Source organism: Podarcis bocagei, assembly GCF_964188305.1.
Source record: "Podarcis bocagei genome assembly, chromosome: 1".
In the NCBI taxonomy this organism is placed as follows: Eukaryota; Metazoa; Chordata; class Lepidosauria; order Squamata; family Lacertidae; genus Podarcis; species Podarcis bocagei.
In genome coordinates, this window is record NC_138125.1 from 47,449,470 (window position 1) to 47,688,877 (window position 239,408).

At 44.3% G+C, this 239,408-nt stretch overlaps 1 protein-coding gene and 1 pseudogene across 5 annotated transcripts; both read left to right on the plus strand.

Moving 5' to 3' along the window:
• Nucleotides 1-24,062: 24,062 nt before the first annotated feature.
• On the plus strand, nt 24,063-219,220 carry DPF3 (double PHD fingers 3). 4 transcript variants are annotated; one of them, XM_081186344.1, is made up of 11 exons: nt 24,063-24,148; nt 116,017-116,177; nt 126,689-126,796; nt 155,373-155,500; nt 156,800-156,895; nt 163,410-163,488; nt 170,833-170,970; nt 181,190-181,318; nt 211,004-211,116; nt 214,725-214,806; nt 218,577-219,220. In XM_081186344.1, the coding sequence occupies exons 1-11, from the start codon at nt 24,117-24,119 to the stop codon at nt 218,645-218,647; spliced, it is 1,137 nt and encodes a 378-aa protein (XP_081042470.1). In that variant the 5' UTR covers nt 24,063-24,116; the 3' UTR covers nt 218,648-219,220. The 4 variants fall into 4 exon arrangements, 2 of the variants coding, with proteins under 2 accessions (XP_081042470.1, XP_081042469.1); XM_081186343.1 differs by lacking the exon at nt 24,063-24,148 and adding an exon at nt 92,669-92,739; XR_014005920.1 differs by lacking the exons at nt 211,004-211,116; nt 214,725-214,806; nt 218,577-219,220 and adding exons at nt 184,866-186,168; nt 190,226-192,464.
• Nucleotides 36,325-36,722, plus strand: LOC308584704 (small nuclear ribonucleoprotein F pseudogene; annotated as a pseudogene). Its single transcript has one exon. The product of its transcript is annotated as a small nuclear ribonucleoprotein F pseudogene (transcript).
• Nucleotides 219,221-239,408: the final 20,188 nt, after the last annotated feature.

Below are 239,408 nucleotides of genomic sequence, written 5' to 3' on the forward strand. Positions count from 1 at the left end.
CCAAATTGGTGGCCATCACTGCCTGCTGTGAGTGCACATTCTATAATCTCACCATTCATTGCGTGAAGAAGTACTTTCTTTTATCGGCCCTGAATCTTTCAACATAGGATTGGAACCTTTAGTGCCTGAACGGGGCAAGGGTTAAGTTCTCACAGTAAGGCAGAAGGGATCTGTCCCTTATTGCACCAATGTTGTCATGCCGCTCAGGAATCTGAATCGGGTTGTTGTTAGTGCTGCAAGCTGGACTGCTTCCAGAGTTCTTCTGAATATAATATGCTTACGTTGGGATTTGGACTACAAGCGGAATTCCCATGTTCTGTAAGTGCAGACAGTGACTGAAGGGAACAGCTGCATATCTTTGGCACTCCGCTTCGCATGCTGACCCTTGGTGTGCAACCTCCATACTCTGGAAATGTGGGCTCTATTCCACGCTGTGGGTGTTTATTTACCCAGGGAAAGCCTTAGGTGGTGGTGGGGAATTGTTCCAAACGTATAAATAGAATACGGAATCTGCAGCATGCCTGGTGCTAGTGCGTACTGTTACCAACTAATTCACCTGTAGAAAATGCAGGAGGATGCATGTGTCTTGTAGATTAAAACTGGTGGGTCAGTCTATAGAGATGCTGAGATTTTAACTTAGAGTGCTAGAGATTCTGGGTTCAGGACCTGGCCCTGAGGAGGGCAAATAAGGCAATTGAAGGTCCCTGTACAAAAGAGATCCCAGAGAGTGGGTCTGGGAAATAAACCTGCATTCATTCATTCATTCATTCACTTTTGGAGATTTCTAGGTCACCTTTTAGGGCCATGGTGTCCCAAGGCAGCTTCCAATATCTAAAACACAATATTCTCTTAAAGTCAGTACATTCAAGGAACGAAAAAGCTTAGTGTTTAGGATATTGTGTGAAGGTTTTTTGATGTTCACACAAGCTGCTTCAATATCAATACTTGGGATATTTATTATTTTCTGTTTATGGCAACCTGATCCTCCAATGCATGATGGCTCTTTCTTTCTTTCTTTCTTTCTTTCTTTCTTTCTTTCTTTCTTTCTTTCTTTCTTTCTTTCTTTTCTTTTCTTTTCTTTTCTTTTCCTTTCTTTATATACCACTTTTCAGGTGAACCTCTCCAAGAGGTGTACATAGAAACATTAAAAGAATGGACATCCGTTAATACTATGTAACAGGGAAGAAATAGACAAATGACAAGGAGGGATTTTTTTTATTGAGAACTAGAGTTCCTCTTACCTTGATGCAACAAGATGGTTCTTGAGTAGCCTTGTGCTGCTCACTGGCAGAAGCAGAGACCATCTCAGCTGAAACACAGAGATGTAGAAGGTGGGTAGCTCTCGAGTCTCACCTTTCCATTTGTAGGCTGGGCATAGGATTTCAGTCTGGTTCTGAAATCTTGTGCATGTGAAATAAGAGTTTTCTTAGAGCAAACATGCATAGGAACGGGCTGCTGCTATTATTTCTTGGAATCCACACACGCACCAGAATGATTTATAGTGCACTTGTTCAGACGTAACTAAGTTGCCATAGCGTCCTTTATAGCTGGATTTAAGAACTTCAGAAGCCTGGCTTTCTGGTACCTGCAAAATATTAATGTGCTTTTATTTAGACTGATTCTAGAGTTTTATACAACTTGAGGTCCAATTAGTATTTGCTTTGCTTTTCATTCACTTGGTGAAAATGTTAACTTCCCTGTTATCTGGGTTTTTCTCTGTTTTTTATGACAACAGGACTATGTAGCTGTTTAAACTTTTATTGAGTAGCAAGTCGTTTTAATGATGGTTCTGTATTGCTTTTGAAACTTTATTATGTTGCTGTGCATCCCCCTGATCTTTTGTGTGAGGACAGCATATAAATACTTTGATAAATAAATATTGGGCTTGTTTGAATTAAAGTGATGTACCTCAGCCCATCGTGAAGTTAGAAACAGGCTCATTGCCTTAATCTGTCTTTCCTGGGCCATGACAAACCACCTTGAGTCTGATAAGCATTCTGCTGAGGATCCTTACGAACCGTGTGCCAGTGTTGCGACATGGTCAGCAGCAAAAATAGTACTGAGCCCTGCAGCATATGTCTGATCCGACTGATCCATCACTGAGAATTTCACAATAAGTCTTGACAAGTCCTCCACAGCACTTTCCTGCTAAGGCAGAGTGGTCTAATGGGGCAAAGCAGCCACTAACCAGGAACCTGGCTCTCCCATCCCATGACTTTCTCAATCACAGCACAGCCACTGCAGAAGTGGTTAAATGTTAAGAGAATGAGAAGTGTGTATCTCGCTTTTAACCTGTAATATATGAGGCAGTATTTCAGGACAGACGAAAGACAGTGCTTCTTCACACAGAGCCTAGTTAAACTCTGGAATCCACTCCCATAACATGTAGTGATGGCAACCAACATGGAATACTCATGATGACTATGTTCTGTCTCCACTCTTACAGCTCATGCACACATGTTTGCCCCATGCCTAGAAAGTACAGATCCGAGAGGTTTCTCGTTTGCCTCCCAGCTTTCCCTGGGAAAACCCGCTTTTTACTGCTGAATCGCAACAAACATCAGTCTATGGAAAACCCAAATGTAGTTTGTTCTGATTCAGTGGTAAAGAATGGATAGTCTCTCTGCTGCTCAGGGGAAAGTGGCAGGGCTAATGGAAGTGTGGAGGAGCCCTTAGAGACAGCTTGCCTTCGAGTACCAGTTTGGCAAATCCTCACTGTGATCAATCAACTCCTACCTGGAAACCTATGTCCAGGACATGTGGGTCCAGAACTGGCCTCCATAGTCACCTACAGACACACTGTTAAGGCCATATTCATGAAAGACAACCTTACTTAGCTACGAGTGATAGAAGAAGAAGAAGAAGAAGAAGAAGAAGAAGAAGAAGAAGAAGAAGAAGAAGAGGAGGAGTAGGGATCAAAGGAATGAAAGGGAGAGTATTATTGGGTTTCCCATGGGCATCTTAAGTATATCTGAAGGAACGTCTCCACCTCCATCGTTCTGCCCGGACACTGAGGTCCAGCTCCGAGGGCCTTCTGGCGGTTCCCTCACTGCGAGAGGCCAAGTTACAGGGAACCAGGCAGAGGGCCTTCTCGGTAGTGGCGCCCGCCCTGTGGGACGCCCTCCCATCAGATGTCAAAGCGATAAACAACTACCTGACATTCAGAAGACATCTGAAGGCAGCCCTGTTCAGAGAAGTTTTTAATATGTGACATTTTAGTGTATTTTTCATCTTTGTTGGAAGCCGCCCAGAGTGGCTGGGGAAACCCAGCCAGATGGGCGGGGTACAAATAAAAAATTATTATTATTATTATTATTATTATTATTATTATTATTATTATTATCTGGTTGGCCACTGCTTTACCACGTGGGCCTTTGGACTGATACAGCAGGGCTCTTCTGTTCTTCTTAAAGCATGCCATTCCAACCACCACCATTATTTCTAGAAAGTTAGAACAAGTGATGGAAATCTCAGGAAATGGTGAGAAAAAGCATGGTGGGAAAACTGTCGATTTAAAATGTTGGGGCAGGAGACAGAGGAAATACACAGCAGATTTTGCCATACATGCCAATAAGGCTTCTTTCTAGACTGGCACAATCCAAAAGTGGTGCGTTGATCTGGGTTCACTAGCTAGCACAACATTTTATTTGACTAGCATGGCCAACCTTCCTCCTCCCAAGAAATAGCAACTTAAACCATCACTTAGGAGAGAAGCAGTGCAATTTCAGAAACAAGGCTCAGATTGCCTTCCAAGTCTTCTTTTTTTGTTTTATGTCTGGTTGCTGTTGTAAATGCAGAAGAGACCCTAGAAGAGGGGCATTGTAATGTGAATGAGAATTATGGCCAATACACTTATAATTTGCATTACAAAGTGAAGGAAAAAGGCATTTTAAACCTTAGGTGTGAAAATGCCAGCAGTCTTTTAGGTCTGAGGAGCCTAAAGTGATCAGAGCTTTAGAGGTCAAAACAAGTAGCCTTTTTGTTATGTCTTTGGAGGTCTACCATGAATCCTACTTATTTTATTTGCTTGGTTCTTTTAAAAAACAGAACTCCACTGATTCCATCTCCATTTATCCTGGAAAATAGGACCCATAGTACCAGAATTCAATGGATTTGTGTAAACTCTGAGATTGCCATCAGTTTCAGAAGATGCTGAGTAGATCTTGATAGCCTTGAGGCATTCCACGTTTATGGTGGTACTGGAAGGAATTGTCTTTAAAAACAAAGCTATGGTTTGAATAATGTGGCTCCTGCTGTTGTATGGGGTTAGCAAAAGGTGTCTGCTTCTGTTGCAGATCTTCATTGTTGCCTCTTCAGAAAGATGACTTGTATTTGCAAGGAGGATCTGCTTTCGAGGCTGAAGGATTTGACAATGATATTTACTGTCTCTTCTCCAAGAGCCAACAAGCTACAGCACATGTGAGTTGTCTGTGGTGTCAGATAAATAAAAGGGGTCATTTATTCCTAAAAATATTTATATACCACTAGTCATAAAAATTATCAGAATGGTTTGCAACAATGCCTTGTCATGGCAAAGGGGCTTGAATAACTTGGAGAAGCTATGAGCTATGCAGTGCAGGGTCACCCAAGATGGACAGGTCATAGTGGAGAGTTTTGACCAAACGTGATCCACCTGGAGCAGGAACTGGCAAGCCACCCCAGTATCCCTGCCAAGAACCATGGACAAAGACAACAGGCATATAAAACCATGCAATAGAAACCATATAAAAATATTAAAAATAGAAATCAGCTATTATGGAAAGATGCATTATTACGATGTATTATTAATTGCCTGCATAAGCCTGATGCAATAGTAAAGTTTTCAGCACATACAGTCGTACCTTGGATCCCAAATGTCTTGCAAGTCGAACGTTTTGGCTCCTGAACACCGCAAACCCGGAAGTGAGTGTTCTGGTTTGCGAACATTCTTTGGAACCCGAACGTCAGACGCAGCTTCTGTGGCTTCCGATTGGTTGCAGGAGCTTCCTGCAGCCAATCAGAAGCCGTGCTTTGGTTTCCAAACATTTTGGAAGTCAAACAGACTTCCGGAACAGATTCCGTTCGGCTTCTGGGGTACCACTGTATTTTAAAGTTGAAACAGAAGGTGCCTGCTGAATCTCTGTTAGCAGGGTATTCCACAATACTGGGCGGATGACACTAAAGACTCAGTTTTTTGCCGTTATCAAAACCTTACCAACTTGGGAAACAACCTGTGACACTCCTGCAGATGATCTCAGTGATCAAGCAAAGGTATAAGGGTTCAGGGTGTCCCCCAGGTCTCCTGGAAGCAAGTTTTTTGTAAATTAATACAAGGACCTTGAAGCTGTAACAACAATTTTGTAAGGTTGAGGATCTTTTCTTTTGCAGGCCCTTTTAGGTAAGCAACACTTGCTGGTAAAAAAATATTCTTAAAGCCTCAGACACAAACAATGCTTTATATGAAATTAAATAATATCTGTCTTATAAAATAAATGCTATGGTGCTTTGAAATGACCGAAACCTTTCTCCATGTAGGTCACTATCTAGTTCTCTGCGGAAAATTTGTTCTTTTTCCCTTTTCCCCTATTCAAGGGGGAAAGGCAGCAATTTATCTACTGTAGTTCTTCCCTGAGTTATGCACAGGCCTGCAATAATGGGTGAGTTTGCTCCCTTAGATTTGTGGCTGGAACTGCATGTGTTTAACTGTGGCTCTAGGCATGGATTCTCCCTAGAGCTTTTGGCCTGATGAGTCTTTGGAGCTTATGCAGTCTGTATAATGCAGACAATTGCTTTTCTGAGCAATGAATGCACAGCAGTTCCTTCGTGGGCGCCAAGGATCCAATTGGCCTCCCTCAAGCAAATGCTGCTGTAGCAGGAAAATCACATTTTCCTAATGCTCAAAATACCATATACTGTTACTAGGAAAATGTGATCCTGTAGCCCCCAGCTAGTACTTTGACTGCAGCACTATTCCGTGAAACATGACTGTGTGGGTGTTAGCAGGCCCATGACATTACTGGTAATGTGCAATACAAGCTGCTGCCTCCCTCGCAGCAGTGCCTGCACCACTTTGTGCGCTCCAGGTTATATTTAATATTTTATTTTTTAAAAGAAAAAAATTACTTGCAAGGTCAAGTGCTGCCTCAGTGTCACACTAAGAAGCTGGTGTGTGATTGCTGGCTCACAGGAGTGCCATATTTCAGAAGTCTCTTCCCTCCCTCTTGTTCTTCATAGGCTGTGCAACCCACTCACAAGTGCACAGCCAGCAGTTGTTAAAAAATGCAAAAGCCACATCCTCCCTGGCCAGCCTTATCCATTGCGCGCACACACATATACACACGGTGCTATCACTATATCAGGCTCAAATGCAGAAGATTTCAACTCATTGCTTAAGATCCTCTCTAGTCCATTTCACCATCCCATTGAATTGTATGAGATTAGCCAAAGTGGCTGCAATAAGTGTTGGGAAAATGAAATAAACAGCTCCTCTCCTTCTCCAAGCCTCTTTAGGTTCTATGTTACAGTTGTACATTTTTCAGGGTACCAGGGCTGTAGTAATGAAGTTGCTTCATAGCAGTAATTTATATACCTGAAAGGAAGCTGTTTTCATAGCTGAGAAAAAAGGTAAAGATACGCCTGACCATTAGGTTCAGTTGCTGACGACTCTAGAGTTGCGGCGCTCATCTCGCTCTATAGGCTGAGGGAGCCGGCGTTTGTCCGCAGACAACTTCTGGGTCATGTGGCCAGCATGACTATGCCGCTTCTGGTGAACCAGAGCAGCACACGGAAACGCCGTTTACACAGTCTTAAAAGATTTTTTTGGAAGGGAGGATATAGGATTCTTAGCTGATGCCTTTTAACAATTCAACGTGTTGTTGTTACTGCTATCCATCTGTCATGAGAGACAATGGAGTGCGCCTCCAAAGGCAAAGGAAGATCTAGGCGAGTGCTACTGGTGCTGTTGCACTTGGTGCAGAGCTTCTGGGACTCTGCAACTATGACATCCAACAAAAAGCAAGAGGCAAGGGGTGCTGGATTTTGGCGTTGCACATGGCACAACTGAAATTTGATACTCTAATGTCCACCACTGCTAAGGGTGAGCAGGGTATATACGGCGCCGTGGTGCAAAGCTCCCTCCGGCGCTCCCCCCCCCCATTTCCCAGAGTTTTTTTTAAGGAGGATGGCACTGCCAGCGGGGCTGGAGGAGGCAAGCAGCGGCTGGAGGGCAGCTTCTCTGGCGGGGAAGAGGCGGAGGCTGGACGCAGCGCCTCCCAGCTCAGCTGGCTGCTTCATGCTGCAGTTGCCATGGCAGACGGAGTCTCCGGGCACAGCGCTGCTTCGGCACAGCATGGCGGGTGAGGGTGAGAGCAGTGAGCTGATGCCAGGAGGCGCAACATCCAGCATCCGCCTCTTTCCTGGTGCCCTCCAGAACTTGGTGCCCTGGCACCCTGCGCCACTAGCCTCTATGCGTAAGACGCCCCTGAGGTTGAGTCAAACGGCTGCGTTAGCAGTACTGAAGAGACCCTCTTGGAGTACAAGCCTGGGCAGTGTGGATGGAGGTCCTGGTTTGCCCAGACAAGCCCCCCCCCCCCGGTCATGCTGTTGTGGTCCAAAGGAAAGCAATATATTTGGCACCAGTTTGGCTGCAAGAGTTGCATACAAGGCACCATCCAGTCATCTTAGGGACTCCCCACTCTGGATTAGCATAGGGTACCCTCCTTAGCCTTTTCTTCTCCTGAAGCTATCCCACAAGGCAGTAGAAGTTCAGGATCAGATTTTCCTTCTCCTAGATGGGCTACCTTACCAGGTTGATCAGTCCCATTGGCCCCTCACTCCCCTCTACAGCAACTGCCTTCTTGACTGTTGGACCCACAGATGGTCTTCTCTGTTCAATCTGCTGGAACCTGTCTTTGCTTGCAGGGGGAAGTTCCCAACTCACTGAGGGTTTGAGACCCATTGGCTGCCCTCACCTGATTTAGCCAGTGAGTCAAAACCATTCCCAGGATGTAGCTGCTGTTGCATGCTGACAGCTTCTAGGAGCCACAGGTGAGAGTGGAGTGCAGGGTGGGGATTAAAGATACATACACAGCAACATGAGGAATGTAATAGATTTACTAGAATACCTAGAAGATCAGACAAAAAGGCTGCTTTGATATCAATAGATGCAGAAAAGGCATTCGACCAGGTGTCTTGGGACTTCATGAAAAGGGTCATAAGGGAAATGAAACTGGGAGAAGATTATATTAAAGCTATAGAGGCAATATATAGGAAACAAAAAGCCAAACTTATTCTTAATAATGAAATAACAGAAGAATTTTGTATAGAGAGGGGGACAAGACAAGGTTACCCCTTGTCACCACTATTATTTATTATGGTATTGGGATTATTGATGAATGCCATAAGAAATGATATTAAAATAAAAGGTATCTCATTAGGGAAAGAGGAATATAAGATCAAAGCATTTGCAGATGACCTGATTCTGACTATTGAAAACCCCAAAGAAAGCATACTACAGATAATTCAAAGAATATTAGAATTTGGGAAAGTAGCCGGCTTCAAGTTAAACAATAATAAAACAACATGATAGTCAAAAATATGACCAAGCAAGAAAAGGAAGAACTACAGGAGATATCAGGATTAATAATAGTAAATAGGACCAAGTATTTAGGAATTTGGCTGACCAATAATAATAGTAATCTATTCAAAGATAATTCCATAAAAACCTGGAAAGGAATAAAAAGAGATTTAGAAATCTGGAATAAGTTAAGATTATCACTTGTTAGCAGAATATCGGTGGTTAAAATGAACCTGTTGCCAAAAATTATGTATCTTTCCAAATGATACTGATACTTGGAGGAATGGGAAGTCTTAGATTATGGCAAAAAGAGATATCCAAATTCATATGGCAGTACAAAAAACCAAGAATTAAACACAAACTTCTAATAGATAAAAAACATAGAGGTGGACTGGTGCTACCTGACCTAAATTTATATTACGATGCTGTCTGTCTAAATTGGCTAAAAGAGTGGATTGTATTAAAATATGGTGATTTGTTAGATCTAGAAGGATGTAATAATTGTTATGGTTGGCATGCATACTTAGCTTATGAAAAAGGGAAAGTACACAGGGGATTTATGAATCATGTCATACGGAAATCATTATATAAAACATAGACAAAATATAAGGATCTCCTAGAACTGAAAACACCATGATGGGCATCACCTCCAGAAGCAATTACAATAAAAAAATTAAAATATGGAATTAGAATGGGCCGCATATAAAGATCTGATTAAGGAAAAAGACAATAAATTGGTAATTAAAGATTATGAGGAAATTAAACAACACCTTATGGGTTGGATCCAATACCATCAATTGCATGAAGTGTTCAGGACAGATAAGAAAAATGGTTTCTCAAACAAACCTGCATTATTAGAAAAAGTGTTATTACAAAACCAAACCAAGGTAATATCGAAAATGTATGATACATTATTGGAGTGGGAGGCGAAAGACGAACAGGTCAAGGAGGTAATGATCAAGTGGGCTTTAGATATTGGGAAAACCATTAACTTAACAGCATGGGAAAAACTATGGAGAAAGAACTGGAAATTTACAGCCTGTGAAGTATTGAGGGAAAACCTAATCAAGATGTTTTATAGATGGTACTTAACACCTCCAAAAATAGCTAAAATGTATAAGACAAAAACAAATCTGTGCTGGAGGTGTGGTAAAACAGAGGGGACACTTATACATGTTTGGTGGACCTGTGAAAAAATCAAAAGCTTCTGGAACACAGTATATGATGAGCTTAAAAAAATGTTTAAGTATAACTTTATGAAAAATACGGAAGCTTTTCTACTAGGGATAACGGACACAGGTATAGCAAGAAAAGATCAGAAAATATTCCTCTATGCCACAGGAGCGGCAAGGATCCTAATTGCTAAAAACTGGGAAAAAGAAACTTTGCCAACAAAAAAAGGAATGGCAAGATAAACTGTTAGAGTATATTGAACTAGCTAGATTAACTAGACAAGTTTCAAAAAGCATGGGGAAAATGCAGAGAATACTTAACAAAACAGTGCCCTAAAATACATACCTGGACTTGTTTCGATTAATGTCTGCAGGAGACTTTGTGGATATTTAAGTTATAATTAGAAAAATCTTAATAATTATTCATAAAGGAAACAGTTTATAAGAAGTAAATAAGGAGGCCAGATACAGGATAAAGGAAGTCTTTTATTTGGTTGTTTGTATTGTATGTTTTGCTTACTGTATGTTATGTTCACGTTTAATGAGGGTGGATTTGTGTATTGGGGGATGGGGGGTTTGTGTTATGTTGTAAATAAAATTCGAATAAAATTAAAATTTAAAAAAATAAATAAAGATGAACAAACTACTCCAGAAGGAGCATGTCATGTCCCCCACCAGAGGTACTACCCTGCCCCCCAGTTCCCACATGTTTTTCACAACAGTTAGAACATTAATTATAGGCTCCATTATTATCAAATGATGGAGGTTTACAAACAGGACAGGAAAATTGGCTTCCAGGTGGAGAAATCAAAACTAGAAACAGAACTGTTAGAACCCAATACTAAGAATTTGTCAAGAATGTATAACTTGTTGCTGAAATGGAATACACAAGATAAGTCCCACGATTGGAATGTAATAATGGAGGGATACAATCTATTTCGGAGAAACAGACCAGACAAGAAAGGAGGAGGAGTGGCGTTATATGTCAGGGATGTGTATACCTGTGAAGAGATCCAAGATTTAGAACCTCAAAGCCAAATTGAGAGCATTTGGGTCAAAATTAAGGAAGAGAAGAATAACAGAGACCTCATTGTGGGAGTTTACTATAGATCCCCAAGCCAAACGGAGGACATAGATGATGCCTTCCTGGAACAGATGGCCAAGCATGCAAAAGGAAGGGAGATAGTAGTAATGGGGGACTTCAATTACCCAGATATTTGTTGGATGTCAAACTCAGCCAAGAGCATAAGGTCAAACAGATTCCTCACTGGCCTTGCAGACAACTTCATTGTCCAGAAAGTGGGAGAAGCAACAAGAGGAACAGCCATTTTAGATCTGGTCCTAACCAATGTTGATGACCTGGTTAGTGGGGTAGAAGTGGAAGGATCATTAGGTGCGAGTGATCATGCTCTTCTGAAGTTTACTATACAGCGGAAAGGAGCAGCCAAGCATACTAGGACTCAATTTCTTGACTTTAAGAAAGCCGACTTCATAAAACTTAGGGAAGTGCTGGGTGAGATCCCATGGACAGTAATACTAAAAGGAAAGGGAGTTCATGATGGCTGGGAGTTTGTTAAGAGGGAGATAGTAAAAGCACAACGTCAGGCAATACCAATGAGACGGAAACATGGAAGGTGCCTAAAGAAGCCAGGGTGGCTATCTAAAGAACTTTTAACTGAGTTAAGATTAAAAAAGGATGTGTACAAAAAATGGAAAAGGGGGGAAACCACCAAAGAGGAATTCAAACAAATAGCCAGCACGTGTAGACACAAAGTCAGAAAAGCTAAAGCACAGAATGAACTCAGGCTTGCTAGAGAGGTTAAAAGCAACAAAAAAGGCTTTTATGGGTATGTTCGTAGCAAAAGGAAGAACAAAGAAACAGTGGGGTAACTCAGAGGAGAAGATGGTGAAATGCAAACAGGGGACACAGAAAGGGCTGAACTCCTCAATGCCTTCTTTGCCTCAGTCTTCTCCGATAAAGAAAACAATGCCCGACCTGAAGAATTTGGAGCAAATGATTCAGCAAAGGAAACACAGCCCAGAATAACTAAGGAGATAGTACAAGAATACTTGGCTAGTTTAGATGTGTTCAAGTCTCCAGGGCCAGATGAACTGCATCCAAGAGTATTAAAAGAACTGGCAGATGTGATCTCAGAACCACTGGCAGTCATCTTTGAGAATTCCTGGAGAACAGGCGAAGTCCCGGCAGACTGGAGGAGGGCAAATGTTGTCCCTATTTTCAAAAAGGGGAAAAGAGAGGACCCAAATAATTACCGCCCAGTCAGTCTGACATCAATACCAGGGAAGATTCTGGAGCAGATCATTAAGAAAACAGTCTGTGAGCACCTAGAAAGGAATGCTGTGATCACCAATAGTCAGCATGGATTTCTGAGAAATAAGTCATGTCAGACTAACCTGATCTCGCTTTTTGACAGAATTACAAGCCTGGTAGATGAAGGGAACTCAGTGGATATAGCCTACCTTGATTTCAGTAAGGCATTTGACAAGGTGCCCCATGATATTCTTGTAAAGAAGCTGGTAAAATGCGGTCTTGACTATGCTACCACTCAGTGGATTTGTAACTGGCTGACTGACCGAACCCAAAGGGTGCTCATCAATGGTTCCTCTTCATCCTGGAGAAGAGTGACTAGTGGGGTGCCACAGGGTTCTGTCTTGGGCCCGGTCTTATTCAACATCTTTATCAACGACTTGGATGATGGACTCAAGGGCATCCTGATCAAATTTGCAGATGACACTAAACTGGGAGGGGTGGCTAACACCCCAGAGGACAGGAACACACTTCAAAACGACCTTGACAGATTAGAAAACTGGGCCAAAACAAACAAGATGAATTTTAACAGGGAGAAATGTAAAGTATTGCACTTGGGCAAAAAAAATGAGAGGCACAAATACAAGATGGGTGACACCTGGCTTGAGAGCAGTACATGTGAAAAGGATCTAGGAGTCTTGGTTGACCACAAACTTGACATGAGCCAACAGTGTGACGCGGCAGCTAAAAAAGCCAATGCAATTCTGGGCCTCATCAATAGGAGTATAGCATCTAGATCAAGGGAAGTAATAGTGCCACTGTATTCTGCTCTGGTCAGACCTCACCTGGAGTACTGTGTCCAGTTCTGGGCACCACAATTCAAGAAGGACACTGACAAACTGGAACGTGTCCAGAAGAGGGCAACCAAAATGGTCAAAGGCCTGGAAACGATGCCTTATGAGGAACGGCTAAGGGAGCTGGGCATGTTTAGCCTGGAGAAGAGGAGGTTAAGGGGTGATATGATAGCCATGTTCAAATATATAAAAGGATGTCACATAGAGGAGGGAGAAAGGTTGTTTTCTGCTGCTCCAGAGAAGCGGACACGGAGCAATGGATCCAAACTACAAGAAAGAAGATTCCACCTAAACATTAGGAAGAACTTCCTGACAGTAAGAGCTGTTCGACAGTGGAATTTGCTGCCAAGGAGTGTGGTGGAGTCTCCTACTTTGGAGGTCTTTAAGCAGAGGCTTGACAACCATATGTCAGGAGTGCTCTGATGGTGTTTCCTGCTTGGCAGGGGGTTGGACTCGATGGCCCTTGTGGTCTCTTCCAACTCTATGATTCTATGATTCTATGATTCTAAGATGAAACTGTTAAATCAGCTATGATTAAGTGGGCACAAGACATTGGTCATAATATTATGTTTGCTGACTGGGAACAGTTGTGGACCACCGGTATAAAATTCACGGCATGTAATGCCTTAAGAGAGAATATTATGAAAATGATTTACAGGTGGTACATGACCCCAGTCAAGCTCGCAAAGATCTACCATTTGCCCGATAATAAATGTTGGAAATGTAAAGAAACTGAAGGTACTTTTTATCACCTTTGGTGGACGTGCCCAAAGATTAAGGCTTTCTGGGAAATGATATATAATGAAATGAATAAGGTACTTAACTGTACTTTTCCCAAGAAACCAGAAGCCTTTCTCCTGGGCATTGTCGGCCAATTGGTGTTAAAGAAAGATAGGACTTTTTTAATGTATGCTACTACAGCAGCAAGAATTCTCATCGCAAAGTATTGGAAGACACAGGATCTACCCACTCTGGAAGAATGGCAGACGAAGGTGATAGACTATATGGGACTGGCTGAAATGACTGGCAGAATCCGAGACCAAGGGAGAGAGACGGTGGAAGAAGATTGGAAGAAATTCAAAATTTATCTTAAGAAATATTGCAAAGTCAATGAGTGCTAAAATGTTGAGGGTATAGAAAAAAGGGGATTACAGCTGTAAAAGGTTAAGTAAAAGAAAAAGAACAAGGGAAAATTAGATAAACTTAAGGAGGAGGATTTGCTGAAACTAATTTGGAAATCGGGATGCAGAAAGGGGAGGTATGGGGAAGTCGGTGAAGTAAGGTTTAAGAAAAAAGGATTCGAAATTATACATGTTTGTTTATGTGTTTGTATGTTTGTATGGTGTATTGTGTATTGTTTGTGTTTACATAAATTGTGAAAAACCAATAAAAAATTAAAAAAATAGAACATTAATTATATTTATCAAAACAGTTAACATTAAGTCCTTAAAACATGATAACTTTAACATCAATTACAGATAGGTAGCCGTGTTGAATTAATATGAGGCTGTAGGTGTGCAGACAGACCAACATATAGGAAAGAATTTGCAGGGAAATGTACATACTGCATTCAGACATTTATGAATCGTTTTGCATGTGCCCATTGACTTGCATGTAGAAGGGTTTGGCTTGTGGTTGAATACTGGAGTGGCAATCTTGAGGGTACATACGGTTGGTTGGTAGGGCCCAAGTGAGGCCATGCCTGCTAATCAGCATGCTACTTTTTCAGGGTACAGGGAGGTTTCTGCTGCTAGATAGATTTCTTCATGCAGTGAAGTTTCCTGCTTCTTGCAAGAGTAATGTAATATGAACTGAAGTGTCCCAGTTTTCAGCCAGAACTTAGCTTCAGTCAGGACTCAACAATGCTAAAAAATTAAACCTGTTTTCAGTGGGGGGTCAACCCTAGAACAAGATAATGGGGGCCCCTTTGGAGAGATCTGAGGAGAGCATGTTGTATGCAAATAGGCGGAAAGGGAAGAAGAAGAAGAAGAAGAAGAGGAGGAGGAGGAGGAGGAGGAGGAGGAGTAGTTTGGATTTGATATCCCACTCTATCACTACCCTAAGGAGTCTCAAAGCGGCTAACATTCTCCTTTCCCTTCCTCCCCCACAACAAACACTCTGTGAGGTGAGCGGGGCTGAGAGACTTCAGAGAAGTGTGACTAGCCCAAGGTCACCCAGCAGCTGCATGTGGAGGAGTGGGGAAGCGAACCCGGTTCACCAGATTATGAGTCCACCGCTCTTAACCACTACACCACACTGGCTCTCCACATTTGGGAAGGCCCCAAATGCTGGCTGCAGCCAGGCGGTGTGTCATCCGGCTGCACTATGAGGGGAGAGGGAGGCGGTGCGTTTCCAAAGATTCCTCGTGCTGCTCTAGGCAAGTGTGTCCTATTTTTTGCTTTTCAAAATTTGGCAACCCTTGTGGAGACCTCAGAGAAAACATCTATGGTACTTGGTGAGCAGTAACGGTGGAAAAAGTCAAACAAATCTGCACCAAAAGTTGACTGATTTGCTAACAGCAACCAAAGAGAACATGGGACACTAGTTGTGAAGCAACTCCATTGGCTTCCAGTTGGTTTCTGAGCCCAATTCAAAGTGCCCCATAAGGCCTTACATGGCCTGTGCCTAGGGTACCTAAATAACTACAGTGGTACCTCGGGTTAAGAACTTAATTCGTTCCGGAGGTCCGTTCTTAACCTGAAACTGTTCTTAACCTGAGGTACCACTTTAGCTAATGGGGCCTCCCGCTGTCACTGCGCCGCTAGCACACGTTTTCTGTTCTTATCCTGAAGTAAAGTTCTTAACCTGAGGTACTATTTCTGGGTTAGTGGAGTCTGTAACCTGAAGTGTCTGTAACCCGAGGTACCACTGTACTAAGTTTGGCCTTAGAGGCTCTGCTCCATCTTCCCCCACTGTCTGAAGTATGGCATGGCCTTTTCTATAATGGTGCCAAAACTCTTGAACTCCTTTCCTAGGAAATTTATCCTGCTCTTTCATTGCTGGCCTTCTAGGTGTTGTTTCAAAGGGCATTTTGAAGTCCCGGATCATGGAAGTGATTTCCCTCCATTAGCTGCTGATTTTTGTAGTGCTTTGCTGCTTGTGTTAGTTCAATGTTCTTAATTGTTTTAATTGCTGTATCTTAGCTAAGGATGGTTAGCTGCCTTGAAGGGTTTTTGGCACTATAGGTGGGCTAAATATATTTGGATAAGTCAATGCTTGTTGTAACCAAGACCTGGAAAAATTAAAGAGCGCCTGCCATTTTGCTAATGTGTTACTTAAGGGTAAGACAACTAGCACATTGGGACCAACTGAGTGAAATGGTCACGCTGAGAGAGGCTGAAGCCAAAGTACAGAACAATTTGTTAACAACTAACTTCTTGTTCCATCCTCCCCATGGCAGTCCTTTAGGTATTTGAAGATGGCTATCATGTCTCCTCTCAGCCTTCTCTTTTCCAGGCTAAATATACCCACTTCCCTCAACCATTCCTAATAAAGCTTGGTTTCTAGACCCTTGAGCATCTTGGTCACTCTCTTCTGTACACATTCCAGCTTGTCAGCATCCTTCTTAAACTGTGGTGCCTAGAAATGAACACATACTCCAGGTGTGATTTGACTGAGGTAGAATTAAGCGGTACTACTACTTCCCTTGATCTGGACACTATACTTCTGTTGATACAGGCTAGAATAACATTAGCATCTTTTGCTGCTGCATCACACTTTTGACATGTTAAGACCCTTATATCCTTTCCACATGTACTACTGGCAAGCCAGGTGTCCTCCATGTTATATTTGTGCAGCTGGTTCTTCCTATCTAAGTGTACAGTGGTACCTCAGGTTAAGTATTTAATTTGTTCCGGAGGTCCGTTCTTAACCTGAAACTGTTCTTAACCTGAAGCACCACTTTAGCTAATGGGGCCTCCTGCTGCCGCTCTGCCGCCGGAGCACGATTTCTGTTCTCATCCTGAAGCAAAGTTCTTAACCCGAGGTACTATTTCTGGGTTAGCGGAGTCTGTAACCGGAAGCGTATGTAACCTGAAGCATATGTATACAGGTACCACTGTATAAACTTGCATTTGTCCCTATTGAAATTCATTTTTTTTTGTTTGGGCACAGTTCTCTGTTAAAGGTCATCTTGAATCCCAGTTCTGTATTCAACAGCACTGGCCACCCCTCCCAGTTGGGTGTCATGTACAAATATGATGATCATCCCCTCCATATCTTCATCCAAGTCATTTGAACAACAACAAGCCCAGGACAGAACCCTGCAGCAACTCACTTGTCACTTTTTTCCAGCATGATGAGGAACCATTAGTGAGCACTGTTTGCGTTTGATCAGTCAAGCAGCTACAAAACCACCTGGTAGTTACCTCATCCAGTCCACATTTTACCAGTTTCTCCACAATAATATAATGGGGGACTTTTTCAAAAAGACTTACTGAAATCAAGATATACTATGTCCACAGCATTTCCCTGATCCACCAAGCTTGTAACTCAATCAAAAAGAGAGAGAGAAAGAAATGAGATTCATCTGGCACGACTTATTTTTGAGATGCCCATGCTAGGTCTTAGTAATCACAGCATCCTTTTCTAAGTGCTCACAGACTGACTGTTTTATTATCTGTGCTTGATCTTCTCCCCACCCCCCATCCCTTTTGAAGATGGGAAAAACATTTGCCTGACTCCAGTATGCAGGGACCTGGCCTGTTCTCCAAGAATTCTCAATGGTTATAGACAGAGGCTCTGAAATTACACCCACAAGCTGCTTTAGTACCCTTGGGTGCAACTCATCAGGTCCTGGAGATTTGATGTCATTTAAGGTAGTTAGGTGTTCCCTTAACACCTCTTTTCCTATCTTGGGCTGCAGCTCCCTCCTTGCATTATTTATTCTGTTATCACCAGGTTGGGCACTGCTTTCTTTTTTTGTGAACATAGAGGCAAAGTAGCAGTTCCACCTTCTCTCTGTCACCCAGTAGCATTTCTCCATCATCTCCACACAAGGGACATACTACTTGCTTGTTCCTTTTGCTTCAAACATAGCTGAATAAACCTTTTATTATTATTTTTAACCTCTCTTGCAAGCCTGATTTCATTCTGAGCTTTGGCTTACCTGACCTACTCCCTGCAACTGTTGGTGTATACTCTTCCTTTGTGATTTCTCCTTTCTTCCATTTCTTATACATTCCCTTCTTACATTTCAGCTCATCTGTAAGCGCCTTATGCAGTCACATTGGTTTCCTTGGGTGCCTCCCACTTTTCTTTCATGTTGGAATTGTCTGCCTTTGTGCCTTCAGTAGTTCACCTTTAAGAAACTCCCATTCATCTTGGACTCCCTTCTCCATGAGTATTTCTGACCATGGGACTTCACCTGCTATTTCCTTAAGCTTTTTGAAATCAGCCTTCTTAAGTCCCAGAATACATGTCCAACTGCACTCAGGCTTTCCCTTGCCTGTGTATAATGAAACCCAAGAGGACAAATTAGTTTAAATTTCCTGTTATGTGAATTATGAGCCAAATTCATCCCAAGTATATAACTTAAAGAGAGACTTTAGAGGCTAAATATGTTCTTTGTGGCCACCCAGAGATACCAGACCTTAAAACAATGGCATGTACTTTTTAAAAATCACTGAGCTTGGTACACTTGCAGTTGCAGCTTCTTTCTGATGCTGCAGTCAAAGAGTTGTTTATGTATCTCATGAGAGGATGTGAGTTACAAACAACTTTGACAGGTGTCAGTTATTTTAAGGAAAGATTCCCACACTCCTGAATGCCAGAGCTCTGCAGAAGATAAGTGAGAGTTGCTTATCTTGGAAGAAGCATTCCTGGACTTTGCAGCATATCTTCTTTATGAAATTCTTATCTGGTTCCCCTTTGATTTTTAGGTTGCTCAAAGGGCTGGACCAGTTCCAACCTCTCCTTTGTATTAGCTGATAAACAGCTTCCCCCAAGAACTGTTACAGCAGCCAGAAATACATCCTTTAATTACAAGGTGCACCAATAGGGTATGCACTCTTATTGTGTAGTTTCATAGAACTTTATATTTGGTACCTAACCTAAGGTATCTTTGAACTAGTCTATGCACATATTACTTTATTCATGCAGCAAACAGCCCTGCTTATAACATCTCACAACATAAACTTTCTATGTTGATCCTTTGGATCATTTGAATATCTAGGCCACTTCTAAACCAACAACAACAACAACAACAACAACAACAACACACACACACACTCTCAATTCCTCTCTCCCCCAAACCCACTTTGCTTTCAGGATAGTAGTGGGATGAAGACAAAATCTACTGATATCATATATCAGTCTGGAACAACTGGAGAGTTACCAGGCTGAACAGCCCGCTAGGTGTGTGCTGTGGCCTGTCAGGGACTTGATAAGGCCCCTGTTTTCTTCTCTGCCTCACACTGCAAAAAAGAGTTGTTGTTGTCATGTCAGACACCTTGAAGGGCATGATCCATGGCTGATGGGCTGCATTTGGCTTAGTTTGTACCATGGCCTCTTATACGTCCCCCGCCCCCACAAAGACTTGTACCCATTGTGAACTTTGCCCAATTCCTTGATTCAATAATCACATGTGTACAGAGATATTTTGGGGCCTGATAAGCCCCAAATGCCCTCTGCTTATGATGCTATAACGATGTAAGTATGTAGCCAGCAGACTGCTTTAGAAAAGCTTTGCTGGATCAGGCCAAAAGGCCTATCTAATCCAATGCCTTCTTTCACATGTTGGACAACCAGCTGCCCACGGGAAGCCCCCAAACAGGTAGCATCTTATGCTTCCTAATGGTAGGACTGGAGAACATGAACATAATACTGAACTATGGCCCCTTCTCTCTTTTGTTTAAGACTACTGTGGCTGCAGTCTTAAGCACACACTCCTGGGCAAGCATATATAGGACTGCATGGCATGAGACCAGATTTAGTTGAAACACAAGTCAGATCTGCACTACAAGCTAATAAGCAACTGTTTAGTGCTGCTGGACAAAGATGATGATCTGGGATTTTTGCTCTTTCTGTTGCCTCCTTTATTACAATATCGTTCCACACGCAGTCGCAATGACTGTCTCTAGGAAGGTGCAAGTGCGGTTTGGTTCCCTTAAATCCATGACTGCCACCCTTCGGTTTAATCTCGGATGCAAACTGTGCAGTGATACATTTCCAGGTAGCACTCCTACTGACATTCTTGTCCTCTTTCCAGTTATTTCTCATCAAGATACTATCGTGGGTTTATTTGTACAACGACGCAAAGTTCAACAAAAACAAATGTGCCCAGTTTGCCTTTTGATAAAGATGTAAATTGGGAGGTCTGATTTCTGTGGTTTCTGTCTATGCGCATGTTTGTAGAGCAGTATTTCGAAGCGGGGAAAGTTGCCCTTCAGACTAATAAAATGTTCGATGCAGTAACAGCATGCCACACCACACCCACACTAGCTTCCATATGGTGTCAAAGCAGGCCAGATGTGCACTGCACTGCATATGGGGTAGGTTAGGTATGCCTTGCAGATGCCTTGTATCAGCATTAACTTGCATTTAACTGTAAAGGCATGTCCAGGGTTGATGTCTCCTATCACACTGCATGCCTTTGATTTCTGCATGAAATAAAAAACACCGTTCTGGTCCCGTCCCTCCAATATTTGATCTAGCAACAATTTCATTGACTGGAGTGTCCTTTGTGGAAGCTGAGCCTGGGTAATAGTCATACCCTCCACTATTTTAGAGGATGCCATCATTCCCACAGTAGTAGGGTACAAACTCCATTCATAGGGGGCGTTGTTCAAAACTGTTGGGAATCTGTTCCCAACAGATCATCCCTCTTGAGTTAAGAGCATGTGCAGAACTACAGCCAGCCAGACGTACGGCTTACAGGACCACAGATGGAGCATTGTGTTGGAACAAGTTCCTTGCTCACAATCAAAGCTCAGGACTCCACTTCATAGGAGGGCCTCCAAATGTCCCAGGGCTGATTTGCCACATTTTGAAGTAAGATGAATAATATACTCTGCCATCTAAAGCAGGGACAGGAAACCTCTAGCCCAGGCATAGGCAAACTCGGCCCTCCTGATGTTTTTGGCCTACAACTCCCATGATTCCTAGCTAACAGGACCAGTGGTCAGGCTTGATGGGAGTTGTAGGCCAAAAACATCTGGAGGGCTGAGGGCTGAGTTTGCCTATGACTGCTGTAGCCCCTGTACTAGATTCAGCCCTCAGGGACTCCCCACACAACTCACCCAAGCTTCTCTCCACCGCTCCTCTGTTAATTTTTAAGTTTGCAGGCAGAAGACCCAAGGTTCAATCCCCAGTATTTCCAAACACAGCAGAGAGAGTCTCTCTGTATGAAGCCCTGGGGCACAGCTGCCTAGTCAGTGCAGGCTGAGCCAGAGAGGCCAATAGTCAGTCTTGGTATAGAGCAGTTCCCTATGTTTCTGTGATGCATATTTATTCTGAAATGAGTCTCTCTGAGTCTAGTGGGGCGTTTATCTTAACCAGGCTTCCTCCACCTCGGCCCTCCAGATGTTTTGAGACTACAGTTCCCATAATCCCTGACCTCTGGTCCTGCTAGCTAGGGATCATGGGAGTTGTAGGCCAAAAACATCTGGAGGGCTGAGGTTGAGGAAGCCTGACTTAACCAAGGGTACTTCCAGATGGGAGTTTATTGTGAAATTGTTGCTGCTATGCTCACAATTTCACACCCACCCACCCTGCATCCACATGACATTGTAATGTAAACAAACAAACAAACAAACAAACATAAGGTCAAGTATTTTTGTTTGTTTGTTTGTTTACATTTAGTCTGGATTTCCCCTTAATGTGGAAAATCAGATATGTAAAACTAGCCCAGTGTACACCTGCAACTGCTCCCAGCTTGTTAGTGCAATTTTTAGGGTGAGTGTTTTGTCATGTGTTTCAGTAAAGGTAAAGGGACCCCTGACCATTAGGTCCAGTCGCAGACGACTCTGGGGTTGCGGCGCTCATCTTGCTTTATTGGCCGAGGGAGCCAGCGTACAGCTTCCGGGTCATGTGGCCAGCATGACTAAGCCGCTTCTGGCGAACCAGAGCAGTGCACGGAAACGCCGTGTACCTTCCTGCCAGAGCAGTACCTATTTATGTACTTGCACTTTGACGTGCTTTCAAACTGCTAGGTTGGCAGGAGCAGGGACTGAGCAACGGGAGCTCACCCCATTGCGGGGATTCGAACTGCTGACCTTCTGATCGGCAAGCCCTAGGCTCTGTGGTTTAGACCAGTGTTCCCCAACCTTGGGCCTCCAGCTGTTTTGGACTACAATTCCCATCATCCTTGACCACTGGTCTTGCTAGTGAGGGATGATGGGAGTTGTAGTCCAAAAACAGTGGCACTCGTGTTGTCCCTATTGTTTCAGTAGGTTGTCCCGTTTTGTTTCCAGTTGCCCCAGATAACAATACAAGACTCCTATTTCTACTGATTGCCTCACATCTGGTTTGGAGGAGAGACTCTCTCAATATCTCCTGAGAGGTTGTAATCACTGTATGAACCCCTGACCCCCCTTTAATTAAAAAACAAACAAACAAACAAACACAGAGGTATTTGACAAGACCCACAGTATTTTAAAAATTATCCCCTGTCCAAAGCCCCACCCTTCATTTTGCCCCCAATAAAACATGGTAGCTAGCTGAACAAGGCTGGCTATGCTGGCTCATGTACAATTCTTAGGATGCAATTTCTTCAGGTATGCAGAGGTATAGAAATACCTGTGTTCATGCCTGTAATTTAAAAAGGTAGTGGATGCCAGGGGAAAAGTAACTGAGGGGAGAGACCAAAAAGCAACAACCCTGGTGTGGATGACAAGTAGTAGAACACCCGTGAATATCCATTACAGGGGTGGGGAGAGGAATGTGTGGAAGCTAGCTAGCATGTCTAACACACACACACACACACACAAGAGAGAGAGAGAGAGAGAGAGAGAGAGAGAGAGAGAGAGAGAGAGAGAAAGTAGATCCCGACGACTCATTTATGATACCAGGTCCCTATCTGGAAGTACCCAAAGTGTCCTTAACAGTTCAGTCCTCAAACGTCCAGTGATTAGGTTTCACATACATGCCTGCTGAGTGTGTTCACTCAAAAGTTAGTCTCATTGAGTTCCATAGGCTTCACTGCCAAGTAAGCATGCATGGGATTTCAGCTTACTCTCAAGTGGGTATGATTTCAGCCTTTAGACACATCAAAAATCTTTCAGCTCCTCTTCTGGGTAATTCATTTGCAGACTCATGTAATTAGCCACAGGTAAACTCAGACGTCTTGGTGTCTTACCCAGAAATAGGGCTCTGTCTCCACTCCTTTCCCTTGCAGTCAGAAGATCTGCTGCCTCCGAGAAGTTCCTTCGCTGCTTCGGAGCACTTATATGTATGTGCTTTAATGAAATGTAGGCGAAGCTCCCTCCCTCCCGCTCCCTTTTCTCATGTCAAAAGATCAGACAGGTCAGGTCTCAACACGCTACACCCAGACGATCACGCTTCCAAAAAGTTGCTTTGAGTGAAACAAACAGGCGGTCGGTTTGGCCACTGTGCATTATGTAACTAGTGCACTGGCTGCAGAAGTTGGATGACTGACACAGAGAAATTCCTGGCGGAGGGGGAAGGGTGCTGCCCTGAAGTCACTGTAATTACCGAGCGGCGTTCCAAGAAACCTAAAGGGGAAAGTGGCTGGAGATCAAGGCAAACAAAATGGAGACCACCATGTTTTGTTTTGGGGTTTTTTAATACCCCGAACAACTAGAACGTGCAACTGAAGAAGTGGGTGTCAGCACACATGTAACCCCCCCCCCCCGATTAAATGGCACGAACCCAATCCTTGCATATGAATAGTTGGAGGAGATGCTCTTCGGGAAACGAGAAGCTATGGAAACAATGAACGAACTATGTTTCACCCCCGCGCGCGCACACCCACCCCACGCTCGCCTCTGTGCGTGTGCGGTTTTGTTTGGTTTTTTTAAAGACCCAAACTATTATTAAAAACTCTTGAAACTCCCCGCTATCTAAGTTCGAGCGCCGATTGCCCCTCTGCCGCGTCGCTGCCCCTTTAAGACCTGCTCTCTTAACAGTTGCACAGAAAGGGAGTGACCTCTGGGCTTTGACAGCTCCCCTAATAACTAGCAGAGCCCTGGCTCCGCCCTCGGAGTTTGATTGGGCGGCGGGCCGGTATCCACTTTCTCGATTGGCCGAGCGCTTCCCCTGAGCGAACCTTTAGAACTCCGAGACACAATATTCTGTTACATTGTAGCAAAATGGCGACTGTCATTCACAACCCCCTGAAAGCGTAAGTAGGAATCAAAAATGTACATATTCCGCGTGGTTTAAATATGAAAAAGGGCGCCTTTCCGATGCATGCTGCCAGACTGAACCGGGCGTCTCCAGACTCCCAGCTGCTCTATCCTTCCTCGCTCTTTTCTTTCCTATCTCCTCCTCCTCTCTCTCTTTCTCTCTCTTTTTTGTGCAACACACACGAAGTCTCTCGCTCGGTAATTAATAAGAAATTGTTACGTCCGCGTCCTGCTTAATTGATTGGCGGTGATGAAAAGAAAGCGGAGTTTCTGGGCGCTGAGGCACCGGCGCCGCTCGCAGCTCTCGGGGCTTTTTCGGCTCTCGGGGACGGCAAGGTTTTGACGGATCCCCGAGGGGGTGCGTTGCACTTGACAGAGTCCTGCGCGCGGCGTCCGGGCTGCCTTTGCAGCGCTGTCAGCGTCCAGCACAGAAAGATCGATTGGTGGGAACCGGGCAAACAAGGACTGGCTTGGAAAACGCTCGGGTTGCAGTTTCGGGAGTTGTTTTCCCCCCTGTTTGCAGTTCGGGGATGGCTTGAAAGCTGCGGGAGGGAAGGAGTTTGAGTCGCCAGCGTTTGGCTGGCTCGTTGTTGGCAAAAGGGCAGCACGGATCTTTTCATGGCAGGACAGTAGGGACATATTAGCCATTACACTTGCATGTGTGTGTGTATGGGGAGAGAGAGACCGACTTGTTCTAGATGAATGACTCGGGTTGGTGGCTGGTTGCTTTTGATAAAGCGCAGGAAGTCCGGCGATCTGCTTTGCATACCGTTCGATATATATATATATTCGCTTTTAAAAGTAGAGGATGCCGGAGCTCGATTCTGGAATGCATCCACTCGGTGGACGCCGCCAGGGTGCAATTGGGGGTGAAATCTGGCTGCTCTCCAGATCATCCAGAAAGCCCCGGTGTGCAGGTTCTGGGGGCAGCCCTACTACGTCGGGGGCGGGGTGCGTGTGCGTCTTCCTAACCCTGGTGGTTAAAGGCGGGTAGTTTTCTTCGGAACCTCCCCGGTTTTTCCTTCTGGTCTGCAGCACACACAGCCAGCTTAATCCCTCCAGGCATTAAAGGGAGAGCGGGATTTGGCAGCGCGACTGGGGATGGCGGGGTTTTTCCTTAACCTTTTCAGGGTTACTTCTGCGCTCGAAGGAACCGGCGCTCAGCTGCAACGGGGACTGGATCGGATCAGGGATCCTGGCGTGGTAGTGGCGAAGGGGAGGGAAGCCCCTTTGGGGCTGCTTCGCTACCACTCGCTGAAGTTATCCGGCACGGGGTCCTGCCACCTTTCAGCCTTCCTTCCTCCGATCGGGGAAAAACACACACACTTCGGAGGGGTGTTCCGGGGATACTCGCTGATGTGAATGGATGGGAGGAGGGGAGAGTAAACCCGAGGAAGATGCAGCCTTAATTTGGGACGGCGGTGGGGGTTGGGGAGAGAGGATGCACGGCGAGCTGTCATATTTAAATAACAGACATCTCCCCTCCCCCCCTTTCCCTTTCTGGAATGAAATATTTGCATAATGAGACCCTTTCCTTTAGTGAATTCTAAGCAGGACCGTCAGGGAAGCGGCAGCTGCGATTTTCAGATCATTAGCGAGCGATCCCCTTCCTGCGATGGTGAGGGAGGAGAGTGCGGGGCCACACAAAAGTCGGTGGCCAAAAGCGGGTGGACGATGCAGCTTCCCAGCAAAGTTTAAAAACACCGTATTTGTCACATCCGTATCTCGCCCTTCCTAAGAGTGGCTCGGGGCGGCGCACGTGGTTTTTATGAAAATAGATTGCTAAAAAAAATCCTCATAGCAAACCTGAGAGCTAGGTAAGATTAGAGCAGACGGTGAGCTTCGTGACCGTAGGAGCCAACTCCTCAGAGGCCGAGGTCTCTTCGCCCCCCCCTCCATTTGAGGGGGCCGCCCCCCCAAGTTGATGGGCATTGCCATGCAAATGGTGTGCGTGAGCTGCATCTTGTGATCGATTATGCGGGGTGGGGGTTACCCCCCGCAATATTTTATTCAAGTTGGCACCCCTGTTCGTGACTATTGAGGGCTGGGCGAGGGTGAACCCAAACCAGTATGCGCTTACAACTTGTGGAAGGGAGCTGGAGTTATGCTCGCTTGGAGTCGCACGTGTTACGTCGGTTTCAGGGGGGCGAGGTCGCTCAGTCCTCCTTGCTGAAACCCCCAAGTGCAGCAGTTAGTGGCCGCCTTGACAGCTCAGCCAGCCCTGCCCCCTATTGCCTGCGCGGTCCCGATGCAACCCTTGCACCTGAGTCAGCCCAGTATTTGACTCCTGCTTGCAGAGATCCGCTGGGAGAGCAGCACCACTCGCGGGCATGTTTACTCGGAAGTAAGCCCCGATGGCCATAGGCTTGGCGAAGCCCACAGCCGCCAGCACGAAGCCATAAAGGCTGAGTGGAAGTTTCTTTTCGAGGAGCCACTTCCGGAGGGGCTCCCTCGAAGGAAGGGCAATATTTTCATCGCGAGCCTGGAAGGGGGCGGGAGGCGCGTGGGGGGTGGATCCGGAGTCGGGCCTCGCTGACATCATTGGTGCAAACGAAGCGTGTGCGCCCGGCGAAGTAGCAGAAGTGGGAAGCCGCTCCTAGCGCGGCGCTATTAAATTTCTTCGCGCCCAGCAACCTTGTGCATCAATCATTTCCTGCCCCTCCACGTGACCCGTTGGGAGCCCTTTGCTGCCCGCCGATGAATTCATCTTGCGGCCCCGAGTTCGCCCCCCGCCGACTCTCTCCCGCTCTTTTAAAGGGGCAGAACCAGGCTTTTAATATAATTAGCCCTCTCCTCTCCTTTCAACACCGCCCCCCGCGCGGGGGTGATCGGAAAGGAAACAATAGGCAGCGCGCGGACCAAAGATGCTTTCCTAGGAATGGGTGTACAGTACGTGTGTGTGTGTGGCGTTACTGTCCATTTTCCAGATTCACAACTTGCGCCGTTTTTAGTGCGCGTTAGTTAAACGCAGTTAAATACTATAGAACGTTTCTTTCTTCTGGAAAAGTTGCTCATCAGGATAAACCGTATAAATATATATCGGCCATATAAATATACATCGCGCCAGCTTATGAGGGCAAAGGCAGTCAAGACACATAAGGGGGGCAGGGGGGGGGGTCGCATCGCGCTGCGTCTCAGCCCCGGTGTGTCCTTCCTTCCTGACAATGAAAGGGAGCCGAGCATCCTCTGCATTTTGATTGTGATGTCTCAAAACAACTGGCGTCCCCGTCTCCCCTAGCAAAGAAACTGGCCTCGAAAAGGTTTTCCTGGTCACCATCGTTATCGCTCGACCTCCCAAATCAACGGCCCCTTAAACTCTTTGTATCCTTGGTGTATAACAATCCCTTCGTTTTCAGTCTAACACCGAACTAGGCAGCGCTATTAATTCCACGTGGGGAATATAAAGTACTGCATTTCCAGTCCCGCCGGATACTCGGAAGAAATACTTTGAAGTTCCCAACTGGAGGCACTGGGGGCCCTTTTCTGTTTGTTTTCAATTTCACAGTGCTCTCCTCCTCCTCCTCCTCCTCCTTTCCTACAATAGCTATGCCTCGGCAGATCCTTTTGGGTGGCTCCGGCGCTTCTCCGCTTTCCCTCCCTCTCTTCTGGGATTCAGCCAATGGTGTGACTGCCCATTGTGTTGTTTCTCCCGCTGAACACCTTGTTTGCCCACACGGTGCGAAGAGGCAGGGAGCATCTAGAGGGCTGGAAGGCTGGGATTCCTGAACCTGGGCTGTAGGGGGGTGGGGAGGCTAAGAATGGGCAAATGCCTACCTTGGATAAAGATGGACTACCTACCTGTTCTTGTCTGAATTGGAAAAAATAGACTCCTCAAGGGAGGCTTATTTCTGGTGGTGAAGGCAGTAATATGTGAGACAGTTTGTGCAACCCTCTCCTCCCTCCCTTTTGACCCCAAATCTCTGTTGACCCTCCTTTATTCACCTTCTATTTTTCCCTTTTCCTTTCTGGGCCTGCCTTTGATCAAGAAAGGGAAGCTGGCGCTATCTGGACAAAACTTGCAGGATCAAGCAGCCATAAACAACTGAAACTTTTTACATTTGCTTGTTTTGGAAACTTATTGTCTGTCTGTCTGTCTGTCTGTCTCCAGTAGGGTGTCTCTCTCCACCCTGTATTTGCCTGCCATTGCCTTATTTTAACACCCTGGAGGGCGGGGATTAAATGATGTTCTTATCACTGCCTGTATTTGGATTCTGCAGTGTCTTCTGTTGGTTGTCTGTTGATGGTTGTTGATATTGACCTCATAGTGGACAGTTGGGACAGTTGGCATCCACCTGCCTCAGGAGACAATGGAGGAGTGTGCCTTTGGGAGTAAAGTCAAACTGTTGAAAGGCTGCAGGCGCCTGCTGTGGAGACCAATATGGGAGAGACATGCATTGTTGCAGCTGCTGCAGCTGCATCATGGTATTTTTTCTCTCTGCGCTCCTCCCAGCAGTCATTCCTCCTCTGGTCACTACTATACATACACAACCTGTTTGTCTCCAGGCCCTGTGGCCACCTGAAGTCTGAAGAGATGTCCTTGCTCACGCAAGACATAATTTGTCCCCCAGCTCATCTTCATCCCTGGATAACTCACCTTCTTTCTTCCTCCCAGCAATCTCCTGCGGTTCCTGCTCATGAGAAGTGCTAAGAAAGTTTTATAGAATTCCCCTCTGTTCCTGCTATACTACCAGGGGTCGGTGCCCAAGGCTACGTACATGCCATACATTTAAAGCACATGACTCTTCTCAAAGAATCCTGGGGATTGTAGCTTTTTGAGGGGTAAACTACACTTCCCAGGATTCTTTGGGGGAAGACATGTGCTTTAAATGTATGGTCCGTAGGCAGCCTCACCAATGCAATCTTCCTCCTGGTTGGTGATCTCCATTCTGATCTCATTGGGAGAGAGAATCAGCCTCCAATGTAAACAAACAACCACAAAATGAATGACTGTTCACTTTCACAGGCTCCACTCTTTACAATTTCCTCAGTATTTCCTTGGGAATGCCAGCGTAAATGTTGCTTGCACTAGGGAATTCCCACCCTTTTCCTCCCCTACAGGCCTATGCTACCTTCCAAAAACCTCTCCTCAGTTAAGTCAGGGGTCCTTAGTAAAGGGCTGGGATGTGGAGCAGGGTATTGCTCTTCTCTGCTGACCAAAGATGCTTTTGCCTGATTGCAGACTATTACACACCCCATCTCCTGTAGTGCTCTGCATCCCGTGAACACTGGAAGTGGCCTTTTGAGGGTAGCAGGAGCCGAGAGTGGGGAGACAGGTCGAGAGTTCATTGGGGCAAGTGTCCCTTCTGGTCATACTAGCAGAATTGGGTACAACTCAGTGTTTATGTGGAATACATACATATGTGTACCAACACACACACACAAAATTTGGGATAACATGTCATGCACCTGACAAAATGGAGCATAGCACATGAAAGCTTAAGCCACAATATATCTGCTAGTCCTTACGGTGCCCTGAGAGTCCTCTTGTGTGTGTGCTGATGAAATCAGCAGCCATCATGTGCTTAGTAACTAACATGCCTCAAACTATTGCCAGGCTTAACAGGCCTGAAAACAAAGAATAAAAAAGAAGAATGTAGTCACACAGAAGTGTCCAAGCCAGCCTGGACTAGTTCATTTGCATGGAGGTGGTTGCTGTGTGTCTGAACCAAGCCTGAGGAGTCTCATTGGTGAAGGAAACAAAAAGACCCCCTAAATATGATCATGCCTTGATCTAAACCTGCACTGTGATGAAGTACAGATGAAGATAATTGTACTTTTAAAAAAACAAACAAACAAAAAACCACTGGAGTTTAATAGCTACCTGCTTGCTGGTTCAAAAACACAAGTCTGGCATTGAGTAGTCCTTTCAGCAGATGTTAATCATTAAAAAAAAAAAGAGTCTTGAGGCTTAAATCTATGGAGCAATGTGCCAGCAGAGATGCAGCTGGGATGGAGAATAACAGCACATTGTCACAATCTGATGGTGGTCATGAGCCAATCCAAAATATTATGCTAAAGCAACAGCTCTGCTGTGTTAGCAATTATGCAAGTGACAATTGCCACTGTTTAATGTAAGCAGATGGGGCTCATGGGGCTTGCCAACCTGGGAGGGTAGCCCATCTAGGAGAAGGAAAACTCTGATCCCAAACCTCTGCTGCCCTGCACGCTATCTGCAGGAGAAGAAAAGATTAAGGAGTAAACCCTTCACAAATCTGGTCCCCAAGACGCTTGGTTGGATGGCGTATTGTATGCTTCCTTCTGACAACAACTGCAACCAAGCTGGTGCCAAACATATTGCTCTGCTTTCTTTGGACCACTTGAAGAAGGCTGAGAGGGGGGTCCTATTGTCTGGGCAGCCCAGGACTTCCATCCACACTGCCCAGGCTTGTACATTGGGGATGTCAATTCAGTGATGCTACCCAATGGTTTGACTTCACTCCCGTGCTGCCCCATTCCAGCCCTTTCTGTGACATTTTTATGACATTTTGGGACTACTTCCAGGTTCAGTGCTATGCATGTGTGATTGCGCGTCATTTGGATGTGCCTAAATTGGTCATTGCCTGTATTAAATTTCTATACCGCCCTTCATCCAAGGATCACATGGCAGTTCATGATATAAAAACACAAAATACATAACATAGTAACAAACAAAAACAATATCCCCACCCCACATTGATGATTAAATTAGTCAATGGCCTGGGAGAAGAGAAATGTTTCCCCCCACTGCTTAAATATATGTAACAAAGGCTCCAGGCAGCCCTCACTGGTCCAACAAGGCTCTTCTTACATTCTTAACTTCTGTGGCTCTCGACATTTAGAAATGCTTTTTGAAATGCATCCCACTTATAATTTGTTTCAGAAGCAAAACCATCCTAATCAGTAAAGCTCTGTCATCCTTGTATCTTTGACCTCTTGGAAAAGTGTTGGATAAATATAGCCACAAGATATGTGAGTGGATGTGGATGCTGAACGAAATGGACTAGAGATAGGAAATGAGAACTGCTATGAGCTGGGGGAAGGGTGTACTATTGGGGAATCTGGAAAATGACAGGTTCCCCTTTTATTTAGTTGCATGAATGACTTGATTAGTTGCTTAAAGGTAAAGGTAAAGGGACCCCGACCATTAGGTCCAGTCGTGACCGAATCTGGGGTTGCGGCGCTCATCTCACTTTATTGGCTGAGGGAGCCGGCGTACAGCTTCCGGGTCATGTGGCCAGCATGACTAAGCTGCTTCTGGCGAACCAGAGCAGCGCACAGAAATGCCGTTTACCTTCTCGCTAGAGCGGTACCTATTTATCTACTTGCACTTTGACGTGCTTTCAAACTGCTAGGTTGGCAGGAGCAGGGACTGAGCAACGGGAGATCACCCCGTCGCGGGGATTCAAACCACTGACCTTCTGATCGGCAAGTCTTAGGCTCTGTGGTTTAACCCACAGTGCCACCTGCGTCCCTGATTAGTTGCTTAGTGCTTTTGTAATTTGTTTCCTCAAAATTCAAGTCTTGCACAGCCCATCGATGGAGTTGGCGTCATAAATTTGTCATGGGGTGGGAAAGGAATTTCTCAAAGCCTCTACATTTGTTTATACATACTGTATTCTCCTCCCCCCCCCCCGCCCCAAAGCCCCAATAATAGCCTTGGATGGGAATAACATTCAAGGGACATGGAAATCAAAATTGTTGCAAGAATTCTAAGCTACAAATCCTCCCTATTTGTGGGGGTGTTAGAGGAAAGGATTTTCATAGTAATGGGGAACATATTTGGGGAAAGTTTTCGAATTGTGTTAAATGGGTTCCACATTCAATCTTTTTCAAAGAAAGTCTGCAGAAATAATGGGTTCTTGCACTTAAGTATGACTAAAATCAATGGGACAAGGTAACTTCTGGTGAGACTGTCTCAACAATTTCAATGAGATTTAAGTACAATGTAACTTCTGAGGGTGTTATGAGATGAAGTGGGCTTTCCACATTGCACACTTATCCTGGGAGATGAATCACAATGGATTATTAAGCAATGGACTCTAGATTTTATCAGTCTGTGTTCTGATCACATGTTTGCAATCTAGGCATGTGGTTTTGTGAGTGTTTTGATGTATGTTGTCAGTTACCCTACACTTTCTAATTCAGTTTCTGGTCATTCGACTGCTGCTTCAGTGAGGTCTGGAGACAACATCCGGGCAGTATAACCAGCTTCAGCAATTTGCTTTCTTTATCAATCCTTTAATAGTGCAGCGAGCAAGTTATGAAATAGGACTGCCTAATAACAATTCACACGTCACATTGTACACTCCTTTGTGATAATCACAGGGTGTTCTATTCGGAACAGAAACATGTGAACAACTCATAGGCTAAACTAGTAGAAACAACACCAAACCAATATTAATCAGAAACAAGCAAGTATTGTGGGGTTGCATAGGGCAGGTATCTTCAACTTTTCCAGGGCCCAAACATGCATTTGGGGATCCATTTCTTCATCTTTTACCATATATTTGCATGGTGGTAGTGCTTCTACAGTGACCCGCTTTGAATCAGGTCAAGCCATGACCCACCAGTTGAAGACCAGTGGCAGAGGTTTTCAACCTTTCTGAGTCCACGGCTCCCTTGACCAACTCCTTTGGTGCCCCTGTGGGGTTAAGGAGCCCAGTTATGTCACCCCTTGCCTACAGAGCTGGCAGCGTCTCACCCTTTTCCTAACACCCTCCCTCGTGGAGTGTTCACTCAGCCTCCTCTCCACTCCCCTCTCTTTGGGAGACTTCCGGGCAGCTGCTGCTGCCACCCCTGGTCTCTGAGCTGCCACCCCATCCCTTCCAGAGGCACCAGATGTGAAAGGGCATCAGAGGAGGGGGAGGGAAGGAAAGAGGGACAGAGGCCAGTGCTGCCTGCGGCACCCCTTGACCATCATTCAAGGCACCCCAGGGTGCCACAGGACACTGGTTGAAAACCGCTTGCATAGTGTATGCTATCAGAGGAAGAGAGTGAGAGTTTGTGGGAGAGGTTAGAGGACTACTTATTGAAATCCAAACTGATTTGTGCTTGTAGTGTTATATGGGCAGTTATAAATAAAGAAGAGTTTGGATTTGATGTCCTGCTTTATCACTACCTGAAGGAGTCTCAAAGCGGCTAACAATCTCCTTTTCCTTCCTCCCCCACAACAAAAACTCTGTGGGGTGAGTGGGTCTGAGAGACTGGGTGACTAGCCCAAGGTCACCCAGCAGCTACATGTGGAGGAGCAGAGACGCGAACCCAGTTCACCAGATTACGAGTCTACCGCTCTTAACCACTACACCACACTGGCTCTCATACTTTCAATAGCATTGGCTCTTGGGTGGGGGGCATACTGCTTTGTTTGCAATAGGTGTATGTCCCGTAGTTTCCTGCTAACATCCTGTAACTTTTAATATCACAAATGTTCCGAGGTTATGGTTTCTTTTTGTCCCTCCAGACTGCAATAATGCTGTGACATTAGGGAAGCATCCAAAGCCACAACTCTGTCCAGGAGGCCACAGTGCGCTCGCTACCTGTGTGATGAATAACTAACCAATTCCATTAGTTTTCTCTGCTGGAACTGTTTGAGGAGCACAAGTTGTAACACGGTAGTAGCCTTCTGATCCCAGAACAAGAGAAGTGGGATGGCGTAGAAAAGCAATAGTTTATTTTCCTTTTGAATGAGAACATAACAAAGGAGAAGCATGTTGTAATCAAATTTTAAATAGTTCTCTCTTAAACCACTGCAAGAAGCCCTGGTCAGGAATTTTTCATGACATGGTTTATAGCCTAAAAGAGCCCGTTCGAGCCACAGATTCCAAGCCAATGGCCTCAAGGAAGGATTTAATTTAGTGTCTCTGAAGTTTTTGGCATGGCCTCCAATACACCAATTCTCCCCTCATATGGGAATAGCTGATGAAGTTCAGCAAAATGCATCTTAGGTCACACTTTCCCTGGCTGGGTGTTGTAATGTAAGCAAAATACAACTTCAGCCGCTGTGAATCATTTGATGGCATGTTCAGCAGTGCCCAGAACTGTTGCATCTTGGCAGAGAATGAGATGACAAATTCCACAGCCGTATGGTGTGAATGTAATCACAACAGGGTGTTTCCACTGAATCTTGACTGGTTTCTTATGGCACTTGCTCCTCAGGCAACTCTTTTGGGGTGTTACTGATGTGGGCTGCTTCACCCAATTATTTATATTTCATCAAAAGCTGGTGTTCAATGTTATATTTTTTAATTCTGCAGAGTCTAGTTACAGGGCGTGCCAATTCTTCACTGAATGGAGGTACTAAAACAAAATGGTTTTATCTTTATTCAGTTTATGGGATCAATGTTGCGAAAGATCCCAGTTTGCTAAGAACTGCTTAGCCTTACTTCTTATAAGTAACCCAACTGAAATAAATGGGAATTATAGCCAACATTTTGCAGGATGAAGGGCAAATAATAATTCGCTTCTAGCAATGGAAGTAATACAGCTCACCTTGCTGCTCTTACATAGATCTGTTGGTCTCACCTGCACTAAATATTGAAATATTATGCTAAAAGCTTAATTGCCTAATATTGATTATAACTTGCATTACACTTCCCCCCCCTTGTTGTCTCAATTCCAGATTTATGGGTTTGGTCATGGTTTCTTAGTGCTGAGGAAAATGCATTCTGCACATGCTCAGTGTCCCCGTCTTACTGCACATCTTCCAGGACTGAGTCTTGCCATGACAGTGGTGTGTTGGGGTTCAGAAGTTCTGAGATTGGTCAACCCGGATTTAAATAATACCTTAATCCTCTCCTTTTCCCTCCCAATGCCTTTTACAGTGCTACCTCAGGTTAAGAACTTAATTTGTTCTGAAGGTCTGTTCTTAACCTGAAACTGTTCTTAACCTGAAGCACCACTTTAGCTAATGGGGCTTCCTGCTGCTGCCACACCGCCGGAGCACTATTTCTGTTCTCATCCTGAAGCAAAGTTCTTAACCCGAGGTACTATTTCTGGGTTGGCAGAGCCTGTAACCTGAAGCGTCTGTAACCTGAGGTACCACTCTATTCTATTCCTGGGTCAGTTTTATCTGAGAGATTGACAATGGGCTGCTTAACAACCAGAGAGTTTCTTTTTCCTGGTCACCTTCACATGGGATGATGGTTATAACCCAGCATGCCATTTTGCAAATCAGGGGGCTTCCCTTAAGGCATTACCTAGTTCCAGAAATAGCTATTGGGTGGCTGCTTGTGACTGGGGCCTTATGCATTTGGCATTGTACCCCACTTTACAGAGACTGAGAGTGATTCTTGTGGTGGTTGAAAGAGGCGCAGCCCCATCGGCTGATGTTTCAGCTCATTACCACCTGAAGAACGGAAATCTTCTACAAGCATTTAGTCTTGGGGAATATTTCTAGCCAGACAGAGGTTAGTAACTAATCATGAAAAATATCTATTGTTATCGTGATGACAGACTTCTTCCTCCTGCCCTCCAATGTATATTCCAAAACACTATGTTCCAAAGGCTAACTAACAGCACAATCCTAACCATGTCTACTTAGAATTAGGCCCTATTGAATTCCTGGGCTTACTCACAGGAAAGTGTGGTTTGGACTGCCGCTTAAGAGGAGCTTCGCTTGATGTTACTGTCATTGGCTTAGCTGCTTGGACACCGAGTGGCAGGCCCAGGGAAGGAGAAGACTGCAAAAAGAAAAGAAGCAAGAAGTTGCCTGGAAAAGGCAGGAGGGGAGTGGTTCATCCACAGGCCTGAGGGAAAGCCAGTGAGAGGAGACAGAGGCAAACTACACACAAATGTGAGGAAGCCCTGGTAGCAGGTGCTAGAAGAAGAAGAAGAAGAAGAAGAAGAAGAAGAAGAAGAAGAAGAAGAAGAAGAAGAAGAAGAAGAGGCGGCGGCGGCGGCAGCAGCCTTTGGAGGTTCTGGTTTTCAGCCAGAAAATGGGAAGGGGATGGTACAAAGATGTACTTAACCCTTTCCCTAAATAACCCCCCCTGCCAACTACCTATTTCTACAGGGTCGCTGTTAGGTTTACAAAACACTAACAGCGTGTGCTTCCGGCAGCCAGTGTAGGGGCATAGCTGTCAACGTTTCCCTTTTTTAAAGGGAAATTCCCTTATTCCAAATAGGATTCCTCGCAAGAAAAGGGAAAAGGTGACAGCTTTCTCACATTGGTACCTGTGAGACCAGCATTCAAATCCTCATAAAGCTCACATGGTGGCCTGCGAGTAATTTTTTTGTTGCCGCAGCCGCCCTTAGGTTGGTCTGGTTGCTATGAGTCTGCCTCTCAATCCAAAGCCCTTCCTAAACGGGCTGACTGGGAAGCCAGTGATGGTGAAGCTGAAGTGGGGGATGAAATACAAAGGCTACCTCGTCTACATCAATTGCTACATGAACATGCAGCTTGCCAATACAGAAGAATATATTGATGGTGCATTATCTGGACACCTTGGTGAAGTTCTGATAAGGTGCAATAATGTCCTTTATATAAGGGGTGTGGAAGAAGAAGAAGAAGAAGATGGAGAAATGAGAGAATAACTATTTTGGGGGGAAAGTTGTTGTTTTTTAACGGTGCTAAGAAATTTAGTTGTCCGGTTTTGTTTGTTTGCTTTTTGAAGGTTTCGTCAAGTAACATTTTTTATGGCCAAAAAATAAACATTGTTATGGAAGAAAAAATAAAAAATAAAGCTCATGTGGTGATCTTTAGCTAGTCAATGTCTTGAAGCCAAACCTACTACCTTGTTGTGAGGATAAAATGAAGAGGGTAGAATGATGCATGGCACCCTGGGCACCTTGGAAGAAAGGTGGGAATGTAAAGAACAAATAAAACAAATGAATAAGCACACAGGACTCCATGGGCAAGGGAATTCTGAACAGAAAAAGAGTCACCAGGGAAAGGGATAAGCACATGTGTGTGTGTGTGTTTGTGTGTGCGCGCGCACCCACCCACTACACCTCCACTCAGAAATTGCACCCTCCTGAGAGGGGAAGGAAATTGCACAGAGAAGCTGGGCACCTGTTCAGAAGCTGCAGATGTGAGAGAAGCCCACTGAATTTAAATAACCATCCACATTTTTGGCTCTTGGCCTCTATCCAGCTTGCATTTGCATAGATCGAGTTGCTGTTAGTGGCACAGGAGCCAGGGCCAGTGAATAAGCTGGCAACCCTGTCAGCCCTCCACATTTTATGCTTTGAAGAACTAATTGGTTTGGTCAGCTGAGAGCAAATTCTGTGTCTAGTGCTATCCGTCAGCTTCATGTGAATGAACTAGTGAATAGCATGTAATTTAATAGTCACAGATGATGGAAACTTGGACTACAAGATCTGTTTCCTGATTAGTCACTGCCAGTTCATATCCCATCAGTGCGTATGTGAAGTTTGATTGTTTTGTCCTAATGTGCATAACATTATGCTGACATGTTTGTCATTTTGTTGCCCGTTCACCCACTTTTGGAAATTATTTTGGAGGCCTTTGAGGTCTGTTTGGGTTTTCACAATCCTGAATAATGCAGCAGCATCTGCATAACTGGCTACCTTACAGCTCACCCCTGACTGCCGCTTTTTTTGTGAATAAAGAAAACAGCACCAAGCTCTCCTCTGTTTTCGTTTTATTCATTTGTAGTAAATGACTTCCATTCATTTGCTATGTTAAATTTGAAATTCTGTCTCTCATCTCTTAACAATTTCCCTGTAATTGGCCCTAATATTTGGATTTTTTATTCCTTCTGGTATCCATGCCACTTCTTCGCTTGTATTACAACAGCTTATCAAAACCTTGCTTTCTTTGTCCAAGACTGATTTCCTTTTACTTCACTGATATCTTGTAACTCCCCATTCCCCGGATTATAACCCATTGGGCAGGACTCATTGGGTTTTTCCTTTGGAAAGCATCTAGTTGTAGGCATCATTTAAATCATGAGTGGGAACATTTTCCAGCCCTAAGGCCACATATTTACCTTCTGGGAAACTTATTGAGGATCATATATGAGTGGTGGGTGGGGTCAGAGCAGTGCCAGATTTACATATAAGCTAAACAAGCTATAGCTTAGGGCCCTACTCTCTTGGGGCCCCCAAAAAAATTTAAAGGAAAAAAACCTGGATACACATTTCCGAAATATAAGATAAAAAACAAATAAATAAAACCTACATACAGCAGCAGTGTTTTGTGCTGTGTAGGCTCCTATGATGTAAGTAATGGGCCCCGCCTGCTAGCCTGCTCCCTAAAATATCACATATTTTGTTATGTGCAAATGGCTTTAGATACCTATTCGGTCCATAAATTACCATATAGCATATATTCAACAAAAAAAAAAACAAAAAAAAAAACAGCGACAATTTGTTGTTGACAAAGGGCAGCTGGACATATGAAGGGCCCCTTTACCTTCAGTAGCTTAGGGCCTCATCAAACCTAAATCCGGCCCTAGGTCAGAGGCAAAAATAGATGGATCAACATTATTTTTTTTTAAAGCATGTTCAGTAGGGTAGTTTTACTCACCCCCTCTCCTCGGTCCAGATAAGCAAGAGGCAATATCAGAGTTCAAGGATACATTCCAGCTACACAAAAATGCTTGATGGTTGCAGCAGGACCAACGAGGAATGAGGCCTAGGGAGAGCTCACAGGAGAAGCCTGAGAGGATGCATGAACCTCCGTGGCCTCAGGTTCCCCACCTCTGATTTAAACATTGCCACAGAGATTTCTGTGATCTCATGGCAGGACTTTTGGAAACTCCTTCCATTGCAGAAATTGCTTGCAAACTGCGGCTGTCTGGCATTTCTGTATATGCTTTATATGCATGGCAGCATTTTTCCATGTGACATCTTCTCCATGAAATGGTATGCAGGACCATATGTGTAAAAGCTGCCTTATTCTGAGTTAAGATTATTGCTCCATCTAGTTCAGTATTGTCTACACTGACTGGCAGCAGCTCTCCAGGGTTTCAGACAAGGAGTCTTCCCAGCACCCTCCGGATATGCCAGGGATTTAACCCGGGACCTTTTGCATGCAAAGCAGATGAGCTAAGCAGCCTTAACCCCCAGAAGGTTCCAAATGTTCCTTTCGAATGCTGCAGTGGGGCCTTGTGTGAGAGAGAGACCCAGAGGGAAGAAATGTTGGGCAGAGAGAGCGTACACTCCTGCCCCACTGCTTATCAGCTATAAATTCCCCTCTCCCCAAACTGCTTTCCACAAGTTGCATGGAACCTATATTTAGCCCCAGAGCTTTTATTCTTTCCCTGTGCCCGCAGAGCCCTCTGTGTGGCACCATTTTGGGTAGCATATACTTGCAAGAGCATGCTCAAGGGTGCATGGTGTGAATAACAAGCTGCTATGGCTGTGGAAGAGAGAGATTAATCAGATTCAGTGAGGGCTACTTCTACTTCCTGTATGTTAGCACTGTGGGAAATTGGTAGATTTGGCAACTGTCTCTTCTGACTTTGAATCAGCAGGTGTCAACAACTTAGATATACTTAAAACTATAAGATGATTGTTTTTAGACTCTGGACTGAATGATCTTATGCGCCTATTCCCACCAGTCTTTAGATGGTAATGTGCACTGTTCTACTTACTTCAAAACTGGTAAGTCAGCCCTGCTGCTCATTCTACCGACTGGGGCCCTGAACCGTGCCTGAAAGTCCTGCCCTGATGGCACCCGCTGTATTTGCATGGAGTCAGGGTGGTGAGCAGAGCTAAGAGTTTGAATCAGGAGTCAAGCAAGGGTGCTGTGAAGTTTGTGTGTGCCTCAGATTCCTGCTAAAATAAGAAAGCTTTAAAAGAGGGGAGCAAACTCTGTCTGGTGTTGACACGGACTAAGTCAGGATTGGTCAACCTTGTGTGCCAGGGGGTGTGATGTGCATCCCAGAGGCGTGGCCCACACTGCCACCAGTGGGGGCGTGGCGCCCAGCACCAGGGGGGCCCAGCCTCAATGGCACCCCACCCATCCCTGTTCCTCTGCCAGTGTATAGTGCATGTGTGCAGACGTTGGGTATTGCACCCCTTTTATGCTGTTTTCTCACACCCACCTAGTTTTGAAAATATATTTGTGGTCCTTTCTGCATGCTGGCTCTATAGTAACAGCCAGCCAGGCTGCCTTCACCTTAATGTAGTGTCACCATTCACTCAGTGAGCAGCAACTAGTCTGCATCTGGCTGCACCAGTCCCTGATGGGGACCCTCCAACTCCAGCCAAGGTAAAAAGTAAAGGACCCCAGGGCAGTTAAGTCCAGTCAAAGGTGACTATGGGGTTGTGGTGCTCATATCGCATAAAATGAGGGAGCTGGGGTTTGTCCACAGACAGTTTTCCGGGTCATGTGACCAGCATGACTAAACCACATCTGGCACAATGGAACACCATGACAGAAGCCACATGATGCTCACCTCCTTTTCTGTTGATGTCACTACTTCTGACCCCTCAGATACCTATTTATCTACTTGCACTGGCGTGCTTTCAAACTGCTAGGTTGGCGGGAGCTAGGACAGAGCAACAGGAGCTCACCCCATCAAAGGGATTCGAACCGGCGACCTTCTGATGGGCAAGCTCAAGAGGCTCAGTGGTTTAGACCACAGCGCCATCCGCTCCAGCCAAGGTACACAATGTGAGCTCCTCATAAAATGCAGTTCCCATCAGGGGACTGGAATAACCACAAGAGTTAGAGGCATGGTGTGTGTGTGTGTGTGTGTGTGTATGACAATAGTAAAGACTGCCAGTTACCGAGGCTTTTGGCGCCTTCTTCACAAGCCCTGTTCTCCATGTCCTCTGCCAGAGCCCCCCCCCCCCTCCTTGCTGCTTCTCTCCCTCCATGTTTATGCCTGATCCCTCCACCCTTTCCCTGTGCCATCCCCTGCAGGGCCAGCAGTTCAGCCTTCGTCCTGCATCAGTTCACGGAAGCAGCACAGATAGCAGCATTATTTATTGAAAACTTGATGTGCAGGTGTGCAGTGAGAAGGAGCATCCATAATTTTTTTTAAAAATGGGACTGTCATTTCCATGACCATTAGCCCAAGGAGAACAAAATGGAAGGGAAAGCATCCTTCCCACAATTCCACTGTAAAGCCAAAGATGGAATGGGGGAAGGGAGGGGAGGGAAAAGGTGCCAAACTGGTTCTGCAGGACGGAAGCCACTCCTCTCAAAATAGTAATAATACCACACTGCTGATTCACAGGACACAGAAGGCAGTGGCAAAATGCAGTAACTCAAAGTTGGCGTAGAACTAGTCTGAGAAATCTCAGAATGAAGAATCAGAAGTACAGTAGTGACATAAGTACTTCCCCTCTTTCTTTTTCCTTTCTCCTCCTGTGATGAGGCTGCATTTTAATATTTTAATGTTTCAATATTTTAATGTTGTATTTTAATCTTGTTTTTAAATTGTATTCATTCAACTTGTTTTTATTATTGCTTGTTAGCCGCCCTGAGCCCGACCCTGACATATGGTTGTCAAGCCTCTGCTTAAAGACCTCCAAAGTGGAGTCTCCTACTTTGGAGGTCTTTAAGCAGAGGCTTGACAACCATATGTCAGGAGTGCTCTGATGGTGTTTCCTGCTTGGCAGGGGGTTGGACTCGATGGCCCTTGTGGTCTCTTCCAACTCTATGATTCTATGATTCTATGATTCTAGAGAGGACGGGGTATAAATAAAAAATTATTATTATTATTATTATTATTATTATTATTATTATTATTATTATTAGTAGTAACCCCACCCTGGAAAAAACACACACACACATGGATGGGCTCCTGGCTTAATTTGGGGGGGGGCAGTGAACTTTTAACAGGATCCATGGTTCTTCAGTGGTGGAAATTGGGAGGACCTTTGGTAGAGAACAACCCTTTTGAGCTGCCCTTTTTCCCCCTAAGGAGGAAATAGCAGCTGTTAGACTTCTTACAGGAGTGACCTGCTCTTTGCATATCCTATGCTGAACCTTTGCATAAAGAATTTGATGCTTCTAAAGCATTTCACTTCTTCCTGCCTCAGGCCAAGGATTGGACCTTACAGACTGTGTGTGTGTGTGTGTGTGTGTGTGTGTGTGTGTCTTCATTTTGTGAGGTTTTCTCCGTTCTTGCAAGTAGCACCATGGTGTCATCAACCATGAAAAACCAGCCAAAGATTGCGGCCAGCTTTTTCATCGGACAGCTACAGCTCAGCAGCTGGATGTGCAAACATTAATAGGTAATAATGTTTCTTTTCTGTTGGTGAAAAGTTTCACCTCCCTGATTCCTGCACATCAAACATAAAAGCAAAAGAGCAGGTCAGCACAGGTTTTTTTTGCCTGGTTAGTTGGCAATGTTTTGTTGCTCCCAAGTAAAAAAAACCAACAGGAGCTATATATCTTCACACTCTTGAGAACACTTAGCCCATTTTCACAAGACAATGAAAACCCATTTTGCATTTCCTGCGTCTGTAATTCAAATGCAAAAGTTCCATTGCTTATTAAGTAGATTCCATTAAATAAATGGTTCTCTTCTCTTTCTCCCATTTCAGCAAAGTTTGCATATGCAAATAAATGGCGCAAGAGCACTTTTAGAGCTTTTCCAAGTGGCCAGAGGGCCAAACTGGATGTTACACAGGCAAAATGAGCAGTCTTCCTTCATTCCCTCCTTTTTAACTGAAAAGCACCCCCTGACTGCTACCAATTTGACAGGAGGAAAGGAGAAATGAGAGACAGAGATGCTTGTTCCTTTCCCCCTTCTGCTGTTTCTCAGCTCAGAATTGCAATTTCCAAGCTTATTTTTTTCCTGTATGGTGAGAAAAGATAACAGGAATCCTGTATCTTTCCTCACAAAGAGGGTAGTACTTTTGAGCTGAAAAATGGTAGGAAGGGAAAGGGTTAAGCAATGCCTCCTGCCCCACTCCTCTTCTGTTCCTTGACGGCAGCCTCCAAGGCTGTTTTTCAGCTAAAAAACAAAAACAAAACAAAATACAGGACTTGGAAGATTCATACACTTCTTGGAAACATCTGAACTTAAGATGAGTCTTCTGGGTCAGGCCAAGGGCCCATCTAGTCCAGAATCCTGTTCTCACATTGGCCAGCCAGATGCCTGTGGGAATCCTGCAAGCAGCACATGAGTACAACAGCACTCTGTTGTTGTTGTTGTTGTTTAGTCGTTTAGTCGTGTCCGACTCTTCGTGACCCCATGGACCAGAGCACACCAGGCACTCCTGTCTTCCACTGCCTCCCACAGTTTGGTCAAACTCATGTTGGTAGCTTCGAGAACACTATCCAACCATCTCACCCTCTGTCGTCCCCTTCTCCTTGTGCTCTCCATCTTTCCCAACATCAGGGTCTTTTCTAGGGAGTCTTCTCTTCTCATGAGGTAGCCAAAGTATTGGAGCCTCAGCTTCACGATCTGTCCTTCCAGTGAGCACTCAGGGCTGATTTCCTTCAGAATGGATAGGTTTGATCTTCTTGCAGTCCATGGGACTCTCAAGAGTCTCCTCCAGCAGCATAATGCAAAAGCATCAATTCTTCGGCAATCAGCCTTCTTTATGGTCCAGCTCTCACTTCCATACATCACTACTGGGAAAACCATAGCTTTAACTATATGGACCTTTGTTGGCAAGGTGATGTCTCTGCTTTTTAAGATGCTGTCTAGGTTTGACAACAGCACTCTGCCCACCTCTTATTCCCAGCAGCTGGTATTCAGAGTCATCATGTCTGTGACACTGGGAGACAGGGGTGTAGAACGCAGCCATGGCAGCTAGTAGCTGTTGATCATATGCTTTCACCCTGGTCATCCTTCACACAGAAGAGAAAGCAAGACGAGAAACACCTTTGGTGGAAATGGGTATTTTGGGCCTGTGTAGGTTTACATTCTGCCTGGGTCCAGGGAGTGATGCAGCCATCCCTACCCCCAAACCCCAAGGACTGAAGAAATCTCTGGTTTCTTCTGATGGTTGTTGGAGGAGAGGGTGTTGGGAGGTGCATTAGTGGCCACTGTGTGACCAGTGCATCAAGTCAACAGGCTGTGGCCTCGTCCTGGTATGTGATGGGGACCAATATGTCTTTGCCCTTAAAAATGGGTGGGAGATGGCTAGTGTTGATGATGTGCATCTCCTTTGCTCCAGAAGAGGGGTTGAGCAAAATCACATTCAACTCTTCCCCTCAAACTCTTCTGCTCTGGTCAGACCTCACCTGGAGTACTGTGTCCAGTTCTGGGCACCACAATTCAAGAAGGACACTGACAAACTGGAACGTGTCCAGAGGAGGGCAACCAAAATGGTCAAAGGCCTGGAAACGATGCCTTATGAGGAACGGTTAAGGGAGCTGGGCATGTTTAGCCTGGAGAAGAGGAGGTTAAGGGGTGATATGATAGCCATGTTCAAATATATAAAAGGATGTCACATAGAGGAGGGAGAAAGGTTGTTTTCTGCTGCTCCAGAGAAGCGGACACGGAGCAATGGATCCAAACTACAAGAAAGAAGATTCCACCTAAACATTAGGAAGAACTTCCTGACAGTAAGAGCTGTTCGACAGTGGAATTTGCTGCCAAGGAGTGTGGTGGAGTCTCCTTCTTTGGAGGTCTTTAAGCAGAGGCTTGACAACCATATGTCAGGAGTGCTCTGATGGTGTTTCCTGCTTGGCAGGGGGTTGGACTCGATGGCCCTTGTGGTCTCTTCCAACTCTATGATTCTATGATTCTATGATTCAATTTCTGAGACACCAAAGAGGGGCAAGAAGCAAATATTTCCCTTCTTCCGAGCACTCCTGTTCCTGGGCAGATAGTGTCTCATAGCAGCCATGCCAGTGGGAAAGGCTCACACATTTGCATGACTCAGGGGTCAGCAAACTTTTTCAGCAGGGGGCCGGTCCACTGTCCCTCAGACCTTGTGGGGGCCGGACTATATTTTGAAAAAATAAATAAATGAACAAATTCCCATGCCCCACAAATAACCCAGAGATGCATTTTAAATAAAAGCACACATTCTACTCATGTAAAAGCACGCTGATTGGGCCGGATTTAGAAGGCGATTGGGCCAGATCCGGCCCCCGGGCCTTAGTTTGCCTACCCATGGCATAACTCATCTGATGGAAGAAAGGGGGAAAGAGTTGTAGCTCAGTGATGCTGCATCTGTTCTGCATTCAAAATCCCAGGTGCAATCTCTGCCCTCATCTCCAGGTAGCCCTGGGAAAGACTCCCTGCCAGAAACCCTGGAGAACTGCTGCTATACAGTGTAGTCTCTGAGCTGGATGGACCAGTGGTCTGCCTTAGTGGGGGGTGGGGGTGGGAGAAGGCAGCTTCTTTTGTTCCCTGTTTCATGGCAGCGGCAAGGACCTTTAGTACATGGAGTACACCTTGCTGAACCCAGCCGGACTGGTTGTTTATGTCATGTTTAAAAATACAATTTCTTCTTACGTGGGAACTTGTGCTTCCTTTCCTTAAAACACTGTCAGCGCAAGACTCATGAAAAGCACCACCCGCATGATGCTGCCAGATGTAAGCACCTGCTTTTCATAGTCCAGTCCTGTTAAATGTGCCAAAGCCCATTCATTTCAGTTTGCTAAGCCTAGGTGCCTTTAACTCTGCATAGAATGGCTTGCAGTCTAGGCACATCTCTGAGTATGCTGGGGCTGCATTCCCTATTGCTTTTATAGGAAGAGAGCTAAGAACATGCTTAAGCCATACACTTAAACCAAAGGACCTTAAAAATGCTTTAACTTTGGGTGGACTTATACCCAGTGCCCCCCCCCAAAAAAAAACATTTAGGAGTGCTCTCCTTTTCCTACTCATATTGAAATACTGCCTCTCAATGAGGCCAAACTTAGATTCACAAAATGTTTAGGGATATGCGTACCTCCAGAAAAAAACACTGCTTATACCCTAAGCCATATTACCCCAAGTATATTTCCTGACTGAATCATTTGTATACACCTTGCTAACACGGTGTGTGTTTTAAAGAAAAATGAAGGCTAGATGGAAAATTATTATTTTTCTCAAAAAAGAGAGAGGGGAAAAAAAGATTAGCATCAACCAGTGGGCTTCGGAGGGGATGCCTAGAATTGCGAGTCTCCTAATAACATTGCAAGAGTTGGCAGCTCTGTGGTTGTGCATCTGAAGAGAGGATTAGGTAGCTTTCTTATCTCTGGAGTCCACCACCTGTGCAGATCTTGCTAAACCATCTCTGCTGGAGATGACCTATCTCTGGCATTCCCTTCCTGACAAGCAGCATTTTGCCTCTCTGAGGAAGCGCATTGCACCAAATTCCAGGTGCTTTAAAAAAAATGAAAATCCCAGGGATGTTACCAAGGCTCTTTAAAATCTTCCATTTATTATTTCAATCTGGAAACAAACATTGTTTATAAGAATTCTGCTTCAGTGGAAGCGTGAAGTACCTTTCCTTCATGGACCAGCATAACAAGATAAATTCCCCAGACATATTAAAAATAAACTTCTTCATATCTATTAATGATCAACCTGATGATGTCTTATGCCTTGTTGTGATTTTTAAAAATAAAAACAAATTGCATTGCCCAGCATCTGTTCCTTATGAGCATGCCCAAGCCAAAAGGAATGTGACACAATTGCAATATTGGGTCACTTATTATCATAGCACTGGCAGTACATTACTGCCTAAGATCACTTTTCTCCTATTAAGCGCTCTGTTTAGCCTTATCTCAGTCCTCTTTATAGCTTGGCGTATTTCTTAATGAAAAGTCTGCTCCTAATTCAACCCCACACATAGACTAATCCAAGAGGCACATTGCACTGATACACACACATCATGTGCTAGGAGCCTTCCTCCTCCTCCTCCTCCTCCTGCTTCCTCCAGCCGTGCATTTAATTGCTTTTCTATCCCTTACAGGCCAGGCATTTTCTTTTTCCGAAGGTTGAGTTTCTCTTCCCTCCCCGTTATTTACTTTCTGGTTTTGTTTTCCTTGCAAGCTTACCCACCAAATGCACTTTTGGGCTCTTCTGTCTCACGGTATGTCTCCAAGGTTAGCCATTGCTAAGCAACCGCCACACAAAGTTCAAGGCTGGTCAGCCTACCGCAATGCATTTCCCAGGTTATCTCTGATACGAAGTTAAGGGCGGCTGGAGTTGGGAGGAGGGGAGGCACTCCTTGGGAGAAGGGGGGGAAACGTTCGCCGCTGAGCTGCCACTGTGACTTTGAGCAAGGCTCCGGCCAGAAAAATGGATTTCAGATTCCATCTGAATGCTTCTCTTCCTTGGTAATGGAACGGCCCACCTGAGCTTATGTCCCCCATCGTATTAATTCCACCTCTGCTCAACTTTCCCAGTCAATTAGCCGTGTCTATCCACCTCTGTAAGCAACCACATGTGACTCTTTGGGGAAGAGAAGCAGCTGCTGCAGGGATCTGGGGCTGCAGTTCCTTTGGCAAGCTCTCGCAACAGCAACCCCTCCCCCCCCCCTTCCGACACACTTGGAGCATGGTTATCAATCAAGGCATGTCAGGTTTCTCTTTCAGACCCATCTATCTTTGGGGTTTGGCCTCTTTCTTTTGTTCCATTTTATACCATTTTATGTATGGTGCTGAATTCTTAGCTGTTGATTCAAATGGTTTTCTTTAGGCTGAGTGTGTTGCTTTTTAGCAAACCTCCAAGTCAGTCGGTACCTCTTGCACTTAAGGTCTGAGTGTGCCATATAAATGAGGTCACTCGCAGAAGTCCTACTTGGGTGGCATATAGAATCCTAGACTTGGAAGGGACCCCGAGGGTCGTCTATGATCCAACCCAGCCTCCTGCAATGCAGGAATCTCAGCTAAATCATCCATGGCAGATGGCCATCCAACCTCTGCTTAAAAACCTCCAGTGAACGAGAGTCCGCAACCTCCCGAGGGAGACTGTTCTACTGTCAAACAGCTTTTGCTGTCATATGTGGATCTGGAAGGGGCGAGCTGGATTCTCTATGCATTGCACGCAACTCTTTGAACAGAACGGTGGCTGTAATGTTCTGTATGCAGAACTGGGGAGAAGGCAGGATTCCTGATTGTGTGGAAAGAGCCTGTGCATGTAAGTCTCTCTTCATGTACAGTGGTACCTCGGGTTAAGAACTTAATTCGTTCCGGAGGTCCGTTCTTAACCTTAAACTGTTCTTAACCTGAAGCACCACTTTAGCTAATGGGGCCTCCTGCTGCTGCCGCGCCGCCGGAGCACGATTTCTGTTCTCATCCTGAAGCAAAGTTCTTAACCTGAGGTACTATTTCTGGGTTAGTGGAGTCTGTAACCTAAAGCGTATGTAACCTGAAGTGTATTTAACCCGAGGTACCACTGTACTGCTCTTGCCTCAGACCTTGGTATGATTATGTGAAAGGTGGTGGAGGAACATGATCTGTCTGGCTTCTGCCTCCCTGTTTTCATATTCAGGCGCATGTTGCACGGGAAAGTGAGCTTTACGAAGTTGGCCAGTCTGGTTTGCAGGCCATAGTCTGATATAGCTCTAGCAAGGAAGGCAGCCAGATCAAACTTTGAAAAGCAAATAGCATAGGATGATTAAATGCAATAGAGGCTAGAGCTTGAGTTCCTTTTAATAATAGCTGTGTGGAAGAGCAAATTTTGTCAGGAGCAGATTGTCAGGCCACAGCGGCTGAGTGCAAAGCGGCAGCTGCCGAAATTCCCTCTTTTCTACACCTGCAGCTCTTCTAAGCCCACAGAGTGAATGCAGAGGTGGCAGGAAGCTGAACGCTGCAAGATTTGGGGCCGATAAAAGAAAGCGCTTCTTCAAGTAGTGCGTAGTCAAATTATGGAACACTCTCGCCCAGGAGGCAGTGCTGGTTACCAACTTGGATGGCTTTGAAAGAGGATTTTATATGCAATATGGGCTTGTGCACACAATCTACTGGTAAATGAAGGCAGGTGAAGGGTGAGGCTTGCAGCCAAGTCTCTCTCCCCCCCCCCCCAATTCCCACATACACTCTACATGCTTAGAATGCCTGCATAGGTCTGTTGCACCTGGTCTCACCGCAGCCATAATTCTTCGAACACTAGAGTCTGAAAATAAGAGATATCTGTGATGTCGCATAGAACCATGATGTTACACAGAATTTGGGAATTTGCATGATAATTGGGGCTGTAGATATGGAGTTGTGGGTAAGGTGAGAAGCCCCAGCCCTAATGGCCTTTTTCTTTATCCGCTTCCCTCCCTTGTCAACTTTCTTCCTATGGGGTTCACACCTTTTGTGTGGTCTGGCTCCTCTGTCCTCAAAATCTGCCTGTCAGTCATTAAATGATTGCTTCTCTCCCCCCCCCCCTATATTTTTTCTTTATTCTTTTAAAAGCTTCAGCAATTTCATTTGAGCATATAAAATCTTGGGTTTTTCATAGTACAAAGAGAGAGAATAGTGGGAACCGGCAATTATATTTTAGGCTGGCGAAGTGCCCATCATTATGACTGGGGAGGTGTATATGCGCAGGAGATGAGGTTTTGTATTGTACTGTGTGAAAGGTTAAGAATATTGACGATAGGGTGGCCAATTATGCATCACCCAAAAGAGAGGACAAAGGAGACACAAGTTTGCATAGCATTTTGCATATGCTTTTATTGGTATAGATGCCAATTTAGAAATAATTGCTATAATTTAAACAGGAATACAATACAACTCACTGTAGTGAGGAAATCACAGTTCTACCTCTGACCTACAATACTAATCAAACTTTCAGGGCTATCATAAGTTACTCTCTCTCAGTCCAGCCCCACAATCTGTAATTGTTGGTGTTGTTGTTTAGTCGTTTAGTCGTGTCCGACTCTTCGTGACCCCATGGACTAGAGCCCGCCAGGCAATCCTGTCTTCCACTGCCTCCTGCAGTTTGGTCAAACTCATGCTGGTAGCTTCGAGAACACTATCCAACCATCTCATCCTCTGTCGTCCCCTTCTCCTTGTGCCCTCCATCTTTCCCAACATCAGGGTCTTTTCCAGGGAGTCTTCTCTTCTCATGAGGTGGCCAAAGTATTGGAGTCTCAGCTTCACGATCTGTCCTTCCAGTGAGCACTCAGGGCTGATCTCCTTAAGAATTGATGAGTTTGATCTTCTTGCAGTCCATGGGACTCTCAAGAGTCTCCTACAACACCATAATTCAAAAGCATCCATTCTTCGGCGATCAGCCTTCTTTATGGTCCAGCTCTCACTTCCATACATCACAACTGGGAAAACCATAGCTTTAACTATACGGACCTTTGTTGGCAAGGTGATGTCTCTGCTTTTTAAGATGCTGTCTAGGTTTGTCACTGCTTTTCTCCCAAGAAGCAGGCGTCTTTTAATTTCATGGCTGCTGTCACCATCTGCAGTGATCATGGAGCCCAAGAAAGTAAAATCTCTCACTGCCTCCATTTCTTCCCCTTCTATTTGCCAGGAGGTGATGGGCCCAGTGGCCATGATCTTTGTTTTTTTGATGTTGAGCTTCAAACCATATTTTGTGGACTTCCTTGCAGGGTTGTCACAAACTCTTTGTCCAACCTCCAACACTCTGTTGTACTACGCAGCTGTTGTAAGTCGTGAACTCCCAGCCACAGCCCTCTCTAACCCGCAGCTTGGGAATAATAGGATGCAGCATGTGTACTGGAATTTGTATTGGCAAAACTATTATTTTAAAATATTTCAACAAAACTGAGGCAGTTCACACAAAGTAAGATCTGGGTTAAAAAGAGCAAGGATTTCCTGGTTCCTTTTTTGGAGGAGGCAGACTGTGGATACACAGCCCAGACTTCTCCCCCATGCATCTCTCGCAGAAAGCTGAAGTCGTGAGAATACAGTGGTACCTCGGGTTAAGAACTTAATTTGTTCTGGAGGTCTGTTCTTAACCTGAAACTGTTCTTAACCTGAGGTACCACTTTAGCCAATGGGGCCTCCCGCTGTCGCCTGTTCTCATCCTGAAGCAAAGTTCTTAACCTGAGGTACTATTTCTGGGTTAGCGGAGTCTGTAACCTGAAGCATACGTAACCTGAGGTACCACTGTACACACTCTATTGACAGAAGGAGTGAAGTACAGTAAGTGTTACTGAGACATACAGACAGAGAAAGGAAAGAAGCAGCTATACACCTGAACTCTTTTGCCTTCCTTAACCACATGGGGAACTGGCAAAAACATGGGCCACACATTTCAAAGGCTGTCTCCTGACAGTGGCTATTTTGTGGGTCGGATTCAAGTGCGTACCGGAACTTTAGACTGTCGCAATGAAAGTGGATTAAAGTGCCCGGTTGTTGCCTTAGCACAACAAATCCACATTCTTCTTAGTGTTTTGAAAGGGGATGTTTTTTGTTATTAGGAAAGCGGGGGGGGGGGGGGGAGGAGAGAATTCATTGAAAAGCAAATGATTAATGGGAAGACATGTAAACACCCTGCAATCAAATCAGGATGAATACTCATCGGCATATAACTGTCCCATAAACAAATCAAAATGAATGCTCAATAAAGACCAGACATTGTCTAACTACTATGTAAGGTTTGTGCAAGCAAATCAAGGTGAATGCTGAACAAAGAGTCATCTGAAGGAGACCAAAGAATGCCTTTTTATACTGTCACTCATGTCAGCTTCGATTCTTTTCTCAGGCCCTGCTCCAGGAAGTGAGAATTTACTGCTCTTTGTTGGCCTTCTGGAGGGGTGCAAAAGCATATTTACTGTTTGGCCTCTGGTTCAGCTGGGTAGTTTTGTGTGGTTTCATTGGTGCCTTTCTATTTTTCTTAGCTGTTGTGTTTGTCCTGTTTTCATTTACTTCTTATGGTGTGCTGCCTTGAACGCTGGGAAGGTGGCTAATAAATGTTTAATTCATAATGATAAGGATAATCTCCCAGATTTTTAAGTGGGTAGAGAGGGATAGCAACAGTTGCCTTACCACAAACTTGGAGGCTACAAATGATTGATGCGTCATGAAAGTCATAGTTTGAGTCTTCTGCTATACCTCGGGTACAAATGCTTTGGGTTACAAACTCTGCTAACCCAGAAGTAGTACCTTGGGTTGAGAACTTTGCCCCAGGGTTAGAACGGAAATCATTCACTGGCGGTGCAGCTGCAGCGGGAGGCCCCGTTAGCGAAAGCATGCCTCAAGTTAAGAAGAAGAAGAAGAAGAGTTTGGATTTGATATCCCGCCTTTCACTCCCCTTCAGGAGTCTCAAAGCGGCTAACAATCTCCTTTCCCTTCCTCCCCCACAACAAACACTCTGTGAGGTGAGTGGGGCTGAGAGACTTCAGAGAAGTGTGACTGGCCCAAGGTCACCCAGCAGCTGCATGTGGAGGAGCGGAGACGCGAACCCGGTTACCCAGATTACGTGACTACCGCTCTTAACCACTACACCACACACGGTTTCAGGTTAAGAACGGACGTCTGGAACGAATTAAGTTCGTAACCTGAGGTACCACTGTACATGGTATGTTGTGAAGTGCTTTACAGGGCTGGTGTGATTTATTCTGAACATTTACTTCATTTGGGGCAGATGCATGATGCACACTCTGTTTAAATGGCCTCGATTATGCTCCATGATTGGTATTGTCTTTCTGCTGAATAGTTTGCACCAGGAGAAAATTACACATGCACTACAGAGGAGGTCCCCAGCCATTAACTAACAGTGCAGTGGAAGGACATGGGTGGCACTGTGGTCTAAACCACTGAGCCTCTTGGGCTTGCTGATCAGAAGGTTGGCAGTTCAAATCCCTGTGAAGGGATGAGCTCCCATTGCTCTGACCCAGCTCCTGCCAACCTAGCAGTTCGAAAGCACACCAGTGCATGTAGATAAATAGGTACTGCTGTGGCGGGAAGGTAAACGGCATTTCTGCGCGCTCTGGTTTCTGTCACAGTGTTCTGTTGCACCAGAAATGGTTTAGTCATGCTGGCCACATGACCCTGAAAGCTGTCTGCAGACAAACGCCGGCTCTCTTGGTCTGAAAGCGAGATGAGCGCCTCAACCCCATAGTCACCTTTGACTGGAATTAACCATCCAGAGATCCTTTACCTTTACCTAACAGTGCAATCCTATGCATGCTAACTCAGAAGAGTAGAGGATGTGGTAATGGACAGCAATACCTCACCACACAATGTGCTTCAGTGCGCCTGCAGTTGGGTAACATGTGATTTCCTTCCCTTATTAAATTATCTGTGTATTGGGAAAATCTGAATTTAGCAGGGGCGTAGTGTGGGCTGCCACTTCTAGGAAGAAAATGTTGTGTGGATACAGGAAAAAGAACCATACACCTCGTGACACAAACTGCTTCAAATCCACATTAAACTACAGTGTGGATTTTCTCTTTCCCCTCTGAGAATATATACTAGACCCAGACCTTGAAAGGGGGAGAGGAAAAAGTTCTGTAGTGCTGGCTAATGTATTAGTTCTTCAAACATTCTTATACACCATGTGCTGATTTATTGCACTGCATGTTCTAACTCTAATGTTCTAACTGTTTTCCATTGGCTGACTCCAACAACTTGTGTAATGGAAAAGACTTCTTTTTTTTTTTTAGTAGAGAACTCTGGGAACTTTGGCTGTTTTAGCACTCAGTGGATCAATGCATATTCCAGAAACTCCTTGCCTAAGTGACCTACAATTGGGCGATCAAACCTCCCCCCCCCCACTGCCTTCCTCTAGCCTCTCCCCTAGAGAGAAGCTTGTAATTAGATGAAATGAGGACAGGCTATGCATAAGTATCTGCTTTGCTGGGATTCTTGCCCAGAAAGGAAACGAATGAACACACTGAACTGGTCAGAATCTTTTGCATCCTTTACATTATTGACAGGTTTATAGTTTGGCTGTGGAAGCACAGAGGATTATGTTAAAACACAGAGCTGCTGACTCATTGTGATATTTCCAGGCTGACTGGCTTTAATAATAATAATAACAACAACAACAATAATAATACAACAACAACTATACATCCTATATTGTCAGTTAATATTTTCTCATATCCTGTATTGCTGAGGAAGTTTTGGCTCAGAGCAAAGAAGCTGATTCTTTTCTTGGCCTCTGTGTAGTCATTTATTTGCTTGCAAACTGACCATGAATTCTGGCCGTGCAAATATTTTATAGAGTTACTAATTATCACATAAGCTGCATATGATGCTGAATCAGGATTCCAGTTAGTTTCCCCTCCACTCCTGTTTATTTGGTAACTGTTGTCGGCACACACTTCTTTACCTCTTGATTGCTACACTGACAACTAGAAAGATTTTCTTAAATTTTGAGTGTGTGAAGTACAGGAAACATTAGTCAGTTTAGAACAAGTGGGTTGGATCCAGGCTAACTGCATGTCTGCTCAGAAGTATTGGATCCAATGGGATTTACAGCACTTTGAATTGGGCTTTTAAAAAGCCCTTTTCCAGGTGATGCAAACGTTGTGTTATGATTGTTTAATTTAATTCATACATTCAGTGTTTCTTTTTTTAATTTGGCAATTCCAAGACTACCAGCTCCTGTTAGGATTGTATTGGGATTAAAGAGCTCTAACCTGAATGAGATTTAAACAATTAAAGGTTTAATCCACTGGTGGGGAACTTTTGGCCCTTGGGCTTAATTAGGCCCGCCAGGCCTCAGAGGTTCGCCTGTCAGGCTGTTTGGGGCAAACCTGGTTCTGTGTTCATATATGATGTCAGAGGCAAGCTGTGGTTGAAAGGAAGAAGAAGTGGGAGAGGATGTTTGAGAACCCCATGCAAAGCAGCAGAAATAGGTTCCAGCTCTCCTGTCAGTTGATGCACAGCAGACAGCCAAAGCCTGTGAGACAAAGGCTACTTATTGCCGGTTTGCCAGCCTTACACTTGGTGCACTGGAGTGCCCAAGCCTACTAACCTATGTGGGTGGTGTGGTGGGAAGATCAGGCCACATATTTGCACCTGTTGGAAGTGGCAACAGTGGCCCACCTGCGTGTCCCTCAGCCTCGCTGTCACTCTGCCTTATCCCCATCTAGGTAAGCAGCAGTAACACCAACGGCAAGAGTATGGCTGTGCACGCCTCCATCCCACCACACATTCGGTAGCTGTGCTTAGTCTTGGAATGCATTGACAGCCAAAATCTGCCCTCCCCCACAGGTTTGCGGCACCAAGCGGGGCTCACCTGGGCGGGTGCCACCCACCTGCTTGGGCTGGCCTTTGACCCGCCCTCAGCCAGGGAGGATAATGGGTGGGCCTAAGGCCAAAAGAAAAGAGGCTGACCCCGAGGCTTAGGGCCTCTAGTGGTGGTTTTTAGGCCTTGGCAAGGTAGCCTTTAATCTAACATCAAGTTGGGGGGGGGATGCATTCATGCTCCCTCCCCATGTGGCGGCACTTGCAGGGCCCGTTAAAGGGCAAAAACTGGGAGTCCCTGGCCTTAGAGCAGCGGCATGTAGGTCAAACCCCCGGGACGAGGTCGGTGGAAGGGCATGCTGTGTAAGTTTGCGCTTTGCAGTCCCCTCTCACTGGGCCTCAACTGCCTGCATATCCTCAGCCAGGCAGGCTGAGAGGGTTACATGCCAAGGCCTGTGCCAAGTTTCCCACTTCTGAAGTTCAATAAAGTTGTGGCCAATTTGAACCCATACTCTGGTCTCTTGTCTCATCATTTGGGATAATGGGGTAGGCACCACAGACAGGGTTTAGCGCGTGTGCCCACAAACATTATCACTCTTCCCCCATCCCTCACTTGTAATGCAGCCATCAGTAGGACCTTTGTGAATGCACAGTCCTATTCATGGATGCCCTAAACCAGTGCTCTTTTTTAAAAGAAAAAATGGAACTGGAACTCGCCACGAAGTTGTTACAGCAAGGATCACACATTTAAGACTTGTGGGAAAAGGTGTACCCTTGACTGCCCCCAGAAAAAAAAACCCTGCCCGTAACGTTCCCTGTGGAAAGGGTTAAAAAAAGGGAGTGGAGATAGCTTACAAGGAATGGGCAAGAGCATGCAGTAATTCTCACAGGTGAATTCTAGGGTTATTGCAAGGTTGCATGCATTTTATTGTGCTGTAAACTGAAGCAGTATAATTTAACCCTTCTGCAGACTGGGAAAGCTTTTAGTACAGTGGCTCAGAGGATATACTGATTGCCTGCTATGTGTTGTACAAATGTCACCAGAGGAAGCATGCTAGATCCACATTGCACTAAGAGTAATACACACACACACAGGAATGCCATGAGTGGGCAAACATTCAGAATATCTTTGAACTCCTATAGAAATTGCAGGGGAGGAAACATAGCAGGAGCAGCTACTCCCCCACCACAACTTTCTTTTTGAATGCTATGCCAGAAGCATGAAGTATAATGAAGTATAACTCCCCTGCTGCATTCTTAAAAAGTCTGACTCTTAAGCCAGTATTGTTATTTCTATTTTAAATAATAATAATTTTTTTTACTTTGCATTTTAAAAGTGGCTTACAAATTTTCTCAAGGCAGCCTTTTCTTTTTTTTAAAGAACCCAGTAAAATAGATAAAAACCTTGGCTAACTAAAACGGCAGCATTAAATAGCATTCCAAATAAAACTATCGCTATCATTTAAAACCCTAACTAAAATATAGAATTAGCATCAATATTATTTATTTAACTTATGCTAGGTTTACTATTCTGTACTTCTTTTTTTTTAAAAAAAAAATTTATTAGTTTTTCAACTTTTATAAAGACAAAACACACACAAAAAATAACAGAAGACAAAAACATGTATAAATTCAGAAAATCTTAATTTCCTAACCCTGTTCCCTGACTTCCCCCACCCCCCCTCGTGCATCCCAATTCCCAAAATTGTGTCAGCAAATTGGTATTTCTCCTCTTAACCATCTTATTCATCTTATTACCTCTTTTATAAACAATATAGATTTTCCTAAGTTGGACTCAAGTTCTCTTCCATCGATTTCTCATTTTGTCTTAGTTAAAAGTCATATTAACCAAACCTAAAGGTCTTGAGTGTTTTTAAGATTCTCTTCTTCCCTCCCTCCCATCCCCGGTTTTTGTCCCTTCCCAATACAAATCCAAAATAACAGATCTTAGCCTGGGTTCCTCACGTCCGAGGCTTTCAAGTCTCTTTCAGTCCCTCTCCGCCGGTCTTGTTGGTAATCCTTTATGTCAGTCATCAAGTCTGGAAAAAGTTCTTTCACCATCAATTCTCTTCCCACAAGGAGATTTGAAAATAACTGCTGGAAAATTTCCACAAATCCTGCATCTTCAGAGTCAAAGTCAGAATGGAGGCCCCAATCATATTTCTTTGTTTTAAATTCCTGTATTCCATAAACTCCCGGGACCTCCTCCTTCATCTTCTGCATCTTTCGCAGACTTGTGGTGAATGTGTTCCAATAATCTCCTTGTCCGTATTCCACAGATGTCGGCTTTTGGTTATTACTTCCCAGCTTTACTTTCTCTTTTTCTTGTTTAGTCTCTTGGGCCTCTTTAGATATCATTTCCCATTCAGCTGTGGATTCTTTCTCATTCAAGTCCTCAATACAAACAGCAGAGTTGCCTGTTCCAGAAGTCAAGGTCAAAAGTTGTTTATTCATTGCCAAACTCTGCTCTTGTAGGATTCCCACCAGTTGAAACATCCTTTCGATTTCCGCTAGTAACTTTCCATCCACAGCCATTGTAGCCATTGTAGTTTCACAGAGTTCCCCCTAGGGGGAATCTGGTTACTTATTAGTCTTTTCTCCAACAATCCTTTAACTTATTATTGTTACTTTGTTTCCAACAATTTTAGTTCAATTGTAGCTCATCATAGTCAGAGGGATCTTAAATAGCAACTTTTCCACTCTAAACTGCCCGTTTGACAGCTTTGACAGCTGTCAAACTCCGCAGCTCTTACACAGGCACAGAAACAGGACACTCCCGGGCCCGGGAGGAGGGTTGTTTAAAACAAAAAGAAGGCTTCCAAAGCTCCACTCTCCAGCTCAAAATTCGCTTTAGCTAAATCTTGGAAGTTAGTGTCCTTTTTAACTCACCCCTCCAAGGGTAGGCTCTCCAGCTTAGCTCTTATGTCGTTGCTTAGATGGTCTGCAGGGAGGGGGGGTTGCGGACTTCCTTTTAGCACACACCCCGGTCGTCTCCAATTCAGGATAGTATTTTTAGAATCCAATTCCGTCTCACTCACGGGTTTTTCTTTCAGTCCAAATTTCAAGGAAGAAAGTCAGCGCTCTCCGGTCATGGCTCGCGGCTTCGCTCCACCGAGGTAGCGATCGACTCTCAGTGCCACGCCACCCTCTGTATCCTCTCCGCAGCCTTTAAAAAGGCTCTTCGTGGATCGGGGGGCGCTTAAGGCACCCGCCGAGTCTTCAGTCCGCAGGCTTCCGCGCCTGCGGTTTTTAACGGTCCCCGCGTCGCCGGCGCGGCAAAGACCCGTCCTCGGTTGAGCCGATTCTACTATTCTGTACTTCTTTTGTCAAACTGTGACACACACTCCTCTCACCTGCTAGTCTTTAGTATGGCAAAACTTTGCTGGTTTTGCTGCAGCAAGCGACCGGTAATCTTTTTACTGGAACACACCAGTGAAGAGGATTAATCTGCCGGAGGTTGCTTGAGACCACCTCCCACTCAATGCTGAAAGATACAGTTCCAAAGGTCAGCCACCCAGGACACCCCTTTCACCATTTGTTTGGAGAAGGAGATGAGCAGAGATGTTTTTAGTAACTATTCTATAGTTACGGAACTCCTTTTTTTGTTACTGAAAACTCCCCAAATATCCAACATTTATTTAGATTTCTACCCCCTTCCCGTGAGATGATTCCTGTAAAATAAATAAATTTCATTAAAACTCACAAAATATTTATACCCGAGATAAAAACAGCAGAATTAAAACGACTGTATCATCTCTGTTCTTGGAGGATTTATCTTCAAGATAGAGAGAAGAAATGAGGGAACAGGAAGGGACATACTGAAAAATTTCTCGGTTTCATTTTCCTCAGACATTTTTCATTTGGCGGTGTGGCTTTTTAAAGGCACAGGAAACACCTGGAATCTATAAGCCAAGATAGTTAAAGATTTTCTGTTATGGAGCTTTCCTGTACAGTTCACCTTTTGCTCAGCACAGTTGTGCCTGGTAGTAGTTTTATGACTTCAATTTGCTGTGATCAACTGGGTATATATCAGGGGTGAGATTACCTTTCTGGAATCCTGGTCCCGAGTTGCAGAGGGATTTATATGCCAAAATGAGCACGGGTCCATCGTTCTGTTCGCACAATAGCCAACTAGATGATAATAGAAAGCCCACAACCAGAACCAAAGTGCAACAGAGAGAGTGGCAGTGTGAGATGACCAGTGAAGATGCCCAGAAGGCTCTAGAGTAGCCTTTCTCAACCTGTGGGTCCCCAGATGTTGTTGAACTACAACTCCCAACACCCCTAGCTAGCAAGGCCAGAGCTCAGGGATGGTGGGAGTTGTAGAACTGCTAGCTCTAGAGGCTTCTGGGCTGAAAGCTTTGGGTGCTGATCATGTGCCAGTTCACCAGGTGAGTCTCATAAAGCACAGCCCCTGGAATGGAAAAAATGTAACACCATGAATGCTGCAGGTTAATCAGTTTTTCAAAATAATCACATGCATCTATAACCCCAACCTTCTTCAGCCTTATTTTATTTCTAAATTAAGGGGAGGATAAATTCTAAAACAGTTTCAGACACAACGGCCAACTGTCATTCTCATGACAACTTTTCTTCTGCCGCTTCTTTTGAAGTTTTAAAAGGCCTTATCCAACAGATGTGAAGAGTAATGGCGCACATTGTTTCCACTCTCTCTTTCCGAATGCCGCCACCCCACCCCCCACCCCGTCAACCGAAAGCCAGGTACAGTAATTATCTCCAGGCTTGGTGACATCTGCAGAAATATTCCTGTAACAAATAAAACTAGGCTTGTGCCAGATGTTTCCGCACTTGAAGCCCAAAGGGAACAATATAGATCACTGGAGACCTCAGAATGCTATTGGAGGAGAGAGGTTGTAATCCTATCGTATCCAAAGACAGGAACAGAAGAAGGGGTTGCTACCTGTCTCAGCTGAAGGAAGGAAATAAGTGCAGCTTAGAAAGCAGTTTTCTATTTTTGTGGACACCTCTTCTTCCAGGCCTACTTTAAATTTCAATCATAGCATGCTTTAGTACAGCAGTAGCCAATGTGATGGGACGCAGGTGGCGCTGTGGGTTAAACCACAGAGCCTAGGACTTGCCGATCAGAAGGTTGGCGGTTCGAATCCCTGCGACGGGGTGAGCTCCCGTTGCTCGGTCCCTGCTCCTGCCAACCCAGCAGTTTGAAAGCATGTTAAAGTGCAAGTAGATAAATAGGTACCGCTCTGGCGAGAAGGTAAACGGTGTTTCCGTGCACTGCTCTGGTTCGCCAGAAGTGGGTTAGTCATGCTGGCCACATGACCCGGAAGCTGTATGCCGGCTCCCTCTGCGAATAAAGCGAGATGAGCGCCACAACCCCAGAGTCGGCCACGACTGGACCTAATGGTCAGGGGTCCCTTTACCTTTACCTTTAGCCAATGTGATGCCATGCAATGTTTTGGACTATCACTCCTATCATCCCTGGGCATTGGCCATGCTACTGGGACTGATCCCGAAAATTGTAGTTAACATCATCTAGCGGGTGCCACCATTGGCTATTTCTGTTTTAGCACATAAACCTTGCAGAGCCTAAAAGAAGTGTGGAATAGGCATTCCTTCCTATGGAACTTTGTTCACTTGCTGACCATAATGCTGATTCCTGGTGCTTCTACATGGATGCATAACTCTCTCTTCTCTTGCCCCCCAGAAATCCCCTGCCCTTTCTGCCTGTGCTACTTCTCCCTCGGCCACCCTTGACAAATGTACCAGATGGAGGGGACTGTGAATCTTGCATGAACCTGCATTTTATAATCCTACCAAGGTTGCTCCTCCGAGCTCTGCCCACTGTGAAGCATAACAGATCATAAGGCTCAGAAATACAGACCAGGACAAACATGGGTTTGGTGACTAAGGGCATTCTTTGTACAGTTCATTCTGGAATCAAAACAGAAGCTGTGCGGCCTTCTGCTTATTTCATGCAGATCACTTCCTAGAACTTTGTAGCACATCACCAAGAATAAAACCCAAATACGGGGCAACTGAGCAAGGCAAGATACAGAGCCCCTCCCTCAGTTATTATATATTGCATATATTGCATCACAATTCCTACTTGTTTAATGGAGCTAACAGCAAAAGGAAAAGAAAGCAGGAACTTGTGGCATGAATAATGATGATGATAATGATTGCGTCAATGTGCATAATATTGAGAAGATGAGCAGCATGAGCTGTGAGCTCTTGACAAGAAATGGACCTGCGCGGGAACTTTCAGTAGTGTAGAACTTTGTACCAGGAAGCCAAAGGGCTCAAGGAAGGATTCCTGAGAGGGCTTTTGTATCTCTTTCTAGATGTTATTTCTCCCATCATCAGATATGGTGGTGGAAACCACGCCTGGAAAAATGTATTGTACAGGGGTCTTCCCAAGGTCTGGACCTGGAAACCGTAAGCGGAGAGCAAGGTCCAATAAATAATGTGTGCCAAACTGCACAGTTCATCTTTTGTGTATTCACTCGCATGATTTCACTAGCTCTGCCTTTTGAGATGTGTATTCCTCCTGCAGATCCCATTCTCACTAGGAAGTCTGTTCTCTAAGATACAGGACTCAGGTCTTTATTGTTGTGGTATCTACCATTTGCAACTTTCCCCCAGACAGGTACTGTTGTATCTATTGAAAACCCCACTTTTTCAAGAAGCATCTGTACAGTATTGGGTTTGAAATTGCATTTACATATGGGAGGGGGGAGAGTCCTGTTGTGCAGGTGGAAAATTTTGTGCTGACAGAACATGCTACTCAGAGCTACTTTGAATCCAACCCTAATATAGAAAGCTACAGAAGGCTGCACTTAATATGTAGCTCTGATTTTGCAATATGCACAACTACTGTAATATAACCGGTAGGTCTAACTTTTGCCAGGATAAACGAAAGCACTAAACCTTTGTCCTAGATCTTGCAGGGAGCTGAGTATCTATAATTCTCCCAGTGAATGAAGGTGGACCAGATGCCAAGGTCTTATTCTGGGAAGCGTCTGGATAAGAACTAAGCAAAGGTTTGCTTTCACATATGACAAAATGAGGTTCAAATAGTACATGGACCACAGAACACAGGCATACTTTAGCCCCCACCCCCGATTTTCATGGCCCTAAGTGTACCTCATTTTGACCTGAGATAAAAAAGTCAAATGGTAGGAAACTGGTTAGGATTGCAACTGCATGGTGGTTGTCAGGATTAAGCAAATACTGAAGATACCATCGAGAGGGAGATCCCATGACCTAACATGCAAGTTTCTCTTTCTTTCGGTGGTCTTTTAATCACGCTTCTGATCTCAGTTATCTGTGTTACGGCAGGCAGCAAAACCACTGCAGCACAGGGAAATAACTATAGTGCAATAAAAGTGCACCTGCCTTGTCAGGGGAGAGAAGACTAGTAATTCTTCACTTGGTGGGGTGTAGGAGGGAGGGAGAGAGAAGGGGGAGGGACTGCTCACGAGGCTGGCATGGGGTGCTGCACATTGTAGGAATCCATAGTGCCATTTGCAAAACTCAGATCACTTTGCAAAAATCTTTTATTGCCAAGCAATACACAGTGACAACAACTTCACCTAGTCATGGCCCATTACATCTCTGAGTGTCACACTCCGTTCAGTTTCTAGGCAATGTGAGTCTGGATAGATCAGGGGATTGCTTTGTCTTGGGCCTCCATGTCTATCCACTGATGGATAACAATGTATAGCTCCTTCACCTTTGACTGTAGGCCCTCACCAGGCTACTCTCGACCTAGTTGCGCCTTGTGCACTGGTACAACTCATTTCCACATGAACCACTTTTTCTTCCTCCTGTCCAGGGGGTGGGGAAACGTCTGGTTCTCTAGATATTGTTGGAATCTGGTTCCCTCGGCACCAGCCAGCATAGCCAATGGTCAGAGATGATGGAAGTTGGAGTCCCATAACGTCTGGAGCATGGGTAGGCAAACTAAGGCCCGTGGGCTGAATCCGGCCCAATCGCCTTCTAAATCCGGCCCACAGACAGTCTGGGAATCAGTGTGTTTTCACATGAGTAGAATGTGTGCTTTTATTTAAAATGCATCTCTGGTTATTTGTGGGGCATAGGAATTTGTTCATTCCCTTCCCCAATATAGTCCGGCCCCCCCACAAGGTCTGAGGAACAGTGGACTGGCCCCCTGCTGAAAAAGACTGATGACCCCTGACCAGTGGCGTAGCGTGGGGGGTGCAGGGGGGCCCGGCCGCACCGGGTGCAACATCTGGGGGTTAGGGTTAGGGGGTGCAAATCCATGGGTTAGGGGGTCAAATCCATGGGTTAGGGGGCGCAAATTACTTGCCTTGCCCCGGGTGCTGACAACCCACGCTACGCCACTGCCCCTGACCTACAGTATACCTTCTCATTCTGCCTTATCCTCCTGCTTTTTTGTCCTTGGTCTCTGTGGTCTTGGCTCCCCATCCTGAATGACTCTTCCTTCAGCTGAACACAGACCTCTCTAACCAAGCTGAGAGGGGGAAGTGGGCATGTTGATGTTGAGGCTCCACATCCCAATCGGCTCAGCTAGGGAAGGTCCAAGCATGCAGTTTGGACAGAAATGATGACCAGGATACAGCCTAAGTGAATTCAGGCTTGGAACCGTACAACCCTTCCTCAAGCTCTTGCCTTGCATAACAAAAATGTGCTTGCTCTACGATGATAGGGGAGATATGGATTTTAGCCGATCCCCAAGCAACCAAGATTCTTACAGTAAGCAAATGCACTTGATCCTATATGGCATAGTAATTCTATGCCTTTACCAATTACCCTCTGAGATGTCGTGTGTCCCATTACAAATGACATGTAATAGGGTACATATAAAGTGACTCAGTGGCTGAAGCGGTGGAGCACTGGAAAGGTGAGAATGAAGATTTTCTATTATATGGCCATTTGTGGCTGTGCTGCATGGCTGTACATTCTTGCCGTTCCAAGCAGGTTTCATGTTGCATTAAGTATAAGTGACAATTCTTAATGGCAATCTGGCCATGACTGAACAGGCACTCTGACCTCCCTGGAGTTTAAGAACCAGTATTTTCATGTTGCATTTGAATTTGTTTTATTTACTGAGGCATGGGAGGAGCAAATTACAAAGCATACTCAGTGTTAAAACTTTAATACAGAGTTGTACAAAGCCACAGAAATTGGACCCAAGAGTGAAGCAGTGAGAGCAGCGCCCAGCTCAGCTTAAGGGATGCTGAGACTTAACACTTGACCCTAATATAGAAGGCTTCACAGAAGATCAATGTTACCAGGAATTGCAACAGCATCTTCACATACATCACCTTCCAGCTACGGCTGACCATACCTCTCAAACATGTCACAATGCTGGAGGTGGCAGCAGTCTGAAAGTTACTTTTCAAACCTTTTTGAAATCGGTTCAAGAGCATTTTTAGTAAATAACATACCCTCCAACTAGTGGCATGGGAGCATACTGTTATTTAGCTTTCATGTGCAAAGCGCTTATGAATACCTGCTATCCATCCTGACAGCAAAACCTGCCATGTGAACTGTTAGAAGCCTCATTTAGAGGTTGGGGAATGGAGGAAAATGACTGTGTGGTATTTGACATCAGGTCAAATTAATTATACTATCAGAAAGTATTAACAGAATGCATTCCCTAAGTGCTCCTGTCCACTTTTCTCAATAATCCTTTCCATAACTCTGTAATGGCAGGAGGTTTTATGACAAAAAATGAGATTTGAACCAGGGATTTCGGCTCATTGCTGACACTTTTCAGTACACCACCTCCATCACTCTGATTTTCCTGCTGTTGTCCATTTCAGGCACTAAAGTACAGGAAGACTATGGCAACTGTGCTGAATGTCAAAACTCCCAAAACTGCCTCTGGCTGCCTTTCTGCTACTATACCCTTACACACACACACACACAGAGAGAGAGAGAGAGAGAGAGAGAGAGAGAGAGAGAGAGAGCGAGAACACACTGCTGGATCAAGCCCTGTGGCCCATTTAATCCAGGCTGCGAAAATGGCTCTTTGGTCGTCTTTGGCTTCCTAGGAAAACCTAAATGCTGACATTCCCTCTGTCACAATATTTCTCAGACTGGTACAACTGGGCACACCCCAGTCCACTTCCTTTTTTCAAGAGAAACCTTTGGTTCTGATTTGCGCTTCTTCTGACTTTCCATTCCCAGCGAATCCCAAACTTGACTGAATCATGTTCTTGCAATCTTGACCGAATTGCGATATTTCTGCTGACCAGATCCTTTTTTTAAGACCTTGGGAGGGAAAGGAAGGGGGTAAATGATAGTGCCATTTCTTGGTTAGGGAGATCCACTACAAGCCCAGGTTGCCATATTGCATGGTCACAGATTGCAGAAAGCCATGGTATAAGTGGCTTTGGCTGCCATACTGTTTCAACAAAGCACAATGGGGGCAATTTATTTTCCCACTGCAGAACTATACTGTTCTCCTCCCCATCCCAGGCTTGTAAGCAGCAACTTGGGTGTGCTACTGTTGCAGCCAGGCACGCCCTGGCTCCTTTTCATGTTTCATTGTTTGGAGGCAAGATTATTCTTTTAGAGACATCATAGCTACCAGGTTTTGATCTTGCAATACACAAGGCAGCCAGGTCTCAAGCCAGAGGCTCTGTCAGCCTGTCTCTTTTAAGGATTCAGAGGCCTGCCTTTGTACCTTGCCTGCTTCAGTAAAGAGGGTGTCCCACATCCTACAGCAGAGAAGGCTGGGGCTAGTGACCATTGGTGCAGTGACACCAAAGACATAATTTCCACTGCCTTTCTGGTTCTGAGTGCTATTTCACCCTATCCTGAAGACTCATGGTGTAAGCATAAAACCACCCCCAGCAAAACAGAATATATACTATTTCATTAAATCACCAGGGACGGATGATGACTTTTATTTATTTATTCACTTATTTTAGCCATGTGTATAAATGGGAACTGAGGAATGTTGCGGCTCCCCACAGTATATCCACATGGTTAAAAATATATATATGAGGTTGCCTCTCACAAGTAATGGGGTACATATTGCATCCGGATTCCACAACACTAGGCATCCCTGTGCGCTTAAAGGTATAGACAGGGAGATGCATCCTGTGTGATTCATATTCAGAGTAACCTTAAGTCCATTAAGTTCATTGGGACTGCCCTCGGTGTAACTTAGTTGGCTATCACTCAGATTCTTCAAATTAGTACCTTATAACTCAGGGGCGCCAACTATAGAGGGTGGAAGGGGCTTCACCCCCTCAATAATTCTGGGCAGTGAGCCAAGCCCCCACCTCAATATTGAGGGGGCCACCATCTCTCCGCCATATCATTTTTTAGAGGGGGCGCAACCAGGAGCCCACACAGAGGCTCCCCGATTTAGGTATTTCCCGGGGGTAGAAAGAAGGAGAGTCATGGCAGCAGTATTGCTGCCCCTCTCCTTCACTGCGCTGTGTCCGTGAGGGAGCAGCCAGTTCCCTTGCGCCCAGCCGCAGCTCTGCTCCTGGGTCAGGTCTGACCAAGGAGGCAGAGAGAAGGAGGAGAGCTGCGGCAGTGTTGCTGCCCCTCTCTTCAGCTGGGCAGCGCCGCATGAGAATGCTGTCAAGGCAACATTTTTGCGTCCAGTTGAGCTGGGCGTGTTGGGATGCGTCTGGGGAGACGGGGGCAATTGGCAGGCCCCCAGCTGGCTCCAGCCCACCGGCCGGCAGCTGGGCGAACTCCAGTTCTCGGAACAGCATCAGAACTGTGACTCAAGCCTCAGAGACCTTTAGAGACTGAGCACGCAAGCTAGCAGAGATAAGAACTCATTGCAACAGAAGTAGCAGACAGAGGCATATGTAAGCATATTTACAAGCATTTATTCAGCATCAGGACAAAAGGAAAAAAAATGTCTGCTTCCCTTCGTGTCCAAGCAAACAGCATAGGCAAAAGCTATATACAACGGAAGTTCCCAGCAGACTGTGCTGGAAGTAAACAGGCATGTGACATACAACTCCACATGTCTATTCTAAAGGTGGAACGGAACTATATCCTAACAGGGTGCAACAGACTCGTTCTGTGCCCTGCCTCCCTTGGGGGCACACCCTGCGTGCCCAACACGGATGGCAGGAGCATATGCTCTGTCACTGCACCAGGTGGGGGTGGGAGGAGTGGAGGGTGATTTTCACCCCCTGTGCTCTCCGCCACTGATGGGTCAGTGCTGGCACTCTGGGAGGTGCAGAGGGTGAAGATACCTCCATGCTCCCCAGCCCCTGCTGCCGGTGGGCAAGCACTGGAGTGAGGATGGGACAGGTCACGTGACACTGGGTCCCTCAATGTGGGTGTCAGGGAACTGCCATCAGAGCATCAGGTGGTGGAGGGACTCAGGCAGGATGAAAGAGACTCAACTGCTGAAGCAGGGACCAGCAGGGGGAGGAGTGGGTCTCTGAGGGAATGCGAGCAGGAGGGAGGGCTCAGGGAGGCTTCCAGCGAGAACAGTGGGGAGGTATCGGAGTCTCCCATAGGGAGACCCATACCTCGCAGGAAACTGTCACGCCGTGAGTCCAGGAGACGCGTTTCCGTTAAGGAACTTCTTTGCTGGAAACGCTTCCGCAGGCAGCCACTGTCGGACTCTACTAGTGACTAGAGCAGACATGTCTGAGGAGCTCCGTCACACACGGAGGTTTGTGGGGGCGCACAAACTCTGAGGGAGCACGTTTTCACGCACAAGCAGCTAATCAAACCCTCACAGCAGTCCGACAGTCTTTGTACGCTGCCTGTGCAAGAGAAGGCATCATGAGCGAACCAACCGGAACCGGAGGAGCAGGGGCTGGAGCTGGTCCAAGCTTGGAAGATAGATACCGAGCGTTGGAGGTTCAACTGGCCCTGCAGACGGCGAGGCTGGAGGAGAGAAGGGCTCAGGATGCAGACAAGAAGGGGAGAGCCACTCAATTCCCCAGAAAGGTACCAGGATTGGTGCAGAAATTTGGGGGGGACCCCAAGGACTACCATGCTTTTAGGACAGAGATGCAATATGCCCTTAATGTGCAGTTCGATGAGTTCCCTGATGAGGAATCGCGAGTTGCTTTTGTAATTGGGCATCTTGAGAAAGGGGCTAGAGACTGGGTTCGACCCCTAATGGCAACGCACAATGACATACTAAAGGACACAATGAAGTTCTTTCGTGCAATGGATATCATGTTTTCCAGCGATATTGAGGAAGGGGTGGTGCGCAGACAGCTAATGGCTTGTAAGCAGGGGAGTCGATCTGTCCGTGAATATTGGACTGAGTTTACCATGCTGATTCACAGACTGAGTTGGGATTTATCGGCGGCACCCGTTCAAATGCTATTTGAAGAAGGTCTTTCTTCGGGGGTGAAAGACGAGCTGGCACGGAGCCCCAGGGCGGAGTCTATGGATCAGCTGACCAAATCTGCGCTGACCATAGGAGCGCGGCAGGAGGCAAGAGCCTTGGAGAGGCGGGAAGGGAGAGGGGAACGTTGGAAGGAGTTCCGCATTCCAGACATTCCTGAGCCAGCTTTCCCGCCGGCAGAGCCGATGGAAATCGGAACAGCGCGCGCGCGCGCATTTTCAAAAACCAGCGAGGGAGCTAAGAAGGAGGGAAAGGGCCCCCGGAAATGCTATCTCTGCCAACAGCCAGGCCACTTTGCCCGAGTCTGCCCCCAGAGGAAGGAATGGCAAGGGATGGTGGGAGCTGTTGAGGGGGGAGAAGAAGGGGGAGCGGAGCAGGTAAAAGCCAACGCCTGGTTGCCACAATTGGGGCACTGCAGCCAGGCCAAAGAGCAGTGAAAGTGCCCGTGCCAGAAGCTCCTCGACCTGCTCTAGTGATTGAAGTGTCGCTAGAGCTGCAGAATGGGCACCCCCTAAAAATAAAGGCGCTATTGGACTCAGGCAGCTCCTGCAATTTTATGAGCAAGGAGTTTGCTGCTGAACACCAGATACAGACCATCCCTTTAAGCAACCCCCTGCAGGTGACCACGATTGATGGCAGGGAGTTGTTGGGAGGAGGAGTCCGCTTGCAGACTGTCCCAATGATAATGAGGGTGGCAAGGCACACAGAACTGATAGCGTTTAATGTGGCCACCCTGGGAGGCGCTCCCATTATTTTGGGAATGAGCTGGCTAGCTCTACATGATCCGCTGGTTGGCTGGCATCAAAGAGTGGTGTCCTTTGGTTCAGCACATTGCCTAGAACACTGCAAAGGGGAGAAGGGTTCAGTAGGGGCCCAAGCCACCCTAGCAGGGACTGAAGTAATGGGGAAGGTGAAGGTACCACCACAGTATGCAGATCTCAGCGACGTGTTCAGTGAGAAGGAAGCTGACCAACTACCACCTCATAGACCCTTTGATTGTCAGATCAATTTACTCCCTGGAGCACAGCTTCCCGTGGGCAAGTTGTATGCCATGTCAGACAGGGAAATGCAGGAGTTGCGAGGGTTCATTGACAAGAACCTGAAGAGAGGCTTCATCAGAGAGTCCAAAGCAGCAGGGGGGAGCCCAGTGTTCTTTGTGGACAAAAAAAATGCGGACAAGCCGAGACTTGTATGTGATTTTAGGCGGCTGAATGCAGTGACTGAACCGGTGGCGTTCCCTATGCCCAGAATTGATGATATTTTGACCATGGTGAGGAAGGGAAAGATTTTCACAAAGCTGGATCTAAGGGGGGCGTACAACCTGATACGCATAAGGAAAGGGGATGAATGGAAAACCACCATGTTTACCCCTTTGGGGGCGTTTGAATACCTCGTTATGCCATTTGGATTACAAGCAGGCTCCGCGTGTTTTCAATCTTTTATGAACCACGTGCTGGGCCCTTTGCTCTACAAGAATTGCGTTGCCTTTCTAGATGATGTGTTGGTGTATTCTGAGAATGAGGAGCAACATGTGAGAGACGTCAGAGAAGTGTTGAGCAGACTGCAAGCCAACAGGCTGTGGGTCAAACTGGAGAAGTGTCGGTTCCATACCAAGGAGGTGGAATTCCTGGGGTACCGCCTGTCAGACAAGGGATTGGCCATGGATCCCGGCAAGGTACAGGCAGTGCTGGAATGGAAAACACCCAAAACCAAGAAGGATGTGCAGAGGTTCCTAGGGTTTGGAAACTTTTATCGTAAGTTCATCCGCAACTTCGCCCATCTGACGGCGCCCATCACTGACTGTCTCAGCAGTAAGAAGAAGTTTGTATGGACGGCGGAGGCGGAGCGAGCGTTTGAGGAACTGAAAAGGGCCTTCGCCTCTGAAGAACAACTTCTGCATGTGGATTTACGAAAGAAGCTAAGGGTTGAAACAGACGCATCTGACAGAGCCATAGGGGCGGTGCTTCTTCTGCAGCCGGGGAAGGAGGAGTCGGAGTGGCGTCCGTGTGCCTTCTTCTCGCGGAAGCTGAACAAATCCGAGAGGAACTACACGGTGTACGACCGAGAACTGCTTGCTATTCATGAGGCGTTCCGGAGATGGAGGCATCTGCTAGTTGGTGCACAACATAAAGTGCAAGTGTGCACGGACCATAAAAATCTAGAGTACTGGAGAACGGCGCGAGTGCTCAACCAAAGGCAGTTGAGATGGGCCCAAGAGTTCTCCAAATTTAACTTTGAGATTTGTTATGTGCCAGGCCCAGAGAATGTTAGGGCGGACGCTCTCTCACGCAAACCTGAATATTTGGAGGGGGAGGGAGCACCCGAAGAAACCCATATCATTCCAGAGGACCGCTGGGTGTGTGGGGCGACTTTGGTGGGGCAAAGGGAATTGGTAGAGGGTACGGTGCAGGATGCATACGCCCAGGGGAAACTCAGGGATCTCAGAGGGGAGGAAGACAAACCCGGTGGTTTTGAGGAGAGAAATGGGGCATTGTATTATAAGGGAGCGTTATATATACCTGAAGGGGAATTGAGGGAGAAAGTACTCAAGCAGCTGCACGATAGCCCCACAGCAGGGCACTTTGGGCAACACAAAACCATGTGGCTGGTTACCAGGGAATTTTGGTGGCCCAAGGTCAGGGAAGATGTGCGGGAGTATGTGAGAGGGTGTGAACAATGCCAAAGAGCCAAGGGGGAGAGGCAGGCGCCGGCTGGTTTATTAGAACCACTGCCCACACCTGAGAGACCGTGGGAAGCAGTGGCAATAGATTTCATGACTGATCTGCCAAGGTCTAGAGGGAAAACAGCCATCATGGTTGTAGTAGACCTGTTAACTAAAATGGCCCACTTCATAGCCTGCTCACATGCGGTTACAGCAGAAGAAACCGCCAAATTGTTTGTAGAGAATGTGTTTAGGTTGCATGGCGCCCCCTTGAGGGTGGTTTCAGACCGAGGGAAACAATTTACTTCCAGGTTCTGGAGGAAGCTCATGAGCTTACTGCATGTAGAGGTTAATTTCTCGACGGCCCGTCATCCTGAAACCAACGGGCAGGCGGAAAGAGCAAATGGGGTTCTCCAACAATATTTGAGGTGTTATGTTAATGACAGAGAGAATGATTGGGTGGAGAAGCTGGCGTTGGCAGAATTTGCCTACAACAATGCAGAGAACGTGTCCACGGGGATGAGCCCCTTTTTGGCTAATCACGGGTGCCATCCCAGAGCCTTCCCAGGGGGGGAGGGGGAGAACTGGAGCGTTCCAGCTGCAGAACAGTTCGTGGAAGAAATGGAAGCGATCCATCGCCAGCTCCAACTCAACTTAAACAGGGCTAAGGAGGAATATAAGAGGCAAGCAGACAAAAACAGAAGGGAAGGTGAAAGCATCAGGGTGGGGGACCAGGTGTGGCTGTCAACCCAAGGGTTGCCATTCAAAGGAGGTTGTAAGAAATTAAGACCCAAAAGGCTGGGTCCGTTTGAAGTCATACAGCAGGTCAATCCAGTGGCTTTCAGGCTCCGGTTACCGAACCACATGAAGCTGCACCCAGTTTTTCACAGGTCGTTGCTGTCACCGTATAGAGGAGACAGTGAGGGGAGGGTCACTAGGGGACCAGCAATGGAGGAGAAGGAACACAGCTACCATGTAGCGGAGATCCTCGATTCCAGGTGGAAGGGAGATCAAGTAGAGTATTTGGTAATGTGGGAAGGGGAACCGGAGTCGGAAAACACCTGGGTTAGGGCAGAGGATGTCAATGACGAGGTTTTAATAGAGACTTTTCATCAGAGGTTCCCACGTAAACCTCAGCCTGTAGCGAGGTTCCGAAGGGAATACTTTGCCACCACCGACGAGGAAGAGGAGTTGGAGGGGTTCCCAGATTCTGAAGAGGAGGAGGATTCAGCTGGCCAGGACGACGATCGATGGAGAGAATTGTTCGAGACGTCAGAAGATGAGGAAGATTCGTTTCGGGGTTTTAGCCCTTCACCTCCCAGGGGGGAGGAATTGGGAGGGGGTGAGGGGGGCCCTGGAGGGGAAGTGGATGTCAGGGAACTGCCATCAGAGCATCAGGTGGTGGAGGGACTCAGGCAGGATGAAAGAGACTCAACTGCTGAAGCAGGGACCAGCAGGGGGAGGAGTGGGTCTCTGAGGGAATGCGAGCAGGAGGGAGGGCTCAGGGAGGCTTCCAGCGAGAACAGTGGGGAGGTATCGGAGTCTCCCATAGGGAGACCCATACCTCGCAGGAAACTGTCACGCCGTGAGTCCAGGAGACGCGTTTCCGTTAAGGAACTTCTTTGCTGGAAACGCTTCCGCAGGCAGCCACTGTCGGACTCTACTAGTGACTAGAGCAGACATGTCTGAGGAGCTCCGTCACACACGGAGGTTTGTGGGGGCGCACAAACTCTGAGGGAGCACGTTTTCACGCACAAGCAGCTAATCAAACCCTCACAGTGGGGGACAAGTCAGCGCCGCTGTTGTAAGTCAACTCATAAGAGCATAGAAGACTTTAGGAATTTTTGCTAGAATGACATAATAATGAGGAATGAACAGTCTCCATGTCTGAGAAATGTAATACAATCTTAAGGTGTGTTCAAATGGAAGAGCTAACCTCTTAATTTGTGTGCTAATTCAGAATTTCAGAACATCTGGAAACTGGAACTCTTTTTTGCACTATTTGTTATTATTAGATTAGTAGATTACCCCGCGCTGAAATCTCATGGTGTAAGACTAACAGTGTGACATCATCTCTGGGGTAAGCGAAAAACAACAACCATAAATCCCCAATAAAATTTCATATACAGTGGTACCTCGGGTTACAGACGCTTCAGGTTACAGACTCCGCTAACCCAGAAACAATACCTCGGGTTAAGAACTTTGCTTCAGGATGAGAACAGAAATTGTGCTCTGGCAGCGCAACAGCAGCAGGAGGCCCCATTAGCTAAAGTGGTGCTTCAGGTTAAGAACAGTTTCAGGTTAAGAACGGACCTCTGGAATGAATTAAGTTCTTAACCATAGGTACCACTGTATTTTATTCAATTTAAACAGAATTAAGACACTTTCCACTGCAATTTTCAGTTCATCCCTGAGCCCCTAAAAGCCTGCCCACATAAAAGATCTTGCAAGATTCCCAAGAATTGCTCAGACTGAGGGAAGGGGGGCGGCAGCAGGAATGGTACAGTACAGTATTACAATGTTACGCTAGCACCTTCTGCGCTGTGAATGGCAGACACACAGGTCTAGGATGAAGGTAGGATTGGGGCTTTTGAGAAATACGCGATGCAAGATGAGAAGCACTGGAGGAACCCTTGTTCCCCTTAAAAACCAGAGTGTTTGCACGTCCTTAGAAATGGTATGCGCAGCTCTTTAAGTCAAACCTGAAATGTTAAAATGTTGGCCTCTAGGATAGTAAACCTTGACAACCAGCCTGTATCAGGTTTGGTTCCTCAATTGAATACATTGTAATTCCACTGATTCCTGTCAGAACCTTCTATTTTGAATGGGATAAGATGACATCCTTGCCGTGCCCCACCCACCTAGTCTCTTACTCCAATTGCATTCTTGAGTGCCCTGGTGCTATTGCATTACTTACTGCATTCACTTCTCATGAAGGCAGGACTTTTAAACTGAAATAAGGCTCTGACCCTTTGACATGACACCTAAGAGAAGGTAGATAACATGATCCTGTCTGCTTATCAGAGGACACTTTGAAACTCTGTAAGAAGATACCTTTCTCAATATAGCCTCCTATGAAGAGAGGAAAAAGGGGGGGGGGGAGCTTAACCACTACTAGAATGCTGCAGTTTCCAATTTTGGTACGCTTCAGTCAGTGGGCTGGGGGAACCAGAATATTCAGCAAAAATATACCCTCTGTACAGCACTCTGGAAATTAAGGATACATATGGATGTTGAAAATTTGTTGGATAGTTTCCCCATGAGTTAGACTGGTCTTACCTGGGTGTTTTGTTCTTTAATGGTCAGATTCAACAGTAAATAGTAGCGAATTTTCAACACAGGTACATTTGCATTAATATGTACAAATTAGCAATGCATTGTATGTCTGTGGAAGACTGGGCGACTGTACCCGACACTGTCTAGAAACGTGTGTGTGTGTGTGTGTGTGTGTGTGTGTGTGTAGTTAGTTCTGGGGAATCATCAAGGGACTGAAAGTAGGTGACTGGTGGGGAATCAGATTTCCAATCTGTAGCCAGTCATTTAACTATTTGCTGGCCTAGTAACATGTTCCTCTGTATGCTTATTCAGAGGTATGTCTCACTGAGTTCAGTATGATTTACTGCTAAGTGAATGAGGATATAAATGTGACATTCCTGATTCCCTGCAGTGTTAGTGCACATAGGTAAAAGGTAAAGGAAAAGGACCCTTGGGCAGAAGCCCAGTCAAAGGCGACTATGGGGTGCGGTGCTCATCTTGCTTTCAGGCCAAGGGAGCCGGTGTTTGTCAGCAGACAGCTTTCCAGGTCATGTGGCCAGCATGACTAAACTGCTTATGGCACAACGGGACACTGTGACGAGTGCCAGAGCACACAGAAATGCCGTTTACCTTCCCACTGCAGTGGTACCTGTTTATCTATTTGCACTGGCATGCTTTCGAACTGCTAGGTTAGCAGAAGCTGCGACAGAGCAACGGGAGCTCACCCAATCGCACGGATTCGAACAACAAACCTTCTGATCAGCCAGCCCAAGAGTCTCAGTGGTTTAGACCACAGCGCCACCCACGTCCCTGCAATTAAACACTAGTGTGGAGCAGTGGCGTAGCGTGGGTTGTCAGCACCCGGGGCAAGGCAAGTAATTTGCGCCCCCTAACCCGTTGATTTGCGCCCCCTAACCCGTGGATTTGCGCCCCCTAACCCTAACCCCCAGATGTTGCGCCCGGTGCGGCCGGACCCCCCTGCACCCCCCACGCTACGCCACTGCTGTGGAGGGGAGCTTAGTCTAGAACCTGGGTGACCAGGGTTCAGATCCCCATAGCCATGGAGATCACTGCATAGCCATGGGCCAATCAGTGCCTCTCACCCTAAAGTATATCAGAGTGTAGTTAGGATAAAACTGAAAGGAGCTGAACGATTTATGCTATTTTGAGTATTTGGAAGAAAGATAAGAAAGAAGATTTTTACTACTACTACTACTACTACTACTACTACTACTACTACTACTTTGCATATGATTGCAGCCTTAAATCCTATGTACATTTACCTAAGAACTAGTCCCACTGAACATAATGGGGCATTCCTGTGCATGAATATGATTGCATATGGAAATGCATATGTTTGGTTTAATATATTTAAACACATGTGAAATAAAAACAAGGTAATGCTAATACTGCTCCTGGTGGTAAAAAGCAAATGCAACCACACTGTCTGATGTCTTTTTAATATTATCGATTCGATTTGCTAGTCACTTGACACATAAGGAGCCCACAAGTGATGTACAAAATTTTCAAAGTGCAAGGCATGACATAAAATCTGAAAAAGAACAATATGTACATTATAATAAAAGCCATAGAGTAAGCTATAAAAGAGCAGAAAAGGAAGAAAGTGCATTTTATTCATATTCACGATCACTGCTGACTCAATGGTTTTTTTGGGGGGTGGGGTGGGTGGGTAAGACATTCTCATTTGTCCCCCCACATGGGCTCTTTTTCTAATTCCCTTTGCCTGTTTCCTTGCCTCTTCCTCTGTGTCCAAGTTGCTTCATTTCCAGAGAAAGGGCAAGGGCTCTCGGGGTGTGATCAGCACCTAACAATGCCAATCCTTGATGCAAGCCCTGCGCATGGTGAAATGTGAAATTGTCCCAGCGAAGGTGGACTGCTGATGAGACACTGAATACAGTGGTACCTCAGGTTAAGAATTTAATTCGCTCTGGAGGTCCGTTCTTAACCTGAAACTGTTCTTAACCTGAAGCACCACTTTACCTAATGGGGCCTCCCACTGCTGCCGTGCTGCTGCCGCACAATTTCTGTTCTCATCCTGAAGCAAACTTCTTAACCCGAGGTACTATTTCTGGGTTAGTGGAGTCTGTAACCTGAAGCGTCTGTAACCCGAGGTACCACTGTATAGGAAATCCCTGCAGTAACCATTACAGTAATCTAGCCTGGCCTCCTACATTGTAACACCTACAGACATTTGCTTAATTATTTCCATGTTGTGTCCTGTCCATAGCTGTCAACCTTTCCTTTTTTTGCGGGAAATTCCCTTATTCCAGTGCCGTTTCCCACTGCTTCCCACTGCTATCCTGGATTGTTAGATATCCCGTAGACTGTCCCCAGGACAGGTGAGGCTGTTGATCCCTTATTTTCAAGGCTGCTGATCCCTTATTTTCAAATCTGAAAGTTGACAGCTTATGGTCCTGTCTGCTTTAGAGTTGTTTTTTCCTTTGTACCATAGGGATGGTCCATGTTGATTCAAAAATTTTCTGTCCACTCATGTTACCAAGTCACACTCTGGAAACCATGCACAAACCTTTAAATTTCCCCAGGGGGGAGATGAAGTAGTGACAGCCTCTTCTACCTTTCATCACCTGGTCCTGCTTTTAACCCTTCTCCCACATCCCGTGTCCTCTATGTAGGCACACGTTCTCTTTGGGTAAACCCCAGTTGGCAATATCACTGCATACGGCTACGTTTTATATTGCACTGCTTCTTCTGCACAAATTGAATTCCAAGCATTTTTTTTGTCTGAACAGAACAATGGATTTTCTTGTGTTTTCCTAACTTCCTCACACAGTGTTGAAAACTTGCTTTCTTGTCATGCAGACCGGTTCGTCGCTGTTATTCAATTTTATGGTTGAGTAGCCAAGGGCAGGGTCACAAAGTATTGTGAAGTGCGTTGCTTAGGCCTACAATCCCAAATCTGCTTGTTCAAGGAAAAGACCAATGAAATCAATAGAAGTTGGTAGGTAAGAGGAAATTAACCAAAGATTGTGTAAGTTTCCACTCTTTTATCAGCCTATTGTGCCCACATAGGAATTTGTGTGAATGCTGGTAAATGGTAACAGTTATTAAAGTTTGGATTCCATACTCTGTTAGAGGTACCAGTTGAAACATCACCTTGTTGTTTCTTTATTCTTTACTTCTCTTTGAAATATATATGAGAAGATTATTTTATTCAAGGTCATGAGCACAGTGATGGGAACTAGAAACCTCACAAGCCGTAATCCTGAACCCGCTTACTAGGAAGCAAGTTTATTTATTCTTTATTTATTAAATTTGTATACCGTTCTATACCTGCAGGTCTCAGGGCGGTTCACAGGATAAAATCATAATATAAAAACACTGAATACATAATCAAAATAAAACCAAGAACAGTCCAATAACGCTACCAAAACTTTTAAAAAAGGCATTGAGTGTCTGTCAGCCAAAGGCCTGCTTAAAGAGAGACATTTTTGCTTGGTACCTAAAGGTGTATAATGAAGGTCCCAGGTGAACCTCCCTGGGGAGAACATTCCATAGAGGGGGAGCCACTGCAGAAAAGGCCCCTTCTCGTGTTGCCATCCTCTGGACCCCTTGTGGAGGAGGCACATGAAGAAGGGCCTCAGAAGATGATCTCAGGGTCCGGGAAGGTTCATAAGGGAAGAGGCGGTCCTTGAGGTATTGTGGTCCTGAGCCGTTTGAACTGAAATCAGGAGAGCCAGTGTGGTGTAGTGGTTAAGAGCAGTAGTCACGTAATCTGGGAAACCGGGTTCGCTTCCCTGCTCCTCCACGTGCAGCTGCTGGGTGACCTTGGGCCAGTCACGCTTCTCTGAAGTCTCTCAGCCCCACTCACCTCACAGAGCGTTTGATGTGGGGGAGGAAGGGAAAGGTGAATGTTAGCCGCTTTGAGACTCCTTAAAGGGAGTGAAAGGCAGGATATCAAATCCAAACTCTTCTTCTTCTTCTTCTTCTTCTACTTCTTAGTAAACATGCTTAAGATTGAGTTACCAGTATTTAAGGTGGCAATTCTATGCCTGCTTACCTGGGAGTAGCACAATGGAATTTGCTTTTGAATAAATATGCATATGAATAGGCTGTAAGTTCAGGTGGTTTTTGTACCTTCTCTTGAGGGGCCTTCTCTGTGGTAACACCTTGCTTATGGTATGGTTACCAGATTTTTTTTCAATGAATCCGGGGACACTTTTCAACTTCCTACTAAATAGATGGATTTTGTCAGGGGACTGATTTGTAAATCCAGGGACTGTCCCGGGAAACGGGGACATCTGGTAACTTTAGCTTATGGAAGGCCCTGTTCAGTGTGGCTCATTTGGTGCCTATGACCTCATTTTGTTTCCAAGTGAAGACTTTTAATCCCCCCCCCCCCCATTTCTTTTAAAAGGATTCTTGGAGGTTTTAAAAGGCTTTTGGGGGGAATATTTAAAGAAAAACTTGCAAAGGGTTTTAAATTTTGGAGGTTTTAAAAATCTGTCTATACTATGAGTCTGATAGATTGATATTATTGATTTTTCTGCCATTTGCTTTTGTTTTATTGATTGCATTTTAGCTGATTGCATTTTAATTGCTATAAGCCACTCAGACAATTCTGAGGCATAGAAATACCCAGTGCTTTTTTTCTGGCCTCATTGAAGGGCAGTATTTCAATATGAGTAGGAAAACGAGAGTACCCCTAAACATTTTTTTAAAGAAAAAAGTACTGGAAATACCACAAAAAACAAGTTACACATATTGGTGTTTTTGCCCATGTCATCTAGCCTGGCAATTCCCTTCCATCCAAATGCATCAGGAATTGGTGAGACAGTCTGGAAACATAAGCAAGTGCCTGATCCCTATTTCTCCTCCCCCGCAGAACTATAGTTCTCAGTGCTCCCCGGGGAGATAGAATGGCTGCTAAATCAGTATATTATCTGCAGGGCAGAAACACCCTGAAGAAAGCAAAGACCAGAGGCACCTGTGAATTGAGATGAGTTGTTACAGGTGAATGCCTTTAAAGGTCAAAGAAACAAATCCAGTGGTCACTTTTCATTTTTTTAATAAAAATTTTTATTGGTTTTACAAGAATTTTTTAAACACATACAAACAGATAAAGAAACAAACAAACATGTATAATTTCATAACCTTTCTTTCATAAACCTTACTTCATCGACTTCCCCGAACCTCCCCTTTCTGCATTCCAATTCCAAAATTTTTCCCAGCAAATCCTAACACTTAATTACACCAAATTTATCCCTTATTCTTTTCTTTTACTTAATCTTTTTTCAGCTATACCCCTCTTTTTTTCCTTCAGATCTAGACATTTTAACACTCATTAATTTTGCAATATTTCTTAAGATAGACTTTAAATTTTTTCCAGTCTTCTTCCGCCGTCTCTTTCCCCTGATCACGGATTCTGCAAGTCATTTCAGCCAGTCCCATATAGTCTATCACCTTCGTCTGCCATTCTTCCAGGGTGGGTAGATCCTGGGTCTTCCAATGCTTTGCGATGAGTATTCTTGCTGCTGTAGTAGCATACATAAAGAAAATTCTATCTTTCTTTGGCACCAACTGCCCGACAATACCCAAGAGAAAGGCCTCTGGTTTCTTAGGGAAGGTACATTTAAGTACCTTTTTCATTTCATTATATATCATTTCCCAGAAAGCCTTAATCTTCGGGCACGTCCACCAAAGGTGGTAAAAAGTACCTTCAGTTTCTTTACATTTCCAACATTTATGGCCATTTATGGCCACTTTTCAGAAACTGTTCTTTGGAATGGATACTCAGCTGGGCTTAAAGTAAAGGTAAAGGGACCCCTGACCATTAGCTCCAGTCGTGGCCTACTCTGGGGTTGCGGCGCTCATCTCACTTTATTGGCCGAGGGAGCCGGCGTACAGCTTCCGGGTCATGTGGCCAGCATGACTAAGCCGCTTCTGGCAAACCAGAGCAGCACACGGAAACACCATTTACCTTCCTGCCAGAGCAGTACCTATCTATCTACTTGCATTTTGACGTGCTTTCGAACTGCTAGGTGGGCAGGAGCTGGGACCGAGCAACGGGAGCTCTCCCCGTCGCGGGGATTTGAACCGCTGACCTTCTGATATTCTCCAGTAAAACAAGGCCTTCAAGAATCAATTCTATTTGCCACCTTGTCTGGGTTTGTTTTTTTTAATCGTCATGGCTTAAGTAGCACAAGTGCTTGGCTACTTTATAACAATCAGCTTCAACAGCACCAAATTTGAATTCGAGTATTCACAAGGTGTTCCTGGAAAAAAAACCACATTTTCCCTATTACACAGTATATTCAGGAGGTGGGTATGGAGGGGAATGAAAGGCAAACTTCAGTATTGTCCTCTCCTCCTCCTCTAATGGCAGCCTGGGAGTAGAGAGCAGCAATGCCACAAGGTTGCCTTCCAGAAGTTGGTCACATGGTTCCCCTGCAGGCCCATATAGATGTTTTATCTGTACAGTGGATGAGTGGCACTGTCCTGATTACTCCTTTCTAAAAATAGACTTTATTCCTAAATGAATTATGCCAAGCAAGCATCAAGGATAGTTTCAGTTGAATACTGTATACTAATAGAAGCATTGCTGCTCTTTCAAATCATGCTTTAAACTAATTGCACACTTTAATTATATTGTTTGTTAAGCTGCTGCTACTTATTATCTATGCTGTTGCAGCTTCTGCCTAGATGTCAGGAGTCCAGGTTCCCAGCTTGATAACGCAGTAAGCGTAGGTAATTAAAAAGGAGGATTTATTGCAAAAACAAACAGATAGCTCCGGACGGCTCTTAACAAAGCCTCCGACACCATTATTCAAGATGACCCTTCTGAAGACTCCTTCCGGCGACAGAAGATATTGAACTGATGAACCTTACGTCTCTTCCTATCTAGCAGCCTTCCCATTTGCCAACTTTTCAGACTGAGTGGATCAGCTCCAACCTCTTCCTTTTCTGGCAGGCTGTCTCTGAGTTCTTTTGTGCCTGCTTGTACTTCCGGAGAGCTTTGACTGTGTTCTAGCCTGCTCTCAGCAGGCTAGAACACCCTACCTGTTAAGGTCAGGAAGAGCTGAAGTCTGCAGCTTCCCGCTCTCCCATGCCTAACATCAAAGCCTCTCTGTTCCTGGCTGCTTTCTGCAGTTGGCTGCAAACCTTCGCTTGGAGCTAGCTCATTCCTGACACTAGAACTGTTCTTATTTTTATCTGTAACCCGCCTTGATTCCCTGCCAGGGGAAAAGGCAGGGTATAAATAAATATATAACGACAACAACAGAACGGCCTTCTCCTTTCTGCTAAGCAAGTTGCTTCCCTCTCCACCATAAAATCCCTTTTTGATAGCCTCTTTAGGAAAACTATTGTTAAACTACTGTAAACTTCACTTCCCCTAATTCTCCACTGCCATCTGATTGTCCCCCTACCTAATCTTTGTCATCAATCATGTGCCAGACTGTTACTGATGTCTTCATGGTCCTTGGGTTGCTTCCTCTTATGTTGCTTGGTTCACATCAAAAGCCATGGGCCACATGAGAGGTCCTTGACCATGTGGCTCCCTCCAGTGCCAGCACTGCTCCAGTTAGGATTTTTCTGCTGATTCAAAACATATTCACACTCCAAAGGCCTACTTATTTTAAACCAGCTTATCTTCAATGGCTTCTTTCAAATAATATTGGGAAGTGTAGCCTGGAGAGGCGGATGAGCTTTTCATGTCAAACATCTCTGGCCTCTCTTGCAAAACTACATTTCCCAGTATTCTTTATAGGAATAAAACTCCCGCAGTTTGGTCAAACTCATGCTGGTAGCTTTGAGAACACTGTCCAACCATCTCATCCTCTGTCGTCTCCTTCTCCTTGTGCCCTCCATCTTTCCCAACATCAGGGTCTTTCCAGGGGGTGTTCTCTTCTCATGAGGTGGCCAAAGTATTGGAGCCTCAGCTTCACGATCTGTCCTTCCAGTGAGCACTCAGGGCTGATTTCCTTCAGAATGGAGAGGTTTGATCTTCTTGCAGTCCATGGGACTCTCAAGAGTCTCCTCCAGCACCATAATTCAAAACCATCAATTCTTCGGTGATCAGCCTTCTTTATGGTCCAGCTCTCACTTCCATAAATTACTACTGGGAAAACCATGGCTTTAACTATACAAACCTTTGGCGGCAAGGTGATGTCTCTGCTTTTTAAGATGCTGTCTAGGTTTGTCATTGCTTTCCTCCCAAGAAGCAGGCGTCTTTTAATTTTGTGACTGCTGTCACCATCTGCAGTGATCATGGAGCCCAAGAAAGTAAAATCTCTCACTGCCTCCATTTCCTCCCCTTCTATTTGCCAGGAGGTGATGGGCCTAGTGGCCATGATCTTATATCCATTGCCATCATGGATTCTTCGCTAGAATGTGGCTGTGCTCATTTAATAGGCACCACCTGGGCATTCTTTGTGATGCAATTTGTAAACAGTGTTACAATTAATGTTTGCATCGTTTTGTGAAAATGTCTCTCTGGTAAACTGCCACTGCCTTTCTCGAAATCTGCTCCCAATATGTGAGATGCTGAAGGCAGATCCTGTGAAGTCCTCTTGCCACCTGCATAGGAAACGCTCCATGCAGAGTGTGAGTGTGGGCAGAGCTGAGATTCAGAATAAAATTGATTCTGTTCGTTTGGCCACATCCTGTTTCCCTTGTTTATGTACCTGCTGCATTGAAATCTGGCGACTAATTTTCAGTTTGATGGAGGCCAAGATAGGGTTGAGCAGCTAAGTAGGGCTGCCACATTTTTTTTAATCAGGCAGAAAACCTGCCTAGCTGCTGCATGAAAGACAAAACACACACACACAAACAAAACTCCCCCCCCCCCATGCCAGGAAAAGCTATAGCTTTCAAAAGTACAGAAGCTCTTACAGAAAAAAGGCTGTAATCCTACTGCCAAATTGGGTTGGATTTTTTGTTTTTACTTCAAAGTCTCTTCATCAGCTTGATACTTGGCTAAGGAATCATTCAGTCAATTGTCATCTGTCAACTTGGAGATCATGCCTGTCCTCTCCAAAGCTCTGTAGCAGTAAGAAAACAAGCAGCTGCTGTGTTCCTGCTCCATTCCTTGACCGTCACTTATTGCATATAATCACGCCCAAAGCTTTTTGGCTCCCTTTTGCCCAGTCGCTATTGAGAAGAAGAGATGCAAGAACTTTTCTCATCCTGTTTTTAAATTTTCTAGAGGCAGATGATAGGGATTTCAATGTGTTGATTGTAGTATGAAAGAGATCTCCCTTGGCATTGTATAGACTGAGCTGGTAATCAGGTTTGCTTGGTGCTTTCAAAGTCAGCAAAACTTGCTTGACCAGGGACCAGAGGAACCGTAATTGTAATAATAAGAATAATAATCAGAATTCATTGTAATGGTAAGGAGATTGTTCTGTCAGTACAAGCATTTCTCTTTGCTTGATGGAACAATCTCTCTCCTTTACTCATGTAGTCATACCTCATGTTATGTTTGCTTCATGTTACTTTTTTCAGGTTGCGTCCCGCGGTGATCCTGAAGTACCGGAAAGGGTTACTTCCGGGTTTTGCCGCTCACGCATGCACAGACACGCAAAATGACATCACGCACATGCACAGAAGTGACGAGTTGCATCCCGCGCGTGCTCAGACGCGCCGATGTGGGTTGCATTCTTTTCATGTTGTGAACAGGTCTCCGGAACGGATCCCGTTCCCAACCAGAGGTACCACTGTACTTTTCTGAGGAATCTCTTGACCATCCCCAAGCCAGTTTGTGGGTGTGGGGAGAAAGCCCCATTGAGTTAGAGGACATCCTTGCACAGGCTTCTGCTACTGGGACTGGTTGGCTGAATCTGGCCCAATAATAATAAATACTTCAGCCATAACACTTTCAGTTCTGTTAAAAGTAAGTGACTGCCTTTAACCCCAGCCAGGCAGTTCACATAAGGCAGTTCCATTCTCCTTCCTCCTCAAGTATGTGAAGTATTATGTCTTATTTCTCTCCCACAAATAGTTCATTCTCTGGTTTAGCTCTCTGTCAGTCCATTGATATTCTCCCACCTACAATCCTCAGGACGTAAGAAGGAACAACCCAAGAGATCCACAATTAAAATACTGAAAAGAATGTAGTAGCAGCAAGTAGGTGCTGGGGGTGAGACAGAAATGCACTGGGAGAAGCAAGTTTCTTTTCCCTGTGCTGTTCACACAGTGCCAATGGTTTCTTCTTCCCTGAGCTGCTATTTTCTCCCATGGGGAACAGCACACCTTTCCCCAAACGGGACAAATAGTACTTGATGGGGAGGAAGATGGTAGTGTAGAGAGGGGGTGGAAGAGTTAAACCAGGAACAGGGAACTTGGGGTTCACAGATGTTGTTCAACTCAATCTCCCATCAGCCCTAGACAGCATGGCTAATGGTTAGGGTGATATAGTCCATCCACATCTGGATGACCACAGGTTCTCCACCTCTGCTGCACAAGAATCTGTGTAGGCACATTCCATCTATGTGTGGAGCCAATAGGGTCTTAATGCCCCAATGCATCATGAACTATGCCCTACCTTTCTAATATACATGCATTATACAAGGCGGACTACATCTATTACGCTACCCACTTAAAAATGTAAGAACAATACTGGCAGTATAAAAACCACAACATAACAATTGCAAATTGAAAACACAGCAACAATTTCAGCAAACGAACTGGGTTGCCAATGAGCCAGAAGAAAACTGCCTTGGCTTGATCTTGTGTCTTCAAAAGAGATTTGATGTGAAAAATCATGTACCTTGGGATACAAACACTTCGGGTTACAGACTCCGCTAACCCAGAAGTAGTACCTCGGGTTAAGAACTTCACCTCAGGATGAGAATGAAAATCGTGCGGCAGCAGCAGAAGGCCCCATTAGCTAAAGTGGTGCCTCAGGTTAAGAATGGTTTCAGGTTAAGAATGGACCTCCGGAACAAATTAAGTTCGTAACCAGAGGTACCACTGTATATCAACTGCTAATTGCTGCAGATCAAACCACTCTTAGAGGACTGCTACAGAGACCAGCCCTGCTGTTAGGCTGACACAGTTCTGCAAAAGCTCAAAGAGATCTTGGTGTAAAAATGATTTCTTAAAATGAAAATACCCTTGAACTCCTCTTTCACAATGGAGTGGTTCGGTGTCAGAGAACTTTTGAGCTCTGCTCTGTAATGTTTGTTGACCATCTCCCCCAAGCAGTTCCCTGTTGGAATCCTGGTTTTTGTTACTCAAGCTTCAGATATGCACCCCCTTTTCTCTTCTTGCCTTTCTCATTTTTTTTCTGTAGCAGATGGTGATAATTCCCATGGCTGGATCAGGCTGCAGCTGAGACGGCTTCCCTGATGCCTTGACTGTACCATGGAAACTCCCTCTGGCCTCTCTGAGAGGGGAATACGCAGCTTATTATCATCTTCTGTTTATGAATTTAAAGGTCCTATTAGGATTATATTTCTTACTCTTGTGTGCTTTCCCTCTGCCTCTTTCAGGATAGTTTTTGTACCTTTGTGTGAATGCTCTATTTTGACTTCTTATGTGCAAACACAATTGCAATGGCCTTATAACAGAACCTTTGTTTATTCCATTAAAAAAAAAGTAATAGCATCCAGGAGATGAGATTAATTTAGTAATTGAAAATTCCTGTTTTGAGATTTAAAACAACATTACTTTTGTCATTCGCATAGTGATTCATTCTGATTGAGGGTCACTTCTTGCGTTTCATCACTGTCGGCCTAACCTGGAGGTTTTCCCCCTTTGGGGTGTATGTGTGTATTTTCATATATATATATATATATATATATATATATATATATATATATATACACACACACACACACACACACACACACACACACACACAACAATTTATATTTTTCTTTATATTGTAATTTCTAATCAGTTTACAATGAGGTTACAAAAGAGATACAAAAGATAAAATCAGAAAAGCTTCCTTAAAATGTCTACTGAAATAAAAAGCAACTGAGGTTCAACATGGAGGGATGCCTTTCTGATCTCAGCCAGGAAGGTGTTCACAGAATTGGGTCCACATACCTCCTGGAGGTGGGGATGCCAGGCACGCAGCTTAAACACAGTCTGGCCCATATTTTATCACTTCATCAACATGTTTTGCCTGGCATGGACATATACTGATAAGAAAAGCTTAACTTAATTTCTGGGTCTTAGGCCACTGTTGAGGGAAAGAACAAGGCCTCTAAAAATGTAAACCTATCGTCAGGGCAGGAGTGTGGAATATTTTCCTGAACATAAGAAAAGGCTGCTGGACCAGGCCAGTGTCCAACACTCATTCCCTGTCACCAGTCTAGCTGTCGCATTCTGGATTACTTGTAGTTTCTGGGTCACCTTCAAAGGTAGACCCACATAGAGCGCATTGCAGTAGTCCAAGCAAGAGATAACCAGAGCCTGCACCACTCTGGCGAGGCAGTCCATGAGCAGATAGGGTCTCAGCCTGTGTACCAGATAGAGCTGGTAGACAGCCGCCCTGAACACAGAACTGACCTGCGCCTCCATGAACAGCTGTTACTTTTAGACACTTTTAGACAATGAAAGAGTTGCTAATCTGGAATGTGTTAAACAGAGATGTGAGGGGAAAGTTTGGCTGAATTTATCTTCTCTGCTCAAGGCATCTGTTAATGGTGCCGGAGCAGAGCTACTAAAAAGGTATTCAACTAAGTTTCACTCAGATCAGACCCATTGAAAAGAATTGGCCTGACTTAGCCATGTTCATACAAGACAGGAGTGCCTGGCGTGCTCTGATCCATGGGGTCATGAAGAGTCGGACACGACTAAACGACTAAACAACTAAACATTACTCTGTGTAAAAGGTAGTTAAATACCACTCAGTAACATGAGATGTCCTTGTTCTATGAGGTATATTAAACTGGGATCCTTAAACTTGAAGTCCAATCACAATAGAAACGTTGGACTACAGTTGCAAACAAAACTTTTAAAGTGTGTTTTAAGTGCAATATACAACGTGACATTAGATGGCGATGGTGAGCCATATGGAAAATTCACTGTATTTTAAAAAATGCTTTTTAAAAAAAGCATTTTCAGAATGGCTTTTATATGTGTGTACATTCCACCCTAAGCACATGGATGGGGAACCTTTGGCCTTCCATCTCATGCTGGCTACAAGTCCCAACATCCCTGACCATTGGCCATGCTGACTGGGGCTGATGGGAACTGGAGTCCAAATGCATCTGGAGAGCCACAGATTCCCCCTCCATTTGGAGAGCCTTATATCCCCCTTCATATAGAATGTCACTGATTTTATTATGTCTTTCGAACTCTCCCAAATAATGCAGAAGAAAAGTAGAAAACAGTTTCTGTATCCAAGGGCTTCTCTAATCAGCAAGGATACATACGCCAAATAACACAGATGGATGCCACTGGAACAAAGGGCTATTCATTTCCATTTATAGGCTTCCTTCAAAGGACTTAAATCACAAGGTATGGAAAGACTGAATAACTTTGAGCCACGAGTTCTCAGAAAAATTAAAGGTGGAATGGCCTATAATGCACAAAGCCCTATAATATCATAATGACACGTGTTGCATCTTTAAGGTTCCTCAAGGCTTCTTGCTTTTTTGGTAAATAAACAGTTTGCACCTACTGTACCTATCTTTGGTGGTGGTAGTTTTATTTACTGTGGCATGGCTTTATTCATTCCTAACTCTTAAGAATATGAAAAGAGTCCTGTGGATCAGACCAAAGGCCTATCTAGTCTAGCCCTCTGTTTTCATAGTGGCCAATCAGATTCCCACAACCAGGACATGAAAACAATGTACTTGATTACTCATGATCCCTATGATTTACTGGTGGAAACAGAATATAGCTATGATGACTCTAGTTTTCCATCAATCTATAACTGCCTGAGAATAAATGAAGAGTTCTTTAGAAAATCAAGTTATGCTGGAGTTGCAGCTGAACGGTTGCCGCTAGGAACAGTCTTCCTACTTCTCTTCCCTTGAAGTGTGTTTAGCCAAGGAGGTGTCTTCAAAGGCAGCCTCTGTTGTTCCTTAATTAGCCGGCCACTCCAGGGAACAAAAAAGTGGGACAGGAATCTAATCTGGCTTTCTTGGATGGCAGAGCACAACTCAAGAGTTCTAGCAGTTGAGCAGGCGCATGCAAGTTATATATGTTAACCCTTAGGAAATGTATCAGAGTTCTCAGGGGTGGTAGTGTCATTTTGAAATGAAGAGTTGGATCATTTCCGCATTTAAATCAATGCATATATTTCCTAAAGCTTTGCTAGTTTGCCGGTATGGGTAAATGATTTCTCTTTGATCTTTCTTTTGAGTAAAAATGTCATGAATCCAGTTTTTGCTGAAATCACTGGTACTGGGGAAATTGCCCAGGGAATTAGGCCCTTGGCCTGTATTTTTCCTAGAGCATTGCTATGTTTATGTCATCTGGAAATTTGGGGCTGCTGGTTATTTTATTTTATTTATAATATGATTTTTATTCGTGAATATGTTTGCCAGCTCTCCCCCACTCCTGATACTGTTTCCAGTCTCCCATGATGAGTTGACCTGGCCTGGTTAGATTTTATTTTCCTTTCTCTATCCCTTTTAAGCATTCCTTAGAGTTGATGCTCTCTTACTGTTCTATATGTGGGGGGAATAGTCTCTACTATGGTGACAAATGTAAAGATGATTTGTTGTTAGTCACATACAGTATTAGGGACACGTCCTTCTCACCCGCTTTACTTTTTGTTGCGGTTACCAGTTTATGTTTGGAATACAGTAATATGGGGAAGATACAATTGTAGGGGCTTTCAATTAACTAAAAATGTGTAAAAACCCAAAACCATAAACTTGGGGAAATAATTTTTAGAGTCCTCTTACAATAATTACTGATGTGACACCTGTAGGATGGAAACTGAACAAGCTGACAGGGAATAAAATGTTTTGCATTGGTGTCTGCGACCATGAGTCTGCATTTAAATTACTCTGCATTTCTTAGGATTTAAGATTTGACTATAATGATTTGCAAAACCTGGAGAGATCTAGCAGTCCTTTGGATTGTCCCTATCAGGGTATACCATGGAGAACAGCTGCAAGGGAATGTTCCAGCCATAAAGGAACAGCAGCTATGATAGGAACATAAGAAGATGCCCTACACCAGCACAGATTATTTATTTATTTATTTATTTATCTATCACTTTATCTTAAAAAAAAAAATTCAAAGCAATTTACAATGATACCTGTATACAATGAAAACACTTTACAAAAAAATCTCATCAATTGACTCTTACGGAAAGATGTATTATTAATTGCACACATAAGCCTGGCAGCAGAGCATTCCGCTGGACTGGGCTGATGACACTAGAAGCGCCATTTTATGTTGATGTCAAACGTAGGAGCCAACTCCTAGGGGCTGAGGGGTCTTTGACCCCCCCATAAAATATTTGTGGGGACCACCTCCCCAGTTGATGAGCATTGTCATTCAAATAGTGTGCATGCACTGCATCATGTGATTGATTCTGTGGGATGGGGGTTACCTGACCCCCCATATTTTATTCAAGTTGGCACCCCTGATGTCATATGAGCCTTGGCAACCTGGGGCACAACCAATGACCCTCCTACAAATGAACTCAGTGATCATGGGAGATAAGGCTCCATAGGTATTACTCTTTTTTTTTTAAAATAAAATATTTATTGAAGTTTCCAAAACTCAAAAAACAAAAAACAAAAGAAAAAGAAAAAATAAACCTTTAAAATTGAAGCCTTACTTTCATTAACATCTTTCCAGGACTCCCCCCTCCCCCTCCCTATTGTATTCCCCTTTCATTAATTTGGTTCCACAAGTTCTTACTCCCAATTTAAAACTTATTTTGTTTAACCCACTATTCAATTTAATAATATAACCACTTTCCCTTTACATTCCACCATCCCTCATCATTAAAAGAAAGTTTTTTCCCCCAAGGTCCACCCCAATTTCCTTCCACGAATTCCCTTTTTTTGATAAACACGTCCAAACAAGGTAAAAAATATAAAAAGATTCAGAAGATAGTTGTACACCCTTTGGATTCCAGATCTCCCCCCACCCTTCCCCGGTTTCGATTCCCCATGTCCATCAATCTATCTACTGTCAGCCTGGAGATCTCACGTCCATAGCCGGTTTTTTTTTCCAGTTCCACCTTGCCGGGGTTTTTTTGTTTTTTTTAAAATAATGTTTAACTTCAGACGCCCAGTCTTAAAGAGGCCCCTGACAGGCCTTTAGTTTTCCTTGGTCTTTCACAATAATATGGCTCCTCCCTTGTTCTTTCCAAGTCGTCATCAGTCCTTTGTTCTTTTTTCTCACTTTCTCAGGTTTCTTTTCCTGTTCCACTGCAAAAACATTCTAATTCAAAAATTTGATACCTCTACAGGGGTTGTTGTTAGTTCAGGAACAAAAACTTGCGTCCAGTCCCTTCCATTCTTCAATAGATGATTCTATTGTCTCCTTTAATATAAACACCTCTGTAGACAAAATACTGTTTCGTTTTTGCAGCTTTCCCAGAAGATAACAAGTCCTGTGCGATTCCAAGAGTATTTTTCCACTTACGACCGTTCTTGTAATGTCCCAAAACCCCTCTAGGGGGATTATAGTAACTTTGTTTCCTCAAATCCAAAAGTCAAATTGTTATTCCTTATTTTCGACAATTTATATCCAAATTGTAACAAAACTAACCAGCAAAGTCCTCATAGCAAAGTCCTCTTTATATTCTCCAACTTTGACAGCTGCTTTGACAGCTGTCAAAGTCTCTGTCTCTCTTCGCCAGGCTCTCTCGCGGATCGCCCCGGTTCCTGGGGGGGTTGCACTTTCACTCTCACCATCCACTCTTCTCCTCCAGCACAGTTCTTATAATTTCCCATCGTGGAATTAATAATTTTTATCAATAAACAGAAGCAAGCTCCTTTCTTGACCTTAGTTGCCAAATCCTTGTTTTAAAATGTCTACAATAGGGGGGAGACTGACTTCCTTTTTGGATCTCCCCCGCTCGTGCCGAATCCGAGAAAAAATTTTTTCCCTCCTTTTAAGTCCGATTTCCAAATTACTCACGGGTTGTTGTTTATAGTCCAAATTTTCAATAGAAGAAGTCAGCGCTCTCCGTCGAATGGCATGCGGCTTCGCTCGGCAGGGAAAGCAGAGGACTCATAGCACCACGCCACCCCCATCCCCCGCTCTGTAGCCTTTAAAAAGGCTCCTTCGCGGGTTGGGGGGCGCTAATGGTGCCCGCCGAGTCAGCCATGTCCACGGGCTCCGTGCCCGTGGTTTTTGAGGGTCCCCGCGTCGCCGGCGCGGTAGGACCCAACCCCTGCCGAGCAGGCTCCCTCCGGAGCTCGGAGGGAGTCCGCCATTCGGCGATGGCGCCAACCTGGAAGTCCTCCATAGGTATTACTCTTGAAGAGCCAATGCCCTGGCCTGCAAAGGAGCCCTTCTTTACCTTTTTGTGGGGCACAACCCCACTGGTGTGTGGTAGCATGGGAAGCCCTCGATTCCTGTGTCAAGTCTGGTTCAGGGCATGGCACCTGTGAGCGTCCTGTCTTCGGCTCTGGAGCAGGACTCTCAGGTTTTGTGGGATACAAACCATCAGCCTTGAGCACTTTTGGCTCCAAAATGCCAGCACGAGGAGCTGGTTATTTCCCAGTTGGTGGTATAGCAGCCACGGACTCCTCTGAGCTTGTGGCATGGGAATGTGTCATACTTTACAGCTTTCTGTTAGAAGGGTCATTCTGTAAAGATACAGAGCCATAAGTAGAGAGAGCAGGAAGGGTCATCAACAGTTAGCCTTGAGACATCAGCTTCAGCAGGACAGAGATCACCTGGCCACACTTTCCCTCACTATGGTGAAATGAACTTAATGAATTCGTGCCCACTATTACCATCTTTATTGGTGACATCTTTTCCTCTCTTTTTGACCATGCATAAGTGGCCACCCTAAGTGGAAATTAAACTTCATGAGACAGAGGGTGTTTTTGTGTGTGTGTAAACAATGGCCTGCTGTGGGTGGCAAGCCTGTGCAACTTCAGAGAGGAAGATTTCTTTCACTTGTGCTGTCTCTGGAATGACTCTCACTGAGCTATGCTTTTGTTTGAGAATAAAAATGCACAACCTAAAAACATTAACTTTACAATGTGCAAGAAAGGCTGAAGGCATAATAACATTGTTATCTTAGCCTGGGATAGAATTAAAAGACTTCTGCTGTCTAAAGGAACACCTTATAAGTAAGATTTGTCTAATGAAAAATAAAAATTATTTCAAGTCCTGCCCCCTCCTAAAATATAAAAAAATGTTCCAGCTTTGCCAGAAACACTAAGCGCATTAGCAGGTTTAATTGCCCCAGTTGCAGAGGCTCAGGAGGCCACCACACTGCATAGATTCCATTCCAGGATCCTTTCCAGATGGTGGCTCTTTTGACAGAATTCGGTGGCAGAGTTACAAGTGCAAGAAGTCTGCAGTTCAGGTGAAATATGAGTTAACGCTGCTGCTATGTGGGTTGGACGGGTGTTGTGTGGGAAGGAACAGGGAGACGGTTACAAGATCAGTTTGACTATGTCTGCGGCGAGAGAAATGTGAACTGGCTGGCTAAGGTTCCCACTGTTTTCCGCCCACTGGAGGAGGGAAAAAGGTTACTATTGATGCTTCGTTGTACTTGATGAAGAGGGTATTTGCTGAACTACCCTCTCACGTTTCAAGGTGAAATATTTATGCTTTTTCATCTTGGATGCCTTGGGTAATGTCACCAAGAACTCGTTATGCATGTGTAATTGCCTCTTGGTCCAATTCCGCTATCTTGTGACCAGTGTAAATGCTGATCATTGTGGGGTCCTCTCTGTCCAATGAAATGGTGCAGCTCAGCCTAGGAGTGGGCTAGCTGCCTAGCTCTAAACACTAGCGCTCAGTGAAGGCAGAGAAGCTCCCATACAGCTGAGCCGAGCCCGGCAGCCTCTTATCTCCCCTGCAGATGTTTGTGCTTTTGTCTTGCTTGTGCATGGAGGCAGGAGAGAATACGGGAATGTGCCAGCCCATTCCCTCTTTGCTTCCTCTTCCAAAACTGCCAAAGACTGGCAAACCTCAGACACTATATTTGGCAGGCAACACAAAGAGCAAAAGTGTGATAGCTACGTCAAATAAAGCATCTGACCGCATTTGGTCTTCTCTGTTGGTTTGGGGCCCAATTTACACTTAAGGAACCATGGTTTAACTCCGACTTTGACTTGAGGTTGTAGCCTAGCATTCTTGGTCCATTAGCAAGGCTGACTTCTGACCTCCCATTATGCGGCAGGGATGCTGCTGTCAAGAAGGTAGTGTGGCGGCTTCACCTCACTGGGCAAGCTGCTACCTCCAATGTGACACGGCCAGGGCTGATGGAGACATAATGTTAACTGGCCATAAACTGGGGTTAAGCAATGAGGCCAAAGGATTGAACACTCTTTCAAGCCTTTTCCCTTACCTGAACTCACCGCTTCTCTTTCACTTTGGTCTCAGGTATATCTGACTGCCATTGACCCCAGTTAGTAGAAAGGGGAAGGGGGCGGCTTCTGGAACTTAACCTTGCACTCTATAATTAGTTGCATAGTGCCACTGAGTTTGGCCTAACTAGGGCTAACATTGGTTAAACTTAACACTGAGTTGTGGATACGGAGCTTGGGTGCAAAAGAGGACGGGCTCCTTCTCTTTTAATTATTGTGTAGAAGCTTAAGCTGGCATCCTTCTTTCTCGGGAGACAATGGAGGAGAGCGCCTTTGGGGGTGAGGTCAAGCTCACAGCGCCTGCTGTGGCTGTAGAGACCAATGCGGTAGAGACGTGTTTTGTTGCAGCTAAGGCAGATGAAGGCATCCAGATGTGCTGCTGCAGATGCACCACGGCGTTTCTTCTCTCTGCACTCCTCCCAGCGGTCATTTATCCTCTGGTCACTGCTATGAATGCACAACTTGGCTGCCTGTGACCGCCTGTCTTCAGGCCCTGGGTCGTCTGCAAGGGATTTCCACATGGCAAAGCATGGCAGATCCTTATCTGAGAGATGCTATTTGCAGATGACACAGCTTTGACAGCACACTCCAAGGAATCTCTGGAGAGACTTATCAACTGTTTTGTGTAGAAGCTACCCTTGCTGAAATTCCCTCAACTATTAGCAGTTCAGGAGCCTTGCTTTCTTTTGCATCTGGTCATCCTAATGGGGCAGTGAGGGGGGCAAGGAGAGGCTCTCTTTCTTATCCTTTAACCCTGAGTTATCAGATTGCTGGCCTAAAATATTTTTATAATACCTACTATGCCCCTTCTCAAGGGTGGTGTACAACAGTGTAAACAATGACATCTGAATCTTCCTTTGCACTGGCTCTTATAACGGAGTTGTGCTGTTAAGCAAACATACATACAGGCAGCCCTGCATTGGGCAGCTAACCTTTGTTTTCTCTCCGAAAGTTAGAGGTTGCATTTTTATCTCTGAACTATATATTGATGCCTAGGGCAAGAGGAGGGGGAACCTTCCAGCATGATACTTAGCCAGAAGCACATTAACATAGCAGGGGTGGTTTATTTTGTATACTTGCTAGGTTTCTAGCCTAACCATATCAAAGCCTCAAGGTAGATCACAACCCTTTAATAACAAAGCACCATATCACATGAAACAGTTAACAGGGGCCATCTGAAGCCACCCCTTCCTCAAAAGTCTTGTAGCACTTTTAAAAGTAACATGGGACTGGGAATTTCATAACCATGGCTGGCAGGGGCAGCCTATCCTATTTTGCTGCCTGAGGCAAAACAGGAAGGTGCCTCCTGCCTGCTGCTGCCTGCCCCCACAAAAGCTGTGGGGGAACTGCCACAGGACTCTGCCACTCTGTGGCAGCCCTGTCCTGATGGCTAGTTACAATTGCTCTTATGTCAGCCTCTTCCTGGTTGCCGCTTTATTGCTTTAGTACTGCACTTTATCTGGTGATGCAAAATATTGGGGTAGAGCCCTTATTTTCTATAGCTTTCAATCATGCTGCTAACTCTTAAGAATACAATGCAGAAGTGGCAGGGAACCCGTAGTGCTCCCAATGTTGTTGGACTGCAACTCCCATCATCCCTGGCAAATGGCATTTGAATGAATGGAAATGCTCTAAATTCTGCAATTACACCATTATGGCAAAGCTTACAAGTTATTTGAGAGTGAAAGAAGAAAGGTCGAAACTTTTACAATGTTTAGACAGAACAGGGGAATATTTCTTGAATACTGGCATAACAAAGCAAATGCTTCACATGATTTAAATTAATACTTTCCATTTTTTTCATTAACCTTCTTTGTAAATGTGAGGTTTTATGAAACTGAATAAAATGGTAAGTTTTTTTTTAAAAAAAGGAAATGCTGTTTGGATAGAATTACTTAATGTGCTACGCATCATGTGAGCAAGACAGAATGAATTCAGGAGGTTTGGATGATGGAAAATAGAGTTTAGTCTGCCGAAAAGCAACAAATGCATGGTCAAGCCCCATTCATTTCAATGGAATTTATGTATGCTTACCCATAGAGGGACACGGGTGGCGCTGTGGGTTAAACCACAGAGCCTAGGACTTGCAGATCAGAAGGTCGGCGGTTCGAATCCCCGCGACGGGGTGAGCTCCCGTTGCTCGGTCCCTGCTCCTGCCAAGCTAGCAATTCGAAAGCACGTCAAAGTGCAAGTAGATAAATAGGTACCACTCCAGTGGGAAGGTAAATGGCGTTTCCGTGTGCTGCTCTGGTTCGCCAGAAGCGGCTTAGTCATGCTGGCTACATGACCCGGAAGCTGTACGCCGGCTCCCTTGGCCAGTAAAGCGAGATGAGCGCTGCAACCCCAAAGTCGGCCACGACTGGACCTAATGGTCAGGGGTCCCTTTACCTTTTTAACTTACCCATAAGGCTTTTGCCCCGGACATGTATCTTTTCTACATACATACCATACATAGAGTCTGAAGTCCTGCTGCCACAGTCAGAATACTGAGCAAGATCAACCAATGACTTGGGATAAGGCAGCTTCCTATGTTCCTAATTAGAATGTCACTGAGAATGAGACGGGTTCTTGTGGTAAATTATAATGAGGCAATAAGCATTTGCTACTAAGAGAATAAGCCATCTGTCCAGCTCTGTGTTAGAGAACCTTCTTAATCTCTTTATAAACTGTTGTGCACAGTTGCTTAATATGTTAAGTAGCAAACTCTTTTTTGTTTCTTTTGGATAGGTCTCAACGTTCTGCCCTTCTTCTCCGTCACCAATCTCATCCTCAATTTTTGGGTGTTACCATCTGATGGGGATGAGGCTGGAGGTGCAGAAATAGTTGCTAACTCTAGCTTGACAATTCCTGTGTACATCATGTAATCCTCTAAATCTCTGGCATTTTGATTCTTTCGACCGTCCCCTCTGCCTTCTGTTGCCTGCAAGTTTCTCAGGCTGTTTAACAAATTACAGTGCATTACCTTGACATTTCCACCCTACATGGGCATGGCAAGGGGAGCTGAGATATGTTATCCCCGCAATCCATGCTGTTACCCGGAAAAAAGAGAGAGGATGTTCTTTAACTGGAACTGATTAGGGCCTGATGTGGCCAAGAAACACATGAATGAAGGAACTGTGTTTTAAATCATTAAGTGAAGGCAGAGAGTGGGGTTGAGGGGAGCATCCAAACAAACAGGAAGAGACCATGAAATATCCCCTTTGATGTTTTGCGCTAGGCAGTTTTCAGTCTTTGCTTAAAGACTCTCTCTCTTCTCCCCCTCCCCCTTTCCCTGTTTGCCTCTTGTGGGACTGTATCCAATATTATAGCGTTCATGTAATGCCTTGAATTAGCTATCACTCTTCTTGAGATAATTATAGGTTTGTATAATGTACCTATTGTTCTGTTCCACAAAGCAGCACTGTCATATGGATGGCTGGGGTGGGGATACGAGAGAATCTCAGTTTGCCTCCTGCATCCACCCTGTGCTGTTAATTAGTATTCTGGTTTGCATTTCCTTCTTTAGGGGTTTCCTCCTCTGAAGGCTGCACTCCCTTGGACCGTCCCTTGCTCTTGGTCATCAGCCATCGCACACTGGTGCCAACGCCATTCCAGCCTTTATCACTACTCATCCTAATATAAAAGAATCCACTCGCCAGCACATTGGAAAGTAAATGAACCTTTCCACTGTGTTCTCTGAACAGACTGCCAAATTTTGGACAATATGGGTTACTCACAGTGAAGCAGCGTATTTCCCCAAATATCATAAGTTTTCTTGGGTATCTGTCAATATCCTTTCAGATTCTCTAGAATCTGCACTTTGCATGTGGGAAATATATTTATCTGTTTAGTGTATTTCCACTACCGTGGTACCTCGGGTTACACACGCTTCAGGTTACAGACTCCGCTAATCCAGAAATAGTACCTCGGGTTAAGAACTTTGCTTCAGGATGAGAACAGAAATCGTGTGGTGGCGCGGCGGCAGCAGGAAGCCCCATTAGCTAAAGTGGTGCTTCAGGTTAAGAACAGTTTCAGGTTAAGAACGGACCTCCAGAACAAATTAAGTTCTTAAACCGAGGTACCACTGTATAAGTTTCCAGGGTGGCTCGCGATATTTAAAATAACAGCATAAAACAAAATCAGTTCAACAACAATTATCACAACTAAAGCAGAAATAGCAATCAAAGCAACAAAAACCTTTTAGCTCTGTACAGCGTGGTAGCTAAGCCAGCAGATCTTGTCTGCACCTCGTGGTTAAGGAGGAGAGAGCTAAACCATGAGCTCAGATTCGGAAAATGCACTGACTAAGCCAAACCTTGGCTTAGCTGCTGTGCTGCACTAAAAGGACTAAAAGGAGGAGCAAAGCAGCTGTAATCTCCGCCTCTGGAGCCCACATGCCTGCATATTCAATGTCAGCACCAGGCAGACATTTAACAAATTAAGCAGCTTTTAATCAACGAAAAGGGATTGGCACTGTGGGTTAAACCACAGAGCCTAGGACTTGCCAATCAGAAGGTCGGCGGTTCGAATCCCCGTGATGGGGTGAGCTCCAGTTGCTCGGTCCCTGCTCCTGCCAACCTAGCAGTTTGAAAGCAGGTCAAAGTGCAAGTAGATAAATAGGTACCACTCTGGTGGGAAGGTAAACGGCATTTCTGTGCGCTGCTCTGGTTGCCAGAAGCGGCTGTACGCCGGCTCCCTCGGCCAATAAAGCGAGATGAGGGCCGCAACCCCAGAGGTGTCCGCGACTAGACCTAATGGTCAGGGGTCCTTTTACCTTTTAATCAACGAAAAAATATCCTGATAATCTGGCAGAATGTTTTAAACGTATTATTTTTAAATGTAAGTTCTGGTAGAAACTGCTGATGGCAAACATCACCTTAACAGGAATCTCCCCACTCCTTCTCCCACATACAGGATGAAATACTCTCTTCTTCTGCTTCTCCTGCTGTAACAGAGCATACCTCAGGCTTCAGAACTACTACTTTTAACTCCTATGCAGATTTAAGCAAACTCAGCTAATGGATTAATTGACTACAATTCATATGCTGAAATCAACTAAGATTTATTTGAATGACAATCCTAATAAAAAAATTACTGGGATGAAAGCTACAGAAATGCTTCTTATTTATAGTGTAATATAATTCAGCCATTAGAAGCTAATTGTTAGAAGTTATCTATCAAGCATCCGGTCATCCCCATTAATGCTAATTTTTTGCTCAATTACACCAGCTGTGATTTCTGTGATCGGGCTAAATTTTTTTACTTGTATAGTATTATTTGTATATGTAAGGAAGATACCCTCCATGAACAACAGCTTGATGGAGATGACTCTTACTGGTACCTTCTGCAGCCAGACGTACCTGAACTGTTTGAGGCTCATTGGAGACTTGGTGGAGTGCTGGGTCAGGCTTAAAGTTATCTCCATGGAGGGCTATTGCCTGTTGGAAGAGGCAGGGGAATCAAACAAAGGGAGCAGAGGAATATATACCTCCACTCCCTGCCATCATGGTTCCCACAGTACATCATGTCATGTGTCCCCAGCTGTATACATCTGAAAAGCCCTTTAGCTGTTGCCCAAAGAATTCTCATGCTCACGTTCCAGAATCCTCCTCAAATCCACTGAACTGGGCTGGAGTTTCTGTCCTAGAGATAACTTTATAAGAGTTTGTTTCCTGCCATCATAATAGGCCTGGGCTGCACACATTGCAGAATGTGGTAGAATCCCAAAGTGGTGGACTGTAACTTGATTGCAGGTGAGGATGCCATTTTTGAATGCAACCCAGATTTGAAAATATAACTCTCTGTAAGTGTAAGCAAAACAAAAATCCTGTTATTTCAGGAATAAAGGGTAAGCCTGTTATACTGGCTTTCTATTTGCAGGGGATTTTTCTTATTGCAGAAAAGAATTCAACATGTGATGCTTCTTGCGCATCCCAAAATTGTTCTCTCACCTCTGGACATCTCATTCCCATCTCATGTTTGCTGCATATGTAGAGCAGGCCAAAGTTACCAATTGTATTACTGATGGGATTCAGCAAAAACAGTTGCAGCTTTGGAAATGAGTGTAAAAGTAGCTGGTAATAATGATGACACAAGCCTTTGTACTTGAAAAACCCCTTCCTATACCTGATATGAAAGCCAATTCTGTCTGTCTGTGGTGATAGCTGATGAATGCGATGTGGCTGTTGATTGATGCTGGTGTTGAGTGATTTGTAATGTGAGATGGAGGGACAGGGCTGCACAGCCAGTTCCTCAGCATGTCCAGAAGATCTACATCTTGGCAATGGGGAGCTTTCAAAATCCATTTTCCTTCCTCAATCATTTGTGGAACTGTGTCATGGAAATAAATAGAAGCAGCTGATAAAGAAGCACAAGCTGGCAAGCTGCAAATATCACAGGTCCAAACTTATTTTGCTTGATGTAAACTTTTCAGGAGACTCATCACTATCGATGATCACCCTTTGCCACCATTATATTTCAATATATTTAAAATATTGTAGGTGGTGATGCTGGGTACCTTCAAGGAATTCTGAACCAGATATGCTCTTTGGAGAGGAAGGCACACAGGTATACTGTAGCCATCATGTCCTCGGTAGTCTTCTCCATGAACTTGTCTAATCCTTTTTTAAAGCCACCCAACTTGGCCATCATTACATCACGTGTGTGAGCAAATCCCACAGTATGTGCTGGATAAATAAGCACTTTCTTTGGTCTGTCGGTGTTATGTACTGAGTTGAATAGGATCCAAAATGCAGCAGTCTGGTCCTAAAATAATAGGATTCAGAATGCAGCAGTCTGATCGGTCCTAGAACAATGCAGCAGTATGATTGGTCCACAGGAGCCACCCAATCCAGCTCCAGGTGGAAGTGAATCCGCAACCTGACTGGCCTACAGGAGAATCCCAGAATTAGCCAATCATGTGCGGCCCATTGTGTAAATAGTTTATATAAAGCAGATATTGTGGGGGAACTTTCATTCCTCGCTACTATGAGCTGAATAAAGAGCATGAAATCCACACTCGACTCCGAGTATATTTCAGTCCCGAATATTCCAACATTCATGGCCCTGTGTTCTAGTATTACGATTGCTTTATGGTGCCCTTCCTTCGAACAATTGCAGCCTGCCTTATGCCATTGCAGCTATTTCCCCCCCTGTGCCCTGAAGTAGCAACCCCAAGATTAATCTTGGCAAACTGTGCAAGTGGTTGGCACCACTGGAGCAGCTCCAGAACATTTCCTCCCCTTGCCTTAAGTGTATTTACATACCACAGCTCATTGCTGTCCTGACACACTCCTTTCTGTATTCATTCCCAAGTCTTGGGTTTTTCGCTTAGTTCTTTCTCGACTATTTTCTGTTCCCTCTTGCATTCTTTTTTTTTTAAAAAAATGCGACAGTCACTGAAATGCTACTAAAGAGTAAGGATCCAACAAACTGGCTACAGCCTCTCATCTCTTAGTCATCACCTCATATTGTTCTTACCCTAATTAATGTTTGGCAGTAGCTATTCTGTTGAAGTTAGGCTGGAATCTGTTATGAGCCAGCCCCAACTTGACAGCACACGATCCCTGATTTGGAGGATGAGAATCACAAGCATGCCCTAGTAGCTGAGGTAGCTTATGAACTGCAGGAGTATTATTATTATTATTATTATTATTATTTATTTATTTATTATTTATATATATATATTTAAATTTATATACCACCCTTCATCAAGATATCCCAGGCAGTTCACAGAATAAAATACAAGATAAGACACAAGTAAATAATTAAACCAAAACAACAAAACAGTAACCACCCCCTTCCCACAGATATATTTAAAAGCTGATAGGCGTGTTAATTTGACTAAACCAAATGCTCCAAGGAACCCCGTGGAACTCGAAAGCTGTAAGAACTTTATCATGCCCCCCTGGAAAATTATGATAACCTGGGCACAGTAGAAATAAGTATTTATTTTACTTACATTTTACTTACATTTGATAATAGTCTTTGAATTTACTCTACCAAGCCCACAACGCTCAGACCAAAGTGGAAAAGAACACCGGCTAATACAGTTTCCAACATCAGACATATCAATTGTATAGTTTAATCAAAAACAAACAATTCCAATTTCTAACAACTGTCAAAAGCATAATTATTCTTAAGGCCCCGTCATTCTAATAACCCATTACGGTTTTATCTGAATTACCAGACAAATTAAAAACTTAAGAACCATCTCGCTTATCTATTGTTCCAGCTTCTTTTAACTGTTCCCAAAGCAATTGTCCTCTTCAGGAATCTGCATGAAGCCGTAGTACCTTTTTTAAAAAGTCCACCAACTTAATTGGAAATCTCCATCTATAATTAATATGTAAATGCTGTAACTCACTTGTAAGCCATTTCCAAAGCCTATGCTTTTCTAAGTGTCTTGCAAGATAAATCAGATAAAATCTGTATTGGAGAGTTACTCATTAATAAATTTTGTGTCTGCCAAGCAGACCTCCTTATTAGATTTTTCAGATGCTTCAGTCCTGTAAGTGTACACCTGGAAGTAAGCCCTGCTGAACACAGCAAGACTTTCTTCTGAGTAAACATGCATAGGATTGTTGTGCTGCAAGTCTATTAGCATATAACGTGAGCCACAGGGATGCTTATTTCCTTGCTGGTAGCAAGACTAAAGTGCAAAGGCAGATCTGAGAGTGCTGCCTGCTTGTAGAATTGCTTCTGACCTTTTCAGGTCTTAAGATCTGCAGAGGGGAACCAGGAGAGGGTGGTGTTTTTTGTGTGCCAGCCTCTCAATCTTTGATAATCAAGGTGCTTTGTGGGACCCACCTCTTTTGCTGAATTTATCCAGTTCTTGTCTGTTTGGAATTGTTTTAAAGTCAGGTAAAGGGACCCCTGACCATTAGGTCTAGTCGTGACTGACTCTGGGGTTGCGGCGCTCATCTCGCTTTATTAGCCAAGGGAGCCGGCATACAACTTCCGGGTCATGTGGCCAGCATGACCAAGCTGCTTCTGGCAAACCAGAACAGTGCACGGAAATGCCGTTTATCTTCCCGCCGGTGTATACCTATTTATCTACTTGCACTTTGTCGTGCTTTTGAACTGCTAGGTTGGCAGGAGAAGGGACTGAGCAATGGGAGCTCACCCCGTTGCGGGGATTCGAACCGCTGACCTTTTGATCGTCATGTTCTATAATTGTAATGGTTTTATCTGTTATTGTAAGTTGCATATTCTGTTGTTGTAAAGTGCCCTGAGACTTTATGGTGAAAGGCAGATAAGGACAGTGGACGCTCGGGTTGCGAACATGATTCATGCGGGAGGCATGTTCGCAACCTGCAGCGTCCACAACCCACAGCGCTGCGTCTGTGCATGTGCAGGTCGTGATTTGGCACTTCTGTGCATGCGCAATGCGTGATTTAGCGCTTCTGCACATGTTCAAGCACCGAAACCTGGAAGTAACCCGTTCCAGTACTTCCGGGTTTCGGCGCGTCCGTAACCCGAAAACGCGCAACCTGAAGCGTCTGTAACCCGAGGTATGACTGTAAATAATTTAATAAAGAATTTAAAACCATATTTCCCTTCTCTTCAAAGTAGCAGAGAATCACAGTTTTTACCAGCGGTGCTGTATTATTTTGGCTTCTGGACATGTGGTTGTGCCCTGAGAAGAAATGCAATGAAAAACACTAGCAACTAGTCAATGGCGATTAATCTTACATAAACAGTGCAGTTATCTACACAGCTACTCAAAAGTAAGTCTCTTTAATTTCCTAAATGAGGCTTCCTCCCAGGTAAATGAGTAAGCAGCCAAACTTTCCTGAACTCAATAGGATTTACTTCTGCATAGTCACATGCATAGGGTCATGCTGTATAGTATACATATGCACCACAATGACTCCTATTACAAAGAATTGTAATATGAAGGCCACAATTACTTCAGAATAAGTTTAACTAAACTCAGTGGGTCTCATCTGTAACTAAACATGTAAAGGACTGTATTGTAAATGACTTACTCAGGGATGGATAAATATTATCAAACCTTTATTGCATTAGCATACAGCCATAGCAAAATAAGACATAAATACTAGAGACAAGCAACCAAACAAAATTCAAAGCAATATTACTGGCGTAATGACATTTAAATTACCCTAAGACAATAATGTAAAGATTTAGTTGCCAGCGCCAAGAATCTAAAATGCGGATGTATATAAAGCATAAAATGGCCCCAAAATAGGCTCGGCACATTGGGTTAAAAAGTAATAAAAAGAATTAAAACAGGTCCAGGTCTAGGACACACTACCCAGTCAGAGTAGCCCTGAGTTTCAGAGCCTGCACTATAAAGATTGCCACCCCACGTGAAATTTGGGGATTTGCGTCCACAAGAAGCGATTTCAAACAGTCTTCCTTAGATGTAATGGTGGACGGGATCAAGAGGAGGAGCTTAGGTCTTATTGGCTCATAAATACGGCAGTAGAAAAAGAAATGTATGAAGTCCTCTACTTCATTCATTGTGCATGGACATAAACGCTGAGTAATAGGGGTCTTAGAGTAAATCCCCTGCAGGAAGGCCGTGGGTATAGAATGGAAACGGGCCATAGTGAACGCTCTTCTCAAATTGGGCTCCGTCAGTTCTATCAAGTAGTTAGCAAGTGATCTTACCACTTTCACTTTAGGGAGCCACATGGAGAGGCGGGCTGTGGTGGACTGTGCCCGGTCCATGGCCTCGTCTCTTGTAAGAATCCAGGCCCGGATTTTATGTTGGTCCCAAGATGACAGTGTGTCGAGATCTGGGAGGGAGTAGCGTGCAGTAATAGTCTCCATGGCCTTGGACCATTTGTTGGTATGAGAAAAAGTTTAAAAGGCTTGCCTAGCTAGTAGGGAACCTGGGGCATTGATTAATTTACAGTAAAAACTAATGATTCTAATGTGGGCTCTCGCAACAATGGAGGGGAGGCCCAGTTCTGTTCTTAACTGTGCAGCAACTGAGCCCTTGGGGAGACCCAGTAACTTTCGTGCAAAAGTGTTTTGTAGAATCTCGAGCCGTTGTAGTGTTTTTAAATTCCACCCCCAGATTTCAACCCCATACAGTAACATCGGGAGGACTTTGCTGATAAATGCTTTTCTGCTTGGTGGAACCAACTGGCCGCCTTTTGCATAGAAGAATTTCTCCAAGGCTTTGATGGTTCTACAGGCAGCCAGGATGGTCATATTTAGGTGAGCTGACCAGCTAAGCCCATGCTGAAAAGTGATACCCAAATACTTGAATGCTGAACAATATTCAATAGAGTGGCCCTCAAAATTCCAGAAAGGCTTCCGAGTTTTCGTGCCAAAAGTAAGAATTTTGGTTTTGGCGAAATTGATTTTGAGGGAGTTGGTATGAGCCCTCTGAGCATGTTGTTTAGGCCCTGCTTGGTTAAAGACAGTATCACCATGTCGTCCGCATAGAGTAATATGGGGATCTTGAGCTGTTGTAAAGAGGGGGCAGATTGATTTAGGGCCTTCAGGATGGATAAATATTTTCAAATCTTTACACACACCGTGCCCCCAACCTCAGCATCCATTCTTCGGCGATCAGCCTTCTTTATGGTCCAGCTCTCACTTCCATACATCACTACTGGGAAAACCATGGCTTTAACTATACAGACCTTTGTCGGCAAGGTGATGTCTCTGCTTTTTAAGATGCTGTCTAGGTTTGTCATTGCTTTTCTCCCAATAAGCAGGCGTCTTTTAATTTCGTGGCTGCTGTCACCATCTGCAGTGATCATGGAGCCCAAGAAAGTAAAATCTCTCACTGCCTCCATTTCTTCCCCTTCTATCAACACAAATAGTCCCCCTTTCTCTCCCATCAAAAACCCTTCTGTGTGCAAAGGAATCAATTGGATTCCATCTATATGTATTTTTGTGTGTGTGAAGAAACTCAAGTTTAGACAGGAGAGGTCCAGTGGTTAGCATACCACACTCCTTGCAAATGGAATTGAGACTGATGAGGAATAGAAACCACCTCCCATGATAGTCCTTTATCATATCTGAATGCCTTTCTTCATTATGTGGCCATAGACTATAAGGCAGCTTCATTTCTGATGGATTTCATTGGAATTCCATCAGAAAGAATGTTAGGTTGATATGCTAGAAAGATAAAGAGATTGATTTTTTAAAAAAACTTTAATTACTAAAGTTAAGGAGGATCTTTAGGGGAAAGTAGACATTTTCTGTCAAATGTGTCTCTTGTTGGCACTAATAACTTATTGGATGAGATAGATTTTAGTGCTTTGTTATGTATGTTGATTATGTTTCTTATGCATTATCCCATCTTTATTACTGCAAATGATATCTATTCAGGGCAGGCAGATGTTTAAATAAATGGATCTTTCTATTTGTGTATTTCAAGGCCAGGCTCGGGAGCAAAATAAAATCTAATTATTACGCTAATGTAAATTTATTATAGAGCTGTTAAATGTAATTGTGGTTTACAAGACTCATATTGTGAATCCAGAATTATTTCACTGCATGGAGCTAGTTGCTTGGGGACAGAATTACATAGTTTAAACAGCTCACTTCCCTCCTTTCCTTTGAGTTTCATAAACTTGTAGCACGACAGATCAATTAAGCATGCAATTGTAAGGTTAGAGTCTACCTTAAGACCATCTAGCCAAACCTCCGGCACTGAGACGGCATCTTTGAACACCCTGAACAGATTAGATTACTCAGAATGCTATAAACAGAGAGGAGTGAAGAAAGTGTGCCATAGGAACCTGCAAGGCAATCAAGTGAAACAAGGGTTTTTTTTGCTGCAACTTCTGTTGTTACACTATTGGTGCATCAGGAAGTGTGAACCATGACAGCAATACAGCTTGAGACTCTCAAATGAAGAATGGTGTGGTTCAAGGCCACCTGGCAATATAGGAGCCAACTCCTAGGGACCAAAGGGGCTTCGGCTGTCCCAATAAAATATTTGAGAGGGGCCCTCAAAGTTGATGGGCATTGCCATTCAAATGGTGTGCACGCACCATGTCATGTGATCAATTATGCAGGGCGGGGCTTACCCCCCCCCCCCAAATATCTTATTCGAGTTGGCACCCCAGCCTGGCACTGAGAGTGATCTGGACCACATGGGCACAATGTGCCGCAGTTTTGATCTTCTGACCCCATTGTGAAGTGACTCAACTGTGAACTGACCTGTGGCACAATGCAGTTCACCAAGGTGATTTGTATATTTAAATGCAGCCAGTGAAATTCTCACTGGACAGTTTGCACCTCTCTACGTATGCTACTAGGTGAGTCAAGTGAACTAACTACAAGAGAAGAAAAAATCTGCTTCATTATGACTTCATTTGATATCTATGATTTATCTTCTTTCGATGCAAAAACTGCATATGTTGCAGAGAAGAGTCCCCAAACACCCAGGAAGTTTGACAATGGTATTATTAAGTCTGACGGGAATGGGTGGGTGGGAGGCAGTGATTGGATTTGCAAGTTGCTACACTGTTAAGTCAGTTTTAGATAAAAATGCACCTGGGATGCACAGCACTTATTTGGATCTGTGTTGTGAATGCTCCAAATATGCGATGCCAGCATGTTAGAAGGTGGAAGAACAGTGGCTGGTGCTGTTAGAAATGGAAGCCCACCATTGAAATCCTACCTCAACCACAGTGGGTGCGACCACTGTTGTTGTTTTTTTAGCAGCATGCTAGTTCCTCATCTCTATAATGGAAAGAACTCCATGGAAACAAAATAATTAAAATGTGATTTTCTCCCCTTGCTGTTTGAAGACAGAAGGTGGTGTTTTAATGCATGACATCTATGGGGCTGTGTTGTCATTGGGTGATGTGTCATAGTTTCACTTCCAATGACATGGGATCTTTAACAGTCACTACCAAAAGGATTTAATTCTTTTTTTGAGGGGAGGGTTGCGTGTAGGAACAAGGTGGGTTTTTAACATGCAATATGAAACTTTTGAGCACTGGTCTCCATTGACTGGCTGAACATCCCCAACATATTGTTGGCCAAAGCCAAAATCACCTTACAAGATACTGGGCAGGTTTTGCTCGGATGTTAAAGACAAGTGGTGACAGGACTGAGCCATGTGGCTCTCAGGCATATATGAGAGCTGCCTAGGGAGGAAAAGCAGCTGCCCATTATGCATCTCTTGGGACCTGTTAGAAAGGAATTAGTGTAGTCAGCTTAGCACCATTCTCTTGGTACTGACCGTGCTGGCAGAACTTCACAGTCGGCCATGCCTCGCTGCTGATAGATCAAGAGATAGTAGCGGCATGGCTGATTTTCTTTTTGTCATTTCTCATGAATGCCCAGTGCATTTTTGCTGCTTTGGTTTTTCATATACGACTCAGCTGGGAGAAACATCATTGCTGCTTTGCTTCTTGATTCACCTGGAAAATCTACAGCAGGGATGGGGAGCCCAAAGCCTGGATCCATGGGCAACCTTCTGGGGAGCCACAGGCCAGTAGTAGGGGAAGCCAGAAGCAAAAGTGGACAGAGCAATAGATGTGACTCCTATCTTTGTGCCATAGGCTACATTATAGCTGTGTAGAGCCATGTAGAGGGTTCCGCATCTCCCTCACCGATCCATCCTCCATCCAGGCAAACAAGAGGCATTATCACAGTTCAAGGACACATGCCAGCCAGGCAAAAGTATTTGAGGGAAAGAGTAAGCAAGGTCAGTGAGAGATGGGGCATTGGGAGAGGGGTGTGCCTGAGAAGGATATGAAGCCTGAGATACGTCCAGAGAGCCAGACCGAGAGACTTGGAGGGCTGCATTTGGTTCCCATATCTGATGTTCCCTATGCCTGATCTCCACTATGGGTGCTTCAGATAGTTTGTCACCACTTTCTCAATTGCTTCCTAAGGTTGGAAGACTATTAGCAAGGCCATGGTAATTGGGTTTGGATGTATTTTGATTGCACAGTTATTTATTTATCTTTCATTTTATTGAAATACATATATAAGCTGCTTAAATGTTTTAAGAATCTATGTAAAAAATAGTAGTCATACCTCATGTTACGTTTGCTTCATGTTACATTTTTTCAGGTTGCGTCCTGCGGTGACCCGGAAGTACCGGAAAGGGTTACTTCCAGGTTTTGCCGCTTGCACAGACGCACAAAATGATGTCACACGCAGAAGCGGTGAATCGCAACCCGCACATGCGCAGACGCGCCACTGCGGGTTGCTTTCCTTTCATGTTGCGAACGGGCCTCCGGAACGGATCCCGTTCACAACCAGAGGTACCACTGTATTTCTCTTGCTTGCCTTGAGCCTTCTCACAATTACCTCCACTAACTTGCAATACTCTAAAAGAGGATTCATCAAATTAATGGAGACTATGGCTTTGAGTGAATACAGTGGTACCTCGGGTTACAGACGCTTCAGGTTACAGACTCCACTAACCCAGAAATAGTACCTCGGGTTAAGAACTTTACCTCAGGATGAGAACAGAAATCGTGCTCTGGCGGCGCAGCGGGAGGCCCCATTAGCTAAAGTGGTGCTTCAGGTTAAGAACAGTTTCAGGTTAAGAACGGACCTCCAGAACTAATTAAGTTCTTACCAGAGGGACCACTGTACTTACTACTGTGGCTATGCTCTGTGTCTGCGGTTAGAGGCAGAAATGCTTCTGCACACCAGTTTCTGGAAACCACAGGACGGGGCCTGCTCTTGGGCTCGGTTCCTGCTTCATGGTTTCTCACAGGCATCTGGTTGGCCACTGTTCGCTACTAAGCCTGTTGTTCGTACTGAAGTTGAAAGATTTTGATTTGGTTAAGGTCACTTGTTAAGGTCGTGACAAAGAGTTCTGCTTATGTCTTTGGTGGTTTCACACCAAAATACTAACATCGTTGTGTAGCCCATTTGGAAACGTCAGGTGTCAGAACTAGAGGAATTTGAGGGGAACATTAAAAGAAAAACAAAACCAACTCACAGAGAGTTTTCTAGAGTTATGGCAGGAAGACTCTAGCAGGCTATTCCTATGCATTTAGCAAGCTCTCAATTTCATTTTAACATCTGCAGTTTTGTGTAACTGGTGTTATTAGAGGCTTGTGTTAGCAGCATCACCAAAACTCTCTTCAGGCATTAACATTAACATTAATTAAACAGGTGAAGGGGTGCAGGGAGCATGAGTATGTTAGTTCTCCTTCCATAACCATTTCCATTGCCCTCCAACTTGTGGAGGGCGACTATCTGCAGCAGGGAATCTTCTATCCTTGTAGGGCTCCTTGTGTAGCCACGCAACGGGGTGAGCTCCCATTGCTCTGTCCCAGCTTCTGCCAACCTAGCAGTTCGAAAGCATGCCAATGCAAGTAGATAAATAGGTACCGCTTTGGCAGGAAGGTAAACAGTGTTTCTGTGTTCTCTGGCTACCGTCATGGTGTCCTGTTGCGCCAGAAGCGGTTTAGTCATGCTGGCCACATGACCCGGAAAAGCTGTCTATGGACAAACGTTGGCTCCCTCGGCCTGAAGCAAGTTGAGCGCCACAACCCCATAGTAGCCTTTGACTGGACAACTGTCCAGGGGTCCTTTACCTTTGTGTATTTTAGATCCCTGGAAAATTAGGGTTCTAACTTACACGGGGAGTCTGTGACTGGAGAAGGCTGCTCATATAACTGCCTTCCACAATGACAGGAGATGGAGCTAGCACAGTCATGGATGTATATTCAGGTTTTATTTATTTATTTATTTATTTATTTATTTATTTATTTATTTATTTATTTATTTGGTACTGCAAATCTTGTAAATTGGAAGAAATCTTTTAGTGTGGCAGCAACCACACTTTGGAACACCCTCCCTGTTGACGTCAAGCGGGGTCTTTTACTCTTTGCTGTGTCTGCTTAAAACATTTTTTGTATAGGCAAACTTGTCGACATGTAGATGTTGATGTGTTTTGATCTTTCTTAAATTTTAATTATTTAACATGTTTTTAATTGTTTTGATCAGCTTTTATAGATAATTTTAATATTTCCTGTAAACTGTTTAGAGATTTTACCACACTCAAGCAGCATATAAATGTTGTTAAATAAATAAATAAAAATTCATGCTACCTCCCTCTTGTTTTTCTGTCACCCCGTTTTGCTTATATTATCCTGCCAGCATTCACAAGCTGAGTATGCTGGAGTAATGATACTGATAATTGCAGCGTCTCTTTTCATTTAAGACAAAATGAAGCAGGTGGTATAGTCCTCAATAGCGTCTCACTGATATATGAAATTTCCAAGTTTCTTAAAAAAAATTCAAAGTCAAGGGGTTACTCTGGATATTCCAAAGTTGGCAAAATGTGAGCAGATGCTTTTTATTTATTTATTTAAAATATTTATGAATCACCCTCCCTCCAAAGAAGCTCAGGGCGATATACAATAACACAAAAATTATGCTCTCTCCCTCTTTCTGCATCCACTCACACCCCAAAATCAATTTAAAACACAGAAAGAGATGATAAGAACAAGAGATGAATGATGAAAACAAAGCTAAATGTGGTAAAGTAGAGCCTATATTCTATGAAAATATTTATTTTCTGGTTAAAGCTATAGTAACATTTTTGATAACATCAAATAATTGACACATCATTTTTAAAAAACATCTTTTTAAAAAATTCTTTAAAATCAAAATTTCTTATTTTCAGACCTCTATCGGCTTTTCAACTGCTGGCAATAACTGAACCCTTTGATTTTCATATAACTTCCCCCCACCATAGCAAAACTGGCATTTTCAGATTTTAAACAATCCTTGATGCCATCAATTTAACAAAAACATTTGAAGTTTGAAGTTCTACTTTTATTTTTAGCCTTGCAACTAAAGTGGTGAGCAGCAGGGATTCTTAAATGGATAGCAATAGTTCAACTTTTGCCAGCCTGGTGCCCTGCAGATGTTTAAGCCTAAAACTTCTATCAACCCCAGCAAGCATGTCTTTTTTTTTAGTCCCAAAACATCTGGAGGGCACCAGTTTGGCAAAGGCTACTGTCGTTTATTGTTCCCTAGTTTCTGTTAATACAAAGTGATGGGCACTGCTCATATTTCATTCTTGGGAGGAATTTTTGGTACACACAGAACTTGAGCAACGATAGTTTGTTTTCATTCAGCATGCTCTCTTTTCTCTTAAATTCTCCTCTCTCTCTCTCTTTCTCTCTCTCTCTTACTGTGCATCCCAATTTTCACAGTCACAGAAATTTGACGCTGTGCTGTTAAATTGCTGATTAGTTCCTTTGTTAGTGTGTCTGATAAAACAAATGTGCGTGTCACCCAGTTTTAATCAGCTTCATTTCTTTCTAGTGAGACTTCAGGTTGGGTTTGTGTGTTGTTGTCTCTCCGCCTCCCCCCCCCCCGCCCCGCCCCGGCCTGCACTTTCTAATTGAAAACGGGGGTCTAGACAGTCGCCCTGGGACTTCTGTGCAAAGAGCTTTCTCAGTAGGATGGCATCTCCCTGCAGATTGCATATCCACAGCCACAACCCCTCCTTTCCTGGTGCCATACAGGCCTCCACCCCCTGCAGTCCCTCAGGGGAATGTCTCCTCCGGTACTGGTTCCACCCCCCCTCATCCCACATTCCCATATCCTTCAGGCTACTGGAGACTCCTAATAAATATCTGCTACCTTTTTCTTTCTGCCCTGGCGAGACTCTTGCGCCTTTTTATGCTTGCACGGCGGGCAAATTCAGCCGTAAATATAAACTCTCGCCTGAGTCTTTCCCGCTGCTTTGCTCCGGTGCCAGGAAAAGCCGCAGCGGTTAAACTTCTTATCTGCCGTGCAGCTGCTGAAGGAACCAGGCCACAAGAAAAGCGGTGGGTTTAATTTAGTCTAGAGTGAGGGAAGAAATAAGAGAGAACAAGGTTCTCTCTCTGTGGGTGCACCTTTTAACAGCTACTGTGGCCTATTTATGCCCTTCTCCTGTTATTAAGCAGATTAGGGTTGTTTTTGCACCACCCCACATATAAGCTTTCTGATAAAATGCCATATGTTGCTATGCGGCTGACAACTGGAGGAGGAGGCCCACACAGTTCAGCATGGGAACATGGACTTACCCAGACATGGCTATATATGTAATTGCCAAATTTTCCCCAAGCCTCACACTCCAAACTCTTTATCTTGGACCAAACTTCCTCATACTATCACAGACCCTCCAAGTGTCCCTATTTTCCAGGGACAGTCCCAGATTTACGGCAGCTGTCCTGGTTTTTGATTGGATCCCAGAATGTCCCTCTTTTCTTTGGGACATCCTTATTTTCACTGGAGAAATGTTGTAGTAGGGTGTCCTCTAGGACAGTGTTTTTCAACCTTTTTGGGGCAAAGGCACACTTGTTTCATGAAAAAAATCACGAGACACACCACCATTAGAAAATGTTAAAAAATTTAACTCTGTGCCTATATTGACTATATATAAACTTACCGGGCTGCTGCTGCTGCACAGGGCTGGACTCACTCGTCTCTCTTCCGAGACCCAACTGTGACCGACTGGTTCCAGATGACCTCCTCACCTAACGCTGCACCTGCGGCCTGGTCTGGATCCAGATGCGGTCTCTCTGCAGTGCCGACTCCCGCCGAGTCCTGGTCTCCGTCCGTCTCCTCCTGCTCCGGTCCTCCTGGTGACTCGAGTTGCGACGTCTTCTCTCCGCTGCTGCGCACACTGTGCTTGGGCGGGAAGGAAGTCGGAAGATGATGTCCTACTGTGATAGGTCCAGGCTGGAGTCTGGACCAATCACAGCCCGGACATCAGAAAAGTGGAGGGTGTCCCCCTGAGGAGCGCCAATCGGCGCCCCTGCTGGCCGAGGGTGGGGTCAAAAACCCCACCCCACCCATACCCAGGACACAGTCCGGCGCCCACCTAGTGGGCGAAAATTCGACATTTTTTTTAAAAAAAATCTTTCGAATTTTTCAATTTTTCCCACAGCACACCACACAACATCTCGCGGCACACTAGTGTGCCGCGGAACAGTGGTTGAAAAACACTGCTCTAGGAGACTCTGTGAATAGAAGTAATGTTTTATTATGTTTTAATATACAGTGGTACCTCGGGTTAAGTACTTAATTTGTTCCGGAGGTCCGTTCTTAACCTGAAACTGTTCTTAACCTGAAGCACCACTTTAGCTAATGGGGCCTCCTGCTGCCGCTGCACTGCCAGAGCACAATTTCCCTTCTCATTCCGAAGCAAAGTTCTTAACCTGAGGTAATATTTCTGGGTTAGCGGAGTCTGTAACCTGAAGCGTATGTAACCTGAAGCGTATGTAACCCGAGGTACCACTGTATGTTGGAAGTCACCCAGAGTGGCTGGGGCAACCCAGTCAGATAGTTGGGGTATAAATAATAAAATTGTTGTTGTTGTTATGGAATAGGACATCACTGTTTTCATCGGAGACATGTTGGAGGGCATGCTATCACCTCCACCTCTCTCTCTCTCTCTCTCTCTCTCTCTCTCTCTCTCTCTCTCTCTCTCTCTCTCTCTCGTTCTACCTCTCAACCTTCCTGCTATCTAGTTGCTCAGTCTGTCAGTTTTCTTGGCAGTGGGAAGCGTGGTGTGTGTGGGGGGGGGTGCAGAGGGAGGTACGTACGGTATGTCCAGTCCAGTGGTTGCTTAGCAACCAGGATATGCCCCCACACCCTGTCCCATTCTCTTAAGCTTCATTGGTGAGGAAGGCAAAGGGAGGGTGAGGCAGTCAAGTAGATGAGAAGTGCTAAGCAGTGGTGGAGATGCCTGCTGGCTAGGATCTTTATAGCCTCCCAAGGGGCTTGTAACCGCAGGATCTTGTGTCCCTTTTGGGCAGTGAATCAGAGCAGCTCAGCCCTCCTCAAAGCTGCATTCTGTCGTTCTTTTATTCCCTTTCTGTGCAGCTATTTTCCTCTCTCCCATGTAGTGCTTTATTTACTTTTTAATTATCATAATGCTGTACAATTCATTTTTGGAGGGTGGGAGAAGAATGCTGTACAGTACAGCCCCTCTCCATATCTAGTCCTTTAACAATTAGGCCAAAACCTCACCACAGCGCTTAACAAGGATACTAGTTCCGGTTTGAAACTGGCAAGAATGGTAAACATCCTGACTGTAACTAATAAATTGTACAAATCATCTTGTTCTCACCACATATCAATCAAAACACAACTGCCCTAAGCAGGGATGGGTTTTCCGTAGTCTCAGAAAAACAGACTTTGATGTGGAGATACACCCAGACCAATGCTAACTCTGTTCATTCAGAGGGAATTCCCATTGCATTCACAATCCATGGATCAATCCATGTTTAGGATCTCAGCTAATAACTCTAGGAGAATAACTCTCTGAGACAGCCATTAGTGCAAATTACATGCTGTTTTGCTTGCCGTTTGATGCCCATTTCAGTGCGCATGAGAGCGCATTAGCAAGTATACTTGCTTCCTGTTAAACTACATAATTGCCTGTCAGGTGAAAGTTGTTACAAGAATAAGGCATAATAGTGAATCAGACATGCTGCTTTAAACTCAATTATTTTTTCATTTTAAAATTAGGACAACCTTCCTACCTCCAACTTGCATGCTTTTGAAAAACATGTGTGTTTCTCATTCTGGCTCTTGTCATAGCACGGCCTACTGTTTCTGCAACTGCAGTGTCGAACCCCAGAGTTTCTGTTAACATTGCAGAGGTTTTTAGGTGCATTCTCAGTTCATGTTGGAACTGAAAATCCAGTCATGTTTGAAACTGTGGGCCTCTCCAGATGTTCTTTTTTCTTGTGCATTCATGGTTATTTGTGCTCATGATGGTATTGGGGCTTTTGTACATGATCTTGCTTTGGTTCCCGCTCCCACCTGCAAAAAGTTTGGGGCAGACATACTGCTTTATCAGTCCAATCAGTGCATGTGGCTTAGTTGCCTGCTGAAATCCAGTAATTGTTTATACCACAAATATTGCTGGCGTTTGTTTGGTCCTGCTTCTGTTGCCCTATAGCACAAGAGTCCCTGTCCAGATGGCAGTAATGTGGTAATATTGGAGACACACCACCAAACAACTAACAGAACAGAATGATGTGTGGACAGCCCAGTGTAAATCCACAACTAACGCACTATTATTGTGTCAATGTCATGTTGCAAAGTGTACCCACAAAAGCCACCAATCCGCTCCCTTCTTAAAAGTAAGGGCCTCATTAGCTTCCTTCCTTTGTGAATAATAGGCCTGTGAGGGGTGGGAAGGTGTGGAGAACTTCAATTAATTGTGTGCTTTCAATGCTTTTCAATAATTTCATTATTGTCTAACATGTTTATATGCCCTTTCCCCTCTTTGCTTTGTTTTTTTTCCTGGGGAAGGTGGATGTCCACTGCTTCACCCTCTGCTGCTTCTTCTTCCTTCTCTGCAGACTTGGGGACCAGTTCTACAAAGAAGCCATTGAACACTGTCGCAGCTACAATTCCCGGCTATGTGCTGAACGCAGCGTCCGTCTTCCTTTCCTGGACTCGCAGACAGGTGTAGCTCAGAATAACTGTTACATCTGGATGGAAAAGAGGCACCGGGGACCAGGTACACATTGTTTATCAGTGGCATGGAGGACGCACAGAGTTCTGCTACCAGGAACTTTGAGAAGCCACACGCAGGAGGGCCTGCCGGAAAGGATATGCTTGGAAGGGATTCCTTTTGTTAACCGCAGAAGATGAGTAAACCCACTGGAGACTGGTGCTTATTGGGACTGGTAGGGCGGAAGGCAGGGAGCCCAACAGCTGGTGAAGCCACAGCCAATGACAGGCAGAGCCAGCTAATGCCAATTTGGTCTCCATTCTCCTCCCTGTTGGGTTCTACAAATGCAAAGTTGAGACTAAGGAGGAGGAGGATGACAGGCAGGTCTACCTCCTGGACTATCTGTAACTAAGAAGGCTGGGAGGCAGGAGGGGGCTGGCTGAGGTTGGTGGAGCACTGTCCCATTTCCGTTACTAGACCAGCCTCCACTGAGGAAGCCCTAATTATTCCTTCGCCCCCAATTCACTGTCACTAGAGAGGATTGCTTGACATGTTGTTTCCTTCGGATGCAGCATCATCTCAGCCCCTTTATTTCTATTGATCTTCATTGCATAAGTGCAATGGAAAGTGAATGGGAAATGGTTTTAAGTAAGAGTTGCGAGGGAAAGGCATCCGTACGTTGTTACTGATACACTTGAGAATAATGAACCTTATTTCTCAGAAGGTAAAATGCATTAGTGGCGTGCTTGCAATTTTAAAGTGACTTTACCATTGCCCGTTTCAGAAAGCGATAGGGAGTGCCTTGTTCCCTCCTTGCACATACCATAAAAGTTTAACACGTTAATAGTAATGCAAGGAGCAAACTAGACCTTACATACAATTCTAGATACACCCCGCCATTTTAAAAATCGAAGCCAGCTGTTTCGGAGTGGGAGGAAGTTGCATGCTGCACTTGCGCAGCCTTGCAGAAGTCAGCCTGCGATTGGCTCTGGTGCCACTTACTGCTGACTGCCCAGTCCTCAACCAGTAGTTCCAGTGGGCACAAGCCACTGCTGCAGGTTCAGAAAAAGTATGGGATAGAGTCCTGGGGGACCACACTCCATATCAAAGAAAGCTAAGGTGCCAAAGAGTAGGGCTGCAACCCAGCTTTCTTTCTACTATACAAATTTTACTAAATAAAATTTACTACTATCATAATTTTACTAAACAGCCTCTGGCTACTTGCACTCTGAAGTGGCCCAGGGACCTGAATGCACAGATTGGCTCTGGGTATTGTTTTCTTCAAGTGTTACGCACTGTACTTCTGAATAGCACTGTGTCCAGTGAACAATTCTCTCCCATTCATTCTCCTCTTTAGCATATGCACTTGAAATATATTCATTATACGACGGTGGGGGGGAACCATTCCTTTGTTGCATCACCTTACTTTCGTACAGTTCTCTTAATAAATGCTGTATCTCATGGCAAACAGTTGAGGGTTAATTTCACACAGTACTGCACATAACTCCTTTCCTCTCTTCCCCGCTCCCCCCCCCCCGGCAACCTTTCACTTTAGCTCTGAGTTATGACTCTTCTACACTAATGAGATAAACAACATAACTCATTGCGGGTCCCGCTATTTCCTTTATAATCAAATGGTTAGAACCTTCTGTGGTTGCCCTATAAGGCACTGAATTGTGAGACAACTCTGGAGAACAAAGAAGATAAAAAACAACAACCATGCATGTATTCTCACGTATGTGGTGCCCATGTCAAAACTGGGGAGATCCTTGCAACAGTAAGAAATGACTGTCTTCCTGGACTTGCCTTCTAAACTTCTGTTTGCAGAAGAATTTAAAAAAGAACACCATACTTCTTTTGGGAAATTATATTGCAGTGGCTAGGCTCAACACATCCCTTTCCTGTTCCAAATTCAGTAGACTCTGCTTTTGAAGATAACACGAGGTTACTTCAGATTAGCAAGATTGTGTAGTAGGACTGCTTGTTACCATACAGTCTCGTCAATTAGGAAAGGAAAAGCAGATTTTTATGTAGGGCATTTCCCATCCCTGTTGTGCCTCTTTCTACTGTAGCTGCTAGGGGTTATCTGCCCAATCAGCTTTTTGAGTTTGAAAGCTTTATGCCCGGTATGAAACAGGGACAGGCGATTGAGGGGTTGTTTCTCTCCCCCCTCCCCCCCTTCCATTTTTTTTCTCAGGATGTTAAGTATAAGGTGTTCAGATACAGAAACAAAACAAAAAAGCCCACCCCACAATGCTTCATTGCAGCCATGTCTATTTACATTAACTGGAACAATTGCTGCTTGCCCCAAGTGGGCTGGTAAGTATCCTGGCACCCTACTTTAACATGTGCTGCATCTGCGTTCCCCGCCCCCCCCCAATTGCCATTATTATTCTCCTCTAGATCAATGCTTTTAAGCTGCCAGTTGCTGCTGCTGCTATTCTGACCAGGGAACTTTTGCCTCCCCAACCTTAAAAAGACAGCCACTCTCAGTTTGAGTGACCTAATTCTTCGTTGATGGATAATGTTGTAGAAGAATGTAACTCTCCGTGGTGCAAAGCTATATAAATGGCACTTTCAAAGTGAGAAGGAGATTGCCAAATGCCCCTTATTTTAAAGACAGGCAGTCTTTTCACAAGGGATGTTGTCTTTGTTCCAGAGTGATATCCTTACAGCACTTAATATGGGCCCCTTATTTCGGGTTTTAGATGCAATACAACACTGAAGTGAACTGAAACTGCGTCTCTGCAGTGGCAGGTATTTCTGAACTTTTGATCTCACAACCCTGTAGAAGAGAGAAGAGGTGGAGGGAGAAACTTTGCAATACCTTTTTGCCCATTTCATTCCACTTCATGTGTCACTTTGAGCTAATCAAGTGGGAAAGCTCATAGTGAATGAATCAGCTGTTGGTTTCCACATCGCCTGAAACGTATAAGCTTCCTCTAAAGAGTGCCTGGTGTTCCTTCAGTCACAGGTGGCACTCAGAGGCCAGTCCTAAACAAATGTTTTCCCTAGAGCTGACTTCTCCAGCCAAGTGCCCTATGGGTGTTTTGTTCTGGCAAATGGGGTAGGACAGAGCAGTGGCAGCGCCCCACCAGATATAACCAGCATGCTAGCTGGGACTCATGGGAGTTGTAGTCCAAAACCTCTGGAGGGTACCAGCCTGGGGAAGGCTGCTCTCAAGCAAGTGGTGGCTATGAGTACGAGCTTCCTTTCATCTCTGGAATTAGCCGCTGTTGCCTCTATCAACATTTTCTTAGTATTTAATAAAACAAGTAGGTCATATGGAACAAAAGCAGGGTAAATTAACTTATATTTTAAAAGTAGCTGCCTTGACATTACTTGTGACTCTGTAGTTGTCAGATTGAATAAAGGACTGCATTCCTCTGTCTTAATTATTCTGCAGGAGGAAGGTATGTAGGGAATGTCATTTCCCCATATCTATCACAGTAGTGTGAAGAGTTCCACTCTCTGAAGATGCCATTAAGGGTAACAGTGGTGCCTTGGTTCCCGAACGGCTTGGCTCCCGAACAAATCGGCTCCTGAACGTTGCAAACCGGTTTGCAAACTTTTTTTGGAAGACGAACGTCCAACGTGGCTTCCGTTGGAAGCTCCTGCAGCCAATCGGCAGCCGCGGCTTGGTTTTTGAATGGTTTCAGGAGTCGAACGGACTCTGGGAATGAATTAAGTTCGAGAACCAAGGTACCACTGTATACCTACACAAAAATATTTTTGCAGAATCTATCTATACAGTGTTACTTCGGTTTAAGAACAGTCCTGTTTAAGAAGGATTCAGTTTGCAAACTCTGCAAAACCGGAAATAGTGTCTCAGTTTGAGAACTTGACCTCGGTCTAAGAACGGAATCCGAACGGTGGAAGGGCACCAGCGGTGGGAGGCCTCATTAGGGAAAGTGCGCCTCGGTTTAAGAACGGTTTCGGTTTAAGAAGGGACTTCCAGAACGGATTAAGTTTGTAAACCGAGGCACCACTGTACTGTGAAAAGTTGGTGGATCTGACTTGGTGCCGTGTTCCTCTTTGTTAACATCTCACCTTTTCTATATATTCAGAGGTACTGCGACCGTGTTTTCAATGAGATGGTAAGCATGTTTTTGGCCTGTACCACTTCAGGCTGCAAGTGCTGGCTTACATCACTGAATACTCTTCCAAACACACAAATAAAAACCACTGCCCATCGAAAACTAGATGTCAAAGATGAGCCTTGGCTACATGCTAGTTTTCTAAGTTATATATAAATATATATATATATTAAAATTGTCTGGGGAGCTCTTAGTAATGTGGTCCCCTAGTTGCAGTGTAAAGTGGTGCAGGTCTTAATTTATCAGCCCAGTGGTAAAACTTGGTGTGACATTGCATTGTAGCTGCTATTTGCCCCACTGGGTAAATGCATAGATATCACATGGATTCTGGTAAGTGTCTACCCCCACTCTACAAATACCCAGAGAGGGAGGGTGAATTTACTTGGAAGGAAGCACAGTGGGGAAGTTTTTCTGCTATTGTTAAGAACTTCTGGATCACTTTTGGTTGGTTCCTGAAAAAAGGCTTGAGTTTCCTCCAAAATCTCACATGCAAGTCTGTACACTACTGCTTTCCCAGTCAAGCACAGCATCATCTAATGGTGCATCTAGGTGGCAAGTGCATTCTTCCCTTGCTCCTTCTTTGCCACAGCGGGTTGTTGAGTCATTCAGCTATGAATTCATAGAAACTCCCCAGGGGAATGGTAGGGATTTCTCTCTCGCCCGCAAACACTTCTGAACTCAATTTAGGAATATAGTTGTGATGAAGAAACAACATTTGTAATCCCTGCAATTAAAGTAGTCTGGAAGGGCCCTAGGACTTAATGCAGTTTAAAATAGCATAGCATTCTTGAGCTCTCTTTTCATACAATTTTTAGATGATATAAAGTGGGATTCCCGCCTCCCCCCTCAACAGACTTTCTGTTCATGCTTATGGGCTTAAGTGAATATTCTCAAAGCTGTGATAGGGCCCTTCAGAAGTCATAGCAAAAAGGCGAGTCCTTGCATTTCCTCTGTGGGTTGACCACATATTTTCTGTAGAGTCTGAATGTCTTCTGTAACTATGTGGTAAACATACCAAGGGAACATAGTCAACTGTGGTTCTCCAGTTTTTTGTTTTTAAACCATGTCCACAAAACATTATAGAAAGGGCCCATGGTTGAATAATTATAATGTGTTGTGTTGCTGGCAAGGAGCATATGAACTGGGTCAGTTACTGACTATTGTCCCAATAATACAATTTGTGACAAAGCACAGGTTGATAAATATGGGGCAGAACTCCTAGCAGCTAGTTCCCACCCACCAGATGGGAGCACAAGATGCCTCTGACTGTGGACCTGAAGACCATGTTCCGCAAACACTTCTCTTCCTAGTATTCCTAGTATTCAAGGGAAACCAGTGTAGTTCAGTTCACCGCAGCCCATTTCCTTTCTTATAGAAATGTTCTTAGATTTTTTTTTAAGCCTGTGCAGACCAGAGAGGACATACAGTTGGTGGAGTTCCTCACCTTTGAAGAATCCCCAGATGGAGAACAAAATATTTTTTTTTTTATTCTTATGATTTATTAAATAGCCTCCTTACCCTAGGGTAGAAGTTTAAAGCTCACTTGCAGTAGCTTGATACAGTTGATTCCAGAGAGGCTGCGATTTCTAACCTGTTTGTGAATCACTCCAGAGTTTGTCAGCCTTGAGAGGAGGAAGGGTGGGCCAGCCTAATTGCATGCAAACCTCTCTTGTCAGGAAGTGTAAATGCTTCAGAATGAAAGCTACAGTTAGATTTGCAAAATTTGACACCCCTGTCTCCATTTGCTTATGGTGAACTTTTGAGAGAAAGAGAGAGAGAGTGAGTGAGTGAGAGAGAGAGAGATTTATTAAGGGATAAAAAATCATTATGCTCGTTATCATTGTCCATATTGGAAAATACATATTTCTTTAGAAACTTGCCAATAGTTCCGTTTGTTTTACTTGGTTCCCATATCTGGGTCATTCTTTCACATTGCAGCTATTTAGCATGGTCACATTAATTGTGAATCACCACCGGCAGCATCCAACATGCTGAAATAATCTCCACAATATTTTATGTGTGTTTTTGCAACTATTTCACATATAGCAATCTTGACAGCCATGCTATCTAATATTCACAGTCTGCTTCAGCCTGATGATGGTGGGGAGATCACCACAGGGTTGTGTGCAGGTGTGTGTGGTGAACCTCTCTCAATAAATTTGATTCTTCATGGTGGCATCGTTTAGCACTAACTTCTCCTCAGGGAATGGAAAGGGATTTTTTTTAAAGCAAAGTTGGCCGGTACAGTCAAATCTTATTCAGTGGTGGGCTGTATATGCATGTGTGGTGGCTATGCCCAGTTTGGAAATCGTTCTGAGATAATAGAATCTAATATTCCCACAGAAACTCTTGTTTGAGTTTCTGTTATATAGCCTAATGTTCTAGGAAAGTACCAGGATCTTAAATGCCATGAAAAAACCAATTTCTTTCTCACTAATGGCAGCAAAACTAAGAGCCTAGTCCTATGCTTTACTGAGCAGCTGTGATCATCCCCCCAGTGATTTCAGAGCCCAGGAAGGTTCATATGGGACAATACGGTTCTTCAGATTACCTGGACCTAAGCCATATAGGGCTTTATAGGTGATATTTATTTTATTTATTTATTTATTTATTTATTTATATACCACCCTTCGTGGGATGTGGGTGGCCTTGTGGGCCTAGGACTTGCCAATCAGAAGGTCGGCGGTTCGAATCCCCGCGACGGGATGAGCTCCCGTTACTCGGTCCCTGCTCCTGCCAACCTAGCAGTTTGAAAGCACGTCAAAGTGCAAGTAGATCAATAGGTACCGCTCCGGTGGGAAGGTAAACAGCATTTCCATGTGCTGCTCTGGTTTTCCAGAAGCGGCTTAGTCATGCTGGCCACATGACCCAGAAGCTGTACACCGGCTCCCTCTGTGAATAAAGTGAGATGAGCGCCGCAATCCCAGAGTCTGTCACGACTGGACCTAATGGTCAGGGGTCCCTTCACCTTTACCTTTATACCACCTTTCATCTGAGGATCACAGGGTGATTTACACAGGGTGATTTTCAGAATAAAAAACAAAAAAGTAACACAACGACAAACAAAACAGCAACCCCTCTCCTAGTTTAAAAAGCCATAGGGCTGAGAGAAGAGGAATGCTTTTGCCTGGTGCCTAAATATGTTCAATGAAGGTGCCGGGTGAGCATCCCTGGGGAGAGCTTTCCACAAATGGGAAATGAGCATTTCACTGCAGAAAAAAAGGCCCTTTCTTGTGTTGCCACCTTCTGGACCTCTCATGAAGAAGAGCCTCAGATGGTGATCACAAGGTCTGGGTTGGTTCATATGGGGAGAGGCGGTCCTTGAGGTATTGTGGTCCTGAGTCATTTACAGCTTTATGGGTCAAAAACTAGCACTTTGAATTGGGCCCGGAAAGTAATTGGCAGCCAGTGCAGTCAGGTCAGGATCGGTGTTGTATGCTCAAACCATCTTTCCAAATTCTGCACCCGCTGAAGTTTCTGATCCATCTTCAGAGGCAGCCCTATGTATAACACATTGCAGTAATCTCACCTAGAGGTTACCAGAGCATAGGCAACAGAAGTTAGGCTATCCTTGTCCAGATATTGGTGCAGCTGGGCCACCAGCCAAAGCTGATGGAAGGCAACTGCACACTACAGAGGACACCTGAGCCTCAAGTGACAGCAAAGGATCCTGATGTACCCCAAGCTGCGTTCCCGCTCCTTCAGAGGGAGCATAACCCCATCAACAGCAGGCAATCTCCCATCCATCCTGTTTAGGGAATCACCCACTAACAGTGCTTCAGTCTTATCTGGATCGAGCGCTTTGAATTGTACTCGGAAACAGCCAACGTTGTAGCAAGATTTATTATACAGGTTATTTCCAAGCTAAATTCAACATTCTGCTGCTGAAATATAAATTCCTATGTGGTTTTGACCTGAGATGCCATGTAGGAATGGAGGAGAAATTTATGTGGTCTGCATTTTAAAGCAAATCAACCTGAGCCCCCTCCTCACAGTCGGAGCTGAGTTGAGTAAAGACTCCAGAGACAACATTTTTAGAACCAGGAAAATTTGCTTGATACTACAGCATTACTATTTGCATGCCAGGAAAATAGCTTTCCAACCCCCTGCCCCCAGCCTCTTAAATATTTTAAGTTGGAAATATTTTAATGTGTTGATCTGGTAAAGTCTGCCCTGAAATCTTTATTGTGAAAGGTACTATCAAAACCCATCGTGGTTGGTTCCACTCCTCCTTTCTGAAATGATACCCAGAGGTAGGATGCAAGCAAAGGTTGCCTTCAGGCCAAAAGAGCTGCTTCCTCTTGCTTAATTATAAATTTTGCCCTGTGTGGGTCACCCGACAGAGACAGATCTAAGAACTAACTCCTGCAAAAAGAAAGAAAGGAAAACCACAAAATCCCGCCAGTACCAGCTCTGTCCTTTCATCTACTGCTGGGACTATGACCCCCAAGAGCATCAACCATATTATCAAAGCCACATTCACTAGAGCATTCTTCAGTGCCTGTCAGCGATGCTCCTGTGGCACGCCCACGAGCCAAGCAGTTCACCCTCTAAGTGAGAAAATGAATGGACATGAATAATAGGGTATTAGAAATGGAAATGTCCAAGTGGAGCACTTTTCAGGCTCCCCGGGGGGTTCTGTCTCTGACCTTAAGATTGCCATGCTTAAACAGAAAGGCTTAGAAGAGAATTAGACTGAGAAGGTGCCCAATTAGAGTTGGCTTACAATTTTGCTACTGTATCTCTTGGTCTAAATAAGGGCTATAAAAAGTAATTGTCCCCCACGTGATAGCTGCTTTTGTGCTTTGATGTTTCAGCAAACGCAGAACCCTGCTAGGTTCCATGCTTTTTGGGGGAAATCGTTAAATCTTACCTTGTTAACCTAGTTTTTGCTCCCGTGCACCTCCACCCATGTGTACTTATCGGCTCTTGCAGTCTTTTACCTATTGCAGATCATGCTACAATTAACAGGTAGCCCTGCAGGACTCATTGTCTTTTGTACTGGCCAAAAGCAGAAGAACATAAAGTCTAGACTATATTATGTCTCTTCGTTGATTTATTTTAAATGTCATTTTTTTTCTTGCCACCCCAATTTTGTGAACTGTTTGTCACACTGTTGCTACTATTGTTAGTATACAGTGTTCCAGATCAGTACACAAGGTTAGTTTGCTAAAAGGCTACCTTTTTACATATTACCATTTTCTCTTGGTTTTCTAATACCTATTGGGCATACTTGCAGCAAACTAACTGATTTTCAATGCACAGTCTACAAACTTGTCGGGATTCTTTTTTTGAGTTGTCATGCTGTAACTCTGGATTCTGCAAAATGCAGCAACAAACTCGTTTCTCCTGAAGAGGAAAACAAAACCTAAGCCGTGTCTGCATTAAACTTCAGAAATTCACATCCGTGAGCCCATCTTGACATCATGCGCCCCAGGCAAGCCTCCACTTACCATGTCGCAACTGCTGCTTGCCAATGTTCTCCCAAGTAAATCTTACAGTAAGAAGACTGTCTTCTCATGCCTACTCAGAAATAAACTCTACTAGCTTTCTTTAGCAAGCTTAGACTTTGTTCACACTCCCATTGGCTGTACACTCACTGCGTTTCCAGTGCTGGGTTTTTAATCAGTGTTCACAAGGCGTTATCCAAAATGCATATGTATGCTGTACATTGTTATAAAATACTACTGTTTGATGCATTGTTTATCAAACCAACTTCACATCAGTTGCAGTCCTTAAGCTGTCCGTAATTCATCTCTAGCCAAGGTGTGAGCATACCCTTTGCATAGGGTAAAGACATCTCTGCCTATCAATGTTCCCTGGTGTGTACACACACACAAAAACAAATCAAACACTAAGGAAGGTATGTTGATGTGAACAGGTGGCGGGGCCGGGGGAGCTGTGAAACACACCATCACTACACTCCAAGGCAGTAATGTGAACACACCCTGTGTCTACATGAGATTTGCATTCAAATGTGCATGCTGTAAATCAACCTGCTATGAGCTGCTCTGGATTCATACCATTGTGCAGCTGAGTGGTGCTAGGGATGCTGTGGACCCATTGCTAGCATGATTAATATGCCGCATGATTATGGGACCACTCCTGGTGCTGGGGCATCTAGCATCGCACTTGCTACATCCAGTGACATCCAGCTATGGAAAGATGCTAAGGAGTTTTGCAAGGCTCTAGTTGGCTATAATTTTGAAGAGGTGCTAAAAACCTTTCAAAGACAAGATGTAATGAAGTATAATTCCAGAGGTGAAAATAAAAAAAAATTCCTTCCTGTAGCACCTTAAAGACACCTTAAAGACAGGAAGGAATTTTTTTTTTATTTTGACTATGGCAGACCAACACGGCTACCTATCTGTATCCAGAGGTGAAGAAAGAGTGAGATTCTAGCAAGGCTAATGATGATTTGACAGTGAAACAAAATTGTGTGTGTTTTAATTGTTGTTTTCGTTTCCTTCTAACCCTCAGGATTAGCACCAGGTCAGCTCTACACGTATCCTGCTCGTTGTTGGCGCAAAAAGAGACGTTTGCATCCTCCTGAAGACTCCAGGCTGAAGTTACTGGAGATTAAACCTGGTAGGTACTCCTCTCGATGTAACTTCATGACTCTGGCAGGCTCAGCCTCAGGGCTTTTGAACTTGCCTTTCTGTCTTTGCCTCTCTCCTGTTTGCAAGCAGATAATTTTGCTTAAATCCATTGTGTTTTTTAAAAGGAAAAACCCATTCATTCTTAATTTAAGTGCGGCTGTAATTTATACCGGTCTTGAAAGACCAACATTGGCTCCCATTTCCGAGCACAATCCAAAGTGTTGGTGTTGACCTTTAAAGCCCTAAACGGCCTCGGCCTAGTATACCTGAAGGAGCGTCTCCACCCACATCGTTCTGCCCGGACGCTGAGGTCCAGCACCGAGGGCCTTCTGGTGGTTCCCTCACTGCGAGAAGTGAGGTTACAGGGAACCAGGCAGAGGGCCTGCTTGGTGGTGGCACCCGCCTTGTGGAATGCCCTCCCACCAGATGTGAAGGAAATAAACAACTATCTGGCTTTTAGAAGACATCTGAAGGCCGCCCTGTTTAGGGATGTTTTTAATGACTGATGTTTTAATGTATTTTTAATATTTTGTTGGAAGCCACCCAGAGTGGCTGGGGAAACCCAGCCAAATGGGTGGAGTAGAAATATCATCATCATCATCATCTTTATTATTATTATACTGTGAGGAACTGCAGTATTTATGTTGGGGCCAAGTGTTTTTCTCAATTTTAACAATTGACGTTTGGGTGGGAGGGCAATGTATCTCCTGAGTGTTATGCCTCATGATGGCATATCCTAATAAATATTTGCTAAGGCTCCATTCATCCATTACAGCCATAGCATGGTTGTCTGTGAAACAACTGTGGGTGCAATTCCATATGGGAAAATATTTTTGTGTGTTGTAGTTTCCTACATAGTTCAACAGATAATCACAACCACCTGAAAAAAGTAGTCATGCAGCTCTTGCAATGCAATGTGTAGGAAATCCTTCAGTAATGTGTGTGTGTGCTTATATGTATGGTGTCTCACAAGGAATCATGGGACCTGTAGTTTTCACTGAACTGAAGGCATTCCATGACAGTGACACACCTTGAATGTAGATTGTAAACCGGAGAACAAGTATCATCCTAGTGTTGACATTTGTAAATGACATAAAAATGCTCAAACAAATACTTAAGTAAATAAAACAATATAAATGTGTATGTATGCGTTCCTTTATATTTCCAGCTTTGCTGTTTTCTGATTTCCTCCTCATTACCAAGCTATTAAGAAATGAAGAAGGGAAGAATCCTTTTGCCTCTTTATTGTTAGCAGTTAAAGACAGTTAAAGCACTAGCAGTTTCTAGTGCTTAAATATTCATCAGAAGGAGGGTGTTCTCATACTGTTCAGTTTTGGAGAGGAGGAGCACCTGGATGTTTAATTGTATCTTTACTTGCAGGATTTACTCTTGATAAAATCCCACAAAAATGGCAGCCTCTTCTGGGCAAACAGGAAGACTCCAATCCCTATTGCAAGCCACATAGAACTAAACTGATGTGTGTGTTGGTGTGTGTATGTTTTCTCATTTGTTCAGATTCAGTTTTATTCACCAGAGAGAGAAGACCCAGTGGTAAAGAATAGGTCTCCTATGTTTGAACCATTGCAAAATTGGGCATATTTGGATCTTAATTTGGCTTAATCACATTTGCCTTCATCACAGAAAGTAGCCAGACGGTCAGTAATGGAAACCAAACTAAAGTCTGTTTAGGATACTAACTGAGATGTGTGATAAATCTCACCGCACAATCCTAATATCTAATCTATCTATAGCATGCTCAACACTGTCCGTATAGCATAAATATCAAACACTTAGTCATGTCTCAGCCACAAAAAAATAAAGTATTTAATGAATAAACCCAAAAGCCTTTTTTCACATTAGCATGTTTCCACAACTCCTCCCTCCAGCCATACAGTAGAAAATGGGAAATCTCTCTGAAACCAAATGTCATTGTCCAGCACCGCACAATTTAATTTATGTGTCTGTCTGTACGTACTCATTTAACAGTAATTATGGACTCTTTTATCTACTGTGATCAAATGCTAAGTAGCTGCTTTCGAGTGCCCTTTGACTATGGTATCCTGGGAGGGTTGTTCACTCTGATGCTGTAAGATAACATGATCAAGAGTCTGGTGATGTTAATTCTTGTCTGAAAAGAAAACCCAACAGAGTCATATTAAACATTTATTTATTATGGCAGAAACAATGTCTAAGTTCATCCGCAGTATCAACTTGAAATAGTGATTTAGTCACATTGTGTTCTAGAAAGTATTTAGGAATTACAAATAGTTATCTGTGAAAAATCAAGGAAAGGTTTTTGGAGGAGAGAATGTGTCAGAAGAACATTGTGGTAGCATGCCACAACAACCCACAGTAAATTTTCTGCAGCATGCTCAGCTTTTTTGATAACCTTGTGGGAAAGAATATCAGAGAATCCACAAAGCTGGGGGGGGGGGAGCAGAGGGGAGGAATTGTCCCAAGGGAGTTTCCCTATTTTCCTCCTCACTCTCCAAGAGGACCTTGCAAGCTTTTGCAAGATTAAAGGTGTTAGCTGCAGGTCCGAAAAGTCAGCTAATCTGCAATTCATAGCCCTTTTTAGATGCAAGGAGAGCGTTTCCTAAACTTTTAGTAATTGAAGCATATGTTCTTCTGAATTTAAATTCAAATTTTCCATCTGAAGAAGTTTATGTGGAGAGTATGTAAAAGCAAGAATTATTTCTCCTCAGAAGACTCCATAAAGATTTGTTTCTGCATGAGTTACTAATCTGGGCTTGCCTCTTGATTGGAAACAGGCAAGTCCAGAGCAGTAAATCTTGCAAAGATATGACAGGCAGCCTCTTCTGTGGGTGGATGACTTGGCCAAGGACACAATCCGAGTATATATGCCAGAGCTCTGAACACCAAACCAAGCCTCCTTTTCTTTGACCAGACAGATGGCTTGCTGAACATTGCTACTATCCCTTAACCCCATATTGGCAAACACAAAAGGAAAAACTAATCCAGGCAACCTCACATAGCGTTACCACTCCACATAATGCATTTTCACTTATTGGATTTGGCGCTGAACGTGTGATGATAGCCACTAAGAATTCAATCCTATACACATCTACTCAGAAGGAAGTTCCTCTGAGTTATTCCCAGATAGGTGTGTGTGGATTTCCACCTTGGTTAGATGGCTAAAAAACAACAACAAACCAGGTACGATATTTGGAAAAGAAGTCTTATCAACTAGCTTCTGGGCCTGGGTCAAGTGGGGATGTTTTAGGAATTCACTGGTTTTTTTGTACTCCAGTATGAACTCGCAAGACCCACAGTTTCTGGAGTAATGTGCAGACTGGAACATAGCTATCCATCAGATTTTACAGTATGCTTCTTTGAATGTTGCAACATGTATTTTGACATGGAATACTTTCAAAATATTTTATTTCAGTCTGTATTGAAATATGAATTTTTAAAATAATACCACAGATGAATGTGGGAACGAGGCAGAATGGATTTATGAGGGATCATATGTGAAAGCAACTTGGTTTGCTTTTGACCATTAAATGCTCCTTAGACAGCCTACCTCCATAGGTACCTACCCATACTTGAAGACCTTAGGTGGGGAGCCTCCTTTGGGTGCACTCATCAAAAATTGTGAGGCAAATGCCTACCACAGAGAGGGCCTTCTCAGTGGTGGCCCCCCAAATTCTGGAGTGCTTTCCTCAAAGAGGTTTACAGATATGCGTTTACTTGGAATGCTCCAGCTCTCCCACCTCCCACCCCCAAAGAGGTGGGAAAACACAAAAAGACAACATGATGGGCACGATGAGCCAGCCCTCCGCCTCTGTGGTGGAACGCAGACTGTGTCCTGAGGGGCATGGACTGAATGTGATTCCTTTGCACAGCCCACTGCACAACATTCCGGCATGCCTGTGCTCTATTAAAGTCTCAAGTGCACATGCACCCATTGAATATCTATTGATTTACAGTGTCTGGTAATATGAACGTGTGATTTATTTAGGACCCACAAAGGAGTATTGATTTTTTCTCGAACCTTTTTGACCTTAAAAAAAAAAAAGGCAATGTGGCTTGTGTGGTCTTTATGTAAAGTGACCAGTGGCACAAGGTACCGATCCTTACATTTAGGCTTGTCTTCCTCCTTTTAGATATTTCTCTCAGTCCCCTCCCCCCACCCTGGCCACCTCACTGTATCCTAAGCTGTGAGCCAACCTCACTCCTCCCAGCTATCCAGTTAACTTTTCCTTGGGTGTGCTCGGAGAAGTGGGTTTGCGAGTTCTGTTTTCCCTGCTTTTTGCTGCTCAAACAAAACATACATAAATTCTGGTTTGAAGGCAGTTCCCTTTCTTCTCTTCAGCTCCCCCCGACCCATCTTTCAGGCAGGCTATTTCCTCCTCTTCCCTTCTAGTTCCCCCTGTGTTTGTTCAAACGTTTTGAAGAGGGGTTTTTGATTTTAGAAATTAGAATAGAACGTATCGTTGCAATTCTATTCTAATGGGGCGGAGGAGGAAGAAAGAGGATAACCTTCACTAACAGAATAATGCTAGAAAAGAACCAGCACCTGTTTCTTATTAAGAAGCAGCGCTGAACATAGATGCTGGAACCAGAGAGAGCTAAAGACCAGGCGTTTCTCTTGGGAGTTGCTTGACTGTCCCTCTCCCCTTTCCTGAGGCCTTCATGCGTCACTGTGGAGTTTGAACTGCCCATGGCTTAGTTCATTCCTGAGAGATAGCAGGTGGCCTTCAGCAGAGAGGGATTCTAATCTGAGGAAGCAAAATACTTTGTACGTGGTATCAACTGCCTAACCGATGTCCTTCATTCCGTGTTACTGCCCGTAACTGTTTACAGGATCAGCATTTTCACCAACACACCATTTTGAGGGGGGGGGGGAAGAGAGGGCAATCTCAATTTTTCTTTCTTTCTTGTCAGTGAGTGTAATATGGCATCTGGGTTTATGTGTGTGTAAGGTTAGCCCTGCTTACATGCAGATCTCTATTTGCATTCCTGTGTTCAGCTCGGCTTCTGTAATCACATTTGTTTTACTGGGCAAAAGGTCTTGTCAATGGCTTGTTGACTCAGGAGGAGACTTGGGAAGCAAAGAAGGGCTGCCAAGGTTTTTGTTATCGCAGAGACAGCTTGAAAAAACACAACTCTCCCCAACTAATAACCTTCCCTCTTTTTATCAGGTGTTAGAAGGTGTGTTCTATTGTATGTATGAGTGTGTATAAGATCCTGGACAACTTCAAATAGCCTTGAAAAGGTTGAGGGTTAATCCTAACAAGCGCCGGGCATACTTCTTTCTTTCATTTCCACCAATCATCACTAGTGATACTTTGGCTTGTGCGCATGCCTAGATCTAGCCTTCAGAGGCGCTTCCCCCTTCCAAATCCCAGCTGAGAGGCTCCCTTGGCATCCATGCTCTCAAACTAGGCTGGCCAGATGCAAAAGAGTTCTCTCTCCCTTTCATAGTTCTGCAGAAGAGGGAATATTTCAGCAGATGTACCTTATCAATCAAGCACTAGAGCAAGAATGGAAAGATGGGGGGGGGGGGGCCTTAAAAAAACCAAACAGCTCAGATGAATTGCTATTCTCCATCACCGCTGTTCTGTCATGCTCACTATTGTGGAAAACATTTATTTATTTATTTATTTATTTATTTATTTATGTATTTATTTATTTATTTAACATGATCCCCATATCATTTTATGGGGGGGGGGGGTTAGAGTGGGATGCACCCGTAGAAAAAGTGCAGTTGCAATTCCAGTAATAACTTTCAGTGGAAGAGCAATGATTGGGTAGTGCAAGGGATCACCCATCTGGAGGTACCCTTTGACAGATAGCATGGTGGCATACAAACAAAGGGGGCTATGTGGAAGTAGAACAGAAGTGGTCAATACCTGCTCCTTTCGGAGAGAGAAGGGACATGGGTTAAACCACAGAGCCTAGGACTTGCCGATCAGAAGGTCAGCGGTTTGATTCCCCGTGATAGGGTGAGCTCCCGTTGCTCGGTCCTAGCTCCTGCCAACCTAGCAGTTCGAAAGCACGTCAAAGTGCAAGTAGATAAATAGGTACTGCTGCGGCGAGAAGGTAAACGGTGCTTCTGTGCGCTGCTCTGGTTCGCCAGAAACAGCTTAGTCATGCTGGCCACATGACCCAGAAGCTGTAAACCGGCTCCCTCGGCCAATAAAGCGAGATGAGCGCCGCAACCCCAGAGTCGGCCACAACTGGACCTAATGGTCAGGGGTCCCTTTACCTTTAGGAGAGAGAGGGTGCAAACAGCTTAACGGGAGACAGATCCAGTGTGGTATGGCAGTTAGATTGGGAAGGCACAAGTTCAAAGTTCACCGGCTGTTCTTGGGCCAGTTTCTAGCCTTCAGCCTAAGCTACATCACAGTGTTGTGGGGATAAAATGGGAGGTGGCCAGGATAAAAGTCTAATTGATAGGTTGACTGATATTGTCCATTTAGATAAAGCATTCCCCCCCCCCATGGTAATTGCAGATTACACACCATCCCTGTACCACACAGTTTGCCTTTTTGATATATGAAAATCCCCATTTACACAGCACCGACAATCCTCATTTTTTTTAGCTCTGGAAATGTTTGCTGCCTTCTTTCTGCGCTTCTTGTAACATGTGACAACTTACTATTTTACCAGTGGCATTCAGCTGACTTTGCTTCCTGTGATTTAATAGCAAAATTGCTAGTCGTTCAGAATGACTGCCCCAGATATACTGTTTAATGAAGCTAATACGTTATATAGAAACGTAACATGGTTACTTCAATCTGTGAATAAATATTTGACGTGTAATCTGCTTTTTGAGATAACATGTTGTGTAAGATTTACTGCATTTTTTTTTACTATGAAATAAGCCACATTCTCTGGGGGGGGGGGGGAATGCCGCTCTACTTATCATTACCAAAGTCCTCCCTGCCTCCAGCAGTGCTGGGGGTCCTGTTGCACTTTTTACTAGATAGACAGGCAGAAGATGGAGATGGAGACAGCCTAGAGATCAGATCTTCCCCCCAATGTGTAGACAGGGCAGAGTCAACAGGAGGCACAATGGCTGGACTAGGGAGTGTAGCTCCCTTCTTTCTCCAGAGTGTCTAGGGTAACCCAGCCCAATGGATGGGGTATTAATAATAATACAGTAATAATAATAATAATTCCATGTGATGTTATTTGCATGGTGGGGAAAACATCTGGACAAGATTACAGGGGAAAAACAAACTGTTGCTTCAGAGTCAAACTTCAGTGCTTCTCCAGTATTTTCAGAAGAAAAAAATTATTTATAGTGCTTGTTTGCCTTCAGTAATGACAAAACACCATAAGTAGTTCCCATGTCTTCAATTTGTAGAATTCATTTTTTTTTAAAAATAAAAATATTTCCATGCCTTGAATCAGTACAGAAAACTACTGTTTTAGGGCCAGCAGAGGGAGTAATATTACAGGATTTACTTTGTGTGTATGGGGTTTGATTCTGCTTTCATTTAAGCTTATGTATGTCAGAAGTGAGTTTGTTCATGGGATTAACATAAAACTGTGCACTTAAATTCCTGACTGCTACACCAAAAGCACAGGTGCAAAATAGAAACGTATAGCCATAAAAGATCTGTCACTGTAACTTTTTGTAACTCCAGCCAGTACAGGTGCTCAGATTTGTGACTGCAATGCTAGCCAGTCATTTATGCAGGTGATGGGAGAAATGTGCACACAGCTGGAAATTTTAAAAAGTTTTTAATTGCAGCCAACTTCCTGGCTGAATAAGCATGCTGCTTTTATATGCCAAAGTGTTTTACCTGTTATGTTACCTGAGTGGCAGCAGTGAAAACTTCCAAAACTTTTCTGGTTGTGTGGGCTTATCTCCCTAGTGTGCAGGGATATGGCTGTCTAGGATCTTGGCCCTGGGTTTTCATGTGCTGCTGTGTTCATGCCCTTCAAATGTGCAGCTTTTTACTCTCTTTTGGGCAGGAAGGGAATACAGATGTATTTCTAGTTCAATATACTCTTTTTCTTAGCAGTTTAGAGAATGATGGGATAGGCTCTTATTCCCAAATCTTCTGCCAATCCTCAGAAAAACTACAGCCTGGTTCCTGCCTCCATGTTTTACATTGGTATAGCTATCCATGTAATTGTTCTAGGTATGGAGTACGGTGGTACCTCGGGTCAAGAACTTAATTCATTCTGGAGGTTCGTTCTTAACCTGAAACTGTTCTTAACCTGAGGTACCACTTTAGCTAATGGGGCCTCCTGCTGCCACCGTGCAATTTCTGTTCTCGTCCTGAAGCAAAGTTCTTAACCCGAGGTAATATTTCTGGGTTAGCGGAGTCTGTAACCTGAAGTGTATGTAACCCGAGGTACCACTGTACTATAGCTAAAGGATGCCACACATCAAGATTGGGTATGAAGTATGAACATTGTTTCACCTATTACTCTGTGGCTCTGTGACTGCAAGTACAGTGGTACCTCGGAAGTCGAATGGAATCCGTTCCGTAAGTCCGTTTGACTTCCAAAACATTCAGAAACCAAGGCACGGCTTCTGATTGGCTGCAGGAAGCTCCATCAGGCAATTGGAAGCCGCGTTGGTTGTTTGGGTTCCAAAGAACGCTTGCAAACCAGAACACTAACTTCTGGGTTTGCGGTGTTTGGGATCCAAGGTACGACTGTACTAGCAAGCTCTTTTATGCCTTTGCTAAAAATGTCTGGTCCTATGGATGTACCGACAGTGTAATAAGCCCATGAATGTCACTAGCCTGCAAAAAATGTTTGTAGTCTGTTGGGGGTTGACAGAGGAGGACCAGGGTACTCCCATCATTCCTGCAGAAGCCCACTGCATTTCTATACTGGGTCTAGAGGAGGGATCCTCCATACCCTCCAACTTTTCTCTGATGAAAGTAGGAACGTCCTAGGGGAAAGCGGGACATTCCGGGAACAAATCAGAAACCTGGACGGCTTCTGTAAATCCGAAACTGTCCCTGGAAAATAGGCTAGAGCACGCCACCCCTCCTTGTCCACCTTTTGAACAAGACTCAGTGGCAGTTATTTTTTTAAAAAGAATATTTACAATGACCTAGCGGTTTAATTTAAAAACTGCAACACAAAATCAATAACTGCAGCCAATTAAAGGGATCGGGAAGCCACATTGTGTGCTACACCCACCTGCTAGAACAGGAGCTGAAACTAGTTTTTGTGATTTGACTGTGTCATTTTTTAAATTTAGAGCTGTTTTTTCTTTCTTTCAATTTATATGCCATTTAACTGCAGTCATCTCTATGTGGTCTACACGTAACAAGTACCAGAAGTTCCCTCCAAGCTGTTGGTTTTTTTCCATGTGCAAAATCATCATATAGGTATGATTCCAGTATGCCATACATTTGCCCTGAGTGCCAAATAGAAGCTTCTCTGTGTGGTTTTTTAACTGGGGAAACTGCATGGGGAAAAGGACTAACCTCTTCCACCAGCACTATGGTCCAACACTGAATTGACCCCACCCCACCCCTGCTGGTTTCTAAGACTTTTAGAAACCATGGTGGGAGCCTGTAGTCTGGCCCCTAAAGATGGAGATGTAATAATATATTTTTATATTTTTTTACCAAGCATTACTGGGGAGACACGATTGGCCATATCTCCCATGTGGTGTCTAGTTAAGTCAGAACTCTATAAAGTTGATGCAGTAATAAGTGTGTAAGGAATCAATGCAAATTTTCATATGTGCTATGTGTTAAAAGAAATGTGGAATTGTATTTCATTAAAATGTGATCTTTTAATTTTATTCTGTTTTATAGGTCTCTTTGGCAGATTAAACTGTTTAGGAGGTTGAAATACGATAATATTTAAACAGTGATTCTCCCCCTCCTTCTCTCCAGTGTATACTTTCAATGAATAAGCAATAAATGATATTAAATTCCATTTTGAAATGTTACAAGCCAAGTTTTATGGATACATAGAGAGCAGTAAGAGCTAAAAGATAATTTTCCTTTGTCCCCATCTATTATTCTCCCCTTTTCTTCAGCGAATGTTTTCAATCTGTCATCTTTATTCTTCTCCCGGGTAAACATTTTACAGCCTCATAATCATTTTACACTTGATGGATATTAAATATGTTTTTTACTGGTTTGCAATTCATTTCAATATTTCCCTACATTTTGTACTTCATGTCCTAATAAAATGCAGGTATTTTATGCTAAAACATTCAGACCCGGCAAACACCTGCACTTTCCAAGTAATAAATGCATTTGTATGGGGTATATGGAAGTGAGTATGCATGGGAAGGAGAGCTGATGTAATTCACCCTGAAGCAAGATATATGTATATGCTATGGTTTGTTAAGGCCCCACTCAGAGATCATATCTCTAATGCACTATTTTTTGAGTTCATAAAGTGAGTTTGGTATTGCATCAACATCTGGCAGGGAAAAAATAACTAAAGTTGCACCTGTGTATATATGTGAAGGAATGATAAGGGATGCGGGTGGCGCTGTGGTCTAAACCACTGAGCCTCTTGGGCTTGCCAATCAGAAGGTCGGCAGTTCAAATCCCCACAACGGGGTGAGCTCCTGTTGCTCTGTCCCAGCTCCTGCCAACCTAGCAGTTCAAAAGCACACCAGTGCAAGTAGATAAATAGGTACCGCTGCGATGGGAAGGTAAACAGCGTTTCTGTGTTCTCTGGCTACTGTCATGGTGTCCTGTTGTGCCAGAAGCGGGTTAGTCATGCTGGCCACATGACCTGGAAAGCTGTCTGTGGACAAATGCCGGCTCCCTTGGCCTGAAAGCAAGATGAATGCCGCAACCCCATAGTCGCCTTTGACTGGACTTAACCATCCAGGGGTCCTTTATCTTTACCTTTACCTGACTGCCAGTGTGCATGAAAAGGGGGGGGCAGTAATATGCTCTTAAATGGGCCCAATATTGGGAGAAAGGAAGATGGTTAGGCCAGCCTCAGTTATACCTCTTAAGAAGATGCTTATAGGTGTGCCTGAAAAGTGGCTTGTCTTTATATCCTATCCATAGCTGTCAACTTTTCCCGTTTCTTGCGAGGAATCCTATTCGGAATAAGGGAATTTCCCTTAAAAAAAGGGAAACGTTGACAGCTATGATCCTATCCCCGTTCCACTTTGAGTACACTACGGCTTAAACATATACTTCAGAGTCCTATGATTTTAGAAATACTACCACAAGAAAAAAGGTAATAAAACAGCACCCTGTGTAGAGCCAATCGATTTATGATCATTTAACAAACAACATATGCTGTAAGAAAGAAAAATAGGCGAAGTTTGGATTGTGAGTATCATAAGCAGAAGACAAAGTGTCACTCTCTGTAAGATCCCTTTCGCTAGAATGAAGTTTGCCCTAGCAGGGAATTTAAAGTAATGCTGTACCCACAGATGATCCTTCACATACACCTGTCATTGTAATCGAATGCTCATTGCTCTGCAAGGTGCAAGCACAGCAGGAGAACTGAAAGCAGTGATGTTAGATCTGTATGTGGTGCTATGGATTACAAGCCTGTCAGCAAGCAATGATAATGTTAACTTGAGGGTATATGCCTGCAGCTGCTGTATCTGCCAATAATATGGTAAAATACACATAGTTTATGGGGCTTCCCCCGTCAAAAGACTTTCATGCCATCTTGCAGGGCAAAATCATACTGAGGTGGCTTCTGTTAAAGCCATAAAATACAATAGATAAATTAAAACCACAATGTAAAACACTATGACATTAAAACCTAGTTCTCCCTGAATTTCTCTGAAAACAACATTTTGGAGCAGATGTTTCTGCTCAAGCAAAAAGGGGGAAAAAGAATTTTTTTGAGGGGAGATTAAAGTTTTGATCAGGCAAATTCCTCACCAGAGGCGTGGGGGTTTCCCCTATCTATCTAATTCTATAGTTTTGTGATTCTAGCTTTTCATATCTGAATGGACAAATCAATCAACTTCCTCTTAGAAATGATGCCTGAAAGGCATCTAAACTGTCAGCATGATGGCTTGAACCAAAGCATACCTAACTTCTCTTTGCAGTACTTCAATCCTGAATCTTAATAGGTCTCCTACTGCTTTGATGCATGCAGAACACGTTAATGGAGATAAGACGTCTCCCAGCCCACTGTGCCGTTTGGGCTGTTCCGTCTTCCACACTAGCTGTAGAAGAGCAGCTCACCAGCCAAAGATATCCGTAGATTGATGAGCTTATTACATTGTTCTCTTCAGCTCCTAAAGTCCTTTCCTCCCTCGCTGGCAATGCACCTAGGCTAGGCCTTGCTCATGTTCTGCAGACAGATGACTGTTGTGGGGGAGCGGGGTGGGTGGGAAGGAGAAGGAACGTAGTTTAATGAATCTCATGGCCAGATGTTAACGAACGAACACACTGACCTTGCCAGAGTACCCAAAGGAGCCTGCGCTCCCCTTCCTTCTGAGGGGCAAGGCACCCCAGGTGGCTCCATCTGCCTGGTGTTTATCTGTCTGTCTAAAAGGAACATGACATGCCTGCATTTGGCACGGCTGTTTAGAAAAGACATTTCATTGCACATCAAGGGCAGATGACCAGTCATTCATCTCCGCAATGTGGAGCCTCTCTGCAGCCATCAATCTTTTCTCCCAAACCTGCAGCTTCTTGGCTCCTCATTAATCAAATGAAGGGAAATACAGAGGCACCACTACTCACCCCCTTCATTATCATTTGCTTTTCTCCTCAGATGCAGTTCTCCTCCCCTCACAGTCTTTACTATTTTTGGTCAGGGAAGGCGGAGGCACTGAGAATAATTTATTGAGTGTGGGGATTTGTCTCCACTTCCCACAGTTTGTGCTGTCATTTGGATAGATGGCAGAGGCTGATAACTCCCATGTTTCACTTTCAGATACGCACGGTCATATTCTGGGTGTATTCTCCAAAAGAACTGCCTTGCTGCTTTTGCTAGGTCAGTCCATCTGGTCCAGTCCTCTGTGGCCAGCCCAGCAGTCGCAAGCAGATTGCCATCTCTTGTTCCCTGGGCCAAAACCTTCAGTTCATCAGCTGAATCTGACCAGTTCTCTCTATATCCTCAGGGCAAACAGGCCCATTTTACTCTCTGCTGTGTGTTGCCATTTCTGATTTTTTGCACTATGAACCTTTCAGCTATGTTAAGGCTTCCAACTCTATATGCTGCATTTTTGGCTAAAGCTCCCCCCCCCCCGAATGATACCCCAGAGGCTTTGAATGTTACCTTGTTCACAATTTCTCTTTTCTCCCACCGTTCTGATTCTTGCTGAGCCCGCAGGGCACATTTTCCCCATCTGCATATTCTCTGCTGCCAGAAATCTTGTTTATTTCAGTGCTCGTATTTTTTATCTAAACTTTATATAAAAGCTTCTGGCATACCCTCCGGTAGCAGGCAGAAATTCCCTTTTCAGACACCTCTTATTGGCATAATAAAATTACACATCTCTTGCCACCATTTGGTACTAGCAGGCCTAATGACTCCATGACAAAACTCTTTCCGTATCCCGGCAAATAGCAGGGACAGGGAACTCTTTCCAGACCAGGGGCCGCACTCTGTTCTGTGAAACCTTTCAAGGACCACATGCCGGGGGGGGGGGGCAGAGGCAAAAGCGGGAAAAACCCAGAATGTAAATTTTATCTTTGTACAGTACAGTGGTACCTCGGGTTACAGACGCTTCAGGTTACAGACGCTTCAGGTTGCAGACTTCGCTAACTCAGAAATAGTACCTCAGGTTAAGAACTTTGCTTCAGGATGAGAACAGAAATCGTGCGGCGGCGGCACAGTGGTAGCAGGAGGCCCCATTAGCTAAAGTGGTACCTCAGGTTAAGAACAGTTTCAAGTTAAGAATGGACCTCTGGAACGAATTAAGTACTTAACCTGAGGTACCACTGTAGTCCAGTTTTACATCTATGCACACCCAGGCAAGCAACAGGCCTTCTCAGAGTTTGTGGACACATTCTAGCCAGGCAAAACTCTCGAGGAGAATGCAAAGCCTCCCATCACCCCTACATATCTGCAGTGGACAACACAAACATGTGGTTTCCTGTCCTTTGGGTTGATTGTCAAATCTTAGGGTGAGACAGGGTGGAAGCAACATGCTGGTGTCCATCCCTACAGCCTCATTTCTCTCTCGTCCATTTTGACTTTGTTAGTCCAGAGCTCAGGGCATGAGTAAGTACTGACAGGCTAGCCGTATGTCGTATTATGCTAGGCCAATTAATATGGTTGTTGCGATGAAGGAGCTCATCCCATCAGTACTGAATCAGGAATATGGTTTTGTTCAGCATTCCTCCCCCCCACCCCACATAAGTAGCTCTTCCTTTTTTCCTGGGAGCATTTGCAAGGTTTCTCGTAATGGTTTCCTTATATACAGCACTACGCGTAATGGTTCAATTAGGCACAAAAGCATATCGGTTACATTTCCCATACTTAGACCAACAGTGATACCTGTCCAACAATGTAGTCCTTTAAATGAGTTGGGCGCTTGGAAACTCTGCCAGACCGCCGGGGACTGGTAGCCAAGTCCGGAGGGCCACACAGTTCTCGCTGAGGCTGTGGTGCGACCCTAGGTGGCGTTGGAACCAACTCCCCTGGATCCGCTGCTGTGGGTGGAGCCTCCGCAAGTGGAGTGGTCTGAGTCTGTTCTGAGACGGCTTGGTTCGGCTCCACGCTGGCAGTTTGCGAGGGAGGTGTAGGTGGGGCCTCGCCATCTGTACTTGTCTCTTCTGGAGCCGCAAGCGCAGTTGGGGGCACCTCGGTAGTGTCTAAGTCGCCAACCCTGCGCCTAAGCTGGTCTATGTGCCGCCGCCACAAACGTCCGTCTTCGAGTGCCACCTGGTACGAACGAGGTCCAGTGACTCCCACTACTGTGGCTGGCACCCAAGGAATGTCCCCCACATAGTTCCGGGCAAAGACCTGGTTTCCTGGAACAAATGACCGTGGTGCATTGGCACAGCCTGGGGGTTCAGCCACGGCAAAGTCTGGGTGTAGCCGGTCGAGCGGTGACCTGAGGCGGCAGCCCATAAGCAGTTCAGCAGGACTCCTCCCTGTGGCCGCAGGAGGAGTGATGTGCTGCACGAACAAGTATTCGGCGACCCGCTCATGCCAGTCTCCCCGGTCCAGGCGCGCCAGTGCCTCTTTTGTCGAGCGCACCATTCTTTCCGCTTGCCCGTTGCTGGATGGATGAAAAGGTGCCGTTAGGGCATGGCGGATGCCCAGTCCCAAAAGATACCGCTCAAACGTGCCTGACGTGAACTGCGGTCCGTTGTCAGAGACAAGGACATCAGGACACCCATGCGTTGCAAACAGGCCTCGCAGCACCCGGATGACAGCTTCGGTAGTGGTGGAGGGCATCAGGGCGACCTCCAGCCATTTGGAATAGGCGTCCACCACTACCATAAAGGTCCGGCCGTGAAAGGGGCCAGCCAGATCGATGTGCACCCTCGACCAGGGTGTCTTTGGCGTCTCCCAGGTGTGTCCCTTAGCTGCCGGTGGTGCAGGCCTCGACTCTTGGCACGCTTGACAGGCGGATACCCAGGCAGTGATGGCATCGTCCATATTAGGCCACCAGACGTAACACCGAGCCAACGCCTTCATTTTGACAATTCCCGGGTGGCCAACGTGCAGAGCCTCCAGGACGCGCTGACGGAGTCCCTGGGGAATCACGACGCGGTCTCCCCACAGCAGACAGCCGCGATGAGCTGAGAGTTCATGTTGTCTGGTTGCGAAGGGCTGGAACTCCGATGCAAAAGGCCCTTGTGGCCACCCCCTCCACACCCAGTTGAGCACCCGGCTGATGGTGCGATCCTGGGCAGACGCGGAGGCCACAGTGGCAGCTGATACAGGCGCTGCCGGAAGATCCTCAATCAGAAGGAGCGATGAAGCTGGAGCCGGGTCTTCCACAAATGCTGGAAGAGGGCAACGGCTGAGGGCGTCGGCATGACCCATCGATTTTCCCGGGCGATGGATGAGCCGGTAGTGGTAGGCAGCCAGGAAAACAGTCCATCGCAGCATGCGTGGTGAGAGGACCGGTGGAGTTGGACGATCACCGGCGAGGAGGCCCAGGAGTGGCTTGTGGTCAGTGATGAGGTCAAAAGTCCTGCCATAGAGGTATTCATGGAACCTCTTCACTCCAGCCACAAGTGCCAATGCCTCCTTGTCGAGCTGGCTGTAATTCCTTTCCGTCGGAGATAGTGTCCTGGAAAAGTAGGCGAGCGGTGCTTCTCTTCCATCTGGAAAACGGTGACTAAGGACAGCACCGATGCCAAAAGGTGAGGCGTCGCAGGCAAGGACCAGCGGCCTGGATTCACTGTACTGTACCAGCACACTGTCTGAAGAAAGGAGAGCCTTGACCGCGTTGAAGGCCGCCGTCTCTCGATGACCCCAGGCCCAAGGCGTCTTAGTGCTAAGGAGTCGGTGAAGAGGCTCAGCCACAGTGGCTTTGTGGGGCAGGAACATGTTATAAAAGTTCAGCAGCCCCAGGAATGCCTGCAACTCCGTTTTGTCCTTTGGGGTGGGGGCCTGCTGGATAGCGCGGATCTTGGATGTGGTTGGATGAAGGCCGGAGGCATCGATAAGATAGCCCAGGAACTCTACCTGTGGAACGGCAATCAGGCACTTCTCCCTCTTTACCTTGAGCCCGGCCTCCTGGAACCTGGTCAGCACGGCACGGAGGCGCTCGAACAGCTGCTGGTGTGATTCTGCAGACACCAAGACGTCATCAAAATATGGTACCACGCCCGGAAGCCCTTGCAGGAGACGCTCCATAAGGCTTTGGAAGATGCCAGGAGCCACACTCACCCCGAACTGCAACCGGCGGCAACGGAATGCCCCCCGGTGGGTGACGATCGTCTGGGCTTCAGCAGTGGCATCATCGACTGGCAGTTGTTGATAGTCTTGGGCAAGGTCCAGCTTAGCGAAGACCTTACCCTCACCCAGGGAATGCAGCAGGTGTTGGACAACAGGAACCGGATAAGCGTGCTGCTGAAGTGCCTTGTTGATTGTGCACTTGTAGTCAGCGCAGATCCTCACCGACCCATCTGGCTTGACAGGCGTGACGATGGGGGTTTCCCACTTTGCGTGGTCAACGGGCTCCAAAACTCCTTGGGCGATCAGTTTGTCCAGTTGTTCGTCCACCTTAGCCTTGAGAGCAAAGGGAACCCGGCGTGGCTTAAGCTTGATGGGGGCGACTTGTGGATCAAGGCTAAAGGAGATGGGCGTACCAGTATATTGTCCCAAGGTGCCGTCAAAAACCTCGGCAAAGTCTTTGACCAGACCCTCAGTCTCTGCGTTAGAGATGCAGTTGATGCCGGTGACTTCCAGGCCGAGGGCATCAAACCAGTCTAGCCCTAGGAGGCTTGGCCGCTGACCTTCGACCACCACCAACCGGAGCAGGCCCGAAAAATCCTTGAAGGCGATCCGGAACCGGCCAACGCCTACCACGGGAATGTCGTTTCCCTGATAGTCTCTCAGGTGTACGCGGTGAGAGTCGAGTTGCCTTTTGGAAACTCTGGGTACCAGTCTTTTGATGGTGCTCCATGACACGACGGACAGGGCAGACCCGGTGTCGATCTCCATGTCACATGGAGCTCCTTCAATGAGCACCGTGACGTTCAGCTTGCGTCGCGTAGACGAGTCGGTTTGGCCAATCGTGGTTCCAGACGGGCAGCGGCAGTTGGTGAGAGCGAAACAACTTTCCTTGGCAGACTGGAGTGAAGACTTGAACTTGCGAGTCGATGAAGGGGGGGTGTCAGACGGAGCCGATCGGCAGACCTTAGCGATGTGGCCCCTTCTGGAACACCTCCTACAGATGGCGTCTCTGAATCGACACTTGGCACGGGAATGGTCGCCTCCGCAGCCAGCACATTCCGATTGGCCCTTGGACTTCTGTTGGAGCTTCCTGCGCTCTCGCTTTGTCTGGTGCACGTCATCGTCTTCACTGGAGGATGCCTCATCACTGCTGGCCTCCTCATGATGCACTGGAACTGGCCCCCTAGCAAGACGCGGGCTGCTGGACTTGCGGATCTCCTGGGCGGAGCGTTCAGCAGCTTCTGAGGCCACAGCCTCCTCAATGGCTTTCTGTAGCGTGAGGTCTGGCTTGGCTAGGAGACACCGTTGCAGATGGATGTCCCGGACCCCGCAGACGATTCGATCCATCAGGGCATCGTCTAAGTCTCGGAACTCACAGTGCATTGCAGCCTGTCGCAGGGCGGTGGCGTAGTTGTTGATTGACTCCCCCTCTGCCTGGTTCCGGTGGTAGAACGCATGGCGGGCAGCAATCTTGGACGGCTTTGGTGCGTAGTGGTTGCGGAGCTTCTCTTGGATCGTGTCCCATGGTGTTGCCTGGACTGCTTCAGGCGCAACCAATGCTCGGGCCGTCTCAAACACCTCAGGCCCACAGAGGCTGAGGAATAGGCCCCGCTTCCGATCCACTGATACTGCTGTCAGCTCGTTGGCTTGGAGGTAGCAGTCGAACCGAGCGAGGTAGGAGTCCCAGGACTCAGAGGCTGGCGCAAACGGCGGTAGAGGCACAAATGAAGCCATGATTCCGATGCCGGCGTGAAGGGCGATGGATGGAACACAGTGCTCTAGCCAGAACAGTCAGCTCTGAATTGGTTCTGCCCAGTGATTTCGCTCAGTGATTTCGCTCAGTGATTTCGCTCAGTGATTTAGCTCAGTTCAGAGGCTGGCCGCATCTGGCTGTGCTCTGATGTCCATCCTATCCCACCTTCGTCGCCAGTATTAAGTAGTGGGTTGACATAGCAGCCGGCACAGCGATTTCTTCAAGTAGCTCTTTATTAAGACAAGCTGGAATAGAACTGACTGCGAACAGCTCAGCCGGCCTGTATTTATAGGCAGCCGGCTGTCAACATTGTAACCACACAGCTCAGAGTTCCCGCCTAAACTAACTGCCGCGGACCTGAGTGAAAACTACCTACAGACCTGAGTGAAAACTATATACATTATCCCCCTGTTGGCCCAGGGTGAAACTACACTACATAACAGTTTCCACATGCAGAAGACTGATCCTTAAGACCAGTTAATCATTTTGGATATTGTGTGGAAATATACTGACTTTGCCCCTCAAGCGGTATCCAAAATGGTAAAGTGAGTGACTTTTCTGTCTAAAAATGTTTCTATGAATTGCCCCCTCTTTATACCTAGGATACTTACTTGATCGATTGTGGAGATTTCTGGGACAATATTTTTATAGTAATATGCAGTGCTTTTTATGGGGGTACGCAGGGGTATGCATACCCTTAAATACTTTGTGAATCTACCGTAAGTTTGGCCTCATTGAGGAGCAGTATTTCAATATGAGTAGGAAAATGAGAGTACCCCTAAACATTTTTAAAGAAAAAAAGCATTGGTAATATGAATAATAGAACCTATAGGAGAGAACTTTTATAAGTTTGTTCTTGTTGCTTATCAGGTGCTCTACTGAAAGAGCTTTATCTTCCTGTTTCTGCATAGTTCATATGACAGGCTAGAATATCACACACAAACCTCCCAACTTCTTAGAAATCATCTGAAATAGTGTATTTTGTTTTCAGAGGGCATTCGCAGTTGGACTGACAATACTTTAAAACATGTTCTTTATTAAGCTATTTACACGTGCAGCTCTTCAGATAGCTTTGTGGAGTATTCTGGATGGATATCTGACAGTGTCTTTTAAGAGTGTGCTTGTGTTCCCATTTAATTGACTAGAAACCAAAGTGATGAAAGTTATCATGTTCCTCCCGTTTTAAACCTCAGAGAGCATAAGGGGATGAAGTCAAATGCAGGAATCTGTGATTAAAAGACCTGACAAAGCCAGTGATTTCTAAATGGTGGTTTGGGACCTGATAAATGATTGGAAGAGTATCTGAGAAATTGTGATTATACTGGCTGCTCTCAGATGTAATTGGTATATAATCTTCCCCTCTAGACCTCCTTTATATCTAAAGGTTGTTTCACACATTATACTGAGGTAACCAACACTTGTCACTGAGCATATGTTGTGGCTGAGTCTGGGTCCCTGAATGATGGGGATGTTTTGCAAATGTGTCTGCCACCATTACACCTGACATTTTTGGGGTGATATATACAAAATAGCTTAGGTGTACACCTAACAACATAATGTGTACAGTGGTCCACCTTTTCTGCACAGGTTAGCTATGTGTCATGCTTTCAAAAAGAAAAAGAAAAAAAAGGTACTCTATACAGAGAGCTGTCAAGGAAAAATACTCTATTCCACATTTTTGGACACCAGCCACTCATAGGGTGGAAGTCAGTGTCATGTTCTTCCATAATTCTGTATGTGCAAGCATTTCAGCTTGTCAGATGGAACCATCACCTCTCTCCTCCCCTTGTGTGCCATTCTGGTGGTTCTCCTAACCCCCTACAAGCTAGCTTTTGGGAGGAAATGAGGGAAGCCCCCTTGCATAATCACAGTCCTTGCCCTCTGCTGGCAGAGCTGGTTAGCTGATTTCTACCATACATACCAATACCTTTCCCCTTGCATACCTTTGATGTGGCCCTCTGCAAGTGCCCAAGCACTCCCAGAGCCAGTGTGGTGTAGTGGTTAAGAGCAGTGGACTCGTAATCTGGTGAACTGGGTTCAATTCCCCGCTCCACCATATGCAGCTTGGGCTAGTCACACTTCTCTGAAGTCTCTCAGCCCCACTCACCTCACAGAGTGTTTGTTGTGGGGGAGGAAGGGAAAGGAGATTGTTAGCTGCTTTGAGACTCCAAACTACTACTACTACTACTACTACTACTACTACTACTCTTCTTCTTCTTCTTCTTCTTCTTCTTCTTCTTCTTCTTCTTCTTCTTCTTCCCTGCTTCTGAATTTAGGGATGACTGAGATCTCTTCCTGGTAAGGACAGACTTGGAAATCACAATTGTGCAGGCTGTCACAAACATGACCCCTGCTTCAAATGTGCTTTCCTCTCCCTGCTGGGCCGGGGGGAGGGCATTTGCCCTTTTCTCCCTCAGCAGGGAGAGGCTTTGAAAGCCAGGGTCCTGCCGGCTGTCACTGGTGCCTTGAAAGTTCTTTCCCCCTCCCTGCTTCAGTGGCAAGAGGGGTCTGCCCTTTTGTGCATCAGCAGGCAAAGACTTTGAGAGAGAGGGTTGCTCTTGCTGTCAGCAGCGCAGCTTCTGCTTTCAAAGTGCTCCCCCCCCCGTGTCTCTGTGTGCACCTGGCGATGTCCACACCACTGGCACATGGCCCCTGATCACCCATCCACTGCTGCAGGTGGCCTTTAGGAAAATGGCTCACCACTGATCTATTTGAAGAGGTCCCCCCTATCAGAAGTGGTTGTTTAAGAACGAGAAGAAGGGAGAGCCAGGGGTCTTGATTCTGCCCATCAGCACCAGACGGAGCAGCCACACAGTCACTTGGACCCAGTTCCCTCCCCTCCCTCCGATGAGATATTTGTTCTCTTTTTTATTATTACAACTTGCTTATTTTTTGTTGATGATTAATAGGTCATCCTACTTCTCTGTCCAGTTGTGCTCTCTAGGAGCTGGGTATGTTTAGCCTGAAAAAGAGGAAACGGTGAGGATCTATGATAGCCATCTTCAAATATCTTAAAGGGTTGCCATATGGAAGAGGAAACAAGCTTGTTTTCTCCTACTCTGGAGGGTAGGACTCAAACTAATGGCTTCAAGTCACAAGGAAGGAGATTCTGACCAACATCAGTAAGAAAACTCTGACAGTAGGAGCCCCTCAGGAGGTTGTGCACTCACCTTCATGGCAGGTTTTTAAGCAGAGATTGGATGCCCATCTGTCATGGATGCTTGAGCTGAGATTCCTGCGTTGCAAGGGGTTGGACTAGATTACCCCGGGATCCCTTCCAACACTACGATTCTATGATTCTATAATCAGAGGCGGCATGGCTCTAAATTCCAGTTGTGAGATAGCTAGAGTGGGAGAGAGCTAATGCTCTCATGTCCTGCTTTTTAACTTCCCCATAGGTATCTGGTTGGTGACGAATGCTGGACTTTCTTCAACAACCAGGCAGGGCTCTTACGGTGTTTCAGTGTTCAGTAGTAACATCCTAATCCAACTTCTAAGGGGTTGTTATGGTATTCCGGCAGTTTAATATTCCAGAGAGCATATGGGCAATTGGACACTCTTTGGGCTGGTTTGCTTCCCCTCCAGCAAGGCCAACTTGTCTCACAAGATGAAAGAAAGCCAAGAATTGGTACACTCTGGGATTTTACTCTTCCACAGTGCACTGGTATGATAAATAGCAGTGGGGAAGCAGGGTGTCTTTGAATTTCAAATAGCTGTGCATTTGACCTAAAGGAGCACTACTCTCCAAATCATACTCCCCACATTAATTTTTCAAGTCTCTGGCTTTTAAAAAGCTCCGCTACTCTTTAAGGAACATCCTTCAGAAGTTTGTTTCAGTACAGTACAGCAAAAGGGAGGGGGGGAAATTATCTCACTCGTAGATGGTTTATGCTCTTGTCCTAGGGGTGCATGGTTGGCAACAGTACATTTAAATTAAAAAGAAAACACTCGTTTTATTTAAACAAACAAACCAGGAAGGCTCAAGCATTATTAAAATCAACTGAAACTTGTTTTAATGGTCATATGTCTGGTTGGTAAAAGTGGTTACTCAAACAGTAAGTTCTTACAATATTTTGGGGAGATGCTTGGATTTAAGGTTTACAAGAGAGTTTTCTACAACTAAGGGAGGATGTCTGTCAGTGACCGCACACCACGTACAATGGGGAGGGAGAAAGAAGGGACCCAAGAGACTTGTGCTTCTAGGATGTTGACCAAAAGTCACCTCCATCATGAGATGCATGGGCTCCACCTACACAGAGGAAGATCAAGGAATGTGAAAAACACCAGAGTGTGCTCTCCCTCAGTGTGCCATAGAGTCATAGAACTGTAGAGTTGGAAGGGACCCTGAGGGTCATCTAGTCCAATATAAACACTTTGATAAACCAATAAATAGATTCATGATTCTATCAACATTTAGGAATCATGATGGCTATGTACTATCTCCAGTATTGAAAGCAGTAGGCCTCTGTATACCAGTTGCTGGGGGGCAGGCAGTGGTCATGAAGGAGAGAGTGCTACAGCATTCATGCCCTGCTTTTGGGCTTCCCATAGGCATATGGTTGGCCACTGTGAGAACAGAATGCTGGGTGACATAGGCATTTGGTCTGATCAAGCGGGGCTGTTTTTATGTTCTCAGTGCAATAGGTAAAGGTAAAGGGTCCCCTGACCATTAGGTCCAGTCGTGACCGACTCTGGGGTTGCGGCACTCATCTCGCTTTACTGGCCTAGGGAGCCGGCGTACAGCTTCCGGGTCATGTGGCCAGCATGACCAAGCCACTTCTGGCGAACCAGAGCAGTGCACGGAAACACCGTTTACCTTCCTGCTGGAGCGGTACCTATTTATCTACTTGCACTTGACATGCTTTTGAACTGCTAGGTTGACAGGAGCAGGGACCGAGCAACGGTAGCTCACCCCGTTGCGGGGATTCAAACCGCCGACCTTCTGATCCGCAAGTCCTAGGCTCTGTGGTTTAACCCACAGCACCACCCACGTCCCTTTCTCAGTGCAATATCTTTAAGGTATTGCAATGAAAGTTAGTGTGCTAATCACCAATTATATATTTCATGTTCAAATCTGACTTTCTCCCATGCACCTGTTCTCAAGATGACCAGGAGTGAGTAAGGTCTTTCAAGCATGGAGCTTTACCAGTATATACACGATATTGTGCAGAATTCAGTTGTTCTCTGGTTATTCGGTTGGGTTACCTTGGAGCAGACCTTTCCCTTTTAATTGCCAAGTATTCATAGTCCTGCCTTTAAGGCAATTTAGTCATGCACACTTAGGTGCGGGGAAGGTAATGGTTAGGCAGCTTTCCTGCGAAGACAACATATGCACACTGTCAGCCATCTGCTCACATTCCCACATCAGAGAATCTTGTCTGCTAGTGCAATTTAAGATTTCTCTGCTTGGGGCTGCAGTTTGAAGTAGCTGTTGTTCTAGGGCAGAATCGCAGGATCTTATTTTCACATAAGATCCTGGCAAACCTTTCTTCCATAGTCAAGGCACAATACAGCGTTCATACAAAAATGAGCCGAGATACATGGTTATGAGAACATTTGACATGTGTCCTTTTTTTGCTGGTGGAAATGTAGCTTTTATTTCAGGGGCTCTGGCACCTTAAAAGCCTGATATCCCCTTAAATTAATTGGATGGTTTCAAACTCTTGTTCCCATGATGAAGTCACACCTCACTTCAGCATTAGGGGCTCTCTGGGCTAAGGCTGTGTCATATTATGAACAACATTTTAATCATCATCGTTTATACAAACAATGCAGGCTGCAAGGAAGTTTCAAAACTGAAAGAGAAGAGTGGGGGAAAGAAGGAGTGGACAGGACTGGGTTTGGGAGAATGATGTGGAGGTCTGGAGTGGTGAGGATGGTAAAAGTCAATATTGGGAGAGGTATGTGCAGAAAGGGCGTCACAAGACATCTTCCAGAGTGAAATTCTAGAGTACTATGAGAAGCTTTCCCTTTGTTAGGCCAATAAAAATGACTTTGCGGACGTGGCTCACAATTTTTAAATACAAAACAAGCAATTTCCAGGTACCACATTGACCAGACTTTATCATTTTCCCAGCTAATAACCCAGCTATTTGACTAAGTATGTTTGTATATTTTCTCCCCCACCCAATCTTTAAAAATCTACCCCCCCTCCCATTTGCACTTTAATGCTATAGAGATGTGGAAATGAGCAATATGATGGATGGATGGATGCAGCTTGTCTGGGTTTTTCACCACCATTTCCCCCGGGGCGCTCCATCTGCTGGCAGAGAGCACCATCCCAAAAGATGGTATCTTTTGCAAACTCGACAGCTAACAGACAGCTTCTCTCTCTGCATATTTCCCAGAAGAAGAGTGGGCTTAATCTGTTTTCCCCCCTCTCCTTCCTGTGGCATATTTCATGATATTCTTTCTGACTTCCATTGTTCCCAGTGCTCCACCTTAAATAAAAATGCTAAGGGTGGGAAACAGGAATGGAGACTTTACACTCTTGTGACACTGATAGATTCTCATTTGAAACTGACATGAGATTTAATTGCTCACTGAGTTGCCCTTTAAGGCACATCCTGCCACATCCTGTTAATGAGCTCAGTGGCTACATTCACCCAGCAGTAGCTAGGTGCCATGTGGATACATAAACACACACACACACAGTTATTATTTGAAGATTATTGGGGTTACAGCCCTGGATCTGGGATTTACCATCTCAAATGCTATCTACTAGAATCAATCATGATGTACAATTATGTGGTATTTGTTTATGAGAATCAGCTAGTCCAGAGAATCAATGTGACACAGTGTTTGTATAAGCTTTGTGTAAGCATTTCTGAGGAAGCGGAATTGCTGTGGTTTGCTTTTGCACAGCAGCTGTCCCTGGAGTGACAGAGCATCGCTAGAGCTCACCCAATAAGTATCTCGTTCCCAATTAGAACTTGGAAGTGGAGCTGCTTTTGTGCAGAGAGAGACAGTAGTTTGGATGGCAGCTGATTTGGCATTGTGTTGTGATACATTGTATACTGTATAGCAAATTAAAATGCTGATAGTCTTATTTTAATAGGTAAGCCTAGAGTGTAGCCTATTGTCACCTGAGGCAGTTTGGCCATCCCCTTAAGTAAAGGTAAAGGGACCCCTGACCATTAGGTCCAGTCGTGACCGACTCTGGGGTTGCGGCGCTCATCTCGCTTTATTGGCCGAGGGAGCCGGCGTACAGCCTCCGGGTCATGTGGCCAGCATGACTAAGCCGCTTCTGGCGAACCAGAGCAGCACACAGAAACGCCGTTTACCTTCCCGCTGGAGCAGTACCTATTTTATCTACTTGCACTTTGATGTGCTTTCGAACTGCTAGGTTGGCAGGAGCAGGGACCGAGCAACGGGAGCTCATCCCGTCGCGGGGATTCGAACCGCCGACCTTCTGATCGGCAAGTCCTAGGCTCTGTGGTTTAACCCATAGCGCCACCCACGTCCCTTGGCCATCCCCTTAGTGCTGACTAAAAACTACTTCTCCAGGCTGAGTCTTACCAGGAAGTCACTCCTACTAGCCCCTCTATGGACTGTTTCTTTCCCCACAAGATATAGGGCACCCTTCTGAGGAAGATGACTCAGGAAAATCTGTGTCCCAAGTCTCTCTGGAGACTGGATCTTGCCAGTCTCTCTGGCACCCCACTCCTTTCCAGAGCAATCAGATAGCAGAGGTGCAGTTTAACCAGTTTAACTTTAGAGCATTTTATCCAAGAAAGGAGATATATGCATTGATCAAACAAGCCCAAAATGATAAAAGTGTGCTCTAAGGACTCAACTCATGCTCTGGATTGTGTGTGTGTGTTTGTTTTTGAGGATGGTGAAGTCTGACTCTCTTTTTGAAAACAGGCCACTTGTGTGGGTGGATTTTTTTCCTTTGGGACTGCTGGCCAATCTGGCCTGGGAGAGGAGATGTGAATAGCCACTTGCAAATTTGGATTTAGTCAAGGGACAAGTGGGCTTTGAAGTTGGCCTTCTGACTGAGTATGCTAATTGCTGGAAGCAGATGTGATTAGGAAATGAGACTGACACCTATCGAGGAGGGACAGTGCTCAATTATCACCACTTTATGAGCACTTAAGTTGGCTGTCACTTTGGGAGGAAGCACCCAGGAGTTGGAAGGGACAATAGGTGTGAAACAGCATGCTTCTTGGAATGTGATCATGTCTAGCCTGCTCTCAGGGAAGCTGGAGGTTAGTTTAATGCAGGGGTAGGCAACCTAAGGCCCGGGGGCCAGATGCGGCCCAATCACCTTCTCAATCCGGCTCGCAGACAGTCCAGGAATCAGCGTGTTTTTACATGAGTAGAATGTGTCCTTTTATTTAAAATGCATCTCTGGGTTATTTGTGGGGCATAGGAATTCGTTCATTTTTATTTATTTTTTCAAAATATAGTCCAGCCCACCGCGAGGTCTAAGGGACGGTAGACCGGCCCACGGCTGAAAAAGGTTGCTGACCCATGGTTTAATGGATACCAAATTTATCCAAAAGCCTTTTCTTAATCATAACCATGCAGGGGTGCCAACTTGAATAAAAGATTGGGTGGGGGGCACTACCCCCCCATAACCAATTGCATGGCGCGATGCACAAACACCATTTGAATGGCAATGACCATCAACTTTGGGGGCCCCTGGCCCCCTCAAATGTTTTATGGGTGGGGGGCGAAGGGAGCTTGGCCCCTAGGAGTTTGCTCCTCTGTAACCATGCCAACATTCTAGTGGAAAATGTACTTGGATTATAAAAAAAATAAGCCTGCCATTTTGTGGTCACCAAAACAGCAGCCAGCTTTCCTCTTTCAATGGCTGCCTTAGGAATGGTTCCTCCATGAACATACTTTGCTTGTATTAGTCAACATTTGGTACCTTGCTGTAAACTGACTCTATTACCAAGAGGTGGTTTGAAAATTCCTTATGTGCTGCTGTGACACATGTAAGGCAGCACTTGATGGTGCTTTATCAACATGCACACGTGAATCGTATAAATGGATGGCACTTTAAAAACTGTTTATCTTTTGGACAGAAGGGTAAAGTAAAAAGAAATAAAGAAATAAATACAATAGCACCTCACTGTAGTACAGGGGTGTGCCACTGGGATATGGGGAGTTTCTTCACACCATTGCAAACTTCTTGGGGAGGTTTGTGTGGCAAGTGGTAAGGGCCCACCATTCTTATGGCTCCATGTGAATGATTTGCTAAAGGGAGGTAATCATCACAGGGAACAATCTAAAGTGGCCTCCAATATCCTCTCATTTTTGTGCAAAGCAGAACTTAAAATACAAACACTGTTTACAGGGCGAGGCTAACGGTACTGGTTGCTCAGACTAAGGCTGGGAAGACTTCAAGCTTGTGGCGGGACAGAAGTCTTTTTTGCTTTTGTTAAAAAATTGGAGATCAGAAATTATTGTTGACCTACTCACCCAGAGATCTACCAGAAGCTTCCAATCTACCTGTTGCTCTCCCCTTGTTTAGACTTTGCATGGGTGAGAACTGCTTTTCACATGACATGGTAGTTGAATTCTGACCGAATGCATGGACTGCATATTGAGAGGGATGTTATATTGTTTTAATATAACAAAGCTTCCTGCAAACAAGTCAGCTAGGAAGAGGTCTAAGAAAACCCCCAACAACCCCACTTTTGAATTGCGATTCAAGTCCAGTTTAATGGATTCAAATCCATTGGAAAAATTGACTTGTGTGTTTTATTTCACGGTGTTCCAACAATGATCACGTAAGTCCATGTTTGACTGTTGCCCATTCCCAGTCAGCTTGAAAACCCACATGGCTATTCATCTATACGTGATGTGCATCTTCTCATTGCTTATTTACTGTTAGGAACACATATAGGGAAACGCAAAGTAAGTTGATGACATGAGAGAAGTCTTAACAGCAGTAGAGAAGATGAGCTGGGCAGGACTTCTCAAGAGAGCCTCCTTGAGTGGTTTTCAATTTCACACATTCTGTGATTTATCTGTGCTTGTGCATCCCTGGCGCTGCAGGAAATAACCATAGCCTCTGTTGTTGTATTTGGTTTGTCAGAAGTTGACCTGCCTCTGAAGAAGGATGGCTTCACATCAGAGGGGACCACACTGGAAGCACTGCTGCGTGGAGAAGGGCTTGAAAAGAAGGTAGATACTAAAGAGGAGGACACTCTACAAGAAATCCAGGTGATTAAGTGCTCTTCTGTTGGCCTGGTCACATTTCCAGTCTATGTAATACTGAAATGGCTGCTTATAAGATTTTGTGGCTCAGTCTCAACCTCCAGCCTATTAATCTCTTGTGACCTTTATCCCATGATCTACAGGAGAGCACATACAAATGCAAATACCAGCTGCTGTATATAACCATAATCTCCAGTGAGAAGGAGAAAGAAAGTGTGTGTGTGTGTGTGTGTGTGTGTGTGTGTGTGTGTGATTGTGTTGCTCTGTTGCTGTGTAGGTGTGCCATAACCAACTATTGCAAAGGACCATAACATAATAACAATTGGGCAAATGCTGCCCACACAAACCAGTGGGTAGCCCAATTCATTCCCCTTTCCTTCAAGATTAAGGAAAATGAATATACAATAGAGGAATGTGGGAAGGAGTGGATTTACTTCACATAAGACAAATGCGCTGCAGAAAGTGCAAATTAACACTGCACCAAATACTGCAGGGGCACCTTGTGGGAAGATACATTTGCATCTCAACACTACATGAAGGGTGAGCATTGTGACTGCAACACTAGTGTGAGTGTGTGTGTGTGTGTGTGTGTGTGTGTGTGTGTGTGTGTATTTGATATCTGTAGTAAATTCAGGATTTGATACAATTATTGAATAAAAGCATGATGGGAATTGAAACTCCTCTATAATTTTGAGGTGGAATACTACCGCAAACACTCAAAAGATGCATTCCAGTGTAATGGGTGTATTGCAAAGTAGGGGTGGAAGATATATGTTTATCCATGGAAGCTTCCACTGTGCCCTTTGAGCCTCTTCACAGCCCTGACTGGCTGCTGTTTCGTTGCCAGGTGTCCCCCACCCCCACCCCAAATTGGTCATCTTTCTAGGCTACATAATGATGCCACTGAACCCTGGAAGAAAAAAGCCAAGAAAACCAATTTGAAAAAAACCCAAAATGGGAACGAAGCACCAGCTAGTCAGGGCTGTGAAGATGCTTTGAACAGATGTGAACAAAGTGAGCAACAGGAGGGTTCCAATAAGGTTTTTGGAAGACCCCCAAACCCCACCTTGTAGTCTTAAAAATGATCAGTTGTTGATGCTTGGTACAGCCAAACTACATGTCCTCCTTGAGAGCATGTTTGGAACTTTCAATCTATAACTTGAAATGGCCGGATCCAAAGTTGCTTTGTATTCGAACAAAGCCAGAGCCTGCATCCACAATGTCTGATTTCCTTTGCCTTTCTGTTATGAAGCCTCTGTTGTTCTGGGAATTGTTTTTAATTACTGTTTATTGTTCTAACTACAGAGGGTTTTGGAAAATGATGAAAATGCAGATGAAGTGAATGAGGAGGAAGAGATGGAGGAAGATATTCCGAAGCGAAAGAACAGACCCAGAGGACGGGTAGGTTGCCTCAGCCACATGGGGGGGGGAGAGGGAGGAGTGAGAACACTATTCTGTTGTTTCTATTTATATTGATTGCATAGATAGACAAAGAGCCTAATGATATCTGTGTTATGCGATACGTTTTGTATGGTATGTATGGCATATGTATTGGTATGTATACATTATAAAGTGATGTGATGAACAAGGATTCCTTTGAATCTTTTGTCTTTCCGCTCTCTGATTGTGGTTTTTAATAAAGCAGTAAAAGAAACAAACCTGGGAGGGGGAGGGAATGAATGCACACATGGAGATATTTGTGTGCATAGATGGCACAACTTTTATTATTTGGTGCTTGTTTTAGCTGCCTTTTCAGATGGGCTGCAGTTATATCTTTTCCCTTGGCGGTCTCAGTGCAGGGAAGAGCTGGCTATTGATCAGTGCTCTCTGCATGGGTCTTGCAGCTGGAGGCTCTCAGTAATCAGATCCCCTGGCAAGAAACCCACACAGCATGAAGGCAGGCAGCTCACCTCCCACTCTTCATGCTGTCTGGCTGTTCTGGCCCTCTCTGCTCTCTGGAGTGAACTGCTGGAGGCTCTCAGGACTGGAGCAAGCACCAGCCCCTGCAAACCTCCGGTAGCAGACTCACAGCAGGGAGATCTTTACATTAGCCAAATGTTCACAAACTCCTCTATTCTCCTCCATCAATAAGTGGCTTTTACGGGGTGGGGGTGGGGAGACACCCAGGCCACCTTACAATCTGTTAAATTGTAATGTGCCACAAGCAGAAAGCAGGAGGGAAAGACATTGTGCTTGTGGTAACGGTAGGAAAAGTCCACAAGCTATATATTCATCTTCCCGTAAAATCTCATTCTTGCACACGGCTCCTTCTACTCTTGAAATTTCCTCTTTGGCCCTTGCCTGCCTGCCTGCCTTGCCTCCCTTCACTTTATGCTATGACTTCATCGGGCTGCCCTTGGCTTGGAGCTGACCTATTGCACAGAATGAGGCACACACTACATTTGATGGCAGCAGGCGTGCATCTTTGCAGGCAAGTCTGCCAAATTTGCAGTTAGAATAGGGTCAGAAGGAGTGCAATTAAAAGGGTCAAAGGGCCTCTCCAAACTGGTGTTTTGTTGCAGAAGTATTCTGCAATTTGTGTTCTTGACACAATCATAGCACAGTAGTGGCGGATTTGTTCTGCGATGCTTCCTCATTATTGCTGCCTGGAGCGGCTGTAATGGGGCAAAAATAAGTTAGAACATTTGTACTATAGAATGTTATGGGGCACGCACTGACTGGAAATGAAGCAGTGGAACTGCCCTCAAACCCTTGCAAGCAATATTGAAAGCTGGATTGTGTGTGTGACAGCCCTGATAGCATCATGAGCACAAATCACCAAGAAAGTTCAATAAAAGGTATGTCTGGAGGGAGCCCACAGTGGTGTTTGTGCAGGGAGTACACAAACCCTCCCACCACTGGCCTGAGTTCAGCAGGAAGGAAAGTTCCTGGGGGTGGAGGAGAGGCTGGGGGGAAAGCAGGTGGGAGCAGACTTATGAATCCTTGTGTACATGCCTGCTTGTTTCTTTAAGTTACTCCCTATCTTCACCACCACCACCACCACTACTCCTATCACTAAAAAGGTAAAGGTAAAGGGACCCCTGACCATTAGGTCCAGTCGTGGCCGACTCTGGGGTTGCATGCTCATCTCGCTTTATTGGCCGAGGGAGCCGGCGTACAGCTTCCGGGTCATGTGGCCAGCATGACTAAGCCGCTTCTGGCGAACCAGAGCAGCGCACGGAAACGGCGTTTACCTTCCCGCTGGAGCGGTACCTATTTATCTACTTGCACTTTTTACGTGCTTTCGAACTGCTAGGTTGGCAGGAGCAGGGACTGAGCAATGGGAGCTCACCCTGTCGCGGGGATTCGAACTGCGACCTTCTGATCAGAAACTCCTAGGCTCTGTGGTTTAACCCACAGCGCCACCTGTGTCCCACTACTACCACTACTGCTGTTAATATAACAACAACAACAACAACAACAACAACAACAACAACAACAACAACAACAACAACAACAATATATGTGTATACCACCCTTCATCCGAAGATCCCAGGGAGGTTAACAACAGAAAAATACAAAATGAGAATACAAAAAGCATAACAGAGCAAACCATTAACCCCTCTCCCACAAACACCTTGAAGCACATTCACTTTACATATGAATTGGGAAAACCAGCTTTTAAAGATGAGGGTCTGCTGCCATAATGTGTACTGTCATGGACCCAATTCACTACCAGCTCAGACTGCCTCTCCATTTAACCCGGCACTGCCTCCTCTGGTTGGCAGTGGCTCTCTCCTGGAGAGGTCTTTCCCATTGTGGGGGTGGGGGCACAGCACTGCTCCGCTGTGCCAGCCCCTCCTGGGATGCAATAGGAAATTGCCCCACACTACTATTTTGCTCCTGGGTCTGATCAGGGTTCTGGGAAAACACAGAGTAAATTCTTTATAGTATGCTGAGGCTGGAGTACAATGCAGAGCCAGTTAAGAAACTGAAGCTCTGGCACGATGTTTCCCCAGCAGCCTCTCCCACTAGGACACATAAAAAAACGAAGGTGGCCATTGTAACAAAGCACCTCATCCTTTCTTCCTAGATCTAGATATTCTTCTCCACTCATCTGTATTAAGGACACCATTGCACTAGATTTCCAGAAGCAATCTAGAGGCCCCTAAATGTATATTTAGGCCCATGTGTTTGGTTGTTTCAGAGCAGCAACGAGGGAATGCAAGAGAAATAATGCGGAGGAGCTGATGTGCTGGCCATTCCCAATTTGTGCACGTCCTCCCCTTTCCTGCAGCATGATTTCATTTTTAATCTTGGGCCCCTTCATCTGTCCTTCTGGCAAGCGTCCCTGTTTGGCTCCATCTGAACGCTCCAAGGCTGCTCTGGCGAAGCTTTCCGGCTATGTACATCAATCCCTTGCTGTAGAACGGCAGGAGGCTGAAGGCAGCCATGGATGACTGAATGCCACATGCTGAAGCACTGACAGCAAGCACGTGGCACTCGAGTTTGTGCCTCTGGGGCGGCTGTCTATTTGCCAGCCCCCCTGAGGCCAGCCATGAAATTATGGGAGTGTGGGGAAAGAGAGTTGAAGGCCAAGGATATATGGATTTGCAGACAGTGAGAAGGAGATTTAAAGAACATTGTCGGGCAGAAATAATGGGCAGGGCAATAAGGCCTGAAATCACAGAGTGCACATTACACACAACCTGAGAACATGAGCATGCATTTTAGGGGGGGGATGTATATTTTGCGCATTGTGTAATGCAGGTTAGGTGTAGCTACCATTCATTATTCAGTGTCCTCAGTGCACCAAGAGCAACCGTTTCTTTTTTTTAAAAAAAGGAACAAGAAAAGAAATTAGAAATCAACATGCATGAATGTGCTTGGGGAAAATTTTACTGAAAGCTCCAGGTTCAGACATTTTAATTTATGCATGTGCTTCGCTCTCTCCTATTTTAAACAAGGAGACTTTAAAGTGAAAACTTTGTGTGTAATGTAACTGTTGTTATAATTACTGCACTATTAACAATGCTATAACACTTTTGGGTGTGTACAAAATGCTTAATAGTGTTCATTTCTTAGAGCATCTCTTTTCAGAGTGTATATCCTTTAAAAATCACATTCCCGTTTTCACTTTTTTCCTCCTGGTAATGAGGATTATATTGTATCCCTTGTGAAGTTTTAAAAAGAGATGGCTTGCATCAACCCCTGCCGGAGCATTGCTCCCCAGCATTGTAGAGATGGTTTTAATAGTCTCTAGGGCATGGGCAGGCAAACTAAGGCCCGGGGGCCGGATCCAGCCCAATCACCTTCTAAATCCAGCCCGTGGGCGGTCTAGGAATCAGCGTGTTTTTACATGAGTAGAATGTGTTCTTTTATTTAAAATGCATCTCTGGGTTATTTGTGGGGCCTGCCTGGTGTTTTTGCATGAGTAGAATGTGTCTTTTTACAGTGGACGCTCGGGTTGTGAACATAATCCATGTGGGAGGCACGTTTGCAACCCGATGCGGCACTGTGGGTTGCGATTCAGCACTTCTGTGCATGTGCAAAGCACGATTTAGCGCTTCTGCACATGCACGACTGCTGAAACCCGGAAGTAACCCGTTCCAGTACTTCCTGGTTTCGCCGTGTCCGTAACCCGAAAAAACGCAACCTGAAGCGTCTGTAACCCGAGGTATGACTGTATTTAAAATGCATCTCTGGGTTATTTGTGGGGCATAGGAATTCATTCATCCCCCCCCCCAAAGATATAGTCTGGCCCCGCACAAGGTCTGAGGGACAGTGGACCGGCCTTCTGTTGAAAAAGTTTGCTGACCCCTGCTCTAGGGCAGTGTTTCCCAACCACTGTTCCGCGGCACACTAGTGTGCCGCGAGATGTTGCCTGGTGTGCCGCGAGATGTTGCCTGGAGGGAGGCGGGCGAGTCGGGCGGCGAGAGGCGGGGCGGCGGCGGCGAGGAGAGGCCACCCAGCGCGGGGCTCTCGCCGTCTGCCTGCCTGGCTGCCTGCGAGCTCAGCGGGCAGCGCCTCCGTCCGCAGCGCCCGCCTCGCGGCTCTCATTCCCTGCCCCTGCCAAAGCTCACCCAGCCAAGCCGCGCTCTCCTTCCTGCCTCGCTTTGCTGCCTCCTCCCCCCCCAAAGCTTGGAGGTTCCCCGGCAAGGGGGAGGGAAAAAAATTGAAACTTACACTTTCGTGCATCCCTCCCGGCGTGACGCTGCGTGCTGACGTCACGGGGCTGTAATGGTGGTGTGCCTCGAGATTTTTTTCATCAAACAAGTGTGCCTTTGCCCAAAAAAGGTTGGGAAACACTGGTCTAGGGCATTGCTTTCATTATGTCCTGTTGCATCTCCTGATGCTATCCTGTTTGCTGCCATTGTCTGACTATGAACCTGTGAGAGACAGGGGGAGAGGCTGTAGGCTTTACACAGCAGCATTAGCTAGCATGGTGATAGTGTTGGTCGATCTGTACTTATGTATCTTTACCTTGAAGACCAGAAGAACTGCATACAGTAGATAGTAGTACTTAGCTTTGTCTTGTGTCTGAAGACAATAAACACTTTTATTATTTTGAACTGTGTGGGAAAGAGTTTCCCCCTTAACCGGGGACTGTGGAAGTTCTGCTGGCAGCAGGAAATCTTTGAAAACTCTGCTGGGGCATACACTGCTCAGACATCACACTGGTTGAGGTGTGGTGAACTATTGGCGGACTTCCACAAGTCACCAACAGCTAGAACCTCAGCTAGTGTTTGAGGACGCTGGGTACTGTTGCTTGCCCTCCATAGTGTGTGACATTCCCCTGGCAGTGCCCACAGCTGGCATGGTTATACTTTCCTTGTGCACAGAGACTTCAGCAATTGTATATGAGAAATAGACGTGACACCACTTTGGCCTGACTGCAGTATTTTAGGTGTATTGCTAATTCTTCCACCCACTATGTATCAGGGTTAGAAAACCTTGTTCAGCCCAAGGGCTGCATTTGCTAGTGGGCCACATGTCAGGAGATGGTAGCGTGACAGATGTGAATTTTGTCTTTGTAGAGTAGGCTGAAGTCCAGCTGCACCAAAGTCAGAGGCTCTACACATATAGCACACTGTCCAGGGAAGCCAGAGGCCTTATCCCAGTGCAATGACACATTTCAGCCAGGCCAAGAAAGGAAAAGTGGAGGCTGGTGTGGAGCTGTGCCATTGAGTGGGTGGCCTGTGGAGGAGACGTGGCTTGCAGATAGGAAGACCTGGAAGGCCACATGTGGCTCCTGGCTCTGAGGTTCTCCACCCTTGAGCTGTAAGAACATCAGCTATCATGAATATGTAGCAATTCCTCCACTAGTGTCAAAACAGGAATTCTTTTTTGCTGGAGAATAGTTCACACTGCTGTTTTGGTTCTGTTCACATGATTTTTGCATCAGAAAACAAAACACTGGGTATTCCACTCTGGGGTAATTTTCATGGAGCTGTGCTGAGGACACTCAAACCAGATTACAATCATACCTTGGATTGAATGCGCTTCGAGTTGAGCGCATTCGAGTTGCGCTCTGAGGCAACCCAGAAGTAATGGAGCGCATTACTTCTGGGTTTCGCCACTTGCACATGCGCAGATGCTCAAAATGACGTCACACACATGCGCAGAAGCAGTGAAAAGCGATGCGCGCGTGCGCAGACGTGCCATCACTAGTTACGTTTACCTCTAGATGCGAATGGGGCTCCGGAACGGATCCCGTTCGTATCTAGAGGTACCATTGTACAGTCATACCTCATGTTGTGTTCTGCTCTTGTTACGGACTTTCAGCTTACAAACGCAGCAAAACAATTTGCCGCCCAAACAATTTGCACGCTTCTTGCACACGCAGAAGAGGCACTCTAGTTGTGGACTTTTTGGGGTGTGAACGGTACCCCGAAATGGATTAAGTCCACAACTAGAGGTACCACTGTAATGCCTGGGTAGTGGCTGTTGCATTAACATCTTGGTTTATTTCTAGGCTCGGGGTTCTGGAGGTGGCAGGCGAAGGAATGATGTTTCTTCTATGGACGACCACGATAAACCTTACGTTTGTGACAGTAAGTAGCGCCCAGACCCTCCACCCTGCTTTCAGGCTGGTGCAGCAATCAAGACATAATTCATTCCTTTCCAGAAAATGAAACACATTTCACTGCTTTAGAATTTGCTGAGCTGCCACTCCCATCACTACCTGCTGTTACTATTTTTTGAGCGAGAGAGTGAGTGAAAATGAAACCCATGGCAAGAGACCACACCACACCCCACCTCACATCCTTCTTTCTCTTAGGCTCCGTTTCCCTCTCTGCTTCATTTGCGGCCTTCTATGGCTTGGTATCTATGTCTACCGCATGAGTCACTCTCTTTTCTTTTTGTGGTTCAGATAGGGCCACACTAAATGCTACATGGGAGATGCATGAGCAGTCTCCCAGCATTCTTCTTCAAATGAAAAAATAGTTGTGGGAGGCTGCCAGTTTGAGCAGAGGTATGGTGAGGAGGGGAGAAGCAGCTGCTTCACCCACTCTCTCCCAGTTACGTTTTTCTTCTTCTCAAAACTAGTCCCTTGCCTGCATTTCTATAGAGGTAGCCATTTTTCTCTCCCATTGTGAATTGGGGGTGATTTTGGGCAGGAGGGGAAAGGGATGAAATAGCTCTTTATCCCCATGCTGTCCCTGTGCTGAAACTACCAGCCTCCTGTGGTTGCTTTCCATTAAAAAAATACACACAAACTTTGCCTGAAAACTGTTATATGCATTGCTCATTTGCCTGAAAACTGTTATATGCATTGCTCATTTAACACCTAGCTCAACTCTGTGGTTAGAAATTAAAAGTATCACCTGAATACTTAGGTACTTTACAGGTATGCAATTCCCTTTTCCCAAAAACTTTTTTTCCCCCAGTCCAAGGGCAAAATCTCATGCTGCTCTTTCTCCATCTCTCACTTGGACAGAACTGTCATGTACACAGTGTTAGAAACTGAGATACGAAAGCTAGGAGCTAAATGGCACTTTAAACCCAGATTATGGGCGCAACAACGGAATGTGTAGGCATATATTTTTATAACAAGAATGCAAAGCTGAAAATGAATGCAGTGCAGCTAAAATATTATGTTCATTTTTTCACATGGTCTAGTCCTTCCCCTGCTTAACCCTCTAATATTCTTCAGAGGGTCTCTTCTGCAGTCTTCAGAGAGTAGCTGGAAGTGGGGAGGCAGAAAAAGGTCTTCCTTTCCTTCCACTCTGCAGTTTTAATCTGAAATCTTAGGTGCAGTACTGTGCCCAGAGCTCATAAACTGCTTGTGCTAATGAAATTCCCTGTCGCAAAATGTGCCTAGAACAATGGGAGTTTCGAACACTGCGTGCACAGTACATGACTGAGCCCTGCTTGGGTGCTCAGTTGTATCAATCCCGCCCTCTGTTCTATGACAGAGAATGTAATTGAAATAAGCCAATCAGAGTGAACTTGCCTTTTGTAAGAATTCCTATGTTTGCCATTCTAACCCCCGCAAAGGCTCTGTTCATTGGCTTTTTATTGGCGCTACTGTATTGTAATTGAGGACTTTCTCCCACCAATTTAGAAGGCACCTTAAGCACCACACATTTAACCTAATGAAGTCCCAACCAGGTAACTTGTGTCGTAAGAGCTGTTTTTGAATGAACCAATATAGAATTCAGTCTACGGAAGTGCCTTTTATATGAATGCTTCCCTAACCTACCATGTGGTGTGACTGTTGCTCAAGGGGCTGGCCAACTAGAAAAGGAAAGTACAGTATAGGAAGAGCCCTGCTTAGATAAGAGCAAAGCGCTATTTTTTTATATAAGATATTTATTAAAAAATTTTGAAATATAACAGTAAAAATGGAAAAGAAAAAAGAAAAATACAAAATAAAAACAGTTAAAAACATACATTTTTTCTTTTACTTATTTTCTTTTAGCTTATTTCCCGGACCTCCTCATACCTCCCTTTTTTGTATTCCACTTCAATTTATTGGTTCAGCAAATCCTTACCATTAGATTTTAACCCATTTATAACCCTTTTTTCATATTCTCTTAAATCATTACAGCTGGAAACCCCTTAGTTGCTATCCAACATCATTCTATCATTCATTAATTTTACAATATTTCTGTAGATAGTCTTTAAATTTCTTCCAGTCTTCTTCCACCGACTCTTCTCCCTGATCTTGGATTCTGCCAGCCATTTCTGCCAATTCCATATAGTCCATCACCTTCATCTGCCATTCTTCCAAAGTGGGTAGATCTTGTGTCTTCCAGAGCAAAGCGCTATTTAATTCAGGGTACTAGATGTGCCCGATAACAAGGAATGGTTGTGGGAGACTGGGAGCCGACTTTTTTATTTTTTATTTTTGTTATAACTAGTGAAGAGCCTATCAGTAAGAAGGGTGGTATGCTGTACATTCACTTTCCTCAGTCTCCTCTTTCAACCTCTTCACCTCTTGCTCAGTTCAGTCTTTTCTGCCAGTCCTGTTTCCCTTGATAACATTGGCTGAACTGTCCTGATATTAAGAGGGGCTTGTAGGTTAGTCTCCTCTGTGTTTCATTTACTCAGCCGCTCTGATCCTTTGATTTTGGATACTAGGATCCAGTGCTTTTTCCTGGGAGTACTCAAAGGTACACAGTACCAACACCATTTTTCTCTCCCAAATGTTAAAAGTGTAGCACTTACTGTAACAACTTCATGGTGAGTCCTGGCACCTTTTCTTTTTCTTTCTTTTTTTAAAAGCACTGCTAGGACCCATGATAAAGTTTTAAAAATTAAACTTCAAAAAAGGTTGTTTGGAACAAAGGATAGGTTGGGTGAATGCTAACATGAAACTAGACTGAACTCACCTCTGCAATTTACTTGCTTGGTTCGGTCTTCTCTTCCTGCCCTGTTTCCATTGATAACATTGGTGGAATTGTCCTGATATTACAGGGGGATTGTGAATGTAAGTCTCCTCTGGCTTTCATTGGCTTAGTTGCTCTAATGTTATAGAAAACCTGGGCTGATCAATGGCAATCTCCTTTACTGGAGTTGAGAAGGAAGGAAGGGTGAATGAATCCATATAATTAACAATAAATGAGGGCCTGCATGGAAACAGATGTGAGATGGCACCATAGCTGGTTTGAATTTCTACCCTAAACTCAGCTTTCCTTTGTGGAAAATCTTCAGTTAGTGAAACGTGCAGATACATTCCAAAGTTTATGCCAAGATGAGAAGACTAAATGAATGTGGCCCAGTTCAGCATACTTTGTTGGAAGTGATTGTTCCGTGTGATATTGTGGAATCATTGTTTAATGTTCTGGCCTCGTTCTGTTTTCCTCCAACCACGCCACAATAAAATTCCAAATATATTTTTATTCCACAGTTCTTACCATATTCTCAGCCAGCACCTGAAGTTTGTTCTTTTCCTCTTTCACTCAGCAATTCCTTAAGAATAAGGAATGTTCTTAGCTTGTTGTTTCCTGGCATTTAATGCTCCTGCTACTTCCGTTTGTGGGAAAATTTGCTCTAGGAACACACATTGATTAGCACAGTCCATCTATCTAAATCACCGATCAATTGACAGTCCGTGGGCAGCATCCAACCCTCCCCTCAATTTCTGGTGCCCGTTCCCTGAGAGCTTGCTTAAAGGGCACCTGTTCCATCGGGCTGGAAACCAGGGCTGCAAAGGAACAATTGCTCTCAATATTTCCTTTGCAGCCCCAATGTGCATTTGGCACTGAATACAAGGCCCCCTGCTTTTGGCAGTGATAGGATCCATTCGGAAGCTAGGGCTGCAGAGGAAAAATTGGGAGGACACTCTGAGGCTCTGGATTCCTCCATAGCAGCTTTGCTTATGCTGTGGCTGATGTCATATGACATCAGGTAAGTAACAGATGTGTGTGGCCAGCTGAAAACAGCCTTGTGGTCTGGATTGCAAGGCCTGGCGGGTTTAATTAGCCTTAAGTCAGAGGTTCTGCACCCCTGCTTTAGACATTTGTTCTCACTCACTTTAGTTTGAACGAGGTGGCTGTTAAATGAAGCTGAAGCCTAGAAAACTACTGAGCTCTGCAGACTACGTATTGTCCCTGACAACTGTCCCAATAGCTTACTCTCAGCACACATGTGAGGTTTCTGATAATAGTCTTATATAAATAAGAAAGGTAATATTAATTATACATTCAATACCTGACAGTTGCTTGACTGTAATAGTCTTATATAAATAAGAAAGGTAGTATTTAATTATACATTCAACACCTGTCAAATGGGACAGTGTGTATGATATGTATCAACATTCATGTTTTAAATATGTCTAAGTATTGCTTTGATCATTGCCCCTTACCATCCAGACCACTCATTTTTTATTTCCTTAAAAGAATAGCTGGGCTAAGATAGTTGCACCTCATCAGAATCTTTTTTAAAAAGATGTTCTATTCTTTTCCTAATTCTGCCATAATCCAGTATTTCTTAGACCTCTAATTAAATGTCTTAATTTAGAAACATTTTGCTATATTCTCAAGCTTATTGACAATATTCTCAGGACGTCTAGGGTAATAATCTTTCAAAATAGTTCCTGCACAGTTTTGTGCATCTCTCCCAATGTTGATGCTTAGTAGTTAAAACAGCCGGTTGTGTAAACAAAGAATGATGCTTTTCATTGACCTTATTCATCATGTCCTCATTTCCACATGGTGTTGACCTGCTAACATTTATTCCTGTAAGATATAGTACAACCTGACTCATTTAGTTTAAGAGGCAGGAACTGTAATGAGTTTCAAAGGCCTGCTAAAAACCCACTTGTTTAGCAGGCTTATTATTACAATTAAGCAGTATATAATTTTTATGAAATAAATAAAGTATGCACTGGTCAGTTTTACTGTTGTGAGTTTTTAAAATTGTATATATATGTATTATAGTTGTGATTTTATAGTATATCTTATGAGAATTGCTTAGAGAGTGGTGTATTAAGTACTATATAAGTAGCACTACTAAATAATGATAACAACAACTACAACTTACTTTTAGTGCCAAAGCTGCAATTTGCATGCCACCAGAGCTGCATTCAATTTGAGTTAATAGATAGTTTGCAGCATTGTAATTTCAGCTTGTTTGCCATAACCAGGATGGTTTTCCTCCAGGGCCTCAGCTCTCTCACTCAAGCCAGTTTCCATTGAGGAATATATAGGGTGACATGACATCCAATGTTAGTTATAAAACAGGTCCATTAAAATCAATGGTCTCAAATTAATTGATTATAATGGGTCTACACACAATATGTGTGTGAGAGAGAGAGAAAGAGAAGAGAGAAAGAGAAAACACATTATCCACAGAGACGGCCTAAAAAGATTATAAGTACATGAACAAATATAATAATATACCGTATTTTTCTCCCCATAGGATGCACTTTTTCCCCTCCAAAAATGAAGGGGAAATGTGTGTGCGTCCTATGGGGCAAATGCAGGCTTTCGCTGAAGCCTGGAGAGCGAGAGGGGTCGGTGCGCACCAACCCCTCTCGCTCTCCAGGCTTTGCGGAGAGTTGCCTGCATGCCAAAGGCTGGGTGCGCTGAGCTCAGCACGCCCAGACTTCGCGCAGCTCTCCGCAAGGCACGAGAGCCTGGCGCCAGGTTCCCATGGCTTGCGGAGAGTTTCCTGTTCTGGGGGCTGGGGTCGGGGGTCGGGGGAAGCTCGGCCTTCCCCCGCCCCAGCCCCGTGCCTGGGGGGGAAATAATTTTTTCCCCTTTATTCCCCCCCCAAAAAAAAACTAGGTGCGCCTTATGGGACGGTGCGTTCTATAGGGCGGAAAATACGGTAATTTCTAATATAAGCACAGATCATTTGTGTTCATAATAAGCTATTTTAACCTTTTTACATGCTTTAGTCTCTTCAATGGAATTTGTTATTTAATAATTTGTTATTAATGCTCACAAGCTAATACCCAGAAAGCAGTTTCTAATGGAAAAATATTTAAAATTGATAAAGACTATCAGATTCAGCATGGTATTTTTCCCTGGGAATTTTCTTGTTAACGTGAATTCTGTTTTGTTTTGTTTTTAAAGTAATATTTATTAGTTTTCCAACAAATTGAACACAACACTACAAAAAAACAAAAAAGAAAAAACATACAATAATACAATACAATACAATACAAAAAAACCTGCAAAACACTAACATACAACTAACAAAACAAAACAAAAACCATTTAAAACACAGTCCAATTTCAATATCTTATCTTTCTTTCACTAATTTCCACGACCTCCTCACACCTCCCTTTTGTATTCCACTTCTATTAATTGTTTCAGCAATTCCTTTCCATCTTCCTCTGTTTTCTATCCTATAATTGTCTTAACACATTCTAACCTTATTTTTCCCTTTAATGCTCTAATAATCTATTTATACTTAATTCCTTATAACATTTCTACTAAAGCCATATAACTTCATTCCAACATCTTTCTAACATTCATTTCGTTAACATGAATTCTGAGGCATCTGATCCTTAAATGTTGGCAGCTCATTGTCCCTAGTCTGAAGGAGAGCTACCACAGCATGGCACTCAGCTGTGACCTTAACCGTGCAGCATCTAAATTTAAACTGAGGCTGTATTCACACATAGATCATTCCATTTCCTCAATGTTCCCTTAACTGTTACTTTCCAAATTATAGTTGAGCTTTCACAGGACATAAACGTCACTTCTGGAAAACCAGTAGAAGATGGTGCATGTTTAACACTCATTTGCATGTTAGTTGGTTGCAGAAAAAAATCGGCTTGCAGTAAAGGGATGGAATTTGGAGCAGTATACAGTTCTTTCCTGCTGTTTGCACAGGGGAATCATGGGGGAACAGATGCCTGCATGTGCAGAAGGAGTGTGAGCATAGAAATATTGTCCAATGACGTTTGTTGTTGTGTCACACTGCACCCACTAGTTTGAATGAAATTTAGCACGGTATGCTGGTATATTGGTCAAAAAGCCATAGTTCCATAGCACAACAGGTACTGTGGTGTGAAAGGAATATTAGAAAATGGGATGGAAGTGCTAGTATTATAATCCAGAAAACTAATGCAATATTCCCCACATCTGAATACACCCTGAGATACCTTTGGGGCCAATTCTTACTCTACATTTCATTTATTCAGCTATGCACTGTCCAGTAGAAAACACGTTTTCCTCAGACTTTCAGTCCATGTCTGGTTGCCTCTTCTGAGTGTTTTAAAAGAAATATTTTACTTCAGACCTGACTGGAGGGACAGGTATTTTGTATGTGGGTATTTAGCCCTCAGTGAAGAGCTATCCCTCTGGTGTTATGAAATAGAAATAAACGTCTATTTGTCTGGGAAAGGCAGCAGCAGTGAGGAAATACTTAAGGCCACTTTAGTTGTTACTGATGTATCATCCTCTGTCTTCTCTTCTTTCTGTTTTCTCTGTTCACAGTCTGTGGAAAGCGCTACAAGAACAGGCCAGGATTGAGCTACCATTATGCTCACACCCACCTTGCTAGTGAGGAGGGGGATGATGCTCTAGAGCAGGAGACACGCTCCCCACCTGTCCACAGAAATGAAAATCACAAACGTGAGTAGAATATACATTTCCCTCCTCTTTCTGCCCACCCCCTCCTTTGTGGAGTGCTCCAAATCCACCATCTATTCTTCCTGGGCTACCTTCCTCCTTGCATTTCAGCAGTGGCCACAATTACTTTGCTCCTCTGTGAATTATTGGGACCTGGGCTTTTAGAGGAGCTAATCAACTGCAGCTTTCCCAGGTGCTGAGCTCAGCTAGTCAAAAAATTCAGCTCCAAACCTCACATTAACTCTGCAGCAGGGCACTTTCCATCACTGCTCCCATGGGGCGAACATGTCGAGGGAAGACAAGCGAAAGGGGGGAACCCAATCTGCCCATTGTCAAGCCGTTTCACTGTGGTTTAGCTCTGAGAACAAGAAAACACACTTTTTTATTATCTTCTATCTTTGTCTCTTTTCTTCTTGTTATTGTACAAAATTCACTGCACGTTTCCAATGTCTTTCTTATGTGACACATGATATGATCTCCATAAATATCAAGGGAGCAAGTCGGACGCAAGGGCCTAGGCCTAGATCTGATAATATTTTCTGCTCCAGAAAGCCTCTGGATGTTTCAAAAGGTAATGATGTCCCCCTCTCAACTCTTATTTGAAAGTCCTAAGACTGGTTATTGAGGGGATGCTGATTCTACTGCTGAACGAACAGCCCGGAGACACTTAATCTCTACCGTGCTTTTAGACATATTGAGAGTCTTTTTTATTTTAAGTGTTGTATAGCTCTCATATGAAGAAAGGCTATAGTAGAATTTATTATAACTGGGGTGAAGTTGTACCAACAGTAACATAAAATCTTTGCTAGGATCAAACTAATATTAATGCTACAAATAAATTTGGAAGTAACAAAGTGCATTCCTCTTCATAGCAGGATAAACTACCATAGCTTCTTACCAAGTTAAGGTTAGTAAGCCTCTCTTGAAGCATTGGTTACTGGTTTCTTCCTAGAGGCAGTGTGCTAAACTAGATTAGGTGACTGTTGAATTATATTTAATTGCAGGAATATAAGATGAAGCTGATGGACTGAACCAGTCAGTCAGTCAGTCAGTCTTGTCTTTCTTTTTTTTTTCTTTTAAAGCAGCAATTGATTGATTGATTGATTGGAATATCAAAATATAGTTACCCTGAGCACCTTAAAAGCAAACTACAAATATTCTCAAGGTGCCCTTTCAAATGTGCAATTCAGTTTGTCAAATAGCTAAATGAGATTGTTCAGTTGTTCTTTTTAATAATTATCATTCATTTGCAACCATATCAATTCCCTCAATTCATTGCATGTATCCTTCAAGAGGCTTGCATAGTAGTAGCCCATCCCTTTAAACAGAGACCCCTGTGCCTTATCCAGTACTGGGGGGAAAATACTATCCCCATATTTAGCATACAACTCATTCTCCTATCTCTATATCATAAAATAGGTCATTTTCAAAGTTATCAACACTGCTAGGATTTCATACCTCACTGCGTTTCTGCTAGTAGTCATATTTGATCTATTTGAATTCTTGTGGCTATCAACAAATGGCGAACCATTTTACTGTGGTAGGACCTGAACCAATGGATTCAAGTTACAAAAGAGGAAATTCCGACTAAACATCAAAAATAACTTTCCAACAGCAAGAGCTGTTAGAGAGTGGAATAGTCTCCCTCGGGAGGTTGTGGACTCTCCTTCATTGGAAGTTTTTAAGCAGAGGTTGGATATACCTGTCATGTATGATCTAGCTGAGGTTCCTTGTTTCATTTAATGCAGTGAGATTTTGATTTTAATCACCACAAGCTCTAGCGGTAGTAGTTATTTGTGTGCATGTTTATCCTTCTTTTATGTCCATCTTCCACCTTGCTTGTCTGTGATTAAAAACATTTCACAAATTGTTCCAGGGATGGGGAAGGAAGATGTTAATGTCAACACAGCTGACATTGGGTTTTCCCCAATGTACAGAACCACTACCCTTAAGCTTGCTCCAGGAAATTAAGTCAAGTTGTTTATCACCTCTGTTACATTCTCAAGCGATGGGGATTGCTGAGCATCAAGGGTGCTACCAGACTCATTAGAAACTGATCATGTTCCTCCTTTTGTGTCTTCCGTCATACTGTGAGCCACAGCACAGTAAACAACACAAACAAGTCTATACAACTCAAGTCTATACAACTATGTAGCAGGGGCATTTCAGGCTAGCCCTGCACCATAATTCCATGTGGCATTTTGCATGCTGTTGGCAGGATGGCTCTGAGGGAAGCTGCTTGTCTTTCACCCTTCCTCACCCTTAGGCTAGGCAGTGGCTTAAAGCCATATTAATTCCTTTAACATTTGTTAATCGCTCTGAGATTTAAGAGAAATAAGCTTGTGGCATTTTTGGTCCGGTGTAAAGGTGGAGGTTTCACAGGGGGTGGCAGGTAGGTGGAGCTGGTGAGTGAAGCGAGCAACAGTGAGCAATTATTATTATTATCGTCATCATCATCATCCCACTCTGGGTGGCTTCCAACACATATTAAAAACATAATAAAACATAGTCCAAGCTACTTATATATACAAACACGCGCAGTCTTTTAACCATCCTAGTTCCAAATGTTTTAGGGCTTTAACAGTGAGATCTAGGACTTTCAGTTGGACTCAAAACTGGTCCGGCAGTTGATAAAGTAGAATAACATACTCCAAAAGGCTAGCTGCTGCATGCTGTCCCATCTGAAGTGTCCATGTCCTCTTCACAAGAAATGAGACAAACCAAATGACAGCTTGTTGCCTTTTACGGGTAGCCTGTCACAGTGCACAGACTTGCAATGGGGGCAGTTAAACACCATAGGGAGCCATATCCCGTAGCCCAGCAGGGTGGCATAGCTCACCTGCCTTATGAAAGCCAGGCGTCTGTCTTTTGCCTACCCTGCTTTCATCCTTTCAGTGATTTGCACTTTTCCAGCAGGAACATGGCCATTCAGGCTGCTGCTATCCCTCTTTATGGTCTCTGTTCACGCAGCCTTTGCCTTGAGCCCAGCTGCCCACAGCACTTAGGTGCCCCATGCCATCCCCTGTCACAAGCCCCTTCCTATTTTCCTTCACCTCTAGCTCCTTATCTCTTCCTTACTTTCCCTTACATGCTGTATCTGCTGGCTCAAAGCACACTCAACTCACACTCAGCTTTTAACCCTTTCTTAGCTTCTTGAATTGCCTGTGGCTGTGTTAACCACAGCCCCCTTTCCTCTACCTTGAGCTTTCCTTCTAGGTCTTGCTCTTCCTCTGGACCCCACTTCTGGCTGGCTCTATCCACTCATGACCCGCATATCCCCATAAGAAGATGCCTGAGGTGGGCCACTTCACCGGGTGTAGTGGTAGGGTTGGCTCTGAGGTTGATTCTGATGGCTTCTGCAGCTCCTTCAAAAGCCTTCTGTTCTTGGCCCAGTTCTGATAAACTTAGCTTTCATGTGAGATGGGAGGACTGAGTCTGCCCTCCCTGTTCACAATGAAAGCATTTCTCACTTGCTGTTTATGCATGAGCATCTCACCGACAAAGGACCTATATGCAAAAAAATCCAACTTGTATTGGCTTAAACCAAATTATTTGCACCTACAGATGTTAAATATTTTGTGCAGAGGTCCTATACCTATTGGATATCCATACCTGGATATCTGGCAGGCCTAGAGGTGTTCATGGTGGGTTGCGTCAGCAACCACAATCTGCTCTCCCACCTTATGCAGCAGGAAATTTATTAGAACTGGCAAAAAGTATTACAGTGGTACCTCGGGTTACATACACTTCAGGTTACATACGCTTCAGGTTACAGACTCCGCTAACCCAGAAATATTACTTCGGGTTAAGAACTTTGCTTCAGGATAAGAACAGAAATCGTGCTCCGGCGGCACAGCGGCAACAGGAGGCCCCATTAGCTAAAGTGGTGCTTCAGGTTAAGAACAGTTTCAGGTTAAGAACAGACCTCCAGAATGAATTAAGTTCTTAACCCGAGGTACCACTGTATCTGGGAACAGGATTTTACATAGTGCGCTCTTTCAGTCACTCAGACAATCTCCCACCCTCCTGCAGCCGAAACCTGGCTTCTCTTTGAATGTCTATTTACAGCCTGAAAACCTCTCTTCTTTCACTTATCAGGATTTAATTTATGTTGCCATCTATCTTTCATGCGAATGCTAATTGTTCATATTGCTAATACGTAGTAGTTAAGTGGTGCCTTTGTACGCAGGGAGGAGGCAGGGAAAGCCAGAATGCCAGAGCCGTCTACTCCCTAAGTTGGGTGCATGTTGTGAATCAGATCTGACAGGTCCACAAGGTCACAAGGTCTGGACTTCAAGAATCCTCTCCTGTATGGCTCTTGGGAAGGGAAGTGGGGGGGGGTGTTAATCCATATGACTAATCTGCAGCCTTCTGAAATGGCCGGAAAGGCCAAACGCACGGTAAATGGCAGGCCGTGATTATTTCCTTAGCTACATGGGAAAGAAATGCAAGAAGCCGAGTTTAATGAATGCAAAACAAACCCAGAATAGGTTGTGACATGTGGGGTGGTGGAAGATAGATCATTGCCACAGTACAGGGTTCTTGCTTATTTCCTTCCTCCTAGTTCATCCATGTCTTCTGTTCAAGTATCTCTTCACAGCAGTATCTGTGGTAATAATAGGCTGGTGCGGAATCTGCCAAAATCAGATATAGATTTGCTGCCTGACGTCAGCTGCTGGAAGAAAAACATTCCTTCCTCTTTCTATCCCCCATTCTGGCCACTGTGGATGTCTAAAAAGTATATTTCCCAAGGACTCTGGAGAAAATGTTTGTCAGGGCATCCTAATTTGAACTGACTGGCTTCAAAAAGGTCTGCTTCATAAAATAACAGAGTCCAAAATGGGATGTTAAGTTTGCCCCATCCTTCAGGTTCTTTGGATGCTAAAACCAGGGATTAGGCCTGGTTTCGGCACGGAAACTGCCTTCATCACCCTGTATGATTACCTCTGTTGGGAGAGAGACAGGGGAAATGTGTCCCTGTTAATTCTCCTCAACCTCTAAGTAGTTTTTGAAACAATTGACCATGGTATCCTTCTGGAGGGATGAGTGGCAGCACTTTGTGGTGGTTCTGGTCCTACTTGAATGGTTGTTTCCAGAGGCTGATGCTTGGGGAGTGCTCTTTGGTCCCATGGAGTTTTCAATGTGGGGTTCCTCAGGGTTCAGTTTATCTCCTATGCTGCTTAACAGCTACATGAAACTGCTGAGTGGGGTTATCCAGAGTTTTGGAGTATGTTGTCAGCAATATGCTGATGTCACCCAGCTCTCCTTCTCCTTCATGTCTTCAGGTGTGGAGGTGGAGGTGCTGGACTGTTGTCTTGCCTTGGTAATGGACTGAATGAGAGTCAACAAAGTGAAGCTCAATCCAGATAAGACTGAGATAAGCACTAGTGGGTGTTTCTCTAGACCAGATAGGTGGGAGGTTGCCTGCTCTTGATTGTGCTACATTCCCTCTGAAGGAGCAGGCATGTAGCTTGAGGGTACTTTTGGATCCTTTGCTGTTGCTTGAGGCTCAAGTGGCCTCAGTGGTACAGAATGCCTTTCATCAGATTCAGCTGCTGGCCCATCTGTGCCTCTGTCTGGACAGGAATAGCCCAACTTCTGTCACCTATGCTCTGGTAACCTAGGTTAGATTACTGCAACATGTTATATGTAGGGCTGCCTCTGAAGACTGTTCAGAAACTTCAGCTGGTGCAGAATTCATTGGCCAGGTTGCTCACTGGGGCAATATGGTCTGAGCATATTACACTGATCCTGGCCTGACTGAACTGACTGCCAATTATTTTCTGGGCCCAATTAAAAGTCCTGTTTTTTACTTATAAAGCCTTAAACAGCTCAGGACCACAATAGCTCAAGGATCGCCTCTCCCCATATGAACCCACCCAGACCCTGCAATCATCGGAAGCCCTTCTTCTTATGCCTCCTCCACAAGAGGTCCAGAGGGCAGCAACACAAGACCAGTCTTTAAAGTGGCCTTTCCACTTCAAGAAATGGAGACAGCATGCTATTTTTGGCGTGTATAATATTTTTCATAAAAGTTTTTGCAAGGGTCTACAAAATAGTGAGAGTGTGACTATTCATACTGCATAGTCATAGATAGCTCCAACAATGCTAACTGCTCCTGATTTTTTTGCCCTACTTTCTACTACTGTACTCTGGTTTTAAATATATTTATCCATTGTCATATTAGCAGCATTCTGTGCTTAATGCTACTGCTATCCCAACTGTTCATGGTAATATGCAGCATCTGAATCCACACTCTGTGCTGAAGAGTATGGCTAGCATATAGGACTCACCTGCTAATAGAAGCTAGACACGTTTCCGCATTGTGGAACTCAAGACCATGAAGTCCAAATAAGGCCTGGGAATGCCTCATTTTACCCCACATACTTGGCATGGAATTTTTAACCGCTCCATGTACAGGGAAAAGGGCAGCTGTAGCTGTTATTCTTTTTTTGTTTCTCAGTCCTATCATCCATTGTGCTCATTCACCCACTGGGACAAGCAGGTCTTCAAGTCTGCCATGCAAAAGTTAGTGCAGATGAGTAAAATGGGGGGGGGGGGCACACACAGCTGAGATCAGCCATGTATTTTCTGGTGATGCATCAGAAACGTTCTGTTCTTATCTGTAGTGTCAGAGGAGGGATGACAACCCTACTGGAAGCCATCTTGTAAATTACCTTGCATTGTGGTTAATTTGGACCAGGACAGATTAAAATAAAATAAAATTGGAACCTCTCCCCTGATCAGCTGATGTCAATTTTAGATCTGAAGCCTAGTTTGATACCTAGTCTCCAGAAGTGGAAAACAAAATGATGCCTTTATCCCACTGAATCCCAAGCTACCCCCCATTTCCCATGCAAAATCTCCTTTGAAACTTCTTAACTTTTATTTTCATCTAAGCAGGAGGCTATGGATGAATAAATAAATCAAGACAGCTTCTCAGTGGGAGAGAAACTATTTGCTCCTCACACCAAGCACCAGCTATTTGGAATGCTGCAGGAGGGACCTCTCTCTCTCTCTCTCTCTCTCTCTCTCTCTCCCCCCCCCCCCCCCGTGGTATTTTCTCCTTGGTCAATGGCAGGAAGTATATTTGAATGCAAAGAGTGTTATCCCTTGCCTTCCTTGAGGAGGATGACAGCAGTGTCTTTTCACTGAACACAGTATCACGTTATTGTTATGATTATTTACATTTTTATCCCACCTTCAGTCCATTTACCCCTCCTTCTACTGGATGTTAGGGAAAGAGGAATACATATGTTGTTCTGAGGCAAAATATTCCTGAAGGTGACCTGCTCTATGTGTAGACCAGGTCTTCTAGACGGATCCCGTAAACTGCACACTTTCCCTTCTACATTTGCTGGAAGGACAACGGTGACCTTTGCACCAAGAGAAGCTTCCCTTGTGAACAGAGGTGATTGCAAATCAGCTGGAGTGGAGGGGATAATCAGAGCAATTTCCAAGCCATTTGTGAAATCAGGCCACTACAAAGACTTACATCTTAAGCCAATGTTCTTAAAAACAGCAGCAGAGAAATGCAATGTTGGAAGCATCAGGGGGTGGGGTGGGGGGGAAAGGCTCCTTTTGAATGAATACGAAATGTCTTAAGCTTTGTGTAAGCTGCATCTGGATCGTCCTTCAGCACTCTGACCGATTTATACTGCCTTCTATGTCTTGTTTCAGTCCACACCTTTATTGTGTGCAAAGAATAAAAATAAATAAATAAATGTAATGGTCTGTGCAATGAACCGTTCCCTTTGAAACCCACCTGCAATGACTTTCTCCATTTCTCATTAAATGTTGGGAATAAGCCAGCCGGAGGTGGACATTTCTCCAGCAGGGATTCAATCTCTCATTCTGTTAGCGCAAGGCGCTTCCAAGAAGCTTGTCTCCTCTCTGCCGTTCCTGCTGCTCTTCCTTTCCCATTTATTAGCTGATGCAAATCTGTGGCTTTTTTTTTTTTAATTTCTCATTTCTTGAATCCCACCTATTCCTTGCAAACTTGCTTTTGAATGGGAAAACAAGAGGCCACAAATCAGCTCTTTACACTTGAGAGATAGGGTAATAACAGGTGGCAAGACTAGAGGCAGCAGGAGCCTGGGATTCTGGTTGTCATGGAAACATGTCAGACCTGCAGAGAGATGAGCTCTGTCAGCAGTAGGGGGGTAGGGAAGGAACAGGAGAGCAGCTCAGTGCCACTTACCCTATAGGTTCAGACTGTATGTCAGCCACCCCTCCGAGGGATGAAGGCTTGGAAATATGTGGAAACAGGGGAGCCAAATTCTGAACACAAGATTTGAACTGCAAAGAAGAGGGCTCAAGGGCGCAGGACACAGAAGCTCTCAGCCTAGGCCTCAAACAAAGAGCTTTTGTTTTCTCATAACTAAATGCAGGGGCTTCATTCTCCCCACTCTGCTTTTTTGACCTGAGGTGCCAGCACAAAGGACTGTAGTGGCCTATAAGGCGCAGAATAAGCAGATAACAAAAGTCTCATGCAGCCCATTGTATTATATTGTTATCCTTAATTGTTTTAAATAGCACTTTTATTTAACGTGAGTCAAGTGCTTGGCAATCTTTATTGTTATTTGCAAGCCTTACAGCACCGTCTCTTCCTGGCGCTGATGGTAGATTTCCTGATTTGGGATGTGAATTGTCTTCTAGAGTGGTGTCATAAAGCTTAATTTAGAGTAAAAAAATAACTCCAGTTTAAATCAGTGCTGGCCTCCTCCCTGTGCACACCTCCCCCTTTGGTGGAGTTACAATATTTGCATCAAGGGGTTCAGCCATTAACACAGTCTCTGATGAACCTCTGCCACCAGGCAAAGACATTTTTATTTAGACAGGCCAGGCTGACTTGCCTGTTGTAATTGGTTTTAACATGTCACCTTTAATCATTTTAAATGATAATTTATCTGCCTTGCTTTCATTTTGGGCTGTATATTTAATTACTATTTTATGTTTTACTAGTAGTATTTATATTATTGTTGTTTGCCATGTTGGGAGCACCTTTTGGGTGGAAAGGCGGGGTGTAAATCTTAAGACGCGAACAAATAAAACTGGTGATAGCACTAGAAAATATGTGGGGGTTGGGAAGAAGGTTCTGAAAGACAATCTCCATATTATTTATTTTTTTAAAAAAATATTGATGTATACTTCTGAGCACAAGTTAAATTAAAACAGCACAAAATTATAACCGCACAAGACCTCACTGGAATATCCTAACTGGGACACTGGGCCATAAGGTTTTGGACTTTACCCCTGAGGTCCAGCCTTAGTCACCATTGGCAACATTTCCAGCATTAATGAAGTTCCAAGTACAAATAACCCTTCCCATCTGAAAAATTATCCAGCAGGCACATGGGGCTGCAGTGGGGCTGGCAGAGATTGCCCTTCTCTTCCTTTACTTGTGAATGTGATCTTAAGTATGCTTAAAATGGCAGTTTAAGAGTTAGTAAAAGGAGATTAAACATCCAGGATTGTAAAGCTACCGTAGTTGTCTACAAGGGTCTCAGGAGCACTTAGAAATGTGAAGTGTTCTCAAAATTATTGAGGTATTGCTTAGCACACTTGGATGCCCCTAAAACTTGTTTAGCGGTGATTTGGAATGCCATTGGCTTTTGCTCTCTGACTTAAAAGAAAATGGGTTGGATCCAAATGGTCAGTTGAACTTAGGTTGCGTTGATATATATTGGACAAGTTAGTCATAACCCAAGTCTCTTTGAGAACTAAATTCAATTAATTTAAGATGCTTCCAGACTCAGGACTCAGAGGTCATGGGTTAATTTGCAAGGGTTGTTGAGATACTGCAAATGGGATGTTGGCAACAGTTGGGAATTGTGTTTACTTATTGGATCCCCCCCCCCCGCCCCCGAAAAGGTAAATCCAGATTACCAGGGGTCTGGGGGACACGGGATGGCATTTTGATGTCAATGATCTTGTGCGATCACTGCAAAAAACCAAAAAGCAACCTTATGTGCATGAGGCACACTAATCTTACAATAAATACTCACCAGGAATTGCTTGTAGTCTGATCCAGTCAATTAAATTTTCAGCCGTAGAGTACAGGAGTCATGGGGCACCCAGATACATGCACTGGGCAGTTTGAACTAGCTTTATTCCAGTTATTCTCTTTGTCAAATGTATTGTTCAAACCCGTGTAGAGAAAAGAGTGAAAGTTGCGTACTGCATGTCTCCTGGTTTAAGCAAGAATGTTTCTTACCTGCAGCCCAGAAAGGACCAGATGGGGCCATCATTTCCAATAACTACTGTGATTTCTGCCTTGGAGGATCTAACATGAATAAAAAAAGTGGACGACCAGAGGAACTTGTCTCATGTTCAGACTGTGGGCGATCTGGTAGGTGATTCCTTATTGTAACTTCCTGTGAGTGACTGACATATGTAAATTCCTTTTTCTCATACTTAGGAATTGTGGATTTATTGTTATACTTTCTTGTACAACTGGAGTTGGTTAGACATGTAGTTTTGGGTGGGCATTTTAACAACCGTATATACAGATGAGATTTGTTCCCATTCAACTTGGATAATTATTTCCACTGCGCTCTCCTCTGTCTCTGTTTCTTTCACTGTCTCTTACATGCACAAGCATACACACAATATTGCATAAGACTGGGGATGTTTGTCAAACATTGTTCTTGCAGTGTAATACTACTGAAGAGGTTTTTTTTTTAAAAAAATCTGCTTTTAATCTATGTGTGTCTGTTTTAATATAAATTGTGATCCTTTTATCATTATCATCTTGAGATTTGTCCAGCTCAGTTGTTGAGTTTGGGGATTGTTTGGACATTTTCATTCTACTTGGGGGGTTGTTTTTAACAAGGAAAAAGGGAGTTTTTAACAATATTTACCAATGTTTATTCCATTTTAAACTTGTTTCTATTTTATTTTTTAGGGATTTGGGGGAATATAAACCCATGGGTTAAAATCATAAGGTTCAATCCAGTTAGTTCTTATGCACATGATTATGTGCATGCAGCCCTTTTCTGCGCAGGTTTTCACACATGTAGGGTTGCTGACTGATGGTGTGTGTTGGTGAAAAGAAACTCCCATGCACATAAGAGAGGTTGGGAGGATGTGGTGGGCATCTGTATAGTGTCTACAGTAACAAAAATCCTTGGAATTTGAAATCTGTTGCATTGATTCTGCTCCTGACATTAATTACATGGTAGGATAATCTACTTTTTGTTGTCCAAATAACGCAGAAACTTCTTCTAAAAACCAGTGGTCAACTTTTTATCAAAACCGGTGGGTCACAAAAACAGTCCCTATGTCTTCCAAACTCTGCTGGTGACAGCAGAATGCTATTTTGTGCTTTACAGAGGGTAAACAAAGCACAACAGATTTATGCTGCAATCCTGTACCCACTTTCCTGGGCCCTAGTGGAGAGCAAGGGGGAAAAGTAATTTTTAGCCCCCACCTGATCTGTCCCATATTTTGCCCAACCTATCCTTTATTTTACCTGAACAAAGGTGGCAACCCTAGGCCCATTCTGCATACATTTAAATGTTATATTGAATTACAAATACACACATACATCTGCTAGCTGAGGATAAGACTCCATGCTTATAGTCAAGGAGGTCATTTATAGCACCAGCCCTATCATTAGGTTGAGTAAAGTGGCTGCCATAGGTAGCTGATTTTGAGTGTCATGAAATGGCAGAAAATTCTTGGTTATTTTCAGTGGTTTTTCCCCTGGAAAAACAGTATCAGTACTCCAAAGCTTCACCCTCCCCAAGGGCAACATGAGGCTGAGCCTCCATAGTACAACTGAACCAGTGCCTACTGCCAGAAAAAAGCATTGGTTGTTTTATTTGACATTGTTGTACTTTCCTGGGACAGGAAGATGCAGCTGCAGGATTTTCTGCCTTAGGTGCCAAAATAACTTGACTGGCCTGAGGTATTGTGTACCTTGACTTGCAGTGTAGGGGGCAGTTGCTTCTCTGCCTCAGGCATCAAAATAATTTGGGCCAGCCTTGTAAAACAAAGCTTATTCTTGGTATGAGCTTTTGTGTGCATGCACACTTCTTCAGATGCATGCACACGAAAGCTCATACCAAGAACTAACTTAGTTGGTCTTTAAGGTGCTACTGGAAGGAATTTTTTTATTTTTGACTATGGCAGACCAACACGGCTACCTATCTACTATTAAAGCTTATGCCACAATAAATCTGTTAGCGTTTCAGATGTGTTCCTAGGTCCTGCTAGGAATATGCTTACCATTGGGGTGAGTCAGCTAAAGTTGGATCCAAGTCTTCTGGGCTGTTTTTTATTTTTGTTTTTGTAGCCCCTAGCTATACAGTAGTGCCTCGGTTTACGAACTTCATCTGTTCCGGAAGTCCATTCTTAAACTGAGGCACGCTTTCCTTAATGAGGCCTCCCGCCACCGGTGCCCTTCCACCATTCAGATTCCGTTCTTAGACTGAGGTCCCGCAAACCGGAACACTACTTCCGGTTTTGAGGAGTTTGTAAACTGAATAGTTCGTAAGCAGGGCTGCTCTTAAACCGAGGTAACACTGTATTTCCAGCATCCCTAATTTTACATTATAATTTAGATATAAAGCTTTTTCATATTCATTTATTTTTCATATTTGCAAACCACCTGCTAAATGTGGCACTTAGACCTTCTAACTATAGAGTCCAGTATATTAGTATAAGCTATCATTGGGGGAAGGGGAGATGGATACTCCCGTAAATGGAATCCTTTTGCAAAGCAACTATTATTCAGTTTGAATTGTTTACCAGAGTCAGTTATCTGTTACACAGATGTCTGAGTCTGTATACAGCATGCTGGGTACAAGCACATGCAGTCTGGGTGGCGCATCATTCTTAATTCTAACAAAAACCTTATTCATTTACCCATTGAAGAAACTTCCTTTATATGACAAAAGGAGACAGGTTAACTTCTTTGCCTGTATAGACACAGTGAAATCATTAAGTGTTACTATTTTACATGTATTTTCATCTTTGGGAATATGATTTGTACATCAGAACATTTTCTGATATTTGTAGATCAGAATAGTTTCTCGATATCTACTTCCTTCATCTATTTGAAGTCATGCTAATTGGAATTACTGAACAAGAAACAATGGGGGTATTGTTTCACTCTCCGAAGATGGATCCAGGAATAGAGTGTATTCTGAAAATTGTGTCAAAGTTACATATTATATTAGAAACCTTTCTTTCTTTGGATGAAATGCTTTATCTGCCTTTTAATATATGTACATATATACAAAGAGAAACTTTACTAAGTTGGCAATATGTATTTACTTATTTACTAGTTCTGAAAAAGTTTTCCACTTTGTTTTACAAAAGAACTATACCACTTTAGGAGAACAGGTGCAGAAAGATCAGGATGAGGGTGCTTTGGGGTTGTTTGTTTTTTTAAAGTTACAGAAAACTTTTGAAATGGATTATTACTCTCAAATAATACATTTAGGGCAGTTGATGCCAAAATGAAGGCCAGTCATGTTACTCCATGCTCTTAATGAATTCCCACTATTACACACAGTATGAGTTATTTTAAAGCTGCTCAAAATAATCACAAAAAAATGTTTTCTGTATGTTTTAAAGAGAGGAAAACAATATTAACCCTTTTGCTGCCTTAGTTTATGGGCAACTGTGATGGTTGTTTTGCTTTTTACTCTTTCAAATGCAATTCAGTTTATACTTTCCTTATTGCTCCTGCTGCTGTTCTACTGCTCTGTTATCAACCTGAACCCCACTTTAGATATATACAGACAGACACACACACATATATATATTTGTATGGCTGGGAGATCTCCTTAGTTTGAACTGTTGAATAGTGATAATAAGCGATAATGATGAAATTAATGATGATGCCTGTTGCTTAACCCATGTGCTGATATATTCATCATACATGTCAGCTCATTTGGGAAGAGAAAGCAGGAAGGAAGAGGCAGCGGCGGCGGCAGCAGCAGCAGCACACACTACGGAGGACTTGTTCGGTTCCACATCCGAAAGCGACACCTCAACTTTTCACGGCTTTGAAGAGGATGATTCAGAAGAGCCTCTCTCAAACCAGAGCAGCAGCTCCCCGTCCACAAAGAAAAAGGGCAGCTGCTAAACTAACTAATCACACACAAACTCTATGAGCTACTTCCTGCCCTTTTTGCTACGTTTATTGTGGCTGTTGCATTCCCCCCCCCCCCCCCGTCCCCAGTTAGACCCATTTTCACTTTTGGATGTGTACACTGAAAGCACAACAGTACAATATTTTTTTTATAGAAAACTTACCTTCTCTTTTTATTAAAAAAAAGAGTTTTGGTTATTTTATATTCATGATCATTCATGGCCCCTTCCTTTCTTTGCAACCACTGAAATGTAGACGTCTTTAACAAATAAGTAGTAGAAAGCTAGTTTTCTGGACTTTTGATATATATCAGCCAGATACAAAAACTAAAAGTACAGAAGGGTTGGACACCAGGAACCCGCCTCATAGAGTGTTTATATATTTATTTATATATTCTATATATTGTTAGAAAAAAGAGACCTTTTGAGATTAAAAGAGGGAATAAAAGCAATGAAGTCTACTTGATAATCTAACTATACAGAAAGAGAAACCGCTGTGGTATGGATAGTTCCAGATGGAAAGGAAACTCAATCCCTTGCCAGTGTGACTTTTGCACTGTGAAAAGTTTGCATTTACTGTAGCACACTGGATTTTGTGACTTCCCCCTTCATATTCCTGCTGTCCTCACCTTTAACAGTTTGAAAAATAAAAAGGCAAGGAAGATCAACAAAGAACATAAAACTGAGGAATTTCTTGCCTCCTTATTTTGGACACATTTGTCGTCTGTAAAGAATGCTTCATCTCTCCCCACCTTGGCATCTTTTTCTAGCCACTGCTTTGTGTTTTACGTTTTGCTCCTTTACCTTCTACGTTGTGGAAAGACATTTCCAAGCACAGGGATGGAATACAACCATCAAGTCACAGACTCTGCAAAAATGAAACAAAGGATGTGAACCTTGAAAGAAATGAAAAGGAAAAAAATACCTCACGTTTCTTTTACTTTTTGAAAAACAAAAAAACAAAAACCCATTTAGTCTTATTTTTGATAGCTCCTGTTGAAATAAACCAAAGCAATACTCAGTAATCTTCAAAGGGCAGTAGAGAAGACAGAATCTCTCTCATTCCAGCACCATGGAGCTGAGCAGCAGGATTAAAAGGTATGTTCCAAAATGAAGTATGTTTCATTGTTTGTGAAATGGCTGCACTTTAAGTTTGTCCCAAACTATTCTGCATTCTTGTTTAAAGAGCACAATGCAGACATACTGGCTAAGTTTGGATGATCATATCAATTTGAAATTGCTTTAATATCCTGGCTTGTTCTGGTTGGTAACCATAGTTTCCTGGTTCAGGTGACACAATAAACTATGATTTATTAGAAGCTTATTTTCATTGCTCATGCTACAAAGGAAAGAGCAAAGGGGCTGCATGTGTAGGCAAGAGTAGTTTATATCTTGGCTAGTAAAGGTGGGATATGATCATCATAACTGGGCCAGCACTCAAGTATGGTTAGCTTAACATTGGTTAAGATCCCCAAAGTGCAGCATGGATAAGCACTATGTTTACATAGGGACAATAGCATTGTGTTTTGTGACGCTTTAAGGTATTTATAGACATTGTGCTGGGACATCTTTAGCTCTGACCTAGACAATTGTAGAGTTCCCGAGAGAAATTCCTTTAAAAGCCTGACCTTAAGATAGATGTAAGTTTGAAAAAGTGTCCTGGTTTATATATGTATGTGGGGTGTGTGTGTGTGTGTGTGTGTGTGATCCATATTTTATTTTAATGATTGTTTCCTGTTATTATTCTACGAGGCCATGTTACTGCTTGCTGTCCCCTTATCAGTGATACTTTGACTTAACATAGGATGTTCTTCTCTTGGGAGGGCTGGGCAATATTCCTATATGCCAGTAAGTATACACCAGCCTTCACCAACCTAGTGACTTCCTATGATATATTGCAACTCCCAACAGCCCCAGTCACCATTGCTGATGGGAATTTTAGTGCAAGACATCTAGAGGGGTCATATTATGGAAGGCAATAACAAACTAAATGGGCCAAGGGTCGGACTCTGTGCTTTTACAGGCTTTAATTGATAATAGGATTATGATCAGACCATATCTTTGTGTGTTACTCCCATATATACCAAGTTCCCAGCAACAGCTACTGTATTGGTGCTTGAATGTTTGCAGAACATTCTAGAGTGATAAAAAAGAACTAAGAAAAGGCGACAGCATTTAGAAGGGACTTCTGAAAGGCAAAGTTTTTGTGGGATGTGGAGGTGAAGAACTTGTAGCCTAGTATAGAGCAGTCCTAGGGAGTGTTAGTTTGAACTTGGGTTGTGGAAGCACCACCCTTCATTTAATTAGTACAGAAAAGAAACTCTGCTCTGTTTCCCACGATACAAAAACTCATTATTGCAAGAAACAGGGGTGCAACTTGCACCATCTGTTCCAGCCTCCTGACTTGATATTGTCTTGCAGAAGGCGATTCTTTTAAAATGAGATTCAGAAACCATACTAATAAGTACACAAGTAAGTGTACTTGGAAGCCCTCAAGAACTGGTGAAGTGACTCCCCCAGGTGACCTCAGTTTTTATGGCCCTGTGGCCGATCAGTCCAGGCACGAGCTTCAAAGACACTCTGCCCAAACCGTCCAATTTGATAGATAGCCTGTGTATCTATGTGCATACCATCCCCTCCCAATGCCTCACTTTCTCAAAACAATGTCCAGCATCAAAGGAGGCACCCAGCATTATCCTCCACAACTGATTAAGGCAGCTGTGTGTGGGGCTTCACCTCCTCCCAACGTTCTCAGGACATTAAAGACTGTTCTCACACCATCAAAAACTTAACAAGAGCGAGGGAGGGAGAAGGAACAGATGCAGGAAGGGTAACCATGTCAGGTCACTAACTCCTCAATACAGTTTGTCTCCCGGACGCATTTCTCATACAGATATCTCCCAAGGCCAATGCTGTAGCAAATATTCCTCCTCATTTTCTTTCTTTTTTGGCACTATCAGCTGTCTTCTCACAAATCATTGAGTTACGGAGAGCAGTACCTCCTGATACACCATGGAAGTTAATGGCAGATGGGTGGTAATCCGATCCTCTCCTAATATTAGCCAACTTGATAAAAGATAGTGCCTAAAAGCACCCCATTTTAACTACTGTGACTGTAGCAAAAATAATTTTATAACTATATATAATGAGATGGTCCATAGTTTCTGTGTTGGACACGTATGTGGTGAGGGCAGTCTATGTGGTTTCACCCTTACTTGCTTTCCCTTTCCCTCATCTATTACTCATTGTTAGAAGTTGTTCAAATTTGCTGTTTTTCAGCCTGTGGCTGTAGTTCCATAGATACAGAAAATCATTCCTGCTAATGCCTGGAGCGGATCAGATAGTTGATAAGCATAGCCTGTAGAAGGGACACCATCTGTGCTAAATGCCTTCTGTGCCTGCTGTCATATTTGAATCCGGCAAATTCTTTTCATCATCATCATGAGAGGCAGGGACAAAACAAAATTTGCAATCTGAAAGTTGGAATAGGCCTAGGTATGGTTCTTTGGGAATTTTGCTCATTATAGTAATATCTGCCCTCTGGATGTTCTGCTCCTAGGTGAATGAAAGGTTACAGCAAATGTGCAAATGGAGAACCCAGAATGGGAAAGAAAAACACCAGACAGTTTGGGTAGGGTCAGTTCCTTTACTGACAGGATAACGCAGCCCCTTAGCTTAGCAGTTATATTCAACTGTAGCATAAAGTAATCCTACCTCAGTCTGTCCCAAGAGACAGGTCATAGCAAAAGTATTTCCAGCAACTTGCCCTCCTTTCAGCATTCCTACACAGATTAGGTTCTAGCCAAGCAGCAGGGACTGAGGCAAACTTGCTATAAACACAAGGACATTTGTACTTTAGATTGTGCTGAGCCACTCTCTGACTCACAAGTTTGCCGACTCACACTTAAGCAGCTGCAGATGTAGGACAAGCACACCCAAATCAACACTTTCTAGTCCTTTTCCTCTGTATTCATAAACCCACATACACTAGTAGTATTCCCATAAGTGTGGTGTCTGTTATTTGCTGTAGAACCCCAAGTATCTCAGCTGTTAATAAACCTTTAAAATCTCCATGGTTGTGCAGATACGGTTGAAAACATAGACTGGGCCACAATCCAGCCCATGCTTAAGCCCATTGAAATAATTTGGTTGAAGTACACTAATTAAGTAATGGATTGTAGGTACAAATGGAACCACAATCCAATGGACTGCATAAATATATTTCCTTACCAATATACTCCCAGTCAGATTCCCACGTTCATAAACTCCCATTGTTGATATTTCCAATATATTTCTCTCCTATTACCACACCTTTTTTTCTCACTTTTTGAAAAAAAAGAGAAAGGAAATATTGAGTCAATAATAAAGGATGCAAATTAGGTTCATTCAAAATAATCAGTTTTGTATATGAGCATAGAATTTGAGTTAACTTGGTGAAATGTTTGAATTTGGCTGGTGCACAGTATGAAAATCCTTTCTTGCTCCTCTTGGTTTCAGAATTCAATATTGTCCTTCAGCAAATGTTTCAATTATGAGGTGTGGGTGTGCATGTGTGCATGTATACAGAATGGTGATGGTGGTGTCATGTACTTTTATGAGAAGTAGTCATTGTGGCTATTTTTAGCAGCTCATAGGCCGAGGTGTTGGTGTCAACGTAATCCTGTAGCAGGCGATTTAGGCCAAGGATAAACTGCAAGTTTTTCATTTGATTCCAACATTAAACCAACACAGCTATGATTGCCATTTATGGTTTGCAGTCCTTAGGTTTGTAGTCACAGAGCTGTCCTGAACTACAGCATTGCCGTTCTTTGTTGCAGCGAAGTGTATAGTGCTGGCTTTCATCTTTGCTCCTAGAGGCAATAAAGCACAGGGCTCCTGCACTTTTTTAAAAAAAAATAGTTGGAAAGTCATCAGGAGGAGTTTTCACCTCAGTAGCCCTGTGGCACATCCATATATACTTGCTGAAATTCACTCTTCTGTGCAACTGTTTCAGGGATATGAGGACTTCCATTCTTGTTTGTGGACTCTGTTCAATAGGAATACACTGGATGTGCAAAGAGGGGGTGTTGGAGCAGCAGACCCCGCCCTGTGTGTTCTGCCTGTTGTATGAGGGTTGCTTTTTTAGTTTTCCCTTTCATTGCCTCTCCTTCTGCAGATAACGGTCCTGCGCTCACTTAGATTCTGAATCCACCACCCTTCAAGAAAACTGTTGGAAGAAGCCAACCAAGAATAGCCAGGATGTTCTGATCTTCCTCTCATTGCCTGATCCTTTCATGCCTGTGTCTCATCCCACACAGGAGCCTGGACTGTGGAACGCCTGCTGGCACTTGCTCAGAGAAGTCTTGGGGATTCCCTAAGCTTGTGCAATACAAAGATACCCTTTCCATTTTATTTTATTTTTTAAAAAATCCCTTTCTTTTAAGTGTTGTATGAGTTTGTGTGTGCGTATATATATATATATATAAAAGCCCAGGTCAAACTGGAACTGATTTACAGTAGAAGTGACTGAAAACAACAAACAAATGAGAGAGAAAAAACCTTGACAAAAATAGAACAAGTTATTTTATTTATTTGAATATTTAAGAGAGAAAAGTAGTGCTGATGTTGCACAGTATTTTTGTTTAAAAAGCATTTTACTTCAAAATTTAAAAGCAATTCTTGTGAAGAGGGGATTTTTCCCTAGAGCGCTTAAATGTAAGATAAAGACTGACTATTTGCTTTCAGGTTAAATTTTTTTTTAAGTTATGAAAATAAAGGTAAACTCTGCTTTCTCTTACTTTAAAGATGCCATTCATACACACGCTGGGTGTTTTTTTTTTTTTTCTTTCCCCAAACTGGATGTGGTAAGTTTAAAGTTGTTCTGGCTTATTTTCCTGAATGTCTGCTAATGTTTCCTGCTTGGTTGTATTGTATTAGAGCAAAAGTCAAAACTTTCAAAAAATATTTTGAAAATGAAATGCTGGATCTTGGACAGTTGTTGTAACAAGGACTATAAGCGCAGTCTCCCCAGCACTATCATCTTACAGGAACTTTGGGTGTTACCAGTTCTCAGCAATAATACCACTTAAACTAGGTGCTTATAAAATAGATTTTGTTGTCTGAAAAGAAGTTGTTTTCCTGCGTTGATTAGTCCACTCAAGAGCTATCAGCAGCTAACAGCTGCTTGCTATAGTCCACAAATAATGTAAGCAACACAAAAAGAAGCAACCAGGACAATACATCTGCAGAGAAACCTTTTTCTCTACAACTGTTCTAAGAGGCATTTGAAATAATATTTGGGAAGAGGTAGAATATTAAAAACCATCTTTCCAGGAATCACAGAGTTTATACAGTTGGATCTAATCACAGGTCATAGTTCTGTCTATAGTAATTTGTTAGGACCAACATGTGACATGCTGATAGCTGGTGCTTATGTGACAGCTTTTAAAGAGTGATCCCTACCTATTCTGGGAAGGACGTATGAAAATGACCCCAGGTTCCAATTGATCCAGAACAGTTTCTGGGGAAATCCAATTGGAGAAGCCATTCTGATATAACTTTTCAGTGGATATTTGCTTACCAGATGATGTCAAAAAGTTGATTGTGTGAGCCTTCGAATTGTACTGTGCAATGTACTTCTATGCACCTTTACTTGGAAGTAACACTCGCTGAGTTAAAATGTGGCTTACTCCTTAGTAAGTGTGCACAGGAGTGCTTAGTCTGCTATACAATTTGGTTTTGAATAAAGGTAATGACACCATCCCCATAAAATTTAAACCTGAAGCCTTCTCCTGAAATTCTTAGAGCGATTCTGCTATAAGAGGACTGAGCAAACCCAGCCATCATGCATTCTCATTGAGCTGGCTCAGGAGTCCAAGGGAGTGAAACCACTTTGAAATATACAACTGTACAGCAGTGGTGCTATGAATTTTGCATGCTCAGTTGTTCTTTCAGGGATGCTGGTTATGGGGGCAATGCAGAATCCAGTCCGGAAAAGCATCAGACATGTTCAACTCAGTAGGTCAAATCTGCTTCCTAGTAAGGAGCTGGAGCTCCAGAACATTGCACATTAAAATCAATGGCAGAACTCTTATTGGGATCAGTGACAGAAGACCCATTTAGACAGTCACTTCAATGATTTCACTTGGAAATCTGCAGACTACCTTATGCTGCCATTAAAAACAAATGTTCCCATTAGATGCAAAATGCACAAACTGTACTAACGTGTTTTGTGTTCACTTAAAATCAACTTCCAAGGCGCCTCCTGTATACTTCTCTGTAAATATTTATTTACCCAACCTTTTTTAAAAGGAAAAAATATTGTGAAACTGCAATTGCTGTACATAGTTTTTAAAGGTCCTCATTGTTTACAATGCTGTCCTCCATACTGAAAATAAAACTTCCTTCTCTACTTATTTTTGTTTGCTTCCCCATGTGGTAAAATATTATTTCAGTTTTCAAAAAACAAACAAACAAACAAACAAAAACCGAAATACAAATGTTTTACATACTTTTTTTTTGTTTTGTTTTCCATTGGTATTTTGACTTTGTCCATAGTCATAGTCAGCGGCTGCTGTGAAGGTAGAGAAGAGAACAGGATGTGCAAGGCTACCTGATGTTGTGTCTGACTTTTGTCCGTGTAGCTCACTCCTGCTATCTACTGTGGCAGTTTGACTGACTCCAAGGTTTCAGGCCAAGGTCTTTCTTAATGGGAGATGCAAGGAACTGAATATGGGGTCTTCTGTAGGCAAAGCAGCTACCACTGAGATGCAAGGCAAAACTACATGTTCCATTCGGCATGTAAAGAAATGGCATGGTTAAGCTGACCAGTTTTATTTTGAAGAAATAAACCTTCAAATGGCCATTGAAAATCCATTCTGGGAGCTCCCAGGCCCAGATTTGGGCCCCTCACTGGATTCCCACTGAACCCCCAACTACTGTTAACTCAAAGATTCTGTCAATCACACCTTCAGGGGCAGCTGGGGAGATTCTCAGTGGGAAACTGGCTTGAAAGTCCCTAAAGGCCGCTTTTCCTTCGAAATAATGCTTGTTCAATGTGACTTGTAGTCTGGCCCTTCCACGGGTGTCAGTCCCTCCCAGGAAAGCCGCAGCAGGTTATGCACAAACTGCAGTAGTTTCTATAATAGGGAACCAAGGGGCAAGGGGCAGAGTCCTTTGGAGAAAACTGCACGAGAGTTGCATGCTGCAGCTATTGTACATTCCCATACATTTCAGTGGGCTTTCAGAGCAGAACCTCCAGAAGGATTGTGATGAATCATTAAAGGTTTAAAGCACAATGCTTAAGTCTTTTGCTTAGGAATGCTTAAGTCTTCATCAGTTAACTAGGACATTAGTCCTACTGAACTCAGCGGGACTTACCTCTGAAGCAAACATGCTGAGGATCAGACTGACAGAATCAAACTACGCATTTGATTTCTTTTGTAAGGTTGATGCACAATTCATAGAAACTTTAAAGTTGGTGTGGCAGCCTGATCAGTAGTATATGTAATGAAATGTAAAACCAAATAGAATCCCGCAGTAGTTCCTCTCTTAATGTGTGTGTCTATCTATCTATCTATCTATCTATCTATCTATCTATCTATCTATCTATCATCTATCTGATGGCCATAAATTGGCCTACAGTTAATGTACACTTGATCCCCTTTCAGATTTAAATGCAGTTTGGTGTGTACAAAATTTAAGCCCTTTGCTACACTACAGAGCTCCCTATGAATAGGAACTTCCATTTCTCCTCCAAAAGATGATAACCACCATGTACTGTAATCCACTTTGCCAGCATCTCTTTAGTCTGACTCTAAATCATGTTAAAACTAATCAGAAAGCAAAATAAAATTATTTGAATCTTTAATTGGTGTTAACGAGAGTCAGACAGCTCAGTCGGTAGAGCATGAGACTCTTAATCCCAGGGTTGTGGGTTCAAGCCTCACATCGCAGAGGGTTAGACTAGATGACCCTCATGCCCCTTCCAACTCTACAATTCTGTGATTATATGATTCTGTGTTGCGGGAAATGGCACAGAAAGTGAGCCAGGGAAAGGAAGCAACTCTTATTTTTATTTGTGGCGGAGGCTGTTATAACAGCATTAGGCAGATCCCAATTTTTCTACTAGCCTGATATTTTTTTAACTAGAAAAAGCGCTAAAATGTGGATTTGATTAACGACCCCACAAAAGAAAGCATCAAATTCAGTAATGCCAAGTTCTAAAAATTCCTCCTTCCCTTTCATGAAAAGCTTCTATATTTCAGGATAGAAACTCATTTAACAGCACTGTACTCAATATCTTTAGAAATACTTGACTGGACTCCAATTTAATGGCCTGCACTAGTACTGAATGACATGCAGATGAGGTCCAGCTAAAAACTGCTACAGAAACAAAGATTTATTGTAAGTACTGAAAAACGAACAACAGTTTGAAACAGCCTTTTGTAGCCATTGCTTGATGTAAGAGATGGAAAACTTTGGAAATTATTCACAGGTGTTAGTCCTTTCTGATCACCTTATCTGATACTGTAGTTCTGCCTAGCAGAGTTGAGATTTAGCTACAGAAATGTTTTTGTGTTTTGTTGTAGAGGCGATTATTATAGTTCCAGTTCATACCAGTGTTCTCATCAGTGCTTTTGGTAATACTTTAAAGTACAGTTTGGTGAAATGGTGCGGTTTTTCACTCTGTCACTGCTATGCCAGCATTAACAGGACAGATGGGGTGAACTGTACAGTGGTACCTCAGGTTACATATGCTTCAGGATACATACGCTTCAGGTTACAGACTCCGCTAACCCAGAAATATTACCTCGGGTTAAGAACTTTGCTTCAGGATGAGAACAGAAATCGTGCTCCGGCGGCGCAGCAGCAGCAGCAGGAGGCCCCATTAGCTAAAGTGGTACCTCAGGTTAAGAACAGTTTCAGGTTAAGAACGGACCTCCGGAACGAATTATGTACTTAACCTGAAGTACCACTGTACTTTAATCAGCACATCTTTTCAACAGTCCCTTTGTAGATGATATATCTGGTGAAATGGGTTGAGTAGTTCCCCCGCCGAGTGTGCCATCAGAATTATGCCAAATATTTCAGGACATGTAGCCACCTGAAAACTTCTTTCCTCAATTCTAATAAGACCTGCTTATACATTATTCGTTTCTCAGTAGCAAGTTCAGTGACTAGACCTCGAAGCCTGTTATAGAGGCCAAATTCCCTACACCCTATCCTGCCATCCAGCCCATTCCCTTTAGGGAGACTTATTTGATAACTAATTTTAAAAGTCTAAATGTGCCAGCACCCTGAAATCCTTTGTTAACTAGAGTTTACAACGCAATCCTAACCCTACCCCCACCCTGGTAGTGCAGCAATAAAATTGCTGGCACATTTGCAAAGCTAAGCAGGGTCCAGTATGGTTTCAGATTGGATGGAGGAGCACATGTTGAGATGCCTGAATTGCAGGGGGTGGGACTTAGGGTCCCTTCCAATTCTAATAATAATAATAATAATAATAATAATAAGAAGAAGAAGAAGAAGAAGAAGAAGAAGATGAAGAAGAAGAAGATGAAGATTTTATTTGTACCCGGCCGGAGCCAGGCTCAGAGCGGCTAGCATCATATAATAATACAATATGCATAAAAACAAGCAATCAATCGATTAAAATGCATCCCAAAATTGATTCAAATAATTTAAAGTTAAAGTTAAAACTGGACAAATGGCAATCCCCAGGTTAAGATTGAAAGCTGTTAATACTCGCCAGGACCAACTGTTTCCACTGATATTATAGGGACCTGTGAGCGGCATGGGAAACCTTCTTCGTGCTTGTTCATGTACAAAGAGAAAAGGAGTCAGACTGAACCCTGACCAAAGGCCTAGCGGAACAGCTCTGTCTTGCAGGCCCTGCGGAAGGATGTAAAATCTCGCAGGGCCCTGGTCTCTTGTGAGAGAGCATTCCATCAGGCTGGGGCCACGGCTGAAAAAGCCCTGGTTCTGGTCGAGGGCAGTCTAATCTTCCTGGGGTCTGTTGTTATTTGCAGATGGTAAATGATTCATATTCATATCTACTTAGAAGTAAGACCCACTGAGTTCAATGGGACTTTTGTGCAGCAGAAGCTGCTCTTTCAAGCAGCAATTCTGCCTGGTATAAAAATGGAATTCACCGCATGCTTGCAACCTTTTTTCTATAGTAGCACCAGGAATATTAGAAGCAATCAGTCCTGATACAGTTTTCCGAACTTCAGGATGAGCTTCGCAGCCCCAGCCATCTATTCGCTAATGGCTTGTGCTAAATGCAGATCTTGAGGATCAACTGCTAGTACAGAACTAAACATGATAACCATATCTTGCTAATGTTCTGTTTCTAATGGAAGCAAACTAAATTGGTTCTAATTGAAAAGAAAAGGGGGGAAATCAATAGATCATTCTCTTTAATGGGAAGTTAAATTTTAAACATTGAACTCACATCAAGTGGTTGAAATAGTCTCTGAAGGTAAATAACTGAGCAGAACTCAGCAGAGAATCTTCTTATTTTGGTTTGGCCTTTATTAGACATGGGAATTAGAATAGTACATTAGTATTACCATCCGGTGTCAGCAAGATTAAATGTAAAAGGTGGAACTATTGAACAGTGCCTATCTGCATGACACAAACAGTTAAATCATCATGTGCACATGCTAGTTATGTGTCTTGCTCTACTTAGTTTAGTTCTCAGTTTACTAATTATGGGAAATTATAATCTTCCCTCACAATATAACATGACATGCCACAGTAAAAAATGTTTCTGAAGTGTGTTGCTTAGTACTGGAGTTGATAGTAAACAATATACCATTTTCTAAGGAAGACACTGCTAGAAAATTGGAAATAAGATCTCCACCCCCTGCTTATAGGCACCCATTCAAATGTATTCCTATCATTTAATAGATCAGCTGTATGTTGTCAGGCTTCTTCAGAGCCCATGGGTAGAGAATCCTCCTATGAAGTGTGTTAGCACATGGTCTTTGCATCCCTTAACATTTCATGTAAACCTACAGACTTCTCTCTCTTGTTAAAGATATAACTGCAAAGCATTGTGCCATGACTCTGAATTGAATGAGGATACGCTGTCTAATTCCGAAGGTATGTTTACACCAACCTTCTCCAACCAGATGCCCTCCAGACAATTTGGACTACAATTCCCATAATCCCCAACCATTGACCGCTGCCTAAAGCTGCTGGAAGTTGGAGTCCAAAACCACTAGAGGACTTCAGATTGGGGAAGGGTACTTTACACAAACAAATATCGGTTCAGACAACCTGAACTGCAACCTTCCCTGGAGGTGCTATGTGAACTCTTCATATACGTTATTCCAAGTGTTTTCAGTTCAGTATGACTCACTGACACATTGTTGACCTGGATCATGGAAAATGTGATGCACTTGCTTACATGCGGAAAAGCTTTCTGACAGTAAGAGCTGTTTGTCAGTGGAACAGACTCCCACGAGATGTGGTGGACCCTCCTTCCTTGGAGGTTTTTAAGCAGAGGTTGGATAGCCATCTGTCATGGATGCTTTAGCTGAGATTCCTGCATTGCAGGGGGTTGGACTAGATGACTTGGGTTGGACTTGGGTCCCCTTCCCGCTCTTAAGATTCTACAGTTCTACTGTATTGAATCTGCTCTCTCTCACATTTCATAAGCAACCACTAAATAATCGTAGGAATGTAATGTAAACGTCAACGTAAGAGCCATATAAGATCTGCGCATCCCATGTCCACATAACATCTAATAATACAAAATTAATCACAGTATCCCCTACAAGCAGGATATATTTAATCATAAAATTAGGCAAATTGTCAATTGCCATATGTCTTTTGTGGATTAAGAAGAACATTCTTCCAGTTACCTTCCTTGTTACCTCTTCCTCCTCCCAACTTTACATAAATATTTTAATTAATGCTAGCTTTTTCCGATACAGGAAAAGCCACTACAATAAATCCCTTTGTTTTGTACGTACAAAATCTGTAGACTCGATGCAAAATACCATAATGAAACATGATGTGTTTCAAAAAATACTTGAAAAGACAGAAGATTAAGTATCTGGGTGATCTTTCGGTTTCAGAAGGTCGTTGGGCTAGTTCCAGGTGAGAGTGAAATGTTAGAGGATGCATCTGGAACTTTCTCTTTCATTCATCAGCAAGAGAAGCCATTGCAGTACATGGGGCATAGATTCATTCTTTGTAAGTATTACCTTAAATCTGTCTGTCTGTTGGGCAGCACTACAAATCATGCACACACAACGCTGCCTGTTTGTACTAACCCAGTAAGGATGAGAGAGAAGCTTTATTGCATTGCATTATAGCTTTATAAGGAAGTTTAAAGGTACATGTGTAGTTTATGGGAAATGGTGTTGTTTATTAAGTATTGTGGGTGGTGGTGGGGGAACAACCACAGCCAGTCTGCTACCCTGAATTTTGAGCGTACCATGACCATGTCGTTTTTGCTTGGCTGAACATTTTGAAAGGGTTAGTGAGCTTGCAAGTTGATTGAAAGCTCTGTGGTGTGTGAACTGGCCAGGCTGAAAAGCCTGCAGCATATAGGGAGAACTTCCTGAGCCCCTGAAGAAATTGATTCCCCTGATGAAGTTTGCCGAGGGTGTCATGATGGGTGAAAAGGGGGTACAAAGGGAGCACCCCCTTGTAGCTCTTGCATTGTGGTGATTCACCCAGCCTCTCTTCCTTCCTATCAACATATTGTTTGTCTGCCCCATAGCTCAGCAGTCAAGTATAGCAAAATGCCCTTGCAGAGAGGTACATTCAGCATGAAAGATTTGCGCAGAGTAAGTTAAATTTTATGTACTTTTGATTGGTAGTATCTTATAAGTTGGAAGAGGCTTTATTTTCAGAGCGCTTACATGACAAGCTTAAATTCCCGTTTTACATATCAGTCTTCCTGCCATTAAATCCCCTTGCTTTGCATGAAGACAGGTTTCTTCCCTGTTGGGATTGTTAAGCTGTCTAACTGCCTTTGGCAATTAGCAATTCATTCCCCATAATGCTTTGCTCATTGTAATATGTACTTGTGTGTGTGTGTGTGTGTGTGTGTGTGTGTGTGTGTGTGTGTTTATCTGTGTTTTCTGGAGGTCGTAGTGACCTAATTCACCCCCAGGAATTGAACAGTGTTGGGCGCCTTATCTAGTGCATTAACAAGCTGATGCATCAATATAAGGTCATTTGAGTGCTTCCCCAGCAGATTTCATAGGCAAGGAGCAAGCATTTTGCCTAGCAACTAGGAATGTCAGTAAGGGGCAGTTTGGTAGAAGTGAGGCAATGCACTAGGTATTTAGCCTGACAAGGAGAATTATAAGGAAGCCGTGTTATCAACAGATCTCAGGTTAAGGCTCCAATCAATAATTACTGCATGCTTGGGCCCAGGTGTCAGCCATGCATCTTTAATGCAGCAGTCTGATGCCCCAGTGTGTTTTTTAAAATTATTATTAGTAGTAAAGGCTCTTCCTTGCCAGGATATTGAAGGTGAGGCAGTTCTTGGGTGCTCATATGTTAGCTGTTTTGCATTTCCTAGATCGAGGCCAGAAAAGGTTCTGCCATTAAAGTTGGATGGATGCAAGTTTTGTTTACATTTGTACATGCACCTCTCTGTTTCTTTGCTGCTTCTCTTGCTTTCTATGGCTCCCATGAGTGGTTTACAGAAGGGGCCTTTCTTTTATCTACATTTTATCCACCTGGCACCTGAATATACTTAAGATCTACTACAAAAAAACCAGCTCACTCCAATAGCAAACTCAGGTGGCAAGAGACAATAGAATTAGGGCCAAAATGGAGTCACTGAGAAACATCAGGGAGGTACCAGCATATCCAGAGGAATATCAAGGTTTGCAGAAATGTATGTGCGCGCACACACACTCATAAGGGGGCAGCCCAGTGAGGACTGAGGATGCTCAGTAGTCACAGAATGGTGAGTGTCAGATGGAAAAGAAAAATGGGGAAGGGGAAGAGTGGAATGGCATATGCTAGAGGAGAACATAGCTGGCTGACTGGCTGGAGCCCTGACCAGGAGCTGTGTTGTTAAGGATAGGAGAATACATGCTAGCATTTTGAACATGTAATATATAAACCACCAACAGTGATGTATGTAGTAGCAATATGAATCCTTCATCGGGATTCTCTTTTGTGTTTTCCTACAGTCATAATAGGTAGGAATCATCAATTCAATCTATCTATAAAGTCAGATTCTGATTAGCGACAAGTTAAATAATGAATGGCCCCTTGAATGTTACTGTCACTGTCTTAAAATCTGGTGATGAGCATGAAAATTGGGCTCTTCTCACTCAAATATAAAAGATCTTCATATACTGTACATCGCATAATAGAAAATATAAAAATTTGTCACAAACCTTGCAAACTTCTACGCAACGAAACAATTGCCCCAAACTACATCTGAAGTGTCAAGAATTTTATGTGCAACAAAGAGATGCATTTTATTGGGTTTTCCAGTGAAAATATGGGCAAGATTCCTACCATGGAGTCCTAGTTTCATGTGCATAGTTGTTGAATGCAGGGATCTTGCAATGGGAACCGCAGTGGATGATACAGAAATTGATCACTGGTTGCATTTTAGCATGTAGCTGTGAGCAGTGTTGAGCTGTTTAAACCCTCCAACAGGGATGAGAGGATGTGAGGAGGTCCAAAAAGATGTCGAAAAATTTTATAATGATTCTTTCTTTTTTCTCTGTTTTTCTTCATATATATAGAAAATGTTTCTTGTATATTGCTGTTTAAACAAATGTGTTCACCTATGGAAAGAAACGCAATAAAAAATTTTTATAAAAAAAAAACAAAAAAAAAAAAACCCTCCAACAGGGATGTCTTGGATAAAGATATCTTAGAGCAGTAGTTTTCAACCAGTGTGCTTTGGCACCCTGGGGTGCCTTGAATGGTGGTCAGGGTGCAGCGGGCAACACTGGCTTCTCTCCCTCTTTCCTTCTCTCCCTCTTCTGATGCTCTCTCGTGCCTTTGCCTTCCAAAGGCTTCCACAGCTGTTGTTGCAGCAGCCCTGCTGCTGCCTCCCAAGCTGAGGTGCTGGCCTCACATTCACCTGTGGTTCGTCTCCATTGGGACACTAGGACTGGGGGAATCCTCTGCCCAGGTTCCTGTGGGGCAGCATGAGAAGGCACCTTCCTTTGGGGCAGGTGGGAGAGCTCAGAGACCAGCAGCTGCCTGGAGGACTCCCAAGGAGAGGGGAGAAGAGAGGAGGCTGAAGGAACGCTCTACAAGGGAGGGTTTCGAAAAGAGGTGAGAGGCTGCCAACTCTGCAGGCAAGGGGTGACCTAACTGGGCTCCTGAGCCCCACAGGGGTGCTGCAGACAGAATGCAGGTGGTGAAGGGATCTGTGGACTCAAAAAAGGTTGAAAACTTCTGTCTTAAAGAATGTTGCCTTCTAGTTCTATATAGTAAAACTACTTTCCCCTAGGACTGACACATCATTTTATCAGGGGTTGCTGTGATGAAGAATCCTAGTTTAGCTCTGTCTTGAGCCTTCTTTATCTTTGCCTAGGTGTCAAAGTGAAGAACCCAGGTGTGATGCCTTGTTCCTTTAACTCTTCATCTGCTTTTGAGTTTTACTTCCTCTTTGACTCTCAGTTCAGTGAAAAGGAAGCTTGACATGGCTGCTGAGCTCTAGCCAAAATTTATAATACAGTGGTGCCCCGCAAGACGAATGCCTCGCAAGACGAAAAACTCGCTAGACAAAAGGGTTTTGCGGTTTTTGAGCTGTTTCGCAAGACGAATTTCCCTATGGGCTTGCTTCGCAAGACGAAGACGTATTGCGTTTTTTGCAAGTTTGTTTCCTTTTTCTTAACACCGTTAATACCGTTGCGACTTGACTTTGAGGAGCAACTCATAGAACGCGGTGTGGTAGCCTTTTTTGAGGTTTTTGGTGATTTTTGAAGCTTTTCCAAAACTTTTCCGACACCGTGCTTCGCAAGACGAAAAATTCGCTAGGCGAAAAAACTCGCGGAACGAATAAATTTCATCTTGCAAGGCACCACTGTACATGTAACTCAGCAAAATGTATTTACATACAATGCATTTCTTTTTAAGCCTGAGTTTAAAATATAAACTATAATTAAAACCTGAAAGATCACCAATCAGAACCTCCAACTCACCTCTTGCCACTTAAAGCTCAGCCAAATAGTCACTTTGGCGAGTATAAATGGAAAAGGAATGGCATAAGAATGAATCATGTTCACAATACACCTCTTTCTTCTGAGAGCTTAGTATGTCACTTTATAATAGGAACTGATGTGCAGATGGTATAGTTAAGTAGCCATGATCATGGAGATATTGATAGGACATATGAGGATAGTGCAGCATAGTATATAGGGAATGCCTGTCCCTAGTGAGTTATGTATTTGATTGTGTGTAGCTTTGTAAGTGTTGTGGTAGACACCTGTTTAATCTGAGATGTAAGAACAGCAAATCTAAACATTTGATCTATTTAAAATAAATTATCCTCTAACTTTAAACTTAGAAACTAACAAGCCTTTGAAAAGTTTGTTCTTTTTCTCCTTCAGATATGTAATGTCTTTCCCCCACACCATAGTGGGCCAGCAGAATGAACAGATTTAAGTGCTACACGATGGGATAGGTATATATGTATATAGTTTTAATTCTATCAATGTTTAATTGTTTTTAATTGTTTTTTCTTTGTTCTTATTGGTTCTTGTTTTTATCTGTAAGCTATTTTGTGTCCTGTCAGGGGAGAAGGCAGAGTATAAAATAATAATAATAAAATAATAATAATAATAATAATAATAATAATAATAATAATAATAATAATAATAATAATAGACTGGTTGTGAGCAGCCCTCACAGGATCAGTTGGGTGCTGGGTGCTGGCAAGGAACAGGTCCAACAACTGCTCTTCATAATATAATTGGTAATTTTTAACACTATTAATAGAAAACCAGGGAATTTCTCGTAACCAGAAGAAACTTTCATTATCTTTTCATCAAACCTCTGTGCGCTTAACTGCCTGTGAACTGTAAGCATCAACAACACATAAATTGAAAAAAACCCAATAACTTATTCTATAAAAGGAAGCTGTCATATCACAAATTGTTTCTTGAAATATTATTAAGAGGGTAGATTGAGGCCCTAGGTGGGGTGGAGCACCCCCTGACCTCGTGTCGACTGTGGCCCCATGTAGGGGTGCAAGTCCAAAGCAGGACTTGTTGTGTGAAGCATTGGGAAATTAAACTGAGCCAAATGTGAAATCAAAAGTATCAACACAGTGACGAGAAGCAGATACACAAACCCATGTTAATGTGGCATGTACTGATTTTACTGACGTTTCGTAGGACAGGTCTACTGTCATGAAGATGTCTGGGTCTTACACAGATCATTAAAATAGTTCCAAAATAAAGGGATAGCACAGCATGGCCAACATAAGCTTAGCTGTGCTTCTGTTTTCCATAATGAAAGAGCACTTGCATCCTTACAAATTGAAGATAATGATAGTAGAACATTCTAAAGCAAAACAAAAGTAAGAAATAATGGGGATGAGAATGGTGATTTGGTTGGATGATTTTAAAGCAAGGGAATTCTAAAGCCCAATATGAGAACAGCATATGCGTTAGATGACCCACGAGTAACCATTGTGAAATTGCAAGGGTACTGACTAATGTTTTGGGAATTAAGATTGCAAAATTACCAGAGAGAAGACCATCTATGATAAACAAATCTTCCCACTACAGTGTTTAGACTTTGACCAATCACTGACCAATTGTCCACCGAACTGGGTAAATATGATTTACCTCAAGAACAACTTGCAGGCCTGCTAAGAGAGTAGCATTAAGTTTTCAAATCTGTCCTGTGGTTCAGGAACCCACAACTCTTTGAATTTGGGGTTAAATTTGCAATCAGGACCTGTACTTGTGGATTCTGTTTAGAAAACCACCACAAGTAAACGAGAGAGAGTTCAGAGGAAAATAATACAGTCTGACCAGTGACTGTTAAAAATAAACAAAAAATAAATGCACAAGTCTTCCAGAAATGTAGCACCCTGCTTGTGGTTAACGCTTAGCTGGAATGAAATATTCAACGCAGCAATAGAGAAATTAAAATAATAATTTATTTGTCAGACAAATAAATGAGAGGCACAGTGGTATATGGTTACCAAGCTCTGGCCCGGCCTCCTGCCATTATGGCCAGCACTTATATTCCCTTAATCCAGCCCCCTTTGCTCCTCCTGTGGCTGCCTCTGTCCAATCAGCCTGGTTGGATTTCCTATTGGCTGATTGCTATAACCAATCCTAAAAGATACACCCATATCCTCCTGTCCTTATATGGAACACAAAGAGCTATATATTGTTACATCTATAAATGACAAATAAGTAGTAATATATCTTACATGTGTCTCAACAAGGAATCTTAATTACCAGCTCACCTCTTGCCCTCCTTGCCCTATTGCCTTCTAAAACAAATGGTTAATCTTAAATTTTTATTTTAAACATATGTCAAGGATCTTGAGTTTCACATCAACATTGAAAGATCTCCTTCATTTGAAGGTTTCTAAACAAATGCCTGACAGCTATATATCAGGACTGCTTGGATGGCGTCTTCCTGTCTGGCAGGGGGGCTAGGCTGGTGGCTGACTTAATTTCAGGATAAATACAACTCTTACAACTATATGAAATAAGAATCTAGCATTTCTTAAATCCTTTGCATAATTACATTTAAGCAAATATATTTAATACATAACATAGGTAGCCTTTTAAAAGGAATAAGGCCTTTGTAAAGTAGAAAAGGAACTCAGTAAAAAAGGAACTCAGTATAAAACCGCTTCAAAAGAAGCCTCTTCAGTTTACACCCCCCCTTCAGCCAGCTGCTTTTCCCAACATTTATTGCCCTCTAACTCTCTCAGTTTAAGAAAGAAACAGCTTTAAAAAGACTTCCCAAAAATGCTCTCCCAAAAATGCTCTCTTTCTGCCAGCTAGATGCTTCTCCATTTGGTCTTGGCCTTTTAACCTTAGAAAGAAGATCTGGCTCATTTTACTGGGAGGCACATTGGTATTATTTTACTATTTACTCATTCCTAATTATGTTTATCTCTGCCTTTTTTATCTTCTGTAACATGTAGGGTCAGTGTCCTCACTCTCAGTCTGTAATTCCCCCTTTTTACGACTTTGAGAATTGTTTTCTGCTATAAATCAAGGGGCCCCTTTGTCTAGGAGGAAAACATTGCCAAGGTTCTCTAAGCAGCTGTCTTCTGCCTGGCATGAAACTTTTGAAAATCTTTAAGCTCTCTCTTTAATATACAAGCCCTGATCAAACATTAATAAAATGCAGGCTTATGCCTGATGCCTCAGAAACAACACTATATATCAGGAATATACATTAGGAACCTGGTACTATTCAAACATTATTGGGCTCCACCTCCAATCGCCCCTGACCATTGGCCATGCTGACTGGGGTGGAGGGGAGCTTTTATCCAGCAGAACCTGGAAGGCTACAGGTTCCTTTGCTTCATGGTGTAGCATTTGTATCTTGATCCTGTAGTTGTTTACACAGAATAAACTCCCGCCGAGTTCAGTGGGTTGTACACCTAGGTCATGAATTGCTTCCTGGAGTTTTAATTCTGAAACAAGAAGAGAGCTATCACTTTTAACACAATTAAATCCTGGGAAGTCAATTGGCCTACTTTTGGTAATGACTTTATACTCTCCTTTAATTATTTGGCTATGACATTGCATTGGAGGCTGAGCTGTGAATGGTATTGTGTTGACTCTTAAATTGCACAAACTGGTTTTTCATAACTTCAGTGTACGTGTACACACCTGCAAGGCTTACACTGGAAAATATATCCACCTTGTATCCTAGGGAAGCTGTTCTGTGATTACGTGCTCCTAGTTAGCTAGATGAAAGGCCTTATAGGTTGTCCTAGGAGAGGGGCAAGATCAGGGAAGGGCAGAGCACACAGCTAAGTTATATTGACAGTTTTTCAGCAACACTGAGCTTAGGAAGCTGCCAAGGCAAGGACAAGGGTGTAAATGCTGAGATTTGTATTTGGAATGCTGGTTAGCCTAAACTGGGCCTTGAAGATAATATTAGAAATAGGAGCTTCCCATTGCCATCCACTGGGGGAGTGGCTTTGCCATCCAACATAGACCTGGTCCAAAGGTTATTTTAAGCCGAATATTGGTTTGGTTTTGGTTACAGCTTGTGGCTCCATGAGCTTGTGGGTTTGGAGAACCTTGGCTTAGCTCAGCCCAGTCCAGTGTAGCAGCGAAAAGGACCAGGGAGGAGCAAAGCGGCTGAATGCTGCTTTCTGGAGCCTGCACATTCATTCATGTTAAGCCAAGGTTTGTCTTAGTATGAAATGTGAATCAGGCCACACTCTGCTTTACTGTAGATGTGACCCATCAACCGTTGACCAATTAAAATCCATAATGGCCCTCAATTTCCAGTTACTCAAATGCTGAATATAGGGTGTACCAGTGAGAAGAAAATACCAACCTGGAGTGATATCCTGTCTTTACATTCTTTGAGTTTTCCTCCCTGAAGTCCACCTAGCCTAAGCACTTGCTTCCAGGCTGCTGTCATGCAAGGCTAATCAGATGACGGAGCTGCTGTCTTAAGTCCTAGAGCTCCCCTCCTGGCCCACTTGGCACAACCTCATCTTTGTTGTAAGGAAAGCCATTTAGTAAAAGGGGGAGGGGTAGGTATATTATATTTTTCTTAAGTAAATGGCCATTATTTTTTCCTGAAGTCATTAGGGTTGTTTGGAGAGGATATTGATTTGCTTTAAGATGTCTGGTTGCTGTGGCTGTGCATATGTGGCCACAATTAATCTTGTAGCGGAGAATTCGCTAATGAAGAAGCATAAATGAGCTGTGTTAAGGTCGTTAGTGGTCATTGGATGTCTGCATACAGCAATTGCTCCTGCCCTTAATGGCATTTCTGGTCATTAAGGTTTCACAATTAATGACAACCGCTCTTTTTAAATATGTGTGCGTGTTGGGAAGCAAGCTCTTCTTCAAGAATTCCATTTGTTTTCTCTCAGATGTGCCTGACTAACAGTATTCTTTTAGAAAGAAATCCCTTCACAAAAACCTCTGTTTTAAATTCTGGGGCTGCTGTAAAGCAATGGTGGGATGACCAACGGATCCAGAGATGATTGCAAGCTAGGAAATGGCTAACGGTTCTACTTCAGGGCTGGTTCTACTTCAGAACAGTTGACTGTGATGAAGAGTTTGCATTTTGCTGAAGATTCTGTGTAAAGATTGTGCATGGGCCTTTGATGAAAGAGGGCCAAGGCAGTAAATTTTGGGGATTCTTGTTATGGGATGCCTGCCAATGAGGGAGAAAGCACAGAAAGCACAGAAAGGAGAGCAAGACTGGGGAAACTTTAGGGTGGTTCTATCCATCCCCAGGTCATCCCCCAATTAGGACTCTTAAGCAAAACATTTCAAAAATTTCAAGGAAAGCAAACAAAGAATCTGATGAAGGAAACATTTCTCATGGGGATGTCACACATCCTAAATCTCAGTCAGCTGAAATGACTAGATAAATTCTTGTTTGTTGTACTAGGTAGTTGGACAGCTGGTAGAGAATTGAATCTAATAATAAGGGAAGTGCCTCACTGAGATAGGAGGGGCCCCTCCCCCCAAGTGTCATTTCAAATGTCTCCCCTGCCTGTCCCACAACTGTAACGTGTAACTCTCAAGCATCTTTCTTTGTCTCAGATCAGTCACATGATATAATAAAAACAACAACAATAACAATAACCAGCACCAATAGACATGTATTTCTTGTCTCCCCATATAGTTATGGGTGGCAAGGCTCACAGATGATTATGAACCTTGTTGTAAATTCCAACACACATGCACACACAAACACACACATCTGCCTTTAAACATTCGTAACAAGTTGTTAGTTCAGCGCTACTGTGTTTTGTGAGGGTTTCCTTTTTCCGCTCTTTTTTTTAAATTTCGCTTGGTAGAAGTGAATTGTTCCACCAGGCAGACTTCCAATTAATCACCATGTGCTTGATCAGGGGACCCTACCCTGATTTCATAGACAAAAATATACAGAATTACACCCTGATGTATGTGTAATATCCTACTGCTAGGGGTGACATAACAGTTTTGCATTGTTGCGTTAAAATCATAAGCACCAAATTATACATTACTTTTCTTCCCAAAATATCTGGCGTGGGGAAGAGAGATGGATCAGAGTTGCAACATGTTGTGGGGACTTAACCCTTCCCCTGCACATGATGGCTTTGGTCCAAATCACTGTTCTCAGATCTCTTATTAGTTACAGAGGTGAAACAGTGCAGGCAACTTACATATATGCTTGTATGTTTTCCCTGTATGTGGCTAATGACAGCTCTGGCTTAGGGCTTGGGGGGAGGGTATTTGGATTAGTGTTGTACCATATAATAGTGGGCAAGACTTTTTCCACACCTTGCCTCATTCCAACTTTCCATCACAGCTGCTTTTAGGAAAAGAAAATTATACAGGGAGATGCAATCACAGATCTCCCATTCAGTCTCTGGTTTAGCAATCAGGTCCACCGTTCTTTTACAATACAATAAGCTATGGGTACACAGGAATCACAGGGACGCGGGTGGTGCTGTGGGTTAAACCACAGAGCCTAGGACTTGCCGATCCGAAGGTCGGCGGTTCAAATCCCTGCGACGGCGTGAGTTCCCGTTGCTCGGTCCCTGCTCCTGCCAACCTAGCAGTTCGAAAGCACGTCACAGTGCAAGTAGATAAATAGGTACCGCTCCGGCGGGAAGGTAAACGGCGTTTCCATGTGCTGCTCTGGTTCGCCAGAAGCGGCTTAGTCATGCTGGCCACATGACCCGGAAGCTGTACGCCGGCTCCCTTGGCCAATAAAGCGAGATGAGTGCCACAACCCCAGAGTCGGTCACGACTGGACCTAACAGTCAGGGGTCCCTTTACCTTTACCTTACACAGGAATCAGTGGGACTCCTAACATGCAAAGTACTTTCAAAACCTCATAGTACTGTCAAGATGAGTGAACATACCCAGACAAGTAGAAGAAGAGGGCTGGTTGAATGGCTAGACTTGAGAGGAACAAATGCAAGGTGGCACCACCGAAATAGCACATGCATGGTCATACTTGCAAACGGTTGTCTAGAATTGGCTGCTCACTAGGCTGCTCACTAGCTCTCAAGTGCTCACCTTAGAAAATAGAATTTGTGGAGGGGAGACAACAAAAAGACAATAGAGGCTGTTACGTGGCCCAGAAGTGGTCTTTTGAGTTTGGTGGCTCTGCTCAGAGGCCTAAACTAGATGTGCTATGCAGTGGTGCTCATGTTTCCCTTGACCTTTTTAAAGACCAAAAGCAGCCTTAGGGAGTGAGTCTGAACAAAGGAATGGTGGGTAGGAGGACATGCTCAATTCTTTTCCATCTGTCATTTCCCTCAGTCTTTTCCATTCCAGCAGCTGCTTCTCCACCTCTATGGAAAAAGATACAGGTTCCTTTTGTCTCCTTCCCCATGGAAAGCAGTGGGGGGAGTTGAGTAGAAAAATGGAAGAAGGTGAAAGGCTTAAACAGCCTCCCTCCAGCCCATGATCCTTGAACTTGGAGCTTCTTGAGTCTACTTGTGCTTTGCAGGAAATACTAAGGGACAATACCCATGACAGCCAGCCACATTGAGACCGAATAACTTCAGAGCTGAGCCATTATCCCCTAGCAGTTCTTCAGAATCCTTTGAGAGACTGGAAGAAAAGAAAGGTGAATGCTGTCTAGCCGCAGCATTGTGCAGAAATACAACAAGAGGGAGGATCAATTCTTCGGGAATTTTCACTGCTCCTTGTTGCTGCTCCTTGTAATCACGTTCATTTTGAGCACAGCTCTTACGCCGATAGATTTCGTTCCAATCAAAAGTCATTTCGTCCCCACCCCTGCCCAGTTGCTAACGATTGCAAGTCTTAAGCCATTCAAATACTTGAAATGACAAGCTTTTCCTGTATGAAGCCACACGTACGTCCTTTGCTTACTTTTGCACATGTGCATTTGGGATGCATGTTAAAACTTGGGAGTTGCTGAGACAGGGATGTAGAAGACTGCTTGTGAGAGATGAAGATTGCATATGTGTAGGCAAACCTTGGAGGGATGGGAGACGTGGTTGAGAAGGTGATTGTTGTCATTATCTCAGCGGTCTACTGTTGTCTTTCTTGTTTTGCAGAAGGAACACTGACCCTACCTTTGGTTTGTTTGTTTGTATTTCCCCCCTCCCCTCCAGAACCCCCCATTGCTGATCCTGCTACCGTAGTCCTGCTGTTTTGCAAAGCTGGAATCGACACGCATGTAGGGGAGGGGGCCAGAGTCCAAGCAGCTGTCCCCAGTAGATGTGACTGTTATGCTAGCTTTCCTTCGTTTATTCCTTTTGTAGGTTATTTTTGGTTCTGGGGGTCGTTGGGAGGTGTGTTTTTCTTTTTCTTTTGTTTGTTTGATCCTGAAAGGTTAGCTGTGCAGTTTGGTTTCTTCTGTGCGAACCAACCTTGGGAGTGCAGAGCTCTTAAAAATACAAATTTCTATCGCAGCCGCAAGTTTCAAATTGGTCTCCAAGCGAGGTGGTGGGCAAAGCCCACATTGATTCATTTGGAAGAGGGAGGCGCTATTTGTTCCTTCCTTTCACTCTCCTTGTTTTTGTAAAAGAGGAAAAAGAAGAAAAAGCCCACAATGTTTTTAAGAGCTCTGAATAAAACTGCTTTGCCAATGGGGAAGCGGGAAGGGATGACTTTGGTTTTTCTTGTGCCCGGCAGCAAAAGGGTTAATGCCTGCTTTCCTCTTTGATATCCATTAGTTTGGAGCCCATGTTGTGATTGGTCCATGTCCATGTGTGTTTTGTTCCTGAACCTTATGACTTTGATTAAAAGAGCAATCCAAGGTGTGCCTGACTAAGGGTGGACATTTGCCATTTCTCCAGGTCACCCAACCTGCTTGCAGTTCACAGCAAACATGACTGAGGCTGTCAAAACCTATCAGTGGCAATGCATTGAGTGCAAATCCTGCAGCCTCTGTGGGACGTCTGAGAATGATGTAAGTTCATCTTCATTACCGATATTGAGATTAGCAACTTAGTTGAAAGGCTATAAGTTCATTTGTAATGTTCATTCATTTAAATCACAGCACTTTCCGCAAGCAGAAGATAGCCTTTTCTATGATCTATAATGTTTTGGTGCGCACACATGCTCTCTCTCTTCCCTGCCCCATTGTTCTGAACTGTTTCACAGGATCATTTAAGATGATGACACTTGGTACAAATGGATCAAGGTGATAACAAAACTGTGATGGTTCAGGTGGCCTTCATAAGGCTCATTTGCTCTACCCAGGATGTACCCACTAAAGAACTTTGCAGCAAGGGAGGGACAAGCACTGCATTTGCCAACTCTGCAGACACCCCCAGCACAACCAAGGGAAGGAGTGCTGCTAGTGCTCCTTTCCCTATCCCAAGTTCCATATTTTTCACTCTATAAGACGCACCAGACCATAAGACACACCTAGATTTTGGAGGAGGAAAACAAGAAAAAATAATATTCTGCATCTCAGAAGCCAGAACACCAAGAGGGATCACTGCGCAGCGATCCCTCTTGCTGTTCTGGCTTCTGGGATAGCTGCGCAGCCTGTATTTGCTCCATTGCCCATTGCACACATTTCCCCTTACTTTTTGGGAGGGAAAAAGTGAGTCTTATAGAGCAAAAAAGATGGTAAATTAAAGCAACTGCAGCATAAGCGAGAGACCACCCTGCACTATTTTCTTGAAACCACGCACATGCAGTGGCATAGCGTGGGGGGTGCAGGGGGGGCCGGCCGCACCGGGCGCAACATCTGGGGGTTAGGGTTGGGGGCGCAAATCCACGGGTTAGGGGGCGCAAATCCACGGGTTAGGGGGCGCAAATTACTTGCCTTGCCCCGGGTGCTGACAACCCACGCTACGCCACTGTGTACACGATGTGGCTTCCAGTCTCAGGTTAGGAGGAAATCTCTGCTGTCTTGCGGAAGGGTGTTTCACAAGATGTGGCCCAATGCAAACACCATCCTCTCTGCCCAGACAGCAAGGGGAATGGAGGCCTGTGATAGGCTCCCATCATTTTACGGCAGAGGAAGGGAACTTGAGGACTTCCAGATGTTAACAGTCTCCAGCTCCCATCAGGCCCATCCATCTTAGCCAGCGGTCAGAGATGATGCAAGATGTGGAGGGCCACCGATTCTCCACCTCTTAATAAGGCCACTATAATAAGAGTATGTTCCTTTCTGATCTGGGTTTGAATACCACTGGTGTCATTTGTCTTAAGTAGGTTGCTGAATTTCCTACCTGGTCTAATTTGCTGTTTTGTTTAGTTTTGCTTAATTAAAAAAAATATTTATTTATTTTAAAAACCTGACGACTCATATAAAAATCAAGATGGTGCACAACAATATAAAGAGGTTGTTGTAAAGCAAAAGAGACCATAAATAAAATATTGAATAATCATTAAAAATGACTGGCTCATCTTGAGAAAATGCGCACAGCCTGTTGGTGTTAAAGGGTCTTCAAGAGATGTCTGAAAATGAGCATTGAGGATGCCTGCTGAATCTCTGCTGCAGAAGTGGCTCAAAAGATGGGATAGCGCCACTGTCCTAGCTTACTGGAAGGGAGAAGGGCAGGAGAGAGGCGGTGGGAAGGTTGGTGTAGTGCAAACTCACCGGGAGGAACGCTGGATTAACTCCTCAGGTGCAATTGCATCATGCCAACCTTCCCATAGGGACGCGGGTGGCGCTGTGGTCTAAACCACAGAGCCTAGGACTTGTCAATCAGAACGTCGGCGGTTTGAATCCCCGCGACGGGGTGAGCTTCCATTGCTCGGTCCCTGCTCCTGCCAACCTAGCAGTTCGAAAGCACATCAAAGTGCAAGTAGATAAATAGGTACCGCTCCGGCGGGAAGGTAACCGGCATTTCCGTGGCACTGCTCTGGTTCGCCAGAAGCGGCTTAGTCATGCTGGCCACATGACCCGGAAGCTGTATGCCGGCTCCCTTGGCCAATAAAGCGAGATGAGCACCACAACCCCAGAGTCGGCCATGACTGGACCTAACGGTCAGGGGTCCCTTTGCCTTTCTTAACCTTCCCATTGCCTTGCCACTCCCCCTTCACCCTGGTAAGCAACAGCAACCCACATAGCAGTTCTGCTCCACCTGGCAAGCAGCTTCTCTTGGCACTGGAGATTTTAAGCATCTTTCCAAGATAATAACAGGCAACAACAACAATAAAAAAACAGAAAATAAGCTGCTTACACAAGCCCCTCTTGTTTTAGCAAGGAAACTTTGCTTTTTTTGTGCAAGGGCTACAAGAAGCCCGCCCCCTCTCTCTGTGTGTGTTGATGTTGCTGTTAGGCCATGCCCTGAGCAAAATGAGAGTCCCCCCCCCATTTGAAATACAAGTTGCAACATGCATGCCAGCTATCTCCAGAAATCCTGCCTGTGGAAAAGTGAGAACAGAGTGACAGCCATTTCAGAAAGCAGGAGGGATGCTCCTGGCTCTGTCTGCATTCATATACCGTATTTTTCGCTCTATAGGACGCACTTTTTCCCCTCCAAAAATGAAGGGGAAATGTGTGTGCGTCCTATGGAGCGAATGCAGGCTCCTTGGCTTCACGGCGACGCGCCTGTCCTGGAAGCTGGAGGAGGAACAGAAGGGTCTCCTTCTGTTCAGCTTCGCTGAAGGGTGCTGCGCCTTTTCCCTCTCTGTGCAGTGCCTCTCCTGTGAAGGAGAGGCGCTGCGCAGAGAGAGAGAGAAGGCGCAGCGCCCCTTGAGCGACGTGCCTGTCATGCGAAGCCGGAGGGGGAACAGAAGGGACTCCTTCTGTTCCTCCTCCCGCATCGCAGCGACGCGCCTGTCCTGGAAGCCGAAGGAGGAGCAGAAGGGTTTCCTTCTGTTCCTTCTCCAGCTTCGCTGAAGGGGCGCTGCGCCCTCTCCCTCTCTGCACAGCGCCTCTCCTGCGAAGGAGAGGCACTGCGCAGAGAGAGAGAGAAGGCGCAGCGCCCCTTGAACGACGCGCCTGCTATGCGAAGCCGGAGGAGGAACAGAAGGGACTCCTTCTGTTCCTTCTCCCGCTTCGCAGCGACGCGCCTGTCCAGCAAAGCCCGAGGAGGAACAGATGGGTCTCCTTCTGTTCCTTCTCCAGCTTCGCTGAAGGGTGCTGCGCCTTCTCCCTCTCTGCGCAGCACCTTTCCTGTGAAGGAGGGGCACTGCACAGAGAGAGAGAAGGAGCAGTGCCCCTTCAGTGACACGTCTGTCCTGGCTTCTGCTTTAGCCCTGCACAGCCTCTTTGGGCAGGGGGAGCCTTCATCCCGCTGCCCTGAAGAGGCTTGGCGGGGTTACCCTAGAAGCCAGAACAGCCACACGGTATCCCAGAAGCCAGATCCCTCTTGCTGTTCTGGCTTCTTGGGTTCAGAATAATTTTTTCTTGTTTTCCGCCTCCCAAAACTAGGTGCGCCCTATGGTCCGGTGCGCCCTATGGTGCTAAAAATACGGTATGTTCTCTGTTGTCTTCTTGCCACAACTTTGTATTTATAGTACCACAATGCACCCATTTATGAGATACTTTCTGCTGCTATGACTAATCTAATGTCCGTCTTCTTCTCTTTCCTCCTAACAATCTTGGATCAGGACCAGCTGCTCTTCTGTGATGACTGTGACCGCGGCTATCACATGTATTGCTTAAACCCACCAGTCTCTGAACCTCCTGAAGGTAACATTGCTTGGAATCTACCCCATTGTTGCTGTTTGCTGTTGTTGTTAAATATTTTTGTCCCGCTTCTCTGCTCAGAGAGCACTCAGGGTACCATTTCCAACTTTATTTATTTGTATACCACCCTTCATCCAAGGATCACAGGGCAGTTCACAACAGAAAAATACAAAATGGAAAACACAATACACAGTAAAGCAAAAGCAAAAGCAAAACCAATCCACAAACCCCCTTCAATACTTAAAAGGCCATAGAATGTTAATCAGCCAAGTGTCTGGTTGAAGAGAAATGTTTTTGCCTAGCGCCTAAAGATAAGTAATGAAGGTGCCAGATGAGCCTCCTTGGGGAGAGCATTCCACAAACAGGGAGCCACCACAGAAAAGGCCCGTTCCCGTTTTGCCAAAATATGGAATAAGGTAAAGACGTTTTCAAGATATCATGCTGTGTATGTGCAATTACACAACGTGGCTTAGCCAAAGGATTCATAAATACTAATGCAAACTCCTTGCACATCAAACAGAATTTGCACCAGCAGATGAGTTCGGGTGACTTATAACTTGCTTTGCAAGCATTTTAGAAGCCTACACTAACAAAAGTAACACAAACCAATGGGTGGTTTCTTGACTTAGGAAACATGACCATTCATGAAACCTACTTACATTTAGAGGTGTACACCTGCTTCAGATGAAACCTACATCACAAGCTGAATCAGCATGCGTTGGAGAGGTTTGGATCTTGTCTGAAACAGAGCAAGTCTTCTCCAAAGGAATTCATGGCAAATTTGGGTTGCTCCTGAAGTTGCAAGGGTATTTAGAGCAGTGTTTCTCAAAGTTGGGTCCCCAGCTGTTGTTGGACTACAACTTCCATCATCCATAGCTGGCAAGTCCAGTGGTCAGGGATGATGGGAGTTGTAGTTCAACAACAGCTGAGGACCCAACTTTGAGAAACACTGACTTAGAGTCTCAGGTGTTGAAAATTGATGCATATTTAGCAACAGAGAGAAGTATTCATTTGCAAATCATGATTCTTTCTGGTATTGCTAAAGACGAGTAACCAGAAGCAATCTCCAGTTTTCCATCTACTGTAGAATTATGACATGATGAAACAGCATCTCCTGAAACTGATAGGTCTACAAGCAGGCATATGTAACTTCTCCTCTGTTGTATTAGGCTGCCTTAGGCCAGGAACGAGCTAGGTATTGTTGGACAACAACTTCCACAATCCCTGGTCATGCTGGCTGGGTCTGATGCAGACTGGAGTCTGACAACATTTGGGAGGGGTACAGGTCCCCCAACCCTGGCTTAGGCCAATAGCACAAAGCTCAGTGTTAAATGGTGCTTTATTACAGCAGCAAAAGCAGACAAGAAAACGGCTTCCTACTTCCTGCCCCCTAGTTACTCATTTTAACAGCTGCCTTATTGACTCTGCTACACACTCGGGTCAAACTTTGCTTTCCTTCCAAGTTTTGGAACAAGTGACGCTTCTCCCCGCCGCCAGCCTCCAAACCAGGTCGGGGGACAGCAGGATGGTGGCGCTCCGCCTCCCCGCTGTCCCCCGAGCTTGTGGGGCTGGCGGTGGGGCTCTCCTGAAGCCTGGAGAGCGAGAGGGGTCAGTGCGCACCAACCCCTCTCGCTCTCCAGGCTTCAGCGAAAGCCTGCATTTGCCCCATAGGACGCACAGACATTTCCCCTTCATTTTTGGAGGGGAAAAAGTGCGTCCTATAGGGCGAAAAATACAGTATATATCGATTGTGGAAGCTGCTGTGTGTGTGTGTGTGTGTGTGTGTGTGTGTGTGTGGTGACTTCAACAGAAGCTAAGGAGTGATTTTCCAGATTGTGTAATGAGGCCCATGCCTGTGCCATGGGAAATCAACCAGTTAACTAAATAATTAAATGTGTTATGTGAGTCCAAAATCCTACCTCACAGAGTCAACTGCCTGCCAGATCTCTACATAGTTAACTTCCTTCTGATCAGCCTCATAGGGAAATGGGGGACAGAAGTAATTTTGACACATCTTCAACTATCCATCTGTTTATTAGGCTGAATACAATACAATTTAGTGAAACCACCCAAATGGAAAGGTATTGTATATTTGGCAAACACAACTGCCACTCACTAAGCACACTGTATGCAATACATCACTGTATCCCCCTTGTTTATACAATGGTACCTCAGGTTAAGAACTTAATTCGTTCTGGAGGTCTGTTCTTAACCTGAGACACTTTAGCTAATGGGGCCTCCCGCTGCCGCCGTGCAATTTCTGTTCTCATCCTGAAGCAAAGTTCTTAACCCGAGGTACTATTTCTGGGTTAGCGGAGTCTGTAACCTGAAGCGTATGTGTCAGGGGTTTAGGTGCAGAGGCACGGGCAAGGGAGGAAACAGAGAGCGAAGGGGAGGAGACAGAGGAAAGGATGAGTGATGACGACGACCCGAGATCTCCCAGTCTTTCCAGTGAATCAGAGGATTCACAGAAAGGAGCACCAGTGGCCAGGGCAAGGGGGGAGGCTAGGGAGGCACCCCAGGAAGATAGAGCCAGAGGAGACTCAGGGGGGAGCAGCTGGAAGTCGGGACCAGCGTCACCGCCAGGAAGCAGGGAAGAGGAAAGGAGCCAGGGGGGAAGCGCTGGCAGCTCACCACAGGAGGGAGGGCAGGAGTCAGGAGTGGCCACACCTCCATCGGGGAGCGAAGAAACGGTTAAGAGGAAAGTGGAAGGTTGGGCGCGCGCGCCAAGTTCAAATGCAGAGGAAGGCGGCGCAGTGAGCAGCCCCGAAAGGGAACCAGGTCCTAAAGCCCGGCGCAAGGAGGCAGAAGGGTCCGGGTCAGCGTCAGAAGAGTCCCGGAAGGAAGAAGCCCCGGGGGGTAGAGGGACCCAGAGGAGGACAGTCAGGAGGAAAAGGTGGAGCAAGGCTAGGATATTAAGTTGGTGCGCACGGGGCGGAGACTCAGACGGAGCCTCGCCGATCTAGCTAGTAGACGTAGAGTTGCAGACAGCAGCGTGAGAATGGAAACTGTAATTCAATAAAGACTTTTACTTAATGACCGCTGGCTAGCGTGATCCTCTGTGAGCTAGGATCTTGAAGCAGCTCTGACAGTATGTAACCTGAAGCATCTGTAACCCCATTTGGTGCTGCATTCCACTGCAAAGTGGGAGAGAGCAGGCGCTGTAACCTTCCAACAGCTTGACTTCACCCCCAAAGGCACACTCCTCCACTGTCTCCAAAGATGAATGGATGCCAGCCTTGTCTTTATCACAAAACTGTGACAAACATCACTGTAATTAGTTGTAGTTGTGTGGTGCTTTAAAGATTGCTTTTAAAAAACTCTAATGCAGGTATGCGTACCTGCACTCATGCACAGACACAGAGATGTACGCAGCATATTTCAGATTAGAGTGTGTACCCATGTAATTTTTTTTTAAAAAAGGATTGTACCACCTCAGAGTGGTGGAGGGATGGGTGCCAACCAAAATTGATGCTTCCAGTGGGGAAACATCTGAAGAACTCCTGCATCTTTTGTCATTTGGTCCTTAATATAAAATATATATAGCCTGTCCATATAGCATGCACACACAGAGGAATATGCATATTTGCGATCACACATTTGGATCTGCATGTCCTGCAAATGTTTTACCTGTAGGAAATGTGTGACATTCAAATCGGTCCTCTTGTGTAGTGCGGTTTAAATAGCTTTCCCACTTATTCTGCCTGACATTGATTGATGTACCCCAGGACCATTCACTTATCTGATGGTTTTATTACTGTATTTATTTATAGGGAGTTGGAGTTGTCATTTGTGCCGAGAACTTCTCCGAGAGAGAGCATCTGCCTTCTGCTTCCAGCCCTAGAAGAGACTCCGGCGACCAGGACTGGGCTTGTTCCTGGACTTTTGGCACCAGCACACAACTGTCACCCGCCACCTAAGAATCTGTGTCACTACAAACACACCTGTACACACATGAAAGAGAATGGACATTCAAAGAAATTTCTGTGGTGTTTGCTGTCCAAGTGTAGATTTCACAAATCTTGTACCTCCTGGGTTCTACTAGAAGGAACACACATGGTTTGTTTGTTTTTTATGTTTCCCCATCCCCACTGCAGTGCATGATTGCAGCTATGCCGTAATAGATTCACATGTGTTATGATAATAGCAAAGCAGGGAACTGTTGTAACTTGTTGGTATTTAGGCATTTAAACTGTGTGGCATTGTGCTTTTTGTTTGATCTGTTGTTCCCCCCACTCTAGCACCCCAAGAGAAATGCCAGTGTCATCTCCACATCCATCCTTGATGTAGAGCTGTGGTGAAGATATTGAGAAGTATCATTCGCTGCAGGTGTCTTAGAGCAGGAGTCAGCAACCTTTTTCAGCCGTGGGCCGGTTCACCATCCCTCAGACCTTGGGGGCAGACTATATTTTTTTTTGGGGGGGAATGAATGAATTCCTATGCCCCAGAGATGCATTTTAAATAAAAGGACATATTCTACGCATGTAAAAACACGCTGATTCCTGGACTGTCTGTGGGCCGGATTGAGAAGGCGATTGGGCCGCATCCGGCCCATGGGCCTTAGGTTGCCTACCCCTGTCTTAGAGGAACTTGCCCCTCACAAGCACACTTTTAGATGTAGAAGACCTTCAAAGGATACAACAGCTCAATTCTTTCCTAGTCATTAATAGTAAGGCCCAAGCTACATGTTGGGTGCTACCAGTCCAAGTCCTCCCAATTCTCTGGTAACATGTGGAAATGGGGAACCTATGACTCTCCAGATGTTGTTGGATTACAACTTTTCAACACCATCCCTAACTGTTGGCCATGCCCTCAGCCTCCTGCTTTAAATGGGGTTGAAGTAGATCTGAGCAGGTGGCAAAATTCAGCCCTGGGGGTCCAAATATCGCTCTCCGGGTTGCTCAGAATTTCCCCCAAGCCCACATCCCATCACTGTCCCTACTCCACACGCTGCTCAAAGCTCTTTTGCCTGGCTGGAATTTGTCCTTCACTGTGATAATGCCTCTCGCTTGCTAGGGTGGAGAAGGGTGTGTGTGCTTGTGTGTGTGTGAGGAAGCCTCTGGTTTTGCATTTGCATCTGCCACTCTACCCATCTGTTTGCCTTTAGTCTCTCCCACCCCTGGCATGCAGCCTCGGGAAAGTTACCCACAAGGAAATGCTGTCCTCAGGCTGGAAAAGTCCCACCACCCTCCTGTTCGAACACATTGACCTGCCAACATTTAAGTTGGGCCAAAGGACACTTCAGGCCTGATCCGAAGACTTAAAATGGGAGCAGCACGTGTGCTTAGGGTAGAGCACCCAACATCCCATGGCTGTGTAGCATGATCCATAGGAAGTTTTCTTATGCAAAGCCAGACCATTGATTCAGCTAGCTCAAGTGTTGTCTACGGCAACTGGCAGTTCTCCAGGTTTCAGACATGAGTCTTTCCCTGAATCCCCAGCCCTACGTGGAAAAGACAAGTATTGAATTTGGGGCCTTTTGAATGCACTCCACCTCTGCACTGCAGCATCACTAGTCCAGGTTAAGCATCTTTAAGTGTCACAGATTTAAGCCCATGCTTAACTCTCTTTCATCTAAATCAATGGCTATGTACAGTTCTTAGGAGCATGGTCCAGCCAAAATTTCCTCTAGTTGGTTGAAGGACATTTTAATGTGTTTAAAGCAGGGGCTGTAGCTCAGTGGTAAAACATCTGCTCTTCATGCAGAAGGTCTATGGTTCAATCCCTGGCATCTCCAGGTAGGGTTGAGATAGACCCTTGCTGAGTCAGGGTTGGGATAGACCCTGCTGAGTCAGTGTAGACAATGGACCAATGGTCTGATTCTGGATAATCAGCTTCCGATATTACTATATATTTCCCAAAACACTAAGAGACTTGGAAGTCAGAATGTCAGCCCTTTCCTTGAACCTGCAGATTTTAGTAACTGCTTAAAGGTCTCTCCAGTGTAGAGATGAGGGCGCACAGCTAGTATCCTCATGGTGGTGCCCTGATCTAGCAGCAACTGCACTTCTGGTGTAGCAGCTGCACTCGGATACAGCTGTCAGCAGTGGCCATCAGCACCAGGGAAGGTGCTGCGCAGTAGAACCCCTTGCTAAAGCGAAAAATCTAGCGTCTGATGTGCCTGTAGATTTGAATTGAGGATTTGCTTGATTCACAAAAATATTTCCCTCCCTAAAAGAATACCCGCAAACGTTCTAGATACTGTGTTCAAAACAAAAGAGAAGTGAACCTAAGATGGTTGTAGTGTCCTGCATCTCTTCTGTGGAGCCTAGGTCTCTACCAATCAGTATTTAAGATGGCTACAGAATACATTGTGATTGTCAAGATATCCTGAGCCTCCAGTTGCAAGAAGCTGGAAGGAGACGACTGGGGATCCTTCATTTTATAAGCACCTGCTTTCTTGTAGCTTTATTTTGAAGGATCCAGTACTGGCACAATGGGAGACAGGGCACTAAGCTGTTTATAACATTGACCTGTGGCTGTCTGAATGTCCTTATGATTGACACATTGTGTTTGACCCTTTTTCTTTCATTTGATTTTAGAGAAAGAATGGCTGTATGTAGATGCATAAATTGTATACGTTCCATAACTAATTTGTTGTAATATGCCAGGGGAAACTACTCAAAATTGCCACTTGCTTTGGTTCAAGGCCACCATTTAAGGTAAAGAAGCAAGTAGGCTTTATTTTTTAGAAAAGTGCAGGCCGCCATGTTTTTAAAAGAAAACTCCAGCAAGAACAGAATCCTAATACTTCTCTTCGGGCCAGCTGCTAACAGTCACAAAGGAGCGTGCTCATTTTTTAGTTTCACCAGGCTCTTCCACAAACTTGAGCTTAAACAAAACAAAAGTGAGGGGGGGAAATGTTGCTGGTAAAATGTTTTGCAATATGCAATATAAAATAGATTTTCTAGAATCTATTTTAAAGTGCCATAACCCACTACTCAGAAATAAGGGTGCAATCCTGCCAAGGCTGACCACTTTTATGCCCCATAGATTTCAGCTGTGACTTTGCTTATTTCTGCCATGGAAAGCAATGAGACTTAGAGCCTAAATCTTGATTCGGAAGTAAACCCCACTGAAGGGACTTGCTCCCCAAGAATCATGCATCAGATTTCAGTCATAAAAAGTTTAATTTTGGCCGGCTGGCTCTGTAAGTGTTATCATTTGCTATCACCACGTACATTTATGAACTACAGCACTGTTTTAGCACTAAGTAAGTTGGCAAACCTGCAGCTTCCATCCCCTCAGCTTCCATTACCAGATGTGGTGTTACGCACAGTGATTGTATGGCCCAGTATTGCCCAGAGGGAGCGAGACTGAGATGACATTTCAGTCACCATGGGGTTGAAATGTGTCATCTGAGTTGATACAACGCTATGCAGCTAAAATTAAGTAGTAACCTTTGGGAAATGGGACTGCAGCAGGATGGATGTGCCCAGAATATGAGGTGCCTGTCTTGTGCCAGAGCAATCCATCCTGGACACAGTTGCTGCTACACATTTCTGTAGGCTCAGTCCATCAACCTGCAGTACTCGGGAGTAAGTTGCTCTGAAATAATTGGATTTGCTTTCAATTATATTGTGTTTAAGATCAATGGATGGGGTGAACAGTGTTATCTTGAAATGCCAATGCAACTATGTACATTTTAGTTAACCCCTGTGCTGAGTAATGCTCTGAGTAGCACTGAGCATTCATAGCAAGGCAAGAATCTGATTTGGCAGTTTTTAGGGTCAGAGAAATCGAGAAAAAAGGCAAATAGAAGAAAGACCATCTGCTCACAGAACAAATCCATCTGCGGAATGGGAGGAGGCAATATTGAGGTTTTCACTCTTTCCTGCAGCCCCTCTGCTCCCCTAAACATGTTTTGGAGAGCAGATTATGGGGGGGGGGCTGTAAGGTGGCAGGGGAGAGGGGATTGTCAGGGGAAATTGCCCCCACCCCTCATTCTACTGATGAATCCCACCATTGGATACCTCCCATAAGGAACTGCAAGAATGGAACCCAAGGAGGCATTTAAAATCATGTCTCTCTTGGCCCTAAAAGTTGTCTGAAATGACAAAAGCATTGTTTTTTTTATGAACTCGAAGCAGTCCATGGAATGCAGAATGGCAAGCAGGGGAGTTACAAATCTTGTGTTTGCCACGTGGCACTAATGTGGAGGGAGGATATTTGCAGGAAAGGATCAGCTGACAGGTGGAGGTTCTTAACCGTTCCCCACTCTTGTGAGGACCTCTCCATCACGCCCATTCATGATCATTTGCACTCATAATGCTATCAGGGTGGCCTCGCTTTTAATAGCGTTTGCACCTGCAAAACTTTTGCAGCAGACATCCCATTTAGTTTCCTATCCGTGCATGTCCCCAGGCTTCCCACTGAAACCCTGCAGCTTTTTCTACAACAAATGTCCCACTTCTGTTGTACTATACCTCAAGGGTGCCCCTCTAGATGGCAAATAACTAATAAAGCAGAATGTTGTGTGAGTGATGCAGTATACACCCACCACTAATGCACTGTTGTTGTGTCAACTGACATGTTGCAGAGCACACCTGCAACACATCTCCCTAGCTAATTGGGAGGAGCCCTGGGAAGAATAAAATACTCTTCTCTGCCCACTATTTCTCCTTTACAAATTCCATCCCATGCCTTATTACTGTTAACAAGCAAACTCCTGGGCATTTTTTTTGCTGAAGTAATGGGTAGCTCTGCTGGGATCTATGGAAGTCAGATAGGAAGATGGCCGAGGCTGCATTTGGGAAAATTTGCACTCTTCAAAGCTTCTCTGTAAAATGAATCACCTGAGCATTTAAATGTACATTGTCAAAAGAAGTATCACTTGACGTTATTGCCACCACCTCCTCAACAAATTAAAACACAATGAATTATAAAAAAACGGAATTGTTTTTTCTTGTTTGCATTGTCTGTAACCTTCTGTATTTTTTAATTCATTATGATGAGATTAGAGCACATAGCAAGTTGCACATTTATATACCCAGACTCATACATATGATGCAACCAAGTTCTGCAAAGGACAAGAGAACCATTTAGAGCCATCAAAAACTATGTCTGCTGTTAGATCACAAGAAAATGCATTATTATTCCTCATATTCTCTTGCACTGAGAGTTATTTGGGCCCCAAATGGAAGCACTGGAAGCAAAACACATGAGTTATGAAACCCATTAAATGGAAAGCTGAGCAGGCTAAGCCAACCCAAATTAAGGTTGTGATCCTACACATATACTTAGTTGTAAGCCCCATTGACTTTAATAGGACTCATTGCTGTAAAAGTATGACCAGGACTGTAGGCAATTCAAGTCTAAGATTTCACGTGCCAGCAAATAAAACGCTCCGGTGTTAATATATTGTTAGCTGCTATACCAGCATTTTAAAATAACAAGAAGTGCATTGCAAGTTCATAAAAATGGCCTTGTATGTAGATGAGTCTATATGAGTGGGTCTTACGGAGAAACCATGTATTATGTGTCTGTTTGGTTTTTGTGTACCATTGTGAGCAGCACTCAAAGCTCTAGCTTTTTGCAAGCACAGAGAGAACGATCTGTGCCAAGTTTGGTGTGTGACATCTGCATCTGCACAATCAACTCCATGCATGGCAGGGAAGGAGAAGTCAATGCAACCTGACCAAAAACGCTGCTGCTACGCACCAGAGAGACCCATGAGAATTGGCTCCGAGTTGCAAGACTTTTCGATTCAAGTGTTGTTCGAGGAACTTCATGGTGAGCATTCAAAGCATCTTTCAAGGGTAATGAAAAACTAGGTGTGGGTTCAGTCAAGGCTTTGGTTGATTGGCTGTGTGTTTCTCTGTTCTGGCGAGAGCAGAATAGGAAGCTGGAGTGAGGACTGGCAGGCAGCCAAACCTTGTCTTCAGCAGTGATATAATTACTAATAATGACCTCAAGCCCAGTCAGCTAGTTAAATGGCTTTTCAGGACAGGCACCAACTTAAATAGTTTATAGACAGGATAAACTGAATCTTTGGGGTACATGAAAACTGTTGTGCTTAGGTCCTCCTCAACTGTGGTCCAGGAGAGATATCAACATTCTCAGGCTACAAGGCCAACTATATATTTAAGATTAAATTTAAATCATTGCTATTAAAACATTTAATTAGAAAGCGACTTAAAAATTCTTAAAATGTGCACATATGTATGTCTGTGTCCAAGAGATTTAGAAAATGGGTTTATAACCCTCAGAACCTTCCTTGGATTAGATCAAAGGTTTACCTTAGCCAAGCATCCTGTTTCCAACAGTGTCCAAACAAAAGTCTATAGAAAACCCGTAAGAGTGTGCTATAAAGTGCTGGGCTAGGGTTCAAATCCCCACTCGGCCATGAAGCTCACTAGGTATCCTCGGACCAGTCACTGCCTCTCTGCCTAATGTACCACACAGGGTTGTTGTGGAGATTTAGAGAGGGGAGAATCATGGATGCCACCTTGAGCTTCTGGGAGGAAAAATTGAATGAATGAATGAATGAATGAATGAGAGGACATGATGACTTAGCACTTTCCTGTTTGTGTTCCCCAGTGACTGGTATTCATAGGCAATACAGCCTCTGATCCCAGAGGCAATATGTATAGCCATAACTAGCAGCTTGGTAGCCTGATCTCCAGGAATCTGTCTAACCTCAGGTTAAAGTTGTTCAGACTGGTGACCATTCACTACATCTTGTGGAAACAAATTCCATAGTTTTAGCTATGTGCTGCATGAAGGACTTCATTTTATCTACCCTGAATATTGTGCCGCTCTCCATCCTTGGATGGTGGTTCTGGCATTTGGAGGGAGGAAGAAAAGCTCTTCCCTCTCCACATTCTCCCCTCCGCGTATAATTTTATGTGTACCATTCCTCTAATTGAAATGGCTCCAAGCATTGTATGTAACCATTCCTCCTCCTCGGGGAGTTGTTCTTGCTCTCCAATTATTTTGGGTGCCCTTTTCTGCTCTACGCTATCCCCCCCCCCCCCAAGTTGTGCTGACCAGGTGTTGTCACAGTATAGATTTATATAAAGGCATGATGACAGTGACAGTTTTATTTTCTATCCCTTTCCTAATAATCTCCACTTTTTTAAAAGAGCTGCCACACACTGGGTCAACATTTTAATTGAGCTATCCACGATGACCTCAAAATCCCTTTCATTATTAGTTGCCACCAGCTCAGAACCCCATCAGTGCAAATGTGAACTTTATTTTCCCACAGTGTACATGACACCACATCAATGGACCACCACATCAGCAAGGCCCGGGGGACAGGGGTTGTTGTCTGGGCAACCCAGACCTTCCATACACACTGCCCAGGCTTGTGCCCTGGTGAGGTCACTTTGGCGCTTCACCCCTCTCCAGACAGATGGATGCCAACAGCAGGGCTTATTTGAATGGAAACATGACTGCGTTAGACTTCATTGGCAATATATATGATAACACTTAAGTCATCACAGTTCTCATGCTTCAACAACACTTACATGAAGTGATGGGCATCACTTAGAGTTAAGTTCAGAGTTGACTCCCTTCTGCTTCCATGGCTGATCTAAAGCATAATGGTTTAGGACATCTAGAATTTTTACCTGTGTCATGACCAGAACATGCATTTACTCAACCTGCCACTTCAGATGTCTCCCTGATTTCATTTTCCATCTGAAGATCATCACCCTGAGCATTTTGGTCAAGAGGGTGATAGTGTGTCTTCAGTTCTAAATTTAGAGGGCCAGTATTACTTTTACTTACACTTGGAAACAACAGTTGAAAAAGGAGCCATCAAAAACTATAGCGCTCCAAAATGGCACAGCCTATAATATGCATTATGGAATTAAGGATGTTGTTCATAGAAACTCCAGCTGAAAATGTTTTGGGTTTGCTTCTGTATGTGAATGTCAAGTCCAACAATTATTTACGTCTTCTTATTACTTTCAACTTTAAGAATCACATGGTCACCCTCTGGAAAATGGGAGAGGATGTTAAAAAAAAAATCCCTTCAGTGAATAGGAATTCAAGCTAGCATTCTGAAACTTCATTCTGGGATGCCACCTCTGCTTTCATATGGAACGGGGCTCAGCTTAGCTTATGAAAATGCATCTTTTACACTTGGAAACACCAGTGCTTGAATTCCAGTAGAGAGACAGAGGCTGGGCAGGGCTGTTGCCGCTCTGCATCAGGTAATGGCTAGTTTGAAGAGGAGGAACGGGCAAGACAGGCAGTGTAATAGCTGTGCCAGGAGCCATTCTGCATGCAGACTTCAGCAGCATTGTTTACCTTTTCCAAGGCTAAGCTCCACTGCTATGGGAGCGTGACTGGCTCAAGCTAGCTGGGAAAGCAAAGCTGTTCAATTCCCTTTTCTGCAGTGACCTTGAGCTACAGAATGGCTGTGCATATGGTGCACAAGCACAGAGCTTGAAACTAATCCAGGAAGGTAGATAGGAGTGTGTGTGTGTGTGTGTGTGTGTGTGTGTGTGTGTGTGTGTGTGTTGCCTCTCCGCATCTCCCAGCTGATTCCACAGCTTAGGCCTTAACAGCTGCAGTTGTCTGACAATTAATTCCTTCCCAGCCTCAGCTTCCCTCCCCCTCACTTCACACAGGCCTTTATATACCCAAGTGTGAAGGTGCCTGGCAACACAATTTCCTCCATGGATTTGGGCAACTCATGGCAATTTTCTTCAGAGATATCAGCTCCTCCTCCGGGCTCAGGCACAAGTCACACAAGCTTATAGAGCAGCTCTCTTTCAGAAGATGCTCCGTTCTTGGATTTGTGTTCCTCCACAAGCCTGGCCTTGCATTTCAAATTCATGGGAGTTGAACTGAGCCCCACCCCCCACAACACCAGCAAGTCACTGAGGTATCCCTCACCGAGTATTCACAGGCTAAACTTTAGGCAATTAGCATGGTTAATGTTCACTGTGTGATAGTACAGCTGTGTGAGTCTCATTAAATTGTTCCTTCGGGAGAGCAGATGCAGGCGGAGACTAAGGGACCAGGTTTGCATCCTGTAGAGGAGACATACCTGTCTGCTGTGATGGGGCCTGTACCTGATTAAACACTCGGAATCTCAAGAGCACAGAAAATATTCAGGTTTTTCACCTGGCTGTAAAGTGTCAGTGTGTCACCAGGGAGCGCTTGTGCTAAAAGAGGTGCCTAATGAGTGGGACAAAACTCCTCCTCCTCTTCTTCTTCTTCATTTTATTAAAAGAGTTGGAATATATTATTATGATATTATTACCCCACCCATCTGACTTGGTTGCCCCACCACTCTGTGCGGCTTTCAACATAATATACAGAAAGACAACAACAAAACATCACACATTAAAAGTGTGCTGATATAGGGCTGCCTTCAGGTGTCTATGGAAGGTTGTATAATTATTTATCCCCTTGACATCTGATGGGAGAGTGTTTCACAGGGTGGGTGCTGCTACCGAGAAGGCCCTCTGTGCTGAATGCTGGGGGTGGAGACGCTCCTTCAAGTATACTGGGCCGAGGCCGTTTAGGGCTTTAAAGGTCAGGACCAACACTTTGATTGGTGCTCAGAAACATACTGGGAGCCAATGTAGGTCTTTCAGGTATAGTGTGAGATGGTCCTGGCAACTGCTCAGCGACCAGTCTAGCTGCTGCTGCTGCAATTCCATGGACAGAAACCAGCTGGACAAGCAGATGAATCTTATTTCATTACTACCAATGTAATTGTGGCTTTTACTGCACCTGAGGGCATCAGGATAGTTCTGGGTGTGCAGGACAGGCTGTGCTTACACAGCCAAGGTGCTCACAAGTGGACAGAGTGCAGCTGCTGATCACAGGTTCTGCTTTGGGCTTTCTCACAGGCATCTGGTTGGCCTCTGTGAGAACAGAATACTGGATGAGATGAGCCACTAGTCTGATCCAACAGGCTCTTTGTTGGATGCTCTTAATGCAGTTGTAAAGCAGGCAGAAATTCAACAGGTACAATGTTCCCAATATGGAGATACAGTGGGGGGGGGGAGTTGTTGTTATGCAGTTGCTAAAGGCTGTAGATAACTCACAGGAAAAGCTGGCTGCCTTATCAGAGCAACAGCACCCTTCCTTGCAGATTCTCTGCCTCCCTCCATCCTGGGATCCAAAGAAGGCGACAGGTTGTGTAGGAGAAGGGGGAAGACATGTCTAATAATTCAGGTCAGTCCTCAGAGAACGTGATGGTGCTTGTGTGCTGCTGGAACCAGACATTTCATTCCTTGTTAAATGCTTTCATTATCTCTCACCAGTCATGAGTCAGAGGCCACTGTTAAGAAATGAAGTCGGTCGCCTCGGCAGACATGGCTAAGCAGTGGCCTTTGGAGTGGGGGAAAAATAAATCTTCACAAGCATCTAGAATCAGGCATCATTTCAAGAGCGTTTGTTGGGGGTGCAAAATTCACAGCCGAGTTTAAAGATGCAACATTTCCAAAACTCAGCATATTTTAAGAGCGAGTGCTGCATTTTCCATTGTTATACCCTCACAAAAATGGGACTTAGATGCCTCCAGGTGATAATCCTGTTTGGGTTTGTTGAAACACAAGATTTGCAAGCGTGACCACCCCCTTCTTCCACGACGGCATTTCAGATTTAAACAGTGAGTCCAAGTTCCTGGTAAAGAACAAATCTTTTTCCACATGAAGTATGTGTGTGAGAGACAGTTTCATGTCCCATATTGTGGGGTTTTTGTTAGCGCAGCCTCCAAGCAACCCATTGACCACAACACATGCTATCCATGCCAGTGTCAGGCCCTTTCTAAGGCCAGACCCTCCAAGTGTCTCTATTTTCCGGGGACTCCTGGATTTACAGAAGCCGCCCCGGTTTCTGATTTGATCCTGGAATGTCCAGCTTTTCCTTAGGACGTCCCAGTTTTCTTTGGGGAAATGTTGGAGGGTATGGAGTTATACAACCCCAAGCCAACGAGATAAGTAACTATATAACCTTTAGAAGACATCTGAAGGCATGTTTATTTTTATTTTTAAAAAATATTTTTATATATGGAAGCTGCCCAGAGTGGCTGGGGCAACCCAGTCAGATGGGTGGCATATAAATAATAATAGCTAAGCTGGTTAGAATGTGGTGCTGGTAATGCCAAGGTTGCAGGTTTGATCCCCGCGTGCAACAGCTGCATAATCCTGAATTGCAAGGGGGTTGGACTAGATGATACTCAGGCACCCTTCTAACTCTATGATTCTTTGATTCTATTATTTTAATGGAACAGTTTGTTCCTATTTTCACTGGAGAAATGTTGGAGGGTATGTAAGGCCCAGTGTTTAGAATGTCATGACTATGACCTGAGATACTCTGGTTCAATTCCCCACTTATCCATGAAGCTCACTGGGTTACTTATTATTTCTCAGCCTAACTTACCGTATTTTTCGCTCTATAAGACACACCAGACCACAAGATGCACCTAGTTTTTGGAGGAGGAAAACAAGGAAAAAAATATTCTGAATCTCAGAAGCCAGAACAGCAAGAGGGATTGCTGCGCAGTGAAAGCAGCAATCCCTCTAGCTTCTGGGATAGCTGTGCAGCCTGCATTTGCTCCATAAGACGCACACACATTTCCCCTTACTTCTTAGGAGGGAAAAGGCGAGTCTTATAGAGCAAAAATATGGTAACTCGCAGAATTGTTGTTGGGGTAAAACGGTTGTGGGGGACACACGTACACGACCTCACAAACCATTTATGGGGAGGGTAATATGAGTGAGTCATTTTTATTCCCCCACCAGCTGCACAATTGTGTGCACATTTTTATCTGCAGCACCCATGGAAAGCTTGATGGACTCAATCGATCCAACACAGGCCCATGAAAACAACTGGGACTCAAAGGGATGTGGGGTGGGGGACCTCAAGGCAATGGGGCCGGGCAGGTGGGTTCAATACAAAAGGCAATGCCTATGGGTAAAGCTTTGTAGAGCACAGGTTGCTGTCAAAGATGCTTTGCCAGAGAGTTTCTACTCACTGAGCGGTTAATTTTTAAATAAGGAAGCCCTTGAAACAGTCCGTGCTGAGATTTATGAATGTTTCATGTGACTTGTAGCTTTGTTGGTGTAGCTGTTCTTTACCGTGCATCTTTTGTAGACTGTATTGGGAGCCAATTGGGGAGCTTTAAGACATGTTCTGCAGTGTCAAACAAACAAATAAACAAATAAAGGAGAAATCCTGTGTATAATAAGGCACATACTCCTAATGGGAAACCTTCTCCAATTTCCAGATGTAGGATTTATCAGTGGCAATGGCAATGGACACAGCCTGTTCCCTAAAGGTGCTCTCTTCTTTTATGATTTCATGCAAGTATCCATTCTATTGAAGGTTCTGAAGGAAGCCCTTAAGTGCTAAAGCCAGAACAAAACAATATCACTCCTTCAAAGATCTCTGCCATAAAGATGCTGCTCACATCTTTCACTATGATCTGCAATCCTGATGGCAATTGCTTTGGAAGCTTGTAACGGAAGGAAGAACACCAGACTGCCATAATGAAACTTGTGTAGGATTTGATTTATTTCCACCACCCCCCCAGTAATCTATTGCATTTTTGGTACATATATATATTTATACATATATTATTCATTTCCATAAACTGTTGCTATAGATATCCTATGTACATGCAAGTAACTGTTTCTATAGAACTGCCTCATCACAAGTTAAACAGCAATACAGGTCTTTGTCTCCAGAAAAATAAAATAAAGGTACAATTTGCCATGAGTAGATTTAGCACCTCAAATATTGCCCATAAGTCATAATAACTTCACCCTTTAGGAAGATACACTTGATCATCTTTCATCACCTAGGTTGTGATGTGCCCACATGGGCTGGTTAAGTGCCAAAAAAAAATTTGGTGCAGAAAAAGAATGATGTGGTGTCCCACCATCGCAACCTGCAACATTTTGGCTGGCGTGCTAATCTGAGGGAGCTCTTTCAGGCTCGTAGCCAAATTATTTTACTTGTAACCGTTGCTGAAACAGAAAATATGATTTTCGAAAAGGAGAGGGGAACAGAAACGCATTAACAGGGTGAGTAAATTCCCATACTGATTCCATACCTGCATTACCAAGGTGTGCAGTGGGCGGTGGCATGGCCTAGTAATCTCCAAATACAAAAAGAGCATCTGCAGGCTCACTCAAGATGATGCTCACTCATGTTCCTTTAAAGGCACCTTCATGTTGGCATGATCATATTGTCAACTACTGCAATGTGAATATGATTTCTCTCAAGCATGTACTGTTTTGCTTCCACTTGTCTGCAGGTCAGGTTTCCCCCAGTGGTCTAGTTAGGTGGGACGATCAGTGGCAGATCACAGTCTTTGCATGGTGAAAGTTCTGTCCTGGTCCCTCTGATTAAAAGCATCAGGTAGCAAGTAATGGACAAGACCTCTGCCTGAAACTCCGGAGAGCAACTACTAGTCAGCGTAGTAGACAATGCAGAAAGGTGGGCATCTTCCTGTACTGCTTTCAAATGAGCGTGTGAGGGGATCTCAGTAGGTGTAGCTTGTTCTGCAAAGATGAGGAAAGCTGAACCTAAAAACTTCTGCTTCTTCAAAAGGCACAGGGAACCTGCACCCTCTTTGTATCTTGGCCACCTTCATGGGGTCCAGATCCCGAGAATGCCCTGCATTAGCAAGAGGAACTCAGAAGCCACATGGGGCTTTCCTCATCATAGCTGAGATGCTGTTATGTTATTCTCCCCCAACATCCTGCAACTTTTGAAGGGAAATGCAACATCTCCAAGCTGCAACCTGACAGATGGTGCTAATCTTGGCTGCCGCTTGGACCTGACTTGATCTGACTGTGGATTATCTTTAAATATAGTCTAGGAGCAGAGTGGCCAAGAAATATAAACAAGTGGCTCTTTAGAAAAGGGTGTTAATGAATGGCAAATATTTCTCTAGGGCTGTTGAGAACTAATGATGTAAAAAAAGAGAGAGGAATTAACTATAACCAAAAGTGAGAACATTTAATACGCATCCTTCCCTCCTTTACTACTGAATGATGTCGTGTGACCAATTCAAATTATTTGAATGTCACCTTTCCCCCTGGCCATCTCTCTCCCACCTGTGATCATGGCAAATGTCCATCTGGTCTCAGTCCTGAGACGAGAAAGATTATTACCCTTCATGGCTGACAGCTTCCTATTTTCTATCACAGACTAGCATGTCTAACCTCCAAATGAGCACCATCTGCATCTCCACCTGAACGTCAGTTTTCCTCGCATGGATTCTCACTTTGCTTGCCAACATGTGTTTGCATCCTGAATGGGAGGTGTGAAAGGTGATACGAGCTTGGCACATCTTTTGCATAAGATCCTATTTTTGACTGCTGCTTCTCTTTTTCATCCTGTACATTTATATGAAGGGACGTGGGTAGCGCTGTGCGTTAAACCACAAAGCCTAGGACTTGCCAATCAGAAGGTCAGCGGTTCGAATCCCCATGATGGGGTGAGCTCCCGTTGCTCGGTCCCTGCTCCTGACAACCTAGCAGTTGAAAAGCACATCAAAGTGCAAGTAGATAAATAGGTACTGCTCTGGAGGGAAGGTAAACAGCATTTCTGTGCGCTGCTCTGGTTCGCCAGAAGCAGCTTAGTCATGCTGGCCACATGACTCGGAAGCTGTACGCCGGCTCCCTCAGCCAATAAAGTGAGATGAGCGCCACAACCCCAGAGTCGTCCACAACTGGACCTAATGGTCAGGGGTCCCTTTACCTTTACATTTATATGAAGGGATTTGTAAACTATATGATGCCACTCTGCTTAAGAGTCCTTAAAGACTCCATATCTACACTAGCCTTCCCTAACCTGGTACACTCCAGATGATTTTGACCACAACCTTTAATTTCAGGATCATGGGTTCAAGCCCCACGTTAGGCAGAAGGATTCCTCCATGGATGGAGGCTGGAGTAGATGACCCTTGTGGTCCCTTTCCAACACTACAGTTCTATGATTCTATGACTCTTAACTCTGATGAACCCCACCAGCATGGCCAAAGGTCAGAGAGGATGGGAGTTGTAGTCTAAAAGATCTGGAGGGCATGAGGTTGAAGGTTGATCTAGATTGACATTTGCCAGGGACTTTTGGAAACAATCCCTAGAGCCAATGGGAGCTCTGTCACTATCAAGGCAATACTTTTTGTAGACTTTTTCCTCCTTTAAACGTAAAACAAATTTTGTACGGCACACAACACATTCTGGAACAGAACCTTTGCGTGTGGACAGGACCATGGCTGTGATAGTAAGCACACTTACTAGGAAACAAGTCCTGTTGAACTCTGTGGGACTAACATCTGATTAAACATACTTAAGAGAAGGACAGCTCTTACACTTAGATAAATGAAGTACCGGAACAATTTAGCACGTGGCGTGTGGCATCTGTAAGCCGAAGCCTCCAAAATATCCATGGGTCACCGAGGTACATTTTACTACGTTACACAATATATCCAGAAATACAATTGTTTTTGTGATCCTAACTGTCCTTGAAAAGTCTCTAGCGAATATCTGGTACTTTGCCACCATGGTCAGATCCTTTGCTACAATAGCCACTGGCAATTCTGCTAAAGCGCACTGGAGAGTTGCTGCACAATGTTTATTCTGGAAAAGAGATTCTTTGCCTCACTGCTCTCTGCGTACAATTTCAAGCCCAGCCCAGCACTGTGGTTTGTATCTGCATTAAAATGCAGTGTTAAGCTGTTCCAAGGCACTGTATGGTGGTAAGACATGTTCTAGCAATGGCGTGGAGAGCCACTACATCCCACAAGCGAGCATGGAGAAGAGGCGTTTTTGAAGTAAGGTGGGAGCAGGGTCTCAGAGCAGTCAGCAGCACAGCAACCTGAAAGTCACCCCCCTCCATGATTCAGCCAATTAGGCAAGCACAGCCCTACCTGATTGAAGGCTCTTTTGGATGCCAAGCAATAATATGTAGTGTAGCTCTTCCTGGGCTGTATCAGATAAGGGAAGCCACTTATTTCCACAACCCTCTCCCTGCATATGGAAATTGACATGCCAGGGAAAAAGAGGTTTAGCCCAGCCTTCTCCTTAAACTGCTTGATTTCCATATAGAAGGAAATTTATATCTGAAGTGTATCATCCAGGAAGGATCAAACTTGTTATCTCTGCACACTTGAATGGGCACCGGCATTTCGCAGCCATTTGTTACTTGGCAGACACAGCTGATAAGCAGCAGAACAGGGCTAGCTTAGCACCAGCCACCGAATGCATCATGGCTGCTCTAACTACTCGTCTATAAATTTGGGGAACTAATGGTATATAAAGTCACTCAAGAACGACCACACAATTTTGATGTCGTTAAAACTTTGCTAGGAAGCAAACTGATTCTGCACTTCCCATGCTATATATCCTTTTGGCCTTCTAAACATTTGGCACATTTTTGGCAGGGTGTTTTTGTGGAAGGGCAGGCTTCAGCTAACCAGCTGTGCTTCTTGCTGCTGTAGAACAGATTTTTTTCCACATGCATTATGCTCAAGCATTACTAGACTAGTTCCTAAATAAATTTAGGAACATGCGAATAGCTTGCACAAGCCGGGTAGAGTAGTTAAACCTGACTTAAAACAGGAGGTTCTTTTTAGTAAAGCAAACGCTTGAAAACAAAGGACAGGGGATTCAAAGAAACGAGGCAAGCCACCACCGTGATTTCAATTGCTTGGAATAAGAGTGCAGCAAAACAAAAGACGCTGGCTATTCTGAGGGTCTGCAAGAGCAGCGCAGCCAGCCATTGGCCTCATTTATCCTCCAGGATGCCATGGAAGTGATGGGAAAGGGAATTTTTCTAATGCAGCCTTTGCCAGCTCTATTTAATACTCAACTGTCTTCCCGGAAGGGGAAATCCATCATGTCAGAAACCATGCAAAGGGAAAGCTCAAATGTCTTTCTTTATATGGTGCTGCTAGACTCCCCCCCCCCATTATGTTCTGCTTTCGCCCTGCAGCTTGGCTTGGGATGGCCTAGAAACAAAGGCAGGTGGGGACACCTTAATATAGTAACACAGCTGCATTTCTGGAAACACTTTCCTTGAGGAGAGGGAGAGGCGGGAGCCTTGTCACATGAGCTGCCTGCAGAGCCACCAGGAGTGCTATTACCCCGCCTCCTTTGACTGGGAGCCAAAAGGCGTGTATTGACAGAGCTGGCTTGGCTCTTAAGGAAGTGGGGAAGGCTTTCAAAGGTGGCTCCCCAGTTGGAGTCCACCTGACAATGCAAAAATGTGCCCTTGACAATCCTATAGGGGGAAAACTAGAGAATAGGCAGACTGGAATGTCTTAGCAGTAGAACGCCAGAAAAATGAAAGGTAACGGCTCACGTAACTGACTTGGCCTCTTTGCATACAAATTTCTATCACCGAAAATATGGGATATCTTGATATTCAGGCCTTCTGAGCCTGCAGGGCACACATTCTGCACACACACTTACAAAGCTGCCTTCAATCGAATCAGACCATTGTTCCACCTGACTCAGTATTGTGTGCACTAACGGACAGCAGCTCTCTGGGATTTCAGAGTTTTCTCCCAGCCCTACCTGAAGACACCAGGTATTGAACTTTGGGCCTTCTACACTCAAAGCAGATGTGCTGCCACTGACCTATGCCTCCCCCTGTTTCCCTCCTACACTGGTGGAAAGGAGAGAAGCCCCCAGGTTCAATCCTTGCATCTCCAGGTAGGGCTGGGAACACCCCCTGCCTGAAACTCTTTTTAGATAGCTGCTACTAGTCAGTGTAGAGGGTGCCGGGGGAGACGGAGCAATGGTCCAATGCAGTATAAGGCAGTTTTCCCTGTTTGTAATACTGTCCGTCTCAAACAGCTTGTCCCCCAAGTGTAATGGTTATGAGACACTGCATGAAAAAGAAGGGCTGGGTCAATCTATAGACATAAGCCTCAAGAATTGCCAAACAGCAGGTGTCATGCGAAAACCCATGGTGTAAATACAACGCTCGCACTGTTTAATTTATCAGAAGCTGCTTAAGGAACTCATAATTCACACTTGCAGGGTTACTTGCTCCCCATAATCAATCAGCTGCCTTATCCCAAGGTTGCAACACACCTTTTGCAATAGCGGACCAGCTGGTTCGATAGATGTGGCTTCTCAGAGCTCCACCCAGTCCTTTTATGCCACAGCTAGGCTTGTAATCCTAGAGCTAGGGTTTGCAAGAACAACACAAGTCAGCCTACTGTGATATCAGAGGAAACTGAGCTATGGGCATCAAGGGTGCTCCAGTAGGAAGAATGATCCATGACTGAAGAGGAAATTTCAAGAGTAACCTCAGCGGGTGAGCAGTGGAATGCAAGAACTATCAAGACATTCATTGTCTATCATTAGATATAAAGGGAAAAGTATACAGTACGTTGCAATTTCTTGATTAAGGCAACTCATCTGCACCTCCTAATTTAGCTGCAAATCCTTTGGTTCAAATTGGGGGGGGGGATGTATTTCTCTGGTTTTGTATAGAACCCTGTTTACCATTTGTGAATCACTAATAGATAGCCTTTGAGACTGATGATGGGAGAGACAGGATGCAGCTGACACCAAGAAGACTCTGTGTCAGAGAAAGGAGTTAAATGCTTAATAGCTAGGTGTAGATTCATCAGGCCCAAAGGAAGGGATCTAGATTGGCTATCGAGACCTCTGCGTGTTATCTTCCTGTCTGGCCAAATCAATCATCCTGTTTGACACAGCAAGAGCAAACAAAAGGCCTAGCAATTAGATACTTGGTGAGTCTGGGGTATGGACTCTAAAGTTAATGCATTCCTCTGTGTTGTCAAATTGAGTCCATCCATTAACTTAATTCCATGTGACTTTGGGTGGTGAGTGAGCAGTGCAGGATCACCAGGCAAAATGACTGCAACACTGACAAGAACCAGAGATATTTAAGACACGTGCCCAACTTTGCTCTAAGCTTCCCTAAGTCAGCAGCAGCAAGAGAAGTATTTGTGTATTCACAAGTGCAGCCCAGAACTCATTTGCACGACTCACGTGAAAGCAAGCAGAAATGGGGTTGAGAGCTGAGGCTTAAGGCTGGGGTTGGCATTGTCAACACTGAAGCAGTGGGGAGGTGGGGGCTATGACCAAGCAATTGCATGACCACTTCACTACATGCCTAGATCTAGCCTTCCCTAGTCATGCAGATTGCTCAGCTGATGGAGTTCAGCCTTGGAAAACTGTGAAAAAGAAGCTGTGGCCCTCTGTGTCCTCCATGGACATTTTCATCACAGCAAGTTGAGTAAGGCACACGGGTCTACAGAGGGCAGGGGTAGCCAATGCCGTGCTCTCCAGATGTTGGTGGACTTCAACTTCCATAAGACCCAAGGATTATGGGAGTTGGGAGTCCATCAACATCTGGGAGGCACCATGTTGGCTCCCCCCAACGTAGAGTATCTGTTTAACACTGACTGGGAAGTAGTAGGGGAAAGGTTGCTATTGTTCTCCAATGAAAGAGAGGAACACACAACTGGGCTCGGAGCAGGGAATCATTTAAGTTTCACTCTCCCTTCCACCTAAGTTCTTCTCCGCTCTCTCAGAGCTGCAGCTAATTAGTTACAGATTCTGACTGTGGAATTTCCTACACAGAAATAAAAACCATGCAATCTGTCCTGATCAATAACAAAGGCAGCTTTGCATGTTTGGCTTGAGATGTTCCTTCGCTTTCTATGGTGCTTTCCACCATGTAAGATGATGGGAGAAGTGTTTGCCATGGGTTGCCATGGCTATGAAGGATACTTCCAGCAGCAGAAATGATTGATGGAGCTGGAAGCATGAAGAGAACCAGACAAGTTACCCTGCTCCATTTCCAAAGCAGAGTGCAAGTTAACTGATTCATTAATCAGATGACTTGGTTAAAGAAAAAACCACATTGATCCAAATGTGTTGAATCAACTTAAAAAAAATGTCACTAATTGGGCAGTAGATTTACTTTTAAAAAAAAGATTTTAGTATACAGTGGATGCTTGGGTTGCGAATGTGATCCGTGTGGGAGGCATGTTCACAACCCACAGCATTCACAACCCGCAGCACCGCGTCTGTGCATGCGCGGGTTGCGATTTGGCGCTTCTGCACATGCACAAAGCACAATTTAGTGCTTCTGCATGTGCACGGCCACTGAAACCCGGAAGTAACCCGTTCTGGTACTTCCGGGTTTCGGCGTGTCCGTAACCTGAAAAAAACACAACCTGAAGCGTCTGTAACCCGAGGTATGGCTGTAGTACTGATTAAAACAACAGATGCCATTTCCAAAAAGGCACCCTTCCTGGCCTCAGAAAGAATAGGGAATGCCTCTTCCAAGATTAAAGAGCATCTCTATTCAGAGCAAGGTGTGTGTTGCAGGGGAGGGGGGAGGCTATTAAAGACACTGAGAAAGAGGATCCTAAGAGAGACAGCAGGCTCCCTGTTTATAAATGTTTTAAAGGATGTCAGAAAGCAGAAGGGGAATAATTATTCAGGAGGAACATTGTTTAGGATAGGAGCAGAGAAATGTGAGTTTAAGTTACAGGCCTGCAGATTTATGTTCAACATGAGAGGGAAACTGCCAAACCCCGAGAGCATTTCACCAACAGAGCAAGCTGCCCTTTAAGGAAAGGTTAGCGCCAGAATCAGGGTGTCCTACCTTCCTGCTGGCAATGTAACAGACCC

Excerpts from the sequence above, each read along its gene's own strand:
- DPF3 (XM_081186343.1), top strand. The coding sequence starts at position 92,678 with ATGGTGGCTCTTTTGACAGAATTCGGTGGCAGAGTTACAAGTGCAAGA. Across the intron at positions 170,971-181,189 it reads CAGAAATGAAAATCACAAAC|CCCAGAAAGGACCAGATGGG; the intron begins GTGAGTAGAATA and ends TCTTACCTGCAG. Across the intron at positions 211,117-214,724 it reads GTGGGACGTCTGAGAATGAT|GACCAGCTGCTCTTCTGTGA; the intron begins GTAAGTTCATCT and ends ATCTTGGATCAG.